This window comes from Ambystoma mexicanum, chromosome 7q (genome assembly GCF_040938575.1).
Source record: "Ambystoma mexicanum isolate Mex_15411 chromosome 7q, UKY_AmexF1_1, whole genome shotgun sequence".
NCBI classification, from domain to species: Eukaryota; Metazoa; Chordata; class Amphibia; order Caudata; family Ambystomatidae; genus Ambystoma; species Ambystoma mexicanum.
Genome location: NC_090941.1, coordinates 995,994,436 through 996,282,793, shown reverse-complemented (window position 1 = coordinate 996,282,793; position 288,358 = coordinate 995,994,436). Strand labels below are relative to the sequence as shown.

Below are 288,358 nucleotides of genomic sequence, written 5' to 3'. Positions count from 1 at the left end.
AGGCATATATACTCCCTGTGAATGACTCCTCAGATGCTCCTTTCAAGGGTGTTTATACTCTAGTTGTGCACCCCATTCCAGCTTTACAGGCCCTGTGGTCCACCTGAGGCAGCTGCCCCCAAGAAGGAACGCTGCGTCCTCGCTCGTCTCCCTCTTATCACTCTCTCCTCTGCTAATGGTCTATTCTTCCTGCAACACACACATTTGGGCCAGTCCACCAAGTGAACCCCATCAGGGGGGGGTTTAGAACGTTTGCATTATGGGCTTGTTTTTCCCCTACGTTGGCCGCATCAAAGCCTGCTGCAGCGGAGCAGCTTAGGGGAAGCCGGAGAACGGTGAGGACTGCTTACTTTTGGAAGGTGTGGAATGGTGCTCACAGGGTGCCTTCGGTGTGTAGGGCCTGCGTCAGCACTCCTCCTGCTCTACGGGTGTGGGTGCTGCCACACCGTGGGATGGAGCTGCACCCTCGTGGGCTGCTGCGATGCCGGTTGGGCGTAACGGCTTACGGTTTACCGTTCAGCGGAGCGGTGCACAGCAACAATGGGGTGCCGGGGGTCTGTCTGATCTCCCCGTCGCCAAATGTAAGATGGATGAGAGACACCAAAGTATTCTTTAGTTATTTATTTTAAGTCCATAAGTACAGACCCCCCACCACAGCCTCTCTCTTCCCTCTACCAACCGCTGTGCCTGGAATCATTTAATCTAATAACATTCTATGTGGATTGTTGGGTTCACCGCATTCCCAGTTTATCTTGCCATACTTAAGATACAATGAAGCACAACATAACAACCCTGTACTGAAAACATTCAACGCCCCGTCAGTTCTCGGCCATGCAGCCTTTAGACTCTAGTTGCCCCTTCAGGGGCTATGCACCTCCCCCCTCCACACTCCCATGGCTCCATAAACTGCCTCCGCTTCTGGGTGATAGAATTGGAAGTGAGGCTGTATAGCAAATAACTAATTGGAGGGTTGTTTCTTTCTTGCACGTTTAGTGGCTTCTTTGCAAGTAAAATGGGTTAGGTCTGGGCTATTTCCCAAATTGTTGGGGAATGCTTACCTGTTCCTTAGGAATTTGAAATTGTTGATCCATATGACATATTTAAGGAGAAATAAGTCTTATTCTTTTGTATAGACACACCCTGCTGCTGAATTACCCCATACTGGAGACCACGTGGGGGGTGTAACACCAGCTTTTTGTTGGAGTTACATCCTTCACTTTCCCCCCAAAACCTGGCGATTTACTGCACCAAATAGATACAGATACCCCACCATACACCACTCTTAATCCCGTAGAGATGGCACAGGACTGAGGGGCAGTAATGTTAAATGAGTTTGGTGGTTATTATGCAAATCTACCACCAGATTACTGCCAAACTCGTAAAGAGGCTCTTTGTCTGGTGGGACCCAAGTTAGACTTGAACCCTCATTTACCGGGATCAAAATTATAGCAGGATCAAAATGCACACCCTAATTAAGGAGAAGCAAGAGAGGGGTTACCAACAAACTACCTTTACATATCCTCACCAGAGGTCACACAACTGGCTCTCAACAACAGACATGATGTTGGTGGAAACCGCTGTGGCGAGTTGAAAATGATGTGGAGGCGACACGAGTCATAAATTCTGTGACCAGAAGAACGTGGGAGTCGAGCGGCGATAAATATCTGCATCCCGTACTCGCAGGAGAAACGAGATTGCGGCAACGCAGAGCCCGGCATAGTGAATTATTGCTGAAAGGATTAAGCTATAACGGTACTCTTTGAAGGGATAATAATTGCCCGCACAAGTCACGAAGGCTACGACAAAGTAGAGAACCGGCATTCAGAATGATTGTTAATACTCCGAGACATTGCACACTTGAGTGTGTGACAAACTGTACTTGTTGATACTGTGTCCTGAAGAAAGCCTTATATACACGACTAATTGACAAAAATAAGGAGAAGTCGATATGATATGATATGGCATTTGTAACGCGCCTATACACAAGTGTTTAAAGGCGCGACGAGGCAGGGAGGGGGGAGCAGGGGGGAAAGACAGACAACGATCCTACTAGGCCAGGTGTCATTCAGATCGCGCAAGTGCAGGGGTGGGGGGAAGGGAACAAAGTGCAAGGGGAAGGGGAGAGGGGGAAGTGCTGAACTGGGTAAGTAGAATAAAAAAATAAATAATAAATAGGGCCAGCTGGTGGCAAGTGCAAGGTAAGTGTGGGATTAAAAGATTAAGGCTGGAAACGTATTTGTGCACGTCGACACAAAGAAAGTGGGGACGCTTTAGCAATATAAGATCAGGCTATTGTAAAGTCACCCATTGTGCTACTAACACCACTATTGTTGACTATCAAGTATTATGTGAACACAACACAAAGATTCAAATTATAGATCAAGTGTCTCTTTTTATTTGTGTTTTTTTATGTATAATGAGTTGTGTAAACGTGACCAAATGGTCTGTTTTATTAGAAAATATAATAAACTGATGAATTACTTTTGTTAAATTTGAGCCTACCATCTCTTTATATTTGTTAAAAGATTGATGGTCCGTGATTACATGGATTTGGTGTGAGAGCCAGTTGTGTGACCTCTGGTGAGGATATGTAAAGGTAGTTTGTTGGTAACCCCTCTCTTGCTTCTCCCTGTATCTTGTCCTCTTCCAACAAGCCCCTAAAAAAGAGGACTCATGCTGTAAAAGTGTGCACATTGTTTTTGTATAAACCTAATTAAGGAGACACAATTGCTGAGAATACACATGGAAATTATGTGTTTCAAAAATCCTACTTGATTAGGAATGCACAAAACCCAACCTGAAACGTAAGGATGTACTACTGCAAAAAGATACTACTGGATCTGTTTATATCTCGGCACCGTGCACCTGCCCACCCTATGTTCATTCGAGCCCAGGTACCTGCTCAACCTGCCACCCTCCTTCACTGCCTCCTGGTCACTGTTTGCACTGGGGTCTGTATCTGTAACTATACAGTCCCTCTCCTGCACTTATCAGTTATACCCAATCTGACAAATCTAGCACTTGCCAATTGCTGGCCGCACTACCACTGTCAATTGCCTTTATTTATTTATTTATCTTACTTATTATTTATTCTTTTATCACCTCTGTCCCGCACTTTTCACTTATCCATCCCTTCCATGCACTTTCCCCCTTTTCCCTCTTCCATGCACTTGCGCGTTGTCAAATGTCACTGAGCCTAGTAAGATCGTTGTTTTTGTTTCTCCTTTGTTCCCCTCCCTTTGTCTGGTCACGCTCTGAAACACTTGTGTACGAGCACAATATAAATAAAATATCATATCATGCCATAACATAAAAGGAAAACGGGTGAATGGAAAATCTGCCAAAGGTTCACTCAAAGGGATAAATTACACCAAAGACCATGTTCACTGTACTATGCAACATCCTTTAAGTGGCAAAGGAGATGCACCTGGAAGAGGAGATGAAGGAGAAGGCCAACGGCTTCATTACGAGGTCCTCGTCCGGTAGAAATGGCGGAAAAATTGCCGCTTATACCGGTACTAGCATCTTTACCGGACCGGGGAAACCCGAGGTTGCCGGTGGGGGGTCTAAGCGCTGACATGCTGGTAGATCAGGCCCATAACAGCAAAGAAATGACAAAATCACCATCAGGTCATTCCAGCAATCCCATCTAATGAAGTCCTATAGGACATGTTTGGGTCTCCTTCTTCAATCCCTCCTCTGGTCGAAAAGTCAACCACACTCCCTAGACAACCTTCTCTATTCATGTGTGATCTTGGAATTCATACCTGTGCCACTTCTCTCAGATGTCTGTGGTACTTCATGTGCTTTTCTAAGCTCCAGGTCATATAGCAGCAATCTCCATTGGGTCTGCACCATACCCATCTTCCCCAATAGTTGCATGGATCTGGGGGAAAGGAGAACATTGTAACTGGCATGAACAGAGGGCATTTCATCAAATGTGATTGCAGCCTGCCAAGAGTCTCTGTCTCTCCATCAGCTTTCATCTCTACGTCCAGCAATATTTTCATCCCTATCGTGTTTTCAGTAGTCTTTTTTCACTGCGCTTTAACTACTCTGATAACGCAGAAGGAAAATAATACTAGCACTAAGGCTGCTGTCAGCAGCTTCAATCCACTAGCCATCCATGATGGTATCCAGGAAAAGATGTATGTCGGCCAGTGTTCGTCTACTCCTATTGGGTTTGTCACGGCCTCCATTTTAGCCTGCAGGACCGATAATTGTATGATTGCCTCTGTTAGTGTTGCATTCTCTCCATCGTGGGATGACACGTACATACAGCAAGAAGGCACGATCTTGGTGCAAACGCCTCCTTCCATAGCTTTGAGAAGATCCAGGACCTACCTGTTCTGTAAGGCCATCAATATGACCGCTCCCAACTCTTCTTTTATATCATAAAACCCCTTGGCGGTCGAGTTTATCGTCTGCACCAGTTCCCATCTGGTAATCTGGAGCCACATTGACCTGAACTCCTGGAACAACTGATGCAAAGAATATCTCTGTTCTTCTGAATAATTTGTGTTCTGGTTGTATCATGTCTAGTGCATCTTCCATTTTCGTCGAAACATAGTTTCCTCCCTTTACTCTTGTCAGCTCTACAGATCTCTTCTTCCTTTGGTGTGTGTTCATTTTGGGTAATCCATCTACTTGTATGTCTTTTTGAGGCACTACTAATGCTGATGGTTTCAGCTGTACTAGAGAGCATATCCCACCGCAATTTGGCAATAGTTGCATGTATGCCTTGGATCCTCAGGCCCAGTAGTGATCCATTAGCACAGCAGTACCAACCCTCATGCCTGGTTTTTTTTATTTTCTCTCTTCATTCTCTCCAACCTTCACTGGACCATCTTTCTGGAAACATAAGGAAGCATTATTGAGTGATATGATTGGTATGGGACCTGCTTCATTCTCCAACCAGGTGAGAAGTTTGGCACTTGCTGGCCATTCCTTGAGGCAATCGTCATTTTCCTTCTGAACCACTCCTACTGGAACTATCAGGAGTGCATGTGCTTTGCACCCTACCATTCCTTCCTTCCATCCTTCTCCTGTGAATATTTGTCCATATACTAGTAACTGGGGCCTTTGCCTGCATCCTGGCTTTCCTCCTATTTTTCTTTGTCCTGTCCTTTGACATTGCGACACCTTTTGCGTCACTATTCTGGCTTCTCCTTTGTTTGGGCCATCAGGAACATACTCTATTGTCTTGTCAGTGCTCCAATAATCATCTATCGTTTCCTGAGTCTTCATATAGCTATTTTCATACAGGAACATCTTCTGCGACATCCATCTTAGTGTGGTCCATCTGCCTTGGAAATGGCCTCTTGTTTGCAGAGCCACAGGTTCATGAGGCATTGTGCTCTGGCTGTTGGGATTTCTGTTGCTATGAATGATCTGGAGGTACTCATGGCATAGGGGATAAGAGAGGACACATAGCAGCTCTCCTTTGCTGTCCCACCTTGGTCATGTGCTGGTAACAAACGTTGTTAGACACAGACACATGAGTCAAATCAGCTAGCTATGAATTTACGTGTTCAAAGTCCAGATCTAAGCTTTCCCTGAGTGTTTTTACTTCTTGGGCAGCGTTGGTCATCCGCCTAGATATGGCTTCATTAAGAGCAGGAATAGGGGTTGTGTTAACAGGTACCAAAGCATGTACGTGAGACAATGTGACCTTTTGTAGTACAAAGAGGTAGGGACAACAGAGCGCAAAAAATATCAACACAATAGATCTTCTTACAGCTTCCATCTTCTGTAATGCCGGATGTCCTTTATATTGTCCATAGAGTTTATACGACCACTTGAAAAAGTCTTCGAAATGCTTCATTACCATTTTGTTGAGTTAGTCAAGCTCACCTGCGGTGCAGCAAGAAACAATCACTCCCAGACAAGTCGCACTTTGACACTATTGAGACAGGCAATGACAGGTGTGTTGCTTCGAGTGAATATGGGAGTAGTGTCAGCCACATAAAGAAGAAAAGCATAAAAGAACACCTTAGGTGGTATCATTTATCCAAAGGTGGCTGTACGCTTGGAAAAGTGCTTCTCAATGTTTGCACCAGTATACAATCATTAGCCAAAATCAGTCCAAACTTTCACAATGATTACCCAGTGTAAGGAAAGGATAGTGTGCCTAGTCTAGCTTTTCATTTTGTTTGTGTCTAGCTCTAGTCGCCAACCGTGTCTGCATTCGCTGAGGTGTTTCTTCTCCTTATTGTTCTTCTTCCTTATCCTTCTTTGACCTTCCCCGCCGAAGGGCCCATTAGAGTACGGTATGGCTCCTCACATTACATGCAATGTGTGGCCCGCATTGTAAGTTTTACATACTGTGCAATTATCCTTAAAGATGGCAATATATTCTGCCAGATTGGGTCAGAATCAATCTACCCCAATATGTGCAGCTAGAAAATCCTTACTTAAGTGAGTGGGGTAATGCAGCTGCGTGAGCGCAATCTGCAACAATATCGCAGGATTCACTGGCTTTCCTGTCCTCTCCTGTCGTCACAATGCATCTGTAGGGGATAATCAACATCCTCTCTGCCCCCACAACTCCTTTTCTACTAGTGGTGCTCACAATTGAAACTCTACTATTTGGGTAACGGGCGATAAAATATACCATTCTCTAAGTATCATGCTATGCACGCGTATGCATGTTTTAGATGGGGTGTCAATCTCATTTATTTCTGTAAAGTATGGTGATTGCTTCACTTCTGTGTATGTGGCTTCATTGCAGCGGGAGATCATGTCCTCCCACCTTCTGTGTGCCTGGCACTTCACGGCAGCTATGGCTGATGGGAGTTGTAGTGCATCTGAGTCTGGCCAATAGGGGCGAGTGCTGCACTGGTGTGCTGTCAGCACATCGATAAACCCTCCACTTCCACTGTGCCAGTCCGGCAGATACTGTGGACTTCACAAAGGCGGAGTCAGAATATACAGTAATCTCCTCATCCTTATGTGCTTCTAATGCGATTCTAAGAGCTATTAGTTCTACCGCTTGCGCAGAGAAATGTGAAGGCAATCTTGCGCTTGCTACTACTTCAAGTATCCCGCTCTGTTCTATTTTTACTACTGCCGTCCCAGTATGTCTTGCTCCTGTCGTTTGGTCTATAGTTGAAGAACCGTCATTCTCTTCTGATGTAGGAATGTCATTATGTTCTGTGTATGTAGTACAGACATGCACATAGTCATCCTCCTCTACTGGTTCAACTATAAACGTTGCTGGGTTTACTATTCTGATCCTCACTCTTTTTATCGCCGGATTCCGGATGATCACCTCGCATCCAGATGCTCTCGATGTGGTCAACATGCTCTTGGGCTTTTCGATGATAGCAAAAAGGGCATGCTCCACGTAAAGTTTGGTACTACACCCCATTGTGATATTCGCAGATTTCTCCACTGAAAATACAGCAGACGCCAATGCTTGTTCGAAAGGGTAGTGTCCTTTCATTACTGAGTCTAAAGGTCCACTATAATAAGCCATTGGTTTGTGCCCTAAGGTTGTTTTCTGTGCGAGCACTGCAGTCATCACTACTCTGTTGTAGTGTGAAAACAAATAGAATTCCTCACTGTAATCAGAGACCTGTAACACTGGGGCTGTGCATATTGCCCCTTTCAATTCCTCAAATGCTTCAGTCATCTCCTGTGTCCATGTCAGGTTGCTGTCCCCCCTATGGGCCTCCCAGAGCCTGCTTAAAACGGGTCTTATGTATGTGCTATAATCGAACACCCAGGCCCTGCGATAATTACAGAGACCTGCATCTCCCTTACCGTCCGTGGCGTTCTAAAGATTGCCTCCACTCTTTCCAGGGTTACCTTCCTACCTTCTTGTGATATTAACTGTCCAATGTATAACACCTCGCCCTGCCAATATTGGAACTTTGCCTTATCCACCTCGGTCACTCCCCCTATTTTCCATACGGGAGTCTGTATTTTAGAATCTGTGCGTTTTGTGGCTACAACCTTCTGCTGTGCTAGTGCTTGCTGTGCTGGTTGTGGTGACTGCATATACTCCTGTGTCTGCGGTGTGTATACCATGGGTTATTGTGACTGTACTGGTGTACCTTGTGTTGGAGCTGGTTGTGGCACGTATGTCTGTGCCTGCGTGTGATCTCGTGCGTAATAGATTGGTTGTTCCATTTGATATGCTGGCTGGTGTGTCATCCCCCCACCCCCATTCTGCTGTACTCAACCCCTGCTCCTGCACAGTCGCGCTATGTGACCTATTATACTGCATGTACAGCATTGTGGTGGACCCCGCATGGGTCTCTGTTGTCCTCCGTTAAGCCCGTCTCCAGCCTGCTGCATTTAGTGTCCAAATTCTCTTCCCTGGGGCAATCCTCCCTTTCCCCATGGCCAAGAATTAGCATCTCCTCTTCCTGCAAAATGTCCCCCTGCCACCTGTTGTCGGTTTTGCGCATTCTGTGTAACTACTCCCTCTCCACTCATCAACATCTCCACTTCCATTGTATACTTCGATAGCTTCCTCTGCACTAATTTCGCTTCTCCCTGCTTACTTTTCGTGCACTTCTTTCGTGCATTCTCCTGCATTAGTCAGCAATAATGTACTATAGTTAGCAGAATTTCAGAACATGGCTTCGCTTCCATCCCCACTTATTTCTTCATTTGCTTTTATACCTGCTCTGGTTGATGTGGGTCTCCTTCCTCACACATTTTGCTTTCCATAATCGCGCTTATGTCAGATGTGTCTGGGTACTGTACTCTGAGAGCCTACCATATGGCTGCTCTGCAGTTATTAAATGGTGCGCCATCATGCTTTGTGTTCTGTGCCATCACTCTGGGATACCCTGCCCGTTTCCAAACATCGTCCGCTACTTCTCCAAGAATGGCTGAGAGTAAGCTCTTCATGTCGCAACACTGCCAGTGTTGTCCCTGTCGTCAACCTTTCTAACTCACATATCAATTTCCCTACTCCTGCGGTTAATGAGGGCAACTTGCACCTCCGATTATCCTTGTTCATCTGTTGCCATGGTATATATTGTGGTCGGTCATCTGTCAACTTTTTCTAGCAACGGAAACTGTGTCAATTGTATTCCCCTGTCATGTCTCTCTATGTATTTGGTAGCTATTAACACTCTTGTCGTACTCGCTCTTTTCCGCCCCGGTAAGACTCTCAGCCTGTGTGCATATTGAGTAAATTCTTCTACGCTATGCGACCTATCTTCGGGATGCTCAAGGTGGCCTTCAGGTTCTCCCTTAATTTTATCATTGTCTTCCTCTCCTCCCCACACTATTTCTATTTCTGGGCTAATTTCCATTGAGGGGTGGCAAGGCCACCTCCCTTCATCATTTTCACTTTACCCTAGGTCCTCATCTGACCCCATGGTTTTGATGCTGTCATCGCTGCCCTCTTCTCCTTCATCTTCAAAACTAAGTCTCCTCAACATGCATTTCCCTTGTCGTTTCCCTGTTACTTTGTCCAGTGAATTGCTTTCCCCCCCAGTGGTGACCCCACTATACTCCTGCTTGTCTTCAGGGCAGAGGCGCTATCCCTCCTGCTCCTATACAGTATTCCTATTCTCCTTTGTACCACCTCTTCCTCATCATCATTTGAACGTGTCGGTCCCGTCATGATGTTTGCTACCTCCCTAAGGCATTTATCTCTACTTCTGTTTCTTTCCTCTTCCTGTCTCCTATCCCTCTCCTCTTCCTCTCTGCATCAACACTCTTTAACAAGTCTTTCAACTTACAATTTTCTCTTTTCACTTGCAATTTCTTCTCTTTTTCCTCCGCTGCTTTTCTCATTGCCTTTTCTTCTCTCTTTCTTCCCCTTCATTTTCTTCCGCCTTTTCCTTTTCCCTTTTCAGCCACTCTTGTTCCTTGTTCTCTTCTCTCTCTTCTCTTCCTCCATTATCTCTGCCCATTCTCTATCATCCTCTTCTTTCCCCTTATGTTTCTGAGCTTCCTCCTCCGTAATTATATGCTTGTCTGCAACCCTTCTGTCCAATTTGAGCAATATCTGTCCCCCTATCCACTCATTTGGTGGGATTGTCACTTAGCTATCCTCACTACATCCCAATATCCCATTCTCGTCTCCCCTCAGTCTCATTTGCAGGTCGCTGCGCTCCTTGCGTTCCTCATTTATGGCCTCTATTCTCTTGTTTACCTGCTTCACGCCGCTAAGCATGTCCTTGCTGCTATACGCGGGTGGTGCATAATTCCTTCAAGAGGTAAAATCCCAGGCTTTTTGTCATGGGGTCTGTGGTTTGAGGGTGAGGAGGAGCTGTGGGTGCTTTACCCCCCACATCGCGCTGGCTCAGCATCCACTCTTTCTTGGGAGGGTTCTCTTCCCCGCCCTGAAACATTTTCCATAGCTCCAATATAGCTAATCTGTCACTCAATTTCTTCACTTTATAGTCGGCATGTAGATACTTGGCCATGTGTTGCAGCACATATTTGGAAAGACTGCCCTCCCGGTGCCATGGCTTTGCCATTTTGCCCTCCGTATCGCAAGTCCATTCCACGCTATACTAGCATATTTTGTCTTGACATTGCGGAAGGGACTTTCACAAATGTTGAAGGGCTGTGTCCCCCATAGCGGCACAGCACTTTCTGACTGCCGCCAGCCCAAATGCCATAACACTCCATGTTAATCTAAACATCACTTCATCAAGTAAAAACCCATCATCTTCTGTTTGATTTCTCTTACCACCAAATCTGAGCCCTACTGCGGTCCTTCATTCCCATATAAACGCACCATGTCCTGTTCAACAACCTTATGTGTGATGTCACAAGCTCAAAAGAAAAATCCTAATACTTTGAATACTCCCCCAATTATTACAGCATCCCAAGACAAAACAACACAAATGACATAACACACAGCCGTCTTCCTGCCTCTCAAATCACAGGGAATACCAAAATCATGTGGACCTTCTTCTATACCGCTGCATATAGGAATGCATCTCCATGAGATACACTAAGAAACTTCCTTCCGCGACCTAAGCGAGCTACGCTAGCACCTAGACACAGGGATTCATACATAAATCATCCATAAACCAAGCTAAATGCCTAGAAAACAGGTATACTTTTTATTGTCTTTTTCTCCTTTTTTTTCATCCGTAAACTAAGCTAGCGCCTAGAGAACAGGTATACTTTTTATGGTCTTTTTTTCATCCGTAATTTAGCTAACGGGCCTGGAAACAGGGATCCTTCACAAGAACACAAAAACAAATGGCAAAGAACACTTTCCCTTCCCTAATATTTGTAATAAGCTGAGTCTATACTTACACTCTGTGGATCCGCTGAAGCCCCTCAGGTACCGCCTCCCTCACAATCTGCCACTCTGGCGTCTGGTCTGTTTGATGTCCCACGGAGAGCGGGCAGGAATTTCTTCAAGGCGGCTCCTGACGACCTCAGTGTCAGGAGGTTGCATGGTTTATACTCCAGTCCTCCCGGGTTGTGACGCATCCCTTCTGGCACGCAGCGGGAAAAAGACGGTCTTAATTGCTGGGAGGTCTTGGCAACCGTCCTCTGCTACCACTTTTAATAGCGGCAAGGGAACTATTACCAGTCTCCCTGTTTACTCGCAAGAAGAACTGGGCCCTGGAAATCCCCTGCCCAAAAACGGAAGACCCAGCCATAGGACAAAGTTCACTGTCTTTATGAACAATTCAGATGCAAGGGATCGCAACATGACCAATACAAAATTCTTCAAGTGCTCTCGATTTTCAGTCGCCTGTCGTTCAGTTTTGTTAACCTGTGACATCACAAAAATGAGGTTACATCACAAAAACTAACAGGGGAAGGGATTGGTTAGTGAGGTGAACTATATATGTATTTTGTAAGCGATTAGTATGATCATTGAGTAGCCATATCTGGTGGTTCCTCCTAAAATCACCTCTACGTGTCACAAATAGAAAGTTACAGGTTAGCGAAAGGTGATTAGCCAGTGCACCATAGTGTAAGTTTAGCTTGGAAGGTGTTTAGGGATTGGGCAGAAAGGCTCTTCTCAGCCTTGGAGCTTTGGACAGTTACCAGGCCAAGTTCAACTAATCAAGGTGGTGGGAATGACCCCGAATGTGCTGCATGTTCCCAATAAGTTACCAGCTCCGATCTCCTAACCTTGAGACAAAACATTCGGCTTTGTACCTGTATTGCCTTTTGAATCCTTCTACCTTTGGTTCAATGGGAATGGCCATCAAAGTCTGTTTTGAATGAATAGGCTCTGTCTTGTAGGTTCAGATCACGTGTGTAGGGACCACAAAATGGATTTCTCTTGCTTGCAATTAAGAGGATTTTCAGCTTGTGTTCCCTGCAGGTGTCCTATCTCTTCTGTTAACTTGAAACCTTCCTTCTCAGTGTCCTTTGCAATGCTGTACACGGTGTCCGCACTGGAAGCCTGTTCTGCATGCTTCAGCAGGGTCAGCATGTCAGCCTTTCTCTGTGTTATTTAAGTTTGTCCTGCTTTTCCCATTCACTCCAGTGTACCTATGGCTTCCATCCTTATTCGCATGATTGCCCAAGTTAGTTGCAGTTAAGTATTCTTATGCGTCTTGCGGTTTCCACATAGCAAAATGTATACGTGCGTCAGTCACCTAACTATGTGAGTCATAAGCATTTGCTTTGTGTCTATCAGCAATAAAACTAAATGTCTGTGAAACTTTGTGCAGGGATGTCGATGTGCTTCATGTCTAATGTATCTAGGTCATGATGTCAGTCGTGAGATCATCCACGTTCTTCGAGGTTGCAGTCAGTCGACTTGTTCAATTGATGACAGCTGTATCTCTTCAATACTGCCATCTGGATATGGTCTGAATGGTTGTCTGAGTGAGTACCGCTTCTCACACCTGTGATACATCAATAATGGGGAGGAAGGTCCCAGAAGTGATGTACATCTCTCATTTCTCTGTCGCTGGGCTGAGAGTGGCATGGATGTAACGAGGGTCGAATTTGGGCCTCCCTCTTAAATTACAAAATCAAATGTTCACAAATCACAGTGTCAAATCATGTTATTGTTCCATTACAATATTCACAACATTCTGTTATAGTTCAGCTCTTGAAGCTGTTGCCTGCGCTCCTTTCTGTTTCACGGGCACCCTTATGCTGAAGTAGGGTTAGCATACGGCACCTCTCTTGTGGCATGTTGCTGCGATAATCTATTATATAAACTAGACTACTCAGCAGCAGAGTATCAGTGCAATGAAGTTCGGCCCCCTTGGACTCTACATACATCCCACTGGTGCCGCCACAGACCACAGGCAAAAGAAAACATTTTCTGCAATAGTAAAGGCAGCAACAAATCAGTGGCCGAAGTGTACGAAAAGAAGAAGTGGAACTATGTTCCCTGCCGGCCTGCTCCTGCTCCCCACAGACCCCATCGCCAGGCCCCTACCACACACAAACCAATCCCCCAAACAAACACACCTGCTATTTAAGGGAATGTTCAGTGTAGTGCACTGAAGTGCAAGCTTCAACTTCTTCCTACACTTTTATTTTAAAACTAAACCACTCCAGAACAATTTCTTTTTAAAATAAAAGTATAGGAACAGTGACACTTAAAAATAAAAAGTATAGGAGCACCACTCCTGACCGCTCCCACCCACTTCGACCTCTGGCAACAATGAACTGGCAACTGACTTTGGTGCCCTTCAAATCATCATATATTGTTCCTACTTTTTGGCTGGACTACACACATACTTCTAAAAAATAAAATCTGCCTACTCTAGTTCACAGAAACACAAAATGGAAGGAATGGGAGATTTTGCCGCAGCATTTTTCGTCAAAGTAGATTTCATCAAGTTTATTCCAATGTATTTTGCCAAAAATATAAGCGGGTTTGAGGTTAATAATAAATGTAGGGGAGATAAGCGGGGATGCGGGCCCCCTCCAAATATTTTCTGCAAAATTACTTTTAAAAAAATCATTTTAGGAAATCTACTTCAGCAAAAAAAAACTTGTTGAAATCACATCGAACCAAAATGGAAGACGGTTGTGGCTATGAGGTATGGCAAAGAACAAGATTCCAATGCCATGTCCTAGCCAAAGCCTAGAGGTAGGCATCCACAGTCCCTCCTTCCCAGTCTGCACACCTGGTACACGTGTTAGGTTACCCTCTAGCCTGGCTACATACAACCAAGTGTTTCATCAGTTTTTGCTTTCAGTTTGGTTGTTGTGTATTAAATACATGTAAATCACTTGTCACTATAGGTGGTGGTTACACAGTGTTATCAAAGCACTATCCTGTTTTATCTTTGGATATCTGCAATTACTCTTGCTTAAACAGTTGTATTAGGGATTGGTTAAGACTATAAATTAACTACCCTGTATACACTGAATCTGTGAACCATTGTATGTTTACCAAATACTTCAAAAAAACTACTAATGCATGACTATGAAATGCACCCAACAGCAAAATAAATTAAAAGCTGTTGATATCTATTTTTGTCTGAATTTCTCTATGAGCATTTCCACATTCAAAGTGTTTTTGCATCTTTTTGACATAATAGAAAAAATCCAGGCCTACTACAGTCAATAAGTAGTCCACAGAACTATATACGTCAGAACAGACCCCCTGTGTTTACCTTGGACACCTGGTACAAACAATATAACTGTCACTCCAAAACCTCCAATACACATCTTCATGTAAAATAGGTGCATGGCATGATAGTGAACAGCATAATACATTTTAATACATGGTGCCACCTCTCCAGTTGTGACACAGGTAACCGAAGATGTAACATGTCTTATTAAATGGCACAAGAGCACCAAGAGACCATGCAGGTGGCAACTGTGCGTGGTAAAAGAACCGTTCACATAACAAAACACATATTGCAAGATTTTGACATACAGTATGGTCCATTGAGTTTCAAGGCACCCCTACACATCTGTGTCACGATGCAATGTAGTACCTGTAAAATGCAACATGTGACTCAGGGTACTGCTTGTCCAACAGCCACAAAACCAAACACATAGGGGGACCTTTTCTTACAAGTGTAAATTGCAATCAGGGAGTGCCAGCATTAGCACTTAGATGCGGTTGGGTCCCCTGCATGCAACTGTAAACATCTGCAAGGAGTGTGAAATTAAAGAGTAAAAGTAGGCACAATCCCCTTCACTCTTCACTTTTAAGCTCTGTTTTGCAAAAACAGTAAACGCAGCTTGCAAATGATGCTTTGCAGGCGACTTTTATTAACAGATTCCTATGGAATCCGCCTGCTCATTAGCATGTGCAAATGTAAAACGGATTCTAAAGGAATCCAATGGTTTTATGCCTGCATGAAAATATCATGCAGGCCTAAATAAAACTGGGTGCTCATCCAAGACGGGGGGGGAGGAGTAAAGCAGGAATGCAAAACTCCCTCTGTGCCCCTGCAACGCATTGGAAGGGCAAGAAAATGAGCTGAAGGTCCAAATGGAAGCGTGAAAGCAATGCCGCCTGCTTTTGCGTTTTCATTTTGCAAAAACCACTCAGTGTGAAATCACCCCATACATGTAAGCTACAAGTTACAGGGGGGGGGGCAGAAGGGAGATGGTCGTGCAGCCTGGCTCCCCTCTGGTGCCCAGTGCACCCGACAGCCTCCCGCGGGCGCCGTATTGGCCACCCCCCTGGCACCAAAAGCTGCCTCTGCTACTGGCCACAACTGTACACTCATTTAGCCAGGCAACCCGGTGTAGCATGAATCCGTCTTTCCAAGTCTCCAGTGAGCTAAAGACTTGGTTGAGACTCTCCCAGGGGCCATCCACCCAAGACCAGGTCAATGGGCTGTGTTCGTGCTGGTAGAGAGACTCCCAGACCCCCCTTTGATTTTCATGTTCATTACAGCTGGGCTTGTTAGAAACCAGATGTGTAACTTCAAACTATTTAATGAATACGCTGATCAATTTCCCACTCCATTCATTGATCTTGAAACCGACGAACAGGTGTCCAGCCGTATTTTGACTATTCTTAAATGGTAATTCACCAGGGATCCGCATGAACACTCTTTGTAACTATTATATTTAATTAATCATTTACACTACAACCAACATCGAAGGTCCTTGTTGCTTATTTCCCAAATGAAGTGCAGGTTCTTGCATTTGAGAATGTCCAACATAAGCTCGATGTTTCCCTGCAAAAAAGCAATGTTTGTAACTTTTAAGCCTGTTCTTAAATGACTACTTCAATAGTCTACTTTGGCTTAGCACCCACTAGGAAGACCTTAAGGCGCAACTGCCTCAAATTGTGACATAACTCACATGTTTAGTGTGGGCTATTAGGTGACGCTTGTGCCACTTTATAAGCCAAAACTATTGCATTAGAGTACATATAGGGAGAAATGGCATATGAGGAGGGACACAAGGTTTGAAGGTGTTTGGTTATTTGCCCATCCATTGCCTGCTCATGGCCATTCTAATCCCTATGGTCATTCCCTTCCAGTTCCTACCCCTTCTCCCCCGCCCAAAACAGAACTCGTTGACCTTGCTTTAATCAAGCCTTATCATCAAACGTACCTGCCAGTATTTTTTCAAAGCAATCTTCTGAGAGTTAATGACTTAATTGGAGTTGTAAACCCGCTACTGGTCTAATAAAACATTCTTAACAAGGTCTGCCTTCAGCCACTCGATTTGTAGTAGTCTTGTTAAAAAAAACATGCATTGCCAAAGCCAAATGTTTTGGCATGTGTACATGTATTGCCACCTGCAGCAATGTATGCCTGTTCATCTGGAGGGCAGTGGCATCGGGGAGGTAGGATAGCTCACGGGCAACACATTTGAATCCTGATACCGTGCTTAGAAACCAGTCGTTGGTATTAAGCGTGTTATAAAAGAACAATAAAAAATAAAGAAAAAGAACAGTAGATGAGATTCGGCCATCAGTGAATGCTCAAAGAGGACTGTCCCCAACTGCATCTCCGAAACAAACATTCCTTTTAATCTATCCAATTATTTTTCTGGCTCTGGTAGCAGAACATCTGTGCAGCATCTGCTGTGTTGCGCAACATACACTGGTAAATCGCAGTATAGAGTGGCCATTTTAAGCCTCCTTTATGGCACTATTTCACGTCCCTCAAAAGCAGAATTACATAGACCGATACTGCTACCTCCGCTAAGCTACCTATCTTTATACTCATCATACAAACAGCAGGGCAGGAGTGAGGGAGAAAGGGGCACCAATTCTGTAACTTTGAATTAATTGTGCTCAGAACAAATAAAGAATAATGTGTTCTAAAGAGAAATGTGGTTCAACTTAGCGGTTTCAAGTGTTCTTGTGCTTTATTGAAGTTCAATAAATGGCTTTCAGCATATCAATAAAACCTGTTACATCCTGTGACAAGAATACACTTTCCGCCACAATAGAATTAAAAATATATATATATGCACAGCTTTTCTTTGCAACCGGTGTCCTTGCTGATTTGTGTACCCATGATTTCCCGGCACCGAGCCATCCAATCCTGCATTTTCAATGCAGTAAAGGGTCCAGCTGGTTCACTGCACGCAAATTCAAGCTGTGCTACAGTGCATTTGGGATGCAGGCTGACAGCTGGCTACATCATTGCTTTTGGCATCCTGTGACAAAAATGACTCCTGCTCTGCAGTATATAGATGTGACGATTCATTAGATGTAGCCACTTCTCCCCTAGAGGGAGCCCTTTCCCATGAGGTCAGGGAGGTGAGGCCTCTACCTGATAGTCCCCCTGCGGATGGTATAATGTGGGAGGATCTCATGAGGAGGGACCCCCCCTCTAGGGATAAGGATGACCATCTAGGGCACAGCCCTTATGAGACCATCACATCCCCACATGCTCTAGCCTCTCCTTCTGCTAACCTCTTTGTAGACAGTGGACCTATGTACTGTTATAAGGCAGAGTACCTCAAGGTTCTGGAAAGTATGGAGACAAAGAAGAACAATAGAAACCTAGGTAATGCAAGTACTGGGACGAGTTGGCCCCGTGGAGCAATGAAGATGAAACCTGTGAAAGAGACAAAGGACTTATACAATGGTCACAGACACTGCTGGAAACATTGTATAAAAGTGATAATGGACTAAACACTTGCTCTCGGGCAGCCATGGAAGACAGCAGGTGTGATGCGCAGCAAATGCAGGAGATTCAAACCTGCATCGCTGATACTGAGGGAGAAAGCTCCAAGGACGCTGGCAGTCCACTGCGTTTGATGATCGGGAGGTCTGCAGGAGCATGCCGGTACACAGCAGTGTCGAGAGGAGGAAGGAACACAGAAGACAGCCGGGAATGCCATTACGCAGCCACAGGGAAAGCAAATCCCGGCAGAAGTCGAACTGAATGCCCGCCATCGCAGGAAGCCCCGGCTATGTGCCGAAACCCCCAACAAGTTAAAGGGTGGCACTGGAGACCCAGGGGTGAGGCAGAGTGGCTTACCAAGATGGTGCATGTAGTTGTGCCTTGGCCTCCAAAGCAACCATAACACTTGGGTGGCATGGCAGGGGCAGAAAGCCTATAAACCTTCTCCTCCTCATTGCAGAGGTGGAACAAAGCCTGCTGACCACCAAGGAAGAGTTGAGGACCATAGGTACCATAAAGAGAGCTTGCGAGGGACAGCCCCTCACGACAGTGGTGGGGATACACCGGCTGACAGCAAGAGGATTGGCCTGGGACCCTACACATGATACAAGTCATCTTCCTCATGGCAGTACTTGGCCGGGAAGTGAACCAAGTGGGCCAGATCAAAGAAGAAAAGAAGCTAGGGTCACAGACCCTCCCAACACTGAGAACTGGGTGCTGTAGGTGTGAGCCCTAATGAAAAGAAGACGCAGGGAAGGGACTCATTCCCCCTGGTTGTAAATAACTTATAACAAGATACCAGGTCAAGGGAATCATTCCCCTGGTAACCCGGGGCAGCAGTAAGGTCCAGAAAGGCCTGGGGAATGGAGTCATTCCCCCGGGAGTATCTGAGACTGGACGTCAGGAGAAGGGAGACATTCTCTTGGCCCACCAATAAAGTATTGTGTGGAACTTTACTATCAGAGTAAGGAAGAAATTCCCCCCAACAACTTGCGAGACACGAGACTTCTTAGATTTGGGAACTGTTTCAATAAACCAGGAACCATAACCCAGGAGAAGGGAGTCATTCTCCTGGGACCAGAACAGTACTGCCTTATTCTTTAGTTTCTAGTATAAAGGACAGATGTAAGGTTTTCTTGACACAGGACGGTGGACACTTGAGTTGACAGACATTTTGACAGACACCTTATCTTTAATTGAGGCTGGGAAAACCCTCTTAAGAATAGGGATAGATAGGCATATATAGGTTTTCTCTTGCTTTCTTGTTTAAATATAAGTGTTTAGCCCCAAATATGGCACATTTGTGTCAGCCACCTTCTTCTGTACCCTTACAGTGAGTAGTAGTGAAACCACTTACTCTGCCGTCACACTTCTACAAGGCAACAGTGATCCCAATCAGAAAGGTAAAACAGGAACAGTTACGAGATATACTGTCTGCGCCTTTTTGTGGTAACATCGGCTGTGGGAACGGGTTGTGTCTATTTAACCTAAAACATTTGACCTAATCACATTTGATCGAATTTATTTGACCTTTCTTTCGGTCTGAAAACCCCCCCAACCCCTCCCCCACTTTCCCTCAACCTAATCTATACCCTTACCCACCATATATATATATATATATATATATATATTTAATTAAATGTGACTAAAAAAAAAGTCAAAAAATTCAATCAAATGTTTTAGGTCAAATGTTTTTAGGTCAATTATGCTAATACCGTGGGAACACTATACTCACAAGAGGGGTGTGAATGAGATTCAGTAGTAACCCAAACAGCGAAGTATCACAGTCAAAATAAAGGTAATGTCCAATCAAGGTTATATACAACTATATATACATTTTATTAAATGCATAACAAAACATAAAACACTGCACAAAACCCACCCTGTGGAATGAACAAAGAATATGCAAAGATAGAAGTTGCAGTACTCTGGGCAATGAAGCGAGGAGAGAAAAGGCAATAATTAACCGCAATGTTTGTAAAAAGCATATGTACACAACAGAAAAGGGATGAATGGTGACGTAGCCAGTCTCTAGGTTCCAAGGAAAGTTACCTAATAATGGTACCTGATGGCGGTCTTGGTGGATCGACAACGGGTAACCAGGCTTCTAGGTGGTATTCATATGGTTTGAAGTAGTGTGTGGCGGTTGCGTTGTTCTAGACTGGGACTGGTGTTGAGTATCGGTTGAATGGGAGCTTTTGCTGTTGGAAACAATGCTTGAAGAAGAATGGATTGTGAGTGCCACCAGGGTAAGTTCGACAGTCGGTTCGACTGCTAAAATGCTGGCGACTAGAGGCGCTTTTCTATGTGGTCGGTTCGATGAGGTGCTTGAGGAAGTGTGGATCATGAAGGCCACACCAAGGTGGGTACAATGGTTGGTTCGACTGCGAAGATTCTATAGAGTTAGTGTGAAGGTCGAGTCGGGCGGTTCGATGCAGCGGCCGATGGTCACAGTTTGATGGTTTACCATGGTCAGATTCACTGCGGATGAAGATCAGCAGCGAAGATGCTGGTGGGTCGAACAGCCATTCAAAAGTGGCAGATGCAACGTGTAGCTTTGAATTTGAGCCGAGACAAAGATGCGCTTGTCTAGCACGGTGCAACGGTAGACAGGTTCAAATGTGCAGTTCAGCAGTCCAAAGAACAAATGAGTGCCAAAGGCAGTTTCAGATGGTACTGATTTTTCAATGTGGTCTAACAAGCATCACAGTTTGCAGCAGATCAGAGGTGGGGAATTCAGGAACCCTGACTGTTTTGGCTCTCAGGTGCTGTGAGTTCCTCTCAGGAGTCTCAGAGACAAGTGCAGTCCTTGCTCTTGGGCTCCAAATGCAAGGAAGGCTGGTGTACATTTCTAGGAGTCCTTCACTAGGATGTGGTTCTGGGCAGCAGTGTTACTGGCAGAGATACAGGCCTTCGTTCCAGCAGCAGGTCACCCCCAGTGGGCCCTGTGGATGGTTAGGGAAGAGATCTCCTCTGCCTTGGACACTCAGCCTTCACTTCACTGTTAGAGGGCTGTGGAAAACCATCTCTTCTAACAGAGGTCCAACTATTTCTTCCTTTTTGGATGTTTTTGGTTTTTGTTCCAAGGTGAATCTGAGAAGGTGGGGGAGACCCATTCTTTTAAAAGTAAAGGTTCAAAGGAGATTGAATAAAAGCAAACCTGATTTAAAGGTCCCAACCCACTCTTAGAACAAGTGGACTTTGTCTTCTGACATCACACCAAAAGTCCTTTGTTTTAAAGGAAGTGGAGAGGACAGGAAGGAAGAGAGAAACGACATGGTGGAATCTTCCTCCGGCTGGTCTGAGGTCCCTTAGTCTGCACTAACCCTAGCCCCTTCCCCTGTCTATAGCATCAAAGGCCATTTTGGTATGCATCACCCCTGTGTGAGGTTAGTCCTTTGGTGAAAGGTGTGCCATTTCATTCCTGTTCACATGACAGCCTCCTGTGGAGTGACTGTCTCACTGCAGATGGTGTTACCTGCCCTCACATATGACCGAGAGGCAACGCACAGGGCTGCAGTCTTGCTGGGAGCAGTAGAGAAAGCCTGGCTGGAGGAATACACTTAACCCTTCCACAGCTGTGCTGCGATCACGGGTCTGACATGTGTGAAATCAATTTGATGTGGCTTAGATAATTCTGAGTGATATTCGCCACGATAATTTAGGTATGGCTTATATTAAAGATTGCATCTGCCACAACAATAGTAGCTCTCATAGTTATGTGGTATTGGGAGCAGGGGTGCATGTCTTAAATGCAGCCCCTGTGCTGTACTGATTTGGCTGTCAGAGGGCATCTGTGCTCACTAAGCTTGCTCTGTGCCACAAGTGAGCAGGTTGTACAGATCAGGATACTAATCCAGCGGGGCACAAGTGTAAACTATGATTTTGACATGCAGTTTGTGGAGAGGGGAGACTGGTCAGTAGACCACCATCTTAGAGAAAATGACTTGTATCATTGTATCTTTAATACCAATCAAAAATGCCAAGGCTTCTACACCCTTGCCCGATTACAATCCTTCACACATTCAGTTTACATGAGGAGGCTGTGGTTAGGGTAACGAATCACCAACATGTAAACTGAGCCCAGGCACTGCATGCTCACTTAGCAAGGCACAACCAAATAGTGGTGCCCATCGCCAAAATAAGGCCATATACTTCTCCCTTCCCCCAGGGTTGCCATAAGGAGTTGGGTTGGTAACGACTCCAGAAGGTGCCTGGGGTTGACCTGAATCAGTTGTTGCCAAATCTCCACAAAGGTATGGAGGAAGTGGAGGAGGGTTGAACACCAGTACCAGTACCAGTACACAAATCCATGTCCATCCTCTTAGCTCCCTTTGACAGGTTTCCATTCAGTGCGGCACCAGGCGACATCTGCGCACATATTAGTGTTTTAAAAGGGCAGGAACTTGCAGGTACTGAGTGCTTGCACTTATTTTACTCTAAAGACGACATGGTACCAGCACTTCAAATCAGGAAAGAAATACATTTAATGGGCGAGTACCAGCACTTCTCAACAGTAAACAAGTACTCTGGGACAGTAAGTACCTGCACTTCTGTATTTCCATTTAAAAAACTGGCACATACCATGCGGTCTGGCACAACAAGCAATTAAGGGTTAGTGAAAGAATTGGGGAGGACCGTGATGTAAACTAAGCCTCCTTCGCCAATCAAGAATACCATAAGATAAGTAGTTTACATGTAGGTTTATTCTCTTAGTTATTAAGTAGAGAAAGCACTGGGACATCCATCTAGCCCAGCAGCTTAGGTCCAACTGACACCAGTAGAACCCATAACATACATCAACATTCCACCAAGAGTCCCAGTGACATCATCACACCAACACTCCACCTAGAATGTTGGTGACATCACCACCCTCACAACACTCATAGCCATAATCAATCAGCACAGATGATGACAATTGCCCCTCTCTTCAATAACACCAACTAGACCAATGGTAGGACCTCCCCCCCTAAGTGCAAATTACCAGAAATGTTGTAGCTCAGAAACCATTTTACCCCCCTTGAGCCCAAATCCCTTCACCCCAATATCTACCCAAGATCTTAACTGGAAAACCGAAAAACTAGCTCAACCACAAGCTCTCCCCAGACCTGAGCCCACTCAGCTACTACCCGCTGAATGAACCACAACATGGAAGACCCAACACTCCGCTATCAACCAGCTGAATAACAACAAAGGAGAAAGGAACCCAAAAATAAAACTCATGACCGAGATCATCTGGCTACCCCTTTACCTAGTCTCAGGCAGCACACCGTGCCCCTTAAAATTACCAAACATCTCTTCACTGCCCCTTGAATGACCAGACAGCACCTAGCTGCCCTTACCCAAAACATGGACAGCACCTCAAAACCGCTTAAGTACAGCAATGGCAACACTAACCACTCCTAACCGGGCCCTAGACAGCACCTAAGTAAACCTTAAATCAACAACAGCACCTCGCTGCCCAACCAACAACCAACAGAACAGCCCCTGACTGTCCTAAAAGCAACACACCTTGCTATCCCACCTAACAGCACGTGGACAGCATCTCACTGCCCCTACAACTACCAGACAGCAGGTAGTAGCTGAGTGGGCTCAGGTCTGGGGAGAGCTTGTGGTTCTCCCCAGAACCACAAGCGTGGGTTCGAATCCCATCCTCGTCGCCAGTGTGGTAAACTAGGCCTCCTTCCCCAATAAGGAACACCAGAAGGTAAGTAGTTTACATGTAGATTTATTCTCTAAGATGTAAAGTAGAGAAAGCACTGGGACATCCATCTAGCCCAGCATCTTAGGTCCAACTGGCACCAGTAGAACCCTGTACATAAGCATACATCAACATTCCACCGGAGTTCCGGTGACATCACCACACAAACACTCCACCTGGAATGTTAGTGACATCACCACCATCACACACTCATAGCCATAATCAATCCCAGCACAGATTATGATATATGTCCCTCTCTTCAACCAACCCAACATTCATTGCCATAATCGGCCACCATGTAATCCAGTCACTTGCACTTAGGCAGCACCACCCTGCCCCTTAAAAGAACCCAACAGCTCTTCACTGCCCCTTGAATTGACCAGAAGCACCTAGCTGCCCTTACCCAAAACATGGACAGCACCTCAAAACCCCTTAAGTACAACAATGGCAGCACTAACTACCCCTAACCGGGCCCTAAACAGCACCTTAATAAACCCTAAATCAACAACAGCACCTCCTTGCCCTGAATTAACAGCACGTACCACATTGACCTGAATTAACAGCACCTCACTACCTCACAGCACCAAACTACCCCTAAAACACTAGACAGGACCTCACCGTCCTTGAAATGCAAGCAGCATCTCACTACCCCTAAAAACACCAGGCAGGACCTCACAGTCCCTGAAAACCACCAGCCAACACCTCACTGTCCCTAAAACACCAGACAGCACCTCACTGCCCGTAAAACAACCAGACAGCACCTCATTGCCCCTAAAAATAACCAGACACCACCTAACTGTCCCAAAAACAACCTGCCACACCTTACTACCCTCACAACTGCATCGCCATAACATGAACAGCCAACAGCTCACTATCCCTAAAAACACCAGACAGCACCTCACTGCCCGTAAAACAACCAGACAGCACCTCATTGCCCCTAAAAATAACCAGACATCACCTAACTGTCCCAAAAACAACCTGCCACACCTTACTACCCTCACAACCGCATCGCCACAACATGAACAACAAACAGCCACTTACTGCCCTTGCAACTGCATCACCACACTGCACCTCTAGTAACCACATACCTCACCTCCTGAAACTAAACACAGCACCACAATGCCACACAATAAATAGACAGCACTCACTATCCCTAACCGGACCCTAGACAACACCTAACCTCAAAGATAGACATCACTAACTGCCTCTATACCTAAAACAACAAGAGAGTGGCACCTCACTATGCCACCCCAAAAATCACTCCCTACAATGAATACATGCAACTCCTGCCTTTCTTAAAACAACAACAAAACGCCAGCACCTCAATGAGCCTCTATGATCCCAGGCAGCACCTCACTACCCCTTAAGACCATACCGAAGCATTTAAATGCCCCCTAGAAATCCAGGCAGCATCTCACTACCCCTAAAAACACCAGGTAGCACCTCATTGCCCCTAAAACAACCAGCCAACACCTCACTATCCCTACAAACACCAGACAGCACCTCACTGCCCCTAAAACAACCAGACTGCATTTCACAGTCCCTAAAAACACGACAGACAGCACCAAACTACCCCTAGAACACCATATATCGCCTCACTGTCCCTAACAACACCAGGCAACACCTTGTTGCCCCTAAAGCACCGGCAGCACCTCACTGCCCCCGAAAACACCTCACAGTCCCTGAAAACCATCAGACAACACCTCACTGTCCCTAAAAATATCATGCAGCACCACCCTGCCCCTTAACCAACCAGACAACACCTCACTATCCCTAAAAGCACCAGGCAGCACCTCACTGCCCCTGAAACCACCAGACCGCACCTCACAGTCCCTAAAAACACGGCAGACAGCACCTCACTACCCCTAACACCATATGTCACCTCACTGTCCCTAAACACCAGACAACACCTCATTGCCCCTAAAGCACCAGCAGCACCTCACTGCCTCCCCGAAAACACCTCACAGTCCCTGAAAACCACCAGACAACACCTCACTGTCCCTAAAAACACCAGGCAGCACCACCCTGCCCCTTAACCAACCAGACAGAACCTCCGTATCCCTAAAAGGACCAGGCAGCACCACACTGCACCTAAAACATGACCAGACAGCACCTCACTGCCCCTAATAATTCTGGCATCATCCACACACAACCAGGGGACATGCCCCTACGAACACGACAAACAAAAACACTGCAGGACAACATGCAAAACCCCACAGTAAGCGATAACCAGATCAAGTCCATGGCGCTAAAGTCCCTGCGCCAAACCCCACAGTATCCCTGAAATACATAGCAACAAAATGCACAGCAGTAATTGAAAATGAAAAAGTAATGAAAGTGACATGGCGCCAAAGTCCCTGCGCCATACCCCCACGCCAATGTCCACTTCAGCAAACCTGCAAAGAAAACATTGCATAAACAACATTACAACGTCCCATGGACCCCACACCCACGAGTCCATACCGAAACCCACAGGACATGTCCTAACAGCAGGCCACATACATAAACACAACATCATAAATAAATGACAGGCCATAAACTGCTAACATTAACCCAGGACCCAAACCATAATTGTACTAAACCCAGAGGCCACAACATAAACTGAAACAGCATTAACCATTAATACTGGCCTCACTGCACACCTACCTCTGTTTAGTCCCTTGTTAGATCCATTTTCATGTTACATATGCCCCACTGGTCCGGATCCAACGCCCGGCGTCTCTACAACATTCCGGTCAGACAGCGGTATTCGTGCAGCTTCCACTTTATTCCAGGACCCACATGGTAAATAGCCTTAAATCTCTTGACACTCCCTGCGCTCTCCATTTGTGTCAAACATCCGACTTTTCCTTGACTACCAGGATCACAAATGGCCCATGCCTTACCATTCTCCATCCACAAAAATGCTGAAATCCTTCCAGCGTCACCATTCACGGAAGCATTGAACATCCTGCACTTTGACTTTCTACCTGGTACAGCGCAGCACCCGTAATCGGCCCCTGCGTGACCATCTTGTGTAATGCTGCGTTCCATATGAACGTTGCGTTCCAGCTGGGACCGCTGGAACGCCTGTCCTCCGCCCACTGACGCCGGCCCACCTCCTGCCGACGTCACCATAACAGCACCCAGCATCCTGAGGGAAAGATCTCCAATGTGCTCCCAGATGCATCCCACGATGCTGTCTCCATGTAGCAGCGCCGCCTCCAGTTGTCCCTGCCTTGGCCTCTCTGACTTGCACGGATCGTCCATCAGCCTGCAAACGCACATAAGAAAGTAGGTTTGCACAGCCCAGGAGCGGCCCCCCACGCACCTCATGGCCCACCTGGCCTGGCACCACGCCTGCCGCTGTTAGTCCAAAACACACGGGACGCTCCTTCCACGCCGCAAAAACAGCCGTACCAATGGGCAATGGGTCATCTCAGCCCCAGCGCCACCTAGACCCTAGACCTTCCGGGAACCGGGCAAACTCAGCCCCCTGCCGGTACATACAACAGCGCCACCAGCTGTTGTTCCTCCTCTCCTGGCACAGCTATTCTGAGCCACCCGCACTCTTCAAAGCCGCAGCACTGGACCTTGAAACCTGGGCCACTGCACCGCCCAGCCTGCCAGACACCTCTGTTTCAACTGGACCCCGACCTGGACCTCCACTGCACCGCCCTACAGGCACGGCCACGGCGGAATCCAGAAATATTCCTTGCCACAACTGAAAGCGGCCACCTGCAGTAACCTACTGCAGCACCTCAGTCACCTGTAATGTCACAGTCCCGCAATTGTGCGAGCACAGCCCAGCATCAGCCACGGTCCGACAGCCACTCTCCTGGGCACCATTTCTGCTGATATCCCGCCTGACACCCATGTGACTCACACAATAATGATCCTCCTTCCGGCCACCTCTGCCTTCAGATAGCCCAGCTGGCAATTTGCGGATCACCCAACCTCGTGATCCTCCTGCTGGTTCAGCCTCAGCGGTTGCCAGAAGGTGCATCAGGAGGCGGATCTAGTCAGGGTGTGATACTGCACGTGGAGGGAAGTGCGCGGAAGGGTCCCTAGGTGTCAGTATTGGTGGATCAGCACCCTGTGGATATTCTGGTGGATTCAGGGTCACCTTACACAGGTAATCCCTCACGATCAAATACTGCGGGTTTACAAGTAGTCAGGTGTGAACAGGAAGAGGTTGCTCCCTAGGGAGGAGTACTGGTGGCCGTCCATGGACAAGGACGTGGAACAGGCGGTGAAAACCTGTCAGGCATGTGCTGTCAGTGATAAAAGCAAGGTATTGCATCTCCAACCTGTACATCCATTAGACGTTAGACATCACCACCTTCACATACTCATAGCCATAATCAATCCCATCCTCGTCGCCAGTGATGTAAACTAAGCCTCCTTCGCCAATCAAGAATACCATAAGATAAGTAGTTTACATGAAGGTTTATTCTCTTAGATATTAAGTAGAGAAAGCACTGGGACATCCATCTAGCCCAGCAGCTTAGGTCCAACTGACACCAGTAGAACCCAAAACATACATCAACATTCCACCAAGAGTCCCAGTGACATCATCACACCAACACTCCACCTAGAATGTTGGTGACATCACCACCCTCACAACACTCATAGCCATAATCAATCACAGCACAGATTATGACAGACCACAAAAAAATGGTTACTAGTCTTTCCACTGAAGTTTTTCCATCGAAGGTTCGTTCCAGCAAATCTTTTCCATTGAAAGATGTTTCATCGAATTGCCATACATAAAGTGCAAAGTGTTTATGCATCGAAACCCTTTCATTGAATAGAGTTTCGTTATACAAACACTTTACATTTTTTGTATGGAAAGTCGATGAAACATGCATAACGTTCTAACGTTACAGGGAGCTGTCCAGTGCTGAAATCTATTCAATACAGTTGCAATGTATTTCAGCACTGGACAGCTCCCTCTAACTTGTGTAGCGGGGGCCCTCCCCAACCTCCCAATAAAATAAAGGTCCCCAGTCCTAGAAAATAAAATGAAAGTGCACACTACACAAGTCAGAGGGAGCTGTCCAGTGCTGAAATCTATAAAGTATTTCAGCACTGGACAGCTTCCTCTAACGTGTGGTGTTTATTGTTTATTGGGGGGTCCCAGGTGTCCCCCAACCCCCTTTTAAAAATGTAACCATTGTTCAGTGCTGAAATCTATAATGTATTTCAGAACTGGACAGCTCCCTCTAACTTGTGGTGTTTATTGTTTATTAACCCTACCCCCCGCCCCCGCAAACCCCCAGGGACCCCTCAAACCCATTTTCAAAATGTAACCGTTTCCTCGACCCATTGAATTTCCAACCCAAACATCCATACATTTATTTTAAAGGTATGTTTGAGTTGGAAATACATCGAAATTCATTCAGAGAATATGCTTTTCGATGGAAAAACATTTCAATAAATGAATTTTGATGGATAATGATTTGATGGAAATTATTTTGATGGAAAAGACTGCATATCAAAAAAATATACAGTGCTTGGTCTCCAAATTTCCCTCCACCCGTAGTGCAGGGATGCGTTTACAACTGTGCTCAGATCTGGCAAGTGTGGGTATGATCCACCTTTCGCTACCATCCGCAGATGTTTTAAATGCCTTCTTTTGCCTCTCATGCAAATATAAGGAATACCCTCAGATGCCCTAGTTAAAAGGTATGGGCACTTCTTGGAGATGGCTGTAGGGAGAATCGCAACACTCGCCCCCTTTGTTATTTGTGATATGCACATTGTCCGCCAGGGTTATCCCTATGACTCTCCCTACTGTACCTTTTAGGGCTTATTCCAGGTGTCCATAGTCCAAAGAATCTAGAGATACACAGGTTGCAAACTCCATTGTCCCTCTCTATTGACTAGGACAGATGTGAGTTTTGTAGCATGATCTGTCCAGTAAGGTGTTGAAATTGGTGTAGATATGAGATGAAGGAGTCCTATTGAGTTTGCTTTCAGATTGCTCCCAGTACACCAAGACGTAAATGAAGCAACAGTTGCAGTTGTGAAGCCCTGTTCGAAAGGGCTGTTTGTGGCTGTTTTGGGCTGAGTGGACGAGGTGTGCCGGTTCAAATCATCTTTACCCTTGTTGTAAATCAACGTATGTTACTTGTGTACTATTTCTTTAATTAAAGGAAAACCCTGTAGCACCTTGAAATTTGTTAGTTGCAAACTTTACACACGAGTATCATAATCGATTTTGATACTCGACTCCAATACGTGCATTTGTTGCATGCGCAGGAGTCGCAGGTCAATCTTGTATACTTTGAAGACGGACATGCCGCTGAAATTGGAGACACTGAAACGTGTTGAGCGTTTAAAAAGCACACTGCTGAAAAGCTAACCAGGAAGCACGCCTCCACAAAGACTGCGTGCCTCCAACTAGAAATGGGGCGTATTCTGCGACAGTGGACATATGTTCATTTTACCCGGTTGTACCTAGTAAATTCCATCTTAGTAATGCGACAACCATACAGTTCGGCGACTGCAACAAAAATCCACTTCTACCGTCGCTTACGAATCTTAGCGCTAACATGATGGAATCTGTCCCTGTGACGGTGAGTGCCCTACAAAAGTCACCTGTGAAGTCCCTCCACAGTCCTTCCGGTGGAGAGCAAACCCCTTTGCTTACTTCTACAACTACTGCTATGATACATGTTATTAGCTCCTCTCCTGCAGCGACTGATGATTTGATAATTATTGACTCACCTTTAAAAATGAAAAACAACCAGCGACTGAAAATTCAGACTCCTCCACGAACATACTCCTGCTTTCATCTGTTGCACCTTCTGTTCTCTCCATATATCAGCACGACAAAATAAATACATCTCACCATTCAAGCTTATCACAAATCTCCAATAATGGTTGCAAATACTGCACACAACTCGTCGGCTTTGTCGATATCTTTCTCTCAGCAATCTCCCATAAAGGAACCTATTTCAAATGACTCACACGCTCCTTCCATCCCCTCTTCTCCTTCGTATTTTCTCCTACTTCATCCTACTTTAACAGCCTTGCATTTGGCTCTTTCATCTCTATCGAAACTGTACAAAACTTTTGATGCCAGGCTAAACACTCAAACGGAATTTCTGAATAATATATTGAAGCAACAACTTAATGCAAACTCCATTCTATCAGAATAATGTATGGCACATTCCAAACTTTCTAGAGGTTTACCTCTGGGACATCCAGTAGCACCTTTAACCTGTCCATTAAGGAACTGTGCACACCAACCCCTCAGTCCTGAGAAAACGCAGTCATCATTAGAGATTGTTCAACCTAATTTTAATACTGCCTCAATTGCGCAGCCTTCATGCTTAGCAATAGTTTCCGATACTGCAATAGGAGGGTCATCAATTGTAAACATTAGTGACAGCCAACATAATTCTCTCTACACTTTCAAAGCGCACTCTAGTAACATAAATTGTACAACGACCAAAAAACCAACTCAAGAGCAAATAAAGGAAAGAGAGGACTTTGTAATTTTTTGCAAGCCTAGCAGAACCTCTAACACTAGAACAGTTCTCTTGCCTCAGTCAAAGAAAAGTAAAAATATTAAATCCACCACTCCGGCATCCAAACAATTCATTACAAATTTAACTAAACCAAAATAATGATCCATGGATGCAAGTGCTGCCATCACCAAAAAATCTGCAAGATTGCTAGAAATGATGAAACTTCTAAAAAGACCAACAATCAGATTTATGTCACAGAAATCATACAAGAGTCATTAGATGAAATTGAGATTCAGAAAACTCAGCCTTCAAATCCATCTAAAAATGATTCTCAGATAAATGGCGGTATGCAACCTTCAAACGTGAAACATGGCTATGACAGAGAAGGGTCTGCTAGTCTTGAGCAAAGATGAACTGAAATAGAAAAGTCGCCTCACCAATATTTCTCTCACTATGTGCTTGCTGCCAAACCTTCAGATTTACAGATCGGAGCTAATGCCCAGCCCCTTGAGCAAGAACAATCTCAAATACTAAAATCTACAAGCAAGCTAAACTTGCAAACAAAGCTCATTAAACCATCAGTCCATTAAACCTGGTAATGGACCAAACAATGTTGTACACTTTCATACTCTCATAATACAATGCAGACCGGTCTCTGACGACAAATATGATCTTAACCGAACCTCGGTACTTAACATTTTTCTGATGTACTGAGCTTGGAAGATCTGTCGTCCTTCGATATATATGAAGTGGAGTTTCTCCACAAGTCTAACTTAACCTGTGCAAGACTATGGATTCGATCAGGTGCAATTCTTAATCTGATATGGCAAGCCAGACAATCGATATTTGATCTAGGCTTCACTGTATCTCATGAATCATATGAGAAATACAATGCAACCTTTAAGAAGCAACCAGAGCCTGTTAGTACCTCTCAAGCTAAGGGCCCAGTACAAGACCCTACAAGGTCTCGCTTCATAAACTCTACATACAAACAATCAGGACTTAATTTTAATTACATTAAACAGAATGATCGCTTATAAATGACACACATTTCTTAGCCATCACCTAATTTCTTGGAACACGCGTGGTCATAATCATCTAATTAGTAATGAATCCAACGATCTTGAGAAGTTTGACATCATAGCTTTACAGGAAACCTGGCTCAATGAACATCCATTTTTCAAAAAAATACCTCCCACTAGAAACAATTACTTATACATGTAATTACATTCATTCTTTACAAATCGAAGTAATAAAATATACATGACATTCAATTAAATGTAACTAAAAAGAAGGACATTACTATGGGAAATAATCAAAATAAGACAACACCATTTTCTAATTCACATAAACATCACAAAGTAAATTAAAATAAAAGAAAATAAAATCATATCAGGAGTCTGGTGTTCTTTAATTTCCACAAATTGCGAATATTCTAAAATTCCCACTGATAGTTCTTCACTTTTCAAGTTCAAGATGGAATATAAAGTTTGCTATTGCCACTTGTACCATCGGCAAGTTGGTGTGAAAGAGTTTCTTCCATAATTCTTGTGCAGTTTAGGATCTAAAATGTTCAAAATGGGGCTTAAACAATAGAATGTGTCTAGTTAACAGAGCTGTACATTCAGCTAATAAGTGTTGTTGAGTTTCTTGGTGATCTTGGTTGCAGCAAAATCGGCAGAAGTTCTTCCATTCAGAAATTTGCTTACGCCAAGCTTGAATTTGTTTAGTCTTACATAGGTTCAGGCGATATCGTAATATAATATGTCCGAGTCTCGGGTTCGGAAACTTGTAAATATGGCTCGGTACTACGGCATTTCTGCTCAATAAATGGGTTGTCTTTAAAGCCCCTTTGGTCTTAGACTGATCTATTGTGCTTATCCAATCTGATCGCCATAGCTTGAATTTGGCTTTGGTTGGATTTGAGATTAACAAGTCTTCCTTGATTTCAGCTGCAACCATTAAAGTGATCACGGGAGATCTCCATTTTCGTGGAAAATCCTGCTCAGAATTAAGCATATATTTGGATATTTTGGCCAAGAGTAGACCAGAATCAGTTGCCATGCAGAGCTTTCTGTATAAATGTAAGGTTTTCCCAGAATACATTGCAAATAGAGATGGTAAACCCAGTTCAAACCTTAATATACACATAGGTTGACTTTTTGGAAGGCCCAAAACTCTTTTCCAATACTGACCCTCTATTTTTGTCCAGAATTGCTCGGGTCTGGGCGGTTAAGTTTCCGCCCCATATAAAACAATAGCTGTAGCTTTTTGCATGTAAAAAGTGATGGTAGTAGAACATTTCCCAAACTTTCCTTGGATTATTGGAGCCTGTGATATGACTGTTCGAATTCTAGCTTGTAGATCTATTAGGTACGGTTGATCTGTGGCGTTCTTGTTAACAGTAATCCCGTGACATTTGTATTGCTCTATTAGTTCGAGGCTGCTTCCATTCAACCATCATTTAAAGTTGAGGACCTTTCTCAACTTTTTCAGATGACAACATAGAACTTTAGTCTTTTCAACATTAATTTCAAGCAAGTTTGAGGCAGCATATTTCTCAAGTGCAGTCAATAAGTTTTGGACCCCTATGGGTGTCTTTGATAGAAGAACCAGGTCATCTGCATACAGAAGCCAGGCAGTTGGTGATTCACCAAGTCGGGGAGGATCAGATGGTAAAGACGCAAAAATATTACCCATATCAGCTATGAAGAAATTGAAGATGGTGGGGGCCAGAACACATCCCTGCTTTAATCCACGGAAGGTGAATATCTGAGTTTTCCTTCCGTTGTTAATCTGACACAAATAGAGGGGTCTGTGTGCAACTCAGTGATTAAAGTTAGCAAATTTGGCGGATAAGAAGCACAATAGTTTAAGCAACATTAAAGCTCTACTTACAGAGTCAAAAGCTGATTTCAAATCTACATATGCCATGTAGATGGATTGTTGAGAATTTGGAATTTGCTGCTGTATCGCTGTTATGGTCATTAAATGAATGGCCGTTCCGATCCCAGGAATGAAGCACGTTTGATGCGGATCGAATAATTTATTCTGGATGATCCACGGATTAAGATCTCCCAGGATTAATCTTGAAAAGAGTTTTCCTGGAACATCAAGCAATGCTATGGGTCTATAGCTAGTGGGAAGCTGGCAATTGCCCTTTTTACAAACGGGCACTATTACTGACTTACGCCAAGATGCTGGAATTTGTTGAAAGTGTATCACTTCTTGAAAAGGGTGATGTAATATATGGCCCATGGCTTAGGATTGGCCTTAAGAACTTGATTTGTAAGGCCATCATGGCACGGGGCTCCTGAATGACTGAGTTTAGATATATATAATATTATATCATCTAAGTCAAAGTTCATGGATAGTTTGGGTTGTAAAAAAACAGTAATTTTAACTACATCCTGATCATTGCTGGAAAAAAGTTCAGTAAAATGGTCAACCATTCTACTGATCTGTTCGGGAAACGCGTTTATTTGCAGCGATAGTTGGGTAGTCAGTGCAACCAGATTGAGCAATTGCCATATTGCTCCTGAGTTTTTAGAGGCAAGTGCTCGAAGCATAGCTTCTCCGTCTTGTTGGTACAGATGGGGTTTTCTGGATTTTATCCACTTTTTATATTTTAGCTTCAGCTTTTTGACCTGTGTTTGTTGGTCCAACGGCTTTAGTGCTTTAACGTGTCTTATGGCTCTACGAAGAAGAGTTTTTCGTTGCTTGAGCTCTAAATCAAATTGATGTTTGTGTTTAAACATTGGTTTATTAGTTCTTGTTTGTACCTCGTTAAAAAGTTGAAGAGCTGATGCGTAAAGTCCATCTGTTGGAATTTTATTCTCGGTGCTGGATTTTATACAGTGATAAAGGTCAAAGAGATGATCCGAGGTCCACTGCAATCGATTACGGCCACTTGGTACAGTTAATCGATTGGTTGCATATGTATCGTACTGCCTAAGCTCAGGTGTATTTCTAGTCCATGACAGTGCTAGCTGATCATGGTCACTAACAATCTGTTTCTGAATGCAGAAATGATCAATAAAGGAGAACGTGTTGTGGTCAGTGTATATATAATCAATGATGGCTCGCTGGTGCTGGCGGCGCCAACTGGGTTGAGCCGGAACATCACCTTCCATGGCTCCATTAAGCATCAACAATTGTGTAGCCATAAGACTACACCACCTACAAACCAGATTCATATGCTGTTGGTCTTTACTAGGCAGACAATGTAGATTTAGATCACATACAATTAATATGGCTGTAAAAGATTAATCGGAGGCGATCAAGCCAAGCATCGATTCTATGTCAATAAAGAAAGATTGTTCAATGATGGCAAGGTGGTTCCAGTAGGTGTTGACTAAAGCTATGGAATTCAAGTGAAAGAAGATTTGGTCTGTTGTCATGCTCCTAATGTTCAGTACATTTTTGGAATGGGTATGGCACCAGAAAGCACTGCTAGGAGATTGTCCATTATTTCAATTCTTTCTTGTACAACTGGTCTGAGGCCAACTAATTGTGCAAGGATGGCCTGGAGTCATTTTAGAGTTTAACAAAGGAGCTGGCAGTTCTCTTGTAGGAGGACAAGACCCATAGCCCCTTCACACATTACTCACCTTTCTGGGTTTACATCAATGCTCAGTGGCTTGCGTTTCATGCTTCTTTTCGTAGGATTATACGAAAGTGCTGAGCAAACCCTATAGTGTCCATGGATTCAAACCAGTAACTACTGGGCAAACTTAATTCCACCAGCAGAATAATGATGCCATGGCACTTGTTCCTGGAGAGCAGCACTGGAAATGGCAACAATGACAAGAGATACCAATACATCACTTTGAGCACAGGGCTCATTGTAGTGGTGGTAGTATATGGCCCCTGCTATAGGTCATTAGTAAAGGTATAGGTATACACTAATGCATCAGAAAGGGAGAGTTTTCACACTTTGCTAGTTACTGCGTGGTGAACCCAGGCATGGCCCCAGTGGTGCCTCCAGCTGGCTCTGTAAAGAGAATCATGGTCCTACATCTATTTCCAACAGAAACTGCACCACACCTCTGGCCAGAGTCCTTCAAGAGCAAAAGAGTTACCTTCTGATCCGACAACATATCAGCAGTCCTTTCATGGTTTACATCATTCCCTGCATGCCAGAGCCTAATTTACACCCCAAAGGCAGTCTAAATATCCACCTGGGGCAGAGGCAGCCTTTGTGGCAGAGAATAGTGCTGTACCTGAAGCAAGGCTTTGGAGAATGTTGGATTTCTGCGTTTTAGTGCAAGATAAACTACTGCCCGGGTACCTGACAGGCATATTACCCTTGTATGTATGATAAACACTAGATGCTATCAAGTTCTTCTCTATTCAGATTTATCACTAACCCTGCAAGTATTTTCACTTGCAATGTAATATCTTTTATATTCATAAATAGAACCAGCTTAATAATGTGCTCACTCTCTTATTTAGCTTTTATGTATATATGTTCTCTTGTAGAGATAATATATGAGCATTACAAATCAAATAGTCAAGCAATATACAGTAATATTAGCAATAAATTAGTTGAGTATATACCCACATCCTGCTCTTCTAAAATGTGAAACCCATCTACCACCAATCACCAATGTGTTTGTAGCCATGGTGGCCCAGTAAAACCTAAACTCGTACTCATAGTTGTGATGCTGTCGATTTCCAATGTAGGGGACAAGTGAGGTTAGACAGACCAACCTCTGGATAACCCATTAGGTGGAAAAGGTAAACAAAAATCTGTTAAAAAATCCATGGCCTCTATGGGCAGTTAGTTAAGAACAACCGAAAAGTGATCTACGGCCATGGGTCAAAATACATTCCAGGTAAAACATTTGCAATCCCCATGCAAAGTATTCCTCTTGCCCTTCCTCAGTTGTTTGATGGATGTGCATCCATTTATCCTGGCCAAAGAAGTATGAGCGTCAACACAAAGAAGTACGAGCGTCAACACAGGTTAAGTGTGGACACTGTGTAAAAATTCAATAAGGCATCTGTAAACTGTTTATTGCTTTGTCTAAGGCAGTTCAGTTGTGTTTAGTTTAGCTTCCCAATGAATGAATCAAGCATTAAAAATCATAATCTAGAAACATTTGCATGGTGCCCATTTTTAGACCCAAAGACTAGAATTACAGTGTTGGATTATGGATCTGTTTCTGCTTCTGCTTGCTTTATTATCCAGGCAGGTCAAGATTGTGTGGGTCAGCATTGTCCTCCAGGCCCTGCTCTTTCGTGGTTCACAGTGGCGAAGGCTTTGATGAAATCTCAGCAACTTCCTTCAGGCTGCTGAAACACCTGGTTTTTAAATGATAAATCCCACTCCTGTTTCCCTATTGGCCAATCACAACCTAACAGAAAATTATGCTGTTCATGTAATCAGTAGAACAGAAGAATAGAACATCTTGTTTGTTTATATTTGAACTGAAGCCAATCTTCTTGTTATCTGTCACTTATGTGAGAACTGGCGTGTTTGACCAATGATAAGACATTGGAGCTTTATCTTGTTTAATAAAATATTGTATCTGTTTCTGAATTCTTGTGTCTTTCTGCAATTTTGTTTTAATGACAATAACATGCTCATTAAAGCAAGACAAATGTAGAAAATGGGACAAAGCTATCAGACAAACTGGTTGCTTAGGCAATCGCTTATCTTGTGCTTTCTGCATAGAAATAAATGCATTTCCTAAACTGACCAGGCTTTTTTGGTTTCCTTTGAACACACTAACCCCATAATGCATTATGAAAAGATGCAGTAATGCTTTGTATGTTTCCAATTGTGCTTGAGACGAGAAGGCTGGCAAAGTCAATAATTTGAATGCACATTTGTGAAATGTATCTCTGTCAATGTTAACAGGAATGTGTCATATGTGACTACAAGCTGATGTGGCCTGGCTTGGATTTCAGAGCAGTCCAGGTTATAGGAATATAATGCCATTCATGGCAGCCCAAGGTTTGGATTCACACTCATGTAGGGGTACCACAGCACTGGGTATGCGGTCTCACATACCCAGTTTTGTGTCACCCATGACAGAGTCAAGGTTAGTCACAATAAGCGAGCGAGCGTGGCCACACACATTCTCTCTCGATTTACAGTGGGTGAAATTCTTGGAAGATGCTCCATTATGGAGAAGAGGGAATGCCATCCTTTGAGCCAGTGCTGTGAGATGTAGTTTCATTTACATAAGGCTAATTGAGTTTGCATAAATCCATATGTGATTTAGTGCAAAACTGAAGAAGAGTGGTGAATGGAGGATGTTCAATGAATCGTAACCTCTCTGTCGGCAAACCTCACAACCAACATTTTTCAGCCTACAGTACCATTACAGATGTGACATACTGTATGAAAATCAGACTTCGTTCCATCCCAAAAGAAGCAGTCCAGACTAAACTGCCAGGTCACATCTCTTCTGCACGAGGCCACGAACAACACAAGACATGTGCCAGTTGATAACCAATGGAGAAGAGGGGAGCAAGACTTGTGTTATAATGGTACCATAAAGGCATGCTGTGACGAGTGATTATAAATGAAGCTAAACAATGATATGGAAGGAGTCTGGGAACATGTTTGAATACCTGAAGTGTCACTCTCTTTCAGTATTTGTTATTTTCTTTGTATTCTAGCAGACAATGTATATGGAAATCCCCATCTATTGGCTTTAGGCAATACTGGCCCTGAAGGCTCGCTAAAGGGGCATGCACAGTAGGGCTGCTGAGACAGTGCTTTCAGGAGTCCTCGGGGTGACTGGGTAAAGGACACCTGGTCGCCATTCTTTTATTCTGCCGGCGTATTCTGGTTCGAATAATGGAATCTTATTCTTGGAAGGAAGTGCGTCAGGGGTGGCAGCCCTATGCTCCTCACATTAGGAGGTGGACACTGGATATCGTCAGACCAGAGCGACTGACCTTGAAGCAGCGGATCATGTGATGACAAGAGATGGGATGGAAACTGAAGACAGACTATGGGAATATACAAGAAGAGTTATTGTTATGTTTCGGGGGGGGTGTGGGAGAGGTTTCAACGGAAAGGATGTTTGTTATGAGGGGCTAGACCATGCAGAGATACAAGGGAAAGGCGAATTGGAGGCAGGTAGGGTTAGTTTGGGAAGTGGAATAATGGGGTGCGCACGGTTTATGTATTTTGAAAATCGGTAATTAATGGTATCTTGCTTTGTTCATTCTCGATAAGACTACTGAGTCCTTTTGATTTGATTTGCATTGATAGTCACTTCTGGGCATACCCATCCTACTCGGGCTGAGTTGTGAAAAATCATGATGGGTGAGACCGTGTTAGGTGTGGGTCCAGTTCTTTTGGGAGAGAGCGTCATGACCTCGTCATGACGCCTCTCTAATAAAAGGGGCTCTGCCGGCACGCACACGGCAGTGCAGCAGAGCCCCAGGAAGCAGCAACTCGTGTCTGTGTTTTCTTTGTTCGAGCTGCGCCTTGCCATGTGACCGTGGACTGTGCTTGATGCCTTGGCCTGAGTGCCCCCTCGCCGAGGCTAATCTAAGCTGGGTGCTCCCAGCTGGAATGCTTCCTGTCCGCTACCCGCTGCGTGACTACAGCGGCCTGGTGCTGTGTCGGGTGCCCCAACACTCTTTGTGGCCCACCCTCGGGGACCGGAGGCGGGCCACCACATTAGCGACGAGGAGTCTCGCCCATGTACGTGTTGGTGCGACCTCCGTCAGGGTTTTTCTGTCTCCCGGCGGTGTGGGCGGGGCAAAGGACCTGCGTGCCAGGAAGCGGTCTGTGGCTGCGGGAAGTGTGGTGCGGACGGCGTGACCCAAGAACCTGGTGCTGCCCACTTGCACAGGTAGCTTGATACTGGCAAGGCATGAGGACCGTCGCTGTCCCGGAAAAGGGTTGGGGGGGTGTGGCCCATGCAAAGCCTGGCCCGGCAGTGAAAGAAGCAGAAGGTGGCGTGGATCGCCCGCGTTTGTCCGCTCAGCCCCAGGACAGAGGAAAGGGGAGGAGCCAACCTTCCATCGGCCCACGAGGTTCGCCTGCAAGGCACGTGACCACAGTGTCGCACACCACTGCACGCGCACCCAGAACAAAGGAAAGGGGGCGGAGCCAGCACTCCGCCTCGCCCGCTGGGCGGGGGAAAGTTATTCCAATACCCAGGCCGCGGTGGTGAGGAGCCTGGACTGGTTCATAGTGAATGAGGGCCCATCAATACCCAGGCCTGCAAGAAGAAAAAGAAAAGGGTTTTTCTCTCTTCAAAAATAAAGTGGATCTCGGGGCCAGCAAAACTGCCTAAAAAGAGGCTTGGCCTCAACATTGGAATCCTCAGACAAAGAAAAGGGGTGTGGCCGACCAAACCGGGCTGTGGTGGTGAAGAAAAGAGCATCAGGATGATAATCCCACACACAGGGGTCTAGAGATAACCCCAGAACAACGGACAGATTGTAAAGAAGAGGGGTGTCACCAAACCCCCCCTGAGTTTTGTACCTGCGCAGGCCCTAGGGGTTGCGGCTCCACCTGGAGTGCTTGTGCGCCCTCTGGGAACTCGGCAGATGAGAGCTAAGGAACAGTGTGTGCGTCATCCACACCAACAAGTTACAATATCCCAAGGGTAGCGGCTCCCCAAGGAGCGCTCGTGCACCCTCCAAGACATCCAGAAAGGGAGAGGCACCCTAAGACCTACCTCCTGTAGCCACTTAGTGTGCCCGCCCAGCAGCCACCATGTCGGAAGATGACAATGAGGGGATATGTCGAGAACAGCTCACACCACTGCACCACTTTGACGTGATGGGCTCGCCCGCCAGTTTGGGACCCCTATGGGCAGCTTGGGTGGAGAGCCTGGAGCTGTATTTTGAGGTGGCGGGGATAAAGGATGCTGCGAAACACCCAACATTCCTGCACTCCGCCGGACTGGCTGTTCAGAGGCTATTCAAGACATTAAGGTCCACAGATCTGTCATACGGTGCAGCCGTCGCAGCCCTGAACGAGTACTTCCGACCCATGGTCAACAGGGACTATGAATGGTTCAGGATGAGGTGTGTGAGATAGGAGGAAGGGGAGAGCCTCAATGCATTCCATGGGAAGCTGCATGGCATTGCACTGTCCTGCGACCTGGGTAACTTCGAGGGGGATGAGATTAGAGCGCAGATCATCTACGGCAGCAGCTCCTCGAAGCTACGCAAACAAGTCCTGAGGGACCCGCCGCTTATCCTCGATCGAATACTAGACCTCGGCCATGCCCAGGAACTGGCAGAGGTGCGGGCCTCAGTCATGGACTCATCTAGACACCACCTCAACCTGGAGGCCCCCATGCAGCGAGTGAAGCTCGAGGATGTGGCAGCTGTCGGCAAGTGATAAGGAGGAAAGCCGATGAGGAGGGGAGACTGGCCAAGGAGAGACCCCAGTGCCACTATATGCCATCAGTGTGGGTGGGATCTCCCACACCCACAGGACTACCCGGCAAAAGGACACGTCTGTGGGAGGTGCGGGAAAGTACATCACTTCGTACAGGTGTGCCTCGCTCCAACTCCAGCCAGCATGGCAGCAACATCTGGGGGGGAGTGAGTCGAAGGGGAGAAAGACCCCCAGAGTGGCGGCGGTCCAGGTGGCAGAGGGTCCCAGAGTAGTACATTATGATGTTGGAGAGGAGGAAGACAAAGAAAATGTATTTTTCTTGTCCTGCAGCTGCGCCAGTGGCCAGTTTGATCCCGGGATCTTCTGAGCTCAAGTAGCCCAATGTCGGGCCCCGTGGTGTGCGGACTGGAACACACCTGTTTGTTTGCAGTGCTAAACGTTCAAGTTTTCAGTAGCTATTAAGGGGTGCCCGGACTGGAATGCACCCAATGTTTGCTGTGATGATGTAGGGGCACACTGGGAGCGCGGACTAGAATGCACCAAGTGTAACCCAGTAGCAGGTTCCCGTTTGCAGTGGGGTTTGATTTTTGGTTTGTTTATGATAAAGGAGGGATGTTAGGTGTGGGTCTAGTTCTTTTGGGAGAGAGCGTCATGACCTCGTCATGACGCCTTTCTAATAAAAGGGGCTCTGCTGGCATGCACACAGCAGTGCAGCAGAGGCCCAGGAAGCGGCAACTCGTGTCTGTGTTTTCTTTGATCGAGCTGCGCCTTGCCACGTGACCGTGGGCTGTGCCTGAGGCCTTGGCCTGGGTGCCCGCTCGCCGAGGCTAATCTAAGATGGGTGGCCCCAGCTGGAATCTCCGGGTCCGGTGATTCGGATGGGACAGGGTGCTCCCTGTCCGCTGCGTAACCGCAGTGGCCTGGTGCCGTGTCGGGTGCCCTGACACTCTTTGCAGCCCGCCCCCGGGGACCAGAGGTGGGCCACCACAATTGGCACTTCTCTGAGAAACGCTCCTAAACATCACTTTTCAGCTTGCAATTCCCTTACAGACGGGGAAAAAACAGGATTCACTGCAGACCAAGAGGGGCAGTCCAAACTGAACTGCTAGCTCACATCCCTTCTGCATTAGAACAAAAGCAACTCCATGCGTCTTTCAGCCCTGATGGGGTGGGGGCGGTAGGGTGGTGGGGGGGGGGGCATCAGTGAAGTGCTGCTTTGGTCTCTAGGCACAGTAAAGTCACGAGACACACAGAATTACAAACATGTTTTTTTTCCACCTGTACACTGAATGCCTGCTCCCTTCCTAATCAAAAACTGCTGGATTCCTTTACAAATGTAAGATTGTGCGTTTGAGGATGAAACTGCAACCTCACTTGATAGTCCCATTACAGTGGGGTGTATACAGAAGGGAACAGAGAGCATTGAAGCAAATAGCGCACTTAGCCACAGTTAGGTCATTGTAGACATGCACTTAAGTGTCATCTTCATGGAGTCATATTATATGCATATATTTTATGCTAAATCTTCACAGATGTTGGACAGGACTTTGATTCCTTTGGAGAGGTGTTACGTTTGTTCTGATAAAATCCAGGTGAGTGTGTCTCTGTATGGAATGCTTGGTTGGAATGTTTATTCTTGTGTTTAAGGGAGCATTCGATTATTGTCAGTTGGGGCCAACTCTCTGTGCTTGTCAGACCGGTGGATGTCTTTCTCCCTCTGTGATTAACTATTGATCACATTATTCATTAAAGAACTTATCATAATACGATACCATGCAGCCTTCATTGAGTCTTAAAGCATACGATTCAACAAGAGGCATACGTGGTTGTTCTTTTTCAGCCGGTGAATTCTATGGCAGAGCATTGGCGAAGTGAGCGATTTTCAACAATCGGACCCTTCTATATTCAGGCCTAGCTGGAGTTCTCCCTGGATACCTGCCTGTGGAACATACTAAGACAATTTGCAACGCGTTTAACCTATTGAAGGCTAAGGCTCCTTATGGGCTGACGACCTTGGACGAAGAAAAGGATGATTAGCCCCTTGCTGCAACAAAGGTGTTTCATTTTGGGCAATGATCAAAGTGATGTCCACCAACCCAAGTACTGCTTATCAGATCACAGTCATGAGCCATACCCTTTGGCTGTATAGGGGCCCCAGACACGGTTGGTAACTCTTGCATCTACTGTTTCGGCTTCCATTGGAACCATTTCTCAGTACACTCAGCCTTCAACTGTGGACTCGCTGGTGGCCCAGACATCTTTAGCCAAAAAATACTTTTTTTGCGCCGCAGCCCCTTGGACTTGAGGGACACGTAATTCACACTCCCCACTGTTTAGGACATTCAAGTATGCTGTAAGAGCCAAACAGATAGGTCCTAAAATTTGAAAGTGAAAAGCGAATCCATAAAATCAAGTTATTTGGACTATCAGCCAAACCATACAATGCTATTCATCTCTTTGAGACATGCTATTATGTACTAATGTTGTGGGACTCATGTGAAATCTTCTCATGTCTTTTTTTCTGCTAAATCCAGTTTATACCCCTGAGATAGAGGATATCATTGGTGCAACTCCTCTATCAAATATTGGGAGCATGGTCTAGGAACCATATAGATGAAAACCCCCAGCAACTAACAGGAGCCAAATTCTCTGTCCAAAGCTTTATAATGCTGGCTGAGTAAAAGGTGAACAGACAGAACTGTATTTCTGCATATGGCTCTGTGTTTGGGTTATTTTTGAGAATATCTTTAATTTGGGCTGCCTTGGTGAGAAAATAAATAAATCCCAGGGGGTTGAATAGTTCGTTTGAGGGAAGTTTTGACTCTGCTTTTGAATGTGTCTAGAGTCTCAATAATTATCATAGAATTATTTTGATTTAGTTCAGCTAAGTCAATGCGTAAAAACCCTACTTGGTGGTAGAAATTAATCCTTTACACTGGGACTGCATACATTTTCTGGTAGCACAGAGAGCCAGCGGTGTTGCTAGGTCTGGAAATGATCCAGAGCTATGCTAATGTTGGGACTCGGGGCTAGCTAGCCTTTTGGTTGTAGCCCCTGAGCTTCTATACGGGGTTACAACCAAAAGACCCGGGGTTATAGCCCCAGCAACACCCCAGTCCCACGACTGCAGAGAGCTATGTGATTGTCAGTCACCACTTCTTCTCCTATTTTCTGACTTTCATCATTGATCTTACCAACACCACGTTTTTTTGTACACCATGTTTGGGAGATTCTCTTGTTAGGTTAATTTTGAAATAGTTTCGCTGAGTGCAGTCGTGCCAAGTGGTACAGATATGACGTCATGAAACGGACGTGGAGACGTTCCTGGTTTGGGGACCGATATAGGATAAAATTCCGAAACTGAAAGAGCAGAATCCAGGTAAGAAGGAGTTACTAGACACCACTTCCTGTTCCGTGAGTTTATTTTCATGGAAGGTGGTGTACTCAATGAGGTGTGATAGAGTCAACAAAATCCCACAGTGGTCAGACCAACTCATGGCAAGAGGGAGCAAGAGCTGCAAAAAGGAATTCATTCATTTAAATGTAAAAAGATCACCCAGGTTGATGCCTGTTTGACTTCATCTGATCTGGAGGTCACCCCCAAACTAGGCTTGGACAAAGTTAAGTGAGTTTCAGATGCCAGATTTCCTGACATGTTAAAATGCCATCCTTGTTATTTATGGATAAGCCTGTGGATACAACCAGCCCTACAGATAAGGTGTGTATCAGCCACTTTTATTCACAAAAAATTGGCAAATACTCCCAAAATATAACCACAGAGTAAAAATACTCCCAACAAATGTAGGATAACGACATGTACAATCCTGCGCCCCTGCTTTCACTCTCGCAGCTCCATGGATGTGTTGGACCAGTAGTGCAAGTAGTAGCACAGGAAGAAACTACTATTTTAATTGCATGATTGAAAGAAGTAAACACGTATCTTTTAATGTTCATGAATAACTAAGAGCAAAAAAATAAATATTACAAAAACATTTCAATTTTTCAGTTAAAACATACTTTTACTTGGTTATAAAATACTGTCATTGGGAGTTGGACTTACATTTTTACTCCCTAAAAATCATTTTACTCTCAACTTTAAAAAATAGGGAGTAAAATACACCCACTTTAAAAAATAGGGAGTAAAAGACGCCCACTTCCAAATCCTATCTGGAGTACTGGATACAACAACTGATTATTTGAAAGTGGGGGACACAATAGTGACCCTACTGTATGTAGGGGACATTGTAACACCATCTTGGGAATAAGAAAACCCTCATTCGGGGTCAAAAGCTGGACAGGATAAAGAAAGGCCAAATGGGATTTCAGAGGGAGATCATCATAGCAATGTCCGCAAAGCCCAAGAAAGCATCAGGGAATACGTCACCAACCCATGCCACCAAAATGTGCAGCACAGAACAGGGGCAGGAGGGCTACATTGCCCATAAACCCCTGGCTGGTTAAAGGAAAACCCAGACCAGGACCCTTGAGAGAGGATAACACAGAAGAACACACTATGCTTGTCTGCAAAGGAGTAGGAAGTAGGCCCACTTAATGACAAAATTCCAAAGAGCTAATGAGATGTAGAATGAGCTGATAGACATAGCTATACCTCACAATGGCTTAGGACTGCAGAGGCGTAGACTAGGTAGGACCTGGGCCTGCAAGGCCCAGCCTAAAATCTGTAAATGTCCACTCAGCAGCCCTGCGTAGGCCTTTACAGATGTTAATGTAGCTGAGGTGGGCCCATCTACATTAGCTTTAGGTCCAACTTGTTAGGCAATCCTGGCTACGCCTCTGCTTAGGAGACCGTTAGATGAGGAACAAACCATGAGAAGTGGCAATATAGGGTGACACTTACCTGTTAGTCTGAAATGGGGAGGTGACTGCAGACAGCAAACAGCCAGGCAGAAGCAGGGTATCCCAGTGAGATCCAAAATGACTGCCTGCCTCTTATAGCCTTTGTCCCATCAAAGAAACCCCAGCAAGGTTCCTGGAAGAAAGTAGCCTCAGCCAATCTTGGCTAGCCTCGCAAAAGGCGCAAAGCATCCACCTGGGAGCCAGCCGGGAGACAGCCTGCAGGAGGAGCAAAAACAGTACAAGAATCCAAACCACACAGCGTAATTTGTGGCCTGCTGGACTGGAGGAAGAACAGAGTTTGGCAAATGGGTTTTTGGAGGCAGCGGAGAGGTGGAGTGGAGGAGAGATAAAAACCGGAAGGGCAAGGGTTTTGACAAAGCAGGGTTTTGGCTAAAGTCAAGAAGAAATACTGACATCAGAGGAGGACAAAGAAGAGAAAACAGCTGAGAAATGTTTAGGAGTGGGAGGAAGGGTTACATTATCCAGAGATGGAGGGAGGTGACAGAGGAAGCCAGAAGAAGGATGTGACAGCAAAGGTGTGGGGTGAGAAAAACAGGAATTGGTACAAGGAAAACTGACTGGGGAATGGAGGGCACCGTGTAAGGAAGTGGAATTGAAGGTAGGGAATTGAGGAGGTGGTGGTGGTTCAAGAGCAGGAGGTCTGAAGAAGAAGTGACCAGAGTGGGGATTCAGGGCCTAAATAGAAGAAGGAAGGGAGAGCCACAGAGATTTGAAGGGGGTGCCCAGAGGATCCCAAAGGAGAAAAGAGGAGATGAGAAGATGGAAAAAGAATAGGTGGGCTGAATCTCTCCTCCGTTCACTACTTGGCATGCTCCTCTCCCAGACTTGGGCTCACTCAATGAGCTGAAAAGCGATGGCCTTGAGAAAAAAAGCAGGGTGCCGGTCCCTTAAGCCTGGGGACTTTTTGTCATGTCAAGAGGTTCCAGCAATAAGCAGAATGCAGGATCACAAAAACATGAGCAAAACCCTGTCCATTTATTAGGTCCCTGGGAATCAGAGAAGACTGTGCACCTTATTTCACATCCTTTAATGTTTTCTTCCCACTATTTGTTAACATTTCAGAAAAAACATCTATTTTAAGTTGTGCCATTGATCACATGGTAAAAGGAGTTGCAAAGGACTGTATGTCCTTATTTCTCATCTGCTCTAAAGACTGCATAAGGTTTACAAAATCTGTATAGAGGTATCCATGTGGCCGCTTTGCGCAATATACTATAATGTAATGTACGGTAAGTGGTCTTTTATAATGCCTGTCTGTCGCTATTAGTGGCCTAGCTGCGCTTGTCAAAAAGGTGGGTGGGACAGTGGGAAAAAGAAATGCGAACCCTGTGGTGTTGATGGGTGCATGTCAGAAGTAGCCGGTTCCCAAGGGCCAATCTGCTTTCTATGGGTTTGGCGGCGATACTTGGAATGATGTTATCCATAGGGAAGAGCCCAATATCTTATAGACTACAGCCCTTTAGGTCTGTACAGCAGCTGATGTGTGGGAGCGACAGGGCCACACGAGGAGAGCATAGTCGTGAAAAGGTTGGTGTTGATGTGCTCACAGCTAGGCCTTTGGTGGCTGTCTGTGGGGTGGGGTTATGTGTGCAGTGTAAGGTGATCTTAGAGGGGGATCTTAGAGGGGTGACGGTTAAACAGAGGAATGGGAGAGTAGGATTTACAATGCAAAAAAACCCATAACCCTGCGCTCCCACCACTGGCTTCTTGCATACAGGCACAAATTCACTAGCTCACACTGCTCCTGTCAACCCCTCTCTCTTTCACTCACAAGAGACATTGTATCCCATGTACAACAAAACAAACATCTGCGAGTTGAAAGATGAGGGAGAAGGTGCAGTGTACTGAAGTGAGGGTCCAGGGAATGCTGCCCTAGTCCCCATGAACATGACGGCCCAAAAGAGTCAAGAACGTGCAAAGCCACTCAATATTCGAACAACCCCCTGGAGCACCAATGACTGATACATATGCAGAGAGGTATTCCCTCAGACAGCCATTGCAACCTTATAAATTTAATGTCTTTATAGATACAGGTGCTTCAACAGTAGTCAGACCCAAATGCCATGATGAACGACGTTGACTAAATGCAGACAAACCACTGTGCTGATGTAATTAGTAGGCCACGACGTAGCCACGTTAGTCATGAAGTACACTCACAACCATGCACAATTTTACACAAACACACACTTGTATACATGAAGAATATGCTTACACAGTTCCATAGATGGAGGACAGATATATATGCATACCGTCAAAGCTTTTATTATTTTTCTCATTAGCTAAGTGTAGAAACGCTGAACGAAGGAGCAACAAAGAAATGCAGGGCAAGCTTGCAGGTGCTTATGGCAATTAACCCTATGGAACTACAGGATTATATAAGGAGACTGGCAGGACCAAATAGGACTAACCTATAGGCAATATAGAACTATATGAATAGGCAGAAATCATAGTTTTCGTGTAATGGAAAACACATAAGGCCTCAACTGCAGGACGAGAAACGAGAAGACAAGCAGAACCAGTCGGGAAGGCTGGGGCTCGCAGCCAAGGTCAGAGACAAGCAGAACATTCCAAACAAGATGACAAGGAACACCTGCAGAAAAACAGAATAAATCCTCATAGTTGCAGACGAGCTCGATTTTGTGGTCCTTAACCACGTTATGCGTCCAAGCTAGACAATGGGTATTCACCCACAGTGGGAAGCATGGGTATTCACCCACAGTGGGAAGCCAAACAGTTCTCAGCAACACAGATGAGAAGTGAAACATGAACAAGTTAACAATGTTGCAAAGTGGAGAGCACTCTCATAGGCAAAAGTGGTGTTGCTAACAGATACGTTGAGAACACAGTCATTTCACATCACCTTGAAGAGGTGCACATAGACCTGTGAACCGAACTGGGTCCCAGGCCTGAGGAGACCAGTTCCAGCCAATCAGGGGACAGAAATCCAGGAGTGGATGGATGGCAGGGGGCAAGGGCCAATGGTAATCCTGTGACCCTGCAACAATGTAATAGATAGTTTCCAATCTGCTTGCTCGTCGTGTGCTCTCGTGTGCCTCCTTTTATCCTTGTGGGGAAGGGAAAGGGCCATCAGGTATGTGTGATTCTGGTCAATTGCCTGACCCTTGTATTGGGACATGTCAGGTAAACAGCTGTGGTGTTAGTCCGTTGTCTTTTGTGTTGTGCGAAAGTGTTTGTTTCGGAAAAGGTGCGGGCAGTGTTTTGGAATATCCTACATGGTAGGATGGAGAAAAGTTGTTGAAAGAAGGGGGATACCCATCGGTGTCCCACTCCCCAAAGACCCCCACCCAGGGGATCCTCCTCCACTGGTCCACACCCAGGAACTGGATCCAATAGCAATGGCTGTGTCCTGGCCACCTGGATGACAGATCCCCGGGAACTAGCTAGGGAGACACCTTCAGGTTTCTCACAATACCAAGGAGGAGGGGCAGAAGTGGGCTGGACAGACAGACGATGGAAAGGGAGCATGCAGCGAAACGAAGACAAGCACCAAGAAAGGGCTAGAGGGCATATTCTATAACAAATGGGTAGGAGGGCACATACTAAAATGGGATGGGAAGATCATGGGAGAAGCAGCTGGCGATCAAAGAAATGGAGGGTCTTAAGGGGACCAGCGAAGCAAGAGACTGAGCGGAGATGATGGAAGAGGCAGAACGAAATGAAAAGGAAGCAGAGACACGAGCAAGTGCATATAGACAAGCAAATAGAAGAAAAAGAGTGGGAGCAGCGAGAGAGAAGGAGGAGGGAGCCTGAAGAGATAGAAAGGCAAAGATAAGAGGACCAGAAGGGAAAGCAAGTTTTAGTAAAGAGGGAGCGGAGGAAGTCTAGAGTGACTCGTAAGAGTGCAAATGCAAGGAGGAGGAGGGGCACGCGATCCGAGACATAAGGACAAAGGGGGCAATTGGCTTGAGAGACGACAAAATGGGAGCAGGTAGGCAAATGGAGCAGACATCACTATCACACAGGACAGGACTGCCACTCTATCGGACAGAACAGACATGGGGTCCTGCTGGGGAAGGGGTAGTGAGAACTTGATTGACTTTGGAATAAAGCCCAGCGAAGACACGACCTCTAGAAGGCTGAGCTTCGTGGATGATTTTTGCAGTGATATGGACACCGACTCAGATGGGGACATAGAGGGAAGTGGGGATGAGGGAAGAGGGCGACCCAAGCATAGGTCAAAGGGGAAGAGGGCAGAGAGAAGCGTGGCATGGGAAGCAGGGAAATATACAGGAGGATTTAAGGGTGACAAAGACGATCACAACGGACCGGAGACGCATCACACAGTTTGGACGACTCGCTCCCATACATGCAGAGACTTAGTGATCTCCCAGACAGAGGGAAGGGGGAGACGGCCACAGGATGTACCAACATTAAAGATTCTGGGGGACCAGCTAGGCAGATCCAATTGATACGAGGAGCAAACAGGGAGATTGGGTTCACACAGTTGCTCCTACTGGAAAAGGGAGGGTGGCGACCTCAATATATACCATGGAAGCACATAGATAAGGAGCACTTGAGGTGTATGCTACCCTAGTTAACCGCAGGAGCAGCAAAATGGATATATGAAATGGAAAGACTGACTGCGGGACAGAAGTTAGCTGTGGGGGACGTAAAGGGACTACTAGTGGCAATCCTCGGGGAAGCCGCTGATGACATATGGAGAGGGGCGCGGTACCAGGACATGGCACACAATGGCGCGCCATTCGTAAACTGCTGAGTGGCCATATGGCAAGCTGTAAGGACACAGTACCCAGTTACGTCAGACATTAGTGTGATTATGGCATGCAAAATGGTGGAAAACGAAGACCCCTTCCGCTACATCCGGATGATTTAAGAGCTTTGGCGCCTTAAAACGAGAGAACCGAGGGACAAAACAGTAGCATTATTCTACCACATATTATAACAAGGGTTGCCAGAGCGGTGCAAAAGCAACTCAAGAAATTAGTTGGAATGGAGGCAAAGCCTTGGCCAGAAATACAGCTCATGAAAGTACACCATAGGCTACTGCAAGAGAACATGAGGAAAAAGTGTGAGCAAAGGAAGCAAGAGGAGGCGAAGTTGGTACAGAGGAAGCTATCTAAATATGCCATGGAAGGGGCAGTATTGACGAGCACAGGATGACAAGGGGCACCACAGATGCCACACGCACCGCTGCCCACAGGGCGAGGATTCATGGGGCGGGGGAATGCACAGCATGGGTTTCGAGGAAGAGGGGGGCCACCTACGGGACACGAGTACAGGCAACAGATGCAGTAGAATCAAGGCAGATTTCCAGGGGGTTTTGAGGATATGGGCAGCAAATGCAGCAGGGCCAAAGGGATTTCCTGGGGGATCCCAAGGGCAGGTGAGAGAGCCACCTCAGTGTTGGGTGTGTGGACAGATAGGGCATATTTTAAGGATTTGCAGGAGCAGAGGAATGGCACAACGGAACGGGGGAAGGCAATACCAGCCAGCATATCAGGGGGAACAGGATGAGCATTACACCAAAGATGCCACAGATGCAGGGTAACACACAACATGCATACACAGCACAGCAAATACCACAGATGCAGAACAGCACACAGCCAAATGATAGGACAATGGCTCCCATTAGGAAACTTGGGCTGGGGGTACCACTGTAGTGGGAAGCAACCCATTTCTGGGGAATGGAATGTCCTTATACCCTCAATCGGACAGCCCACAGACGAACTTGATGTGTTCCATCCCATTGATTACACCCAACGCTGCGGAGGAACCATGCATAGGGGTGACGATAGGTGACAAGACTTTTTCCTTTCTTGTAGACACAGGGGCGACTAAATCCTGCATCCGGGAAGGGAAATATAATATGTCAGGTGATGCCATGAATGCTCAATGATTCTCTGGGGCGACGGAAGTGGTTCCTTCTACAGATAATATTGCACTTTCTGTAGGAGAGCCTGATCTATCCTTGCCCCTACTTTATTCCTGACAGACACCTGTAAATGCACTGGGGGGAGACATTATGAGCAGACTCAACATGACGGTTTAATTCACTGACAAGGGGATTATGTGTTCCACACAAGGGATACCGTGAGGGAAATAATTCAAGCCTGTTGTGGGAGAAGGGTACAGAGGGGGGTGCTGGTAGATGAGGAGCTGTTCCAATATAGGACTGAAATTATAATAGCATGGCTTCCAGGGATCCAGGGGAAAATGTGGTGCTTGCCAAATGAGTACCTCTTCAGGACAGAGATCCCACTAGACGAGGAGGAAGGGATGGTAGTGCCACTAGAACTAGAGGGAGTGATCGTGGGAGATGATTGGATAGCAGTGCATGGGACAGATGACACAGGACAACCATGGCGACCAGTGATCGCTATAGCTGAAGGGTACAGGTTGACCACAGTCACAGACTAAGAACTATTCAGAGACAATAGATCAGACCATAAGATGGTGTTCAAAATGAGCATCACATACTGGGTGAGAATACATTACAGAGAAGTACCACAGAGAATAGCGATGGCGCCGAGAGCACCGCCGACTTTTCTCGAGGAGGATTTGGTAAGGGTATCCAGCATTTTATGGACAACAATTCCCTATGATGTGGGGCTTCTGAAAGGGATAGGAACAGTGAAAATAAATCTGAAGCCAGAAGCAATTTTACCAAGAGTTAAACAATACCCACTCTCACAAGAGGCAGATGAAGGTATCTATACAACCATTACAGCACTAGTGAAGCAAGGCATTCTAGTGCCATCAGAATCACCATGCAACATGGTTGTGTACCCTGTCAAAAAGGTGACAGGGGGGTCATGGTGTTTTATACAGGACTTGCACCATCTCAACCATATTGTAGAAGCAGAATATCCTATAGTTCTGAACCCAGTGCCAATTTTGTGCAGCATTCCCAAAGAAGCTACATACATCACGGTTATACATTTTAAGAATGCCTTCTTTTCTATACCATTACACCCAGACTCACAAGACTTAACTTCATTGCTATATAGAAATAAGAAGTGGAAATTTAAGACTTCCTCAAGGGCACTGCGAATCACCTTCCACATTCAATAGGGTCCTCCAGATGCATCTAGGCAATGTACAGATGGAGAGCATGGTCATACACTACGTAGATGGCATGTTGATTTGCAGCAAGACAGAAGAACAGTGTAGAAATGACCTAGTGCATATGCTGACAGTGTTAGCAGACAAGGGATACAAGGTGGACAAACTACAGTATTGTCAGACAGAAGATCTCTCAAAATGGCCGACAAGTGATGCCAAAAAGGTCAGAGGCAATAAGCAGGACAGCAAAACCCACAACAGTTAGAGAAATGCAGCAGTTCTTGGGGTTATGTAATTACTGCAATGCATGGGTCATTGATTATAGCACTTACACCAGGCCTTTATTAGGTGCATGAAAAGAATCACAGAAAGCAAAGAAGATAATACAATGGATGGCAGAAATGACTGAGGCATTTAATGAGCTGAAGGAAGCAATACACACAGCTCCAGTGTTAGGGATCCCAGACTATCAAAAATAATTGTTTTTGTTCTCACACTCTGATGGAGTAGTGATGACAGCAGTACTGACACATAAGACCAGCATGGGGCACAAACCACTAGCTTACTACTGTGGGCAGTTAGACTCAGTAACGGGAGGACACTATCCATGTGAACAAGCTGCATTTGCAGTGGACAAATCACCACTCTTTACTTGGAGCATGCTCTCTTCTCAATACTGGAAAGACCGAAAAGCACACTGATAACACAGAGAGCCTTGGGGTTTGAGGTGCTACTATCTAACCCAGCTCTCAAAATAGTGAGATGAAGACTTGTCAACCAGGCAACATTTCTCGATGATATTTTAGAGGAGGGTGACTATGCACATGACTGCACAGCAAACCTAGAAGAGTTCAGTGACACCTGTATGGTACAGGAGGTCACACTTGAGGGGGGAAGAGGTGTTTTACATTGATGGCTTTTCAACAATCGACCAGGCGAATGGGGAAAGACATACTGGGACAGTAGTAGTGAGACAGAGACAATGGGACAAGTGAAGTAGTTACAAGCACATGACTGCCATCATATTATTCAGCACATTATTTAGCACAAGCAGCAATATTAGTGGCATTAATATTGGCATTGGAACATAGCTGGGGGAAGGAAGTGACAATTTATTCAGTTTCAGTTTACGTGACATCCTCATTCTGGGCTGTAAGGTTGGATGCCTAGAGGTTTCAGAGGTGCGGATGGGTCACCAGTACAGCACACACTCCTTTTGGGCAGATTGGTAGACCTCATACATTTCCCAGAGTGACTATCAATTCTGAAATGCCAAGCACACACAAACAGGGAGGATCCTAAAAGAGGTATTGAAGCAGCAGACACGAAAGCAAAAAGCGCTGCATATTTTGGGGACATTTTAGAAATGGAGGCTTCATCACACGCATGCGATTATGCAAGAACAATGGTACTCAAAGAGGGGTACAACATATTACCAGCAATACAAATTAGGGAGCTGCAGGGAGCTGCACCCAGGGAGGAAAAGGAACTGTGGCTTTGGAGGGGATATGCAGTATCTCCAACAGACTCCCTATGTTGGCAAAACAACACAGGAAAGGAGGTGCTTGCTGCTCATATTGGAGAAACATGGTTCTGCCCTATCTTGGCAGAACATGTGTCTGAATTCAGGAGTAATTGTTTGACGTGTATGCAGTTTACTGCAGGCCATACATTGAGGGCAGTGAGAGGAGCCATACCTTGCCCAGTTGATCCATTCCAACATCTCCACATTGCATCGACATGATCCAAGTCTGCCAAGGTTACTGCTTCATGATAGTAGCTGTGTGTCCATTTTCCCGTTGGATCGAAGCTGGTCCTTGATCTCAAGCAGATGCCCTTAGAGTGGCAAAATTCCTGGTCGGGGAGTATTCCCACGATGGGGCATGTGTGAGGTCTTGTGGTCTGACAATGGGGTTCATTCTGAGTTGGGCAGTAAGGGGTACCGGGCACCGGTAAGGAGATGAGTGCCGGTAAGCCCTTACCGCCCAATTCCAAGGTCCCTTAGCGGGAACCGTAAAGGATGTGTGGTCTGATTACACATACTTTAAGGGTCCTGCTAAGGGACCAGGTCGCTAATAACGGGCCTGCTACTCGCAGGCCCGTTATTAGCGCCTTCCCCATTCCCATTGAGCCCTATCAGGGCTCAAATGGGAATGGGGAATGGTTGGTTGAATGGGGACTTACCGGGTCCTCCAGGGTCGGAATGACCCGTTAAGTCCCCATTCAACCAGCCCAGACCCAGACCCGGTATGGGAGGCAGCCATGGTGCTAATAGCAAGGTACCTCAATTCACCAATGAAATATTTCATCACACAACAACCTTGCTGGGCTTCCAACACAAATTTTCATGTGCATATCACCCACAAGTGAATGGAGTGTATGAACGCCTTGATGGGCTGCTTAAAGAAGCCATAGCCAAGACTAAAAAGAGTCTCAAACAGAGGTGGTTGCATTGCCTACCCCAAGCCCTGTCCGACCACCATTTAACCCACCATGAGGTGGTAACAGGACGCTGCATGAGACTTCCCGTGGCTCCTCCCAATAGAGCAGTGAAGGACGGCGAGAGTGTAGCAACTGTATTGTGTCAAGAAATGTATAAATATGTGTGTGACTTCCTTGATTGCTCCTGCCTCTTCTATCTCTCGCCAGATAAGACGACACAGGAGTGGCCTGAAGTCTGCGAGGAAAGCGACAGCATCAACAGCCATGAGGACTTACTTAAGCCGCCACCTGTATAGCCAGGAACCCAGGCTCTCCTTAGGAACTTCACGCGACGGTGGGACGCACCTAGGTTTATGGGTCCTCATACAATGGAAGCAGTGACAGAGGGCAGTTAAACTAAACGGGAAAAACATTTGGAATCATATCAGCAACATCAAGCCCTACATAGCTGTGGCCTCACCTGTCAACGACATCGACTGCGCCAACGATCCTCAACAACAAGATCAAAGAGACAATTTGGAAGCAGCAGTGCTGAGCAGAGGATACCCAAAGGTTACTCACTCACTTGGAGCAGAGTTAGGGCAAGGACCTCCTACACATCCAGAGTGAGGGTACACTGTATGTTTGTTATTTTCTTTCCACAACCAGATACCTTCCAAAGCCAATTTGTCCAATTTATTAGAAGGTCCAACAGATTCCGAGCATGTCCTCCTAATGTGTATTTTCATGTCTTCATAGCATATTTGACCCAAGCTTATCCACAACTCGAGCAAGGAACCCCATCTGTCATTGCAGTTCTCAGAGATCCTAGAATTAAGACTGTGTGGGAACAGCTATTCATTTTTGCCATGACAGATTATATAATTAATGGGGCTTTAAGTAATACAACACTAACATATTAACGCTAATCTTTGCACATTTCAGGCTGGAAACTGACATCTTCAAGCTGCACAAGGATCCAAGCAGCACAGGTAATGGAAGGAAATATAAAAAATATGCTTATCTTGTCTTGTCTCTTATTTGCAAGTGGTGGTTTTGCATTTCTCTTTTGGTGAATATCTCTTGTATCTAGTGAAACTGCTGTATCCTCTATTAACTTTAACCCAACGGCAGCAGGAGGAACAACCATGTCAGGTGGACAGGGTAGCACTATAAGCACAGTAAGGAGAGGTAGGCGCAGTGCTGATACAGACATGGGAGGGCTGGACCTATATCTTACTAGCACTCTTCAAGTGTCTTACAATATGTGGTACAAACACATGACCAAAGTAGGTGAAGAAACCACTGGGGGGAGCTGCCAAGTCTGCACACTAATCCCCTATGTCATTAGTGCCTCCAGAACGTTTATAACAACTGAAATACCGGCAGCAAGGCCACATTAAACATGCTGCGGGAGACCTTGCACCCTTCATAACTAAGCTAATTAATGCCTCGTTCTGAACTGGCACTATCCCTAGCAACTTAAAGTTCTGGGTCCTCCCCCTCCTCAATAAACAATCGTTCGATCCAACCATACCCACCAACTATAGGCCTATCACAACAGTGCCATTCCTACTTAAAATCTTAGACAGGGTGGCCTATCTCCAGATACAGGAGTACTTAGATTTCAACCAGCTTCTAGGAGTCCACCAATCAGGCTTTAGGCCCTAACACAGCACTGAAACTGCACTTATTGATCTTAAGGCCCAGCTCGATGAACTTAAGAACAGGGGGAACTCAGCCTTACTTCTTCTACTGGATCTCTCGGCTGCTTTCGATTTGGTAGATCACAGGTCCTATGCAATCACCTTGGCTCAGCAGCTCACTTTTCACAGGAGGCCATAGCTTGGATCCAATCCTTTCTGGGCAACAGGACTAGGAGAGAATTCTCGCCATCAGCAGCAGCAGACCCTATTCCGATTACATGTGGAGTGCCACAGGGTTCCTGTGTCTCACCCACAATGTACAATATATTTACTAAGCCCCTTTATGATGATCTGGACCATCTTGGTGTCACCTACACTAACTATGCAGATGATACCCAGATTCTCATACCGCTTACCAGGGATTATGACAAGGATTTGGCCTTGGTCAATAAAATCTATCTCATCATCCAGGCATGGATGACTGTCCACGGTCTATGCCTGAATGATGACAAAACTGAGCTCATCATTCTGGGAACTGCTTTCAACCTCAATAAACTTGGTCACAAATACATCTCTTTGAATATCGATGGTAACCTCATTAAAGTTGTGAAAGAGGTAAAAAAAAACAATTTTTACCTAGACTCCACCCTTACCTTTGCCAAACAGGTTACCTCCGTGGCCTCTGCCTCTGCATACACATGTAAACTGACAAACTGGAGGGTAAACACCTTGCACTCAGTATCTGTAATGAGAATTAGCTATATGTAGCTCTCTATTGCAAAACGAGAGTTGTACTTTGATTGGTTCAAGGTGCAGGGGAGAAAGATAACAACCCTGGCATATGGGTTGTACATATACATAAGGACAAGAAAAAGTACCCAATTAGGGAACTCCCGTCCCCTGCACTCTAATGATGGCTTAAACAAGCTAAAAGAATGTATATTTCCAATAGGAAAATCAATGTAGATTTAGTAAATGGACTGCAATCTATGTAAGTACATAGCATTCATAAACATAGGTTTTGAGACAAAAAATGATTTAGGTACAACTTGAAAGTAGATTGGTTTTCCAACAAAGATTTATTTTTCATAAGCATATGCCCAACGCGTTTCGAGATAATGTTCTCTTCATCAGGGGCTGTAATGGTTCATACAATAATCAAAGAAGTTCTGAAGAAATATAAAACAATAATGTCAGAATACATAATAGTCCAACTTGTTGTGTCAAAGACAAATATTCACTTAGACAAACTGCATGGGGGATATTGTGCAAACAATAGCTCAATGTTGTTAGAAGCCTAAAATACAACTTTCAGTATTTGCCCAAATATTTCAGATCCATAATATTTTTATGGGGATTAGTATCCCATTAGTGCCAAATTGCTTAGTTAAAGGAGAGCATCATTATGCAAATCATAATCTGGAGCAAAACCTATCAATTCTGAAAAGAATAGAAACAAGCCTACCGTGTGTTCCACATCGGTAGGTATTGGGCGTAGTGTTTCAAAGATGTAGCATCCCTATAGGGAGTGGTTGTCTGAATCCTCTATTTTAATAAAAAGACAAAGGAATTATGCTGTGTAAGAAGTCATGTCCGCCCTAGGTAAGATATAAATAAATAACTATAGTCGAGGTGGAATGACTTACTGGATAATGTCCAGGAGACTGGTAAAGCCCTTATCCGTCCAAAGGAACGATGCATACAGGACTTCAAAAATGGGGACAGTGATGCGTGTCTAAAATCCTTTGCGGTACCTGAAAAAGTCGCCATGTGTTAATGTGGTAATAAAAGACTCATAAGAGTCAGAACATCCACTGAGGATGCAAGGTAAGTGTAAGGGCGCTGCCTCTGCATACATATGTAAGCTGATCAGAGCCAGTAAACCAGTCCTATCTAAGAATAGCTGTACCATTCTGGACCGAGCTTTAATTTTGTCGAAATTGGACTACTGCAACTCCCTATACCTGGGCACCAGCAAGTACATTATCAGCAAGATTCAAATTCTCCAGAATAATGCCCCGAGAGTGGCACAGGGCGTAGCTAGAAAAGAGCACATTTCAGAGGTAAGGAGACAGAATAAATGCCTGTCCGCTAGTGACATAATTCTGCTTAAAACTGCCTCGTCAACACACAAATGCCTTAACAACGCTGCACCTCACTACCTTATGGAGAGAATCAACAGAAAAACCTCCAGTCGTCCCACCAGGACAGTGAACACTAACTGTCTAGTTGAACCTAGGTTCAAATTGACCAAAGCCGGAGGGAGCAGTTTCCCAGTCAAAGCAGCACAGTTATGGAACTCCCTCCCCCCTCCTGAGGGCAGACCAAGCCTTTCTGAACTTCAGACATAACATCATTAAATGGCTCAGAGATAAAGACCACTAATTCGCTCCAGCGACTGTCCTATCGTCTCTATTCTCCTATGCATTACTCACACTATCTTGTACTGTAAATAGATATTACAAAGCTTATTATATGCTGAACTTCACCTTGCAATTTATGTAATTATGTACTGATTATTCCTATTGTATGTATATACCTGCCACACAGCCTACTGACTGTATCCTATCTGCAAATGTTGTTTTCCTACCATGTAACTGTGTAACTTTAAACTGAAAGAATTCATGTCTCTTCCTGTTCCTGTGCGCCCTGATACGCATTACAAATAAACAAACAAAAACAATGCCTCGTGCATCTATCCATGGTTACAACTCGAGGAAGATTCCAAGGGAAAACAGCAACATTGAGATGGATGTCTCAACAACATTCGCCTAGGAAGAATGTTACATAAAGACTCTCAACAAGATGAACAATTACTGGCAGGTAGACCATGCTATACAATACATAACTCGTGGCCCGCAGAAAGGAGCGACAAAAACAATAACACTGAAGAAACTAACCTGCTGAAGAGGGAGGGGCAAGGATATAGGGGCACAGTGGCCACGCTAGGCAGACCGGTCACGGAAGCACGGGCATCGTTGGCAACGGTGCCGGTGCTTCCGTGTCCCCACTGGACTCTATGGGAATGGGGACTTACATTTTACTGCCGCCTGACTTTCTGACCCGCCGAGGTTATCTCCAAGTGGCACCGCGAGGTCAGGCGCTGGTAAATATTTACGGGTCCGGAGGCAACCCGCCACAGCACTGGCAGGGTTACCGCCAGACTCGTAATGAGGCCCATTATCGAGTGGATTATCGAATGTTACCATGTCAGTCAGGTACAGTGGACATTCCTTTATTCTTGCACTTGCCATCTGATGGCTGCACTTCCTGTTGCTGTTTTGATCCCTTTTTCAGCACTTTCCACTCCTCCCCTGCCCCTTGCACTGTCCCCATCCCTCCCACCTGCACTTGCGCCAGGGGTCAAGTCCTAAAAATTAAAGTGGGGGACTCATCAACAAATGCATTGGGATGTGACATCGCCAGAAATTAGCATGTCATGGTGAAATATGCACATTTCATTAAATTGGCTTTGCAGAACCACCCACATTGCACAGGACGAATGGCATTTGCCTTTCAGAAAATCAACACACACACAAAACTAAGAGAGGATATTTTCTTCTAAAAGTGATGTTAAAGGGTGTGCATGTTTTGAACTCCAAGAACCAATACAAATGTTTTCCCTGGGACTTGCAGTTTCGAAATGGGACATTTCACCTTTAGTTGTTTGTTATTTTTCATCAGGTTATATAGTGCAGTGGTGAAGTGTCCAGTATAAACCTGACGACTGTGGTTCGATTCCATGGTCGGCTTTAATGCATAAATTCAAAGAAGATATTCAATGATTCTCATTTTAGCTGGGGGGGACTCAGTCCACCCTCTGAAAAAAGTGGGTGGACTCCCTCCCCCGCGTGTACCCTCGACTTGAGCCCTGACTTGCGCATTCTCAATGTCACTGGGCCTAGCAAGATCGTTGTTTTTGTCCTTCCTTGTACCCATCCCTTGCCTCGTAGCGCCTTGAATCACTTGTGTATGGGCGCAATATAAAAGATATCATATATCTGAAGTACATGGGGTGTAGACTGAAGTTGTACTCTTACAAATTTGACTCAGGTTACTGAGATGTCTTAGGTAAATGTCAGAGAAGGCAGAAGAAAGTACCCCAAATTCACTCCTAAACTGGGTGGCTGCTGTGTGTATCCTTTGTGGTCAGAAAAGCGATGACACATTGTCCTCCTCCTGTCTCACGCTAAACCAGCTGAGAAATTTAAATAGGGGAAGCGCAACACAAATAAGATGTGAGTTCAGCTCACTGGAGAATGAGCAAAACAGCAATGTGTGGGGAGAATCAGCACATTTGTAAATGTCTGCCCTACTCTGTGAAATGAGCCTAGGGTTGTAGACTGCTGCCTGTAAGAGCTCCTTTTGTCTATCCTGCCCAGAGTAGACACGCACAGGTTGTGTTATTTGATATCTGTATATCGCCTACTCCCATTGTCATGGCTTTGGATGAAGGATCTGAAGGAATATGCCTTCTGAAAGGTTACACATGGCGACATTGCCCTCATCAAGTGTACCTACATACTTCTCGATGGAGTCACTTTTCTGATTGAAAAGCATGGCAGGTTGCAATCTTCTATCCACAGCATCCTGGTGAATTTTGGTGCTGGTATTACGAAAATGTGGTCAGTGGATCTGAAGTCTTTTGTGGTCTTCAACTAGATTTTTCAAATGTGTGCTAGTACTCACAACTCGCGCCTAGAAACACTTGTGTACAGGCGCATTATAAATGGCATATCATTTCATCCAGATTATGAAGCAATCTCTCTGCCTCCTAGCCGGGCTTGAAAACAAAGTGAGAAGGCTCAACTCCCGTCTTAAATGAAAATGCAATGGCAACTTTGATAAATTAGCATGTGTCTGAAAGAGCAATCGTTTCGTGGTAAATACAGGGGCATTTTAACACAAAGCGCATAACCCACTCTGTAGGCAGAAGTTAATGCCACCAAAATCCTATATTCAATAAAAGGTGTGTGCACGAGGGCAGAAAGCATTATATTAAAAGGACTCAAGAAGGACGTAGGGGTCCAACCAGCGGGAACAAGTTTTTCTTTTTGTTTAAAGTCCACTGATAGACCTTTAAATGAGAGGTTAGACAAAGAAAAATGGTGTGCCTCACTTGTGTAGTAGGCACGCAATGTCAATAGGTGCTTTCATCACAGTGTTAACTTGATGCCAGAATTGGCTAGCTGAGAAATAAAAGATACCAATTAATTAAATGCCATTAGGAATCTATGCAAATAATCATTTACAGAGTCTGTCTACCATGACCGCAGGTAGAGGACCCAGGCCACAGATGGAAGAAAAGGCCCATGGAGCAATGATGAAGGGGGCATCATCACAGTGGGCAGTCTTTGGGATCTGCGTGAAATGACCGAATGCAAAAGTCCGACTACCAAAGGTCTGACTTTTTTTCCTCCATTTTTCCGCAAATATATATGTGGTGGGAGACCCCCCAGAACCCCCTCACCTTACCCCTATACATTTTTACTAACTTTACCCCCCACATATATATCTGTGGAAAAATGGGTGTCGGACTTTTGGGGCTCAGACTTTTTGTATTCAGTAATTTCGTACAATACCCAGTCTTTGCCAGGCGTGAGAGGGGAGTCTAAGATACACTGTTTTGCCGGTGGGAGCAGAGGCACCACGGAGAATACAAACAGAGGCTAAGCTGCAGAGTCTGGACAGGACTGTTAAGCAGCAGCGAGCATGAGGGCCTGTAACCAGGGCTTAAACTGGGCCGACGCTAACCCTTAATCTCCAGCAGGGCAGTTTCTAGTCCATTTAGTGCCCATGGCGAAACACTAGGAATGCGCCCCCCCACACTCCATCCCGCGCACCACTCGCACCGCACCCTGTGCGCCACTCCCAAACTACACCGTTCAGCAACTCCTACCCAAAGTCAAACAGTCCGTCACCCAAAGAATTAATTGCCATTTGCAAATGTGGGCCACTTTTTCATTGGTGCCCAAGACAATTGTATGCGCTAGTCCCACTTAGGCTGCAGATAATGAGGACTGGGCACACCAAGAGACCATGAATATGGCACAGGATGCAATATATACAACCAAAAGAACACAAGATGCTGAAGGGGGTTTGGAGGCAACCGAAGCCAAAAGGGTAATGACAAGGAGACACCTGAACCCAATAAACAATCATTTTAACATTCTTTGAATGGCAATCAAGTGTATGCTTTGATACAGTAAAGTCTGACTTGTTATGGACCCGGATTATTTATTTATTCATGCAATGTTTGTCGGGTATCTGTATATCTATTGATGCAATGTTTGTCATATGCAGGTATCCCACAAACATTGCATAAATAAATAGATTGTCCATGTACCTCACAAACATTGCATAAATAAATAAATATACTGGGTCGTGGCTTAAAGAATATTAACTGAGCAACACTGGTCAAAACTATTATCAGCATAATGAAGTAACTCATCACCAGGGCCATGGAAGTGGTTTAAAGTGTAATTGATATAGAGTTTGGCAAAGAAGCAGATTGAAAGAAATAGCGCCGCTTTAAACTATTATTTTGGCCATTTTCTGGGCTTGCAGGGACACAACATGGGCCGAAACGGGTCTCCGTTTGTCCGGTGTCGGGACCCATGGTGCGTCCCTGCAAGGCACGCCCACTCCCCACAGCCCACTGCACCTCCCCTCCCATCATGCCAGCAAGAAACCATTCAGTGATTAATGGCCCACTGTTAGCAGTTTCCTGCCGGCATCGTTTGGGAGGGGCTGGTCTTAACTGCAGAGGGACATCAAGTGTTTTCATTGTTGTGCTTATGCCGCTGTAAGCGCCACCTCCCACCCCCCGCGCGAAAGTGGTCAGAGTGAGCCTCCGACTCATGTAATGTTAGGGCAGCACCAGCACCTGACCAGCGGAACTTCTCCACGGAAATGCGCCGCCTCACAAACTGGCGAATTTGATCCCCTCCAGAGGCTCCAGCGACCGGGGCAATTGCGCCCCCCCCAGGGCTATTGCACCCTGGGCAGCTGCCCGCCTCGCCGGGGCCAAGAAACGGGCCTGATCTCCAGAAAGTGCTCCCGAGATGGGGCCCTGCTGGGGCACAGCACGGACTAGCCCCAGCCTGTGCAACCGAAGCGTTTCACTTTTACAGGTGTCAGCACTTCGGATTAACTTTTTTTCTAACTCGAAGTACTGACACATCCAGACAGCCTGTGCAACCGTGGCTTCGGCTACTCGGGCTGCCTGAAGACTTTACTCAGAAATAGGTGGATGGCTGGGGGGTCCAGCTCTCCTAGTGTTTGAGTAAAGAGTCATCACAGAGCATGAAAGCCCATTAACCGCGTGGTTAATGGGTATTATGTCAAAAGGCCTTTTTTTTTTAAACGAGAAAAAATAAATTATTTAGAAAGGCTGCTCTGTGACCGCACAGAGCGGTCTTTCTAAACCAAACTGTCAGCCCCTGTGATGCACACGAGTGCGCGCGCAGGGGCTGACATGCACGCCAGGACCCGGAAGTGGCAAAGAGGGAGAACAGGTATGTTTTTGTGTTTGTGTGTGTGTTGGGTGTACGTGTTTGCTTGTGCGTTTTGGTGGAGAGGGGTGTTGAAAAGGGGGGGGGGGCGGAAGGGGGTTTGCGGGGTGAAACCCCCCTTGTGAAATAAAACCGGGAAGAGAGAGTGTGGTTTGGGGGGGGGGGACAGTGGCGAAGAAATGTGATTATTTCCATTTTGGTTTGGCAACCTACAAAAATAAAAAGAATGAAATAGAACCGATTAATGGGCTTTCATGTGGTGACTCTTTACTCCGAAACAATCGGGGAGCCGGGCCCTCCACCTGTTTCTGAGTAAAGAGTCATCAGCAGGCAATAGCAGAAAGCGAATGAGAGAAGAGAGATGATGGGGCTGAGGGAAGCCGATGTGTTGACCCAACCAGGAAACTAGGCAGTGACACAAAACCTGCGACTACCAGAACCAGACGAGATGGAGAAAACAGAGCGGAGGCCCTGAGACCCCAGTGACACAACAAAAGCTAAAGACTGAGAATGCAGGTGACAGCCTAGGCTATTAGGTTCATATACTACACCAGGGGTGGTCCTGTCTGCCCTTCCCCCAAAAGGACAGACACCAGAGGTGGAGGTACTCTCCCTGGGGACAGGACTCCGCAACAAAGTGGTACTCTGCTCTGTCACCTTCCCGTCAGCAACACCTGATGTACAGAAAGGATGATCTGCACAACCCAATCCATCCTATGCACAGGTCATTTTAACATAGGAACAATATAAAGCCCCTCCTGAGATCAGTCTAAGGGAGCTTTGTGTTAATCTGCTGATCAAAACTTTGTTTAATCTGCCCGTCCCATATCAAGACTGCACACCCAAGGTTGGACATATACTTATCATGATTAGCTGCTGCCTACACTAGATGCTGATAGAGTATATTCTGCGCGTATTGCAGAGATATGGCCTGCTGTCTCTGCAGACGATTATGGTGCGGGTGAACAGCACCGCAAAGGGTGAAAGAGAAAACGAACACAAATATTTGCGTCAGTGAGAATACAAGCGTTGCTAAAGCCATACCTCTAACCTAACATTATACCTATTCATTGGAATTAACATATACCTGTTTGCAGAAACACCTATAACTCAGTACACATATATTCTCCCCGAACAGGCTGCATGCTGAAACCTACAGTGTAAGTTCATTTGAGGGAATTGCGAAAGCAATATTGAAAGATTGGACTGTGCATCTCCAGCCTATTTTCCGTTGCAGGCAGATGGGGAGCAGGTACGAGTGGATCTTGGTCAGCTGGCCTAAGCCCCCTCCCCCACCTGGTGCCTTCCTGGTTGCTGCTCTTTTTCCCCCCCTTACAAAGCCCCGCCCACCTGGTGCCTTCCTGGTTGCTGCTCTTTTTCCCCTACTTAAGGAGCCCTCCAGCCTCTTTTCCTTTGCATATGGGGAGCAGGAGCAAGTGGATCTAGGTCACCTGGCCTAAGCCCCGCCGACCTGGTGCCTTCCTGGTTGGCGCTCTTTTTCCCCACTTAGCAAGTCACACCCACCTGGTGCCTTCCTGGATGCCGCTTTTTTCCCTACTTAAGGAGCCCTCCAGCCTCTTTTCCTTCGCAGATGTGGAGCAGGTGCAAGTGGATTTTGGTCACCTGGCCTGAGCCCCGCCCACCTGGTGCCTTCCTGGTTGCCGCTCTTTTTCACCACTTAGCAAGCCGCGCCCACCTGGTGCCTTCCTGGTTGCCACTCTTTTTCCCTACTTTTCCTTTGAAGATGGCGAGCAGATGCAAGTGGATCTTGGTCACCTGGCCTAAGCCTCGCCCACCTTCTTAGCCCTGCCTCATCCTTCCTGCTCTTAATTCTCAGATCAAAGGTGTCTCTCATTCCGGGCGTCCGAAGCGAATGGCAGTCACAGAAAAGGGCAATTTCTGTTTGGACCTGTTTGGACCAGGAGGATGCAGGGCCCGAACCCCTGCTCAGACAGCAGGTAAGCATGCACCATCATGTGTTTACTCCCTCTGGTCCCCCCGTGATGTTCCCTTGTGCACCCCCCTTCTCGCACACAGGTGTTGCCTGTTTTGCTTGATTCTTCTACTCTGCTCCCCCCTCCAGCCTACTTCTGCAGGAGTCTGTCCTGATAAATTCTGGTTTCATCATCACCGTCTTGTGGCCAATGCTGGATTTGACTTTTACGGACCTCATTGATTCACGGTGCGTCACCCTTTCTCAACTCTCATGCTGGACTTCCTTTGCATCTTACTACTGACTTCTGTAATTGTATTTGCGCTCCCCTCTTGCTTCTCCACTCTTTTGACTGCTTACCCTCTGTTCTCTCCTCCTCTCCCCTGTTCCTATCTCCTCCCCTCCTCGCCTTACTTTCTTCTATGCACTTACTCTATCAGAATTGTCCCGGGACCTAGTATGATAGCAACTTCGTCTGTCTCCTCCCTTCTCCCTCCTGCCCTTATTTGTTCTTATCCTCCTTCCCGCCCCTCCAGCACTATCTGAAATGTCATCAGGCCTAGTACGATAGTCGCTTGCTTTGTTCCTCCCCTCCCTTTCTGCACCCCTCTACCCCACCTTTTGTTTTCTCCGGCTCTACCAGAAATGTCATCAGGCCTAGTACGGTAGTCGCCTGTCTGTTTCCATTTCCTTCCCACTCTCCCCCTCCCTTCCTTATCTATGTCTTAGATCTTGCACTATCTGAAATGTCGTCAAGTAGAGTATGATAGTTAATTTCACATCCTTACTGTTCATGGCCTGTAAGAATGTCATTCTATTTTCCCTTGTTCCCTCCCTTGCCTTGAAGCGCTTTGAAACACATTGTGTATAGGCGCTATATAAATAAACTATCATATCATAGTGTGTGAGGAATTGCCATCTGGCAAGGGCGTAGAAGCCCTTGCTTTTTTGATTTTTATTCATTAATTCAATGAGGGTAATTCCATCTCAGAGAGGGTGCTCTGCTAACCAGATCCACCTTTCATAAGGTCCATGCCCAAAGCACAGTGACTTGTGCCCTGCTGCATCTGTCTCCTGATCTGCAGCACCTGCTCTCCAGTGGCACAGAACAGGTTCAGAGGTCACAGGTGCCCTTTTGACAGCTGCTGTTATACCCAAGTCACTTCAGCACAGAGCCTGCATTTTTAAGTCTGCACCTCTGTTCCAAAACCAACTCATCATGAGGAATTACTATTCCAGTGCCAATTTGATCTTCAAACTTAAAGCTGGACCTGAGTTTAGTTTATCGTGGATAGAAATTCACATAACTATAAGAAGCCAAAACGTCACCAGCTAATGACCCCTTTCAAATGGGCTTCCTTAAAAACGGAAGCACCGCAGTGAACATCTGCTTGCTAAACCTGATAAAAGCGAAGGCAAAACAAGGAGCATCGCCCGTGTACATGGCTTTTGTAGACCTGTCACAGGCGTTTGACAGAGTAGACAGGTGTAGACTTTGAACCAAATTGGAAAACTGGGAATGTCCAAGAGAGCTACTCGATCCTGTGATGGCCCTACACGAAAACACCAAACTAAGAGTCTGACTTAATGCCCAAGGGATGCTATCGTGTGAAATTCCATCTAAACGCGAGGTGGAACAGGGATGTCCCTTAGCCCCAGCCCTATTCATCGCCTACCTGGGTGACTTTAAGGAAGCTGAAGTCTCTAAGATCTTTTCCTCCAAAATTGGGGACGGTGAGCATTTCAAGGCTACTATACGCTGACGACCTCATTCTGTTAGATCAGACACAGGTAGGCCTGCAACGCCAATTAAACAACTTGGCGGCATACATGGACGAAAACAACCTGCAGATAAACAAGAAAAAAACAAAGGTTCTGATACTTGGGAAAAGCACCTCGAAAAAGAAGATAGCTAACAAATGGTATGTGGGAAACATAAATATCGAGGTAGTACCATCCTACAAATACCTTGGAGTCATCATAGACGCATCTAGCCAGGAACGGACAATGCAGGCAACACTTTGGAAGAAAGCAAAGAATCTAGCAGCCCAAATGAGGACCCTGGGTAGAAAATATGGGAAATGTTCAGTTATCCCTGTAATTCAATTCTACAAAGGGAAGGTAGTACCGACACTCACCTATGGGATGGGCGCAACTTTGAGCATGCCAAACACCATATGGAGGAAATTGGAAGGATTTCTTTGGAAATCTTTACTAGGTTTACCTAAGTCAGTCTCAGTGGATCTCATCAGGCGTGAGCTAGGCCTGCTTTCGCTTGAACAATCGGTAACTCTTGGAGCAATGCAACTCTTGAGAAACACCGCACTCCCGGAGGCACCACTGACCTACAAGATCATCAGGACTGAAATAAAAAACTGTAAGCTGACCATCCTTAACAGATGGGTAGACAAGCTAAGGAAGAAACTGGCGGAAGTGGCATGTACAGAAGAAGACCTGCAAAACAATCCAACAAGAGTAAAATCCAAATTGGAAGCCCATGTCTGGATTAATAGTCTGGAAAAGGCACAACTAAACAAACTCACGAAACATCTGCCACCTACTTTCAACAGACTGAATGGGCCTCTGTCGTACTGCATAAAGTTCCCCGATAAACAACTTATGATCACCTTTATGAGAGCGCGTCTAAACCTCCTCCCTACCCGCGAAATTCAATCAATCAGACTAAAAACAGCCACTACAGAATGCAGACTTTGTGGTAACACAAATAAACTGGAAACAGTATATCATCTTCTGATGCAATGTTCGGAGCTAAGAGAAATACGCGCTACATACTTAAATAACCTATGCACCGATTTTGTTGGACTCCAAGAAGAAGAAGAAACGACATGGTGGAACAGGTTGATCTCAGGGGAAAGAACGTCCTGGGCATTAGCAACAGCTAAAATCTTAGAAGCAGCGTTTCGGAAAATAAACGCACATTCAGGCACCGAGGGCAACAAATCAATGTGGAACCACTCTCAGTATGATGGCTATGGGAATTGATCACAAATGAATTACAGGAAGCCTCTGCAAAGTTGATTGGAAGACTGTGAACTTTTTTTCCGCTTTTGTTGAGGTTTTCTGAACCGCGAACTGTGGAATGTTGAATCTTAAATGTCAAGTTTCAGACTTCCATTTTCATTTTTCTTCTTCTCTATCTTCGCTCTCCTTTTCCTCTTCTTCCGCCCCTTTAACTCTCCTACGAATCTCTTAGCTCGGAAGGAACAGTAAAAACTCTTGTAAAAATTACTAACTGTAATTATAAACAAGTAATAAAATAAATAACTATAAGAAGCCACATTTGATTTGTATCACGTGTATCAGCACTAAGAGCCCAGATCAGCAATGGAAGGGATATGTGTATTCTGGTAAGAAAGACTGGACCTTCCAGCCTACAGGGCAAGAGACTGAAAGACTGGACCTCTCGACCTCTCCTTTGTTGGTTCTGGTTAAACCTCTCTCCTGCAGGAGCTGTCCTAGGATACAGGAATAACAGGGCACACCCAACACTAAAGCACTAGTCTTTATACCAGTCTGTTGCATACCAAGGGGCCTTTGATGCTATGGGTCTGAGTAAGGGGGTGGAATTAGTGTAGACAGAGTGAGCGCACCACAAGTGGGGAAGGGTTTCAGCATCTGTTTCTCTATGTACCTCTCTTTTCTGTCCCCTCCACTTGCTTTAGCACAAAGCACTTTGGGTATTATGCAATAAGGCAAATACCTCTCATCTACAGGACAGGGATCAGACCTCTTAAAGTAGGCTTGCTTTTGTCTAATCACCGGAGGACATTTTCCTATAAAAGAGGGAGTCTCCCATTCCTTCCGAGATTCACTTTTGGGCAGACCAGAAAGAAGGAAGAATTCATGTGGACCTATTTTGAGCGAGTTGACTTTTCAAAGCCATCCACCAGTGAGGTGAAGATTTAGCATCCAAGGCAGAGGCAAGCTCTGCTGCCCCAACCATTCCCTAGGCACATTGGGGGTGATCATCTGTTGGAGAAAAACCTGCATTTCTGCCAGCTACACCGGTACCCAGGACCTTAATGGAGGTGATGAGTTCCTACAGGTGTTTGCCAGACTCACCTGTGTTTGGGAGAATGAGAACAAGGACCTATCTTGAGACCCATGGTAAACTGAAAGCCAGAACAGCCAGGATTCTTGTCTATTCGCTGTCAAGTAGCTTTGAACTGTGTTTCGAACCTGTTAGACACTGTTGAACAAACAGGGACTTCCGGAGGTGCCTCTGGCACTTGCTTGATCTTCGGGTCACTGTGCCACAATTTCAAACAAGTTTGCCCCTGCACCATGTTAACCGAGCACGTTGTTGCCCAGGCTCAAACTAGAAGGTCATTGCTGCTACTGCCGTGTTTAAACCGCTTTTCGTATATTCAGCCTCTTTGTCTCTGACCCAAATGAACGGTCAAACCAACCCTGGTGGCCTCACTGAACGTCACATTGAGCTGCCTCACTCAAACTGTGCATCCGGTCACCAGTATCTTTGTAGTGAATTCAACTGTTGAACCAACCCTGGTGGCCCTCACGAATATACACTTCTTTGAACGCAGCTTTGAACAGCAGCAAACGTCAGCTCGACTCCATCTCGACACCAGCTGCCTATCTAAGTTCTAACATTTGGTCTTGGCCTTTACAAGAAACACTTGGCCTCACGCCTAGAAACACTTGCTTACAGGTGTGTTATAAATGCCATATCATATCATATATGCCTGTTTTAAAATTAGCTAACACTAAAAGACTTGTCAAAGAACTGAATGCTTGAACCAGATGAGCTACATATAATAATGGCGATACTTCGAGCTATTTTTTTTTTTCTTGGATGGTACAGGCATTGAGGCCACCTTAACTGTACTTTATGATGAGACTGTTGTGTCGAAGATTCTATCAGGTAAGTGCATAAGGAGAGCAGTTGAAGCACACACGTCACTAAGGTTTTCACTTTTCAAATGCATCATCAATGAAATCAAGTAAAGGATGGAACCTGAGCTTAAGACGTTACTTAAAGGTTTACAAGTGGACGATGCCCAAGAAACAAAATCAGTTCTGTGACAGTTCTGACAAATTTGAATGCGCTAACCAAAATGGGAGCATCTGAGGCTAAAGAATCTCAAGAAAAACCACCACTCAGAGTTGCTCTTTGGTACAATCATATGGAGGACACACTGCTTTTATTTATGATATCCGTCCAAACTGGTAACTGGGATTTACACCTTGCATCACCTAAAGGTTTTTAAAGCACTTTTTCGCTTTTAAATTGTTAAGCTATGCAAGTATGATATTATGGTACTTCGCAGAAATGAAACAGCTTGAAAGCAAACGCCGTACTTGTGGAGTGAGTTTAAGAAAGGCAATTGGGTAGTAAGCAAGACAAAAGTACCCTTCTGTGCTTTAGGTTCAGATGAAGCTATGGAACAACAAAAGGGGGAAATAAAAGTACTCTCTCGTGTGGTTAATATTACTCAAAAGAAACAGGCTCTAGCATGATTCTTTTTAGCCTCTCCTGAGCGGTCAAGGCTGTCTACAGAAGCAAACAAAATGGTAGGAATCACAGATTACGAAAGGTCAAAATATCTACGCCTAACAGCATCCAAAGCTACATGCCAAAAGAAAGATGCTCAACAACTTGATCATGATATTGACTAATCCTGTGAATTATCATGGAAAAGAACTCATCAACATCTCGACAAAGGCAGTTTTTGATGAAACAATTCAGAAGGACACATTAAGAATGGTGTCCAGTCATAATTTCGAAAACATAATTTCGAAAGTAAAAAAAGTCGAATCAAAAATGTTGAAAAAAAAAATGTCGAATTGTTTTTTTTTTTCGATATTTTTTTTTTGGCTCTAGTTTCTGTGAAAAAAATAGGTAAAAATAAAAAAAAATGGGGTGTTGGGGGGGAACCCCTCCATTTCGGAAAAAAAACGTCATTAAAAAAAAATTTGACATTTTTTTTCGACATTTTTTTTTCGACTTTTTGACTTTCAAATATTTTGTATTCGAAATTATGTCTATGAACCATTAAGAATGACAGAAAAAGGTTGCCAAATGTACGACAGCTTTAAAGAAGACTAGTTTGAATCAGAGAGTTGACGCCCCTGGGCATCAATGAAGAAAGAGTACCTTCAGCTGTGTAAAAGTACACGCAAAGTTGTTAAGACAAACGTATCAGACACCATAGTGCAGTTGAAGGCAGATCGCTCTTTGTTCACACATTTTCTTATTGCCTAATAAAGTCGAACGGACATTGACCTACAGGAATGCTCGAGTGATTACAAATTCTCAGTAGTACCTCTTTCAATGTTCAGCTTATATGGTACAATGATTTTAGCTGAAAGAAAAGCAAGCTGATGGAGATACTGGAAGAGTATCTACATACTGCGGTTTCAAACAACATGACAGAGGTCTCTTAATTTGTTACTGAGGACAGATTATCTGTACCAGAGCAAACATATTCAGCATCTGTCCTTGACGGAATGGCAGAATTGCAAGCACTGCAGAAACCGTCAAATGTGAAGACGTGCCATGACCTTGCATTTGACTTGAAAAAGAAAATAGAACCTTTATCTGCTCCAGTATGAGGAAACTCATTTAGTATTTGATACCTACTTAGAACTTCAACCAAGGACTCCATGCAAAGGAGAAGAGAAGGAAAAGCAACATGTGTACCAAATCACAGATTCTACAAACAATGAAATGTGTTCCATGAGAACCCTATTATTGCATTCTAAAAATAAAATGAGTTAACAGCTTAACTCTCAAATAAAGCAATTCTGCATGCACACCGGATAAAAAGAAGCCTGGTAGCCAGTTGGAGAAATGAAGCCAAGTCATCAGATGGAAATGATGTTGGAGACATTGAAAGAACACATGAGGAGGCAGACACAAACATTATTCTTCACTCCCTTTATGTAACACGTCGTCATGCTACTACCCTCCACATGTTTTCATCCGATACTGATGTTTTTGTTCTTTCACTGTGGTGGTCACTGTTTTTCCCAACTGACAGCATGTTTGTCACAGGAGTTGAAACTAATAGAAAATGTATAGATCTCATACAAGTGTGCGCCTGCTTAGGGCCTACAAAGGTGCAGGCATTATTAGGCCTTCATGCTTTTTCAGGGTATGATGTTACCGGGTGAAAGTTGTCAAGATTTCAGACAAAGAAATCCTTGAAGCTCTGGGAAGACTTGGAGGTCTGGAAGAATTTAAGAAGGAAGATGAACAATTTATAGAGTGATTCATTTGTCAAGTCTACGCACCAGGAACAAAGATTTCGGACATTGGTTCAACTGCGTTGGTGGATGTTCACAAAAAAAGAGATGCAAAGTGAACATCTGCCGCCAACAAGATCCTCTCTAATAGCATACATCTTAAGGACCCATTACTAGGTGATGGAGTGATCAACAAAACCTGAATCTCCCAGAGCCACCACAACTCGGGTGGGAGAAGGCAGACAATCAATATTCTCCTACTATGTGTATGCTTCCATGTGCACCACAATCAATCATACAGTTAGTACGGTGTGCATGAGTCAAAGGACGGTGTGCTGTGCATTGCAAATGCAGAGCTCAGTCACTAAGGTGCACAGAACTGTGAAAGTGCGGTGGCGACAAAGAGCTCTCCGATAACCATGATTTTCTAGATGATGAAAATGTACTGTGGGTCTCTGAAGAGGACCTGTAAAACCTTAATTTCCCTCTTGAAATGTAAATAGCTATTGTAGTTTTAATAAATAGTATATTTCAATGAGAAAGTTGGAAATTATTTCAAACATTCTAATTTAGTGTGCATAGTCGAATTTTTGTGATGAAGTAGCAATAAATTTATGGTGTTATATCTCGGATACAGTAAAAGATATAAACAGATTCCTTATATGAACTTTTCTATTGCTTTGATCATGTTTAACAAAAAATCTACTTTGCAGATTTTTCATAGAACCACTCTGAAAGCAGTTGCAGCTGAAAAACTAAATTAGTATCAGCAACGTTGGCCATATTGGATTAATGACATCACACAGGCCCTCTGCCACAAATTCAGACAGAACACCTGGTAGAACATGATTTTATGCTCCATTATCAATGCATCTCCAGTATGCATACCTTCCCCTTCATTCAAAACTGATTGATTGATTGATCGATATTTTATTTCTATCGCGCTCGTACACAAGTGTTTCAGAGCGCGACAAGGCAAGGGAGGGGAACAGGGGAGAACAAAACAGATCTTACTACGCCCAGTGACATTGAGAACGTGCAAGTGCATTGGAGAGGGGGAGGGGAAAAGTGCATGGAAGGGGGGAGAGGTGGAAAGTGCGAAGCAGAGGAGAAACAGATACATAACAATAAATAAATAATAAAGGCAACAAACAGTGGTAATGCAGCCAGCAATTTGCAAGTGCTAGGTTTAAGGCAGCAAACAGGGTAGGTCTGATAAGTGCAGGAAGAAAAAGGGGGGGCTGTATGGGTACAGATACAGACCCCAGTGCAAGGGGTGGCCCGGAGGCAGTGCGGGAGGGTGGCAGGATGAGCAGGTACATGGGCCCAAAAGACAGAGGGTGGCCAGGTGCACGGTGCCAAGAGAGAACAGATCAGCAGGGGAGAGGGGGAGCGAAGGCAGAAGAAAAGAGGAAGGTCTTGTGGTGCTTCCGGAACCGGAGATGGTTCTCCTCATGTTTTAGAGTGGCAGGGAGGCTGTTCCAGAGGTAGGCCCCAGCCGAAGACAGAGATCTACCCCCAGCTCGTTTCTTAGAAAAACGACTGACCCTGAGTGAGTTGGAGGTAGAGGAGAGAAGAGCTCGTGAGGGGAGGTATTTGCGGAGGGATAGCTGAAGGTATTTTGGACCCTGGCCCCAGAAAGCCTTGTGGACAATGCAGAGGGTTTTGAATTTAATCCTTGCATCCACTGGGAGCCGGTGGAGAGATTTCAGAGCTGGAGAGATACGATCCCAGGGCTTAAGGCCAAGGACAAGTCTTGCAGTCCTGTTCTGGATTAGTTGCAGAAAGTGGAGAGTAGAGGCAGGTAGATTTAGAAAGAGGTTGTTACAATAGTCAAGCTAGAGAGAACCAGAGCTTGAGATACCATGAGCTTCTGGGGGAAGGAGAGGAAAGGCAGAGTACCTCTGAGGAGGTGCAGTCGGAAATTTGACTTTTTAGAGACCTCAGAGATGTGGGCGGAGAAGGAAAGGGTGGAGTCAAAGATGACCCCGAGGTTCTTAGCCTCGCAGGAGGGGGTAGGAGGAGGGCCAAGGGAGGCCGGCCAGAGAGTGAGGGGAAAGGATTGTGAAGGTGTGCCGATGAGGAGGATCCCACGGACCATGTTATTGTAACACATGCCCCTCAACTATAACTAAATCGCAGTACCAGACTACCTAGCTCTACAAATCTGGTGGTATTTTGACAGTAAATCCACCAAAGTACCACCCAACAGATTTACCGTTACTGCCACTTGGTCCAGGGGATTTATCGCTGCATTACAAGTGGTGGTATGTTTGTTAGTCCCCATTTATTGTAGTCCATAGGACTCAATGGGGATATCAATGGAATTACCGCCAGCAGTAATTCCGCTGACTAGGCTGGTTCTTGGTAGTAAAGTGGAGGAATGACCTCCTGCATTCTGCTGGAGGTTTTCCCTCCACCTTACTTTCAACCCCATAGTTCGGTGCGGTAATCACTATTTTTGCCAACACCGCTGAACTCGTAATGAGGCTGTCTTTATAGAACAATATTGTTTTGGATTGACTACTGCTTAGTAGCATCAAACATACTACTCCCCTGCCACATAATTCATCACTACCCATATGCTCTGCCCACCAACTTGTATAAACTTCCAACCTATTTCCCTATACTCACTGATCTTATCCAAGGATGTTGGTGCATCTATCCGCAAGTTCTACCGTGCCACTCTGCAGCTGTAGGATTCCTAACAGCTGTCATAATTGTTTATTTTTCTTCCTTTAAGTTCGAGCCATGGACTTCCCTAGTTCATCGGATACTATTAAACACTCTTCCACCAGTTTAGGCTCATGGTATACAGACCCTTACTCAACAGTTTCACCTTCATGCACCTTTTAACTTAAGCTGGTAAAATATCTCATTGGGTTGAGCACTTAGTCCTGCGAACTGTGTGTGTTCTGCAAGGTTCAAATTTTGGCAAGGTCGACTCAGCCTTTCATTTTTCTAATTTCGATAAATGCAGTACCAATATTGATTGGGTTATAATAATTGTATATAGAATTGGCCTATGTAAGCACTTTGGATAAATACGCTATCTAAATAACAAGTTATTATTATAACATACAGTAACTGTCATTAATACTGCACCTAATGCCCTTTGTCATTTGTGGATTCTGTTGCACGATGTTTAACATGTGGGGGGTCAATTTGTACCAAACAGCAAGTGCATGCAGGGGACCATCAATGCCTACACTTTTGTGTTGCTGGTCCCCCACATGCAATTTTCGTCACTCTCAAAGTGAAGTGGTAAAGTAATAAGTAAACCAAGTTAACTTTACTCTCTACTTGTACCCTTGCTTTGAGAGATGTAAAACACAGAGTATAAATTAAGCTTTACAGGTAGCGTTTCATAATGGATTCCAAAGGAATTCAACTAGCCATTAGCATGTGGTAAACCAAGGCGTATTCCATTGGAATCTTTGCCATGTTTCACCTACACTGTTTATTAGCCAAATGTACAACAGTTTTCTCGCAGATTGCGCATAGCAGGAGCCTTAGCCACTTATATTTGTCACATGTGTTGATTTGCTACATTTGCTGATTGATTATACTTTGAGTTTATGCTTTCCACACATGGAATCATGATTACTATGGACTACTTTGTATAACACGCTGCATTCTCTACATCTTAAACTTGGGAATTCAGTTATGTCCTGAACTGAGGTATCCTCTCTGGTAAACACCCAACCCCAGACTGACTCGCTGGGATACCAGGAGAGTTCTTGGTTGGCTTCTGTGACATTGGGCCTCTTTTTGCATGAGGAGGGATATATACGGTGCAGCAAAGCAGGAAAATCCTCTGGTATTTTTGCTGAAGCATTATTAATTATGTTCCCCAAAACTGGAAAGGATTGCGATTCACAGAAAAATGATAGACCAATATCCCTTATTAATATAGATTGCGAGTTGTTTTGCAAAACGTTTAGCAAATAATACAGAGCCATATCTCCCCGGATTGATAAAAGTGTGATTAGTGAAAAGCAGGGTAATGTCATCCAACACAAGACTGATTTGTGACACATAACTAGCACAAAACAACCCAACGATGCCTATGCAGCTTTAGCTCGCAATGCTGAAAAAGCTTTTGATCGAGTGTAATGGGAATATATGTTTGAAACCTTACACTGGCATGGGTGTGGAAATGGGTTAATCTCATTAGTTAAATTATTATACTCGGGACCTAGAACTTCCATCTTCATGAATGGTCAAACCTCACCCATGTTCCAACTACCACGTGGAACTAGGGAAGGTCGCCCTATGTCCCCATAATATTTATTTGATCTCTGGACCGCCCGTTGGAACTCATGAGAGTGGGGATCCCTGGTATTCACTTTGGAAAGTTTGAGATTAAACTGGCCGCATATGCGGATTATATACACAATAACTCCCTCCCTAAACTATTTGAGATCCTGAAGGCATTTTCCTCTGTGTCAGGTTATAAATTAAATAAGGACAAGTCTGAAATCTTGCCTCTAAACCCTCTATGTATTAAAAATGAATTAGACATATGGGCTGAAATGGTGCCAGAATTCTATGAAGTATTTAGGTGTCAATATCTCAGCGTCACTCAACACAACAGTTAAACTCAACATGAATACCCTACTCACTGGACAAAGACTCCATTGGTCCCCATTATTTTTAACCTGGTGGGGACGGTTATAATCGCTTAAAATGATGCTGTCCCGTATTATCCTAATCCTTGGCCTCAAGCCCAGGGACTGCATCTCTCCTGCCCTACAAAACCTCACTGGCTCCCTGTCTCAGCACGGATTAAATTCAAATCCCTCTGTATCATCCACAAGGCTATGTGGGGCCAGGGACCACTCTATCTTCAACGCTTCCTGACCAAATACTCCGCTTCTACACTCCTGCGTTCCTCTGACACCAAATCCCTGCGTGTGAAGCGGATTGCTAAACAGAGAGCTGGTGGTGGATCACTTTCCTCTGCGGGCTCCCTCCTGTGGAATAGCCTCCCTCTCCGTCTTGAGCAGGACCTCTAAGTTCCGAAAAAGCCTCAAGACCTTTCTCTTTAACTCCATCTTCTCCTCCTTTCTTCCATGTTAATCATACACTAGCATGACTGATGTGCAGGTCCCTTATGTATTCTCGGGGTGCTGACCCACAGATCTCACATCCCAGCTGCTGTCTATTTACTGCACTTACTTAGGCTCACCCTCCCCTCAGGGGTTTGCACTTCCGTTCCTCTCTTATTAGCACTTCTCCATGAGCACCACAGCACCTCTCCTTACCTGTCTCCCCTCTGCACTTGCACGTTGTGAACACTCACAAGACATAGTAGGATAGTCTCCTTCCCTGTTATTTGCATTATTTGTTTGTACTATTCATTCAATTGTTTTTATCTTTGTTGTAATTCATTGTCTGCTTCCCCCCTTTCCCCACCCTGTTGCCCTGTGGGCACTTTGAAACAGTTGTTGCTAATCGTATAAGTGCCTAACAAATGAGCAATAAATAAATACATTAAATTATATTGTTTTATCTACAAATGCTACCGGTTCCATTACTGGTATCTTTTTTTAGAACCATCAATACGATTCTAATAGATTCTCTATGGGGAGAAAATAAGTGGAAGTGAATTGCTCTAAGCAAATTGAAGAATGATTATGATAAAAGTGGTGTTAGATTTCCAGATTACCTGTGCTGCCAAGAGGCATTTGTCATGAAGCAAGCTCAACATTGGTTTGTACCCGATGGTCATATTGACCACCCCCCTATCTGGCTTTCGGTTGAAAAAGAGCTTGTGTACCCCTCTCTCTGACGGATCAGAGTTATATTTTCAATCGAAATTCCTGTAAATATTCCAAATCTATTCATCCAGCTATATCTAATACCAGAGAGTTCAGATTCATGTCGTATGTTCAATTATCTGATATGTTTTCCCCATACTTCTGGTACAATAAAAATGTCCTCCCCAATAGTAAATCTATTTTCTGAAAATCATGGTTGCATAAAGGCTTAACATTCATTTATCATCTTTTTTCTGCCCCTGAGATCATTACTTTTAATGAGTTTAAGCTCATGTTCTCTATGCCAACATCAGACTACTCTCAGTATAACATCTTGATAAATGCTTGCATTGATAAAAATGAATTCCTTTGCAGAAAATATGCTTATCCCAGATGAATATAGATTGCATCATTGTACCTCTAATCTGAATTGCAGAGGCGCTAACTTCTATAGATTAGTATTCCATAATTGTACGCCAGAAATCAAATGGTCCTCGGAGAATCAGTGGGAAATGGACTGTGGTAGACAGTTTGATACCGACATGTGCTCCTCTATTTGAAAATAGGTTACATCTCTGTCAATGTCTGCTAATTGTTCCCAAACTATCTTTTTCTTTACGCATAGAGCATACATTACCCCTCTAATGCTATCGAAGCCAAGTGCAACATGAGAAATGTTGGTCATGTCATGTACAAATTGGCTCATTTGAGCACATTTTTTTTGAATATGTATACATTAACACACTTTGGTTACACTTATGGAAGTATCTCCACGGGATTTTCAAAGTGTTCACTCCTCTATCGCTAGACAATATTTTACTAGGTAGCCTTGCTCTAAATGTAAATGATAATAACAACTCCTTCATTATTTATGATTGGTTTATTATATTAGCTATTAGGGTAATAACCACTAACTGTAAACATTTTACTAAAGTTACTATTAATGGTTGGTGGAATAACATTGTGGCATTTATAGACTAGAAAAATGAGCAGATAACTGTGAGAAACCCGATGGTGTCTCCTTGACTAGTCCCCAGGGATTGATCATCCAGGTGGCCAGGACACGGCCATCCCTATTGGATCCAGTTTCTGGGGGTGGACCAGTGAGGGGGGATTAACTGGATGGGGGGTCCTCAGGGAGTGGCAGTGGGACACAGACAGGTAAGAAACAGTATCCCCCTTCTTATAACACCTTTTCCCTATCCTACCCTGTAGGATATACAAACACTATACCCCCGCTTTTCCAACTCTAACATTTATGCACATCACGAAAGACGACGGACAAACATCAGAGCCATTTACCTGACGTGTCCTAACACAAGGGTCAGGCAAAGTCAGACAATTGACCAGAATCTCACACATCTGATGGCCATTTGCCTTCCTCACAGGGACGGCAGTTCAAGAGGAGGAGAAAGACGGCGCGAATCAAGAGGGTGACAAGGAGAGAAGCAACCTTGCCCTTTCCGACCAAGCCCCGTGAAACATCCGTGGAAGGAATTGCAAGACCGCAAACAATAGCCCAAGCGTGTTGCAGCAGATGTCAACGGTATGCTGAGTGTGCCTACGCTGATAAGCAGGACAGAGAGAGACACCTGCTACCGTGGCACCGGCTTTGACTCACGATACGAAAAAAAACCAAGCGGTTCATCACACCTGGTAAGTCGAGGGGAGAACCGATAAAGAAACTGAACTGTGTTAAACAAAAGTAGCAAACGGCTGATTGCAGAACGTACAAATAACTATTGATGAAAAAGTGGAAAGACAGCTGCATATGAGGCAGGCACCACGTGGGTGCTCACTCGAGAAACTCTGGGCAATTACCCAATTGTTGAAACTTCTATTACCAGAAAGGCAAGAAGAGGGTCAAAGTGGTCATAAAATCATAAGGTCTGGTAAAATCCTCTGTACAGTTGAAAGTCTTTGACTGGCAGATGATCGTGAATAAGAGAAGTGAATCCCACATCATTAGAAAGTAGAAGGCATTGCGAGATTGGCAAGAGTGAACCCGAAGGAGGGATGCCGATGGAAAGGGGCAAAGTCTAAAGTCCCAAAGAACAGTGTGTTGACAAGAGTGAACCTGGCTGAGGGTTGTCCACCTTGAACTTTTTAAAAAAAGACATTAAGATTTGGGAATACCACAGAGCGGGATCCAAGAGTGAAAAAGCATCACCCGACATACAATCAAAAATGAACCCTCGAAGGCAAGAGACTTTTTATAGAGCAAGAGACTTGGCCATCGAAGATCCTGATAGCTACAAACAGAACTGTCGTCTCGTGCTGGGAGAGCTTGGAAGTGTGCTGTGCTCCAGAGTCACACCTTGTCCCGTGCTCAAAACGTGGGGAAGGGAGACCACGACTACTGCAGCCTGACTTATTATTTGTAAACACTTCATTTCTTGTGAGCCCTATGACACACACTTTTGTATTGAGCGTAAGGATTGGCTATAGGTTCTTCTTAGTATAGGCCTTTTTATTTGACAAGACGCCACTAGGACTGCCTTATTTTTTGATTTGATGGTTATAGCTTGCTCCCATCTTCGATCTAGGTTTAGACTAGGTGTTTATCCACCCTACCTATACAGTTTAATAAACACCCTTGAACTGGGATCACTTTGTCTGTCTATTCTTGATACCATGCCTTCCTTACATAACACACCTGGTCTCTTAGCAAAACATGATATGAAATGGCATTTGTTAACTAATTATTTATCATTTTATAATACATATGCGAATGGAAGCTAATTTGATCACATGATTAAGATTATATTAATATGTCGATACTTTTGATATTAACGTATATTGCTGTGTCCACCTTTATGAACTTCTCCCCATCCGTGTACCTCCCCTTACATCTGTGTGGTTTATATGTGTATTTTATATTCAATTATATTATTTATTATTATACCCCCTATTCATGTGCTTATCTCATCCCAGCTGGTGTCATTCTGACAACCATAACGTGATCTGTCTACCGTGATGTAGTTTTGTCAAATTTAGTTATCTACTTTACAGTTATTTAGTTATCTACCTTGTGCCTCTTCTCGTTTCTGCTCTTTTCAGCTCCTTGCCCCTTTGCACTGCAACTCCCTGCCTCTTTCCATCCGCACCTATTCTTCATTCTGTTCCTCCTTGAAATCACTCCTTCATTCCCCCCTGACACCCTATTCTCTCTCTCTCTCTCTCTCTCTCTCTCTCTCTCTTTCTTTCCTTTCTATCTCTCTCTCCCTCTATTACCCCCATCTCAGCTCTATCCACTCTCCCCCTTCCTCCCTATGATCTCTCTTCCTACTATGTAATTTACTCCCTAATCTCTCTCCCTCACCCTTCCTTCCCCATCCACCCCCCTTCCCCTCCTTCTCACATGCAAATTGTTCTACATACTGTTTTTTTGGTCTAATTCATGTATATTGTTTGCTTCTACTGTTCTATGTTTTGTGAATTCTTGTTGTTAAACTGTAAAGCGCCTTGGAGTAAGGCGCTATATAAATAAAAATACAGATGTTTCTTGCATGTTTAACTTAAACCTGACTATTAGCTCAATGTATGATTGGTTGTATCAATTTCTATGCTCAATATAAATATGTACTCATTACGTCAAAACATGTAATAAAATCAATGAAATAAACATTTAAAAAAAGCCAAAATCAGTTTTGAGCATTCTGTGGACATAGACACATATTCGCAACCCAGGTCAGTGGAAAATGCTCAAATATTAAACCCACATGAACACCTTTTGAAAATTAAGTATTTTAGTATCCTCTCTGCCATGCATACAACAACGACCAATTGTAGAAAACAGAACTGCTGATCATCAGTGTCTCATTACCTTTAAATGAAAAGGGTCCCTACAACAGTGAATCCGGAGTCTAGGGACACATTGGTAATGTCTGCACAGTACATGGAAAGTCATGTGGCAGGGCTCTCAATGAAACGGCACAGTGCTCCGTACAGAGCCACAGTTACCATGCATTGGGAGTCTGGGATAAACAGTGGATAGACCAGTGCAGTGAAACTAAAAACCATGGCTCAGGTGCCTTCCTACCCCAGTGCATTAACTAGAAGCCTGTGCCAGAAGTCTGGGATAAACAGAGGGTGGACCAGTGCAGTGAAACCAAAAGCCATGGCTCTGTGGCCTGCTTGACCCAGTACAGTAACTAAAAAAGCCTGTGCCCGAAGTCAGGGATAAACAGTGGGGGGACCAGTGCAGTGAAACTAAAAACCATGGCACAGGTGCCTTCCTACCCCAGTGCATTAACTAGAAGCCTGTGCCAGAAGTCTGGGATAAACAGAGGGTGGACCAGTGCAGTGAAACCAAAAGGCATGGCTCTGTGGCCTGCTTGACCCAGTACAGTAACTAAAAAAGCCTGTGCCTGAAGTCAGGGATAAACAGTGGGGGGACCAGCGCAGTGAAACTAAAGACCATGGCTCAGGGGTCTGCCTGCACAAGAATAGAAAAGCGTGTGCCTCAGGTCTGGCATAAACAGCAGATGGACCAGTACAGTGAAACTAAAAACCAAGGCTCAGGGGCCTGCTAGCCCCAGTGCATTAACTAGAAGCCTGTGCCAGAAGTCTGGGATAAACAGTGGATAGACCAGTGCAGTGAAACTAAAAACCATGGCTCAGGTGCCTTCCTACCCAGTGCATTAACTAGAAGCCTGTGCCAGAAGTCTGGGATAAACAGAGGGTGGACCAGTACAGTGAAACCAAAAGCCATGGCTCTGTGGCCTGCTTGACCCAGTACAGTAACTAAAAAAGCCTGTGCCCGAAGTCAGGGATAAACAGTGGGGGGACCAGTGCAGTGAAACTAAAAACCATGGATCAGGTGCCTTCCTACCCCAGTGCATTAACTAGAAGCCTGTGCCAGAAGTCTGGGATAAACAGCGACCAGACCAGCGCAGTGAAACTAAAAACCATGGCTCAGGGGCCCTAGTACACCGACTAGAAAAGCCTGTGCCAGACGTCTGGGATAAACAGCAGATGGACCAGTGCAGTGAAACTAAAAACCAAGGCTCAGGGGCCTGCTAGCCCCAGTAGTCACTAGAACAGCCTGTGCCTGAAGTCTGGTATAAACAGCGGGTGGAGCAGTGCAGTGAAACTAAAAACCACGGCTCAGGAGCCTGCCTGCCCCAGTACAGTGACTAGAACAGCCTGTGCCTGAAGTCTGGTATAAACAGCAGGTGGAGCAGTGCAGTGAAACTAAAAACCATGGCTCAGGAGCCTGCCTGCCCCAGTACAATGACTAGAACAGCCTGTGCCTGCGGGTGGAGCAGTGCAGTGAAACTAAAAACCATGTCTCAGGGGCCTGCCTGCTCCAGTACAGTGACTAGAAAAGCCTGTGCCAGACGTCTGGGATAAACGGTGGCTGCACCAGTGCAGTGAAACTAAAAAAAAACAGCTCAGGAGCCTGCACAAGAATTGAAAAGCCTGTGCCAGAAGTCTGGGATAAACAGCGGGCGACCCAGTGCAGGGAAACCAAAAGCCATGGCTCAGGAGAATGCCCAGGAAGAGAAAAGCCTGTGCCAAAAGTCGTGGATAAACAGCGGGTACACCAGTGCACAAACTAAAAACCATGGCTCTAGAGCCTGCCCACGAATAGAAAACTCTGTGCCAAAAGTCTGGGATAAACAGCGGGTGCACCAGTGCACTGAAACTAAAAACCACAGCTCTAGAGCCTGCCCAAGAATAGAAAAGCCTGTGCCAAAAGTTTGGGATAAACAGCGGGTGCACCAGTGCAGTGAAACTAAAAACCATGGCTCTGGAGCCTGCCCAAGAAGAGAAAAGCCTGTGCCAAATGTCTGGGATAAATAGTATGTGCACCAGTGCAGTGAAACAAATAGCCATGGCTAAGGGGCCTGCCTGCCCCAGTAGTGACTAAAAAAAGCCTGAGCCAGAAGTCTGGGATGAACAGTGTGTGCACCAGTGCAGTTCAACTAAAAACCACGGTTCAGTAGCCTGCCCAAGAATAGAAAAGCCTGTGTCAGATGTTTGGGATAAACAGCGGGTGGACCAGTGCAGTGAAACTAGAAACCACGATTTAGGAGCCTGCCCAAGAATAGAAAAGCCTGTGCCAAAAGTGTGGGATAAACAGCGTGTGCACCAGTGCATTGAAACTAATAGCCATGGCTAAGGGGTCTGCCTGCCCCAGTACACCAACTAGAAAAGCCTGTTCCAGAAGTATGGGATAAACATCGGGTGGACCAGTGCAGTGAAACTAAAAACCATGGCTCAGGGGCCTTTCTTTCTCAGTACATTGGCTCGAAAAGCCTGTGCCGGAAGTCTGGGATAAACAGCGGGCAGACCAGTGCAATGAAACTAAAAACCATGGCTCAGGGGCTTGCCTGCCCCACTACACCAACTAAAAAGCATGTGCCAGAAGTCTGGGATAAACAGCATGTGGACCAGTGCATTAATAGCCGTGGCTAAGGGGTCTGCCTGCCCCAGTACACCAACTAGAAAAGCCTGTGCCAGAAGTCTGGGATAAACAGCGGGCAGACCAGTGCAGTGAAACTAAAAACCATGGCTCAGGGGCCTTCCTTTCTCAGTACATTGACTCGAAAAGCCTGTGCCGGAAGTCTGGGATAAACAGCTCAGTCAAATAACTATACAAGATAGACGCTCAGAATCTCGGGAACACAGCACAGTACAAAGACGATAAAACTATGTGTCTGAACTATGGAATGAACAGACTTCTGTTATATCCCGTCTTGCCTGCTTGCCCCAATGTGAACGGAACCCTGGGTGTCGGACAGTTGTGTTAAACCCCAATGTTGCACCTTTGCCAGTGACCGCTACCTTTCCCCATTGTTAGATGCCCGCTGTCTCTGCCCCCTATACCCACCTTCTCCTACCTACTGATCTACTGGCTGTGTCTTCAAATGAAGGCTACTTACCGAGATCAGCTGCCGCCCATCCATCAGCCTCTCACCCAAACAACGATACCACAGTCAAGTATGGTGAACGTAAATACCAGGTCTTCGGTGTCTGGGATCAACATCACACATAATGTGGGAAGCAGAACTGGGACAGGGCCTACCCAAAAACCCACTGTGTGGCACAAATATGGGCCGGGATGAAGTCCCCCAGAAATCCCACATTGAAGTCCCCCAGAAATCCCAGATTGCAGGTCACAATGTTTATAGCAGTCGGCCAGCCTGCGCCTCCTCAAGTGTTGGAGTGTCAAATAAAAGGAGCGTGTGCCAACAGGACCAGTAGGTCGCGAGCTAGAGGGTGGAGTAGTTTAAGATGATCCATAAATGAGATAAAATGATGTAAACACAAAATGTCATAAAGGAGGCAAATAGGTTCCAGAAGCCAGTTAATCACGCCTATGTTAATGGGAGGTGAATGTGCAAGGCGAACGCCGAGTGGGATCAAAGTAATTTGCTCCGAACACTGCTCGCCAAAAGTGGGGGGTTGTACATGAGAAGTCAGAAGGAAGTTAAAGTCCATCCCAAAATAAAGCATGGAGGAGCTGGAAACGGATATAAGACAACTGATAAGGGAGGGCAAACAGGGAGCGAGGCGGCCATGGCAAACTTAGGGTTGTGCTGGGCAGCGCAGTAGGCAGAGGACTGAAGGCAAAGAGCACAAGTTCCAAAAAATAATAGCAATGCTAATACAAGCATCACATCTGTGACGTCCCCTGTTCTTACCCACAAAGCCACTACCAATGCTTCCCCGTGGGATTGCTCTTTATATCATATATCAAAAACACATTTTTCCATAGACTAGGAGAATGCTTGATCATGGAGCAGGCAGGGTTTTGTGTGGATCTTTGACTGTGGGCTTTGTGCTCCATTTCCTGTGATAACTAATGGTTGGGTTTTTATTTCCAATTTCCATTTGCACATTAGCCAAGAGGTTGATTGTTGAACTATCTAATGCCTTCTCCCTGTGCGAGTCACAGTGCATTATATGGCAATGGAGAACTCAGAAGTAGTAGGTCAACCAATGATTTCATCTACAAAATGTAAAATGAGATCACTTGTTGAGGCTCTGAAGCTTGCACCCGTTTGTATGCATTGGAACACACTTACTGCCAAAGATTGGTTAGGCAGTTCACAAGTATCCCCATACGCTTCCACATGGCCAGAGTTAGCAAGCAGCACAAGCAGTGAACTTGCATAACAGAACACTTACCAGCAAGCTTAAAAGCAATTCAGAAGACCTGTAGTGCCAGTAATGGATTGGGAAAGTGCCCACTAAATCTGAAGACTGCGCACAAAGGGGTAGAGCCAGACAGGCATGCAATAGACAAAGAAATGACTCCACAAACAAACACCTAGTTTAGAAAAATATGTTTTAATGTAAAACAATGATAGCCACCGAGTTAAAATAATGTACATGAAGAGTAAGGTCCCACCCCTTCAATCGGCCCAGTCCCAGACATGGAGAGAACCATCAGTGGCTGCAGATAATATTGTCCTTGGTTTCCAGGGATGCCATACATGGGTTGTAACTGTTGGGACGATCCCGCCATCTGCCCTTCCTTCCACGGCATGGCCTCTGTGAATGAACAGCGGCTGAGCTTCTGCTCCCGACGCATCCCAGGCACGTGTGTCGTAGACATATGCTGTTCCATCGAATCCTTGGGGAAAAAGAAAAATCCCATTACTTGAATATTCCCTTTAATAACAGAGGAGCACACAGTGCGACAGGCAGTATCGCTTAGGTACACTGCAAAGTATTCTGCAAGAGGTAATCCCAGAGACAATCCAGACTTTAGTTGGGTGGAAGTAACACATTCTAAAGCTATGCAGGATAGTAATATATATATCTATTACTTTACAACTCTGTGCCAACATTCTGAAACATTCAGTGACTACAGGTTGACCTGGAGACTCAACACAAGGATTCTACTGTAGTCATCAACAGAAGGAGTTAAAATAGCACATCATTCAAAGGAGAAGTGGAGATTCTTACTAGAGGTAGCTGGTCCATTGTCAATGTGGTATAAGTGGAAACTGATTTCAGAAATTGATTCATAAGAAACTGAACTAACATGCACTGCTCGTCGCCAGATGTAGGTTTCTGCTGCTTGTAGCCACCAGCGAAGCAATTTGCTATTGATCAAATGAGCACCTCAATGATGTAATGCAGTTGGAGTACTATGCAGACCTTAGCCACCAAGATCAATGCTCTGAATCATGTCCGTGCCAAGGTTTTCTTATAGGATACGGTTTATATGATGCACTTGAAGGTGGCCGTCCTACAACCAGATGGTTAATTTTCCTTCATGCTACTCAAATGCCATGACTTCGTGTGCCCTGCAGATATATCCGAGTGCTACTGGTGACTAACTGAATGACTGATCACAAAGTTTCTGACTCAGCAGCTGTTCAGTGTGAACATAACAGACTGTGCACTGGGGAACCATTAGCACAGTCTTTTTTTTATGGCATTTACCTGAAATGGCGAGGCAGTCCTCCAAAACCGGAGACCAGGTTATGCAGCCAAACTCCATCCCAGAGCGTGGCTTTGCGGCTTGGCAAGTGGCTACCTTCAAGGGGACCGACAGATTTCGCATGTCAGTGACCTCCACCCGCCCAGAGGAAGAGAGGCTCGCCAAAGCGGGCCTGGATGCAATGGAGCCAGGATGCGAGCCCTGGACACCCCCACACCATTCGTCTCCATGTCGAAAGGGGGCGTGAATATTTTTCACCCCATGCTGCTCCTCCCTGATGTCTGCCAGGTGCATCTGTCCATTGACACAGAAAGCAATGAAGGTATTGCAGTCCAGAAAGTGAAGACTGCTTATGGAACTGCTGCTATTCAAGTCTAGAGGGAAGAAAAAGAGGGATTGGAAACAGGGCATCGAATAAAAATGAATGTTGAACCTAAACTTGCCAAATACTGCCACAACTGTTTAGGAACGTCTTGTAACATCTGTTATTCTATCACTCCCAAAATACCATCACTAGTCTGGTTCATATGTATGTAAACCCCAACCACCTACACTAGTTCCCCATCCCTTCTATATCTCAGTAAGTGCACAGAATCCCTCCAGGCTATATCCCCACTAGAATCTTGCAGCTAATCATTCAGTAGTACATGTTTAAGTGACAGAAAATACTAGGGTGGAGGAGCACTTAGTGTAGGGGTTTAAGGGTCAGATTAAGCGCATACCAGGTAACACCCCTCTGCACAATCTTGCTTTTAGAAATATGCTTAAAACAGAGCAAGGAGGCATTTGGCCCCAGCAGGGCCTACAATCCCTAGTGATTGAGTAACACTGTATTGGATTCCACTACAAACATTACGAAATAAACGACTGGCATCATGCCTACCACGCCCAAACCACACAAAGTCTTCTGCTCCGCTAACCCCCAAGCGGACTGTCACCTACGCCCAACGGTAGCAACAAGAGAAATCTTTCTATAGTACCCATCTTAACCACTCACCCCATTTCTTTCCACGGCAAAATCCCCTCCAATTACTGCAGGTTCTAGATTTTTTTATTCAGATATTTATGTTGGACCCATAAGGCAATATATGCTTTTAATTATTGCTCTAGTTCCTCTATGGATTCTTATAGGCTATATGGAGCCCTTATCCTTTGATGGGTCAACAGTCTCTGACCAAAAGAAAAACCTAATTGAAGAACGCCAGCTTCAGGGGCTTATCAAGCCAAAGTTGCTTTATTTTAGAGGGCATGCAATTCAAGCCACAATATGAAAGTCAAGGGACTTATGGCTTCGATATGTCCAGGACCTTTCCTGCTTCATTTTACAACGGGAATTAAAATAGAAGTAGTCAAGCTTTACTACGAACAAAATGCAAACCACTAAATAGAACTCAGGATAGACCCAAGAGCCCAGCTGTCCAAGAACAACCCCAGTCTTGTATCAAAGGCTCCACACACAGCATATTATCTAAACCACTTTGACTTAGTAGGCCTTAATAAAATCTGACTTGTGACCGAATTTGTAGCAAATGACTGGTCTATGCAAAATCATTTTGCAATCAATAGTAACTGCATGTAGGCAAGCCATGAATTATACCATTTTATGGAAATTAGAATAAAGGTGTAAACAATATATACTTTCAATAGATTCTTTCGGTTCAACCTGTAGCATTTACAGGCATGGACAACATCACATGCAAGCAAATTAGTGGCGACTTCTAGGCTTTTTATTAATAGCAAAACAGGGCGTCAAGTCTTAGAAGTACCTAGTGCATAAAGTTGAGCATTGGATTCAACCTCTGCAATGCGTACGTTGTTGACCTTCGAACCATGCAGCACCAATGGTGTCCTTGCACAAATTGTCGTCATTTTATTCCAAAGGGATTCTCCTCCATCCTTGCCATGGATTAGCCCCAGAGGTTTAATCACATCTGTTTGAAGAATAAAACAAGAAAAGCAGCAAATGGTGAAGTACTTCTTTGCAGACACACAAAGCAAAAGGCAGACAGTGCTGGAGCTCGTTTCTAGATTCAGGTGATAACTGCTTACGTGAGGCTACAACAGTTGTCCCAAGAAAATCATTACTAGCATTATGCTGTACCTCAATAGCATAGACGGAGGATCACTTTGTGAAAACAAGTTACTGATCAAATGTGTCAACATTTATTTCTATTTATTTTATTGGTCATTTATAAAGCACTTTCAGCTTTCATATTGCTTCAAGGTGCTAAGGTAGGCAGGGGTGTGGGTAAGAAAGGATGTGAGAAGAGCAGATACAAAAAGATTAAGAAAAAAGGGAAAAAAGGAGGCAACCAACATTCAAAGTGCAAAAAAGCGCCAGTCACAGTTATGCAAGGTACTCTCAGTCTCGTCTACAAATCAGTGGAAAACATAACATACCAAAAAGCTAATTAAGTCCATCATGTAGGGGTGGGGTAAGGTAGCCATTCTGGCCAGTCACTGGGGGGAGCTATGTGCACCAGATCTTTCATTTTGGAAGGCTTGTTTGTAAAGTTCAGTTTTAGTGATCATCTGAATGGTGTGTGGTCTTTCATTTCTTAATGAGGGTGGCAAATGGTTCCATAGTTTGGGACACTGCACCTTCCTCTCTGTGACTTTGCCTTTTGAAGGTAGGATGCCAAATTGCTCTCTCTTCTAGATTGCAGGATCCTTTTAGGCTGGTACCGTTAGAACAGTCAGTTTTCAGAACTTTGGGTCAATACGTTCTATGACCGATGTAGAGATTAGAGATTTGAACAAAATGTTCTAATTCACTGGAACCCACGTTTTCAGGTCTGGGGTAATGTGGAGTCTCAGTGGGAGTCGGAAGGGTCATTCCTGCCCCCCTATACTGGAGTAGCGGAAGCTGGTGTGAATTCATCATACAAAGCCCCACATAAAACGGCACCTAGTAATCTCATCTACACAGAACGACATACTCCGTGTAGTGGGGGGATGCCGCAGAGGATATGCACCTGGTAGGGAGATGACACTGTTACTAGGTTCTTCTGGGGATCGAAGCGGAATTCTGCGGCCAAAACCACCACAGATTCTTCTCGTACTCCACTGGAGAGGCAATCTATTTCTTCAGTTCAACCCTAAAATATGTAGCTATTAGATCATTGTGAACTTCAAGCAAACATTGTGTGGGGGAGCGGGGGTCTTGTACAGTTAACAGAACATAGAGCTCTATTCGCTATGAGACAGGGTTTCACCAACCTTGACTGTTTCCTAAAGCAGCGCCACAAATGTTTGGTGTGAGTGGAGGGGGAAAGAAAAACCATGAACAGCTAAAGGTGGCATCATCCCCAATATCTGAATACAGGCAGATACGTTCTGTAAATGTGTGCATAGAATGCCATGTGGCAGCTTTGAACACATCCTGTAGTCGAGCATGGCCAATGAAAGAAAAAACACTGGATGTGCTTGGAGAGGTTTAGGGTGCCAGAGTTCTTGGACAGGCAGACATGAACGGTTTTGCAGTGGAATTCTGTAAGGTTTCCGGGCAGGGCAGCCAATATAAGGAGCACATAGTAACATCTTAGGAAATCAAGAAAGTGACTGCAGTGGTGAGATGGGAAAAAAGAAAAGATAAATGCACAGGTGGCACAAGCAGGCTTTAGTAACTGATTTGATCTGCAGAAGCAGTGAGGGAGACGGGTCAAATTTGGAGATTCTTTCGAAGTCAGTGTTGAAGGACAAGCACCCACCAAAGTAAGCCATAGAGCCATTACAATTGTTTGAGTCTTCCCCAACTATCAACACCTCTAGTTTATAAGAGTGGAGCTTTAACCAATGTCTGCCCACTTGTGTATAGGCACGCTATAAATGCCATATCATATCCAGACTGATAGAAGCGAGACAACAAAAAAAAAATCGAAGGCCATCTGCCAACAACACATCTCTACTATTCAGAAGGGCTATTGACATATTGAGTTCGGTCTGAAAGCTAGGGTACCAGCCACAAGAAAGCCAAACCAGTGATGCCCAAGTATCTCAACCCCTTCTCAAGTGACCGATGGTTGAAGGTGTCTAAAGGCTGCTAAGAGAATTGTTTGTTTGTTTATTGACTTCTAATGCGCACCAAACCCATGGGTAACAGGGCGCAGCAAAAAGATAATGCAAAGCTCACAAAGTCACAAAATATGCAGGTTACAGTAAAGGTACATGGAACACAAAGCGTCAGGTCAAATTACACAAAATAATACCGATAGTATGATATAATTCAACTAGGGGTATAAGGGTGATGTGGGCCAGAGGGCAGATATGGCATGGGAGATGAAGTAACTAGGGGTCCTTGGAGATGATATATTGAATGGCGTTCCTTTTCAAGTGAGGGCAGGGTGGACTACTCTCAGATTATATGGTAATGAGTTCCCAAGGTTAAGCGGCCTTCACTGGAAAACTGTTGCCACCAATCGTTGTTAACTTATACATTTGTACTAGTAGGCAGTTAGCGTTACCAGCTCTGGTTGGTCTAATAGACGTTCTTTTATGTACTTTAATCATGAGGTAACTAGGGGAAGTGTTATTTAAAGCTTTATGGGTCAGTGAGATCATTTTTAATTGTATTTTGTTAACTGTGGAGAGCCATTTATGTTGGAGTCTAAAGGCGGTTTATGCCAAGCGCTGCTCTCAAGGCATTATTTTGTAGTGTTTGTAGTCTTTGGATGGTAGTTGTGTTTGCACTGCTGTACAGGGCATTGCAGTAGTCAATTCTAGAGAGTATTAAAGCTGTAGCCAGGATTACACAGCTGTCATTGGAGACGAATGGCTTGCCAGCTCTTATCAGCTTACAAGTGTAGGCAGTGGTGGAGGCCAAAGATTTTATTTATTTGTCAAATGACATAGTGGAATCAAGGTGGAAGCCAAGGGTGTGTATTTCCGTGGAAACCTTGATAATATTTCCATCAATATTGAATGAAGAGTATTCCTGGCCTAGTTAGCTGATGTGTATGCGTGCGCCCAGGATTATCAACTCTGTCTTATCATTCAAGCACAAGCCATGGGTAGCCATCCATGCTTGAATGATAAGATCTACCCTATTCACCAACTCTCTGTCCTTACTATGATCCCCTGAAAGTGGGAGGAGAATCTGTGTATCATCCGCATAATTAGTGTAGGTGATACCCAGAAGGTCCAGATGGTCGAACAAAGGTTTGGTGAAAATGTTGTACAGAGTTGGCGAGACGCATGAGCCCTGGGGGACGCCACACAAGATGGGAGTGGGGTCTGCAGCTGCTGTTGGGAAAAAGCTCTCATGGTTCTCTCACTCAGGAATGGTTCTATCCACCTAATGGCCTCAGGGGAGAAATGGGCTGCAGAGTCCAGGTGTCTACAGAGGACTTTGTGGTCCACAAGGTCGAATGAAGCTGAGAGACCAAGTAGGAGCAGGAGTGCTGTCCTCCCTTTATCGCTCAGCTCATCAATTTGGGTTTTTATGTCTATTAAGGCAGTTTCCGTTCCATGTAGTGGACGGAAGCCAGATTGTCTGGCTCCTAGGAGTTTGTGCAGTTCAAGATATTTTTGAATCTGGATGTAGGCGGCTTTGTCCATTATTTTAAGGAGGAATGGTACCGTGGTAATAGGGCGGTAATTCATTGGGAAGAGAGGGTCTAGTGTTGCTTTTTAAGGAGTGGGAGCACCCAGGAGTGTTTTAGGTTGGCTGGGATAGTACCTGATGCAAAGGAAGCGTTAATCAATTTGGAGATGAATGGTGATAAGTCTCTGGCAGCGTCTTTGGTTAGCTGTGCTGGAGAGATATCAACTTTGCAATTAGACGGTTTGAGCGAGAGAATTATTTTTTCTACTTCTAAGGGAGAGGTTTTGGAGAAATGAAATTTGGTATTATGTGCTGGAAGTAAGTCACTAGGCAACGGGATATTAGGCATGTGCTGTAAATTCAGCATGTCTTTTTTTTGCTGTATTTTATTTTGGAGCGTGTGTATTTTATTTGCTAGCGCATGTTGGATACCTGCACACCAAGGCTTATCCTTGGTGACTGAATCAGGTGTGGCTATTGGTGACTCTTGTTCTTTCAGTATGGAAAAAAGTTCCTTCATGCTGGAGTTAGAATTGGCAATTCGTTCATCATAAGAGTTCCGTTTTGCTAGGCAGACTTCACTTTAGTAGTGCGCGGAGATGGTGGTTAATTTTGCTTTGTTTTCTTTAGATGGGCATAGTCTTCAAGTGGTTTCACTTTTTCTTTTTAGAAGGCGCAAGTCTTTTAGTTGTGGTTTAAACCATTTATTTAGGTGGGCTTTGGGTTTACTTGTTCTGAGTTTAAGCGGGGCAATTTTATCCAATGTAGTGAGCATGATATTGTTATATTCGTGGACTAGAATGCTAGGAGCTGGGTTGTCTGGCAGTGCATTTAGAGTAGGTTGGATGGCAGGGATTACTTTATCCACTGTAATACTTTTTTTATTTCTAGTTAAGCATGGTGGCGCTAACAACGGGGCCATAGGAGATGGTCTGGATGTTGATAAGTTGAAGGACACAAGTGAATGGTCTGTCCATTCCAATTACTAGTATGGGGCAGTGGCACCGCCACCATCTGTTTTGTGAAACAAAGGGATTTAAACAGTGGCTTCATCATCTTCATTAGCTTCCAGTTTGAGAGAAAAGAAACCAACAGGACCAACACAATTAGAAGCCAGTGACCTGCAGCATAACTGGAAGCCAGAGGAATACAGAAGGGAAGAAACAAACAGGCAGGCAGGCAGACACACACACACCCGTCCACCCTTGCCCACAGCACTCATCTTCCCTCCATTCTTCAGCATTATGCTTGCTTACTCGGATGTATAGTACCCCTATTTCTGCCACATTCGCATTTGTTAACTTTGGGCATCTCCATCCCTTTTAGTAGGAGGCTGCTCCTTACACTCATTACCCTTTCATTGAAAAAAACAGTTTCCATTTATATATTTGAGAGTTGAGCCTCTTTCACAACTATTTTTAGGTCTAAACCCAGAGTTTGAGATTGTGTCGGTGGTTGAGAATTCCATGGTCTAAGTAAAGTGGGGTTTCGAGCTATGTGTCTGACCTTTATCATGGGAAGGAGCAACCACATGCATGGATGACAGCTCAAACCTGCAAAGTAATACCCAATATGTGTGTGAATGTATACTAGCATGTGTGCACTATTCGTCACTTCAACACTGGAGAGTAAGAGGATATCAACATCTGTGAAAAGGGATGTTGGCCTGGCACAGGTTAGGACAAGTAGGACAGCGCTAGATCGGCCATTATATAGTCACGTGAATACAGTTTTGTAGGAAGGTGTAAATAAATATTGTGGTGCTCCAACCTTTGGAGTGGCCATTTTTATTTTTGTGCGTCTGGTTGGCGTCCGTAAGCACCATTACCTAGCAAGCTTGGTGCGCCAAATGTTTTTGATGTCATACAAGTGTTAACAAGGAGAAACGGAGAGGACAGTTCAGTGACGTGTCCTTCTCTGTGTAGGGCCCTCTATTGCATCCATGTGAGGATAATCTAAGTTGTCCCTTGGTGCTAGAACAGAAGGCAAGCCAAATGTCCCTCCCATGCCTCAGCAAAGGGTTGCCGAGGGTGAGCCCTTGACTGTGTACCCGAACACCACTGGGCACGGTTTCAACACTACAGATCATTATTTTAGATATCCTTCTCAGTTTCTTGTAAGGGACCTATGCCTGGACCCATGACTTACTTTCTTTGCCGTCCTATTTGGCCTTTGGTGCCACATTGCCAGTACTCAGACTCAATCCCTTCATTTCTTTTCGATATATTGCTTAGGTAAGAAACTGGAAGTCCGATTAGCTCCTAGTGTTTCCTGCTCTTTGACGATCGATACTGGCAAGTCATGATTGGCTCATCCTGGCACTGCATGATCTGTGACTGACATGCCTCAGAGAGTGAAGAAAGGCAGGGGGAAGGCCATCTGCTACAGTTGGTCACACTAGTAGCACGATTGCAATTCGACTTTCCAAGACATCACTGCGTTCCGCAACGGCTCGAGCTTCTCAACTCAGCACAGAGACTCTGAAAGCTAAGAATCTCTATAGCCCCTTTTACATTATATAAAGCCCTCACTGCAAAATTGTAGGGAAACCGTTAAAAGCCAACTACAAAAATGCATCCTATGCAGCCAAAAATAGATTTTCCGCTTCGTGATTTCATTTTCTTTCAGGATTTAGATTTTATTTTCATTTTAGAAACCTGGATATTGGCTGCCAAAGCTCATTTTATAACACATTTATCCCTTCTTAGATATAAAGCCATCTCAGAAAATCGGGTAGACAAAATAGGTTGCGGTTTAGCCTTAATATTCTATGGACATTTAGTAGTAAGTATCCTTTTTGCAACACTCTAATGCAGAATGTGTCCACAACACATTTCTTCTTGATTCTAATACCACCTTTGATTTATTCATAACTGATCAATTTCTGCCTTTCAACTCAACTTTTGAAAAATTCTCGTGTAGCTTCCCATCATCCATTATTCCTTCCTGTCCCCATCGTTACCCGGCAGGTGACTTTACTACAGTACTACCTCGAGAATTGAACATAATTTAAAAACCAAACAGTCTTTAAACTCGCTACAAGAGATGAGTCTTCCCAAGCTTGTTTCTGTACTCACTCGCATACATGCACACACTCTTGATGCAGTCTTCTTCTGTGACCAATTCTTTGATGTAAGGCACTCAAAGTTGTGAGTTGGACCAGTAAAAAAAGGCATTTTGTCATCAAAAATATCAACCAAATGTAAAACATATTTTCAGCTATTGTAAATGGTCGTTAGTTACACCGGAAGCAATTGCCCTTTCTTGTTACAATAGCCCTCCTCAAGCTACACAAACCCTTTTCAACACAGCACCTGCTTCAGTTTTAGGCAAAGCAGTTTCTTGACTCACTTACAAAAATTAATCTAAAATTAAACAACACCTGGTACTCAAAAGAGTTGGCATTCTGAAAAAAAAGATAGATTCTTCCACTAAAAAGTTCATTGTTGTGATTGTCATATGGGGCTCAATGGTTCACAGAGACCAGTTGTGGTGCTTCATTTGTAGTTCCAGGAGAATGTATTGTACATATTTACAGATACACAATTCCAGTTACTCTTGACTATAATACAGGTAAGTAGACATGCAGTACACCAACCGGCCACCCTCACATCACCAGCTCAGGACCCCAACTTGACACACATGGAACACTCAGATACAACACTCACACAACATTCTCCTGAGCCGCCAATCAGAACACTCACCAACATTCTACAAGCATACATAAATGGCCAGCAGAACAGGCCAAGAATGACCTACACACCATCTGATCCAATAAACTCCTTTACCTTTTCTAAGGAAATATGTAAGACTGCTGAATCTCATCTGGCAACAAATTGCCGGTCGCTCAAATACATAAGTCATTGATGCCGCCATTTGGGATTGCGTTACTCACCCACTTATTGGAATCATTTTCCTCTTTATTGACACTGGAACTACAGTACTTGTAGTAGCTGCCGACAAGCAATACACCCTTTGCGTTGGCGAGCAGCCTCTATGGAATTTATTCCCCCACTCTAAAACTCTGACAGGCCTATGCAGAAACCTAACATCACCTCTCTAGCCTCACCAAGGTGTGGCACTAAACACAACTGCACTGCCAGGCGCAAGGTTGTGATGAGGCAACTGGCTTTGTTAAAGCTTATGTATGATTCTGTATGGGTCATTGGCAGGCCTTTCTTAGCGGTGCGGCCACTCACGTCAGAAAAGGCAGCATCCTTGGGAGCTAGGTTCAGTGCACCTCCTCCAATACTATTTTTAAAGAAATTGCCTCCTTTGTTTTAGTCCAGTTTGTTGCTTTTTGTTTCCCATGTGCAAGCAGTAAAAACCAGAGATAGAAAATATGGGGTTGTAGACTATGCAAGCATGGGGAGCTTGGTAGCACAGTGGACTGGTCTATTTTTATTTATTTATATTTGTAAAGCGCACTAGAGCCCACGGGCATCGAGGCGCTGTAAAACGGAGCATAAGAAGGCTCACTTCAGGGTGACAATGAAACGTCCAACATAAATAATCTTAGATACGGTACATGGCTACATAGATAGGTGGGATAGAACAGGTTACTTGGTTACAAAGAACGTGCAGAATGTGCAGAGTCATACGAACAGCCTGGTTTTAATGGCCTTGCGAAAGGCAGCATGAGAGTCTATTATCCTGATGTGGGGTGGGAGGGAGCTCCAGTGGGTGGAAGCCATGGTGGCGAAGCTAGAACCACCAGCGCGAGCTCTGCGCATTCTGGGAACGGTTATAACGTTGGAATATGCCGTTCTGGATGGCCTGGATGCAAGGTGTTTAGAGACCCTTTGGGCAAGGTCGGGGGGGGGCCTGGTCGTGGAGACACTTGTGCGTCAAGGCAAGGGTTTAGAAAATTATTCTCTCTAACTGGTAGCCAGTGGACTTGCCTTCTGAGTTCTGAGATGTGGTCCCTACGTGATACACCAGTGGCCGCCCTAAGGGCGTTGTTTTGGACTAGTTGCAGTTTAGCAAGATTTGTGCATGAAGCCCCTACAAGAAGGGCAATGTAGTAGTCCAGCCTTGATCCAATTATTGCCCTGGCGATGATGAGGCAATTTTGTTGGGATAAGAACAGTCCAACTGCATTGAGAAATTTGGAATGATAGGCTTAGGCTGATGCAATGGCATTGACAGGCCTATTCATGGTTAGGTAGGAATCGAGATAAACACCTAGGGTCTTGACCGTTTGAGAGACAGTGATGGGGATGTTGTCGACGGTGAAAGAGCTGTCCAGCTTGTCCAGGGTGGAGTGGGATCCAATCAGCAGAAGTTCGGTTTTCTCACTATTGAGGCATAACCAGTTTTCTGCCATTCAGGATTGGATCGTAGAGTAGATGGCGTTGAGGGTGTTGAGGGTGTTCAGGTCAGACAGGTAATCACCTGAGAGGGGGATGAGCACCTGGGTGTCATCAGCACAGTTCGTATATGGGATGCCCAGTGCATCCAGGATTTTGAACAGGGGCCTTGTGAAGAGATCGTAGAGGGTAGGAGCAATGCAAGAGCCTTGTGGGACCCCACATTGGATGATGCTTGGGTCGGCAGATGCAGTCAGAGAAGACCTTCATTGCTCTTCCCTGCAGAATGAAGTAATCCATTTGCAGGCACTGGGGGAGAAATTCGCTGCGGTGGAGAGATGGTGGCAGAGGGTCTTGTCATCCACCAGATCAAAGGCAGCAGATAGGTCCAGAGGGAGAAGTAGCGCAGGTTTGCCTGCATCTCTTATGTCATCCATCTGGTTTTTGAGGTCAAGGAGGGTCGATTCGGTACTATGACGCAGCCGAAAGCCTGATTGCCGAAGACAAAGAAGATGGTTGTCTTCAAGGAATTTTTGTACTTGCAGGTAGGCGGCCTTGTCCAAAATTTTTAGTAAGAGGGGGACAGTGGTAATGGGCATGTAATTCCCTGGGACCGATGGGTCTAGGGAGGTTTTTTTACATTTTTTTTTTTAAGGAGTGGACGAACCCTCGCTTCCTTGAGTCCAGCTGGGACATGGCCAGATTGGAACGAGGCGTTAATGAAGGCTGTGATAAGGGGGGCAAGGGAGGGGGCACACTCCTTGATGACCTCAGCTGGGCAGGTGTCCCCTTTGCAGCTAGAGGGTTTAATGGATCGAAGGAGGGCAGTCACTTCTGCTATAGTCATATCCTTGAATTCAAACAGGGGGAAGGGACTGGTGAAGGCTGCAGGTGAGGGGCAGCAATGGCTCTTGGCTATTAGGTAAGAAAGTGCCTTTCGGTGGGCAAAGATCTTAGCATGTAGGGTGTCCAGCTTATCCAGCATGGCAGATTGAATTTTATTACACCAGGCCTCGTCTTTTAGGAGTGTTGGGGAGAGGAGGCAGGGGTCTCAAGCTCTCTACAGTCAAGGTCTGTGCAGTCAGGGGCTATTTGTGGTCAGTCCGAAGCAAAAGTGCTGCTCGGAGCCCCTTCGCGACAAATAATGTTTTTTCCTCAAGCAGCACCAGTGTAGTGTACACAGAATGCATTCACTGGAATTGAGCCACGTGTGTATACCCCATTAGGTGGCAGTTGATGAGTACCAAAAAAAAAAAAGAAAAAAAAAAGGAAATCCTTTCGAGTTAGATGAAAACACAGTGAAATACTGTTTGACATGACTTTATAGGGAGTGAAGCAAGAGAAGGAGGGAAAAAGGAGAGGACATCATAGCTATGAACATGAGGGAGGAAAGAGGGATACAAAGTGAACAGAGTGGCCGAGAAAAGAACCACTTTCCATTAAGAGACCCATTTATTCTGGGGAGACTAGGATAGATTCCACCTAGAAGAAACTCAGAGAAAGAGAGAACAAAGGCAGAGTCCTTCAGGTCATCACTGCAGTTTGTATTCAAGACATTAACGGGTTACCAATCTCTATTTGTCAACAAAGGAGATAGGTAAGCCTAGATTAGGGACGCCATTAGGCGAGGGAGGGACGCCATTAAAGTGTCCTATTGCCCTTGTAGCCCAACAGACGTCAGTCTCATTTGATTTGCATAGAATAAGTACCTTCCAACTATCTTCTAGAGTATTTGTATTCTTAAGGCCATCTGTGACATAGCACGTTTCAGACTCTTCCAGCTTCCAAGCACTGTAATAACAAGGTGTCACCATTACCCTTTTTAGTTTTGGCTACTAGGTGGCGCTGAAAGCGCTAACTATAAAGCCAAAACTATTGTATTTAAAATAAGAGCTTTAACATGAGAGCTGGAAACAGGGGCTTTGGATGCAGGTTTGTTGTAATGCTTTTCAATGGTTGGCATATGAGGACGGATACATGGTAGTTTGACCATGTGTGCCACCCATTTAACACCCATCGCTAAGTGAAATGTATAGGAATTTCCTCCCATTCCCACCCATTTTCCTTCCAGTCACACCTCCTTTTGCACTCTTTGGCTCAATTTCTACTGCGTGGTGAATTTGTCGGCCATTTTTACTTCCAAAATGGCAGCCGTCATCTGTTCATGTTAAAAAAAAAAAATTCTCTTCATTGATGCTTTTAAATATATTGACTTCAGCTTTGATGTTATCCTGCACATTTGGATGTATTTTGCATTTTAAATAAACCAGTTAATGTAATATTTTCGTTTTGGTTTAAAATGGCTTCAAAAATGTACATATAGTGATGTGTGTGGTGGTGTTGTAATGTTTTTGATGTAAGCAGCACCTGATTGGCTGATTAGTTGATGATGTCATTGGCTGCACAGTGTCGGTTTCTTCAAGTAAGCCATTTTGTTGCTCAATGCTTTTCCCTTGCCTCCACTGCCCCGTGTTGCTGAGCTCATTGTTCAGTGCTTTTCCCTTGCCTCCATTTCCTTGGGTTGCCAAGCTCTTTGCTTGTTGTTGGTGACATTTAAATTAGGGCTGGTTGGATGATATGATATGGCATTTGTAACGCACCTATACACAAGTGTTTCAAGGCGCGACGAGGCAGGGAGGGGGAAGCAAGGGGAAGACAGACAACGATCCCACTAGGCCAGGTGTCATTCAGACCGCGCAAGTGCAGGGGTAGGGGGAAGGGAAAAAGTGCAAGGGGAAGGGGGGGGGGGAGTGCAGTACAAATAAGTAGAATAGAAATAAAATATTAAATAAATAGGGCCAGCTGGTGGCAAGTGCAAGGTAAGTGCAGACAAGTGCTGGGGGGGGGGGGCTGTAGTGATACAGAGACAGTCCCGCAGTGCAGGGGTTGCCAGGGAGGCAGTGCAAGTGAAGAGTGACTGGGCCCAGGACCGAGGTCGGTGAGAGTGGCCCAGTTGCAGAATCAGTGCAGTGTTGGTGAAGAATTTAGCAGGGGAGAGGGAGAGAGAAAGCAGAAGTGAAGAGGAAGGTTTTGAGGTGCTTCCGGAACCGGAGATGGTTCTCCTCAAGTTTCAGGGAGGCAGGAAGGCTGTTCCAGAGGGAGGCCCCTGCCGCGGAGAGAGATCTACCCCCAGCTCGTTGCTTCGAGAAGCGGCTGACCCTGAGGGAGTTGGAGACGGATGAGCGTAGGGCTCGGGAAGGAAGATATTTAGGAAGCTTTGAGAGAGTTGAAGGTATTTAGGCCCCAGAAGGCCTTGTGGACAATGCAGAGGGTTTTGAACTTAATCCTCGCAGCCACTGGGAGCCAGTGTAGAGATTTCAGTCCTGGAGAGATACGGTCCCTGGGCTTGAGGCCAAGGACAAGTCTCGCAGTTCTGTTCTGGATGAGTTGCAGAGGGCGGAGAGTGGAGGCAGGCAGATTAAGATAGAGGCTGTTACAGTAGTCCAGCTCCGAGAGAACCAGGGCTCGGGAGACAGTGAGCTTCTGGGGGAAGGAGAGGAAGGGAAGAATACCTCTGAGGAGGTGCAGCTGGTAATGTGACTTCTTAGAGACGTCAGACATATGAGGAGAGAAGGAGAGTGTGGAGTCGAAGATGATTCCGAGGTTTTTTGCCTTGCAGGTAGGAGCAGGAAGAGGGCCAAGAGAGGCCGGCCAGAGAGCTGCAGGGAAGGAGGGAGTGGGTGTGCCGATGAGTAGGATCTCAGTCTTACTATCATTAAGGCAGAGGTCATTGGCAGCACACCATTCCTGGATAGCAGACAGACAGTCAGAGATGAGGGAGGGAGAGGAGGAGGCCGAGGGTAGCCTGAAAATGAGCTGGGTATCGTCTGCATAGCCCTGAAAGTTGGGGCAGAGGGCGGCGATGCGGTGGGCAAGGAGTGCCAGATACTGGTTGAACAGCCAGGGAGAGAGATTAGATCCCTGGGGAACGCCACAGGTGGAGAAAAAGATGTCAGAGAGGAAGGACCCAAGTTGGACCTGGGAGGGTCGATTGGAAAGGAAAGAGGTAAGCCACGCCAGAGCCTGACCAGTGATACCCAGGTTATCACGGAGACGGTTGAGTAGGATGGCATGGCTGACAGTGTCAAAGGCAGAAGAGAGATCGAGCAGAATGAGAACACACGGAGTGTTGGAGTCGAGGTTCAAGAGCAGGTCCTCACGAATGTTCAGGAGAGCAGTTTCCGTGTTTCTGGCCGCTCTGAAGCCAGATTGATGGTCATGGAGACTATCAACAGCTTCAGCATGGAGGTTTAGCTGGGAGATGGCCAGTTTCTCCAGGAGCTTGCCCAGGAAGGGAGTGATGGAGATTGGGCGATAGTTAGCCGGACAGGAGGGGTCGGCAGAGGGTTTCTTAAGGAGAGGGTGCACAAGGGAGTGCTTAAGGGGGGATGGGAAGACTCCAGAGGCGAAGGAGTGGTTGCAAAAGTCAGCCAGGGCAGGAGCCAGGGAGTCGATGTGGTCCTTGATAGTTTTGGAGGAACAGGGGTGAATCTGTTTAGACAAGACTTTCATAGATCGGACTTGTCTGGAAACCTCGTCAGCATAAAAAAAGGGGAAAGGCAGAGAAGGAGGGAGGAGGGGTGGCTGCAGAAGGGCCAGAGGAAGAGCAGGGAAGAGAGGGGGGGGAGGTGATAGGAGGAGAGTGAGGACAGGATGTCCTGAGTTTTAGAGATGAAGTGGGAGGCCAGTGCAGTGCAGAGGGCCTGGGAGGGGACTGGAGAGTTAGAGACTGCAGCAGGGTTGGCAAGCTCCTTGCAGATTTTAATGAGTTCAGCCGAGTTGTTAGATGCCGCAGAGATGCGAGCTTGGATAAGGGCTCTCTTCTTGGTGAGAACAGAGAGACGGTATTGCCTTTGGAGCAGGCGGCAGGCCAGTTTGTCAGAAGATGAACATGAAGCACGCCATTTCCTCTCTGCCACCCTGCACTTGCGTTTTAGGGTGACGAGATCCAAATCATACCAGGAGTTACATTTGGCTTTGGGCTTCAGGCGGATTTTCATGACAGGGGCAAGGATATCAAGAGTATCAGATATAGCAGAGTGGAGCAAGGAGAGGGGTGTGTCAGGGTGGGAGTCAGCCGAAGGGGGCGGGGGGGCGAGAAGGTGGCAGCGAAAGCCCCAACTGACACGCGCTTCATGGGTCGGATGACCGAGAAGGTGGGTGGCAATGATGAGGGTGGCTTTGCCTGTGGGGTAGGGAGGGTGAGGTGGGAGGATAGGAGAAAGTGATCACTCCAGGAGAGAGGAGTGGAGAGAGGGACAGAGAGGGGAAGGTCAGAAGAGATCAGAGCATCAAGAGTGTGCCCTGCAGAATGAGTAGGCCCAGACGGGAGAATAGAGAGTGAGAGAGAGTCGCAGAGGTCACGAAAGAGTCCAGTGGGGGGACAGGAGGCATCTAGGTGGATGTTGAAGTAACCAAGAAAGAGGAGTTGAGTGGTAGAGGACAGGAGTGAGGAGGAGAGGTCAGCCCACTCAGAGAGGAAGGAGGAAATTTGACCAGGTGGCCGATAGATAGTAGCCACGGTAAGGGAATGGCTAGGAGAGAGAGAGAGTCGGCAGACAAGACATTCAAAAGAGGAGTAGGTCTGCGTAGGAGTGACAGTGGCAGGAATCCACTCAGGGAAGATAAGGGCAACACCCCCCCTGCACGGTTGGGCCTGGGCACAGAGAGGATCTTGTAACCTTCAGGTAGGAGTGTGTCAAAGCTCGTGACAGAGCTGGCTGTGAACCATGTCTCAGTGAGACCGAGGACGTCAAGGTCCAGTTCCTCAAGAAGGCGACAGATATCGGAGGAATGCTTGATGGCAGAGCGAGAGTTAAGAGTGGCAAAGTGGAGAAGGTTGCCATCCTTGAAGGACTTCCGGGGAGGGGTACAGATCAGAGGTACGCCCTGCGGAGGTGTAGAAGAAGGAGGTGAAGTGGGAGTGCGAGAGGGGGCAGGGAGGGAGGGTAGAGGCAAGGTAGCCGAAGAGAGGGGGGGACAGCAGGGGAGGAAAGGAAGTTGATGAGGCGAGGGAAGCGTCTATCAAAGAGGTGAAGGTTGGCCTGAGGGCCTTGGACCAAGACGGTCCCATTAGCGTAGACATTAATGATGGCCTTAGAGGAGCGGAAGGGGGCCAAGAGGACATCCCAACGGGTGCCACCATTAATGGGAGAAGAGGAAAAAGGAGAGAGCACAGAGACCATATGAAGGGTCCATAGGTCAGGTGAAGGCACGAAAAAGAGGATGTCAGTGAGAGTTTCCTTAGAGCAGGCACTAGTGTAGGTGTCAGCGATAGGGAGGCCTGGGTTGGAGACCAGGCTGTCCTTTTTAAACTTTTTCCTACCAGATTTAGTGAGGAGAGCAGGATAGTCAATAGAGAAGCAGTTAGAGAAGATAGGCGAGATAGAGAGCACCATGGAGTAGGAGGGAGTGTGGGGGCGGGAAGACAGACGATCCGAGAAGCACGCAGGCAGGACGTGAGCGGCAAGCCCAAGTTTACCACATTTCAGAACAGTGAATGAGTATTAGGTACAGAGGCCACCTAAGTTAGAGAATCCTGCGAGGGGAGAAAAAACCCAAGTTTACCACATTTCAGAACAGTAAATGAGTATTAGGTACAGAGGCCACCTAAGTTAGAGAATCCTGCGAGGGGAGAAAAAACCCAAGTTTACCACATTTCAGAACAGTAAATGAGTATTAGGTACAGAGGCCACCTAAGTTAGAGAATCCTGCGAGGGGAGAAAAAACCCAAGTTTACCACATTTCAGAACAGTAAATGAGTATTAGGTACAGAGGCCACCTAAGTTAGAGAATCCTGCGAGGGGAGAAAAAACCCAAGTTTACCACATTTCAGAACAGTAAATGAGTATTAGGTACAGAGGCCACCTAAGTTAGAGAATCCTGCGAGGGGAGAAAAAACCCAAGTTTACCACATTTCAGAACAGTAAATGAGTATTAGGTACAGAGGCTGTGGCGTTGCCCCTTTAAGGGTACGCACGCGACGGAGTGACGTATACTCCGTCGCGTGCGCTGTTAAATAAACGGGGCGGTTCCTGGTGACGACAGATCACCGGGGAGCCCACACCGACAACATCTCTGTCTCCGTGTATCACTACCACGGGGGTGGGGGGCTCACGGAGGCGGATCACGGGAGACCGCCAACAGTGGCGACGAGGCCCGGATCGCTTCCTGGGACAAGCGGGGAGTTTCGTCGGGAGCGCAGATGATCGCGTGTGAACGCTCCGACGAACTCCGACCGCAGAGAAGGAAGCGACGCACGCGGCCGGCGGCCATTTTGATCATTAGGCCTCGGAGACTCACGGCTTCGTAACGAAGCGCCGGTGAGCCATCCGGACACAATTTTTGGGAATTTCAGCGGCGGATGGTCGCTGAACACAGCACATGTCAGTTCCAAAAGGAAATTTTGACATCTTCACTACTATTACCGAGGAGAGGCACGGAGACTCCATGGAAAGCCTGCTGTTACACTAGGGGTCTCTTCCTCTACTCAATTTTTGGACACCTCATTGTCTGCATGCCGGCTTTTGTGACACCTCCACGAAGATCACGGCTGGTGGTGAGTTGCGGCCCCTTTCTTCTCAATCCTTTGGGGTGCCTGTGCGCTTTCCACCATGGATCAAGCTGCTGCTGCTGCTGTCGCTCCTGTACCTCCGCCTGCTCCTCCGCCGAAACCACCGGGGTCCCTACAGCCAATGCCTGAGTTTGATATCTCGGGTTCTCCATCTAGCCTGGGACAGAGGTGGAAGATGTGGATGGATAGGCTGGAGATGTATTTCAGGGCCACAATGGAGACAACGGACGACGGCAAGCTGGCCACTCTCCTATACTCTGCTGGCCCTGCAGTGCACGAGGTATTTATGTCCCTGCAGCCGGTGGACGGATCGTTTGCGGCGGCGAAGGAGGCACTCCACAATCATTTTTTGCCGATGGCCAATGCGGACTATGAACGTTTTCTTATGGGAACGGCTCGACAGAAAGATGAGGAGACTCTGGATGTGTTCGTTGGGCGGCTGCGGCGATTGGCAGCACCTTGTGCCTGGAACGACCCTGAGGTTATGATTCGGAACCAACTCATTCAGGGGTGCAGCTCTGGGAAACTGAGACGCCAGATACTGCGAGAGCCGGGCATCACCCTCCCTCGCATCCTAGAATTGGGTAGGTGCCACGAGGTCTCGGAACTGCGGGCAACCAGGATGGAAGCGGGTGCTCGCCCAGCCAAGATGGAAGAGGTCTGCGCGGTCGGAAGAGGCCGCGGGGTTAGGCGCCCCATGAGCACTCAGAGCCAGCGCGCGCAGGGGTTGAATGCCTCGTGCCCGAAGTGTGGGTACGATCTCCCGCACCCCGCGGAATGTCCTGCAACGCGAGTCAAGTGTGGCAGATGCGGAGGCCCTGACCATTTCGCCAGAATGTGTAGGTCTGCCACCCCCAAGATTGTGCCGAGGGGACCAGTTCGAGCCGGCTTCTTCCGGCCCCAGAGGACCTCCAACGTTGCCCAGGTGGACCAAGGTGACGAAGGGGCCCCTCAGGAGGAGGAGGAGGAGGAAGAGGACGAGGAGAACGTGTTTTTCGTGTCCAGTGTGAGCGTGCTCAAGTCCCGCTCCAAAAGACAGCCCAGGTGCAACGTGCTGGTTAATAGAGCCTCTGTGCCGATGCTAGTGGACACTGGCGCATCCGTAAATGTAATGGCCCGCCAGCATTACAAGACCATGCAGCCCCCGCCCGCGCTGGCTGCGCCGAAAGCACGCATATTCGCCTTCGGCGGGGACCGGCCTTTGCCTTTGGACGGTGTGTTCGTGGCTGATGTGCAGTATGGTGACTCACACATACGGGCTAGGTTCTATGTCACACCGGTGAGCGACAACACCCTGCTCTGCTGTGCCGCGGCGGAGGCACTGGGTATCGTCACGTTCGCCTACTCAGTGTACCTAGATGACATCCAGGTCCTCCTGACCAAACATGGATCCCTGTTTGAGGGCATTGGACAGCTGGTGGGTGAGCCGGTCCGGCTCCATATCGACGAATCTATACAACCAGTGGCACTGAAGCACCGACGGGTTCCCTTCCATCTCAGGGATCTGGTAGATCGCGAACTTGACAACCTCGTGGGGCTGGACATAATTGAAAAGGTTGAAGGCCCTACCCCCTGGGTGTCACCCATCGTCATCGCTCGCAAACCCAAGCAGCCAGATGCCGTGAGAATCTGTGTGGACATGCGGCTCCCCAATAAGGCAATAAAGAGGGAGCGACACCTCACCCCCACCATCGATGACATTATTGCGGAACTGCAGGGTGCGAGATTCTTCTCCAAGCTCGACTTGAGATCGGGTTATCATCAGGTGGTTTTGCACCCTGAGTCCCGCTACATTACTACCTTTACCACACATCGGGGTCTCTATCGATACAAGAGACTGAGCTTTGGGGTGTCCTCCGCAGCGGAGGTTTTTCAAAACATAATAAGGGGTGCACTGGCGGATCTGGATGGCGTCATAAATATTAGCGATGATATCTTGGTGTACGCCAAATCGGAGACGGAGCATCTGTCACGCATCTCCAAGACCTTTGATCGGCTATGCTTGCTGGGTCTCACCCTGCACAAGGACAAGTGCGAATTCCTGAAGACGACGATCGAATTCTTTGGGTTCGTATTTAAGGCGGATGGGGTGTCCCCGGATCCCCGCAAAGTGAGGGACATTAAGGAGGCGCGCCCGCCTGAGAATGTTGCGGAGGTGAGGAGTTTTTTGGGGATGGTCACATACTGTGGCCGTTTCATCAGGAATCTCGCATCCCGCTCTGAGCCACTGAGGTCGCTCACCAAGAAGGATACCACCTGGCAGTGGGGCCCTCTGGAACAGGCGGCATTTGACGATATCAGAGGGGCTTTAGCGGCGCATGACACCATGGCGTTTTTCGACCCGAGCCTACAGACGGAAATCGTGGTGGACGCCAGCCCATATGGGCTTGGGGCGGTGCTTACGCAAGTAGGGAAAGACCAGGAGGTCCGACCAATAGCCTACGCCAGTAAGGCCCTTTCTGACACTGAGCAACGATACTCCCAAATCGAGAGGGAGCCCCTGGCGGTGCTGTGGGGCTGTCGGCACTTCCGCCTCTATATTCTGGGGCGGCCCGTGACCGTAGTCACGGACCACAAGCCGCTGGTGCCGATCATGGCGGGCTCGTCATCTCGCCCGCCGGTGAGGATTGAGCGCTGGATGCTCGCCCTGCTGGAGTATGGAGTGTCGCTGATCTATCGTCCTGGTGCCAACAATGCGGCGGACTACCTATCTCGACACCCCAGAAACGACTCGCAGGAGTCGGCATCGGCGGAGGAAGCCGACGAGCACGTCTGCCTGGTCGTGGAGACCGCGACACCCAACTCCATGCAGGTGGAGGAACTCGAGGCTGCGTCGAGAGGCGACGAATGCTTCGCCATCCTGAAGGAGGCCATGCAGAAAGGAGCCTGGAAGACAGTGCTGGAGGCTGTAGAACGAAGGACATGTGAGGCCCGGATCGCCCTCGAGCAATTGTGGAAAGTGAGAGAGGAACTAACATTCTCGGAGTCGGGGCTACTGCTGAGAGGGGAACGAATCGTGGTGCCCCAGACCAAAGTGGCACAGGTCATCGCACTGGCGCACCAGGGTCATCAAGGGGCCCCCAAGACCAAAGCTCGCCTCCATCAAAAGGTGTGGTTCCCTGAGCTGGAGCGGAAGGTGGAGGCGTTTGTGGCCTCTTGCGTGTGGTGCCAGGCGGCGGCCCCGGCCCAGAAGGAACCATCCATTGAAGCAATGCCCCGAGGGACTCGACCATGGGAAGTGGTGCACGCTGACTCGGGATCTACGTCCAGAGGTACGCATTTTCTGGTGGTGGTCGACGAGTGGTCAAGATACCCGGAAGTTGAGTTCATAGACTCAGTGGCGTTTGAGAACGTGGTGGTGGCGCTGGAGAAGATCTTTGCCACTCATGGCCTCCCCTCTGTGCTGTGCTCTGACAACGGAGCCCCATTCCAGGGTGAGAGCTTTGCCGAGCTCATGAAGGGTTATGGCATCCAACACCGGCGGGTCACCCCACTGTGGCCCCGCGCCAACGGGGAGGCCGAGCGCATGATGCGCACTCTCAACAAGGTGTTCAGAATTGCCCATGGAAAAGGGGAGTGTTTACAGAGGGCTTTATACGTCTTCCTACGAGGTTACCGAACCACCCCTCACTCGTCAACGGGGGTGGCTCCGGCAGAAGCACTCTTCCAGCGGTGCCCGAGAGATGTCATACCGGAGGTGGGGGACAGAGACCCTGCCGTCATCGACAATGAGCAGGTGGAAGAGGACAGACAGGTCAGGACACAGATGGAAAACATCAGGAGGGGCCTCAGACCCCCACACATCGCGCTGGGAGATGAGGTGCTGGTGAGAAATCGTCACCCCCATGGAAAACTGTCTCTCACGTATGAACCCGCTCCCTTAGATGTGGTGGCCGTCAAGGGGTCGATGGTGACAGCCTCGGATGGAACTTCATCGGTAACCAGGAATGCGTCATTCTTCAGGAAGATAGGTGACACCAGAGTGGACAGCCCGGACAGCCGAGAAGGTGAAGGTGCTCTGGACGAAGGTGGGGGAGAAAATTCCGCAGTGGAGTCTCCGGCTCGAGGCGGACCCGGTCCAGGGACACCAGCCAGGGACGGTGGCAGGAGGTACCCCCTGAGATCAGGGCGTGGGAAACCTGCCCGTCTCAGTGACTACGTTACGGACTGAGCTGGGGAGGCTGACCGGGGACTAATGGTCAGGCCAGGACAGGTACCCTCGGGGGATCCGGGGTGGCTGTCAATAAATGGGGGTTTTGTTGAAATTTACAGAGTTAGATGTGTTATGGATGTGTGCTAGTTAGGTACTCCTGTTTCCAATTTGTTGTTATGGAAAAGGAGGAGTGTGGCGTTGCCCCTTTAAGGGTACGCACGCGACGGAGTGACGTATACTCCATCACGTGCGCTGTTAAATAAACGGGGCGGTTCCTGGTGACGACAGATCAGCGGGGAGCCCACACCGACAACATCTCTGTCTCCGTGTATCACTACCAAGGGGGCGGGGGGCTCACGGAGGCGGATCACGGGAGACCGCCAACAGAGGCCACCTAAGTTAGAGAATCCTGCGAGGAGAGAAAAAACCCAAGTTTACCTCAACTGTGGAACACAGTGAGGTGAAGACACCATGCGAAGGAAGTGACCAGGTGTAGGTGGGGTGGGCCGCGCGAAGGTGGAAATGGCAAAGTACAGTGCCTTGCATCCCCTGCGGACACCTGCAGACACACAGGGAGCCGCAACTGAAGGAGTCGCCCTTGCCCTTGGGGCCCTTAGCCGCAGGGGGCTGCCGGGCAGAGGGCTGCCCCAAAGGGTGTAGTTATAGGAAGAGGGAGGAGAGGAAGGGGAGGGGGGGTGTGGGCGTGCAGGGAGGCGGGAGGGAGAGGAGAACCAGGAAGTGGTAGGTGAGGGGGAGAGCAGGCACAACAACGCGCTACGAGCGCAGATGAAACTTTTCTTTTTTTTTTTTTTAAAAACAAAACACAATACAATCTACTCACGGATGCCGAGGCAGGGCTTCCAGGCCTGCAGTTCCCTCGGGGCCACCGGCGACCGCTCTCCCTCGGGGCCATATGGGACCGATGGCCACATATGTTTCACATAGTTTTTTTCTTTTACATTAGGTATTGTGAGATGGGCATGTTTGGAGATAAGTTTTGTTGTATGCGCTGACTGCCCACATGTTTTTATTGGTCGCTCGAGTTGCACAGGCAGCCACTGTTTTGTAAATGGGGATTTGTTTTATGGCAGCGCCAGCCCCATGTTTTGTACCTCTGTTGCTTCGAGTTGCTGTCCCTTTGTTTGATCCAGTCCAGTGCTCTTAACATCTTTTCCCCATTCTCACCAACCTGGAATGCCAGCATTCTTTGATTAAGCCCTGTAGCAAAAGTGTCTCTGGGTAGAGTGACCTTCGCCTGGATGAAGAGCATGGAGGGAAATGGAAAGGCTGGGAAAGGACTTCTATTTCCATTTCCAGCCGGACACAGAGCGGATCACTTCATAATGTGTTACTGTTCTTTATTATGCAACTTTAAAGCAGCACTGCTACCTAAATGCCTTAAACGAAATGGACACTGCAATTAAAGAGGGTGCATGAATGGAATCAGATATGATCTAGTATTGGGTTTTCTCTTTCTAGTTGTAAGTGCACCTAACTCATGAACCCCTTTGAGTGGGCTTCCAGGAGCATGGCAGAATACAGCAGAAACGCATGCCTGCCAGTTTTGTTGGTCCTCTTTTTCAGAGGAGACATGCCTAGCGTTCGGGTGCTGGACATAAAATAGGTTACCATTCCTTGTTCTTTCACAGTAGACAGACGCTCACAATGTTGGTTGTTTATGTATTTCTTCTTCATTGTGTGTGCCTCTGTGTGGTTGTGCTTGCCTGTGTCCCTCTCCCATTCAGACTGTCCAGCGCTTTACATTCTGTGCTGGTACGCCTGTCTGTAAGGGAAACTAGCATAGCGTACTAACAGAACATACACATTTTCTTGAGGATGGTCAAAGATGTGCATTACTACAACAAGCATTGGCAATGCCAACAGTTTGAGCTTTTGTGTAGGCATGGGAAAGGCATTTGCCAGGCACTGCCATAGTGCAATTAAACGCCCATTGTTGGCAGCAGGTGCAAAATGGTGCGAGCACCTGGGCATCTAATAGCAGTGCATGGCAAATGCCTAATACCTAGATACAAGCCATAACTGTTGGCTTTGCCAATGCTTGTTTTAACAGTACTTGATTTATTGGCCACTGAAGAATGGGTATTCGAACTTGCAAAGTACAGCCTGCTCTCATGTCAGACACCAATGATTTACCCTCGTCACACCTTGAATGTACATCCTTCTCCTGTGGACCAAGTTTGCTTAGTGGCCATTACCTTGGAAAATCAACTTTCAACGGCCACCCTACTAGCAACACACTTTAATCTTGACGTATTCAGATAATACATCTGAAAAAACCTGTACTCTTCTTCCAACAGTTAGAGTAGTTTACTTTAATGATTGCATATTTGTCATCTCGACTAGATTACTGTAGAGAAGTGCCTCTATATCAAGGGTAAAAACTTCACCTACTGGTCAGGCAAAGACACACGCCTCCACAATTGCACACATACACAAAGCAGACTATTCTGTACTTGCCAAGAGTTAATTATCACTAGCCAATGGCTAGTGGCGAGTGAAAATTTTGAAGCCTGATCTCGACCTTCCTTAATATTTCAAACAGTACAAAATCTGTCAGCCAGTCACAGCCCTGAGCAACTACACAGGCTCATAATCTCTAAATATGTTATCTTTAAGCCCTTGGGCATTTTGCACAGATAGGGCTGTGCGCCATACGGAATAGATGTATTCCACATGACCTAGCTTGTTTAGAAGAAGATCTCATTGTCTTTTTGGCTGTTTTTAACAAAATGGGGTGGATGGTCCTTCTTGGACCGAGCCACTGCTCTTCGGAATAACCGCTCTCCGACACTTCGATCATCCGAGAACATACTTGTGTTCAGGAATCTCCTTCAACTATATTATTTAGACATTATCTTGGATTTGCCACTACACTTCCGCTCACACGTTCATTTATTTATTGCCATGGTACCCTTGTGAGGCGAAGAGACAGTCAGAAACGAGAAGTCCATCGCCTGCATGGGAAAAATGATGGCCACACCTGACCCCCCTCATACAGAGGACATACAAAGTCATCATTATAGTTAATGGTAATTCCCCACCTCACTGTGGCTGTTTCACCACATTTGGGAAAGGGACATTTTACAGCATCATTTGTACGAGAGGAAGGGGTGCTTGGAGAGTAGGGCAGTAAAATATGGAGTTGCGGGTGAAGGGGGTAAAACGAAATGTATGGGGGCCTTCGCCCCACAAAACTACCACCATAAAATATGGTGTAATGTCTACCATGGTGAGTTGTCACAGATCCAATCAATATCCTCTGAATAGACTACTTGGGAGGTTCTTCGACATTATAAAGAAGGATAAGTAAACTTACAACATAGCATATTGGAACTACAGGCAACAAATGAAAATGCTAAAAGTAATAACAAGTAAAGACTGTCAAAAGCAACTGTGATCTCTATTGTATCATGCAAGGCTTCATGGGATAGTCAATGTGCAGAGGTGCACTCAGAGCAGAGATGCCAGCTCATCCGTGACTTTTCAGAGGAGTTGGACAAGTTAAGGGTTGGAGCAGCAGACTGTACGCAATATCATCGTCCAGGCTCGGAAGAGAATGAAATGCAACAGAAGGCGTGAGGCAGGTGAATTCAAGGCTGGGAATATACTTTGCATTGAGATTCTTTTGCCAAGAACAAAATCTGTCCAACTTACCACTATCACCATCTGCTACTTGCCAGACCTGCAGTGAGCTGCTCGAAGGGCCACTCGTTAGCAGCAGGCTACAGAAACACACAAAAAGACTTCAAGATCAAAGAGTTGCATTTCTTTGGGTGATTTTCTGTCAAGCTCTCCTAACACCTATTGATTAGACTGGCAACTACAGCAGCTTGTGGCTCAATGCATAACAATGAATATGAGACAGATAATATACACTAAAATGGTAATTTAAAGTGACAATGGGTAAACAATGAAACGCTAGGAAATATGTTGCACACAAATATGCACAACCTGATATTAGCCCAAACACACAAGTAGGGGATGAGAGGTAAGGTGAAGCAGGGCACATTGATGTGATTCTCATGACCCCTACCCCCATAGCCTCCCCCCCCAGGGGAGTGTCCAAGACCTCCCACCCCCTCCAGTAGGGGCTGTGGAAGGAGTAGAGGCAGGGAAAAGCATATACTCGCCACTGTGCATCAGTAAAGAGAGTAAGCAACAACCCCATGCAGTGGGCGAATACTCATTTATCAGCAGCAGAGAGGCTTACTAATGTGACATTTTATTGATGGACCACTGCTCATACATTTCAGTAACCCTTTGTTTAAATAGATGCTCCCACATTATGGTTCAAATGATTCTGACAGGATTCTCAGTAATGAATACTCAATGAATGCCCTTAAACTCTCTTGGATAGTATACATCTTTTAATTATGAAACGTAAGCAATTAATGAACATTGCTACCATTATAGTCACTATACATAATACAAATTACATGCAAAGGGTTGGTTCAGATTAAGCATCATTGTATTCCTTACTTGCCTATTTGTCTAATAAAGATCAATAATTTCAAATACATAATAGCCCCTTCAAAGGTAACTGTACCTCTCAGATCTCACTAGGTACTTCATAGAATGATCTGCCTCTCAATGCTCAATACCTTTACTCTCCTCTTTCCCAATGTGATATTAAGATATGGGTAAACCATTCATACTCACTACTCTTTATAAGATGGAAGGTAGGGAGATGAACAGAGGTCGGAGCCTGGAAGCCTATTGAATAGGTGGTGAGCTGGTCGCCATGGGTACGGATATTCCCCATAAAGCTTGGTCATAAATAGTAGTCCATCTCAACAGCAAATAGAAAAAAACACCCTGCTACTCAAAAAGCCATGAAGTCCAGCTTCATAGGTTTTAAAAAGTCAGGCAGAAAAAGGAGGCGTTAAGCCCCTTCCCCCTCCATAGAGTTTGCATGGAAAGGGGTTCAAGCCAGCCTGTGGGCGGCTTCCAGCCTTTGTTCATGTGCCTCTTCTCTTCTTCCAGCCTTGGTAAAGAACAGTTTCCTCTCTCTCAAAACCAGCCTCATTTTATAGTCACAGCCCACTGCTCAGTCCACCTTCTACCAATCAGAATAAGGCGTATAACACTGCTGATGTCACTTTCTACCAATCAGCATTAAGAGCAAAAAGCTGCTGAGGTCACTGTCACTTTCTACCAATCAGTGGCAGTAGCAGGACGCAGCATAAGGCATTCTTTAGTGTCAAGAGTTTGGCAAGAGCCATCAAGGCCGATACTGACTTACTTCACCATTTCACCCACATAAGTAGCAGGAATATCTGTAGTTCTTTCAATAATTTCTATTTCAGCTTTGTTTACTATTAATGGGCCTCCTGGAACTCTTCCCAGAAAATCTGGAGTGCAGTCGGAGGGTTTGTTTACATTATGTGGCCACAGTGTTCCAACACATGGCGGCCATCCAAAACTTCCAAATGACCACATTTCTCTGTCCTTCACTGTGCATTTTGAATTATTTAGCATTGCCTATCTTTAATTCAAATGCTTTCTAAAACAATGCTTGCATTTAACAAATAGGACTTTGTACTTGCATCGAACCGTTAGCGGCTTGGGATTATTCCTTAAATAACTTGCCCTTAAGCATGGCTATAGCCAAACAAAGGAGGTGATGGCTGGAAGGTTTAGAATAAATCTAAACCTCTGGCATTGCTCTGAGAACCCCTAGAGACCATCGTTCTTCACCTGTCAAGCCATTACCAAAAGGGAAAGATCATATGAAACTTCTGCACTAGTCTGTCCTGATACATTCTGGTTTCACCATCACCGTCTTGTGGCCAATGCTGGATTTGACTTTTATGGACCTCATTGATTCACGGTGCGTCACCCTTTCGCAACTCTCATGCTGGAATTCCTTTGCATCTTGTACTCATGGTGGCCCTGAATCATGCTGTTTTCATCTTCACCTTGTATCTGTCATAAATCTCCCCCCGTCTCACCTGGGATCGCTTCTTGCTCTGTTCCGCGGGAGGATTCCTCTTGTGGACGGATCGGGACTTGTATAGACTCGCTCGAGTCTCGTCCGGCTGCAGAGCGCGTTCAGAGTTCCGGGAAGGCTGCTGTTCCAGGATGTCCAGGAAAGTAGGTAGCGGTCGCTAAGAATGGGGATTCCAGGAGTCGAATAGAGGGAAAGGGAGAAGGAAGGAGGAAGGAAACCAGGATCTTGGATAGAAGATTCACCGAACAGCACACACACGTCAAGTCACTACCTAATGATAGCGTTGAGACGCGCGGGGCCGCAGGGGCGTGGCCAATTTATAGGACGTGTCGTGTGCAGCGTGAAAGCTCGTGTGAGGCAAGTCGCTTGTTGCGGCCATGTTGGGAGTAACAAGGAATACAATCCCCGGCGCGATAAGGACCAAGAGGTCCAGAAGGGGCAAGTTCTATGGGTCATGACAGCATGCCTCCTCCGAAGACCTGTTCCACCAGGATTGACCGGGTGTATGAGATGGAATCTTCTAAGCAGTCGAGGGGTATTTAAGTTAGAAACTGGTTCCCAGGTTCTCTCGCTAGTAGGGTATCCTTTCCATTCAACCAGGTATTGAAGTCGACCCCGTTTATACCTGGAATCGCATATTTGGCACACTTCATATTCTAGCTGATCATTCACAACAACAGGACTGGGTCTGCAGGATTTTCGGGAGGATTGGAGTACGGTTTCAATAGGGAGGTGTGAAAGACTGGGTGTATTTTCTTCCAGGAATCGGGTAGCTTGAGTCGGAATGAGACAGGATTGACGACTTCCTTTATGGAAAATGGTCCATAGTACCGAGGAGCCAATTTATTTGGTCGTAGATGTCGGGGTAATAGTTTCGAGGACAATCAGACTTGATCACCAACAGAATAAGAGGGCGCTGGTCTTCTCTTGGAATCCGCATAGAGCTTAGTGCGTGTTTGGGCCTCTTTCAATTGTTCCTTGGCTTCCTTGTGAATGTTGATGAGAGTCTGTATCCAAGAGTCCAGTGTAGGTAATGGAGTGGGATGTGGAAGAACAGAAGGTAAAACGGACAGGTGAAAACCTTGACTGCAATAGAAAGGACTGACCTTGAGTGCCGAGTGGTCAGAATTGTTGTAGGCAAACTCGGCGAGGGGTATGAGGAGAGACCAGTCATCCTGAACCTTGGTGGCAAAACAACAAAGATATTGCTCCAGAGTTTGATTTACACGTTCCGTGGCTCCGTTGGTTTGTGGGTGATAACCCGTTGAGAGAGCGCGTTGGATCCCTAAAATACCACAGAGATGTTTCCAGAATTGTGAGACATATTGAGGTCCTCAGTCCGATATGATATTGGAAGGAAGTCCATGTAGACGGAAAATACGATCCAGGAAGATTCCAGCAAGTTCTGATGAGGATGGTAGTTTATACAAAGGTGTGAAATGAGCCATATGGGTGAACAAGTCTATGGTTACCATGTTGGTTGTGTACCCCCGGGAAGGTGGTAACTCCACAATGAAGTCTGTAGCAATAAACTCCCATGGTCTTGTTGGCAGCGATGGTTGCAGTAGAAGACACGCCGGTCTCTTGTTATCATGTTTGTTTTGACTGCAGACAGCACAAGCCTTGACGTACTGTTGTACGTCAGTCTTCATTTGAGGCCACCAAAACTGTCTTTGTATAAGACAGAGGGTGTTAGTTATACCACGATGACCGGAGTGAGGGGTATCATGGCAGAGGTTTATTACCTTGTGTTGTAATTTCTCCGTAGGAATGACCAGTGCATTGTCCTTGAATAGAAATTCTTCCGTGACTCGTAGATTCCATGGATTCTTCCTTGAAATTTCTTTCCAGAGGTCAGAGGACTGAGTTTGCGCTCGGATTTCTTCCAGGAGGTCGATTTCTTGAGCTACAAAGATAGTTTGGGGAAACATCTTAGGATAGGCCTTGACCTCAGTGGGTGCAGAGTCTGGACGTCGAGATAAGGCGTCAGCAATCATGTTTTGTGATCCGAGAACGTGAGTGATTTGGAACTGGTATTGGGCAAAGAAGCCTGACGACTGCTCCTGCACTCCAAAGACTGTAGGATTTGGAGATTCCGATGATCTGTGCGGACCTGGACTGGATATCTAGCACCCAGAAGTAGGTGTCGCCATTCAGTGAAGGCTTGGCGGATGGCCAAGAGTTCCTTTTCCAGGACGGAATAGTGAGTCTCACTGGGGGTCAGGGTTCAAGAAAGGTAAGCAATGGGGTGTTCCAGTCCATCCTCAAGTTCCTGTTTCAAGACCGCCCCTATGGCGTAGTTAGAGGCATCCGTTTCCACTAGAAATGGGCGATTTGTGTCGGGCTGGGTCAGGAGGGGGCTTGTGTGAACTCGGTCTTCAATCGTTGGAATGCTTTATCTTGCGATGTAGACCAGATAAAGGGGGTGTCCTTCAATAGAGCTATGATCGGCTGAACAATCTCGGAAAAGGTAGAAATAAACTTCCGGTAGAAGTTGGCGAGCCCCAGGAAGGATTGCACCTGTTTCACAGAAGTGGGAGCGGGCCAAGCCAGTGTGGCCTTTACCTTCGAAGGGTCCATGCCAATTCTTTCTGGGCTAAGGATGAATCCTAGGTAGTGAACAGAAGTAACGTGGAACAAGCATTTTTCGGGTTTGGCTAACAGTTTGTTTTCACAAAGTCGTTGTAGTACTGCCTTTACGTGTTCTTCATGTTTTAGAGGATCTTTGGAAAAAATCAATATGTCATCCAGATAGACAATGACGAAGAGGAACAACATATCGGAGAACACCCTGTCCATAAAACGCTGAAAGACTGCGGGAGCATTGGCTAGTCCAAAAGGCATGACTAGGTATTCAAAGTGACCAAAGGGTGTTCTAAAGGCTGTCTTCCATTCGTCCCCTTCCCGGATTCGAATTAAATGGTAGGCAGCCTGGAGATCCAGCTTCGTGAAAATTACGGCTCCTTTCACAGCTTCCAGGATATCCGAAATTAGGTGCAGTGGGTATCGATCTTTGAGGGTGCATTGGTTTAAGCCTAGATAGTCGAGGCAAGGTCTGAGTTCCTTGGTGTCTTTCTTGGGAACGAAGAACGACGAAGCACCCGCTGGAGATTGAGGGTCTTATGGTGCCGTTTTCAAGATTGGTGTCGAGGTATTCCTGAAGGGCCTTTTTCTCAGGTTCGGAAAGGATGAACATTCGGCCGAAGGGAATTACAGCTGAGGGATCTGTATCTATGCCACAGTTTTCAGGCCTGTGAGGGGGTAATGCTAGGACTATGGCAGTAGAAAATACATCAGTAAACTCCTGATAGGACTCTGGAATTTGTATGATATTGGAAACCATGAGCAGTGTTTCTTGGCCTCTTGGAGGTTCTTTAGGAGTTATCAAGGAAGGGTCCAGGGATAGACAGTGGGACATACAGAACTCGGAGCCCAAGAATAATGATCCTGCTGTCCAATTGATATACGGATTGTGCTTTTGTAACCAGGGCATACCCAAAACCATGGAGTAATGGGCTGACTTAATGATGTCGAATGTAATCCGCTCGATGATGATTTATGGAAAGTTGGATCTCTTTAGTCTGCAAGCTTATGGGTCCTGAAGAGAGGGGTCTTCCGTCAATTGCTTCCACCGGTTGCATGGTGTTTTGTGTCTCGTACCGAATATGATGACTAACAACCCAGTCTTGATCAATGAACATTCCCATAGCTCTGCAGTCCACCAAGGCCAGAATGGGATAGGTCTTGTCTTTGGAGGGCGAGAGGAAGGCCTGTAGTATCACCAAACTATTTTGGCCAGGAGAGCTCAAGGATGGAATTGGTTTGGAGCAAACATCTCTCTCCCGACACCTCGCTCCATCTAGGATCAAGAGCTGGCGTTTCCCGAACGCCGTGGAGGGGCTAGAGGGCATTCTCTAACAAGATGTTTATCCGAGGCACAATACATGCACAGGCCTGTGTGGATCCTTCTCATCCTTTCTTGAGGGGAAATAGGCCCACGGAAGGTTCCGATTTGCATGGGGTCCGGATCTGTATCAGGGGTTGGATCATAATCGGTTTTAACAGATGTCTCAAGGGAATTCTTTTGAAGAGGTGTCTTGGTCTTTCTCCTTTCAACCTTTCTTTCCTGGATTCGAAAGTCTATCTGCAGGGCTAGATCCATAAGAGTCTGGAAGGAACTAGGACAAGCCACCTGGGCTAATTCATCCTTAATGTCCTTGTTTAGACCCCTACAAAATAGAGTGAAACTTGCTTCAGAGGACCAATCCGCTTCCTTGACCAGTTGTTTGAATCTAGTAACGTATGTTAGCATATCCTGGGTACCCTGTCGGAAATCAAGTAAGCGTTCTTGAGCACTAAAAACCTGTTCTGGGCGATCGAACATAGTCTTGAGTGCCTAAATGAATCCATCATAATCATCCACGAGGGCATCCCCTGAGTTGACCAAGGGCGTAGCCCAGGTTAACGCGTTCCCTGTGAGGTGCGAGATAATGAAGCCCACCTTCGCCCTAGAAGTTGAAAAATAATAGGGCTTAAAGGTAAAATGCACCAAGCAGGAATCCAGGAATCCACGTAAGAATTTTGCTGATCCATCATATTTGTCCACCACTCCACCAAGTAACACACTGTCCTTGTTAGCGGGGTCGCGAGACAAAATTAGCTGCTTTAGCGCAGCATTCTCAGCCTTTAAGTTCTGTACTTCAGTTGTGAGCTCTTGCATGCCACGCATAAGGTCCTGGACTGCTTTCTCCATAGCTGTATCTGTGTCGGTCGTTGGGCGTCTCAAACTGTCATAAATCTCCCCCCCGTCTCACCTGGGATCGCTTCTTGCTCTGTTCCGCGGGAGGATTCCTCTTGTGGACGGATCGGGACTTGTATAGACTCGCTCGAGTCTCGTCCGGCTGCAGAGTGCGTTCAGAGTTCCGGGATGGCCGCTGTTCCAGGATGTCCAGGAAAGTAAGTAGCGGTCGCTAAGAATGGGGATTCCAGGAGTCGAATAGAGGGAAAGGGAGAAGGAAGGAGGAAGGAAACCAGGATCTTGGATAGAAGATTCGCCGAACAGCACACACACGTCAAGTCACTACCTAATGATAGGGTTGAGACGCGCAAAGCCGTGGGGGCGTGGCCAATTTATAGGACGTGCCGTGTGCGATGTGAAAGCTGGTGTGAGGCAAGTCGCTTGTATCTTTCCCTATCTTTCTTCTATGCACTTACTCTATCAGAATTGTCCCTGGACCTAGTATGATAGCAACCTAGGCTGTCTCCTCACCTCCCCTTACTTGCCCCCTTCCCTCCAGCACCATCTGAAATGTCATCAGGCCTAGTACGATAGTCACTTGTTTTGTTCCTCCCCTGCCTTTCTGCACCCCTCTCCCTCATCTTTTGTTTTTCTCTGGCTCTACCAGAAATGTCGTTGGGCCTAGTACGGTAGTCGACTGTCTGTTTCCATTTCCTTCCCACTCTCCCACTTCCTTCCTTATCTATGTCTTAGCTCTTGCACTATCTGAAATGTCGTCAGGCCGAGTACAATAGTTAATTTCACATCCTTACTGTTCATGTGCTGTAAGAATGTCATTGTATTTTCCCTTGTTCCCTCCCTTGCCTTGAAGCAATTTGAAACACATTGGGCATAGGTGCTAGATAAATAAACGATCATATCATATCATATAACTCAGGTTTGGTTCCACCCAAAAGGGGCAGTCCAGTCCAAACTGCTTGGTCACATCCCTTCTGCACAAGACCACAAGTATCCCGAACATGATCAGCCTCATTGGGCCTCATCAGTGGGTTGTGTTTTACTATAGGCATCCCGAGAGGGATGGGTATAAGCAGACATGGGTCCTTTGCCTGCTGGGCCTAGAGACCCAAACTACTCCTCACTGATGAGGACCAACAAAGCCAAAACATGTTTGGGGATGTGAAAAGGAAAGGTTTACCAACTTGGTAATGGCGAGCAAAGGAAGACGGATGGGCTGAATGCTAAGGTGACAAAAGAAAGGTGGGACAGGTGCTATATAGGGATGGGTGCAGGAGAGGAAAGTATAAACAGGTTGATAGGAGGAACAAAAGATAATGGCTCAAAAGTAAAAAAGGAGGTAAATCAGGTAGAAGAAGAAGCTCTAAAAAGAGTGACAGTAACAAAACTAAGATATTACATGTAAAAAGAGTGAGAAAAGAAACGAGCAAAAGGTTGGCAGCAAGATGGTGTATGAAGACTAAAACCCAGAAGTACTGTCCGAGTGTAAAATATTTCACATGTCTGGCAATTCCACCTGCTTTTCACCAGCAATGAGAGAACTACTTTACGGGTAAATATAAAATTCTTACAGATGATACAGACCCACAACAAAGAATTTAAATTACTTGATAATTACCTGGTGTTGGGAATGTGTTTTAGGCTGTATACAGGCTTCTCTGAAAAACAGCCATGTTGCACCTTAAAATCTCTTTCTGGGCACAACCCCTACAACACAGAGAAAATGCAAAGGTTAATGATCTAAAAGAAGTTAAAAATTGAAAACTGCAGAGAAGGCCTCTTTGTATTTTCACGAGCTTTCAAAATAAACCCATGGAACGTTTATCAATGGCATGCAGGAAGTGATAGTCACACTGCAACATGAACAAAACAGCCAGCATGTCGATTTTGCAGTACACTGGGCTCCGAATTCCTCAACAAAGCACTTGGAGTTCCAATGAAACGCTTGTTTGATCAGAGGCCAAATCACATTTTCTCCATTTCCCTCACTTGAAGGCAACAATAATTGGTTCATGTATCAGAATTCTCTCATGTTTATTGATCATTTAGTATTCAGAGAATTTCAAAAGGTTAGAAAGGTTGCTGAAATTGTCTCTTGAAAGAACAAGTTACTTCTTTTGGTAACCGCAGTCCTGTGTGACGCATTCATCAGCACTTGAGCCCCAGGTGAGATTATCCCTAGTTCCCCACATGTGAACTGGATGTAGGAGAGCTCAATAGCCACCACAGTGTGTTACATGTGAGTGAGTGGAGGTTGGTGGTTGCGGCTTGCTAGATCGGATCGCTTAAGGGAAGACAGTGGGTAAGATGGCAGGCTGGAAGGAGTCTGAATCAGATCCAAGGATTCACAGTGATAGCCCTCCATAGTGCAGATAAATATCTGATTTGTGTCTGAGGGAGCACACATGGATAAACATAGTTATTTTGAAAAGAAATGGGAAGGAACCCCTTTGAAACATCTCTGTGTCCACATTTGATCTACAATGCTGGTTCCAAAAGCCCTGAAAGCCAAGAGAAGCTGATCCCCTGTCAATGTAAAAAGGGGGTGCAAAAGGGGGACACAACTAAGTTGTTAGTTTGGTCCGGTTCACTGAGCAGCACATAGACATAACAGCCATATCTTTATACTAAGTAAGCACCTTTGCGGGGTGGTGGTTGGGGGGACGGGCCACCGCTTGGTCTTGTCTTGGGTCAGACTAAGTTGGAGGTTGCGGCAAGACGATTTGTGAGGCCACGGCCGCAGCATTTGGTAGTTCAGCTAATGTCTTTGGCAAGTGAAGGTTCAAGGCAAGTGGAAGTGAAACGCTACGGTGAAAGTGCTTGCAGAATTTCCGGGTGGGGGGACACCCTGCGTTTCCGATCATCAGAAAGCGAAGCGGGTTAACCGTGCAGAGGAATGGCACCAGGTTAGCAAGGTGGCAAAGCGTGTGGATGGGGAGGTTACGGTTTGTCATTCTTCTATGGACACAATGCAGCTATCGTGTTATTGTGATGGAACTCATGGAACGGTCAGTGGTTCCAATGCAATTGAAGGAAGGGGGGAATATGTTTAACAGTTTCATTTCAGGATGATTTCAGAATGTTTTAGCAGTTTAGATATTATGGTAAAGGATGCCATGTGAGGCATACGGAGCGTATTCGATTGTACAATGATTGAAAGCTTTTTGGAGTCGTGGCCTCTGTTTAGATAGATTTATTGTACAACACTATAAAGTATGGATCATAGTAATGTCAATGAGATTTAGGATGCACGAAATGTAGCTATATTTTAACACTTTCTTTTACAGGTTGGACTTTGTTTTATAAAAATAGTTGGGACATGGATTTATGGTAATGTGCAAGCCTGATGCTTGTTCTGTTCACACTTTTAGTTTACAGGGTCGATTTTTACAGAACATTTAGTTAAAAAATGAATTTCAAATGCATACATTCATTGCTTAAGAAAAAAAGTAAGGGAGATGTATCCTCATGTGTTTGTTGAACTGTGAAAAGTGTCTCTGATAATTTGTTCTGCATTGTTGGTGCGAGTGTCATGATGAGGTGTGTGTGCTGCAGTTGTGGAATGTGGTCTTTCAGCAGAGGTATTTTGTGGGGTGTCTGCACAGAGTACTGGAGTGCTTTTTGTGAGAAACCAGAAGGTGTCTAACCTGCTAGTGTCCGGGGGTCTCTCTCTCTCTCTCTCTCTCTCTCTAAGGTGGCCAAAGCACAGCCATCGCCTTTGGATCCAGATCCTGGGGGTGGACCAGTGCTGCAGGATCGCCTGGTGAGGGGTCCTCCAGGAAGTGGCAGTGGGACACCTTATGGCAAGACACAGTCCCCGCCTCCCCCTATAATCCCTTTGATCCATTCTACCAGGTAGGATATCTGGGGACTCTAACTCACCCCCAACCCCTTCCCTGCATGAACACTTCTACACAGACAGCCCGCTCTGGGAGAAAACAGACTAGTACCCAAACAATGTACTGGACATGTCCCATTACCATGGTCAGGCAGAATCAGGAAATCGCCGTTAACGACTCGCACCTGATCTCCATTGAGCTTCCCCACACGGATAAAAGGTAGAGCACGAGAGCACACTTTGAGCGAGGCAGAGCACACGAAGGAGCAGTTTCTTCCAGGCCACAGCTGAATCGATAGAGAAAGAAGGCAGGTCGAGAAAGGAGGGAGATGCCCTTGAGCTTTTCGACAAGGGATCGTTATACTCTTGAGGATTCAAAAGCAGCATGTGTAAAGCCAGGAAGTGAAGCAAGAGAATCCTATTCTGTGTGTCCGAGATACCCCGGGCCCTCCTTCATGACTGGTTGAGTTAGGGAGGAACAGCAGCTGGTATGTTGTAGTGGAGAGATGTTTGGGTGGTCAGTTTCTGTGCCTTCCGGGGCACACTTGCATGCCAGTTCGGCTTGGCTTTTGCCTCAGTCATGTGGTTTGGGGCTGAAAGCCTGAGGTTCTTGAATGATTTGTATGTGGTATCCTTTGTTCAGTGGTTGGTGTCTATCCCTTTGTGGTAGAGAAAAGGTAGTGGCATTTTATGATGCAGATGGTCCCAATGGGTAAGGACAGTTACATGGTTTGTGCGGGTGCGTCGTTGGAAGGAATAGTTTTGGAAGTATGTACAGTCGTATCTCTTGCTTCTTGGTTGTGTCTTGTGCTGTTTAAGGGGGAATACATGTTGTGTCTTGTGTGTCTTGTCTTTCCCTGCACCCTACCCTAATGCATGGAATGCTGTGTGTGAGAATGTTATGTTCTGAATGGTTCTGTGAATGTCATTTGAGAAGATGGATTGACAGAGGATGCCGATGGATGCCCGTCCAAGTAATTTACCTGATGTGGCCTAAATGTATTCCTGGAGCTGGAACTTAGTAAAGATGTGTTCTGTTCCTACACTGGTGTCAGTGTCATGCTTGGCCAGGAACCCAGCTTAACAGAAACCAATGCAAATGCTTCAAGTATGTCAAGCATGGCTACCCACCAACCACACAAGACCATTAAGCCTGCAGATAGGAGTAGAGCTAGCACAATAAGGACACCATTACAATGGGTGTATGTGCTCTAGATGCTATCCAGACCAGGCAAGTCATGGCTGACGCCATTAGGAAGAGAAAAAGACTTGAGGATTAAAGTCTGATGATATGCAGACAAATAAAGGCCCAGGTGTGTACATGGCACAGTTCAGCACATGCGCTCCAGCGTTCCTTATAGCTTTGCCTAAGGCACAAATGACTAACGAGGAGGTGAACAGCACACCCTTCACCACTGATGGATTTAAATCTGTGCAGACCTGGATGTCCTAAATGTTGCACTTTTTTGACATTTGTAATTACCCTCTTGTATTGGAATATTATTTTTATTGAATTGTTCACAAATGTCAGGAAAGTAGACTTTCTAGTGCAAAGTTAGAATAGCGCATGAACGACGATCCCTAATAAAAAAAAACAAATTGAACACCACTTCAATTCAAAACCATGAAATTGAAGGATGCAGCTTCTAAATCATGCTCTAAAAAATAAATTATACCCCTTTAATTAAATCAAATAATTTAAAGGGCCATAAATCACATTAACACCTGTGACGTTGGAGCCAGCCTATCCGGTTACTTGGATCGCGGACTGAATCCCACCATACAAGCCTGCGTTCCAAGCAACCTGATGGCAGCTCCCCCGCCCACCATCTTCCCCCACCTTCTCCTTCCCTCCGGTCACTGTTCCCTCTCCTCCCCACTCTCCTAACCTTACTCTTGGTGAGGCGGTTGCGCCGCCACCGCTCCAGCCTGCTGAGCCACCATAGAAACGGAAGACGCACAGAGCACCGTTTTAGAGCTCCACGGCGGCCATCTTGGGTACTTTTTTGTATGAATTAACAGGACGCCACGAGTGAGTCCGGTTCAGTCATACAAAATACATTGCTGTCAGCACCCCAGGGTTCTGTAGCAATCCGCTTCATGTAGATTGCGATTCCTTTTGGGTTAAATGTGGAGAAGTATATGAAACTTTTCTCTGTTGGCATGAAAGATGTTATATTATAATAGCTGGATATTTTAATACAGATTGCAGGATAGAGCTGGATATTGGAAATCAATTTGTCAGAGGGATATAGAAAGTATTATCAGGCAGTAAATGGAGAGAATGGTTTGCTTATTGGAATCTTAATCAACTTCATGGAGCAATTATAGGCGATACCCCACTGATGGCAACATGGATAGCTGGTCGGTCCTCTGCACATTTAGACTATATTGCATGTCACCAGCTCTATTCTCTCTATGTGAGGAGCTGAACGTGTTGGATACTGAGGTCAGTGATCACAGGATGTTAGTGGTTGTCGCGGTTTATTACGCGGTCATACTCAACTCAGGGAGTTCCTTTCCCTCCAATGAATGTAGCACACAAAGCACTAGTAGTGCGTTAAGGTTCAGTTTGGTAAGGCCTCCAACCCGAAATGCTGGAAATGACCACCAAGAAAGACACTAGGAACTTCTGGGAGCTAATACATTCTTTGGGGGAAAACTGTGCTTTGTACAATCTAACCCCACTGCAAAGAATTAATGGATTAAACATTTTGAAACAGTATATAGACTCCCAGATACTAATATATATAATCCTAAATGCACAGCAAAGTGGAAGATATTGAAGTATTGCTAAAAAGAGCATCTAAATCCAGAGCGGCCGGACCAAATGGACTATCAAATGCCCTCTTTTTATTTTTGGTTTTTATAACATGATACAACTTCACACCCACATTAGGGTGGACTTTAAACTTGCGCCAAACCTCCATTCCCCCTTCCTCCCCCCTCCCTCCCATTCCATCCCCCCCATCAGTGTCCTCATTTGTATATAATGCACCATTCCAGTTCTTTGTCCCTTGTAGGTAGAAGTGTTAGGGCCGAGTCTTCACCGAAGCGTATCCTCTGTTTGTACAGCGTCTGCCGGGGAGGACGGAGCCTCCTCTGCTTCGTTCATCAAAAATAGTATCAACGGGCCCCAGATGTCTGGTGGGCGGGCATGAAGGGGCAGTTGTTTAATGAAGTGTGTCTCCACATCGTGGCAATAGAGGATGTCTTTGCGCCAGGCAGCTATTGTTGGGAGGGTGGGGCCTCGGCACCAGGCCATGGCAACTCTCCTACGGGCTAATGTCAGCAGAAGTCCTGCCAGTTTCCTTATTGGTGCGGAGAGTAGTCTTGTCATTCCAAGTAAGGCTGCCGTTTGAATTGGTTGCATCGCTTCCCCCACAATCGCAGTCGTTGTCTCTAGGACTTGGTTCCAGAAAGGGGTTAGTTCTGGGCAGTCCCATGCGAGATGGACAAAGTCAGCTGACTGTGTCCCACATCTTTCGCACTTTGCAGCTGTTTCCGGATGATGTTTGTTTGCTTTTGCTGGCGTGTAATAGGTTTGGTGAAGAAAGTTGAAGTGGATCAGTTTAAAGCGTGAGTTGAGGGCGATTTTTTGTGTCCGTTTCAGGATGTAGGTCCAAGCCACTTCTGATATGGTTATGCGTATGGACTTTTCCCATCTGACTTTTGCACGCATGATGTTGGGGGTAGTGTCGGTGATAGCTTTGTAAATATGCGACACTAGTCTGCCCTCGCCCTGTGCTTGTATTACATTGTGCAGCAGTTGCCAGGTTGGAGGCTGACACGGGAAGTCGGGGAAGAGTGCTTGCAGGGTGTACCGAGTCCTGAAGTAGTTTTGCTTGTTGAGGGGTTATGAAGCCGTCCTCTGTAAAGAGGTCTCCTAGGGTCATTATGTGCAGCTTATCGACCCATTGGTGAAAAACTTTCTCTGCTAGCTTCTTCCAAATTTTGTACATCGAAAGCATCACCTTCATGGTGTTGTTGGGGACATGGGTCTGGCTAAAGATAACAGCAGTTAACAGGTTAGGTGTTGCCAGGGCTCGTTCCACTTGCACGTGAGATCTGATTGTTTGAGTGGCATATCAGTGACTGAGGAACTGTGCCTGCGCCGCCCAAAAGTATTTCTCCAGATCTGGGAGGGCTATGCCTCCACTTGTTGTCGGGAGTGTTAGTGTTGCGTGCGCAACTCTAGCCGGTTTGCCCGCCCATAGGAGCTCGAGGACCATGCTCTTCAATTTGTTCAAGAAGGTTTGCGGTAGCAATATAGGAATTTTGGTGAATAGATATAATCATTTCAGAAGGATCACCATTTTGACCAGGGGGGTCCTTCCCCAGAGAGTTAGTGGTAGGGTCTTCCAACGCGTCACTTTTTTCTGTCGGGCTTTGACCACCTCTTCGTAGTTGTCTTGGAACACCTCCTGGTGGCTTAGCGACATTTGTATTCCTAGGTATCAGACTTTGGATGTTTTCCATGTGAGCTGGAAGTCGTCTGCGAACGGCTTGGTGGACTGGGTCAATGGGAATATGATGGATTTTGATGGATTGATTTTTAATCTGGAGGCTGCTCCGAATTTGATTATTTCCCTCATGATTGGGTTCAGATTATCTTCGGGGTCGCGTATGAACAATACTACGTCATCCGCATATAGGGATACGATGAGCTTGTGTGGCCCTATGATGAGTCCTCTTTGTTGTCGTTGTTCTCTTAGGTTGGAGGCTAGTGGTTCCATTACCAGGGCGAAGATCAACGCCGATAGTGGGCAGCCTTGTCTGGTGCCTCGTTGAAGCTCTATGGGGGTCGATTTTGCTGTGCCTACATTGATAGTGGCTTGTGGCTTGGTGTACAATAGGGATACAAGTTTGATGAAGCGGGCACCCAGTCCCATCCTGGTGAGTACAGCGAACAGGAATGGCCATTCCACTGAGTCAAATGCCTTTTCGGCGTCGAGAAGAACTGCGATTGCCTGTTGCGAAGGGTCTAGTGCTTCAATGATGCTAAACAATCTCCTGATCCCAAAGGTCGTGTTGCGGCCTGGTATGAAACTTGCTTGGTCAGCAAGCACCAGGGCGGGCACCAGTGGCATCAACCTGTTAGCGAGCACCTTTGCGAGTATTTTGTTATCGAGGTTGAGCAGGGAGATGGGACGGTAGGATGCGCAGTCCTCTGTTGGCTTGCCGGATTTGTGTAGAAGAACTACGTTGGCTTCCCTGCAGGATTGGGGGAGGACCCCTTTTTCCAGTGCCTCGTCGTATACTGCCGCCAGGAGGGGGGCTAGGGTGTTTGTGAATGCTTTATAGAATTCTCCCGTTAGGCCATCTGGGCCCGGAGCTTTGGAGCTAGGGAAGGTCTTGATGGCCTCCGTGATCTCTTCTTGTGTGATCAGTTCATTTAGTGGTTCACACAAGTGATTCTCGAACCAGTACAGCTCTGTGTCCTCAAGGTACTCTAGCGGGGTGTTTGAGTCTCTGTTATGTTTGGCGCTGTAGAGATCTTGGTAGAAGAGCCTGAATTCTTCCGCCATTCCTTCGTCGGTGTGGACTGTCTCACCGTGCTTGGTCCGAATCCCTTCTATTGGAGGCAGCTTATTGTCGGCCTTGATCAGGTTTGCTAGGAGGGCGCCTGGTTTTTGGCCCTCGCCATACTGTCTGACTTGACTGCTGCGATTTAAAAATTTGATTTCGCGGTTTGCTGCGGCGTTACATTTCTGTAGTTCCTCCTTCAGAGCAGCCGTCCTTGGATCGGTCATGTTTATGTTTTGTAATTCTAGGTGTTTCAGCTTCTCTTCGCTGGTTGCCAGTTCGTTCCTAATAAGTTTGAGGATACCATTTTCTTTGGCGAGGCAGACCCCTCTAATAAAGCACTTTAGAGTTTCCCAAATTGTGCTGGCGGAAGGGACAGACCCTATGTTGGCTTTGAGGAACACAGTGATCTCCTCCTTCAACTCGGAAGCAAATACCTCATCTCGCATGGATCCGGTTTTGAAACGCCACCATTGAAGCAGGTATTTAGGGTTGGATGGGTTGAGGATGAGGATTATTGGGGAGTGGTCGGAGAGAGATCTCGGCTGGATGTGGCCTGGGCCACTCGTCAAAGGGCCGTTCGCTGAGGTGAAAAGATAGTCGATCCCGGGGCTTGTGTTGTGTACCGCGGAGTGAAAGGTGGAGTCGCACCGCTCCCCATTGGATGCCCTCCAAGCATCTTTTAGGTCGAATGCTCTGCAGATTTCTTTTATTTGACGGCAGGCCTTGGATAGGGGCTGTGGCGTGGACCTTGATCTGTCCCTTGCTGGGTCTAGCACAGTGTTCATGTCGCCCCCCCAGATTATGGTTGCGGGGTCTTGGGAGGAAAGATGGGTTAATACCCAGCCAAAGTTGTCAGGGCCGTCCACATTTGGAGCATAGGAGTTGACAAGGGTTATTTTTTGGCCTGCTATAACGCCATTTACTAGGAGCGCTCTCCCCTCGGTGTCTTTTGCAGTATGAACAAGTCAGAAGCTGGTCCTCCTGTGTACAAGGATTGCGACTCCTCTGGAGTAGGATGAGTATGATGAGAAGTATCTGTGGCAGCCCCAGCTTTTAGCCCACTGGTGATCCTTCCCTGGGAGTATGTGTGTTTCTTGAAGCATAGCAACGTCCACTTCATGCCTTCTTAGATACTGCAGGATTTTCCTGGTTTTAGAGGGGACATTACCTCCTCTTATGTTCCAGGTTATGACCTTGAATGGAACGGGTTAAAGTTAATGTTGATCCGCACTTGGTCTTCACTGATCGGTGATGCGGAGGCTAGGTTTGATCTGGTATTATGGTCGCTGCCTGGAGGGTCATTGGTTGGACGGTGCAAACGTGTTGATGGTGAGCTGAGGGGTGGGGGGATGGAGGGTGGCACGGAGTGGGTGGTGCGAAACTTTCCTAGTTCCCTTGGTGAGTACTGTCCACGGGCAACCCCCAACTGGGCCCTATAGCTTCCTTCCCAGGGGTGGGCAATCCCCAACTGGCCCACAAAAAGGTCCCTTGTCAACAAGGACGAACAAAGGGCGGTTCCTGGCGTAGCCATGCCGCTGGGTGAATTACACCCTTTAATTGAACTTTGTAGAACTAACAGATGCTGTGCTAGGGGCGCTTGAGGCTTCCCAATTCTCCCAACCCTGGGATATCATGATCGCGATTGTTCCGGTGTCTTTTGTGATGACAATTGACTTGCTGTGTGAATCTATTTATGTAGACTATGGTGGGTTCCTGTTGTTTCTGTCCCTTTGAGGTCTGGGGCGGTTGGGATTTTGATCTGGGCAGCCTATCTGGTCAAGGAATCGGCCTGCCTCGTCAGGAGATTGGAAGAAGTGGACTCTTTCGTTATGTTGCACTCTGAGCCGTGCTGGGAAGAGCATCGAATAGACCATTTGGTTGGCTCTGAGTCTCTGTTTAATGGCGGTGGATGATTTTCTCTGCAGCTGTACCGTGGGGGAGAAATCAGGATAAAAGTGAATTTTATCTCCATCATGTAGGAGATCCCCCTTCTCCCTGGCCAGTCTGAGAATGGCATTGCGATCCCTGTAGTGGAGTAGTCTTGCTAGGATTGGTCTGGGTGGCGTGCCGGGAGCCGGTCTGGTCGTTGGTATTCTGTGTGCCCTCTCTATCGTGAAGAGTTGGGATAGGGCATCACGGCCGAAGAGGGATATGAGGGACTCTACATAGTCCTCCATTTTCGCCTGAATTTGACTCCGACTATGCGAATATTATTTCTCCTTGAGTGGCCCTCGAGATCTTCGCACTTGGCTATGGTTGTTTTCATTTGGGCTTCCAGTTGAGAGACTTTGCCTGCTAAGGTTGTTGTGGAATCCTCAGTGTTGGATATTCTCTGTTCGACCTCGTTCAGGCGCTCAGAGTGGGTGTCTATGCGATGTTGAAGGAGATCGACTTTGGAGGCTAGCCCATCCATTTTGTTGTTCAAGCTCCCTATGCCAGCTTTTAGATCAAGAAGGATTTCTTTGATCTCGTACGGGTTATCACTTGTCTCCATCTGGCGAGAACAGCTCGACGCAGGCATCTGGTCTTCCTGTTGTTGGGGTACTTTTGGAGTCGTGCCGCTCTCAAAGTTCAACTTCTTCTGGGTTTTGTCAATTTTCCCCATCGTGATTGTGGGTTATAATGATGTGTGGAGGATTGGGCGTTCAGTCTGCTCCTTCTGGAATGCTCGAAAGCCCACCGGTGAGGCTGGGGGTCCTTCTGGTTTGTAAAGCGAGTGTAGATACTGCTGGATGGCAGGATGACTTTCTTATCGAGCGGTGCCTCGAGTAGCGTGGTGCTTTCTCTTTCAGACCTAGTTTCGACTGTTCAAAGGTGCTGCCCGCACTTGGTCCGACTGGTCAGACCCTCTGAGACCCCCTCCCCGCCAGGCAGGGGAGTGACTCCTGCGGGTGTTCAGTAGGTAGTTGCTTGATGGTGGCCGTTAGCGGCAGTGAAATCTGAGTGATTTTATGTCTGAAGGAGTTTATAGGCTTCCTACGTGTTCGACGTGTTGCAGAAAAGACTTAAGATAGCAGAGGGAGGGGAGTGTTCTTTATAGTGTGAACGGCTCTTTTTGCTTTTGAATAATGCTGCGCCAATGTCACTAGGGGAGAGCAAATCTCTTGAGGTGGGGACGATGTGCAGGGTGTGTACCGCCACCGATGCGTGGCGTGGAGCGCCTCAATGGTGTGGATGGGTGAGGGAACTCCGCTTGGGCGTCCTCGCCACTTGTGCGCGTGGGAGGGGGGGTGCCCGGTTCGGTCTCAATGTCGCTGAGCTGCACTGACCCCCCCCTCTCCTTGCCTCTGCGCGCAGTCGATCCCTGTCTTTCTCCTCACCCACGAGCGTGGATCTTCGTCAGCAGGGGCTGCTCCGGACAGCGTGGCACTTCAAGGTCGCACTCGGGGCCTTCGCTCTCGGTCCCCCCGACAGGTCGCAGGGCTCCTCCGGAGACCGTGGCCAGTGATGTGGATAGTTTGGTGGCCGCAGAGCGCGGTTTCCTTCTCCACGCCTGCCTCGCCGCAAGTACTTCAGAGCGACCCAGTTGGATCACAGGTGCTTGGGGATCGTCTGGGGGCGGTCGCCAGTGGCCCGGCGCCTCGTTCGGTGAGCCGTCTGAGGCCGCGCCGGTTGTTCAGAGGCAGGCGATGTTTTTTTTTTGCCCCAGTTTTCGGGGGGACTGTAGCTGGCAACTTCACAGGCAAGGAATCAGGAATGTAGTTCAGAAAGATCGCCAGGAACAGCAGGATTATTGAGGATTAATTTGGGGTGTTTACGGGAGCTCAGACCAGGGCAGCCATCTTGGTCGGCTCTCTAGCGCCCTCTTTATCAAATGCCCTCTTTAAATTAGCACCGGAAATGTGGGCAAATATTTTGTCTAAACTACTCGGTGATCGCAACCAAAACAAAACCATCCTCTTGGTTGTCTGCTATCATTATTCCAATCTGTAGGAGGGGCGATAGAAAGTCCTGAAAACCATCGCTCAACATCTCTTAATTGATTCCGACTGCAAAATATTCTCGGGCTGGGTTCTGAAGGAGTTGAAGCAATGGGCAGCCGAGACCGGGCGCCTACAGAAATTTCAAAACAGGCTTCCGTTGTGGGATGGGTACTGATCTGAATGGTTTAGTAGTGACTTGGTAAGAGATGAAGCACTCACCCCAGATTGTCTTCCTCTCTACCTTGCCGCAGTTGATTTTACGCAAGCATTTGCCTTCGTTACCCCAAATCTATTAAGGCGGAAGTTAAAAACATGGGGTATACCCGCTCATCTACTTATGATACTGATTAATCTTCATGATCAAACCATCATAAGAGTCCGGCTCAATGGATTAGGCAATAATTCAAGGGCCGTCATTGCTCATAGAGGCCTCCGACAAGGCTGCCTATTAGCAGCTTTTTGTTTAATTTGTATTTGTCAGTTCTTGGTCCATTTTTAACAAAATATTTATTTGCTCCACCGAGAATTCTCAATATGATAATGCCATACTTGGTTTAAGAAACAGCTAGACGTCATTGTACAATATGCACGATTAAATGACTTATGTATCAAACAGAAAACTAAGATTATAAGATACGCCCATAATAGTAAAAAGAAAATGGGATTTACCTGGCACATGTGGGAGCAAGAAATAGAGCCGATTACATGCTTGATATATTTGGGCTTTACCTGGACCTCAACTAATAATTCTCAGGACCGCCTGAATAAAATGATGACGAAGGTCTAGCAAGCAGGCACACAGATGAGGAAAATAAAAGCTAAATACTGTACATTTTCCATGCTTCTCCCGTTACATTACTATAGAATGAAGGTGATCCCCAGTATTCTGCATGGAACTGAGATCAATGATAAACTGTGTTCTCTGCCTTTTACTAAAATTGAATTCAGGTTATGGAAATGTGATTTAGGATAATCAATGTGTGTTCCAATGGCTGCCCTATGATTTGAGCTGAGGCTGTACTGACTAAGCTGTATGGTAAACTTAAGAATTGTAGCGCTTATATATCCTTTTGATAACGTGACGCGCTTCCTGAAGTGTGCTTCCTGAGAGTGCCGACTGTTCGACTGCCCACTCTGCTGGATTGCTGGATTATCGGATACCGATTTTACCCTTCTAATCCCATTTTCTACTGTGAATCTTATGTGGTAGGACTATATATACCAACAGATTATTTACCATGTGCTCACAGACTGCGGGACTTAAAGTGTTTAAATACGTCTTTTTGTTTTTGTTTCCCAGAAGGCAATAAAATACCCTGCCTACGCGCTTACTGCGCGCGCGCGCTTTCTGGAGAGTGCTTCCTGAGAGTGCTGACTGTTCAGCTGTGCACTCTTTACCTTTCGTTTACTGTTCATTGGGCTCAAGTCAGTCACCTTGTTGAGCCCTCTGGTGGGAAATGTATACTCTGAAAACAAAAATTCCCAACAATACCTTCGAGGACTCCCCCGCCGCTGAACGCACTTTTTCCTTTGCCACTTTCTGATCAACCAAAACCACCTCTGTCACGATTGGCGAGGACCAGACCTCTTACGAAAACAAACAAAACCATCTGTTCCAAGTCAGAAGGAGCGGACCTTGAGGAAAATGTGGCACTCGACTGAAAAACCTGTGAAAGTCACACTGGAAAACATTGCTAGAACTCCTTCAGCTGTGAAAGAGACCGTGGGCGAGTTGATTGCAGACTCGTGTGCTAAAAAGACTTTACATGTAACAGATGAGTACATTTTAGAGTTTAATACCCAAATATGTCAAACGATCGATAAGACATGAAATCTGTTGCCTACAAATGTGGCCTCACGGCAAAATTGTACTTTGACGACCTTGTGCACTAATGTTATACAAACAGAGGTACATGCTAATGAAAGTTTGTAAGCTCCGAAACGTTATTCCCAAGCCTTATCTGGTAATGGGAAACATGAACGCTTTAACCTTGATGGCGCAGGCGTCCATGTGGTACGGTATGAGTTGTTGGATAAAGAAGAGGGTGACATAAGTAAACATGTATGTGACGGAAATGTTAAAGAGAATAAGCAGATGCAACATGAGAAGTCTTGTGAGCCTGTGAATACTCCCGAGAAAGATGATCCTAATGAATTGGTATGCAGTGAAAGCATAATCAGAGAACATGTGAAGAGTGGAATTTAAATGAGACATCCTCGAGTAATAGGGTTCCCCGACGGCTGAAGGTGATTCCAACAGGATATTAGAGAGCAAAGAGGCCCAGGAATAAGAAACCTATGTCCCAGAAACTCAAATGCATAACAATGACTATCAGAGTGTAAGGAGAAGAGATAGAAGAGGCAAACCTTTCAGCCTCTCCAATATTTGTTCCTGGCCCTCCAAACGAAATCCTAAGTTCAACTGTGTCATTTGACATGTCGTATATAAGACCTACCCCAGGCCTGCCTTTGGGCTTAAGGCTCCTATATCACATCACTCTTGCGGCTATGAATACAGGCATTTACAGCCTGACAAAAATGTATGAGCGCCTGGAAATAAAGATTAAGAAAAGTGTGGAATCCATAACTGGCTTTCATACTAATTTTGAACACATTTCTGAAGAACTTAATCAAACTAACTTAGAAATGATGGAAATGAACAATGTTTTAATTGACGAACTGATAAATATTTAAAAAAACGTGTAATTGTAATATTAACTCGCCAAGCCCGAAGGTGCTATGTGGGATAGGTCTAAATGACTGTGAGAGATTCCCGGAGGAGAGCTGCCCAGTACATTTAGTCACACAAGAAAGCGACTCTCAGCGCAATAATATATCACTAAGATCTGAAAATGTAACTATAGTGGAGAACTCAATAGACCATGAAATAGGTCATATCTATTAGTGAAAATGAACCGAGAACGAGAAACCTGGACGGTAGAAACACTGTAGAGGAAGATCAGTTGTAGGACAGGTTTTACCAGCGCAAAGTGGGGAAAACAAAGAATAGACTAAACAAACGAGAAAAACAAAGAATCAGACAGATTGTAAAAATCAAAATGAAACCATGGAACAAAGAAAGTTCATAAAGGCCCTTCCAAAGCCTCCCCATAGAAAGAAACAAATAATTCACATAAATGTCAAGAAAGTGAACTAGCGAATAGGGATGAAGAGCGAGATATAAACATGAGTATACTCATGAATTTAACAACGCATTCTATAAACTCTGCACCCAACGAGACAGAGACGGAACAGGAAGATAAAGAAATTAGACCAAATCTCGACCTTGTGAACCCATACAACGGTCTATATCCGGTTGACTTCCAAACATTGGAACAATAAAGGTCTTTCCACAGAACCAATGAAAGAGATGGAATCAAGGGAGAAAGAACAGAGCTGGGAAAAAGGCATTGTAGAGAGGCCAATAGAAATAATAAAAAAAGAAGAAGAATGGAGAGAAGAGAAAAAAAAATAACAGATAAAAAACCAGTATAATAGAGACAACTGCACCAGATGAGAAAAACGTGAAAAGAAATAGACGACAAACTGATGAGGTAGCCCCTCTATCAGACAGCGAGATTAGAGAGAATTAGCATCGGACCATAAGCATGACAGACAGGAGATCTAGAGATCCCTATCCAAATAGGACCTCCCTGCTAGCTTTGTTTAAGACTCTTAAATCCCTATGTGCGATAGGAACAAGAGATATATAGTCCATTACCATTATTAGAAACAAAAGATTGGACACTGCTGATATACATATTCCATCAGTAATGGAAAGAAAACTGATATGGACTGAGAGAGATAATATTGAAGCACAGGGATTTAGGTATCAAAGCAACAAACAACCAACAGAGCAAAATAAGCATGATAGAAGACACCCCGAAAGGGCCAATCAGGAAAATCTGAAAGAGGACAAGGTGAACACTGATACACTAATGATCAACTGTCAAGGATCTATGGGCCAACTACAGAGGGAAGTGTACTACAATAACGAGAAACCAAAAAGTACAGAAGCTCCTAAATGGACATGGCTAACAAAGTCTAAAGGAGAGACTAACCATAATGTATATGATTAGCGCAGAGAGAAGAGGGATCCCTCTAAATTTAAAATTGGTATCTGGAGTACTAGAGGCCACTTGCACTTGATGGCTCTGGAAACAGAGAGCACATTAAATAAATGTGATGTATTATTACTGCAGGAGCTGTGGCTAACTGTAGAACTGGTATGGCCGAATGAATCGGCAGATTTTCTGGGTGCCGGCCATTAAACAGCCTAAAGGTAGACCCATGAAGAAACTACTTGCAGCCTTAAAAAGGAATGGAGAAATCCCTATCCTGGCCTACAACTCATCAAATATGAAACTCAAGTGCCAATCTTTGCAATAGTGATTATAAACACCTATTGGAACCCGCTAAAGATCACAGAAGATAATTTTGTGGCCCTAGTAACAAACTTGTTTGAAGAAATAGATAAAGATACTACGACATCCATGACAATAGTGGCAGGTGATTTAAACACACATTGTTTAGACAATGGAAAAAATTACCAACAAAGAGAGCAGAGAAATTGCTGAGTCTCATGAAGGAACGAAACATGGTCATGTTGAATGGATGTATGCAAGGAGATAACCCACCACAACCGACGTGGAAGAGAGGACCTATAACAGCACATATTGATTATGCCTTTGGATCTAGACAATACTTAGAAGCAGTACTTGATTTCACGATTACATATACAGATCTCAGTGACCAGAATATATTGGAGATCACTTGTGCTTTAGAGAACAAAGTACAAAAAGAAATCTATCACCATGATCTGAGAGTAAACCAGCCACATAAAATGGACATTGCCAAAAATAGACAAACTACTCGATCATCTCTGACTTTATCTCCCCAGAAACCACTTATAGAGGTGCTGCATAAGTTCCAAAATGTAGATAAACCAACTACTCGTATGAGAGATAGGGGGACTAAACCATTTGACCCAATCATACGTGATAAGAAAAGGGAAAAAAGGAAAGCAATTTGAAATATTGTAGCCACGAATATGTGTGATTATAAGAAGCAACTGAAGATCATAAATACAAAATATAGAAACTTGATAAAATGCTATTGAATACAGCAAACACAAATGGAAAGTGAATGTATGTGGAGTATCTTCGCTAGTAAATCTAGTGTGCAGATTTGGACGTTGTTGAAAGATGGAGTAAGGACACGGACTAATTTGAATATTATTAATGCCATTGGGGAAGACGATTGGGTGAAACTTCAGCAAGTTATTCTATCATAGAAATGTAAGTAAGGAAACACCAACCACGTATAATCTGGCAGATAATCATTTAGACATTAAAGTGGAAAATATAGAAACAATAATTAGAAAACTGAGTAGTTCTCGAGCCCCTGGTCCTGATGGAATTTCCAATGCCATCTTCAAACAGCACCCAGAAAAATGGGCCCTGCTTTTGCAACAGATTTACTCACAAGGTCACAAAACAGAGGTGATTCCGGACTCCTGGAAACAGTCCATTGTGTATCCTGTATTTAAGAAGGGAGATCGATTGCACCCGGATAATTACAGACCATTAGCGCTGATGGATTCAGCGGGCAGGATATACGCTAAGATCCTCTTGGATGCATTGAATAAATGGCTTAGAAAGAACAATTTATTAGATGTTAACCAGCCCCAGGTTTTATATCAGGCCTGGGTACTGCCCCGAACCTACATATATTACAAGCCTTGAAAAATCAAGCTATGCGGAAATAAAACACACTGCTATATAGCGTTTATAGATTATAAACAAGCATTCTATATGGTGTCCAGACCAGTATTATGGAAGAAATTAAAATCTGTAGGATGCCCGGGACATCTGCTCAACGCCATGCAATAGCTATACACGGGGACATCTATTAAAATAAAATTGAATAAAGAAGAGTTACTAACTAGAGCGATAGAAACCAACGGAGACTTGAATCAGGGATGCTTATTAGCATCCACTCTATACAATTTTTACATTCAAGACATAAACAACTACTTTAAGAAAGTTAGATCGTTTCCTTCTAAGCTAAATCACAAATAGGTTAAATATATATTTTACACTGATGATTTTATTGTCATATATCAAAGTCCTGTAGGATTGAGTCGAATGCTACATGCATTAGAAAAAAATGCAAAAGATAATGATCTTGAAATTAATTTGGAAAAATCTAATCTCATTATCGGGAATAACTAGGTGCTCAAAAACAAATTAAAAAAGAGATGGCAAATTGCTGGTGAGACAGTAAAAGTTGTTTACTTGGGTATACACATTAATGATAGTCAGATGGATGTACCATATAAAGAGGAAGGTAAAACAAAAATGTCTACGCTGTGTTCTCAGGCAAAATTAATCCAACAAAAATATAGAAAATTCAACAGTAAGGCCATTATTACTCATTACCAACAGAAAGTAGTTCCCACTATTACATATGGAGCCTCGAGTAAAGTGGGCAAGGAACAGCCAAACTGGAGTTCACTGAACGTATATGAAAAATGTATAACAGTGGAACAGTATAAAAATACGATGATTGGAGTCATTGCACAAAGATTTTGCTGAGAATGCTACAGTCAATACATATTTGGAAAGAAACATTTAGAGAAAACATGGCAAGTTCTGTTGGTTGGATTGGATCAAGACAAGAAACAAGTGTGAAAAGTATAAATGCTTCCAGAATGAAGTTTCCCCCCATAAGAAATTTAATGAAATGCCAATGTATATACAAATACACCCACATTTACAGTACAGAATGGAAATCATGAGATTTAGATTCAACTTGATACGGACTAAAGCCGTCAAAGCCGGCTGGGACAAAAACAAGGAAATAAATCACAATTGCAGATTCTGTGAAGATGTTAGAGAGGTGGAAACTTTACAGCATATCATGACAGTGCAAAGAGTTAATACCATTAAGGCAAAGACAACTATATGGGCGATGATATGCAATGCAGAACAAATATCACTGAACATAGCCATCATTCGATATTTGATGAAACTGGGAATCACTGAGCCTGCTAAAATGTTTTTGTCCTAAGGATACAATAGTCAGAGAGAAGACTTGTCTCACCATGAGAGAGCAGACGAATAAGTAATTCCAAGAGTTTTAATATAAAAGATAATATTTGTAGACAGACAATATGAATGTTTTTTTGTAATCTTTTCTTCCTTTATGTATAGATATTGATTTGAATGTATGATGGATTGCACGTTGTTTTTTTTTATTTCTTTTCATTAACAAGATTATCTTGAAGAAAATCGTGATTTATGGATGAAATTGTAATATTAACATTTGTAAAATTGAAATTTTTACATTTGTAAAGTTGAATTTCAAATAATTAAAATGAAAAGAAAAAAATATTTTCTTCTTATATGTGTCGCAAGCAACACCCAATAGCCCAAACTACAAAAAATAAAAGATGGCAGTACCGGGGAAGGGCCTTAGGTGGCTGGAAGATGCAGGTAGTACACTGTCAGTTTTCGCCTGTGTTTCCAGCCAGCTGATTGGCTATGCGCCATTCCCTGGGCACAAATCCTTTATATATCATTTTGCAACATTTTATCCCTTAACTGTCATGTTTTCACACCTGTTGTGGATTGCTTTTTTAGCTTGCCCCAATTATTGCACTTAGTGCAGAAGTCTAATCAATTTAAATGACAGCCATCCCCCTAGAGGTATGATTTAATTACAGACTCACGTCTTAAAGGTCCCTCTTTAACATGGAACAATAACGTGCTACTGTCAGACTTCATAATTTTAATGAACAAAATGCATCATCTTGCGCGTAAGTTTGTCTGAAGAAACATGTAGTCAAGCTCGGCTCTGATTAATTGTATTGGAATTCTATTCAGTAAGCCTATTAACATTCACCAAATATGACCCTCTACACGATTACGTCCAGCAAAGTCTTTTTGCGCCTCCATAAAGGGCTATTAGAACCACTTTTCTTGGTTAGAAATGCCTAAGACTGACTATGGAGGTTACTTCTTGAGACCAACCGGTTGTATTGCACACATCCCTGTTACTAATGTTCTCCGACTGTGTTCCATCACTCAGTTAATTATTGGGTAATATGAAAGCTTAAATGCGTCAAATCTTCCACCAGTGCAATTTCATACGAGCCAAACCTCCATTTACTACCTTTAATTATTTGCTCCTAGCAAATATAAACGTTTATTTTTGCTTATTTATTTGTAAAGCTAGTCCAGGTAAGTAATTATCTATGGCTACCAGTCTTCTTTGTAGCCTGATGGAAGTTGCGTTCAAAATCAATACATCATCATCATCATACACCAAGTAATGTACTTCACAACCACCCATTTTAGGGAGAACATTCATCAAGGCCTCCTCTAAATGAGCAATACATATGTTAAAGAAAGTGGCGCTACAATACACCCTTCTTTTCGAAGACTGCATGGAAGTTGACATAGCTCGACACATCCAGACAACCCTCACTGGGGCGTTTGAGCAAGAGAACCAATTTTATCAGACCCTTTATGTTGAAGCTGTGTGAATCACTACTATACACTATCCAGTAGCACCATCAGTATGAGGGGGGAAATGGCTAGAAATCCTTTTTAAAAATTGTAGCAAATGGTAGTCCAGAAATACTACAAGTATTACCACTGGGCTGGTGGTATATCAGTAACTGGGTCCATTGTTTTTACATTCCTCGAGCAGTGGTGCCAATAATCATCAGTGGTATTTCAGCCCAAAGAAAATCCACCCTAGGCTGCAGTGAGGCTCTAATGAGACATGTATGAAGTATGTTTTTTCTTAAAGCCAAAGTGAACATGCTGTATATTTATTGTAGGAAAAAAGGCAGCTCCATTTTATTCCTAAAGCAATCACATGGTGACGCGTGCAGAGCTCCCAAGGTGCCCCTCAGTCAGGTGTGGACAGCCGATCCATTCCTGCTTTGCTAGTTTCAGTCTTCGAAAATGTAAAATAAAGCACACCAATTCCCAGAAGGCAAAGTAAAAACAAGCATTGGCAATGCCAACAGTTTGGACTTTTATGTAGGCATTGCAAAGGCACTTGCCAGACACAGCTGTAGTGGTATAAACCGGCCATTGATGGTAGCAGGTGCAAAATGTTGCGAGTACCTACGCTTCTAACAGCAGTGGTTAACTGTTGGCTTTGCCAATTATTGTTTTTTTAACAGGGCTTCAGTAAAGGACACACAAGTGCTTATAAATTGAGTGGTTGAAGGTAGACCTGGTTAAGATATTTTTATTACACCAGTTGCGGGTTTACAACTCCAATAAAATCATTAACTTTCAGGAGACTCCTTTGAAAAAACAGTCGCAGGAACTGAGTGCGATGTTCGATGGTATGGCTTGATTAAAACAAGCTCAAAGAGTTCCCATGAGGAGGTGTTTTGGCGGGCAGGAGCAGGAACTCTGTAGGATTGGATGAGTATGGCCATGGGCAGTCAATGGGTGGGCACATAACCAAACAACACCTACAAGCTTTGTGTCCTTCCTAATATGTCATTCCTCCCCATCTATATAATAGCCCAAACTAATCAGTACTGAATAATGAGCCAATCCATCAGAAACATTCTGCACATGCACAAAAATATCTGAAAGTAAGTATTTGAGGCTACAGGTGTGTGAAGAATCTTATCGACCCCTCACTGAAACCCTGCCTAAACACTCCTCCCAGCCAGACAGATGCTTCCTGATCTTAACCCTGGGGGTGATGTACTGCGGGAGGATCACCTCGGGGGAGATAGAGCCCGGGTGGTGAGGAGATTCCGTGGGATGACAGTATTATTCCGCTGGAAGGAAGAATATTCTCAAAGTACCTAAAAAAATAATGACTTATTGTCATTTTAATGTCCCTAACCCTCATGTTAGACCTAGGGTTGTGAACCCTAAGGCTGTAAAATATTAGCAAACCTTACCAAAAACAAAAAAGACCTTTTTTTGGTATCCCAAACTAAACACCTTCCTCAATCACAAGTGCACAATGTAAAGGAATATGGAAATGTCTTCAGTAAACTACCTTCCTCTGTAACATCTAATTCGCATAGCCCATCTCTTATACACTTTAAGGGAATTCAAGCTACCCTTGAAATATTACAAAAACTAACTTTGTTGAAGTGAACTACAAGTCCCAGAATTCCTGAAGGACCGAGACGAGCAAGAGGGATGAAGATGCATGCAATTGTAACAATCAGGCAATCAAGCCTACAGCTACTGTAGTAGTCAGGCAAATGAGCACAGCCCACACCTGAAGGAACCTGGGAGTCATAAAAGGCCCCCCTCAGGTGCAGGCAGGAGGAAAGAGGAAGGAGTGGAGGGAGCTGGAACGTTAGCTGGAGTGCAGGCTATCGCAGTGGAAGCAGAAAGTAGGCACGAGGCTGGCAAACCAAGCAGAGCTACGAGAACAAGAAGGATGCCGGAAAGTGGAGAAAGCAGATTTCACCTGCGTGTTCTGAGAGAGACTGTTCCCCCAAACTTGAAGTGCAGGAGAGATCATGTGATCCGGATTGCTGTGGTTTCTGAGCTGCTGACGTGCAGGAGAGTGGGGCAAGAAGCGATTGTCAAGCTGATGGGTCTCGGGAGTAAGAGGAACTCCCAAAACGTATGGCCAGAACGCAGGCACCTGTTCAGGAGAAGGGTGTGGGTCTCCAGCGAGCCAGAAGCAGTGTGGAAGTCGGGAAAGCGGTTGCGACCAGCACAGCAAGTGTTCCAGAAGCCAAACATTGCGCAAGCCTTACCGGTAACAGTAACCAGCTCCTCAGCCACTCACGTAAGCGAGTAGAAGTTGTTTGTTGCATTGAAAATCCTCGGAACAATGGAATATTAACACATACGTATAAAGTGAAGGACTTCTTACTCGCATAAGAAGCTAATGATACTGAAACTCACTGTTCTACTATTGGAAGACTATTACAGTTCGAAAGAGTGGTCACGTGTGCCAAATTAAGAGGAGGGAATGCCGATAAGACCTTTTCCGAACATTTTATTTTCACGATACAAGAGTTACCATCTTTGCCATGGGAAAACTACATTAAAGAATGATCACGTGTACCTAATGGTTATTCCCCAAGGAGGCCTGCACTCTATCCTTTTCTTCTACGGGAATACAATTACATATACATTTTTAAAGCTTGAAAACTACATCAAAGAGTGGCATTATCAATTCCAGGCCCTTATGTTCAGGTTGAAGTCTGCGTCCAGGATTTTGAGGCCCATGGTGGATATCTTGCATCTTCAAGGAGTCCAGGTCTCCCCATACCTGAATGACTGCTGAAGGCATCCTTCGAGGCCAGTTACCTCAGCCATGCCGGTTTCTCCAGGATTTTGATTTTCTGATAAACTGGAGCAAGTTCCATCTGTCACCATCCCAAAATATCTAGTTTACAGGTGAAATGGGGGTATCCCGTGGCTGGACCTGCTCGCTTCTACCCTTACGGCTCAGGCTTTGGGGCACGGGGGGGTAGATGCATTTTCCATCCCATGGCAAAAGGGTCTACTTAACGCATTCTGGCCCTGATCCCGAGGGTCTTGGTGAAAATCAGGGACTCAAAGGTGGTGGCGATTCTGGTTGCTCCTATCTGGCTACACAGGGACTGGTTTCCCTTGTTGCTGCAGTTGGCGGTTGAGCGGTTTCTCGCTCTTCTGAGATTTCCGGCCCGGTGCCTCATACTCATGGGAAGGTATTTGTGTGGAGGCTTGGAAGTTGAAAGGGACAGGCTGTAAGTGTAGTGGACTCGTTCCAGGGTGACAGATGGCCATCCACGGTGAAGTCCTACTCTAGGTACTGGGATATGTTTCAGGGCTGGTGCACTAGGAAGCATTCATGGGGGGCTCTCGGCTCCATTCTGTAGTTTCTGGTTTTGAACTGGGTCTGGCTGTATCTACCTTGCGGGATCAATAGGCTGCTACAATGGCCTTTTGTGACTTCTAAGGTCGGGGGATAGAGGACTGTGCATCTGTTTCCAGACTCTTGAGGATGTGCCCTTAAATATTCTCACCATCAAGGCTGCCTTTCTTGTGGCTATCACATCTGCCAGGAAGTGGTGGAAAATTGCACCCTTGTGTGCAAACCACCTTTTTTTGGTAATTCAGTAAGAAGCTCTATTTCTGCCTAAAGTGTCCCCTAGGTTTCATCGGTCTCAGGAAGTGGTGCTGCCTGCCTTTTATCCCAATCAGGGCTCCTGTGACAAATGGTGGTGGAGTTGTCTGGATGTCTGTAGGGCAATGCTGGTTTACTTGGAACGTTCCAGTGCTGAGGAAAGTAGACAATCTCTTCATCACATTTGGGGCTTCTAGGGTGTCCGAAAGGCTTGGTTCCGACCATTAGCCGGTGGGTCCAGGAAGCTATTTTGATGGCATATCAGACCACAGGGTTGCAAGGCAGGTCCACTAGAGCCATGGCCATCTATCCCCTGGGCAGAAGCTCAGGGGGCCTACATTGAGGAGATGTGTTGCGCTGACACATGGGCCACCCTTATCCAGCACTATCGGTTGAATTTGCATAGAGTGGTTGCTGGGGCTTTCTGTTCGAGTTTACTGGCGGTCGGGACCTTCTGAGTCACTTGTTTTTGTTGTGAATAAAATGTGGTGAGCTTTTGCATGTCAATTTGCTGGTTTGTCTGATTCTTACCCATTCAGCTTGCTACATCTGGTATGCCCCACACGTCGCGTGTTGTCACAACAACCCAGTTGTTCCATACGTTGAACATCTCAATGTGGGGAAAATCAGTCAGATCTCTTGTGATATAAAAAAGGAATAAAATCAAGCCTCACAGCCCTAGAGCTAAAATCTGCCCTAACTCAAAAGGGGGAAATGAAAGTAAGTTTGGGAATAATAATCACCCATAGTGTAGATAGCCTTATTCCCCTTTCTGAACAAAACTGGCTAAACATTTGTGTGATACTTCAATAAATATTGTAGAAAGTGGAGATCAAATTAGCATAGTGGAAAATGTTATAAAAACTAACTTTGTTGAAAGGTACTTCAAGTAGGATAACAAGGAAGAGGGATGCAGAGGAAATCTGCTGTAGGAGCGGCCAGCTAATTAGTAAAAATGACCTAAACCCGAGGGAGAATGGGAGGCTTAAAAGGCCCCCTCAGGTGCAGGCGTTAGAGCAGCAGGAAAGGAAAAGAAGTGTGGGCCGTGTATGCAGCTGAAGGGGAATCTGCAGCCAACAGGCAAAAAAAGGCACTAGGACCACGAATAAGCCAGCAGCGGTGACGGGTCCTGAGAGGGTCTTTGCCTCAAGTTGTCCCTGTTGCAGAGGTCACGCAGCAGGAAGCGTGAGAAGAGAATGTTTGCCCATTGAAAATCCACTGTGCAGAGGTTGCGCAGCAGGAAGCTTGAAGCAGCAAGGGAAGTGTGCCCTCACCGGAGGATCCAGATGGCTGGATTGTACATGAACCTCAACAGAGCAGCAGAAGCTCCACGTTAATGTGGCGTGAGCAGCAGACCTGCGAACACCAATCAGAGTTGGAGCGAGCGACTTATCAGGTGAGTTCTCGGTGTGCGAGTGACTCCGGAGCGCTCTGACGCTGTCTCCCTGTTTTCAGCAGGCAGATTTGTTAGCGTGCGAGTGAAAGAAATCCCATTTACAATTCTGAATACCAAACTGTTCAAAGACAATGAAAGGTCCATTGGTTGAAGCAGAATGAATACGCAGGCAAGCATGTGAGTTGGTGGAAGGCCCAAAAACCCCTTGGGGCGCTCATTTAAAACCAAAAGCCTACCAGCAATACCCAAGCCAAGAGTGTTTAAGACCTCAACAATATCAAGACCATAAACATTGTTTAAGGCGAGAGGGGAACATTGGGGAACCCAAGAACTTTAAGACTTGTTATTCCTATGTTGTGAAGTACAGATCACCAATTGGCAAACACACATTTCCAAAGCCAAGACAGAAGCAGATTGATACCATATCCTGGTCACTATTTGGTTGTTGGTGTAGAGGGGAAAGAAAGGTGGCACACAGGCTTTTCTTCTGGAGAAGATTATCCAGAGGGAGAGGAGTTTGGCTGCCAAGGAATCCAAAAGAACACTAATTTGGTTCCTGGTTTCCCCAAAATTACTTTAAAAGATTAATACCACTGAAACCATGTGAAGAAGTTGTGGTCTAAGTTGGAAGTTACCACTGAAGCACACCGTTATTTTCTGAAGCATTGAGCGGGCAGGCAACTATACCCGTATAACAAAGTTATAGAAGTAGAAGGCCTGGTACAGGAGTCAACCAGGTAATAGTAGAGTGCTGAACTGTGGTTCTGACCACGACAATTAATTTAACTTACTGTTGAGAAGACATTGTTTCTTTTGAATCTAAAATGGCGGCAGATGGTATTGACAAAGACAAATAGTTGTTTAAAGCTGTTCTTACTCCAGGAGGAGTTGGAACACATTATTTCTTTTGAAATCAAAGATGTGGGATATTATCCTGACAAAGAAAATTCTTGGTGTTTGAACCTGTTCTTATTCAAGAAGGAGAAGGAATATACTGATTCTGTCGAAATCCAAGTTGTGGCAAATCATCCTGATAAAGATAGTTGGTTACTTGACGAAAACTAATATAAAATCCGCACTTACTCCCAGAGGAATCAGAACATATTTCTTTTGGTACATTGATACAACTTTTGTTATGAAATATGAATCCACAAGAACTGTGTTGTAGCAAACTAGGATTTCCAGATTTGTTTTGAACTGTGGAGCAAAACCTTGCTCCGACCTGGGGAAGGGGAATTCACCAAGGTTATGAGAAGAGACAGTGGCCATACTGTGAAAGTAGTTGTGTGTTATGTATACTGGTTGAATTGAACTGCCATGCATGTCCTTATTGCTTTATTGAATGTACGGTATGACGTCCTTTCATCGCATGAATGTTCATCCCCAGGCATTTTAAGTGCACATTCCATCGAAATGGGGGGAAACTCCCTGCATCCCCCCAAAAAAACAAAAAACGATGAGCATCGATGGAATGTGCACGTTAAAATGACAGGGGATGGAATTACAGGCGATTACAGGCGATGAAATGACATGGAACCGAATGTACATGTCTGAAGGTCAGATATTCTTTTGTTAGAGTGTTTCCTTTAATTTATTTTAGGCACTGAAATCCTTGTCAGGGTAGCAATAGTGAGGCGTTTATCCAACCATTTTATTTAATAAAGTGGGTAAAGTTTAACACTCTTTACAAAGTTGTCCACCACACATTTCTGACCCTCACATAGTGCAGGGATTACTTCACTGTAATCTTCATTACTCCTATTCCTACTCTTTACAGTACTGTAGTCTGGTCTCTCCCGCCCAACTTGTCTGAATGGGGTTGTGCTTAATTGAGGACGGTCAGGTGGGCGATGTCCAATATCCCCCAAGGAGGGGTGGGACATAAAGAGTTTAGAAAGAAAGAATACCTGGGGAGATGGACCCCCTAACGAGGAAGGGGGGTAATGAAGATGACTGTTAAGTAGTCCCTACAGTCTGGGCCAGGAACAAAACAGATTGGATGAATACAACAGTTGTTGACAACAAGGAAATATCACCTTTTACCTGAAGTATTAGTGATACATATTTCTAAAATAATAAGATATTCAATTTTCCCACATTCACCTTCTCCACCCAATTACATTGACATTTTGGCAGGAATATCCATAAAATACATGTTATATTCTAAGCCTTTGCACCCTTCCTCAACTACTACAAATAACCCACGAGAAGCATTACAGTGTTTAATCCTTTCACTGCCACGCTGCCAGGGTCATAAATGTCTGTTGCCCGCCCGGTCAGGCCTCCGGGCGGGCCTACAGGCGCCAAAGCCCAGGGGTGGCTGAGCTGCCCTGACATAGCATCTGGGCCCACTTGCTCACACTGTCTGCGGGGGCTCCCTGTTGCGCTCAAAGCAGCGACCTCCCCAGGTAAGAGTCTCTCTTGCGCTCACTTTTTCTTAACTATCAACTTTTCAAATAGTTATTTTCTATTGTTCTGTCTTTTACTTTTAACATTCCATCCAGCCCCATGATATACACACACACACACACACACACACACACTCGGAAGGCCAGCATGTAGCCCAACTAGCCGTGCCCCGGGCAACATTTGGTTGGTTTGTCCTGAAGAGGAAAGGTCAATGACTGGGTCGCCATTCAGAAATGTTCCTTCATGCCAGCAAACACTGTCTCCTGATCATTGGCCATGTGTTGCAGGTGTGTACATTCAGGGTAAAATGCCTATGTCGTTTATGGGGTCCTTTTCCCCAGAGCAGTACGAGAAGGGCACTGTGACGTTGCCAATTTGTCCAATTACATTTCAGAATAAGAATGAAAACGGATTTTGTTTTTAGCCAGAATTTTAAAGTGAAATTGAAGTTATAAAGTCAAAGACACAAAGACACCAAGGACAAGTAATATACTCATCGAGAGTAAAATAATGGAATTTCATTACCATGAATTTTACATTTCCACATTTTTGTTAAATGTATTTGGGTGTGGTTGTTGCAGAGCGATTAAGGCAGTGAGGTTGATTCAATAAACAGTGCTTTGCTTACCTGGTTTTCTTTTGCATAGAGTTTCTGTGGTAGCTGGAGCTCAAGGATTTCGACACTCTTCCCGATTCTGTACCCTGCGACACAGACAGCTACCAAAAAAATGGAAAGGCACATTTGAGATAAAATAGCTAGAGAAGAGATAATTGTGGATAACTAGAAAGACGATTTTAGCTACCCTGGGTGGTGCCTTTTTTTCTTTTCTTTCAATGCGCTGAGGCAACAGGGAGCCTCTCCCTGTTCCACCCCGCCCCCCAAAAGGACCAGATTTCCCTCCCCTCCCACTCCTCTTATCTGCGGGACCAGAGTATTGAACACCAGTCCCGGCGCTTCTCCTGTCTGGCCGCCGCCATAGACATGGAAAAGGGACATTTTTCATTGGAGATCTAATGCGCAGGCAGTTGCGGATATACAGATGAAAAATTGTGAAAGCCATTCGCAAACCGGACAAAACGCGGGGTTTGAATGGCTTTTATGCCCTGCCAGGAGGACGGACATGGACTTACTGCCCACAGCCTAGGCTGATGCCCTCGCTTTGCTCGGCGCAGCCTTAGCTCGGGCTAGCGGGCCGTTAAAGGCCATGTCCGCCCTTCCTGGCATGAAAGCCATATTGTAGCCCCAGCACGAAATTCCCTTACTGGGGAACACTGATTCTGTAACTTTGTTTTTCACAAACACGTACTCTGTGGTCAGGAAGTTGAGGATTTGCAACACTGCATCCGTGGAGTTCACTGTAGGTCTTGTGAACTCTCAAGAAACAACTTCTTTGAGGTATCATGTGAATTTGTACTGTTTCTAAAAACACGCTACCAATTTAGAGTGCAGAGAAATGGTTTCCCTTTAAAAAGAAATAAAAAGGTCTTTTTCTGTGCATGAATTTTGAGTCTGATCAGGGAGAGCATCATGCTCTCTCCATTGTGGATGGGGTCCAATAGGCTTTTGAAAGATGTTGGGACTGATGGAGGAGACTGTAACCCCAACACTTGCCTGTGATGAGCCTCTAGGTTTGTCACCTGTCATGTGACTGAGATTAGATAGGGTGAGAAGGGGATCCAACACATACTGCCCCTGGACCCAACATCAGCTGGTTCGACGTGGAGTCCGTCCCGTGTGAACACCTTGGGGGACACCAGAATAAAGCAGGAAACTTCAAGGGAATTTAAAGACAATTATGTTTTAGTTATTTATGGTGTGATTTAGTTTCAACTGAAGCAAGACTTTACACACACAGGAAAAATGCAAACAATAGCTACTTAAAAATCAATAAAAACAGTAATCGAATCTTATGCAAACAAAATACTAATATTTAAAAACCGATAGTTAAGGTAGTGTTAAGAAAAATAGCTCATAATACAGTAGAAAATGTATCATCAGCAATAATATTTTTGATAAAATTCAAATAGCCTATTCATCAATCGCGTGTATAAGTAGATGCCACCACACACTTTCCCAAGAAGGTCATTTTTTGCACATACACAAAATAATTGTACAATACAGACTGAACAATGCAGATGGTGTCACGTGAATGAGACGGCAACGTTAGCCGTTGTGCATGCGCAAATCATAAAGTGGGCGTACACAGGCAAGTTAGTGCGGGAACCAGAACAGTCAAGACCTGTGTCCCAGGTCTCCTTTCAGGTACGGGGGGAGGGCAAGGCCCAACAACGGGGGTCCAGGGTGCAAATAACGAATGTCACACTGGGGACGAGGACGTTACTGGGCAGGGTGTGAACAATCCGACAGCCAATTCCACTTCAGCATTGTTCTCAGACGCCTGCCAGGAATGTTAACCCTCACTGGAACGTTTCAACTGCCATTTTTTGCATTCCTTGGTCGCAGCTCCACGTGTGGAGTGCTCGTAGGACATAGGAACAATTTTTGGAGCCCATCAGGGCTAATTCTTTCCAAGAAGGCCACAAGGGCCACAAAAGGGGCAGTGGGAAGAGGAGTCACTTGACCAATTTTGTGGAAGGTTACGTAATTTAGCGAGCACATGTAACTGGCAAAATGAAGAGGGCATGGTCTGCAATCAGCTACTGCAAGGGTGCAGTTCAGGAAAACTACGAAGACAAGTCCTCCGTGAGCCAGGGCTCACACTAGCCAACATTCTTGACATAGGGAGGTCCTATGAACTTGCAGACAGCCGCGCCAAGAAGTCGAGCAAAGGAGAAGAAGTTTGTGTCATTGGGCGACATTCGAACACCAGCCAGTCAAGGCCCAGATGGCCCCTAAGGAAAGCCGAGACAACACAGCCATGCCCTAAATGTGGCTACGATCTCCCACATGCAGGCGACTGTCGGCGAAGGGGAGAGTGTGTGGGCATTGCGGGGCAGCAGGACACTTTGCAAGAATGTGCCGGGTTGCCGCTCCAGTCACCATTCCCAGGGGGCCAAGCAAAATGGTTAGCGACACTCCCCAGCGACAAAGACAGGTGGCCGTGGTCGAACAGGAGATGCAGAATCTGGAAATAGCTCAAGAGGAAGAGGAGGAGGTCTTCTTCATATCGAGCCATGACTCCGTGAAAAAGAAAAGGCGGCCACCCACATGCACAGTGACGGTATGTGGGACATTGACTTCAGTACTGATGGACACAGGCGCATCTGTGTGTGTACTAGCGACCTGCCACTATGAGGCTATACCAGGGCCTCCGGTGTTGGAAAAGGCATGCGCCAAAATATTTTCATTCGGAAGGACCCAACCACTACCACTCCGAGGCGAGTTTATTGCTCAAGTGACCCATGCAGAGAACGCCATCTGAGTGGGAGTCTTCGAACGGGCGTCAGTCCACACTCACTCTTAAGCTGTGCGGCATCAGAGGCGCTGGGAATTGTGCAGTTTGCACTCACAGTCTATGAGGAGGACATCAACAACTTAGTGGGGAGGTTCGCTGAACTGTTCCAAGGGGTCGGGAAGCTCAAGGGTACGCCCATCAAATTATATATTGACGAGACAGTGCGCCCAACAGCGCTCAAACATTGGCGCATACTATTCCACCTGAGGGAACAAGTAGAGAAAGAGCTGCAGAACGTGGGTGTCCCCAATTGTGGTGGAAGCCAAACTGAAGCTGCCAGGGTCTGTCTGCATCTGCGTAGACATGAGGCTACCCAACTTTCAGATGTTGAAGACATATCACGCCAACACTGGATGATGTGGTGGGGGAATTACAAGGGGCCAATATATTCTCCAAACTTGATCTGCGGTCGGGGTACCACCAATTAGAACTACACCCGGACTCGTGCTACTTAACGACTTTTACGACTCATCATGGGTTGTATCAGTACAAGCGCCTGAGCTTCGGAGTCTCCTCAGCGGCCAAAGTTTTTCAGAACGTTATCAGGGGTGCCCTTGACGGCCTGGGAGGGATGATTAAATTGAGTGATGATATTTTTGTTTATGTCGCATCAGAGACCGAGCACATGACTCCCCTGGAGAGGATCAGGAAACTAGGGTCGACATTGAACCGTGAAAAGTGCAAATTCCGTAAAGACAGTATCGAATTCTTTGGGTTCGTTTTTCATGCCAAAGGAATTTCCCCAGATCCACAAAAGGTCTAAGGCATTCAGGGACAAAACCCCCAGAAAACATCTCGAAGTTAAGAGTTTCCTTGGCATGGTGACTTATTGCGGGAGATTCATTTAGAACTTAGCGACCCTTTCAGAGCCCCTCCGGATCATGACTAGGAAGGACACCGCCTGGGTGTGGTCAGAAACTGCACAATGGCTTTTGACTCCATCAAGAAAGTGCTCATGGGTGATGAAACGATGGCATCTTTCGATCGAAGAGTCCGAAATAATTGTGGATGCCTGTCCAGTTGGGCTTGAGGCAGTACTCCTTCAGCAAGACACCCAAGGACAAATGAAACCCATTGCCTATGCCAGCAAGGCACTCACTGCAACAGAACAAAAAGATACTCACAGATTGAAATGGAGGCGCTGGCAGTCTTGTGGGGCTGTCGGCCCTTCCGCATTTACATTCTGAGGAAGCCTGTATCTGTAATTTCTGATCACAAGCCATTGATTCCCATCCTGGCAGGCTCCTCATCCAAACCGCCCCCAGGATAGAGCGGTGGATGTTGGCTCTCATGGAGTCCGGAGTCAAATTAAACTACAGACCAGGAACTCACAATTTTGCGGACTACCTGTTGCGACATCCCAGGAGCGGCAGTGATCAAGAAGCGACGATGAAGGTGGAAAGAGATGAGCATTTCCGCCTGGCAGTAGACATAGCAAAGCCTGTGGCCTTGATGCTCGAAGAGGTAGCAGGGGCATTGAGGGAAGACAAATGTTTTCGGCTAACTCAAGAGGCCATCGTTAGTGGCAAGTGGAGGTTGGTGCTGTCCAGCACCACTCGCAAAGACAAAGAAACTCGACGTGAGCTAGAACAACTGTGGCGTGTCCGACACAAACTCTCGGTAACAGGAGAAGGGTTACTATTACGGGGTCGTTAGATAGTAATTCCGAGGACACTGGTCGAGAGAGTGGTGGAACTAGCTCACTGTGGCCACCAGGGCACAGCAAAGACAAAGGCGAGACTACGCCCCAATGTATGGTTCCCAGGGCTCGAGACAAGTATGGATGAGTATGTCTGCAGGTGTATCTGGTGCCAGGCGGCCGCCCCTGTCAACGAGGAGCCCAGCCATGGCAAGTAGCAACAACCTGTGGGACACTGTACATGTGGACTTTGGGTCGACAGGGAGAGGAATGTACTTTCTTGTGATGATTGACCAGTGGTCAAGCTACCCAGAGGTAGAGCTGGTGGAGTCTACATCCTGTGAATAGATCATCCAAGTGATGGAAAAGGTGTTTGCCACCCAAGGGTTCGCAAAAGTAATTTGTCCGACAATGGGCCACCATTTCAGGGAGGGAATTTGGCAGAGTTTGTGGCGGACTGCGGCATCATGCACCGAAAAGTGACGCCTGGATGGCCGAGGGCAAATGGAGAGGCTGAGCGCTTCATGCGAACACTTGATAAGATATTTTGCATAACCCAAGGACATGGAGGAGAAATGAAAAGAACCCTGTACCAATTTGTCCGGGAATACCGATCCACCGCCCACCAATTCACGGGTGTACCCCCAGCGGAAGCCCTTTTCAACAGGTGCCCAAGAGGACTCATTCCGGAAACAGAAGGCTGACCGCCAGGCATCACCGATGACCAAAGGACGTCGGAGAACAGGCTGACACACAATGAGGGGGAGAACACCAGGTGACGGCTCAAGCCAGACATTGAGGTGGGTGACACAGTCCTGGTGAAAAACCATCGTCCAGGAGGAAAACTGTCCCTCAATTATGAACCGGCTCCCATGGGAGTAACCCAAGTCAAAGAGTCCATGGTGACCGCTGCTGATCAGAGAGGGGCAGTGACAAGAAATTATTTTTTTTTTCCCGGAAAATTGGAGGGGAAAAGCGGAAAGATACATGGGGAGACATCTCCCCAGCCCGAGCGGTGGACAGAGAACAGCCCCCAGAAGAAGATACGGAGGATCTAGAACTTGCACGAGGTGACCCAGAGGAAGCGAGAGGAGACACTGCGACGCAGGGATGTTACCCTCGCCGAGAAGGCTGTCAGTGTCCCATGCGGTTCAAAGACTACATCATGGACCAAAGTTGACACTTACCGGCGCTTCCCTGTATTTGCCCACGTTCGGCCCACTCTGTGTTCATATATTGTTACATGCATGTCTGTCATGTTGACAGCAAGTTGTGCTTGACGGCTGTGTTGATTTTGTTATGAAAAAGGAGGCGTGTGATGGTGTCACGTGAATGCGACGGCAACGGTAGCATTCGCTCATGCGCGAATAATAAAGTGGGTGTACCCAGGCAATGTAGTGTGTGCCGGGAACCCGAACAGTCAAGACCTGTGTCCTGCGTCTCCCATCGGGGACGGGGGTGGGCAATGCCCGACCACGGGGGTCCTCGGTGCAAATAACGAATGTCACAACCACCGTGCAATCAGTTAGCAAGTGTTTAACCATTTCTCTATATTCCATACAAAAACACCACACACAATCCTCCTTTGCGATTTTAAGTCTTGCACCCCTGACGTTGTTAGTAAGGAATAGTTTTAACTTAACTCTAATCAGAAACTCTCATTTTCTTAGTGCTATAGAAAGGACTTCAAGGTGTGGTAAGATTTTATGCCCATACTAAAATGGTCAAACATCTTATAAGACACCAATTGATTTCTATTTTTAACGCTAGTCATTTTCGAAAATTCTCTTTTGACTCTGGAAGGACAGTATACTAGATCATCTTCCGTGAGCAAATTATTTATCAGCAGGGTTACCCAAACTGTCACCCACTCATTTAAAAACCTACATACCCTGCTTCCTCCATACATCATTTATCTTCACAGAGTGTTCTCTGGAGGAAGCAGAATAGATCTTAACAACTGTAACCTCCTCCGCCACTGAAATTAGGCCCAGCATATGTCGCACAGCAGGAAAAGGTATCCCCACTGGCAAGCATAGCACCTGCTTCCATATTATGGACTCAACTTTAGACGAGTCCAATTTTTCTTCTCATGCCTCTGCTCCATGGGTAAGTCTAGGTATTATCATTTCGTTATACATTTTAAATGCTGGAATTAGGGAGAACCGACCATACTTCTCGTCTACCACACACAATTGTGAAGCAGTAGAAATTGCCTCTGCTTTTAGGGCCTGATTGAGATCGCCGACCCATGGTTTTGCTTTAACTAATACACCCATATATTTAAAATGATCAACTACCTCCATTTTCTATTATAATTGGCCAAACAAATTTAGTTCTGCACCTCTTGCCCTTCAAAGTATTCAGAATCAGGATTTTAGAACGTTTATGCTTAGTTGAATATCCTGAAAATAAGTGCAAACTGCTTTCAAAGACTGTTAAAGCCCAACAGGGGTGTAATTAACCAAAGCCAAATGGTCAGCATATAGGAGGTAGTACACATTTAGTGAACTGGGTGGATTAGCTCCAATATCACACAGGCAATCCCCTATGTCAGAGATGTACATATTAAAAACAAAAAGGGGCCAAAACACAACCCTGGCGCAGGCCCCGCTTACTATGAATCCAACCTGAAAAGGAGTCCCTTTGATCGCGTCTGACCTTTAATCTTTTCTCAGAGTGTAGCAATGGCAGCATGTCTACCAAAGCTCCCAGGTCATCCAGCAGCCGTCAGTTTATTCCACAGGCGATTTACGCAATTGAAAGCCTCACTGACATCTAAAAATGCCAGAAACAGCAGTCTTTTTCACGTATTCACCTGTTTGGCTAAGAGAAGGATAACCAAGCAATTCAATGATGTATTTGTCCCCTTCCTAAAATCAGATTGACATACATCTAACTTGCCAGAATCACATACCCAATTCTCAAGAGATTGCAGAATAAATGTAGCAAAGAACTTGTAGGAGGCAACCAAAAAGGAGATAGGTCAGTAGTTCACACGATCCAACCCATCTCCCTTTTTAGATATCAAACCCAAAGTTGCGTCCTACCAAGAAGAAGGAAATTGGGGAGTACTCATTTTATTTTGAAAAAGCTGTAATAGCACCCTAGCCCAAAGTAGTGGTGCTGATTTAAAAGTTAAATTGGACAGGCCATCAGGTCCAGGGGCATGTGATGCTTTCTCCTTACCATTAGCGATTAAAAAAAAATCGCATGAAATTCCACATTAAGGAAAGCCTACAATTCACACAGTTACAGTACATTTCTTCCACAAATACTCAGATCCTGATCGGAGTCTGGCAGAGAACAGAGATTAGAAAAATATGATTCCCATTGCAGTCCTGATAGTAACTGCGCTTGCAAATAACTTAGGGACTCACCCTTATTAAGATCCAAAAAAGGTTTTGTGTCTCTACAGTTCATAGTTCTAAGCATGAACACTTTTTGGAGCAACAGGTGCCTATACCCTTTGACCCAAATTACATGAGCTTGCTTAAGTTTTCATACTTTCAGATAGCCCGTAGGGCCCGATTTAAGCGCATATCTTACTTCTATCCTTAGTACTTTTTTTCGGACAAAATTGAATGTATTACCTTGTAGTTGCGCCTACAGAAGTCAAAGAAAGGTTGATGAGATAGTAAGACGGAGACACAGTGAAACTTTAAGTTGATTCTAATTTATTTTGGGTATCTGTTGACTTCACAGATCAAATAGTGTTGATCACAATACAAAATATTGTAGATTTCACAATATATGTTTTTATTATTGTTAACTTCACACTTCAGAATATTGTTTCCTTCACAATAGAGGTCCGATTGTGCTGTCCTTTTTCCTGAGAGTCCTTTGTTTGTTTCCTCATATTGTTTGATCCCTTGTTTGTCATTCCTTTGTATATTTCCTCAAATTATTTGTTCAGAAAATTGTTGCCTTCACAATAGAGGTCTAATTATGGTGCCCGCCCCCCACCCACCCCGCCCGAGTGTCCTTTGTTTGTTTCCTCGTAATATTTGATCCTTTAGTTTGTGGGAGTCCTTTGTTTGTTTCTCAAATTTCACAGTAGAGACTGTATTGTTTCTGTTTATTCCCTCTGTTTGTTCCTTCCGTATTGTTCATTTGTTTCCTCATAGTATTTGTTCCCTCAACACGTGTTTCCCCAGTATTTATAAACTGGTTCCTCAGGAGGGTTTGGGGAGGTGGACCACTGTTTTGTTAAACGAGCCAATTAGACATTCTGTAGGCCAAAAGGTAAAAAAAAGAAGGATATGGAAAAATAGTAAATAGAAGTGGAGTAAAACGAAATAAAATTAAAAAATTAAAAATAGGGCACATTATTTTGCTCCGCTTACAGGTTACCATAAGGGTTTTTGATCAGCGTTACATTTTGCATTTAACGGGTGGCTGAACAATATATAATTCAAGAAGAACACGTTTAAGTACAGGGATATAGGTTGTAGATATTGGATGTTTAAGTCATTAAAATGGCCTTAGATCGGCTATATAATGATATATACCCCATATTCGAATTGCCTGACATTAATTCCTATTTCGATTCATCATGTTAAATGCATGATTATACATAAGACGTCTTGCTTGTTACTTTAAAACTTACCTCACTTAGTGTGGGGCTTTCTTCTTTTTTGTAGTGCATAGTCACTGTAAAGGCTCTGATGTTTACAGTTTGTAAATTCACAAAGATTTTCTATGTATCAGTGGTTGTTGGGAATACCGCTGATGACGTTTGCCTGAAAAAATAGTTGCCGTGGTTAGCATATATATAGAAGAGAGAAGTTAGGTAGACGTGCCCGCTAATTTTGCGGCATCTAAGTTATCAAAATAGTGTCAGCAATAGAGAGCTGTATACATTTTAATAGCTTATCTTAGTAATTCAGTTCAAAATGTTGAGAAGGTAGCGTTCGGTATGATAGCCCAGTTTTTTAGCGTCCTCTGAGTGTTGGCAGATGTTGCAAAAGCCACATTTGAAGTTCCCTTTTAATTTAGATTGATTCCAAAGCTGCTGGAGGCCGGGTTTCTTGTTGTGATGTTGGAAATGAGAGGGACAAAGGATGTTTTTGAGGTTGGGCGCTCTTCTAAAAGTTAGAGTTGGTTGGTCTGTTAGGTAGTCTGTGAGATCTTCATCTGCTCTAAGGATATCCCAATGTTTGGAAAGAATTTTCCTGAGTTTCTTAGATTCACTATTGTAGGTGGTTATGAATCTTGGTTGGTTGGTTTTTGGTTCTTGGGTGGTGGTTTTATTTTGAAGTAGTTCTGTTCTAGGTCTCAAAAGTGTTGTTTGGCGGGCCTTTTTTAGCAAGCGTTTGTTGTAACCTCTTGTTTTGAACTTGGATTCTGACATAGATATGTGTTTGATGAATTCCAATTCTGTTGTACAGTTGCGTTTGATTCTAAGGAATTCTCCAAGTGGGATATTGTTGATGATGTGCTGGGGGTGATTACTTTGTGTATGCAGGATACTGTTACCAGCTGTGGGTTTGACATAGAGCGTTGTTTGGATGGTATTGTTTTCTACATATAATTCAACATCCAGGAACTGTATTTTAGTTGTGCTTTCTTGCATGGTAAGTTTGAGATTATAATTGTTGTTATTCAGGTGTTGATCAAATTCTTCCAGTTGGGCTTTTGTTCCGTTCCAAATGACCAAGACGTGTCACTATAGCGTCCCCAATACACCACACAGTTGTGCTTTGAGAAGAGAGGATGTTTCCATACATGGTATAGTTTGTAATGGCCCATGTAGATGTTCGCATATGACGGAGCAAATTTTGCTCCCATTGCTGTAACTTGAGTTTGTCTAAAAATGTGATTATTGATGTAAATATGTTATTGTTGAGAGTAAAGTTCAGCATTTCCAATACATGAGATTATGTTGATAAAAGGGGATGGATCTTGTTTTAAGGAAGTGGTGAGTAGTTTCTATTCCTTTATTGTGTAGAATGCTGGTGTAAAGAGATGTTACATCAAAGGCTAACTAGGTGGAAGTTTGGTGCCCAGTTAACAGATGATAGTTGCTGTATCACATGCTTAGTGTCTTGAAAAAATGATGCCATACTTTTGGCTAGGGGTTGAAGATGATTGTCAATAAATTACGATATTGGTTCCGTGAGGGAGCCTATGCCATTGATAATTGGTCTCGTTGATGGCAATTGCTTGAATGGTTTATGAATTTTTGGTATAAAATAGATGGTGGCCATAATCGGCGATGATGTATTCATGAAGGCACTTTCATCTTCAGTCAGGAGATCTGCTTCCAACCATTGGTTGTTGAGAGTCTGCCATTCTTTGGCTAAATCTGGTATTGGATCGGTATTTGAGGAGTGTATAGCATTTTGTATCGGATAAATGAATAGAGGCCATTTTCAGATAATCTTCAGTGTTGATTAGAACAATTTTGCCCCCTTTGCCTGCTTGTTTTAGGATTATTTCCTCATTCTTCTTCAAGTCTGTGATTGCTGTGATTTCTTTATATGATAGATTTCAGATATATTTTTTTTGGTGTAGGGGAGCCTTCAAAGTACATTTTGCAAAGATCAGTGGTAACTAGTTGGTTAAAGATATCAATTGCATTGTCTGCTCCAAAAAACGGATTATATTTTGATTTTGGTTTCAATTTGGTTGGTATTGAGAGATCAAGAGGAATATCCATGTCTTGAGCAAAAGATTGTATAGTATGTTGTTCTTGGAGGTCTTCTAAGTTCATGAGATCAATCGTACTTTCAACTAATTGTCCTGAAAGTTGGGATGGTATTTCTCTGGTAGTTATGACTGATTTTGGAGGTTTATTGTTGAAGTACTTTTTCAATTTTAAGGTTTGACGAAATTTGTAGAGATCCAAGTTAACTTTGAAAAAATCCAATGAGTTAGAGGGACAGAAAGAGAGACCTTTGTTGAGAGCCGTGATTAATTTGTTTGGTAATGTTGTATTTGTGAGGTTCACTACTAGTTTCTCCTGGGTTTTGGATTCTTTTTGTGTGTTTCTTTCTTCGCCGGAGGCTTCCGCTCCCTCTCTTTCCTCTTCTAGTTGGCTTCCATTTTTTGAGGTATTTGGTTGGTGTGCTGGGTGAGGAGAGAGTGATTTGTAAATTGGGTAGGTTCTGGCAAGTCGATATCTTTGGTATTCCTCTAAAAAAGGAGAAGAAACCTCTTCTGTTGTGGGGTTCGTAGTGGTTAATGATGTTTTGTCAGTTTCGCTCTCGCAATCTGTCTCGACTTCAGAGGAAGTTGGTGAGTAGTGTTTGGTTTTAGATGGTGGTTTGGCTGGTTTGGTTGGTGGTTCGGTGGACTTTTTAGCCTGTGGTTTTTGGAATGAGTAGACCCTTTTCAACTTGAAGTCCATCTCATCCCTGTGGAACTTTCGTTGTTTTTTAATTTTAAGCTCATTTGTAAATGCTGTGAGGAAATTGTCTAGGATTTGATAGTTTTTAAAGGTTGCTTCTGGTAGATTAAGGTCTTCAGTTTGTTGTTTGATTCTGTCAATTTCCTTCAAGATAATTTGATGGTCTTTCTTCCCATGTCTAATGATTCTAAATATCATCTCCTTTGAGTTGTTGACTAGCAGGGTTTCCCAGTCTGAGTTCTTCAGTGTCTTCCTCTTCAAAGGAGGGGAATATGCAGATTCTCAAACCTCTTGGTATCCGGTTGACTTGTAAGTACTTTTCTAGAGTTGTAAATTCCCGCCATCTAGATATTTCCTTTTTGGAAAGTTGTTCTAATTGTTCAAATAGGAATGTTAGTGAGGTTCCATTGGATGCTTTATTTTCATCTCTTTTGGTTGGATTACTAGAAAAAAGTTGTTCAGCCTCTTCCATTCTTTTTTAAAAGCTTCAGACATGATTATTGAAATTGAAAATAGCTTGGCTCTGCTGAGATTGCTGCTTGGAACGGATTATACTAGAAAAATATGCAACCTGTTGGCAGTCTCAAAGCAAGCTCATAAGTCTAAGCTGGTTAGTGATTTAGTGATGAAACAACTGTGGCTGCATGGTAATACTGCATTGAGGTTGCCCAATGCCGGAGAAATTGTGGACAACATTGAATGTATTACCTTGTAGTTGCGCCTACAGAAGTCAAAGAAAGGTTGATTAGATAGTAAGACGGAGACACAATGAAGCTATAAGTTGATTCTAATTTATTGTGTTGACTTCGCAGATCAAATAGTGTTGATCACAATACAAAATATTGTAGATTTCACAATATATGTTTTTATTATTGTTAACTTCACACTTCAGAATATTGTTTCCTTCACAATAGAGGTCTGATTGTGCTGCCCTTTTTCCTGAGAGTCCTTTGTTTTTTCCTCATATTGTTTGATCCCTTGTTTGTCATTCCTTTGTATATTTCGTCAAATTATTTGTTCAGAAAATTGTTGCCTTCACAATAGGTGTCTAATTATGGTGCCCTTTTTTTCCCTTTCCCCCCCAGAGTCCTTTGTTTGTTTCCTCGTAAGATTTGATCCTTTAGTTTGTGGGAGTCCTTTGTTTGTTTCAAGTTCAAAAGGGTCTACTCATTCCAAAAACCACAGGCTAAACAGTCCACCAAACCACCAACCAAACCACCATCTAAAACCAAACAAACCAAACACTACTTACCAACTTCCTCTGAAGTCGAGAGCGAGAGCGAAACTGACAAACATCATCAACCACTACGAACCCCACAACAGAAGAGGTTTCTTTTCCTTTTCTAGAGGAATACCAAAGATATCGACTTGCCAGAGCCTACCCAATTTTCAAATCCCTCTCTCCTCACCCAGCACACCAACCAAATACCTCAAAAAATGGAAGCCAACTAGAAGAGGAAAGAGAGGGAGCGGAAGCCTCCGGCGAAGAAAGAAACACACAAAAAATGTTGACCCGTTCAAAGAATCCAAAAAGTGAACCTCACAAATACAACATTACCAAAAGAATTAATCACGGCTCTCAACAAAGGTCTCTCTTTCTGTCCCTCTAACTCATTGGATTTTTTCAAAGTTAACTTAGATCTCTACAAATTTTGTCGAACCTTAAAATTGAAAAAGTACTTCAACAATAAACCTCCAAAATCAGTCAAAACTACCAGAGAAATACCATCCCAACTTTCAGGACAATTAGTTGAAAGTAAGATTGATCTCATGAACTTAGAAGACCTCCAAGACCAACATACTATACCATCTTTTACTCAAGACATGGATATTCCTCTTGATCCCTCCATACCAACCAAATTGAAACCAAAATCAAAATTTAATCCGTTTTTTGGAGCAGACAATGCAATTGATATCTTTAACCAACTAGTTACCACTGATCTTCGCAAAATGTACTTTGAAGGCTCCCCTACACCACAAAAATATATCTCAAATCTATCATATAAAGAAACCACAGCAATCACAGACTTGAAGAATGATGGAATAATCCTAAAACAAGCAGACAAAGGGGGCAAAATTATTCTAATCAACACTGAAGATTGTCTGGAAATGGCCTCTATTCATTTATCCGATACACAATGCTATACACTCAACCACAATCCAATACCAGATTTAGCCAAAGAATGGCAGACTCTCAACAACCAATGGTTGGAAGCAGATCTCCTGACTGAAGATGAAAGTGCCTTCATGAATACATCATCGCCGATTATGGCCACCATCTATTTTATACCAAAAATACATAACCCATTCAAGCAATTGCCATCAACGAGACCAATTATCAATGGCATAGGCTCCCTCACGGAACCAATCTCGTAATTTATTGGCAATCATCTTCAACCCCTAGCCAAAAGTATGGCATCATTTATTCAAGACACTTAGCATGTGATACAGCAACTATCATCTGTTAACTGGGAACCAAACGTCCACCTTGTTACCTTTGATGTAACATCTCTTTACACCAGCATTCTACACAATAAAGGATTAGAAACTACTCACCACTTCCTTAAAACATGATCAATCTCCTTTTATCAACATAATCTGATGCTATTGGAAATGCTAAACTTTAATCTCAACAATAACATATTTACATTCAATAATCAAATTTTTAGACAACCTCAAGGTACAGCAATGGGAGCAAAATTTGCTCCGTCATATGCAAACATCTACATGGGCCATTACGAACTACACCATGCATGGAAACATCCTCTCTTCTCAAAGCACAACTGTGTGGTGTATTGGGGACGCTATATTGACAACATCTTGGTCATTTGGAATGGAACAAAAGCCCAACTGGAAGAATTTCATCAACACCTGAATAACAACAATTACAATCTCAAACTTACCATGTAAGAAAGCACAACTAAAATACAGTTCCTGGATCTTGAATTATATGTAGAAAACAATACCATCCAAACAACGCTCTATGTCAAACCCACAGCTGGTAACAGTATCCTGCATGCACAGAGTAATCACCCCCAGCACAGCATCAACAATATCCCACTTGGAGAATTCCTTAGAATCAAACGCAACTGTACAATAGAATTGGAATTCATCAAACATATCTATGTCAGAATCCAAGTTCAAAACAAGAGGTTACAACAAATGCTTGCTAAAAAAGGCCCACCAAACAACACTTTTGAGACCTAGAACAGAATTACTTCAAAATAAAACCACCACCCAAGAACCAAAAACCAACCAACCAAGATTCATAACCACCTACAATAGTGAATCTAAGAAACTCAGGAAAATTCTGTCCAAACATTGGGATATCCTTAGAGCAGATGAAGATCTCACAGACTACCTAACAGACCAACCAACTCTAACTTTTAGAAGAGCGCCCAACCTCAAAAACATCCTTTGTCCCTCTCATTTCCAACATCACAACAAGAAACCTGGCCTCCAGCAGCTTTGGCATCAATCTAAATTAAAAGGGAACTTCAAATGTGGCTTTTGCAACATCTGCCAACACTCAGAGGACGCTAAAAAACTCGGCTATCATACCGAACGCTACCTTCTCAACATTTTGAACTGAATTACTAAGGTAAGCTATTAAAATGTATGCAGCTCTCTATTGCTGACACTATTTTGATAACTTAAATGCAGCAAAATTAGCGGGCACGTCTACCTAACTTCTCTCTTCTATATATATATGCTAATCACAGCAACTATTTTTTCAGGCAAACGCCATCAGCGGTATTCCCAACAACCACTGATGCATAGAAAAACTTTGTGAATTTACAAACTGTAAACAACAGAGCCTTTACAGTGACTATGCACTACAAAAAAGAAGAAAACCCCACACTAAGTGAGGTAAGCTTTAAAGTAACAAGCAAGACGTCTTATGTATAATCATGCATTTAACATGATGAATCGAAATAGGAATTAATGTCAGGCAATTCGAATATGGGGTATATATCATTATATAGTCGATCTAAGGCCATTTTAATGACTTAAACATCCAATATCTACACCCTATATCCCTGTACTTAAACGTGTTCTTCTTGAATTATATATTGTTCAGCCACCCGTTAAATGCAAAATGCAAAATGTAACTCTGATCAAAAACCCTTATAGTAACCTGTAAGCGGAGCAAAATAATGTGCCCTATTTTTTAATTTTATTTCGTTTTACTCAACTTCTATTTACTATTTTTCCATATCCTCCTTTTTTTACCTTTTGACCTACAGAATGTCTAATTGGCTCATTTAACAAAACAGTGGTCCACCTCCTCAAACCCTCCTGAGGAAACAGTTTATAAATACTGGGTAAACACGTGTTGAGGGAACAAATACTATGAGGAAACAAATATAAGTAATGAACAATACGGAAGGAACAAAAAGAGGGAATAAACAGAAACAATACAGTCTCTACTGTGAAATTTGAGAAACAAACAAAGGACTCCCACAAACTAAAGGATCAAATATTACGAGGAAACAAAGGACTCTCGGGAAAAAAAAATGAAAAAAAGGGCACCATAAAGACACCTCTATTGTGAAGGCAACAATTTTCTGAACAAATAATTTAAGGAAATATACAAAGGAATGACAAACAAGGTATCAAACAATATGAGGAAACAAACAAAGGACTCTCAGGAAAAAGGGCAGCACAATCAGGCCTCTATTGTGAAGGAAACAATATTCTGAAGTGTGAAGTTAACAATAATAAAAACATATATTGTGAAATCTACAATATTTTGTATTGTGATCAACACTATTTGATCTGTGAAGTCAACAGATACCCAAAATAAAGTAGAATCAACTTATAGCTTCATTGTGTCTCCGTCTTACTATCTAATCAACCTTTCTTTGACTTCTGTAGGCGTAACTACAAGGTAATACATTCAAATTTGTCCACAATTTCTCCGGCATTGGGCAACCTCAATGCAGTATTACCATCCAGCCACAGTTGTTTCATCACTAAATCACTAACCAGCTTACATTTATGAGCTCGCTTTGAGACTGCCAACAGGTTCCATCTTTTTTTAGTACTTTTTCCTCATGGGGTACTAAATCATCAAATCCATGAGCATGACCAGTGCTAGTGTAGAAGTTGCTGAAGGAGTGGCACAAAATCTTGCAGAATGATGGCTTCAAATCTACCTCCCTGGTAGCACTGATTCACCTTGAGATTAAATTCTGGCGAAAGATTAGTACGTCAGATAACAAGATGCTCTCGCCCCTGATTTCAATCAGTCCCTTAAGAGGGACACTCGGTTCTATATAGTTTAACCACATTAAGGAAATATTAAGTTGTGAATGATCACTACGTCTGTTATCCAGTACTTCTAGGAAGACACATCTGCTCTCTGCATTCCTTGAGGCAAATACTCCAAAGAAGAATGCGGCAACCCATTAGACAAGGTACATTTTGGAGGGACATCACCCTGAATATTACCATTTAAAAGTTTCAAATCCCATGGATCCAACACGGAACGCACCAGCCTCCCTCTGTTTTGAGCAGTAGCTGAGGTTTTCCTACTGCTCTCCAAACCATAGTGAAAATCATCTAAACACTTGCTATTAAAAATCACCCAATATAATTATCCCCAGGTCTCCGACCAATGCATAGGTCTCCAGTACATTTAAAATCATATCAACAAGAATCCAAGAACTCAGTTGAAGAGGGATTAGAATGGACATTAAGCACAAACAAACATTCTCCAGTTTACAAGAACCTCATTCCACCAAGTTTTTTTTCCCCATAATATGTCACATCTCCCCAGGTGCATGTTTTCCAACATCGTGCCCGGAGCCAATCGCCAGACACATAATAGGCTACCAAAAGGCCTTCCTCTAGGTGCCGTTCTTGCATTCTCATGGACTACAATAAACCGTCTAACACTGGAATCTCTAACAGTGTCTCCTGTAAGCAAAATAAATCAGCCATAGTCCAAATTTCCAAATGAGTACACAGATGATCGAAACCCTGCGTATCCCACGATACAATCTTGGTGATCCAATTTCAATTGTGTCCCCTTTTGTCCAAACCCTGATCGTGAAGGGAATTAATTATGTAGGACCGATCATAAGATACTGAGCGTTCCGAGGGCCGAGTAAGCACAGCACCTGCATTGGTTTGAATATCTGATTAACATCGATCACCAAAGGATTGTGCGGAATAGGCAAGAGTTTGCCACCCCTGGTCTCTTTGGACTCATTAGAATAGACATCACCCCATGCATCCGAGATAAGTTAACCGATATCTCTCAGCTGTGGTACTTCTAACAGTACCAAATTATTTACCAATTGAGAGTAAAACCCCAATTTTACTAAATCAACCCGCAGATCATCAATAAATTCAAGTTGTGCTAGGTCTTTTGTTGTTAATGATTTTAGAGCTAATACTTCCCCCAAACAGAGCCAGAATATATTGTCTGTTTAGAGGATATGTGTCTCTAACCTCAAAGAATCGCTTAAGGTATAGATACACCAAGCCATCTGAGGTTCGGAAATGCCCAAGTTAGCCACCAATTTAGCAGAGGGCAATTCAACCATGCGAGGCAGCTCAAAACCAGATGGAGGTTTAATGTTTTGAGTAGCCGGCATCTTAGATGTATTGGGGACCAGAGGAAGAGCTTGACTCATACAATTCCTCGATTTCTCCTCTAAAGTGAGAAATATGGAAGGTTCCTTAAAAGAAACGTTCATCGTGCGGCCTAACAGAAACCACAATCGGTGCTGTAGACAGCAATGCTGGTTGTTTAGGCCGAACACCAGCGATTAATGGAATCAATTGCTGAGTCATAATAGTTTCAGAGTTAGATTCTGAGGCTACTACCGATTCAATGAATTGAGTCAACATAGTCTTCATCCGAATCCACTGAATGGGTTGTAAAGATACACATATCTGAGATGTCAGACACCCTGGGCGCTGGTTTTGGTTTCAAGTAAGCAATTATCAAAGCATTCCTCTTTGTTTTTTCGGTTTAGGAGAGACATCCACTGTAGACAAAGTACATAGTCCAGTTTATTATGTTTGCCTTTTTTACGCCCGTTCATCAATCTTGTAGCAAGCAATGTGCTAGGCGAATTATCAGTGGAAACTATGGGGGCCAATGGCTTGCAATCCTCAGTAACAATTTCAATCTGTGTCTTAGGTGAACAAAGACTTTTCAAAAGGTTCTTTCTGACCTTGTCTAAATGTGATTTTCCTACATTTTGCATTTTCGATTTTCTTTTTCTCCTCATCATTGGGCCTCTAAGATTTGGAGATTAGACATCCGCAGGAGAAAGTACTGCAAGCTGAGGGGGGGCGGCTCTTAGGCCAATGCTTTGAGCACAGGCTGAGGTCGACCTACAACAGAGCCCACCAGACCCAAAGAGACTGATTCAAGTAAAACCTGAGAGACTAATATGAATTCATACAGTGATCAACTGTCTCAAGCACTGGTAACTGCAGGTCCAAAAGCGATGTTTGGCAAGCGGTTGATAACACCGAGCCGCTTTGTTGGTTGGAACGTATTTTTGTGTCACAACAATCCCCATTCACCCAACGAACTACCGCAGGCCATGATAAACCCTTCAATAAAGCTCATCTTAGTGGAGAGCTCTATAAGAGTAGCACGGACCTCACAAAGTTCATATTGTGTATTATCATGGCCCTTGTCCATTGAGTTTAAAATCCTTGATAAAACAGGAAAAGAAATAGCATCTATTATTTGATCACCCTGATCATACTTTTGATTAAGTGCAGGGGGCACTAACCAGGATCGAACTAACAGCCCAACTGACCCACTGAAACACACAGCCCATACTGAGCGCTCCGCACTGGTGTGAGTTTTTGAGGGACAGCCTCCAGCAGCAAAAGTTAACAGTGTAGACAGACTCCACACAAGTAGGCACGTCCTGGGAACTTGATAAAGAAGAGCTCCGGCTTCTCTGCCTCACAGCTTCATGGTCACTGAAACAAACACCGCACAGCCTAAAGACTACTGACAACAGAAGTTAACTAAAACGAAACCTTAACTCACTTTGGCAAACCAGCATAGAGACTTGTTTCCAATGACTCGCCAGACCAAACTGGTTCCCAAGGGCCACTAATTACCAGCACTTGCACTGAGGTTGCCACAATTTAGCACGAGGGCTCACGTCAATGAACCATTAGCAGCATTAGGATAGAGGTGTACGAGTGATCTCCAGGTAGCCCTTGGCGCACACCTGGCCAAGAACTATACAGAAGCAGAATTTCTTTAGACAAATGACATTGAACCTTCCCCCCCATATGCCCCATGCTGCACTAAGTACCACACTGGTGGCTAAGTCAAAGAATCCCACACTGATTGTGTCTCTGCACTTAGATATCACACACGCACTTAGATATCACACACACACACACACACACACACACACACCTCCACCCACCCCTGCCCCCCCCCGTGTCGCAGGCTCAAACTCTAAAATAGCATGTACCCATGCCATTTGAGGAGTTTCCTTCACCAATCGTTGACACTCAAGGCCGATGATAATCCAAATGATGAAGCATTTCATTACCAAATTCTGGGGGTAATAGAAAGTTAATCCTAAAAACTCCACAATCTAAACCACTAAACATTGGAGTCCCAGCGGTAGTCCTCTTTGGCGTTGAGAGTGGGGCAAGACCTGCTTTCTGCTCAATCCAGATGTCATCAAGTAGCAAACAGAAATTAATGGAGACCCTCTTTTAGGTGGTTTCAAGGAACAGAACAACAACTGCAGACATTCCTGGAGGTAAAACTATGTCTGGGAACATAAGCAACAAATAAATCAGAAGTTATGGCAACAGCGCTATCTCAAGAATGGAATTCTTCTTCACCCTCAAAACACCGTCCTCTGGTCACACCGCCTGGAAAAGAAGAGAACGCTCAAGATGCATTTGTCAAGAAGGTCTATTTGAACAGAGGCCTCCACCTGCATCAAGCAAATCCAGATGCTATCCAAGCTGCCTGCAATTTGTTATAATGGGAGATAACTCAGGACTCTCTATAATGTACGGTCTGACAAAAGAAATCTATTTCTGGAAAGCATCACAGGTGACAAACTGAAGATGGCTATAATGTTATAATTTACTGTGGGGCATGTCCACATAGCAGCATGAGGGATGTGTCTCAAACTACACAGGCTTCTAATAGCTGATTAAAGGAGTGCAAGAGAAGGTGAAAGCACTTCCTTTAATGGTTTTCAGCTTTTCCACTCGTCCACAATGAGGCACTGACAAAGCGGAAGATGAACACCCCGTCAGATATTATGTCTAAACCACTTCATAAGCCTACAGGCAAGACAGGTGACAAAGGTAGAACCTTATAAAGCTTTGGAGGATGACAGGCTTCAAGGCTGCAAAAACAAACAGGAAGCGTCTACTCAGAAAGAAGTGACAAAAAAGCCATGGTATTTCCCCCCCCCCCCATGGCCTTCCTCACAAGCAAATGAAACAATGAGATGCAGTCCAAAGAACACACCACCCAAAGGGAGCCCAGGTTGACATTTCCCATAGGGTTGAATCATGCAGGATACCAGTATTCATTTTGAAACGCACCCTTTCAACCATCACCTTTCATCAAAACCGACCTTGAAAATTAACAAATTACTTTGAATGAAAGTGACAGAAGAGACTCTTTACAAAAAAGGCCCTTGCCCTGGTTTTTTTAAAGCCCCAAGAAGGACAAGGCAGATCTTTGTACAATCCTAAAACTTTCATAGTTCAATTTCTACCTTTCTGGAGAGAGATGCAATATGCTTACCCCAGCACAGATTCAGGCTGCATACATGTACTTGTATGCCCCTGAGGTTTCCAAAGACATCACAAGGCTACCAGTTCAGGGTACTACCCTTTGGTCTGAATCCCTCTCTTTGGGTTCACACAGAGGTAATTAATGTAGTGGCATACTCCGTTCATTATAATGCAAAACATGTTTATCTCTACCGCGATTCATTGGTTATCTACAGCGGCTGATCCACAAAGTACTCACTACTCTCTTCAAATGGTCCTGGATGTAGGGCTTTCCGTGAGCCTATCAGTGAAATCAACAATGGCTCAGACTCTGTCCCTTCAACACACGATTCCCAAGAGACACAACAGGGCATTGTTTATCCAGATAACAGAATTCAAGTGCTGCAGATGACTGGCTCATGTATGCTGCAGGTACCTTTTGTTCTGATCCTAACTTTGCAAAGACTGCTGGGCCTAATGTCAATGTGCCTTGTTAGTTCTGAATGCCAGTTTATATATGAGGAGTACGTATCTTCACTTAGCTGACAAATGGAGTCGACTATAATTCTGAGGTAGTGTAGATTTGAGTCACATTCAACCAGTAGGGCTATAAGAGATTGCATGGGTGGAGAGCTCAGGGATTAAGGACACACTGGATGTGCAATCAGATTTATTGAGAAGACTCCTACAGGCTCACGAGGAGTGGGAACGGTTCATAGTAGAACAGTTTGCCCACTATGTACATCCTGGAGAAAGGAAAGGGCAACTTCATTGTGGGACCCAATTCCACAGGAACACACTGCATGCTTTCCCTCCACCTCCCGTCAATGCAAAGGTCTGTCACACATTGATACACAGCTAGAATAGCCAGAAATCTGAATAGCACTGATGTGGCCCAACAGACAATGGTAGTCAGACCTTCTGGAACTAGCGTAAGGTCCACTGGTTCTTCTAATACTGATGGGCCATCTGTCTCAATAGAGGGTTGGGATGAATTCCACAATTGAAGTGATGGGCTCCCAGGTCTCCCAGAACTTTGTCGACAGCTTCTAAGGCGTCACCTTCAAAGTACTGAAAGAAGCCATAAGGAACTAGTACACTGGTCACTGGATAAGGTTTTGCCAGTGGGGTCTGAACAGAACTATCAACCTACTAATTAGTTCTTTAGATGATGCGTTTACTTTTATCTTGGATCTAGGCAAGTAGCTTCTTGCAAGAATTATCTCTCTCCTCTGAGCGCATACCATTTGGTTGGCTTAGAGAATAACTCTGTCCGATCCATTGATAAAAAGACACTGCAACGACTAAAAAGTTACTTCCTGAAGTCCGACCTCCCGACTGGACCTACAATTTCAATAATGTGCTTTCTACTCTAGTACACATACCATTGAAAGTACAATAGTCACTATGGTAAGTAACTTGTTCTATAAATCTGGTAACCTCTAAGGACTTTTCTCTGACCCTGCTGAATTGCTATGCACGAAGGCCATGACTTTGTGCTTGGGTGCATTAAACTCTAGAGTGTGGTCCAGGTACTGAGGTCAAGATATGATAACCATGCTTTGTAAGCATCCCCCTGCTCACCATTGCTAGCTGTGGTAGACTGTTGAGCAACCCAAGAAAAAGTCTTGGGAATAGACTGGGGTGGATGGGCTACAAGATAGTAGGTTTCCATTATGAATAAAAGGGCCGGTCAGACTGAGGTGTGTTCAAACACTCTGTATCTCCTCGATTCCGATAGGTCCAATATGCGCAAGTTATGGGAGTGTTACTCACAGATTGTCTGAAGTGATATATGATGAATGCGTTGATGAAGTTCCACAAACGTGGCACGGTACTGGTCACCTACTTTTGTTCGAAAAATGCCCAATTGCCTCTCTGTCCCCTAGCACTGATTGAGTCGCTTACTTTCTGGCTAGGATCATTTGTCAGTGTGCCTTGCCCTCGTCTGTCGGGTGGAATCTTATAATTATTATGGATTCAATCGGTCCCTAAAACCTCAAATATCCGCTGTGGTGAAATACTCTTTCCCACGTTCATAAACGTAAACATGTACTATCTTTTCTGTCCTTCCCACATGAATACTTTTATTTCAGTAATTTTTAAGCTATATGTCTCCAGGACTGGCATTACTGCATTGGGTGCTGGGTGCCTATTAAAAAACGTAAGGCCATGTATTTGGAACACAATGTCACATTTGGCAGATGAAAAACTGGACCAACTAATCACCTGCAACCCCTTTCCATCCACCAAGAAACCGGAGATCACGATACAGTGGTGTACTTACTGTGCCTGGATTCAGGAAAGCAAGACTTGGTGGTAGATACTTTTCCTTCCAGGCTGCCTTAAGGTGGAACATTCTTCCATTATCATAACACCTGTAATACAATTTCTTCATGTTCTATAAGAAATTATAAACGTAGCTATTTCAGAACTGACAACCTCTTACCCCCACACAGGTCTGCTTTTTGTTCCTATAGCACCATGATGCACTATGGGCGGTCTCTTTCCACTCCCGAACTACTAAAGTTTCGCTTTTGGGGACTTAGATTTCAGCACCTCCATTAAAGGTGTATTCAAATTTCCAAGGGCTCCCGGGGGAATGTTGACACTTTACATAAAATGCCACCAGATTCCACAAGCAGCTAAGACTTAAAGAGCCACGTAACTTAAATTTCGAACCCAAGGGAATGTGTTATTTCCACAATTGGTGAGCGTCTAGATATGATGGAGACCACCCTGCATGTACGGCTGCCATCAGTGCAAAGCTTATTGTTACAGAAATGCTTCAAAAGATCAGCAGTGAAAGGAAACTTGGCGAGTTAGGAGAAAAATAAAGGAAAGATAAACTAACAACGAAAAGAAAGAGCACCTTGGAGATACATTATCACATTTCCAAGTCAGGCCCTCTTCTGAAGGAAGTGTCTGATATCAAAGCTGTCAACATCACTGAAAATGAAGTCCAGACCTTTCATAATTCTCTTGTACAGATGTGTTGATTCAGCTATAAAAGCAGTGCACAAATTGACACACAGTCTCTGGACAATATCCACATAATCCATGCTGCATTTTCAGAGAAAGCTACTCCTTTCATAACAACACTCGTTGGATGAAGGCAGGATCGGACTGTCAACAAGATTTTAATATGAACTGCGTGCATTACCCTTAAAGCAAGGGTCTGAAGCTTTTTACTCTCCAGCTGTTTTGGACTACAGCTCCCATCGGCTGTAACCAGTATCGACACCTGTGAGTGATCATGGGAGTCATAATACAAAACATTGAGAGACGAAGGTTGCAGATCGTTGCGCTAAAAAATAAACAGGTGGCTAATGAGAAAAATTGGAAAGCCACCAACAATATCCCGATATTCTTCATCATCAAACATATAGGGTTTCCATGGTGCATTTTCACCTGTCCAGCTATTTTGACCTATATGAATCTGTGCACGCATATGATAACCAAGGTTAGAAACCAGAGGATGAATACTGCTGATAAAGTAGCTGCCTGGATGTTGGCGACAACTTACCTAAAATATATATAGTTTTGAATTGGTGAAAAGTTAATTCAGGGATTTAAATACAAATGGAATGGCTGGAACCTAAAAGCAATTCCTCAATAACAGGCATAAATGGTGAGCGACACCCCTCTCTGGAGACTGAGGTGCTAATACAGAGTGCCACAAATCAAACTCCCACATGAGATGGCAAATATATCTTTTTGTCCATTATATATGACCCATTATACTTTAAATGTCGTTATATACTTATGTACCTTCTTAACTCCCATACTCACACAGTCAATATCGCACAGGCATATTTTTATACCACAAGTGGGTCTGGGAAATCAAAAGTAGATGCTGGCAGCAGCGTGTGTCTAGCCAAAAAGCTCCCAGCTGCCTGCAATTTCAGCATTTGCAATTATGTGCTTCGATGAACATGACAATGTATCTTTTGCACATCAATGTCGCACAGTGTTTTTGAAGGGTTTACAGTCAAATCTAGCACAGTGAAGAATACCACTCAATTGTCATGCATGGACAGTAAACCTACTTTTTTCTCCAGTCCATTCAATAACTCGGGTGGAATCCTGGAGTTCAAACACATGGAGATCTTTATATCTACAAGAAAAAAAGGAAAACATAATTAAAGCTACAAACAGATTTAAACTCATTGGGAACAAGTTACCAGTGCAAATAGGGAAGGCATCAAAATGGGTAGTGGGGGACTGTGTGGTTGTCTCTATGATCGCCCCAGCCATGCTTGATTATGTGGTTACTTCCATAAACCCGGAGTGGTGGTCCTGTAGAAGCCACACCCAAAATAGTGCCTTCTTCCCCCTAGCAGCCTTTTAACCTGCAAACCCCTTTTCATCTGCACCACGGAATACTACCAAAACTTCAAATTTGCGAGGGGTTTATGAGGGCATGGGGGGGGAGGGGCGTTTGAATGTACTAAAGAACCCTGAGGCTGCTGTATATTTGGCAAACCGCTATAAGGTTCTGGGGGAAATTGAGGCGCTGGATTGACTTGTTATACTGGGCCCAGAAAAAAGATGCGAGGACTGGCAAAACTCGATTGGTAATAAGCCAGTGTCAATACACACAAAAATGTCCTTCTTATGCTGGAATATAGCAGGATCCGCCACTAAACTCTCAGAATGTGATAGTCACAGCTTTGCAGGAATATGATATAATATTCCTTCAGGAGACGTGGGCCCTCTCCCCATTATGTTTGGAAGGCTTTGTTTCGAAATGTGTTCCAGCTAAGAAAGGTGGGCGCTGTTATGGTGGTTTGGCAATTTTGTTGAAGACGTCACTATACTTAACCTTAATTGTCAGTGAAACTAAAAATATGAATATACAGTGCATTAGTGCACGTCCTGAGCAGGGCCGACCAATGACCTTGGTGAACTTTTATAATAGCCCACACATTTCTAATCAATGGTGCCCAGGGGCATTGAGGGACCTTGTTGATTCACAGTGTATAGCTAATGGAAGATTCGCTGTTAATTTTGGGTGGTAATTTTAATGCCAAAATGGGCTTGGGGATAATGCCAGATAAGATTGATCCCGGGGAAGACTATGCATATGGTATAGTCCCTGCTCGAATGGTAGATGAAAAAACGTGTGCAAGGGGATTGCAGTTCAGTGAGTGGTTCCTGGAGTGGGGTATTTGCTCGCTGAATGGACGTGTCGGTGTAGATCGAACTGGGAAGCTGACCTTTTATGGCGCCCAAAGGACATCCACTATTGACTACTTTTGTATATATGCAAAGGATTGGTATTTAATAAAAGAGTTTGAGGTGGTCGTAAAACTATTCAGCGATCACCATCTGCTGAGGTTGGTATTGAGAGTTGACCCAATAGTGGCCGTACACATTAATCTGCCACAACTGGACCACTCCGAAATTAACCCATTGTGTAAGCACCGAGTAAAATGGACCAAGTTGGACGCTAAGGCTACACAATCTATGGTTTGTAAGACTAACAGAGGAAATCACCACTATTCTCTCAAATGGGTTAAGTTCTAGTGCAATCTTTTTGGCCTCACAAAAAATGTTGAGGTCTATGTATGATATCTTCCAACAGGACTTTAAAAAAGGGGAGAATTAACACTCAGACTTGGTTCGATGAACCATGCCGTACAGCACAGAATAACCTCAAAAGAACTTTACATGCAAAAGATAGCACAAGGAGGGAGATAATTAGTGCCCAGGCGCATTATAAAAATATCCTGGCAAAAAGGAAGAATTACTTAGAAGAGCTTGCTTGGGCAGAACTCATCCAGGACGTACAGCTAAGAGACTCTAAAAAATTCTAGGAGTTTGTGGCTAATGGGCCCCCCTATAAAAGAACAAGGACCCATAAAGAGAACAATGTAAGTGCAAAGGCATGGTCCAACCATTTTAGTTCCCTTTATAAAGTGGATTCCCCCACCACGTATTCGGGGGCTAGAGGCACGACTATGCGACTAACTCTAAATGAGGTAGAGGTCGCAGTAAATAGGCAACTCCACAACCGCACCCCCGGCCCGGATGCCATCCCAGCTGATATTTTTCACGATGAGGTGGATGTGTGGGCCCCATTGATGATTAATTGTTTTAATGCCTTTTTGGAACTTGGCATCTATCCACCCTCTTGGCGACAGGCAATAATTTACCCAATTTTTAAGAAGGGTGACCCAGGCATCCCTCTTTCTTACAGACCAATATCTTTGTTGGATATTTCTTTTAAAATCTTCGGTCGGGCTGTTCTGGAACGGCTTGGACAGTAGATCTCTGACTCGGGGGTACTCGCAAAGATACAATGTGGTCTTCACCCCGGTCTGGTGACTAGAGACCAGGTTTTGAACTTGTACTTGATGGGGGCCACATCAATATTTGTCAGGGGGGAACCACTATATCTGGCATTCATGGACCCGAACACAGCGTTTGGTAAGGGGGATAGGGCGATTATTATTTTCAGACTGCAAAGCAATGTTTTGGGGCTAAATGAAAGCACTGATTGGCATTTGGTCAGCCAAATATAAAGAGCATTATTCGCCCAAACTATATGTACATACCTTGCCTTCTAATGTTGAGTATGTGAATTTATACATGAAGTGTCATAGTTGTCATGAATTTTGAAATATTGTATTTCCTTGTATATATTTTTTACATGTTCGCAATTTTGTAACGCTTTTGGAATTACAACTTGTTACGTGTTGCCGTTTTAGCAAATAACTAGCCGTTTTTGGTTTTCTCATAATGGCAAGATATTGTATGTGTGTCTTTTGATAACCCCAACATATTGTACGCCGTTTCATAATTACAACACATTGTTTGACCCTATCAGTCATCTTGGAGTCCATTAATCTCCTCAACACCAACCTTAGAGTCTATGTGAGGTCCGTGTCAAAATTGCCGCTCTATTTTCATGAGCGTGTGCTCTTTTGACCAGTTGAGTCCCTTTTCTGTGTTTGCTCCCGAGGTGGGAGCCGGTGCCATTCAGACAGTGCTGCCGCGCTTGCAAATATCTACTGGTGAGACGGCCGATGTGTGGTCATGGCTTGTTGCTTTACAGCTCGTTAGCAACCCGGTTCGTGTTAGGAAGCACGTACAATTTGAAGGTGAGCATGTTAGTGTCAGGAGGATACATGTACTGTATTTTTACATCATTTCACGCTGCATGTTACTTTTTGTTCCACGACGGGGATGTAGCCACAGTGAAAGTGCACAGTTGATTAGCGGTTTCCACATTGTACGGCATGTGAGTGTTTTATAGCGGCATTGGATTTACACTTCATTTCATGCTGCATGTCACCATTTGGTCTGTGAATGGGGTGGTGCCCCTTAAAAACTGCACCGGTTTAGACACGGTACTCAGCTGACTAGTGTTTTTTTTCACTGGACAGTTCCACACTATGATGCACCCCAGTTCTGCTAATACATGGGAGGAAGAAGGTGGAGAACTTGACTTACAGAGGCGATATAGGTTGTTTGTTTTTGTTTTACAGATTGGTACTGTGAATTGCCATAGAATTTTGTGGATCTGGCCCTTGTTGCGCTGTCAGGGATATTCTTCCTGTGTTCCCTACAGTGGGCATCTCTACTTGTGTGGAGGTAATTATTATTGCATCTGGCATGAATGTGCCACAACTTAAGTTTTTCAGTGATTCTTGGCTGACTCGGATTGCGTGGTTTCTGATAGTTGGTTTGTCCTTTTAGGTGTTGCGATATCTCTGCGGACTATGACGCCCTGTGAAGTTTTGGGTTTCTCATTTGCGAGAGATTAACATACTGGTCAATTACATACATGCATTGACGATTCACCAATTGAAGGTAAATCTTAGGGGTCCATTTGTTCTAGACCCGTGTGAGGTTGGCATCATGGTTTGAGCCGACTTCCCATTTACATTTTGTAGTACTCCCCTTCCTTTGGAACTCATTAGTATCCCCTGTCTTTTCCTTTACATGCTTTGTGTGCCTGAAACTACCCATTCAACACTGTGTTGAGGAGAATAGTGGATGTTTTAAATTATCCCCTGAAGAATGTTTGCCCGAAAGTGGGGCATTGAAGAACAGAAACATGTTGGGATCATATGTTTTTTAATGACACATTGAGGTTTTTTGTATTTTGTTATGTGATATCGTTTGTGTCTTGTGTATGTGTATAATTTGATGCCTAAGTTTTAGATACTATGGCTTTCGTGTTAGCAATTGCACTGTGTTAGGTGAGGGTAGTGTTTTATGTTTTATTTGGAGAATTTTGAATAAATAAAAAATGTTTTTTGAAAGTTAAAGTATCGCACACAGTCTAAGCTGTCAAGACTTGTAGTGCCGGAAAATCTATCAGGGGGTCCTATTTGAGGTGGAGGGGTGTGAGTAGATGAAATCTATCATCTTACTCTTTATTTTATGATATTCATCCCCATAGAAGGCATCAATGTCAGAGGATCAATTCCCTGGCATACGTTTTGAACAAGGCACATTCAGTGCATTCAGGGAGTAACAACCCGAGTATAGCTCAGCATGAACTGATAGTGAATGCTTTACAGGAGACAGCCAAAGGCAGATAAATGGGGAAAGATCTACACAACACCAATGAGCCCATAAACAGAATCAGTCGGAAGCTACAGTGAACGAAGGATAGCACAGGGGCAACGCGTTGGTCTTGGAAGCAAGACCATGCAGAGCAAAAGAGGTTTGAATTCCGGATCTGCGCCTAGAAACCAAACTCGGGTATGGTATTAGGCTCATTATAAAAAATAAAAAAAATTGCAGTTCCACCACATGATGAGACTGCAGAATCCATGGGGCGTGGTGCAACTACTCCAAGCGCTCCAGCTTGGAAAGAGGGGCTCGGGGGAGAACACGGCTTCCAAGGTGTCGGACCCTTTGGCATGAGGTAGCACAGAACACTGCCATTCACTGCACAGCACTTGAAGCTCTCACAGGTCACACTATCTCACCCAGAGGAACCAGCATTTAAAATATTGCAGCCATCCGGGCCTGCTGTTGACCTACTGGAGACATTATCTTCCCCCCCTTCCATCAAGCATGGCAGCAGAACAGGCACACATATCACAGCAGCCTGCTGTGAACAACATGTACCTGTTCATTGTCAAAGAAGAACCAATGGTTGGATATCCAAGTATTGCTTTCACCCACAATCCCCATGAGCATAGTAAGGGTGAATAATACAGTCTACTCACAAGGATTGTCAGAAGGCAAATGTAGGAAAAGAAAACATCATGCTGTCCACAATGGGAGAAGCAATACTAGTACATCAAAGCACTGTGCTACACAGACAACCACTACCCCCGAGCCATTATAAGGAAAATAGACATTATGTGGAGGAAGAGGCGATCCATCTAATGAAGGCATTTAAAAGGAACATTTTTGAATCAATGTTTGTAACCATTTTTTCAATAATGCCATGAGGGAAGTGAACAGGACATTAATAATAGAAGCTAGGGCACTCTTGGTGGCAGGCCAGGGTGCTCCCTTGCAAACGAAAGGGCAGTAGAAAGGTGACGCGATTTCTTCATGACATCACCGAATAACCCTTATGCACCATGGAACATCAAAACCAAGATGCGAAAATGCAAGGAGCTGGCAGCTATTTAGCTTCTGGTTATAGCCTGGGAGAACCTGGTCTTAGTGACATGAACTCTGTGTTTGGAAATGTGTATACATGAGTACTAGTATACATCTGGCGGACATGTAATGCATAATAGTACATGTATGGACACAAATTATAGTTTTCATCTCATGTTAGGGTTAATTTTGAAGTTTACTATAGTTGCTCGTCATTGTCCTGAGGTGGCTCCTGCTAACTGGGTGATGCTTTATGTCAACATGGCTTGCATTGTCCACAAGACTTTCTCCCTCTGTAAATACCTTCACTCTTGAGATCTTCTCTCCTCCACCTCCAACTGCCTCAGGGTTAGTTATTTCTCAAAAAAACATGCTGGGGGTAGATCTCTTGTCTTCGGCTGGGGCCTCCCTCTGGAACAGCCTCCCTGCCACTCTGAAACTTGAGGAGAACCATCTCTGGTTGCGGAAGCACCTCGAGACCTTCCTCTTGGCTTCTACCTTCTCTCCTCCTCTCCCCTGCTGATCTGCTCTGCTTGGCATCATGCACCAGGTTACCCTCTGATTTCAGGCCCAGGTACTTTACCCGCCCTGCCTTGCACCCACACTTCCTCCTGGCAACCCTTGCACTTGAGTCTGTATCTGTAACCCTACAGTCCCCCCCCTTTTCTTTTTCTGCACTTATCAGACACCGCCTGTCTGATAAGTGCAGTGCCTTAAACCTAGCACTTCCCACTTGCTGGCTGCACTACTACTTTATCCTTGCTCAGCACTTTCCACTTCTCCCTCCCCCTGCACTTTCCCTCTTCCCGCTCACCTGCACATGCGCATTCGCAATGTCACTGGGCCTAGTTAGATTGTTGTTTTGTTCTCCCTTGTTCCTGTCCCTTGCCTCATTGCGCTCTGAAACACCAGTGTATGAGCGCGATACAAATAAAATATTGTATCATGTAGGTGCAGCTTTTAGCTTCTACTCATTACATTCTTATTTCGATCCCTGACCAGTCATAATAATGGGCTGGTGACGAGCCAAGAAATCAAAGCGCTGTCAAGGTTTGCAGACAGATCTGACCCAATGATAAAGGGTAATCTAGTCTTCACCCCTAACTCGTACACGCCTCAACCTACAAAACTGATACCTGCGATTAACCTCTCGGAAACCCACCCTCTGTTCCGAACTAAACCCCATGTTTACATGGACCAGCTTAGATGAACTAATCCGACTCAAACCATAGACCCCACCCAAACATCACCAAAGAACAATACACAAGAGTCACTGTCAAACACAAAGGAAAGAAACACAAAATCACTACCATTGCTAAGAACAGCAAAAGTCCATAACCACCATTTTTGGGGAAAGAATATCATCACAATGGGTTACACAAATGTGAGATAAGCTTCCATTGTTGACCCCGGAGCTATGGACATTATAAGAGGCCATGTACAGAAATATCATGCAAACAACTAGAAACGAGAACCATAATAACGCCTTTGCTAAGGGATACCCAGAAGAGGTCAGGATTCCGAGAGCAAACTGCAGCGTCTTCTGATGAAGGGGCCCATCAGCGGTGCACCCAGTCCCAGAAGGGAAACGGGAGTGGTTCAATTGCCTTTATCGTACTGAAATAGTTAGATGTATTTTGGATGATCATGGAACTTCAGGCAGTGAAATCTTTTATCCCAACATCAAGTTCAATATGTAGTCATGCCTCAAATCTCCAGTGGCAATTAACTGGCCTCACTGATCTATGGGATTCTTACTTCACATACGCATTCCGGCAAAAGAATTGCAGATACCTAGGCTTTGCAGTTTAGCACCCTCTCTTTTGCTTCCGCTCTTCCCACAGTGTGTTCACGAAGATTTTGGAACCTTTGGTATGCCTCCTGCACACAGGCAAAGCGACAGAGGAAGAGGACAAGGAGGCCCTAGATGTTCAACAAATAATCAACAGCGCTAGGATTCCACATCAACATGGAAAAGTCTGACCTTCAGCAAACCCAGGATCTTTAGTTCATGGGCATGTTGTTTCAAAGTCATTTAGGCCACGTGCGTCTTCCCTGGGAAAGATCATAATTCATCATCAGGGAAGTAGCAAAGCTAGGTGAATCTTTGATTGTGGGCTTGTGTCCAACTAGGCCTTTCTAGGGCCCTTTTTGGCTCTTATGCATCGCCATTGGAAGCTGTGTTTTCTCACTAAAGCATGGCATTTTAAAAAGGCATTATGGGCAAAAACAACATGGGTGGGGCCAATATGGATGTTGCTACAGGGAGGGCAGCATGTGTGCCTGCCAGCAAAGATATGCTTTCTTGCTGTGGCTTGGCATTTTCTTACCGGCATTAAGAGCAAAGTTGGACGAATGTTCTTACATGGGGGCATTTGTGCAGCCAGCAAAGGCATGTTTTCTTATTGTGGCATGGCATTTTATACCGACATTAAGAGCAAAGCCAATTTGGATGTTCTTACAGGGAGGGTGACCTTTGTGACTACCAGCAAAAGACATGCTTTCTTGCTGTGGTTTGGCATTTTTCTTAGCATCAAAGGCAAAGCCAGCATGAGTGTTCTTACATGGGTGCCCAAAGATGGTAAACCCAGTTCTTCTAGGTGTGAAGCAGCAGAATCCTCTCCAACTCACTGTTAACCTCAGAAATCAACTAAAATAAAGGGAAGGATCACAACAGAGAGTCTAATGTCATAATAATAAAGCCATCCTTATTACAATTTTCATTTTATTTCTCCAAATATTTTATAATTACAGAATACATAAATATACACAAAATGTAATCAGTGTAGATTAGAAATATCACAGGAAGCAGAAATATAAGCTAAATATTAAATACAAACACCTGTACAATCAAAAAAGAACAAAAACTTCCCAATTACACAACAAAAAAGAACATGTGCTTCAAAAGGAGATAAAAAACCACAAATGTGAACATAGATATATACATTCATCAACATCTTAGTTAATCTCTATACATTTGAAACCACGAGGGGGAACATCACTGTGATGGAACTATCTGATTTACTGCATTCAACATATAAACGTTCTACAATACATAACCCAACATGTTTCCGTTCACATTACTCAGGGGTTTAGTGTAATTGGTCTCCTGTTGAGATCCTCTGCTAGGAAGAGTGGATAACACGTTATTTTTTGTCCTAGGAGCTCTTCGGGATGAATATATGGTGCATCATCATCTTCTTCTCAAATATTGCTCTCTAGTATTCTATATATATAAAAAGCCTTCACTGTGTGATATAAAAATTAAAATAGTGACAAATTTGATCTCTCTTTTTTTATTTCATGTAATTTATACAAACTTTTGAAATACAAAAATGAACACAGTGATCTTTCTTGTATCTTACTAATTCTATGGGCCTCATTACGAGGTAGGAGGTAAGGGAAAAATGATGAAGGGTAAAGGATTACCGGCATCGCTAACCGCTCCGGTCTATTACGACCCACCTGCCCGCTATTAGCACCACCGCAAAGAGCGGTGCCTCTAATAGCGGCGCGGGCACGCGACTCCTCATGCCAGCAATAGCGGCATGGCGGAAATAGGAGTCAGGCGGACATGCAAATAGCGGCATGACTTGCAACAACAGCCAACACAGAGGAGACGCAGGAGGAGAAAGAGGGCGAGACAGGCACAGAATGCCCCACCAGTGCAGACAGTTGTACCACAGAGGCAGCCACCAATCCCCAGAATCAGAGCCAGTCCATTCAACCTAACCCCTGAGCAGATCCACACCCTGTACCGTCTGGACCGGGATACCATCACCACCATTGTGGACATGATACACAACAACTTTGTTAGCCTCATAGACATCCGTACCGCCATCCCCCATCTATTGAAGGTGGTCTCTGTGCTCCACTTCCTGGCCACAGGCACCTACCAGCACACGGTAGGGCAGATGCATGGCATATCACAACCAGTATTCTCACGCACGCTGAACCAGGTGCTCAATGCCCTCCTGAAGCACTCAAGTGAACACATATCCCTGCCACGGACTGCCCAGGAGATCTCAAACACCAAAGTTGGCTTCCATTCACTGGCAGCCATCCCAAGTTGCATCGGGGCCCTCGACTGCACCCATGTGGAATTGGTGGTCCCACATGCCATGGAGCCAGTGTACCAAAACCAAAAGCAATACCACTCAATCAACATGCAAATGGTATGTGACTAACAAGATCATCACACATTGTTGTGCCGCGGAACTCAACCATACCACGCTACATGGCGCGACATGCCAGACAACGTTCCTGGCTACTCGGTGAGTAGCATGGCAAGCACATGGCAGTGTGATGTGGGGAGTAGATTTGGGGGGGGGAGATGCATACTCCAACTGGGTGTGATTGGGGTTAGGGGAGAGATGCATACTCCAACTGGGTGTGATTGGGGGGGGAGAAGCATACTCCAACTGGGTGAGATCAGTTGACGGACTAAACAATGCCCATACTGAAATACACCACTGTCCCCCAAGGCAGGCCAGACTGAACCTGACACATGAAAACAACATGCAAGACATAAGCTGCACAACAATGACAATAAGCCATTACTGCAACCATGCCATATCCATCCACATGTACACTGCACATCATCAGACCGTACCCTCTACAACACAATGCAGCAACATGCTGCCAATATGGCCAATGCAAATGTCCGCTGAACAGCATTACAAAGGGATCACCCGAAGCTAATATACAGAATCTCACCCGTACACCACAACAGAAGTGCTGCATGCCAGCATGGGGACATCAAGTTTGGAATGGCAGATCATTAGAAGTCTGGTTTCAACGGTGACAGGACCAAAGAATATGAATGACTACACATCACCTAGTTCATGGCAACAACTGCCGTAGGCATGCACAGTGCATGAACACTTGCAAGGACTAGATCACCTTCCCATATTGCAGTTACTTCGATTACCTCCATGCATGTAGGGATATGTGGATGTCATGCACAAATCAAAGTTCACTTGGGTGTGATAGGTACTGGTTCCATTTGATGTAATCACTTACACATATCCATTGTTGCACCCATGCAGGTGATGCTGGCTATGCCTTGAAGAGGTGGCTCCTTACCCCTGTCCGGAACCCATAGAACAGGCACTAAGAGGACTACAATCATGCACATACCCATGTGGTGATTGAGCAGACATTTGGCCTTTTGAAGACACGGTTTCGATGCCTCAGCAGGTCGGGTGGGGCACTCCTGTACCGGCATGAGAAGGTGGCCAAGATCACCATGGCATGTGTCATGCTGCACAATATGTGCATCAGACGGAATGTGCCTCTGCCCCCTGACATTGAACTGCAACCACCTGATGAGGATGAGGAGGGAGAAGATGGGGCTGCACGTCATGCTGGTGGCGATGCACAGGAGGGACATGCTGTGCGCCAGCATCTGATAGACCAATATTTCTAATACACATGGATGAAGAGGGTGCAATGGATGTGGGACTCAGGGCACTGGGTGTTGTGGGGAAAAGGCACTGTGCACTGTCCGGCAATAAAGCACACATACACAATGAAGAATGTCCACTCATGTGATTTTCCATGACACAATGGGTGTATTAAATTTTATAAGATTATGAAGTGCATGGACCCTCCACCCCAAACACCCTCCCCCCCATAACTCCCCCAAACACCCTTTCCCCCCTCCCCCATAACTCCCCCAAACACCCTCTCCCCAACACCTCCCCCAAACACCCTCTCCCCATCCCCCCAAAACTCCCCCAAACACCCTCTCCCCCTCCCCCCACAATTCACCCAAACATGGCTTCCACTTCAGTGCAGCATTAGTGTACACGAGTCACCAACATCAGCCTGCCCCTACTTCCCACCTCCTCTACCAGCATTGGGTGATTGCAAGTTTGTGCGCCGCATGGCCCGCACTGACCTGCGCAGGGGGCTGGTCTGCCTTGAGCTGGCAGAGGAGGAGGTGCTTCGTTGGCCCAGTCCCTGTGCGGGATGCTGGCTCTCCATAGCATCTGCGATGCGGGTGAGGACCTGCCTCACAGCTGATAATTCGTCGCAAATGCGCTTGGTGCTGGCTTAAATAGCTTGTTTATTGCCCTTGGCATGTTCCCTGCACTCCTCCCTCGCCAGGGCACCCTCGCCCACATGCTGGCCAACCAGCACAGTCAGCTCCTCCTGGCGCCGTCGTATGATGCGGATGCCATGGTCTCTGGGCCTGCGTTTGGTGGTTCTCGACACAGCTTGTGGCATGTGTCCGCCATCAGGTGATGACTCCATGGGACTCCAGCTCCCTGCCACAAACTCACCACCAGACAGCTCATGGCTGTTGGCATTTGATGTGGGGCGTGGGCTGTGTGTGTGGTGTTCCACGGGTGCAATGCATGTTTCCTCGACATCTGACATGGGTGCCGTGGCTGCTGCCTCGCCAATCGAGCTGTTTGCGGCAGTCAGTGATCCTTCTGCAACTGGCTCCTGCGTGGTGGGAATGGCTGGTGTGGGTGCTATCAAAATATCGGACGGCCTTTCACACCTGGGTGACGTGGGTACATGTGTGGCTTTGGCCCTCTGAGGCAGTCCAGATTTCCCAGTGCCCCTCGATGTGCTGGGCCTGGTGCCTACTTCCATGCCCTTGCCCTGCTTCTTTGGTGGTGGGGCCTGCGTCGCAGAGTCCTTCTCCTCACTGTCGGATTGTGAGCCTGTAGGGGACCAAGAGAGGGATAGCATCGGTGATGGGTCAACGTGCATCATGCATATGTTGTTGTTGCTGCAGTTCTATGCATTTGGACTTCAGGTTTGGCCATACAGGTTGCTAGCCAGATGGGTGGGTCATACAGGCATGAATCTGGGTGACACGTGTCTGAGGTGCTGCATGCATGTGGTTGTGTGGGGATGTGCACAGCATATGTGCAGGGTTGTGTACATGTGTGTGTGATGCCCTATCCATTAGTTAATTTCCAGGTCACATTTGGGGGAGTACCTCACACTTTGCATTGCAGTGTTTTGTGTGGACACTCACCTCCATCTGACGATGACGGCACACTGTGCTCCATTTCACCCACTCCCTCAATGGATTTGATGCCAATGGTGCTGGCACATGTCTCCTCCCACTCTTGCATCTTGATTGGGGATCCTCCTCCGCCTCCTGTACCCATGGCCAGGCTCCTGTTGGCCGCTAGTATACTCCGTACACAGAGGCGTAGATCGTCCCACCGCTTGCGTACGTCCTTCACAGTGCGGAGGGTGGAGCCCACCGCACTGACTTTCCGTGCCACCTCGGGCCAGATCTCTTTTTTTTTTTTTTTTAATCAGTATGGGACGCCGCATGTCGTTTGCAAAAACAACCTCTGCGTTAGCAGCTAGTGTGTCTGCTAACATTGTCAGTTCCTCATTGGAGAAGTGTTCCTTGCGCTGGTGTTCTGCACCTTTCTTTAGGGCCTTGGGCATTCTCAGGTGTTGTAGGAATAAGTTTGGCCAGCTGTAGTGTTGCTGCAGGTCCTGGGGGCAGAGGATGGCAATGGATTGTGTTTTAAAAGATGGCCACTGTGCTCCTTCCCGTTCCTGTGCGATGATGCTACTTCTGGTTTCCGCTTATTTACGGTCAACGCTTTTAGCGGTGACCGCTAATTCCAGATTCATGGATGGCGCAAGTGCTATCAGCGCTTTCCTTGATGCCGCTAAGGGACTTTTTGGGGCCTTTAACGGCATGGCGGTAGTGTCCTTACCGGCATGGCACAAAGCTTGTACCCGCGTACTTATAATGGCATACAATTAGCAGGCTGGTTACTACACGGACATGTTATTTGCGCCATTCCGGTAAGAACCGTTACTTGCTGCCTACCGCGTAATGAGGCCCTATGAATTTACCTCAAATATAAGTACCTGAAACATTTTGTGGTAGATACTTCCTCGAGAAATGGGTAAAGCATATATGTGTATGTTTTTTTTTTGGTAACATGTATGGGCGCAGTCAGGGATTATTTCATGTCTTTACCTAGAAAGCCGACTGTGGCATTTTACCCAATATTTCACAGAAAGTGTGATGCAAAATACACACCATTTTAACCCATAATTAAAAATAAATGCTCAGGGGAAGAACCCCCCAAAACCACTTTGGCTGGTTCAGATTTGCTTGCTACACTCAGTCGCTGAATATTCGTGGTAATTGTATATAGCCACCCAAATTCAAAAATTACACAGCTGCCACTAATTGAGGTACCGGCTGGAAAGGTGGCTTCTCTGAAATAATCTGCTGCAGGTTTTCTTCCGACCACCAACCTCAGTTGTTTTGATGACAGACACGACACCAGTGGCCTATGGTGGGGGCCCTCCTGGGAGGTACTTCTGTACAGGGGCGTTAGGGGGACAGTTAAGAGAAGGCAATGTCCCCTAATTGGAAAGAAATTAAAGCAATTTTCTTTTTTTTTTTGCTTTTATCAATTTTATGATTTTGCAAAATGGTTTTCTATCTTCCTCTTCATTTTCTGTTTTCTTCTACTTTCTTTTTTTTTTTCCTTTTCTTTCCTTACGTTAGTTGCACTTAGGTTTGTCTGTTTCAAGACCATTGCTTTAGGTGGCCAAGTTTGCTGTGAGGAGTTCCGTCTCTTTTTTGGCGCATTCATCCAAGGCGGCTTTTAGGATTTTTGCCGTTGCTAGGGACCATGAAGTCCTTGAGCCACTCATTAAACGGGACGACCACACTTCTTCGTCGTACTGAGAGAAGGGTTCAATTAGAGGGGTGAGGAATGCTCTTCGGGCAGTTTAAGAGGAGATGTTTCACTGACTCCTTTTCTGATAGGATTTTGCACAGACGACAATGGTTTGTAGCAGAGGCCCCTAATGGCCCGGACTTCATTAGTTGGCAATAAGTTCAACCTTGCCATTAGGAGAGTAGAGCGAGGAGCTCTATCCGGAAATCTTTTGATGATGTCAGTCGTAGTGTTCAATTTTTTCGGTTGAGATGATAGGTGTTTTAGGAGTTTATTTTTTTCCGCAATTGTCTGAGTTTCAATCCAGTATTCTTGGTCCATTTTCCTTTGGTTGGATTTTGGATCAATGTCTCTTCTGTGCATGCGATGTTAGCCACACTTGTTCTTTGTTTGGCGGCCCAAGTATTCAGCATCTTGCAGCTATCGTTGTTCATTTCCGTATTTATCAGATTATATAGCGGTGGAGATTCAGGCATGAGCACTTTCCTGAAGAGGGACATTTCTCCTGCCTCTTTTACTGCTTTCAGGGAGCATAGGCCCAGTTCTCGTCTGATGGCTGCAATCGATGTCGAATTCAGAAATTGGAGGACTTTCCGCCAGAAGTACCCCTCCAGTTTTTCCCAAATTGTCGGTGGGATCGTGGGCAAAGCTTCTCCTCCGTAAACCAGGCATGGGACCACTTTTCCTTTATAGAATTTTAGGACCGGTAACAGAGAGAACCAACCATATTTTCTGTCGATGATCCGAGCCTGGGTTGTGAGCTTTCGCGTTTTTTCCCCACAGATGTTTTTGCATTGCAGCTTCTGTTTTGGAGCCGTCTATCATCACGCCGAGGTATTTAAAGTTTTTGGTGACCTCCAGGGCTCCTTTTTCAATGTGCCAACTCGATTTTTTTTACTTCTTTCCAGGTGGTTTTTCCATTATCAAGATTTTCGTTTTCTCCTTGTTTATCTCCAGATTGTTTGCGGATTTGTAAGAGGCCAAATTGTCCAGTTGTCTTTGGAGGCCAATTTCTGTATGGTCAAGGAGGATAATGTCATCAGCATAAAGAAGTCGAGCTACGGGTGTTTGGCCAATTTTTGGCAGAAAAGATCTTGTTTGATTTGCACTTTCTTTGTAGTCGCCTAGGAACGAGATGAACAGGACAGGGGCCAGTGGACATCCCTGCTTGACTCCTCGGAATGTTGGTATTACTTCAGAGAGTAAGCCTTGGTGGGTCAGTTTAACTCGCATAGAGGTTCCTGTGTGGAGGGCTTTGATGGGTTCCAGTATTGCGGTCGGTCAATTCCAGGAGGACAATTTGGACCATAGCATCTCTCTATCGACTTGGTCGAATGCCTGGGTGAGGTCTATGAAAGCTAGGAGAACCTTTCCTGATCCTTCCATGAGTTTGTTCTTTAAGATACTAAGGATCATGATGTTCACTGTAGTTCCACAGTTCTTCATGAAGCCCGCTTGGAAAGGGTCGTTGCATTCAGCAGATTTTGCCCAAGTCTGAAATGAACCATAGATCTTTCCGATGGTATCTAGCAAAGCAATTGGGCGGCAGTTTGCAGGAACCGACATGTCTACTTTCTTGTATATGGGGGCGACCAAGGAGGTGGACCATGAACCTGGAATTGTTCTCGACAGGGTACAGTTTTGGGTACAGTTTTTGAAGACTTGACTGATAAAGGTGGCCCATTCCAACGGGTGGTTTTTCAAATCGATGTTGGCAATTCCATCGGGTCCCAGAGCTCTTGATGATTTTAGCCTTTTTATGGTTGACAAGATGTCATCAATATCAGAGAAGTCCTCCCAGGCGGTATGTTCCGATGGCTCGTCTATAGTAAGTGAATTCACATTTGGGAGCTTGAAAGTAGAAGAGAAGTGAGTTTTCCAGGCGTCCTCTGAGACACAGTTTGATGTTGGAGCGGTCGTGGGGTTATCGTTCTTTTTTATCAGTTGCCAAAAGGCTCCTGAGTTTTTGTCTGCCAATTTCCTTAGCATTTCTTCGGCATCTTGTTGATATAGGACTGATCTGTGAAATCTTAACCAAGGCTTGTATCTTTTTTGTTCCACCGTGTAGATTTTCACTGCGTCACTTGATGTTAAAGTTGCCGCTTGTCCCTTCAGTTTCCGCAGTTTTCGCCTTTTAATTACCAACTCCCTGTTGTACTCGTGCATCGGGTGGACAGAGAGCCTTGCTTTGTTCTGTGTTTTTGAATAGTAGGGAATTAGCAGAGGTTGGTAGTCTGCTAGATGAATTAGGGGCCCAGTTTCCCTATACTGTTGCTTTGCGTAGTTTCTAGTAAGTTCTCTGATCCTTTCAGTCGTGAGTCTGAGACGATTTCCTTGGGCTGCAAGTTCCTGGGCTTCAGACACGTACACTCTTGTGCTAAACTCTGAAGGCCAGCTGATTTTCAAGATGTTATGGTCACTGGCGGAGGTCCGCAATACATCGAATGAGGCAATCCGAGTGAGCATGCCCTCAGATGTGAAGATGTAGTCAATGGTTCCCTTTTGCGCACCTCTTTCCCAAGTCGGGATGGGGTTTGCTGGGGGAAGGGCCTCCTCGATGTTATGAAGGTTTCTGGTGTTCATTAATGATTGCCATTTCTGCCCTCGAGACTCTGCCTGAATTTTTGCTCGCTGGTGGGTGGTGTTCTGTCCGTTTTTCGGGCACTTCGCGTTTATGTCGCCACTTATTATGATTAGCGCCTCTTCCTGAGCTGCTAGGATTCCATCGATCTCTGTTTCGATGATTTTAAGGAATTTCTCGTTGGTGATAGACTGCGGATTCCAATACGTAGTGATTATGGCCAGCCATTGGATCTCCTTTTTTTTTTCTAAGTCTTTGATACAGAGGGGGGAAGCCCATTCCACCAGCACCGCTAGATGGTTTTGAGTAGCGGCTAAGCGTTTCTTGATTGTCAGACCAGCTCCGGTCCGGACTGCTACCAAGAGACCAGAGGACGGGCGGCCCAGTCGACCTTTGCTGGCAGGTGAGACCATTACTGAGATGCCATCGATTCCTGGTTTGTCAAGGAGCCATGTTTCTTGCAGCGTTATGATATCGCATTCCGCAAGGTTGACTTCGCCTGGTCTTGTTAGATGGCTAAATCCTCTAGTGTTCCAAGACATCATTGTAATAACAGAGCCATCTTGAGTCTTTGTGTATTGTGAGGCTGCTGAAGATGGTTGTTGGATCTTTTCTCTGTTTGGCAGACTCACTGATGTTGGTTGCTATTTTTTCGTCGAGGACTTAGGAGCTTTAGGGAACCACGCTAGTAGTTGTTTGATAGGAGCAAATGTTGACGAAGTATTTGAGGATTGAAGATGAGACCTCTCGCTCATCACTTCTTTTAGTTTGTCATTCGCATTTTTGATTGATGTTTTAGGTAGTCCATGTAGAACTGGGCTTGGGTTTCTTTCTTCTCTTACCCACCCCGAGGGGTTTTGATTCCCTTTTGAACATTTGACCTCTTCGCCGAGGTCCTGAAAGATGGCGGTCCGATGGCTTGCTGATTTAGCTTGTTCGTGGGTGCTCCAATTTGTCCAATTTAAAGTAATTAACACTCAATACTTTTGCCCCTAGACTATGGGACATCCTGTATTTATCTGAAAGGATGGCAACAGTGATGGCCTACCACCAAGGGGAATTCGGTCGCCCCATTAGAAAGAGTGGCCCTCAACTTGGCAGTTTGTTTGTGCAGAGAAGAATTTTTTGTCTCTTTCAGCCACCGAAATCAGGGGGTAGGGTGTATAATATACAGGCAGGCTCTATGAGTCTGAGGTTTCCATCTCCTCAAGAGGTACACTTATATCTCACTCCCCCTGTTGGATCCTTTTTCTACATCTGTTTTTCTTCAGGTTTCTGTCTAGAGCCGGGAGCGATGATCTGCAACCACGCTGACCCAGGCGTCTCCTTGAGGCTTCCCTTTCATCCATCTGATTCCAAGGGTTCTCCGCAATATCATGTGGGCATATTACAAAGTGTTATTGGTGGAACAGCCCAATTTGTGCACTAAATATTTCCAGATAGGCCACCGTTTGGCAAAGGCAACTTGTCAGGAAACAGTAATAGAATCGCACAAATGACAGAGGCAGCATGAAGCAGACAAAGCATAAAGCGGAGGGAGGACTTACAAGATAAGGAGGTGGATGGGGGGGCCATGCTTGGGAGCCTGTGGGGCCTCACAGCAAGTGTTAAGGGTTCCTGTATCAAACAATGACTACAGCAAGCGGTTGGCCTTATAAAACAGTGTTGTTGCTTGCCTTTAAGTCTTGAAAGTACACTTGCAAAATCCAGAGAGTTTTTAGTCTTGCATTATTTTGAGTTGTGGATTTAGGATCCCATTAATGTATAGAGAAAATGAAAACATGATTCATAAGTACAACCCCGTTTCTTGCTGGGCGTAGCAGGCGACAGCCCGGGGAGCAGAGCACAACAGCTCAGGAGGAGGGTGCAGTAAGGGGCCCACCCAGAAAGCTATGAGCTGGCCGCACAACACATTAAGCAGCATGCTGTGCTGGTGAGCGCTCCTCTGCAATGTGGCTGGCTGCTCTCTGCCGACTTTTGGATGACAGCAATGCATTGGAATATGCAGACAAAGGAATGCATATTCCAAACACAGCGTGTGAGATGCTCTGGAGTCACACATCATGTGCCCCTCATTCTTTATGTTGACAGCCTTCAAGTGGGGCAATGTATAAGTGATGGCTCATTAAACAAGCCATTATTTTTACACAATATGTCCTTAACACTTCAGTGTTAAGAACTGAACATGGGGCATTTTTAATCACTAGGCTAGCACAAGTATCATCTGACCAAACCTATGCATTATTCAAAGAGAATTAAAATGCCACACAGAAAAGGTTTTAAATTATTTTCATATCTCCATTTGAAACACCAACACATTTTATTTTTATACACTTTTTTATATATTACTTTTTAGTTACATGTGGCGCATCTCTGGGAAAGTTAACTGTCATTTTCTTGCTTACTATTATAGTGGCTGCTTTGGGACATGGACTAAATACATGTGCTCAGCATCAAAGGTCTTTTAATGTTTTAAACAAGCCAGCCACTGCTAGGTGCGCACAGCAGATGGTAACTCAATGTCACTTTGCACCTTGATTAGGAAAGGAGAGTTAATTTTGTGTCACCCTGCAGGCAGTATCCATGCCAAATCAATGCAGTGATATGTGCGCATCAATATTTTGTGCACTGCACAAGCCACCACCATGTTGGTAAATGGCATCTGTGTGGCGCTTCCGTATGTATCAGCACATATGTCTGTTTTTGTCTGCTGTGTTCCAAGTCCTTACAATAGCATACTGGAACGTTTTGTGTATGTGGCTCTGACGAGCATGCATACTGTGCCCACACTTAAACACATGAAGCAATCAAATAAGTTGCCTCAAATTCTACATCCCCTAGGCCAAACACCCTTGCTACACTGCCACAACATGATTTCATTTATTAGCTGCAATCCAGCACTAATAAGAGATGCTAATACCAGCTCTGTTAGATAAAGCATGGGCCTGCTAGTTTTTGCAGAAATAACCCCCGAGGATTGCGTAATAGTGAGGTGGTAGTGGCTGAGAAACTGTGGATCCTTTACCATGCATTAGAAGCAGGTTTTGTTTAAAACGCTACATAAGCTTATTACTGGTAAGGCTAAAGTTTGTAAGAGGTACAATCCTTCCTCTGTAGCATTTCTGTGCACTGTTTATTGGGTCTCTCGTCTACAGTATCCTGTCCCGTCTATAGATATAATTCCCAAAAGATATTTCTGTATTGTGGATTGGGCATGCTCACACTGAGACCCAGTCCTCCATCATCTAAAATTCTTCCCTATCTGATGGTATTTGTCCCCTTTCCCACTCCCAAAGAGGTATTTTGAAAGAGTAGAATAAGAGTGTACCTGACTGTCCATCTTGGAATGATAACCTTCTATCAGAAAATAATTCATATAGTTAGTCTAGTGTTGCCCTTTTCGAAATACAAGTGAGGTGGTAACACCTGCAACACAGGGCCAGTGGGCCATCAGACCCGGGTAGACTGGTCACAGTGCAGTGTGCCAGTATGGACAATTTGAAACTGCATTCATGCAAGGCCTTCCCCTAAGAGCAGGTGACAGAAAAAACATTTACTTGTACAGCAACAGCTGTTTTCACATTAGAATTCTTCTGTAAAGTAATTGCATTACAAAGATATTAAACCGGCGTCATTTATATGGCAATTATGTATTCATATTGAGGAGAGGTTTTGTCACGACACATAGGTGTGGTTTGGGAGTGGGGTGTGCCAGTTGGGGGCCGCATGGTGGCACATTCTGGTGTTTCGCCCTGGGTACCAAGTTGGCTAGAAACTGCCCTGCATAACCGCAGAGTTATGTACATCCATAGCTCTCAACTCACCCGCTTTTGGCGGGTGTCACCCGCCTTGCAAAGGGCTGACTCACCCGCCAAGCTTCCTGCACGCCCATTCATTCCAATGGGCGTCTCACCCGCCTAAAACAAAATCGGGTGATTTCACCCGCCTTTGCGAGACAAATGGTTGAGAGCTATGTGTACATCAATAAAATAAATGTATCACTTGGTAGGTTCTTCCCATGATACTACAGAGTAACAAAGGCACATATCCTGTCCTATCACAGTATTACTGCGGGTTATGCCACTATTTTAGCAAATTAGGGAGACCCACAAAAGAGTTGATGTTGCATCCTCGTAATTCCTGCTGCTGATCCGCCGCCTTTTCCGCACTTACGACATTCAGCTGACCGAGTTTGTAATTAACACGATAAAGCTGCCAAAACAATGACCGTAAACGCCTCATTGACCAGGACGAGTCAGTCACCCCTCCCGCCTAATGACTGTCGCATCTCAGAGCACTCACAGCCTAATGGACTCGAGCAGCCAGTTGTCGTATTCATCCTCATCAGAGTCAGCAGAAGCCATCCCGGCTACGATCAGCAGCACCTTTCCATGGACATAGAAGAAAGGCTACGAGGAAACAAGCACACGCTGCACACGCTGTCAGTCAGTCAAAATGTGAGGCGCAGTGGTTGTCGGCATGCGAACAAGGCAGACATGTCTAAAAAACTGAAGTTAAATAAGATATAAGCAAACCCACCAAATAATATAATTTAAAAAAAATATCTCGGGAATATTAGTAAGAGAATTACACGTGTTTAGATTTAAAAATACTCCACCATGTTTATATTATTTTGTGGCTTACTTTTAAATGAAAATTAAAGTACTGAAAATATGCAGAAAATAATGTCAAATTGCTTCAGTGGACCGCTACCAGATCTGAGTTCCGTTTTCAGATGCCCGAGAATAACCTCGTCACATTGAGGCTGGGCGCACTGCACAAAGAATGAACAGCAACATAAGAGTCGACTCTATGGAAGGGTGTCAATCTTGGGCTAATGTCGCTCCGCCCCACCCCGTGCCTTCCATACATAACAACCACCCACCAACATATTTGACTTGCTCCCTACTTTCCCTTTGGAAACTCAACAGGTAGAACGGTATGGTATGGAGGCCAACTTCCTGTCGATTTAGGCGGGAGACAACAGATTTTTTTAATTAAACATACTACTATTTTTTTATTTTCATTTATTTATTTATATATTTTACTTTCTCCCATCTTAAATAATGGAACCCCCAGTGCAATCCTATGGGAACATTCATTTCTCCCACTTTCTGTGGCAATATCTCCCTCCTAGGTGCTCCGGATAATTGTTGCCATGTATGAAAAATGTGGTGGGTCATACCTGTTAACTCATAAACCTTTCAAAGGTAAAACCTGAACTAGAGTCAGTTCACTCACCCGCCAATCTCCTTACCCCTTCATGGGCGTGAATGGGCTCTCACCCACCAAGGTCGAGGGTGAGTGTAAATTGTAGGACATAACAGACAGGCATGGGGGCGCAAACAGTGACAAGAAATCATCCAAATGGAACAGTGTGCCACCCTGGTAATCCATGCCAGTAAATCAGCTTTGCATGAATGCATATTTTATTCAAATATACAAGCCAGTGTTTGAGGCTGCTGGCCAGTGCTCCATCCTCCGGTGCCCCATGTGTCAGCCTGCCCTTGGACCCAAAACGCTTTCCCGCTATTTCCTGCTGCCTGCCCTCCCCATACCACACATGCCAACATTCTGGAGCAGCTGGGAGGTCGGTTTTTGCCAAGAGAAATTGGGAGAACTGAATTTTCCCATTGGATTACATGTGTGGTAGAGTTATTTTAGGAGGGAGAAAGAACAAAATAGCAATATGTTTGATAGAAAAAAATAGTAGTCTCTCGCCTAAATCAGGAGGGTTTACATGTATGCCATACATCTCCTTGCATATTCTCAACGCTGTATGCTGAATGCACCATCTTTAAGTCTGGTCTCTGCCATATGCCAGCAACTCAATGCACTGAATGCCATGACAGCCATGTTTCTTTTTTCCCATAAATAGAGTTTGCAAGTCGTAAGCGTTCCCCATTACACAATTTCTCTCTGTTACGTCTCCCTTAACAACCCAGTACAGTCATTACGACCCTCAGAATGTGGCAATGTTGCATACATAGAACACTTTACTCTCTCCCTGGCTCATTGTGTACCCTCTTTCCAGGGCATTTTCTAGACAATATACCACTATGGGTGAAATTCTAGAATGCTCCCATACTAAAAAAACTGCAATGAAACCCTGCCCAAAAATTACAAAATCATCACAAAATAAGCAAAAGTTGGTGTTATTAGCTTGTAATCAAAGTACTTAAAAGTAATACGATGCAGGAAAGTAGACAACATTGCCGAAAGAATTTACTTTAATTATCTCATGTATATGTTCATTGCCTAAATAATACTGGCCTAGATTTTTCAGCCACTATGGTCTTTATTGCTTTTGTTTTGTCTATTTAATTTGATAATTTTGCTTTCAATGTAAAGTATAAATAGAGGCAATAACTTCATTTTTAATTTACTGAAACTCCTCTCAACTATCAGCAACAGCAACTGTAGCAAAGATCCTCAGGCGTACCCATTAATTTTCAAACAACAAAAATGTTGTTGTATGAGGAATACGTTACAACAAAGACAAACATTTTCACTGGTCACAAGCCGTAATTGTTGGCTTTGCCAATGCTACACTATAGTCTAGTAAACCATGATGCAAACGGAATCACTATTAGGCACTCCCAATTTTGTCAAATGTAGCAGTGAGACTAAATGAATATACATACTATCCAGTTTAAAAGTACACAAATCACGTAATAAACCACTCTGACAAAATATACACGGTTTTAAAAACATATTGGACAAAAGGTATGATTGTAGCTATTTTTTCTCAATCCATACACAAAAGGCAACAGGCCGCAAGGCATATGTGCATGGAAGCCTGGCAAAGTAGGAGTTTGGGGCTGGAGCAGGTAAGCAGGTGTTCTTGGTGAGCTCTGGAGCTATCCAGTTTAAATGTACACAAATCATGTTAGTTATGTTATGTTAGGCATACTTATTAAGCGCACATTCGCCAAAGGCATCTTGGTGATGAGAAAGGAGAGAGGTCCAATGTGCGCGACCGCCACACCATTAAAACATGTGAGATTTTAGAGTCTTTCTGAAGGCAAGGTGGTTTTTCAAATTTTGTACATGAAGCGGCAAACCATTCCAAAGTCGGGGAGCAGCAACAGAGAAAACACGTCCATCACAACGTACACGCTGAAAGGCAGGGACGACAAGTAAGCCAGTTGATGCCGACCGCAGAGATCGCGACGGAACGTATCGAGAGAATTTAGCGCACAGGTATTCAGCCCCTTGGGCATGAAGAGCGCGATAAACCAGACATAAGGTTTTAAAAACAAAGTGCTGCGCAACTGGTAACTAGTGCAGGGACCGCAACACCAGGGAAATGTGGGCATGATATGGGTAGCCGGTGGCGACCCGAGCACCCATATTCTATAGCCTTTGCTGCCGCTGAATGAGTCCCTTAGGTTGATATAGATAAAGAGAATTGCAATAGTATAAACGACTAAGCACAAGGGCAGTCACCACAGGGGGATGAAGATGAGTAGGAAGAAGTGGGAGAACCTTCATAAGAATTCATGGGTAGAAATGCCCTGCTTTGCAGACAGCGGCAACCTGGGGCTTCATGGAAAGAGTGGCTGAGATTATTATCCCCAAATTCCTCACCTTACCGGCTGGGATCGGGAGGGGACCCAAAGAAGAACGCCAAAAGGAAGACACCCAGAGTGAGGGATCAGGGGTAAACAGGTATATTGATTTTTCATCAAGAAAACCCATTAAGTTTACATAATAAAGAGCCACCTGTGCAACGTCTGTCGCTAATGGGATGTGTGAGAAGCCTGAGAGTATTCTCCGACCTACTCCCCCGGGATCTTCCATTTATGTGGCCAGGGAAGGGACATTGCTTTTGGATTCCGATCCTGGGTGTGGACACACGAGGGAGGATCACCTGAGTGGAGGGTAACGGGGGATTGGGAGGAGAATACCCAATGGCAAGACATGGTATTCCCACTTTCCCAATTATACACCAACACACTCTCCCCGAGCCTTAATGGGGTATTTCCAATCACACCCCATCTCTGCCTCCACATTTCCAATAAGTACCGGGACGAAGAAGAGGTGACTGGGAGCAATGAGGATTAACCATAGAAACAACATAGGAATACAAAGTGAGGCCTACCATGTAACACGTTTGAATTGTCCCACTAATAGAGTCAGGCAATGCCAGACACTTTACACCAACTGTGCACACCTGACTCCAATTGACTCTTACCGGCATTATGAAAAGGGCAGTTCTGCCAGAAGCATTGAGCGAGCTGGGATTGCTGACGGGACCAGGATAGCTAAGGAGCCGCAGCAAGAGGAGCCTGGAGAGTCCAGAGCAGGGCAGCGTGCCAAGACGCTGGTCCGATGTGTTCGAGGGCCTGCAGCGTGGTTAGAGTGCCGCGTCTCCAGAGAGCCGGAGTGAGGCAGACTGCGATCTGCTGGCCGAGTTCAGAGAGATGCTCATTCCCTTGGGATGTGTGCCGGTCCCAAGCATGTCCGAGGTGCAGGCGGTGAGACCCTGAAATCGACCCAGGGTATCCCGAGGAGACCGCTCGCCAGCACCGCCCTACCCGGTGAGTTTCGTGAAAGTGAAGAGAGAAACTTGGGAGCGTGTGGGTGGCTGGAGCAGGAATGGAAACTGACGAGATTTCCAAGCAGCACAAAGGTAAAGAAAGCAGAAAGCAAGACAGAAAGTAAAGAGAGAAGAAATCAAGAGATAAAGCATAAAGAAAGTTGCACTAGCGGCACAGAAGTAACGAGAGAAAAGAGGAAAGAGAACTTTAAAGAATAGAAGAAAAAGAAAAGGGGGCAAGCGAACCAAAAGCAAGGAAAGGGGGCAAGCGACCTGAAAGCAAGGAAAGCGGGCAAGTGACCCGAAAGCAAGGAAAGGGTGCAAGAGACCTGAAAGCAAGGAAAGGGTGCAAGCGACCGAAAGCAAAAAGGGAAAGGTACAAGTGTGCACAACAAAGGGAGAAGTGTGCAAGAGGTGCAACCAAAGGAAAGTACAGCAAGAAGAAGGTGTAAATGTGCATGATAAATGTGCATGATAAAACAGAAAGAGCATAAAAGAAATACAGATGAAGTAACAAGGGGTGCATGAGGCACCTGTATGGAGGAGCTAAGAGGAAGCCAAGTACTGAAAAGAGGGAGAGGTGTTGATAGATCAGAGTGGTCGCGCCTGGGAGGAACAAAGAGCCCAGAATTCTCGAAAGTCTCTGCTACTACTCTATGAAAGAACTGTACATTGGACAATACATCCTGAAAAGAGGAACCTTTTGGTTGTTTGTTGAACTTTGTAAAGAGGGGCCTAGATTTGGGGAAGGGAACCCTGAGAGAGGCCTAACATGAACTGTGTCTTTTTGTTTGGAACTGGAAGGATCGAAGCTTGAGGAAGGGAGCCCCAAGAGACCCAGAGACATTATGAACTCTATTAACTTATGGCAAGAGCCCTTCGTGGAAGGTTCCAAAGGCAGCCCTTTTGAGTCGAACTATTTTGAACTGGCAGAACTACACCTATTGGCAAGACTAACTGAAACCAGCTGTGGTTTATATAGTTCCTTTTTCTGAGTCACCATTTTTCCTATGAGAAAATCCACTAACACATTTGGTTTAAACGTGAGGGCAAGCATAGCTATGGACACAGACAAACTTTGGGTTTGGACTTACGGACATCGCTGGCCCTTAGAAGCATTAGTTGAGGGAACAATTCCCTTAGAGTTGGGGCCAGGTAGGCATTACACCAACCCCACAAAGTTTGATAATAAAGGTTTTCAAATTGTTACTTTTGAGTCTGTGTCTCTCTTGATACCATGCCTGTCTCACAGATGCTTGACACCTGCATGGGCCTATCTCAAGGGGATATGTCTAAATAATAAATTTAAATGTATTTCAGTGGAAAGCTCAAACACAGTGTCCTAAGCTAATTGGAATCAGGACTGAAAACACGGCATGGCCCTTATGAAAGCCAGAGCTAGCTTCAAAAGGAAAATTATTGCACTTAGCATGCCAAACTCCCACGCTTCAAAAGAAAGATTATTACACTTAAGGTTTGAACTTCAACCTGGGCCTTCCAATGACATTCTCCAGTTGAAGTCATGAAAGGCTTTACAAACAAAAGAGCAGCAACTTGAGTAATCATTAACCGAAAAAGGCATGCTTGAGCACGAGGGTTTCAGAATGCAAAGAAATGAAACTTAAAGATGTAACAGGCCACAGAAATGCATTAAAAAATGATTTTTTGTCATTAAACCACAACTATATCACTTAGAATCAAAAGAAAATGTGTGGTATGTTTGTGAGATTACCGTCTGTCCAAACATGATATTTGTAAGATTATTGCAAATTAATATAAATAGTAATAACTGTTGCATATTATATCACACATATTCATGTCTGGTATCCCTGAATTTTTAGGGTCTGTGGGGATCCAGAAATCTGTATTTCATCAATATGTCAAGTTGCTACGATAACACATGGGATAAAATATGATTTTGAATCCAAAACTGCTAGATCATAAAGCCCCCACCCTTTCACATATTCAGAAATATGATCAACCTATGAGGATTGAGGTGTGCGAGTATCTGCTTCCTTTAGTGTGCAGGCCAGTGGAAAGACTTGACCAAAAATTGTGAGGTCAGGATGACAGTGCTGAAACAATATCAATCATAAAATAAGAAACACACAGGGAAAAGGGCAAGTTAGGAATGTGAAAGCAGCACAAAAGGAGAACATCTGTTCCAAATGGATGAGTGCTGATCTTGGATAAAATCAGGGGCCAGATTACAGAAACCTTGCACTGGTTCAAGTGCAAAGTTGCATGGTATTAACACCAGTGCAAAGTTTGCCTTATTTTTTAAAAACACTGGGATGCATTAGAAAACCATTGCACCACGACAAGTGCAGTTTGGCATATCATAAGCACTAGAGCCTAGTGCAAAAAAGATGCATTTTAACTGCATTTCTGCACCAGCAACTTGAAAAATGTGTAGTTTGAGCCTGTCAATAGCACACCAAAGAGTTCTGGCGTAGAGTAACAAGCGAGGCTCAGATTACCGAAGGGTATGGTAACTATGTAGTGGGGAATTATGTACTATTGTGGCTGAATACATTTGAAATGACATGCGAGATGCATGATGTGTCTGGGGACCACAATCTACTTGTCTTCTTGGCAGCCCGTCTTCTGCTTCAAAGTGGGTCTAATTCTATTCTAGAGTGTCTGAATAAGTGCATCAGTAGTATGAGTTCAGGAAGCAGGATCTCTCTCACTAGAAAGTTTGGCATGATTCCGAGTCAGTATTGGAAAAGTTTTAGGCAACACAAAAAGAAAGTCAGTATGAATTGTGTTGCTTGGGCGAGTGTTTCTTTAAAGCACTTGCAAGTTATGTCATGTGATATGGCATTTGTGTAGCGCCTACTGCCATTGCAATGGCCTTGTGAGATATTAAGCAGTGAGAGGGGAGATAAAATGCGTGTGTGCATTTATAGCCTGATCAAAATTAGGTAGGGATTGGCTAGGTTCCTAACAGCATAGTTGTGTTATGTGAACAAGTGTACTGGGTTTTCCTTGGAACTGTGCTTTATTCCATTATTTATTTATTATTTATATGAGTGGTGGCCCTCAGGCTGAGGATGATGTGTGTTTAATGTAGAGCGTATTCAGATAGTGTGCATGTCAGATATATGACGCTATGTGTAATGCAATTTAAGGTAAGTGTACTAGTGAGGCACGCTCCAGGTGTGGCAAAATACAGACAGTGGCAAGATTGAGGCAGCAATTTAAAAGGGAAACCCAGGCCCGCAATATGCAAGAGTGGTGAAATACAGACAAGGCAAGATTCAGCAACGACGTCCCTTACCTGGAAGTAGCTGTATTTGGATAACTTGGCTACTTGCAGGGCTGGGGCTCCAGGGCGAACAGGCGAACAGGGACGGATGGTGCCCAAAGGAAGCACCCTTTGCCTGAGCCCATAGCATGCTGCTCGGGCAAAGGATTCCCTGTGGAACTGGTGTAAATGCTGTTGTTCCAGGCCTCGTGACTCTTACAACAGCCAATCTGAGGTGGGGAGGGCGTGTGCTGGGAGGGCTGGTGGGTTTTGGAGGTGGAGCTAGGCTGAGCGTGGATTGCGCTGCAAAATATGTTTCAACATATTCCAAAAAAACCAATATGGCGGCTGGAGGAGCACAAAAGGGGGCATGGGGCCTGATAAGGCAGGACCTTATCTCCTGTGCAGTCTTTGTTCTAGTGGATTCGCAGATGCAGCTCGGATGGATTTCCCTCGGGTCGGGCCTGGATGGTTGTTGTTCTGGGTTTCGTGACCCTCACAGTAGCCAACCTGGGCATGGGAGGATGTGTGATGGGGGTGCTGGTGGGGTTTGCAGCGGGAGCCAGGCTGAGCATGGATTGCACTACAAAATGGGTTTTAACCTAGGTGGGCAGTGGGCCTGATATGGCAGGACCCTACCTCCTGTGTGGTCTTCTTCCTAGTGGGAAAGCAGGTGCGGCTCGGATGGATTTCCCTGGGTTCGGACCTTGATGGCGGTTTTTCTGGGTCTTGTGACCTTCACAGCAGCCAATCCGAGGGCAGGAGGGCCTGTTCTGGGGGGGCTAGTGGATTGTTGAGGGGGAGCTAGGCTAAGTGTAGATTGCTCTGCAAAATAGGTTGTAACCTATTCCAAAATAATGACATGGTGGCTGGAGGGGCACAACGGGGATCAGGGGGCCTGATAAAGCAGGACCTTATATACTTTGGGGTCTTCTTCCTAGTGCTTGCATGGATGGCCATCTTATTAGACCATATATCTCTTCATAAAAAGTCTTCTTCGTAATATTATTTTACTAATTGAAAGACCACGCTCCCTGATTCTTCATATTGTTCTAACAGGGGACCAAATGTAATCATTTGCCTGCTTCTTCATATTGTTGCATTGACTCAAAGCATAATAAGTCTTTCTAATGTTATTGGATTGACTTAATAGATGGCGTTTAATACTCCATCTGCTTTCTCATGTTCTCCTGACAATTGACTGCATTTAATGCATGTTTTGAATGCTACATATGACACAACAAAGACATCTAATGTTATGATGCTTTATTTCATTGCTAGGATGTTGGAGTTACACATGTGCGAAAATGACTCCGCTATTCTCTATTCCCTGGTTAATCTACAGGTAACCCAGTTTCTGTGGGTTATTCCACAGGTGACATTCTTCTTTCTACTTCTGGTTCAGGTCTCCTAGGAGACCCCGTCATATATGACTTGGGCCATGCTTGTGCCTGCACATCTTGCATGGGTACGGATGGTAGGTAAGGCTGGGCAAGGCGACCTTAGGCGCCAGGGATGTCTACCAAGCGGTTGGCCACCTGAGCTTCTCAACAGGGTGTGTCAGGGTGACCTGTAGCAGTATAAAAGATGGGCACTTCCACAATTCTTTTCTTATCGGGAGACCAGACTCAAAAGTGGAAGGAATAGTACACTATAAGTCAAGAGGAGACTGGTTACCCCCCACCCCCGCTCCCTTATTCTTGAAATAACAAACAATTTCTCACCCTTTCTGAATTACACAGATGAAGGCTTTTATTAGGGCCTCCAGCTCAAGAGACAAGTGCAGAAATCTACTAGGTTTCCATCATGTATTCATATTTTATTTACAAAGACCTTTTTTTTGGTTCTTATACATTGAGCCACATGACCGGCATAATTAATCCAAGACAACATGCATAACATTTACATACACGTTCATTCAGTGTGATTTGCACAAATCTGCTCCTGTAGCAGTTCTACAAAAAACAGCAATATCAAACATTGATACAACTCAAAATTGAAAACGTACAGGTCAACAACTATGGAGAATATTTAGAACGGAAACTGTGTAGTTTTACTTAGCTCGTGCTCATTTTCTATCAAGTGTTTAGGAAAACGACATAAGATCACCCATTGACTAACCCCAAGTCACTAAATGTTGCTGTTTTTTGTCCGGAGACAGTGTGAGGGTAACTGGACATGCAGGATCTCTCTGCACTTATGAGCCACCCACTGGCTGCACTTGTGTGTTAACTCACTTCCCCTTCCCCTCCCCCCTGACACCTCTCCCTTTCCCTCTACCCCGCACTTGCGCAATCTGAATGACACAAAGCCTAGTAAGGCCTAGTCAGATCGTTATTTTGTCCTCCCTTTGTTTCCCCTCCTTGTCTTGTCGCGCCTAGAAACACTTGTGTGCAGGCGCGTTATAAATGATGCATTATATCATACATCTGCTAAGGCAGTGTTTGTGCCACCCTCTGTTGAGGATGCTACAAACTCTATCCCTAGGGGAAGGCTAAAACATCTGACAAGAAAGGGAAGCCAAACCTCTCTTAAACGTGGCTAACAAAGGCAAAGCGACAAGGATTGACTCTCAGGTAGCGGTCGTAGGTCGACACAGAGGTACAATTAGACCACACACAAATATGTAGAAAATACACTACATTCATATACTTTAACAAAGTCACACATATAATACTATCAGTTGAAATAAGTATTTTAAACATTAATAAACAATGTTAAAAAGATACAGTATTATTTAAATAAATATTACTGCCTATACACAGACTCTCCCAACCATAATGTCTATATGTGGGTCCTTTGCAAAGCGCAAGCACTGTACATAAAATACCAGTGGGGTGGGGAGCACCAGAATACCATACCACCTTTGGGGATACGTGTTGTATCCATTCCTTGGGTGGGGGCACCTCCAATGTTATATGTATAATAAACCAGTCATTTATTTTTTATTGTAAAAGTCACACGATGATATATTAAATCATAACGTGAGGAACTTATGTTGCCTTCTCTATGTGAGATCAAATATTAGGCACCTTTACTGTTTCTAGGCTGCATCTGTTTGAAGCATTTCTGACCAATTTGAGTATTCTGCCTAGGTAGCCTGCAAAATTAAATGGTGCAAAGGAAACAATATGTATGAGACTGTCAGTAAGACAATGTATGAGAGCTTAAAATAAGACGGGACTGGGGTGGGGCGGGGCATTGATAGTTAATATGTGGGCCCTACCCAAAAGCTGCCAAAAGTTGTCAGTTGGCATGCCATCTGAGTACTTGTACTCTAGCTCGCACTCACTTTACTCATGGGGAATTTACAAAGCATCTATGTTTGTTGGTCATACTGTGTTGCATATTGTGTCATAAATGGGTACTGTGATATTGGGAAACAATCCACGATGGGGCGGCAGGATCAGTATGTGGGCAGGCTCTTGCTAAAGGGAAACCGTCACCATCTTTCAGCATCATTAAGCATCTCCTTCCACAGCTGAGGCACTCCTTTCCATGATGCAGCCTTCTTCTGATGGCCTCATAGTCCCCATCCGCTGCCTTTCTGTTGGTATAACTCTTTGTTTGGTAAAGTGCCAATATCTTGTAACTGCACTGCTGGGTAAGGAGCGTGAGCATTTGCTAATCATTAACAATACACTGTTCTCATAGAATTCATGGCTGACTGCAATTTCAATAAAAATGGCAGCAATTTGTTTTCTGATAATACATGTCAGCCTGCAGCATCTGTATAAAAGCCTGTAAATCATTTCCTTGTAATACATGCCAGCCTGCAATATATGTATACAAGCCTGTAAATAATTTCCTTGTAATAAATGGTAGCCTGCAATATCTGTATACAAGCCTGTAAATAGTTTCCTTTTAATGCATGGTAGCCTGCAATATCTGTATAAAAGCCTGTAAATCATTTCATTGTAATACATGGTAGCCTGCAATACCTGTATAAAAGCCTGTAAATCATTTCTTGTAATACATGGTAGCCTGCAATATCTGTATAAAAGCCTGCAAATAATTTCCATGTAATACATAGTAGACTGCACTATCTGTTTAAAAGCCTGTAAATCATTTGCTTGTAATACATGGTAGCCTGCAATATCTGTATAAACGTGTTTAAATCATGTCCTTGTAATACATGGTAGCCTGCAATATCTGTATACAAGCCTGTAAATCATTTCCTTGTAATACATGCCAGCCTGCAATATCTGTATAAAAGCCTGTATGTAAAGCATTTCCTTGTAATATATGGTAGCCTGCAATATCTGCATAAAAGCCTGTAAATAATTTCTTTGTACTACATGGTAGCCTGCAGTATCTGTACACAAGCCTGCAAATCATTTCCTCGTAATACATGGTAGCCTGCAATATGTGTATACAAGCCTGTAAATCATTTCTTTGTAATACATGGTATCCTGCAATACCTGTATAAAAGCCTGTACATTATTTCCTTGTAATACATGCCAGCCTGCAATACCTGTATAAAAGCCTGTAAATAATGGCCTTGTAATACATGGTAGCCTGCAATACCTTGTACCTCATTTCCTTGTAATACATGGTAGCCTGTAAATCATTTCCTTCTAATACAAGGATAAAAATACCTGTATAAAACCTCCAAAGTAAAGATTCTTATTACAGACTGCCTGTGGCATCACTACCGGCCTGAAATCCACAAATACAGTTTGATTGTGAAGTCACAATGTGTAAGTGATATTCAATCAACACTACAGCCAAGTCAATGCCTAGTCTGGGATGCTGAGGAAAACCCTTATTGATGTATTTCTATATCCAGTTCAGTACTCTGGATGACAACCCTTGTATAACACCCTCCTCTTAGAATCCCCCTGACCCCACTGAGCCAAGAAGTAGGTTTGTTTTGCAAATTAAAAGGTTTATTTGAAAAATTAAACAATATATATATCTCACACTTTTATAATAAATTAATATCTGATAGTACACTTAGACATATGATGTTGATCAACAATGGGTAATCTGGCACTAGCACACTTCTTTACAATCAATGAGGAGTTAGTATAGGATGGATAAAGTAGCAAACATACTTTTATGGTTTCAAGGGAAAAGCAATGAGGAATAAAATGCAGTACAGAAATACTTGATATGATTTTAGCAAAAGATAGGATAATCACTTTTTCTCTGGCAATTCACCCCCCTCCCCTATGCAATGTAAGAAATGGAAGGAGATGGAAAGAGGAGCACACAGTTCTCAGGAATGTAATCAAATGCAATACGAAATTCAGTTCCCCCCCAGCAAGCTTAGAGGAAACAGGTAGGAGTTTGAAACACAGGCCCAAAATGCTTTTAAATGTGATGGCAATGGATGGGAAAATGTGCCAACTGATTTTAATTCCCTCTAGAGATTCAGGGTGAGTGGGAGATGCGTGTTGGTATTAGTTCAGGCTCACTTTAGCAATGCTCTATGAGTTATTACCAAGTTGCAAACGGATTTTAACAAAAGAAAGAATGCAGCTGCTATTTTGACAAGTGGAGAAATTGCCAAAATCGCAAATCGCGGTAAATTTCGCGAGTGCGTGAATCGCGATTGCGGTAAAAGTGTAGGAAGTATAGGAAGTCGGTTCTAGGCTTGTTGGAAAGCTTAGCTTTCCTAGCCCAAACGCTTCCAGAGATACGGACGATTAAATAAAGGTAGTTTTTCGGATTTAAAGTAAACTCAAAATGACAGGTGACAGCTTGCAGCTGCAGAATTGACAGGTGACAGTTGTGCAGCTTTAAAAATGACAGATGACACGATTTCTAGGAGGCAGTTCTACTTAGGTTAACATAGTTTGGATTAGATTATTTTAACTAAGAGATTGGTTCTGCACAGTTCTGTTAGGTACTCACAAAATAAATTTGAACTAGGCCCCGTCACGGATCTGGTCAACACGTCCGGCTGCGGTTCTGTCTGCTGGGCGGGTCTATCAGGCACCGGTTCTGCTCACAGCGATCTGGGTCAGCTCTGCTCTGCTGGTCTAGCCTCTCTGGATTCTGGATGTAACACTGCTTTCTGGGTACTGCTACAGGTTCTTGCAAAAATTCTCAGCAAAACTTCAAACAGCTCGCCCGGCTGTTGAATAGTTTGGTTAGTTTTGAGGCCTGCTGAAGAGGATTCAGCTGGTGGATTCAGGCCTCTCTGCTACAAATTCTGGAGTTAATTTCTGCTACAGGTTCTGGAGATTGATGGATTTGAAGTCTGGATCTCTGGATGTGAAGTCGTCGGTCGCATGCTCCGCAGCAAATGGAATTGAATGTCTCTACCTGTCCCAGCAGTCTCTTTTTATGTGTTTTGAAAATGGGTGTGTGCCTGGGCCTAGCTAAGCCTGCCCCTCTCTACTTGTCATTGGCCCAATTCTCCCCTCTCCCATGATTGGGGGAAGGAAATGTGAGTCAGAGTGATGCTGTAGGTTTTATGGTCAGAGGAACCTCCCCTTGTCAGATTGCACTTAAATCTATTTCTGACCCAAATACATATTTATCTATGTACCATTTTTCTAATATTATAGGTCCAGTTAACGTATTTTCTGTAGCACCAAACCATCCGATCTCTGCCTTTGTTCGATGTCGTGTCCACTGATGACAGAATTCTCCCCTTTTCATCCAGATAATGACCTCCAAACCTTTCCAGATTTTACACAAATGTGCACCAGGGATATGGGTTACAGATGAAAAAGTGTCAAATTTTTAGCATGCATGCATTTGGAGTAACAACCTTTTTTTCCGCTACTATCCCCAGGAACATACCCCAGGGTCCTAACACCTCTTAAAATGTGCACAGAAAAATCACAAGAATAATGGTATTATTTATAAAATTTTGACCAATCTGCACTATGAGTTATTTATCTTTTTAAAATTATGCCCTGGTCAAAAAGGGGTGTGGCTTCCCACATCACCTGGTGGAATAACTGGTTTATCCACTCCCCCCAAGCCAGCTTGTTCACAGAGGCACAGCTGCCCCCCAGTTTCTCCCAAGAGGAAGCTATTTTACGACGCCCCCAATATAACATTTGCCTGAGTCAAGGAAGTTGCATTGTTCTGTCCCTTCCAGTTCCCAGGTGCTCCACCCGTAGTCTAATCAGAGAGGTGACAACTCCTTTTGGCAAGGGGCGGCAGGATGCAGCTAGGCCTGGGAAGAGTGGCTGTTGATCCAGTTTCAACTCCTGTCGGGGGTAGTTGTCAGGCAGAATTCAATTTCATTAAGCCAGGTTTCAGCTAAATGTCACTTTAGTTCCCAGTTTAAATCAAAACTTACAATTTTTACATGTACATTAAATAATTACTTCCTTCAAGTCATTTCAGAATATAGTTTTACATTGTATACACCACTTAGCAAGTCTTTCCTTGGTCTGGTTTTGTTTCATTTGTTCAGTTTTACACAAAAGTCTGGTGGTTTTAAAACGCCGGCTTTCTGATAGTGGTGAGTACTGGTAATGCAACCATTTTTGGGATTAAGAAAATGAATTCCCCACAGTTCTGAGTTGCTTTTTGGCAATCAGCATTGTCATTCCCAATGGTTTCAGGCTACTGTGTGTGTAGCCCAATGGTGGTTTTAGGCAGTGCCCTCCTGTGCTCACAACATAGGCAAAAATGGGTGGCAGCTTATTCTTCATGTTTTCCCTGTGCACTCTCTGGGGAGTTCTGGCCATCATGATGTTTTCCATGCCAGTACTGCACAGTTTTATGGTAGGGCTTGGATGCATGGGTAAAAGCATCCCACAAATGCCTACTGCTTAAGCAGGCACAGACCAGAATTCTAGCCGTCACTGCAGGACTTAAAGTCGTGATTACATTTTAAAGTTCCTTTTTAGCCCTTTAAATGATAACAAACTGTTTATGGTAGTAGGTTTATTCTGTGCACGACTGAAGTTGAACACAAGAGCAAGAATCTGCATGTCCCTACCCAAAATGTGTTTAAATGCATTTATTTTAGTTACTTAAACTATTTGTCTGGGTCACATTACAAGCTGCATATTAGTGTTTTAAAAAAAGATTTTGAACAGGTGCCATACTGTGCTTCAGTAACTGGACACATTAGATTAGACAAGAGGCCAGATATTAAGTGGAATAGGAGTGTGTGCCCAGGTATCATGAGGAATAAAATCCACACTATAAAGGATATCGGCCTTTGTTCTCGTTCCTCTATTTGGTCACAAAACCCCATGGTGACTTTCCATATACTTATATCGTACGGTTGGAGGTACTTTAAACCATACGTTACAGTCTGGTAGTCTTATCTCTTCTCGCCTGTAATAGGACAATTACATCACTATTTTAATTGCAATAACGTCTTACAGTTGAGTTGATGTAACAGTGCACGCTGCTTGAGCCACAATAAAATGGAATTCCAGTTGCACCACTTAATTGAAGTTGTACCACGCTTAATGAGCTTTCTGTGCCAATGTACAGCCATTATTTATAAGGAACTCGTCATGGTAGTATGTCTATTTCGTGGGCTGCTGTTTAGCAAAGGAGAGCACGAATACATCTGTGTGTGATCAGTATTTTAAACTGCTACTAAGTGTAATTTAAATTAATTGTATGACACTGTTGTATTTTTTTGAATCACATTATAAGGCTGCACATCAGTGACCTTTTCCTCCCCTAATAGATTCTACATTGACGATGTGTAGCAACAACTGGAAGATCTTGTACATTATAATAAGCACGAAGTGACAAAGGGGATGATGGTGCAGCCATGCATTGTAACACATTATCCACTACTTTATGTAAAAAGGATATTCCTAGTCACCTTGGAGTTCTGTGACCTTCGGCCTCATATTTGATAGGTCTGAAACTTGTGTTTTGGATTAAGGCTCCCCCAATCCCTTCTCATTGGATATGATGGCTGGGACTGATGGGAGTTGTAGTCAAAACATCTGGAGAGCCACAACTCTGCTGCAATTTGAAAAATATCCTTATACCATACAGTAGGGGGTCCTTTATACACATATTAAAAGTAGTTTATGACGTCACATTCCACTTGTAATATGAACATCACTGAACTTGTTAGGTGGTACAACAGCCCAGGCAAAGCCTAAGACTGTTGGCTGTCATATAGCCAGTGCATCATTGAATGCCCCCACAATGGCATCATACTAGGTTAGTCACCATATGTAAGGAATGGCCTCGCAAGTGGTGCCATCATATGCCAAGTGCAATCTCAATTAGCAACACAGGAGCAGAAGCTGCCAGCATATGCCAAGAGCACGCTTTAAATGTCATAACAATGCCTTCATAAGCCTGGTATAATCACCATATGTAAGGCAGGCGCTGCCATTATAGCCAAATGCAGTCCCACCTACATCACAGGTCCAGGAGCTGCTAGCCTATGCCAAGAGCACCCGTTAAATAGCCTCACACGTACTGCCACCATATGCCAAATGATGTCTTAGTTAGCATCACAGGGCGATGATCTGCCAGCACATGGCAAGAGAATCCTCTCAATGGCACAAGAATGCCATTATAAACCTGGTATAGTCATCATAGGGAAAGCAAAGCCTCACAGGCGCTGCCATTATATGCCAAATGCAGTCACTCTTAGAATCACAGGGCTATCAGCATATGCCAAGAGAACCCTTAAAATGATGCAATAAATACATCATATACCTGGTATAGCCACCGTATCTAAGGTATAGCCTCACAGGAGCTGCCATCATATGTCAAATGCAATCTCAGAATCACAGTGCTAGGAGCTGCCAGCATATGGCAAAAACACCTTTCAAATGGCAAAAAATTGCCATTATAAACCTAGTATATTCACCATATGTAAGGCATAGCCTCACAGGTGCTGCCATTATAGGCCAAATGCAGTCTCACTTAGCATCACAGGGCCAGGAGCACAGGGCCAGGAGCTGCCAGCATCTTCCAAGAGCAATCTGAAATGTCACCATGATGCCATCATAAACCTAGTATAGTCACATATGTAAGATTGACTTCACAATTTTGCTTGTTGTTGATCGACTCTTTCCTGTTTACTTATAAAATGATTTATTTCCAAAAGAAATTCCACTGCCAAAATAAGCAGTTCTACGCCACATAACATAGATTGCTAAATCAGAAGGACATTCTCTGATAACATTCAGCTAATAGATTTTTTTCAAAAACAAGCATCTCACCTCTCACAGAGTTAACTAATATAAATAGATGCTGTCATCATTACATTTCACTGATACTTCATGATGCATTCTCAGATACCACCCATGCTTTAATGAAAGGTTTACTAATAAAATCCGTCCAACACATCAGGCATCCCACTTTGCTTGAGTTAACTGATAACATTAGCAGACCCTTCCCCAACTTCATTTTCAGTGCTAAATGAGAAGGTCATATTCAGATGACATTTATAGCAAAAAACACAAATAAAGGTCATACCATGACAAAACAACAGAAACAAAGTTCACAACATTGTACGTACTAACAATCATTAAAATACATAACATATAAAGTGCTGACACTTCAAACAAAAATTGCACATAAAACATAAAATGCAAAGGTCAGAAAAAAGGAGAAAACAAGAGAGACAAATCAAAAAAAGGTAATGGAACTAGAAAATAAGACAGAACATTAAGACAGTGGAAAGGAAGATAGCTGTAGAGAGAAATCGAAGTTTAGAGATTTAGCAAGGAACAAGGAATTGAAACAGAGAGAACGTTAGGAAGATTAACCGGCGAAAGAAAGTTGCAGGAAAGAAACATAAGAGTGGTAGAAAAGAGTTGTCGTAGAGTGGAAATGAAAGATGAAGGGCCATTCTCAAAAACCTCTTGAGTGGAAATGAGGAGATACACTATCACATCTCCTCACTTGGGCCCAAAAAAGTGGCAGCCCATATCAGTATCTTAGTCGCGCTCATTCAGATGCCCTTTTTTCCTGCCTTTGCGCATCTGCACAAATAGGGTTCATTTCCAGGCATTTCAATCGTAATTGGGTGCTGATGTATCAATTACCGTTCATCTGTGCCTTGATCCACTTAATCATTTGAGATTAAATTGCACTAACTGAGATCCAGGATTTCTAGCAAAACAAATGGGTCTTCAGGGCCCTGCGGAATACCGAGAGGCTTTTAATCTCACAAATTTCTCTTGGTAGTTTATTCCATGCCCTTGGGCTGTTAACTCCAAATCTACGGTCCCCTTTGCTCAAACACCTACTGCGTGGTATCTGAAGCAGATTCTGATCTGCTGAGCGCAGCTGTCAAGTTGGAACATGCCTCTTAGTTTTATCTGATAAATATCTTGGCCCTGTCTTGTTAACAAACACACTTAAATACCAGACAGATAACTTTAAACTCAATTCTCTCCTTTACTGCCAACCAATGTAAAGCTTTTCTTAGATTAGAGGTTGGGGCTGATTTTTCTACTCTATACGCTAGCCTAACTGCTGCGTTTTGAGCCACTTGCTTGTTTGTTTGTTTGTTTGTTTAGTATTTATTATGCGCGCCGGACCCGAAGGTATCAGGGCGCAGGCAAGAAGAAGTCATACAGCTTAGTACATAGTTACTTTGGTTACAGGATAATAGTATTTGAAGAAGAAACAACTAGTTTAGTAAAGATAGTGTATATACATATAGTGAACAGTAGTGTGATAAAACAACAGTCAACATTGCATATAATTTACAAATGTTTACATATGAGATCAAATTCAGTAATTTCAATTTTCAGGAATTGCTAGGAGCTATCCTGCCTCCAATAGTGGAAAGTTTAAAGCGAGGTACCTGAAGACAGTTAGAGTTAGCTCCTCTCATAGGTCGAGTAGAGATTTTTCTAGAGAATCTATTAGATATAGAGTAGCTTTGTTGTTAAAGCTTTTGTGGATAAGGGATGCTGTTTTTAGTTTTATTTTCTCCAGTGTGGCAAGCCACTTGTGTTTTCTTCTGGTTTCAGAAATGTGTTCTTTCCTGGAGATATTGAGTGCCGCTCTAAGGGCATTGTTTTGAAGAGTCTGTATTTTGTTAGTGATATATTTGTTTGCTCCAATGTACAGGACATTACAGTAGTCTAATCTGGATAAGATAAGAGCTCTTGCTAAGGGCATGCAGCTGTTTGCTAGCTCTAATTAGCTTACATGTATAAACTGTTGAAGAGGCTAGGGAATTTACCTGTTTTGTGAATGTTAGAGTAGAGTCTAAGTAAAAACCTAGTGTTTTTTACTTCCTTGGCAACCTTAATAAGGTTCCCATCAATGATGAATGATGAGTAGTTAGTACCAAGTCTAGAGAGTAGAGGTGCCGATCCCAGGATGAGGAGCTCTGTTTTATCATCGTTCAGACAGAGGCCGTGAGTGGCCATCCAGGTCTGAACGATGCTGTAAATTCTATTCACCAGTGCTAAATCCTTGCAGTAGTCCCCAGTAAGTGGTAAGAGGATCTGGGTATCATCTGCATAGTTAGTGTAGGTGATACCTGTAACGCTCACCTGGTTCCCACGGAGGCGGGGCGTCGAAGGCGCAGAACTCTGAAGATGGACAGGAAGGGCCCCTCTATTCTGGCTTCCCTGGCTCGTTGGATACCCTCCTGTGCGTGAAAAGGGAGTATTACCAACTGTTGGACAATGCTCAAGCCTCCCACTCCCTTCCAACCCTCCACGATACCGCCTCCACGATTCCCCATGAAGCCTCACCTTAGGGTTTGGAAGGATGAGCTCTCCATCCTGCTTCTGATGCAGGGGCGCGTTGAAACCCAGTTACTTCACTGGATTGAGGATTGATGTGAGTTCAGGTAAGCTTGACTGTTCAGGTAAGGCGCTGTAAAAGTTCTGTTCAAAAGTTCAAGCTTAATAATAATGTTCGTTGTCTAATTGCAGCAAGCGCTAATGCTTATGTCTTTTTCCCCTTAGGGGCCGGGGTTCGGAGTGCCGGAGATATGGCGCCGACCCGAAGTGAAACAGTTCTGGATGAGCGCTCAGGTAATGTCTTTGCATTCGCTCATTCAATGTCTTTGTCTTTTTTCCCCATAGGGGCCGGGGTCCGGAGATGCCAGGAAGCGGCAGGACCCGAAATGCAGTGGGAATAATCCAACAGGTAAGACTTAAAAGGAAACTGAGCTTTCCCTTATTCCTTTTCTCCCTCTCACCTTTGTTCTTGTCTTTTTTCCTCTAGGCGCCGGGGCGTAGCTGAATCCGGAAGATCGCTGCTGAAGATGGAAGCGCCTTGCAAAGGTGAGTAAAATGCAGCGCTGCAGCGATCGAAACAAAATGCCTTAAAATGATGTCTTCCTTTTCAGGGCCGTTGGAGAAATGACTCCGGGATGCAGATTTAGCAGGTAAGGGCTTTTCTTCTCCTATTCTCTTCCTTTCTCCCCTTGCAGGTGTTCCGGGGTGCTGTCAGGCGTGGCTGAAGTCAGGATGCAGGAGCTGACACGGTGAGCGTCCAGCTGCTAGGTGCAGAACAACGCGAAGCATGTGTGGCTGTTCGGGTGGGGTTTAAATAGCCTTGGAAGAAGTTCCTGGTATGTATCCTTCCACCAATCAGGTATGTATCCTTCCCCGACCACACCCGGGTGGTGAAGTAGTCCTACAGGTTAAGTAGTCCCATTCAGGCCTCAAGAGGGCCTGGATGAAGCAGCAAGGTCTGCATCAGGTAAGTGTGCACCCAAGCACTTAAACACATATCCTCTTCTATGAGCCTGGCGCCTAAGGCGCCAGGACTGGGGTCCGCTATGAGCCTGGCGCCTAAGGCGCCAGGACTGAGTCCAAAGGGCCCCGACTTGGGCCCGCTGAGACTTCCCTGGGGAAAATGATGTCTGCCTCTGGGGTTGCTGGGCCCGGCCTGGCTCCTTAGAGGTAGGCATCATGACAATACCCAGGTGGTCCAACTCATCAAACAGGGGCTTGGTGAATATATTATACAGGGTTGGGGAGACACAGGAGCCCTGGGGAACTCCGCACGTGATAGAGATGGGGTCCGCTGCTGCTGAAAGTGATTGTATCCACATTAAGGCCTCGCTGGAGAAGTGGGCAGCTGAGTCCAAGTGGCCACAAAGGACATTGTGGTCCACCAAATCGAAAGCCGCTGACAGGTCAAAGAGGAGGAGTAATGCAAGCTTTCCATTGTCTCTTAGTTTGTCTATTTGGGCTTTAAGATCGGTGAGAGCCGTTTCTGTGCCATCTAGTGGCCGGAAGCCAGATTGGCGAGAGCCTAGTAGTCGGTTGAGTTCTAGGAAGTGCTGGATTTGGATATATGCAACTTTATCTAAAATTTTCAACAGTAATGGCACCATAGTGATGGGCCTGTAATTAGTCGGTATGGCTGGGTCAAGCGTTTGTTTTCTCAGAAGGGGGAGTACCCAGGATTCTTTCAAGTTGCTAAGTATTGTGCCGATGTGAAAGAGGCATTAATTAGTTTGGTGATGAAAGGTGATATGTCCCTGGAAACGTCCTTGATTAATTGTGCTGGGCATTGGTCACCTTTGCAGTTGGATGGTTTAAGACCCAATATAACTTTCTCGACCTCTGTAATAGAGACTTTAGAGAAGTGAAATTGGGCGACATGGTTATTTGTGGGTGGAATAGTTTTATTTGGTGGTGGAGTAGTGATGGTTATCGAAGCACCAGGTTTTATCTTTGATGCAATTGTCTTGGGCTGTAATGGGGTTTTCTAATTCTTTCAGTATCGTAAAGAGTTCCTTCATGCTCGCGTTTGCTTGCGAGATTCTAGCGTTGTAAGTGTCTTGCTTTGCCAAAAGTATATTCCTCTTGTATTGGGAAGAGATTTCCATGAGCTTAGCTTTATTCTCTTGGGTAGGATAGAGTTTCCAAGTGGTTTCGCATTTTCTTTTGTCTAGTCTTAACGTTTTTAGGTGGGGGGTGAACCAGTTGTTGAGGTGGTTTTTGGGCTTATTATTTCTGAGTTTTAGTAGGGCGATGATATCAAGAGTAGAGGTCATAACGTTGTTATACTCTTTCGACCAGGGCGCTAGGATCCAAATTGTCCGGTAGGGAGTTGAGGGTGGGTAGAATACCAGGGAGTAGTTTTTCTGGAGTCATATTTTTCTTGTTTCTTGTGAGTGCCGGGAGGGCAGGAGGTGACTGTTGGGTAGATCTACTAGATGCAATGGTAAACGATATGAGATAATGGTCTGTCCAAATTTGAGGCTATACAGAGGTAACGTTACAATTGTGATCTGCAACCCAGTCAAGAGTTCTCCCTTTGTTGTGAGTTGGATCGTTTACCCTCTGGGAGAAGCCCAGTTCTGCCAGAGTGTTGGCTGCTGCAGTGGAATGTTGGTCATTAACATCATTAAAGCCTATATTAAAGTCTCCTAACAGCAGCGTTTGGGAAGTATGTTTTAAGTTATCCGATAAGATTGTGGACAGGTATTCAATGAACGTATTAATGGGGCCTGGAGGTCAATATACTAAGTGGATGTTCAGGGCTTGCGAGTTGGTTGTTTGTATTTTAATTGACATCACTTCGCATGAGTTAATGGTGGGTGAAGGAGTGATTCTCATAGAGAGATCAATTTTGGCAATGATGGCTAATCCACCGCCTCTGGCTTCACATCTGTCCACTCTGAGGGCTGTGTAGGTATTTGGGATTGCTAGTGACAGTGCGGGTCCTGCAGCCTCTGTGACTGCAATAAAGTCGTAGTGCTCTGATAGGATGTTCTCTGCTATTTCAGTGGCGTGCGCGACTAAAGATCTAGCATTTATTAAGGCTCCTTTAAGCTTAGGGGTAGCTTTTTCTAGGGGAGGGCAGGTAGGTCTGTCTAGGTTAGTAAGGTTCAGAGTTCTCATTGTTTTAGTATAGAGTTTGTTTTTACTACTATTAGTAGTGTGACTGGACTTAGGTAGGTGTTTATGTGTCATCTTGCTCTTGTGTCTGATGGGTGGGTCGTATAGTCTAGGTAGGCGTGCTCGGAGTCTGGCTTTTCTCATAGTAGTGTTGCATGGCTTCGAGAAAAAGGGACCATCAGGCCTAAATGCTGGTGAATTGGGCGACAAGATCTGGTTGTCTGGTAACTTTTCCGTCCTAGACAGTGTTGCCATTGTGTAAAGTGTCATTACCATATATGTGGCGCATAGGTAAGCAAGGTTAGTCAATCTTCGCAGCTGATAGGCTGTTATACCCGACAGCAGTGCATTCCCATAATCTAATCTTCAGTGGACCAGAGTGCCAAAAACCACCGCTCTGTCTTCATTCACAATGAATAGTAGGATATGCCTCAGTAAGCGTAATGAATGGAATTCTGCTTGCACCTTCACGCTAACCTGATCTCCACCTCCCATGTTATCCTCCCAGACACAGCCTACATTTTAAATTTTCTTAGCAAAATTCAGCTGTATCCCCAGGAAGCATGGGGAGTGTAGTTGCTCCCTATATTGCAGACAGTGTTTTTTTTAGGCGAATAGAGCCACTTCTGTTTTGCTGGCATTCAGCAATAGCTGATTGGCACACATCCAGGCCTGTATTTCTTGTAGGCACCGTTCAACTTTCTCATACGTCTCCTCTAAATTATGGATCCTCATGAACACCTGAGTGTCATCTGCATACGAATGGAAGTGTATGCCGTGCTTCCTCAAGATGTCCAAGAGTAATTTAACATATAAATTAAAAAGCAGTGGGGAGAGAGAGGATCCCTGCGGGACTCCACCGTTTTGTAGCACCGAGTCTAACAAGAAGTCTCCAAGTCGAACGCTTTGTTCTCTTCTGGTGAGAAAAGATTCAAACCATTGAAGGGCTTGCTCCACCACCCCTCCCACTTCTCTCAGACTTTCAATAGGATCCCATGGTCTACCATATCGAAAGCGGCGGACATGTCCAACATGACCAACAGCGACATGCCCCCCGATCCGCTGTCTCCAACAGGCCAAATTCACAAATGGAATGTGCTTTAAAATGCCCAGAAATTGGGGTCTTCCCCCTACGCCTGGGCTGGGACCAAGCCTGATTTGCATATGGTCTTTTCCATTTTGTAATGGCTTGGTAGGCGAAGAACGATGGTCTGGAGGGTTGCCCAGTGCAATGGCAGATGTTAAGATGAATTTTAAACCTTCCAGCCATCACCTCTTTTGATTTGCTGTAGTCACCCTGAGTGGGACAGGTATGCCCGGACATGGGTCCCATGCCTACTGGGCCTAGAGACCCAAGCTACACCTCACTGATGAGTCCCAACAAGGTCAAAGCATGCTTTGGGATCCTTTAGTCTTGTGCAGAAGGGATGTGACCAAGCAGTTTCGGGCCGGACTGCTTTTTTGGGGTGGGACAAAGCCTGATTTGCATATGGTCTTTGCCCTTTTGTAATGGCTTGGAGGTAAAGGATTGTCTGGAGTGTTTCCCACAGCAATGCCAGATGTTAAGAAGAATTCTAAACCTTCCAGCCATCACCTCTTTTGTTTTGCTCTATTCACCCCAAGTGCGATGGGTATGCCCAGACATGAGTCCGTGCTTGCTGGGCCTAGAGACCCACGCTACTCCTCGCTGATGAGGCCAAACAAGGCCAGAACATGCTCGAAGATGCTTCTGGTTTCATGCAGAAGGGATGTGACCTAGGGGTTTGGGCTGGATTGCCCCTTTTAGGGTGGGACCAAGCCAGATTTGCATACAGACTTTCTGCTTTTGTAATGGCTTGGCAGCGAAAGAACGATGGTCTGGAGTGTTTGCCAGAGCAATGCCAGAGGTTAAGATGAATTCTAAACCTTCCAACCCTCACCTTTTACTTGTCCCTATGCCTTTTCCAAACAAGCACAGGAGGAGGTACAAATTAAGGTATGGTCTCTTCTGACCCTGACATAATTTTTGTTTTAAGTGTGATAGCCGCGGCTGAAACCACGGTTGTCACACTAGCATTTTCATCCCCCAAATGAGGATGGAAAGCTTTTATTTCTTTCTTTGTCATTTCACTGAGCTGGGCCCTTTAACCTCCCGCCCTGGGGAAATGTCCTCCCAGCAACCACGTGGTTGTTGGGAGCATGTCATACATTAGTGTCGGGAGTGAGCTCCCGAAACTAATATATGCAAAGAGGCTGGACAGTGCATCTTTGCACTATTGTACAGCCCCTCAAGAATTGCTCAGGTCTCCTTTGTGAATAGGGTGACCTGAGCATTTCTAAACATAGTGCAAGTGGGACCAAATATACAAATGCCAAAGTCTGTTGTTTTCTTCATAAATGTGCATACACTGCGTGTCCCACATGGGAAATGACCCATAATGGGTCTTAAGTTCTGCAATGTAGATCTGTTGATGGTGCTTCTGAAGCTAGAGTTTGTCAAGTATTCTCTTAGATTTTCCGATCTTTTTGGGGCCATCAGTGGTGCCGGTTCATTGGGAAGAGCTGTTTGGAGCAACTGCAAGAACATTTTGATCAACGCCTTGATTTTGTTTGTTTGATGGTTATATGTGGGTAGACAGATGAATCTGTCTTGCTGTGTTTTTTTCTCTTTTGGGACTAGTAGAATATTCTTTGGGGTGTTCCTTGCTCTTTTACGTCCATGTTTGATGACTTGTCTTGGATACCCCCTGGCCTGGAACCTGGCATCAAGCTTTTGTGCTTGGACGTGATAGTTCTCTATCATGGTGCAATTACAGTGTACCCGTAGGTATTGGCCGTACGGTAGGATGTTCCTAAGACAGATAGGATGGTGGCTTCAGCAATGTAACAGCGTATTCCTGTCACTGACTTTCTTTTCAACTGTGCATTGCAGTGTGTTATGTCGGACCTGGATGGTTAGGTCAAGGAAAATGATCCGATCCTGGTGCCATGAGATGGTAAATTGGATGTTTGAGTTCCTTGAATTGTGCCATATGAGGAAAGCTTCCAGAGTTGCTGACGTGCCGTGCCATATGAAGATAATGTCGTCTATGAAACGTTTCCACTTACAGATCTTGTAATGGAATGGGTTGTTGATATTGAAGACGTGCATCTTTTCAAATTGTGCCATAAATATATCCACTAGAATGGGCATGAACGCTGCACCCATAGCTGTTCCTCTAGTCTGTTGATAGTAAGTTATATTGAACGTGAAGAAGTTTTGTGTTAAGGCCACCATGAGCAGTTCAATGATGAATTTGATCGGTACTCTGCTCTTTGTGTCTTGAGTGGTTAATTCTTCCCTAGTACACTTGATAGCTTGAGTCTGTGGTATGCTGGTGTACAGTGCCTGAAGGCCCATGGTGACTAGGAGGTCGACTTGGGGTTCAATAACTGTCCCCTCGAAGCATTTTATGGTGTCCATGGTGTCAATGAGATAAGAGTCTGTATGTTGGCCCAGGGATTTGAAGAAACAGTCCAAAAATATACATATAGATTCTAGGATAGAGCCGCACCCAGAGATGATGGGTCTGCTGGGTGGATGTTGGTGATTCTTGTGAATTTTGGGGAAGGCGCACATTGTACAGCTGTTGAGAAAAGCACCCTATTGCTCCAATATCCATTTATTAGCCAAGCCCTTCCCTGTTATTTCTAGTATGTCTTGGCGTATGCCCGGTGTGGGGTTTTTCTTCAATTTCTTGTTGTTGGTTTGGTCTTCCAACAGGTCTGTCAGCATAGTGGTAGCATGTTAGTCCATGTCTTCTGATGAGGTTGGTGAGTGGGGTCATGTAGAGTGTGGATGTTTAAGAGTTTCAGCAAGAGGGATGAGCCTTGTGGGACCCAACAGTTTGGTATGCATGGTGCTGACTTGAAGGGGGTTAACCAAGTTGTTTCTGTTCTCTCTGTTAGTAAGGAGTTTACCTGTAGCAAGGCTGTGTTGTTAATCCCTATTTCTTTGAGTCTTTTGAGGAGAGTTTGGTGGTTGACTGCGTCAAAGCCTGCTGAAAGATCTAATAATATTAGTGCTGAGGTGATACTGAAGTCAGCGTTCATTTTTAGATCATCCCAGATGGATAGTAGTCCTCTCATGGGCCTGAAATTGACATATACCTGGTCAAGTAGCTGTGGCTTTCTACATGTTCCAGAATGTGTTCCTATACTTTTGCTGGGTAAGGGATGTTTGAGATAGGCCGATATTTGGTTAGTTCTTCTCCGTTTCCCGAGGTGTCTTTGAGGAATGGCTCAATGTATGCCTCTTTGAAGCTTTGCAGTACAACTCCTGTTGCCAGAGAATGGTCCATGAGGCTCTGGAAGTATTCTACAGGCATCTCTTGGGTGAAGATGATCTTGTAGTTGCCTGGTGGGCAACGGTCTGCTGGGGATCCTGCTTTTTTGCTTTGATTCACTAGGTTGTTAAACCTTTCTTTCGAGATCTCTGAGAAGTAGTTTTCTTTTGTAGTTAGTTCCAGAGTTTGGTGGTTGGTTGAGTTGTTGTTTGTTGTCGTGACTTGCTAGAGTTTAAGATTTTGTTTTTGAAGAAGTTTGCAAGGTCTTTACACAGTTTCTGGGAGCAAGTGTGTATTGTGGCAGGCTGTTGGTTTTCTTAGCTCACTGATAAAGCTGAACATTTCTTTCTGGGTGTTGCTTGCTTTTAGTCATGCGTATGTTGTAGTATTATTTTTTTGCTTTGAGGGTTTCTGTTTAATATATTCGTGTCTGTCTCTGGTATTCAGGTTTTGTCTGTTGGTCGTAGTTTTTCCTACACACTTATTCCAGGTTCCTGTTATATCTCTTCAGGGCTCTGAGGTGCAGTGTTGATCATTGCGCCATCATTTTGTTTTGTGAAGGTGTGATACCATCTAGTATTCCCGTTATCCTTTTTTGGAGCGTCTCAGTTCTTTCTTCTAAGAGAAGTGACTCTAGGACGGCGCTTGGTGGTTTTGTGTATTATAGTCTAGTGTTGAGGTCTGTGGTATTTAGGGATTTCCTGTTTATTTTCTGCATTGTAGGAGTTTTTGGAGGGTTGGATTGTATTCATGTTGGCGCATAGATCACGAAGGGTATTATGCGGAGGTCACGCCAGAGAATGGGCATTGGGGGTGCAGTTGTGACCACATTTCCTTTCCAGAATATTGCATTTACGGCGTTCCCTGCTAAGTGGGTTGCTCCCTTCACCATTTCTGGAGATGCACCGATGATGATTGAGATGTTAGTGATTGAGCTGAGTTGATATTTTCTTCCTGAAACCTTATACTGAAATCTCCTAATTTGATCAACTGGTCATAGTTAATGGCAACATAGTTTATGGTGTCTACAAATGGGTCTGTGAAAGATGAGTTGTATGTGGGTGGTCTGTAGAAGAGTAGTAATGAAAGATTGGTTTCGTGGTCCATGGCGAGGTGGAAGATGAGCGATTCACAGCTTAGGATATTTAGTGATGTCACTGTTGTGATCTTTAGGTGATCTTTGTGTGCAACTGCAATACCTCCTCCTCCTTTAACTTCTCTGTTTGCTTGCTTCAGTTTGAAGTTGTTGGGTAGGGATTTGTGTCGGACTACCTTCAATTCTTTAGTTAGTCAGTTTTCTGGGATCAATAGGATGTCCATTCCACCATCGTTGAGGAGACCGTATATATCTCTGTGCTCTGTTTTGACATCGATCTGGCATTGACTCGGTTGCAGTGAATGTTTTTGTTTCCTGAGGTTAGTTTGTGCTTTGGGGGCAGAGGTGGTAACTTGGTTTGGCATGGGTTTGTCTTTTCTTTTGATTCTGCATTCGGTTTTGGTTTGTGAGTCATATTGGAGATTTGTCTGCTTCAATTTCTTCATTGAGAAGTTCAAGAAGATGTGTTTTGGGTTGATGTGTTCTTTGGGGTTGTCTATAATTTCATGTCAATCAAATATGTTATCTCTGCCATTTTTAGTGATGAATGAAGTGCTGTAGTCTCTTGGTTCAGTTGTATTTTTTCTGTCTGTCTCAGGTCTGTTTCCATCGTTCCTCATTTTGTTGTAGTGCTCATAGATAGATGGCTGGATGCTGAGGTGTGTTGTATGTTACAAGGTATCATGACAACTGAAGTGATTTTGGTTGTGTTCTTGCAAAAGGCCTTTCTTCTAGGAGGTGGCTTAACAAAGTGTTTTTTGCTATATGTTGGTACCTTGGCTTGGTGAGTTGAGGTAATTGGTCTCCTTCTGTCTGGTTCTTAATATCTGTGCGTCTTCTGGTATGCATGGCATTTTGTTGATGTTTTTGTTGTTGGTTCGATATGACATGATATGATGTGGCATTTATAATGAGCCTGTAGACAAGTGTTTCTAGGTGCAAAGGGCTAGCTGGTTGGTTGTCGGTTCCTTCTTTGGGTCTGAGGTGTTTTGATTTGGTTAATGTTCTGTGTCTGGTGGTCTAGATCCCAATTGATTTAACTGCATGTTGTGCAGTCACTGGGTTTTGGAGCGGTTGGTTCGATGACACCAGGCAGGATACTGCAGGGCGAAAATACCACAGGGAAGGGTGCCAGAGAGGCGCAGCATCACAGGGTTGGAAAGTTACAGGGGTTGGGTACTGCAGGGGCTGAATATCGCGAGGGCAGGATTCAACAGGGGCTGGGTGCTGCAGGGGCTGTGTGCCGCAGGGCGGGTTAACGCAAGGCCTAGTGGCAGAGTCTCACAGTGGCAAAGCCTCACAGTGGGAGAGACTCACAGCTGTAAAGACTCACACAGTGGCAGAAACTCACACAGTGGCAGAGACTCACACATTGGCAAAGACGTATGATGCCAAAAGTCTCACAGTGGTAAAGACTCACAATGGCAGATGCTCAAAATGGCAGAGACTCACAATGGTACAGGCTCATAGAGTCAGAGCTCCACAATGGTAGCTGCTTATAGTGGCAAGGTCACGCTAGGGCAGAATTGTACAGTGCCGGGTTTCAGAGTGGCAGAGTTCTCACTGTGGCAGAGCTCTTCATGTTGGCAGAGTTTTGCAGAGCCAAAACCTCTAGATTGGCAAAACTCCATGGTGCCAGAATATCAATGTGGACGTCATACAGTAGCGTAAACCTGATGGTGGCAAAATAAAAACTCACAGTGGCAAACTCACTGTGTGAAAACCTTGCACTTAGAAGGTTTTACTGTAGTTTAATCCGACAGTGGTAGGACCCTGCATCAGGAGAACCCCACAGTAGAAATCCTTACAGTAGCAAAATCTCACATTACCACAATCTGAGTGGCAAAATCTGATAGTGGCAAAGCTGATAGTAGCAAGGTCTCATACTTTCTTTACGGCATGCTTTTTGGCTCCAGGAATTTTAATATTATTTGGTAGCAGAGTGGGGTCATGGACAGGATATACATTTCCATTGTGCATTCCTGCTCCACTTTCATATAGCACCATGGTTTTACGCCAGGTTGTATTTTCATGCCGATGGAAAACAAATCTACTCCTATAGAATCCATGTGGCATTACCACCTGGTAAAAGCAAGCAGTTTCCATAGGGATCCGTTGAAAATGTCACCTATAAGCTTAATTTGCAAGCAGCAATTACATTTTTTCCAAAATTAATTGGAAATGTGAAGAGCAAAGGCGATTTTGCCTGTGTTCACTGTATTTTGGAATTTATCAAAATGTGCACAGAGGGGACCTTTTTCACTTAGCTGAAACGACCCCCCATTGACTTTATTGCACTATTTTTAACTGTAACATTTTAATTGCATTTTATTTAAAGTGTAACATTTTCTGAGAAAAATGTGAACTGATTCATAGAAATATAATGCAAATATTACCTGATGTAGGTTATAGAAGAGTACTTTAGGCCTATGGCTGACAGAACATAAACACAATTGACATGAGTTACACGTCAAATTTGCAATATTAATAGATTTTGCACCCCCCATTTCACGTGTCTAACGCGCAACTCCATCAGGATCAGCTTTACTCGTTTCCACAAGCAGCCTTGGCAACTGTACTGAGCTGCCTAGTGTACCAACCGGACTGGCTACCATAAAAGGGGCCTCTGATCCTAAACTACATTTGAAACTCCTGTGGATCTTTAAATCCCTCCTGATGAGCCACTCAATCTCGAGTGGTGAAACTCGTGTAGAGGGCTAACAATCACGATTTCAACTGAGACCAAGGCACTACTGCTTTAATGAAGACTAATTAAATGTACTTCTAACAAGAAGAAACACCTTACGGGACACTTTAAGAAAGAAACATTTACTATTCAATTCAACGGGGCATCAATTATCTACTCATAAGGACAATCATTCTATTGTTTGAGGAAGAACTATCCCGAATTGGACATACAATACAGCCACCCTTATTAGGACTATCAATTGGACAATCAAAATTAAGAACCTTGATACACAATTATGATCATGGTTTTTCTGACAAAACTATTAGAGAAATAGATTTGAGAACAAACTGTTCTTATTATCAATTCTTACAGCAAGAGCCATACAACCCACATTTACTTTTTCATGTGCTGGTTTAGGATTTGAACCTCCCTTTTCTCTTTTCAGTTCTGAACTATTGGGCAGACACAATTTAGAAGGCTTGACCAGCGACAGCAAAATTGACCTAATTTACTATATTTTCAACTATAAAAAAAAATGTTTGTTAAGGTTTGCCACAGACTTGTTTAATGTTTGCAAACCCGAATTCATAACATTAATTTCCTCCCTTGTCATCCATGTGCAATACACTTTTAATGCCCACCCAATCCTGACCTCCAACACCATCTACCCGCTCTCCTTATACACTAACACCCCAGCAGGGGCGTTGCTAGGGGGGGGCTAAGGGGGCTATAGCCCCTGATCTTTTGGTTGTAGCCCCGGATAGAATCTCAGGAGCTACAGCCAAAATACTAGCTAGCCCCCAGTCCCAACAGTTCTGACATTAGGTTAGCCCCGGGTCTTTTCCAGACCTACCAACTCCCCTGCACCCCAGCCTCCCTTCTGTGCACCACTGCCCAGTCTACTCACTCCTCGAAGCACACCTGTCCAACTACGATTTACATCTCACTATACTTCCTCCATGACTCGCCTAGCCCAGCCTTTCCCTCTCCATGTATTGTGCAGAGGACGTTTTGCACTGGATGACGTGCGAAGTGTCCTCTCCGCAATACATGGCACGCAAAATTGACATGACCCACCCTCAGACTAGAACGTCTTGCTGTCAAGAATTCCAAGTTCTGAATCTGCTGTCATCTTTTTGCAGAAAAGTGAAACTTTGGAGGTATAACTAGGGGTGCTTTGGACCATTTTAAGTTACATACTAAGGACATGGGCCATATTAATGATAATAACCTGCCTCCCCACAGCGAGCGATCCCAGGATTCCTGAGCCTGCCCCAGACAGGTCCCGGTGGATTGTGGGAGAAGCTGTGCCCAATTAGCCGGATGCGATATTCAGAGTTATTGGCTAGATTGAGGAGAAATCCCCACACAGGATGACATGCTCCTGCACAGTGCTGAGTATCATGTTTCATAACATGGCTTTGCCATGCTTCTTAACGGGGCTTAAGAGCTCAGAATATACTGTTTGCTTAAGAGCCCAAGTATTCCCTAAACCATAAATCTGCTACCCACCGTGGATTGCTTCTATTCCTCCTGTTGGCTGTACAACAAGAGCTATCCAAGATTACATGGCTGCGCTCTAATGAATACTCCAAACCCCCAGAATTGACTGTTATGTTGATTGCTTTCTTCTCCAAGGCTGGAAGACAATACCCGAGAACACAACGTTCACCAGAGGCCACTGGGCTGCAATGTATTGAATCCCTTGACCTCAACGTGGTGTGATGATTGCTTTTCACCCCCATGCCAAAACATACCTCTCAATATACTGCTTGACCATGATCACAAGTATGTGCTGTAATGAATCCTTCCACCTCTAAGCGATGATTGCTTTTCTTTCCTCCCCATGGGAAACAATGACGTGGAACATACACCTTAGCAAAGATCCCACAGATGCACTGTAATGTGTGTCTCTATATCCTTTCCTCCCCACAGATCACAAGAGCCAAGTCTCCACCATGTTTACCCCGGCGGACAAGGGTGCACCTCAATTAATATCCCCATCTCCCAGCACTGGTTGCTGCCCTTTCCTCCCCACGGATGCAAGATCTCTGAATATACGAGTTGCCCATGATCACAAGCCACTACACTTACAGTATCTAAAACCACCTGGCAATATGATGCAGTTCCAAATTTTACTTTTTTGCTGTAGAAAGCAGATGTGAAATTTGAGGAGTATGCTTCTTTCCAGTTCACCTATTATTATTATAATTGAGTGTAGTTCTTTTAATAATTGACAGTGGAAATGTCAGCAGATACTAAAGGAACAGACTGATGAAAGTATATACAGTGTCAATACTGCCATGTGTTGTGGACACCGCATTATGAAAGTAATTTACAATGGCAATCCTGGAATATATTGTAGCCACAGCTTCTCGAATGTGATTTCCAGGGGCATTGTGAACGCAGCCCCATGAAGTTGGCTTACTATGACAGTGCTAGCATATGTTGTAGACACATGTATCATGAAAATGTTGTAAAATACACCTGTCTACTGTTGGTGACTTGACAGGTGTTGCCTTTTTAGCGTTGGGTATTAGGTGCTGCGAAGGAAACATCTTTAAGCGGAAACTGTTGCAATTGAGTCCAGCTAGCAGGGAGATGACTTGTGAGGTGGGATACACAGTTTGTGGTGGTGTTTTGTTATTTACCCACCCATTTATGCCCCGAGCCATGCTAATTCCTAGTCCATCAACTGGCCACCCTCCTTCCCCAGCGCCCGGAACACATCCTCTGGGATCTTTTTGAGATAGCTCTATCAAACTTTAACTTACACACTTTGGTCTGACAGTGTTATTTCTAAGCTGTCTGCTGATAGTAAATGGCTTAACTGTAGATTGATGCAAATGTGCTACTGGAGTGATAAAAATGGCTAGTATGCATTCAGCCCCTTGATTAACAGCCCTCCCTTGCACTGAAGTCTTTTAAAAAAAAACAAGCATTGCCAAAGTCAACTGTTTCAGCTTGTGAATAGTATTAGAAAGGCATTCGCTATCCACTGCTATCGTGTGCCCAGGTAATCACACCATCTTCTGGATTTTACCATTTTATGGTCTGGGCAAATGCCATAAAATTACTACCTGATCATAAGATGTCAACAGCTGGAAAATGGTCCACAAGCAAGAATAAAACCACCAGGCAAGTCCTACAATTCTTAGGTAGTGTACAGGAAAATATTGCTTTAGCGTAGGTGCAGTGGCCCAATGAAAGTCACTCTGTGCATGACAGAGCAGATGTTACTACGTACTGGGAGCCTGGCTTTTACATTCTTTGGACGCACTGCAATGCAGCAAAATAGTGGGAAAAACATCAGTATATCGCTATTAATATTCAACAAGTTAAACAATTGAATTGCACTAGCTTCTACAAAATGGCTGAAAGTCTAACAGAAACTCTAACAGAGCTTTCACCATGATGCATTCTTTCTGCATCATGGAACAGCTGATTGATATCAGGGCCCATTTACATACTACATGTTGCAAGAGCTCTAGTAGAGACATGAAACTCTCTCTAACTAGACCTAAATAATGCTTGGCCAAATAACGCGAATACTGTGAATACAGAAAAGGAAATGCTTTAAAACCATGCATCAATAATATCACATTACCTTTACTTCAGGGCCCTTTCGGCTTTTTATAAACATATAGCAAGTTGGAATAAGCATATCTTTATTGAATTTGGCTCAGCATATAGGTATTTTACATGACAATCGCATAAGAGAAAGTGCTATTTTGTCATCCAGTGCTGAGCAATTCATGCTAGAGTTCTAAAGATGCAGCTTAGGTGGAAGGAGACTTTATAGGAACTATGCAACCCAGTTTTTCACCAGGGCTACCAACAGTCCAGACATTTTGGTAATTCATTCTGAAGTTCAGGTTTCGCGGTGCTCTTTGTTAGTCAATCTCTCAGCATACAGCACCTGGGCAAGAGAAAAACGAAAATCACAAATTAGACAATAGTGTGTAAACAGGCATATTGTTTTACGTGAACAAAAAAACTGAGCTGGGATCAATGGTCATAATGTACCGAGGCGCTCTATTTTTGGCAGATGGGCAACTAACCAGGGTGCACTATTAACACATGAGTTTGATATGTCTAACAAATATATGTTGGATAGCACATACCTAATTGGCAGTCTGTTCAATATAACATATGGGGCCTCATTACGAGGTATGCCGGTAGCTATTGGCGGCATGGCTGCCGGCAAAACCGCATCCATGTCCTCGGAATGAGGACTTACCGGACCATTCCGAGTTCGGATGGCCCAGTAATTCCTCACTCGAGGACACGGACACGGTTCATCCCCATTCCCATTCCCCATAGGGCTGAATGGGAATGGGAGAGGGAGCAAACAACGGGCCATAACGAGATGGCCCGTTGTTTGCTCCCTCTTCCCCTCGCGGGACCCGTTATGCACGCCTGGTTTTCCCAGGCGTGCTTAACGTGTCCCGCGAGGGGACCTCGTAATGTGGCAGAACGGGTTGAACGGCGCCGCAGCCTTTTACGGCGCCGTTTAACCCCTTCCGCCAGGGTCGTAATGAGGCCCATGGTCTCTAAGTTTATATGAGTGCATTTAATGGTAAACTGAAGTTATGTCAACTTCTTAGAATCTAGAGCTTTATAGACTTTGAGACTGGTGTTCATCCTGGGAGAATGGCCCACCCTGTGCTATAGTACCAAGCCGAAGGTGAGGGCCATAAGTCAGGAAGAGCAGTTATGCCAAGCGATAATGACTGCTCTCAATGTCAATAAGATTATTAGCATATTACCATCACAAGACGGTAATAAGTTGCTCAAAGCATTTGACGCAGCATCAGAGTATGCACACAGCTTCTCCTTCCTCCACGCCCCCCCTTTCCACATAACCATCTATGATGGGAGTGAGAGCTGGCATGCAGGGCTCTGCCAGGTGTGAGAAATCTGAAGGCCCTCTCACACCTACTGCCCAGGTATCATCTGTTCAGGAGGCCAGGGAAGGGCTATCGCTTTTGGATACCGACTCTGGGGGTGGACCCGAGAGGGAGGATCACCTGGGCGGAGGGGTCCTGGAGATTGGGGAGAGGGTACCTGAAGGTGAAACATGGTATCCCCATTTCCTGACAGTGATTCGCCTTACCCTCCATCAGCCTTTGTAGGATAGTGCTGCCCAAATCCTACTTTTCCCCCTGTAGTCAGACCAAGTACTGAGAAGAAGAAACTAACCCCAAGAGTAATGAAGATTACCTATAGTGGACACCCCTATAGTACTGAGACAAAGAAGAGGGAGCCTGAAGGCTATAGAGCTGAAGGTCAGGCATATCCTGTTAATTGTATTCATTGTGGGTAGGCAATTGAACCTGGGACTTCACACTTGCAGCCTGATGGAGACTCGCATGTGCATACAAGGTAGCGTCCTCAAACAGCAAAGGAAGCGACAAGCTTGTGGAGTGAGAGAGGAGCAGGAAGGCCAGCACATCCCGTGAGAATCCGGAGGGGAACGGAACACCGAGACGCTGGAGAAAGGCACAGTATAACAGAGTGTCTATGCATGGCGAGGGAGCTGTGTCTCAAAGAAGCCGGGGAGCGTGCGAGAAGGGAGTCGTGGAAACTGGCCGTGCTTATGCTGTGGCCGAGAGGTGCTCGTTCCCTGACTGGAAACAACAGTCTAGGTGTTTCTGCGGGGCAGGTAGTGAGATCCTAACCGTACGAACCAAGAAACTGGGACAGAACTGTTACGCGACTGGTGAGTGCCAATGAATGAGAGAAACCCGGTGCACGTTTGAAAGTTAGTGAAGCTAGACTGTATCGAAGTGGCTGCGTACAGGCAGCACGTTGTCGAAAGCCTCTGGTGAAAACCAAATGATGAATTAGACGAATGCAAGGGCAACAATGGGCTAATGAATAACGCGAATGGGCAATTACTGGGTCCGGCAAGGCCGTAATGACCAAGTAATAGCCCATTCCTAGGCGCCGAAAAATAAATTATAATGGCGGTAACCGTGGCGGTTTTACCGGCACAGCTACCACCAGTATCATAATGAGGCCCAATGTTTCAGAGTGGTCACGTTTAAGGAAGTATACTTTGAACAGTTAAAGAACAATTCTAAAGCAACGTGAGCTTGTGCAGCCGATGGGGGGCAGCAAAGTGTGAGCAAAATGCTGAATTGAAAGTTTAAGACGCATTTGAATCTTTCAAACTTGAATAACCCAACAATCCTAAATTACAGGGAAAAAGTGCTCTGATAAGGACAACTGGTTGCGTGACCGGTAGTGGGTGGACCGTGCGATCTGTCACCTATGCCTAGACCAGGGAGCCCCCCCACAAATGAAAAGGAACTGTACAAACAATGGAGAAACCAGAAAGAGCGGAATATTGGTTTTGAATTAGAGCAACAAGCTTGGGGGAAAAGACCCCTTAGCTCCTACTGAACATTGTGAGGTTATTGGTGAAGCAAGACCATAAGCTTGGGGAAGGAGTGTTAGGCAAAGTTTGTATGCAGTACCCTCTGGGAACACTACAAACAACTCTGACTACAGGTATAGGAAACCCAACCTTTGGTATAAGCTTGTACTACACAGTTTGGGTAACGTGTTGAGCAGCCAGGCTTATCTCAAGAGGGGTCAATGTGAGCTGTGGGGGAGTTACACACATATTCACAGTGACAAGTGTTCAAATAAACTCTTACACTCAAGGTTTCTTGAATAAACAATTATTAATTTATTTATCAGTCCGTTAGAATAAGCCTTCTTCAGAATGAAGCATTCAAATACACTTCAATACTGTACACTCTTAGTTTCTAAATCAGTAAAGACCTTTTTGAGATGTCCCACAGACACAACCTAGTTTTTTTTTTCTTTTTTTTAATTGTTTTGTTACAAACCTTTAAATAAATTTGAATGAAGAAATACACCAAGACCCTAAGGCATCAAAACATCAAACTAAGAAAAAAAAAACAAAGAAAAAAAGAAGAAGAAAAAAGAAGAAGAAAAACATGAACAAAACATCGTACTAACAACATTGAAGCTAATCTACAACAAGAGCACAATGTGTCCGATCTACTCAAGTTTTGAATGGCTGAAGTATGTTTAAAGATTGACATTAATAGAGAACTCATTTAGCTTCTACATTTGTTAGTTTCTTTTCCAAAGATTCCAAAAAAAACGTTAACTCCATTGTTAGTCTGCGATCCAAATCTAGCAAAGAATATCTCCACCATTCTTCCATAGTCATTGATGTTTTTTCCATTATAAATCTTCCCAAATGCTTTGTGCGTTCTTGGTTCAAGTCAGGGCATAGTAGTGTTAGATGCTTCAGGGTTCCGTACCATTTCCACAGAGTCTGCATGTCAAGGATCTTGAACTTAGTGTTTCTCGTATACTCAAATTTTCTCGAGTGGGAAATTGGTTTAAGCGATATTTCATGAAAATTGCTCTATGATTTTTTTCTGGAAATTTTTGTAAGTACGGCTGGATCACAGTTAGCTTTTTCTCTTCAATTGGTATCAGATTCATAATTCTATGCTTTTTGCATGAATCACCAGTGTCTATCCAGACTTGAGACCAAAGCATTAACTTAACTTTATTTGGATTTTCTTGTAATAGGCTCAAGTCTGCTCCTATATCCATTAAGAGTTTTTCGCAGCGTTTTGCCCACAACACTAGAACAGAATCGCTCGATCCATTAGCCAAATCTTTTAGGAGGTTATATTGTGGATTTGGTTTCTTGGCAGTTGCTTTGCGAAATTCACTAAGTGTGTTCCATGCTATTCTTCCATTGATTGATAGAAGACTGAGTTCAAATCTTATGCAGTCAGTTGGCACACCCGGTGGTAGACGCAACACTTTGGACCAGAACGAATGTTCCAGTGATGCCCACACTTCAGCAGGGCAGCCAAAGGCACTTTCCGCTCCATGGATCAACGCCGGAATTACTTTCGTTTTGTAGAATGTCAGGATGGGTATTAAAGAGTGTTTACCATACTTTGCATTTATAATGCAAGCTTGCGCTGTTAGTTGTTTGCATTTGCTCTTTACTTTTTCAACCCATGGGGCATCATTTATACTTGAACTCAGCAACATGCCCAAATACATTGATTGCTTTGTTAGTTCAATCTTTCCTTCACCCAGTTTCCAAGAAAACTTTTTTTTTTCCTATAGGATCTTTGTTTTTCTGCAGATCCTGTAGGATTAAGATTTTTGATTTTTGTGTGTTTGCATTCAGACCATTTTGCTGGATGTACTTATCTAGGATGCATAATTTCCGTTGAAGACCTATTGGTGTGAGGTCTAGCAAAACTAGATCATCCGCATACAGTAACCAGTTGATAGGTTGTCCATTTACTTTTGGAGGGTAGATGTGTCATGATCTCTGCTTCCAAAAGGTCAGGGTTTTCCCAACTCCCTTGGAAGCAGATCCATAACCCAGGTTCCGAGTGCCAACCAGTCCCAATTGGGACCTTTTGGACCCAGTCCTGGCGCCAGTGGCACCAGGCTCATAAATATGCCCAGTCCCAGCGCTGGAAGCGCCGGGCTCATAATGCTTGGGTGGACTTACCTGCAGCAGACCATGCTGCTTACTTGCCTGCCAGTTGAGCCTCTGATCCTCTTCTGTTTGGAACTACTTTTCCTGTTGGGTGGGGCAGGAGCCACTCCCTAGATTCAGAACACTGGAACTCTTCTGGAAAGCAGGAACTCTTTTCTTACCTAGGCGTGGCTGTGGAAGGAGACACCTAAGCACTACAGGAGGCTATTTAAACCACACCCGATGGATGAATCTTGCTTTGCGTTATTCTGCATCCTCTGCAGCAGAACGCTCATCGTGTCTTCTGCATCTGATCCTGGGCCTAAGGAAAAAGGCTTACCATCCTGAATCCAGTCTTCAGCAACACCTATAAAGACAAGAAAGAACAGGTTAGCATTACGGTCTTCAGTGACAGCTCTTCACTTACCTGGTCCATCGGCTGTCACCAACGCCTCGCGCTGCATTCCGGCATCTGAAAGACAAAGGCTTACCTACTCTTCGTGCGCTCCGGAGGTCTTCACACTGCATTCCGGCATCTGAAAGACAAAAGCTTACCAACTCTTCGCACGCTCCGGAGGCCTTCGGCGCTGCATCCCGCATCTGAAAGACAAAACAAGGTGCGTTTAAAGACATTGGGGAACTTTAATACTCACGTGCCATTACTCCTTTCCACATCTAACCCAGTGGGTATTCCGGCACCCTGCAGCCGCTCCGAACTTGTACCTGCAAAATAAAAAGACAGTTAGAGCGCATCGTGAAGCAGGCAACAAGCGCTTACTTACGTGCTTCCAGGCGCTTCTATTCATCACACGGGCTCCATCTTCAACTCACTTCAGCCCGTCATCCGCCATCGCCGGAACCCTGCAAAACAAGAAACATCATTACTAAAGACTTTAAAGACATTAGAATTACTCGAAACTTACCGTTCGTGCAGTAAACGACGGACAGCAGTCCTCTGAAGTCAAGAGGCCTGCTCCCCTTATCCAGTGAAGAAACTGGTTACAGCACCCTGCCCCGAGGCAGATGGAGAGCACGGCGTTCCCTTACCTAAGGTGAGAGCGTTAACCTTTGGGGTTCTACAGGAGAAGAGAAAGGGAAGAAGAGAGAGACATTCAATAACCCAGTTCCTTAATCCCATATTTTCTATCTGCAGACATCTTACCCTTCAAGTCAGACTTACAGTGCACAGAGGTCCAGCCCAAAGAGCCAGCCGTGTGTTACACATCACCTTTGCAGATACGGTATACGCCCAGTCAAGACCGGCGCCTCTACGGGAATCAGGTGAGCGTTACAGAACGCAAAGCCTACCACAAAACTCCCGTCCAGGCGCTATGGAAACCTCGGATACAGACCAGCTAGCCCAGTTACTTGGGGAACTAAGGGCAGAAGTGCATGCAGCCCGTCAGGAAACAAACGCTCTAAGAAGGGAACTGATTGTTTCCAAGGAGCGAACAGATGATCTCGCTAGACAATTGCTACAGTCACAAGCCGGACAGACCCCGTTACCCGCATCTGGGGGAAATCTTCCTTCTACATCCTCTATGAATCCAGTGCAGATCAACCTACCTGGGAATGTACCTCTGGCTCCGCCCGAACGATTTTCTGGTGACCCAAAGAGGTTTGCAGTATTTATCAATCAGTGCCGGTTGCATTTCTTATGCCGGCCAGCAGCCTTTCCAACTGATCAAGCTAAAGTAGCTTTCGTGCTTTCGTACCTTAGTGGCAATGCGGCAGACTGGTCGATCCCTCTAGTAAATCAAGATGATCCGGTCCTCCATGATTTTCAAGCTTTTCAGCTCAGTATGGAAAAACTGTTCGCAAGACATTCACAGGGGCAGGCCTTGGACAATGAGCTTCTTTCGTTGCAACAAGGTAATCAAGACCTTTTGGCTTATATTGCGTCTTTCAACAGACTGATAGTGGAAACTCAATGGCCTGAGGACAAAAGGATTACGCTGTTTTATAGAGGTCTACGTGGAGAGCTCAAAGATGTGTTAGCCCAAGTAGTGAATCCCCCACAAGATTGTTCGGACTATATAGACTTAGTCGTTCAAATAGATCACAGACTGCAGAACAGGAAGGCCGATCGTTCCAAGTTTGATGCTCGAGTATTTTCCAAACCGCCAACTCCTTCCAAAGGAGTAGACCCCGGGGAACCCATGCAAATAGGGGGTCTGAAAGGTCCTCTAACACAAAAGGAGCGGGAAAGGAGAAAACAGTTGCAATTATGCCTCTATTGCGGAAACTCAGGGCACTTTCTTCGAGACTGTCCGGTGAAACCTGCCAAGAAGGCAGTAGGAGCTGCAGTTACCAAAGTTACAAACTCTGAGCAGGGAAACGACCTCGCCCGACAAGAATAGAGGTCCTCTTGCCGAGCGTGAAAACCAGTTCCGTGACCTCGCATTTCGTGATACCTATGGTCCTCATTAGCCCTGATAATCCGGATCGTTTACATGCAATTGAAGCTTACGTCGACAGCGGTGCCATCGGCAATTATGTGGATCATGAAATGGTTTTGAGGATGAATCTAAATCTTTGTCCCAAGGCTGTAAAGGACGTCATTACTACGGTGGATGGTACGGAGATAGCCTCTGGGCCAGTAACGCATACCACTCAAGAGGTGACGCTAGTAAGTCAAGATGGACACCATGAGAAGATCGTGTTCGATGTGATCAAGGCCCCTCAGTTTCAGATTATTCTAGGAATACCTTGGTTAGAGAAACACAATCCTCTGATCGATTGGCGAGCAAGAACGGTCCAGTTTCCAGAATGTGTCTCTACTTGTTACCCTCCACCTGGTGTTGCACTGGCAGCAATTTCTTCAGAGACTCCCCAGTTACCTCCCGAATACCTAGAATACCAAGATGTTTTCCGGAAGGATCAGGCTAACTCTCTACCTCCTCATAGGTCTTATGACTGCCAGATAGACCTGATACCGGGATCTACTCCTCCTTGTAGTAGAATTTATGCCCTCACCGAGCCTGAGAACCTTCACCTTCGACAATACCTGGATCAATACCTGGCAAATGGGTTTATTCGTCCTTCCAAGTCCCCTGCGTCTTCAGCTTTGTTCTTCGTTCCAAAAAAGGAAGGAGACCTTAGAACTTGTATAGATTATCGCTCCCTGAACCAGATCACTGTTAAGAATAGATATCCGTTACCTTTGATCCCTGAACTCCTGGACCAAGTCAGAAAAGCATGCATATATACAAAGCTGGATCTTAGAGGAGCTTACCACTTGGTACGAGTAAAAGAGGGCGATGAATGGAAGACGGCCTTCCGCACCAAGTATGGACTATTTGAATATCAGGTCATGCCCTTCGGACTTTGCAATGCCCCGGCCGCCTTTCAATATTTTATGAACGATGTCCTCAGAGAGCTCATAGATGTGTGTGTTGTTGCTTACATTGACGACATCCTCGTTTATTCTTCATCGGAATCTGAACATCGGAAACACGTGAAAATGGTCCTCGAAAGATTGCGTCAACACAAACTTTTCGCTAAGTTGGAAAAATGTGTTTTCAACGTGACTGAAGTTGAATTCTTGGGATTCATATTATCACCTGGCGGAGTGCGTATGGATTCAAAGAAGGTCGATGCAGTTCTCAAATGGCCATCACCATCCTCCGTAAAAGGTGTGCAAAGCATGTTAGGCTTCGCTAACTTTTACCGCAGGTTTATCCCCGAATTCTCTCGAATAGTCCAGCCCATCACTGCCTTGTTAAAGAAAAACAAACGTTTTGAATGGTCTACCGAGGCGGAACAAGCTTTCCAGGATTTGAAGACTAAATTTATCTCTGCACCAATCTTAAAACACCCTCGCCCCGAACTCCCCTACATCGTGGAAACTGATGCTTCAAGCCTTGCCATGGGGGCAGTTCTATCACAAAAGGACCCGGTAACCAATCAGTTGCATCCCGTGGCATTTTGGTCCCGCAAATTCTCGCCTCCTGAAATCAATTACACGATTACTGACAAGGAACTTCTGGCTATCAAGTCTGCCTTTAAGGCTTGGCGGCATTATCTGCTGGGGGCCCGACACACCGTTACTGTGATTACGGATCACCGAAACCTGCAATATTTGAAAACCGCAAAAGCCCAATCCTCTAGACAACTCCGTTGGGCATTATTCTTTGCCGAGTTTGACTTTATAATTACCTATCGACCTGGTACAAAGAACGGTAAAGCTGATGCCCTTTCTCGGATGGGAGTGGAAGAACACTTGATCAACCCTAAACCTGTACCAATCATTCCCGAACAAAGAATTCTGGGTGTAATCGCCACAGAATCCATAGAGGAAGTTAAGGATAAGGCCAGGCAACTTGTAACTCCAGCAGACATACAGAATTGGCATCTGCAGGGAAAGGACTTTGCAGTAAAGGACAACTTATTGTATTTCCAAGAACGATTATACCTACCCAGCACAGATTTACAGAAAAAAGTAATCTCTTGTTATCACGATTCTTTAATGGAAGGACATCCCGGTATGGCCAAGACCTCAGAAAAGATCAAGCGCTACTTCTGGTGGCCGTCTTGGAAAAAAGATATCAGAGACTTTATAATGTCCTGTGGAGTATGCGCCCAAAACAAGAGTCAAAAGGAAAGACCAGCAGGCCTCTTACGCCCTATTGACATCCCACCTCGCCCTTGGCATACGCTTTCTATGGACTTCATCACCGATCTACCTCCATGCTCCGGATACAATACGATTCTAGTAATCGTGGACTTATTCTCCAAGATGGCGCATTTCATTCCGCTCAAAGGCTTGCCAACAGCAGCAACTCTGGCCCGAGAATTTCTCGAAAACATCGTCCGACTGCACGGTTTCCTTCGGTTCTAATTTCGGATCGAGGTAGTCAATTTATTTCTCATTTTTGGCGAAGTTGCTGTCGGTCGGCTCAAATTGATGTGAGACTATCGACCAGTCACCACCCTCAGACCGACGGACAAACCGAGAGGACCAATCAAACTCTGGAACAGTATTTACGCTGCATGCTGCAACAAACTGAAAAAACTTGGAAAGACATCCTTTGGATAGCCGAATATGCCTACAATAACTCTGTCCATTCGGGAACTGGGAAAACCCCGTTTTTTCTTTTGTACGGCAGTCACCCTCGAACCTCGGAGTTGGATCCCCTCCAAGATCTTGAAACACCAGCAGTAGACTACCTGCATTCTACAATCACCCAAGCCTTTAAGGAAGCTGTTTCTCACCTTCAAAGGGCTAAAGAACAATACAAGAAAGGAGCAGATCAACATCGGAAGGAAGCCCCTCAATATCAAGTAGGGGATCAAGTCTGGTTATCCACCAAATATCTACCTCTAAAAGGGCCACGCACATTCAACCCAAGATACCTTGGTCCCTATTCCATCACTACCATAGTAAACCCAGTAGCGGTCAAGTTGGACTTGCCCCCGCACATGAAGATACATCCGGTCTTCCACGTCTCTCTATTAAAACCCGTGCAACCTCAAACCCGACTAACTAAATCTCCAAAACCTATCCTAGTTGATGGAGAACTCGAGTTTGAAGTCAAAAGCATTCTGGACTCCAAGATCTCCAAATCTAAACTATTTTACCTAATTGACTGGAAAGGCTACGGCCCCCAAGAGAGATCCTGGGAACCTGCTGAATATGTCCACGCTCCTCGCCTAATCAAAAGATTTCACCGAACATTTCCTGACAAGCCAAAACCCCCGGAGAAGCCCGGTTTGGGAGGGGCCTTGAGGGGGGGTACTGTCATGATCTCTGCTTCCAAAAGGTCAGGGTTTTCCCAACTCCCTTGGAAGCAGATCCATAACCCAGGTTCTGAGTGCCAACCAGTCCCAATTGGGACCTTTTGGACCCAGTCCTGGCGCCAGTGGCACCAGGCTCATAAATATGCCCAGTCCCAGCGCTGGAAGCGCCGGGCTCATAATGCTTGGGTGGACTTACCTGCAGCAGACCATGCTGCTTACTTGCCTGCCAGTTGAGCCTCTGATCCTCTTCTGTTTGGAACTACTTTTCCTGTTGGGTGGGGCAGGAGCCACTCCCTAGATTCAGAACACTGGAACTCTTCTGGAAAGCAGGAACTCTTTTCTTACCTAGGCGTGGCTGTGGAAGGAGACACCTAAGCACTACAGGAGGCTATTTAAACCACACCCGATGGATGAATCTTGCTTTGCGTTATTCTGCATCCTCTGCAGCAGAACGCTCATCGTGTCTTCTGCATCTGATCCTGGGCCTAAGGAAAAAGGCTTACCATCCTGAATCCAGTCTTCAGCAACACCTATAAAGACAAGAAAGAACAGGTTAGCATTACGGTCTTCAGTGACAGCTCTTCACTTACCTGGTCCATCGGCTGTCACCAACGCCTCGCGCTGCATTCCGGCATCTGAAAGACAAAGGCTTACCTACTCTTCGTGCGCTCCGGAGGTCTTCACACTGCATTCCGGCATCTGAAAGACAAAAGCTTACCAACTCTTCGCACGCTCCGGAGGCCTTCGGCGCTGCATCCCGCATCTGAAAGACAAAACAAGGCGCGTTTAAAGACATTGGGGAACTTTAATACTCACGTGCCATTACTCCTTTCCACATCTAACCCAGTGGGTATTCCGGCTCCCTGCAGCCGCTCCGAACTTGTACCTGCAAAATAAAAAGACAGTTAGAGCGCATCGTGAAGCAGGCAACAAGCGCTTACTTACGTGCTTCCAGGCGCTTCTATTCATCACACGGGCTCCATCTTCAACTCACTTCAGCCCGTCATCCGCCATCGCCGGAACCCTGCAAAACAAGAAACATCATTACTAAAGACTTTAAAGACATTAGAATTACTCGAAACTTACCGTTCGTGCAGTAAACGACGGACAGCAGTCCTCTGAAGTCAAGAGGCCTGCTCCCCTTATCCAGTGAAGAAACTGGTTACAGCACCCTGCCCCGAGGCAGATGGAGAGCACGGCGTTCCCTTACCTAAGGTGAGAGCGTTAACCTTTGGGGTTCTACAGGAGAAGAGAAAGGGAAGAAGAGAGAGACATTCAATAACCCAGTTCCTTAATCCCATATTTTCTATCTGCAGACATCTTACCCTTCAAGTCAGACATACAGTGCACAGAGGTCCAGCCCAAAGAGCCAGCCGTGTGTTACACATCACCTTTGCAGATACGGTATACGCCCAGTCAAGACCGGCGCCTCTACGGGAATCAGGTGAGCGTTACAAGATGTTTTCATTTTCATAAGTGTCACCCAAGTCCGATATGAACAGATTGAAAATAATCGAGGCAAGAGGGCACCCTTGTTTTACACCGCGATAAGTTTCTATGGATTCGGATAAGGTGCCATTTTTGTCCATTCTTATTTTTATCTCGGTGTCGGTGTGCAGATCTTTTATTGCCAATAGTAGGCTAATTGGGCACTTCCAATCGGACATTTTTTTCCAAAGTAATTCTCTATCTATACTGTCAAAAGCTTGTGACAGGTCCACAAATGCGAGATAGATTTTTCTGTTTCTTTTAATTGTATCCATTTTGAGTATGTTGAGGAGGAATAGATTTAGGCCACAGCCTACTCCTTTAAGAAATCCTGATTGTCGACAATCCATATGATTGGACTCTTGGATCCACTTTAGGAGTTGTTGCTGTAATTGGGTGGCAAATATTTTACCTAAGACATCTAAAAGGGCATCTGGCCTGTAGTTTTTCGGATCAGCTCTGTTACCCTTTTTAAAAATTGGAATCACGATTGCTGTTTTCCAGCTTGCAGGAATTTTGCCTTCGTTGGCAATTGAGGAAAACAAAGATACCAGGAAATTTGACCACTCATCACAATTTTGTTTGATGACACAGTTAGTTAGGCCATCAGGTCCTGGGGCCCTTGATGAGGAGCTTCGTCGAATGCTTGTTAGAATGTTCTCTCTTTCAAATAGCAGGTCCCATTTTGCAAGTTGTGGTAATGGCGGGTCAATTGAGTTGCTTTTTTTCTCATACACTGCTTGATAATGTTTAACCCACTCACTCTCACCCACCATGTTGATTTGTATTGCATCTTGACGACATTCAATGTCGTTTATCAATTTCCAGAAATCACATGAGTTTTTGTTGTTAAGACTGGCCAGCATAATTTCACTGTCTCGCTGGTACATAATAGCATTATGCGAGATCTGTCAGTTTTTGTATCTTTGCTTACTGATTTTAATTGCTTGTTTTTGTTGCTTGCCTTTAAGATCTTTATGTTGCCTTAATTCCTTTTGAAGTTGTTGTTTTCTTTCACAGACTTGTTGATCAAATTGATGTTTCGGTTTGAACATTGACTTTTTAGCTCCATTATCTTTGATCATAAATTGTTCCAAAAGGGTGGTGTATTCAACTTTCTAGTATGTTGCTTCAGTTAGATACTGGTCATATGATTTTGTAAGTATTTTCACATCCTGAGGTTTTATTCTGAGCCGCAGTCTATTGGGTTCTGTATTCTCTGGTTGACGAAGTGATCGTGTGCCAACATTTTATTCTTCTTTACTATGTAGTGGGTGCCCAGCTTCTTCAAGCTAATCTGAAATGTGCTTAAATCAGCGCTTAAATCCACGCATTCCTAACTCAGGTAATTCAGGGAGTCTTTGATATACTTCCTGAGCCTCATGTCCCAGACAGTGGTATAGAAAAGAGCCTTTTCTGTCTGCTGCAAAAGGCACCCCGTACACGCCATGGATATACCATAGACATTCCATTCCTGCTTCCAGTCCACCCACTTTATAAGAGGGTCTCCTGGTGGTTGTAGAAATAGTGGAGGCCTCATCAGATTTGCCATGGTGCCTGCTGCAATCTTGTGCATGGTAAATCCTGGCCACCCTGTACCTTTGTAAAATATTCCTGGGTAATTCCAATACATACAGAATAAGGTAGACCTCAACAACAGTTCAAATTCCCCAGGATACCAAGCTACTGAATAGTAGAAATTTGCTGCATCCACAGTGGTTGGCAACAGACTAACTCCTGCACATCCTCAACACATCTAGAGCTGTTGCTAGGTGACCAAGGACACCAAATGTCATGCGCGTGATTCGTATTCTTCAAAGTCATGGATGTCGTGCGTGAGCGGGCCCAAAGGGGCCCGCTCGCGCACTGCTCCATCACCCACCACGAGAGCGACAAACTGCCTTCAAATCTCTATGGATCGGGAACCACTCATCCTCCACAACTCGATGCGCCATGGAGCACCAGGGCGGCCGACTCCTGCCGCAGGAGACAACAACGATCCTTGTGAAGAAAGCGTCAGCAATCTCCTGAGGGGCTAGGGCTGCTGTTGGGGTCCTCAAACCTCATCACCAGTTTTATGAAGGAGGATCCACACGGTAGGTGTACTCAGACCTTATTTCTGTTGCAACGTTAACCGCAGTCACAGCCTCCTGACTCCATCTTCTCCTTCCCTCTCAACTCCTTCTCATTCAAATCTATACCTTCTACGTCCTTCTTCCCCCAGACTCTAGGATTGGAATTCTCCCTCACAATCCATATTGCCACTATGGCTGCATTGTATTTAACTATATTCATGTTGTTCACTTTCACACTTTGGTGGCTCAAACAATGACATGTTCTTGTGTAACACATAGCACTATGGCTTTATAGTGGTTGCCTTGGCTACTTATAAAACGTTTACTCAGCCTTTCATAACATCTTATGTATTGATTGAACAAACACAGATGCTGACTGCACATTCCCATGGAATTTTTGGTTAGACACCTAGAGCTTCATTATGAGTATGGTGTTAATTGTAAAAACACTTGCTTTCCAATTACCTCTTGATTATGAGCTGGGATTGTGTGGCATTGTTACCACCTAACAGATATTTACTCGATGCAGTATTTTTATGTACCCAATGTGATATCTCATGTCATCTTAACTCATAATTAGGGTCTATTTTAGAAATTGTATTGTGTTATAAGACAGAAGACACTTCCACCCAAGGTTTTCTAAGTGCTCTGAGGACACCAACAAAGAAAACCAGCATTAGCAAAGCCAAACGTTTTGGCTGTATATTCGCATGGAAAAGGCATTTTCCAGGTGCTGCTATAATGTTTGTATCTATCCTAGTAAGATGACTTCAGTGCAAGGAACAGATGCAAGAACACACATATTAATTATGAATCAAGGACTTGAAGGCACATTTGGTTGAGCCATTTTTATTACATGAGGAGAAGGTTTTTATTTGCCAATATGCCTTTCCCTACAGAAGAATGCTTAAAATAACATAGGATTCCCTTTAAAAGCACAGAGCTAGCTCAAAGAATTCCTGCGGGAAGTTTTTTTTTAGCTGGGGACTAGGATGAACATGGGTGGTAAATGGGTGGATACAATTCCAAACAATAACAACAGCATGTATGTCTCTCTCGTATCCCATCTCTCTCCTAGTTTCACGTCACTTGCCAATAGTTGTTGCTTATAGGCAGCGCTTAAAGCACCACCTAATTGCCATTGTGAAAAATGTTTGGAGAATCGTACCCCAAGTCATTTATCTAATTAATTTGCTACTTTTTAAACTTGTGATTCCAGAACTCTCTGTTTTCAAGTGACGATGCGTCAGAAGGCAATCGAGTCCTGTTTTTCCCTTTGTATCTGGGATTTGTACTTTTTTCTTTTCCATTTGAGATATTGAAAACTATAAGTCCCAGAATTCCACCAAAAAACCCGTCTACATGGCCTTCTCACGCATGGTCATGGGAAACTTGACAGCTTTTGAAACTTGTGATTCTTGCCTCCCACCTCATCAGGAGGTTTAAACAATTGAGCTTGAACTGCAATGTTATCAGTGAGCTCAAACATACTCCAAGAAATCTTTTTGATTTGTCTCCCTCTACAAACCAATGGTTCGGGTAATATATTGCGTTTAGCTCATATCCGCTCTTCCCCTGCGGAGCCCATTCCAGTCTCTAAAACAGGGCAAACAGAAAATAAACGAGTCGCTGTAAATACATCAGGAAAGGTTATGGGAAATGCAAGGATATGACATGTGATCACTCAAAATGCAATCACAGTGAAACAAAGCTGTGTGTGGACTTAGACAAACTAGGAATGGAGCGCCCAACACATAGCAAACACATTTGCATTAAACTATAACATAATGAAGGACGTGAAAGTATTTACCTTTTTGAAAGCTGCCACTGCGCAAATGTCCCAGTTAGCACAATAACAAACTCTGGTTAAAGATGAATAATTCTCTTTTGAAAATGAATATCATGGCTTTCCTTAATCATCCTCCTCAAAATGCTTGGACCAATAATTATCCAGGATATGCATGTAATGAAGGTCATACGAGAATAAGACATTTTGTTAGTTAATTTGATGCACCTTATTTATTGAGAAACAAAGTGATGGCCACTTGCTAAATGGTTAGATGTAAAGTATACATTCACTCTATAAAATGTAATGATGTTGTTGAATGGGAAGGCCCTTTTCAAGCTGCTCGTAAGCGATCAAAGATTAGAACATGTTCTTGTACCCAGAAGATCAGCACATATTAAGGTGGGGACAATGCCTTACATCACAGTCAAATGAAATCACATTACTTTACAGCTCTCACACTGTACCATGTCAGGAGTGAGTAGTGTAAGAAAGTCAGATACAAATGTTGCCTTTATTAATGCTTGTTTTTAACAGTGCTTCAGTGCAAAAAAATTATATAAAACAAGAGGCTGAAGGCAGACTTGGTTAAGACATTTTTATTACACCCATAGCACATTTTACAGCTACAATTATGCCATTAGGTTTCAGAAGACAGCTTAGAAATTATCCTGCAAGGCCAAACTTTGATGTCACTGCTTGATAACGATAGGTCAAAGAGATCCCAGAAGGATTTTTTTGGGCAGTGAGGGGCAGGTACTGGGTGGAAATGACAGTAGGATTAAGTATGCCCATGACCAGTCAAAGGGTGGGTAAGTAATCAAACAACGCGTACAAGCTATGTTTCCCTCCTCATATGCCACCTGCCTCCTGGCAATACTCCAATGCAATTGTTTCGAGTTGTAGTTAGCATTAAAGCTCCACCTAATAGCCAAACTAAAAAAGGGCCACTATGAGAAGGAGTTCTTTTATATTGTATTGCAAAATGAGGTAGTATAAATAGCATATGGTTTTGCCATTACCACCAGACTCCTAATGAGCCACTTAGTTGCGACGTGTTTTAGCTTTTGATCACAGTGTCCTGCATCATCTATAGGTCTTATACCATAAATCCCCTCGAGGTTCAAACCAGGGTTCTGTGAAGAGTTGGCTAAAATAATGATGTTACAAAAAGGAAATATTGAAATTAAAGTAATACTTTTTTTTTACGAATTGTTTCACAACCGATTTTTGGCATAATTCTCTGGGCTACTTCTTTCTACTTAAGTTGTTCCATGAGAATCATTCAGTTGATTCTCCCCATTCAGGCTTTCGAAGTGGAATTGTCCATGTTTCTTTAGTCTCTCTTAATGACTTCAACACTCCTTTCACTCACTGGGAACATGTATATCTCCTTAGCTCTCAATCCGGCATCTCATTTCGACTGACTGCCCACCACAGTCATAGTTATGGGTCTCTCTTGAGTTTCTTTTTTAGGTTGTCGTCAGCGTGCTCACCTTACACTGTACTTTTGGTTCTCTTTCTTGATGCAGTTTAATATTAGCTGGGATGTGGCAGCACCACAATTTCCATCAAGCACTCTACCTGTTCTCTCCGCTCCACACTTTGTGTCATAGAGTTCACTTGGGCTCTCAGCATGCCATGTGCATTTCCCTTGGTTCTCTTTATGCCGCTTAACATCCATTGGGGAGTGTCAGAGCCACAACTCCCTTAAATACACCACACCTGCTCTCAACATTCATACCGGTTTGCAGACCATAGGAGGCAGCATCCCCTTTGTGAGGCTTTTTGCTCAGGTGGTTTCTCTGCTCCTGGGCTGAGAAGGATTGGTTTGTGACATATTTCCACAAGCTCATGTCATCTGCTGCTGACATCCTTGCTTAACACCGGATTCTGCATCCTGACGCTCCCCCGTTCTCAGCATCCTAATGCAGGCTGCTTCTTCAAGCTCTGCAGAGCTGCTTCTCAGCCCATTTGATGAGACAAAGAGAAGAAATGATATGATATGATATGGCATTTATAACGCGCCTATACACAAGGGTTTCAAGTTGCGACGAGGCACGGAGGGGGAACAGAGGGAAGACAGACAACTATCTTACTAGGCCAGGTGTCATTCAGATTGCGCAAGTACCAGGGAAGGGGGAAAGGGAAAAAGTGTGGTGGGGGAAGGGGAAGTTGCAGTACATGAGATAATAAAATAACGGGATAAATAAAAACTGCCATCTGGTGGAAAGTGCAGGGTGAGTGCAGACATAAGTGCTGGAGCGCGGGACTGTAGGGATACAGAAAACAGTGCCCAGGTGCAGGGGTTGCCAGGGAGGCAGTGCAGGCGTGCAACAGGCAGGGCTTGTGCCCGAGAACAGAAGGGTGGCCAGGTAACCAGTGCAGTCTCAGTATCAGATAGGAATTCAGCAGGGGAGAGGGGAAGAGAAAGCAGAAGCAAAGAGGAAGGTTTTTAGGTGCCTGCAGAACCGAAGATGATTCTCCTCAAGTTTCAGGGAGGCAGGGAGGCTGTTCCACAGGGATGCCCCAGCCGAGGAGAGAGATCTACCACCAACTCATTGCTTGGAGAAGCGACGGGCCCTGAGGGAATTGGAGCCGGATGAGCGAAGAGCACGAGAAGGAAGATATTTAGGAAGAGAATGTTGAAGGTATTGAGGCCCCAGGCCCCAGAAGGCCTTGTGGACGATGCAGAGGGTTTTGAACTTAATCCTTGCAACCACTGGGAGCCAGTGCAGAGATTTCAGTCTTGGAGAGATACGATCCCTGGGCTTGAGGCCAAGGACAAGTCTTGCAGTTCTGTTCTGGATGAGTTGCAGAGGGCGGAGATTAGAAGCAGGCACATTTAGAAAGAGGCTGTTGCAATAGTCCAGCCTAGACAGAATCAGAGCTCTGGGGGAAGGAGAGGAAAGGAAGAATACCTCTTAGGAGGTGCAGCTGGTAGTGTGACTTCTTAGAGATGTCAGAGATGTGAGGAGAGAAAGAGATTGTGGAGTCGAAGATGACCCTGAGGTTTTTAGCCTTGCAGGTGGGAGCAGGAAGAGTGCCAAGAGAGGTCAGCCAGAGAGCTAGAGGAAAGGAGGGAGTGGGTGAGCCGATGAGGAGAATCTCAGTCTTAATGGAATTAAGGAAGAGGTAATTGGCGGCACACCACTCCTGGATAGCAGACAGACCGTCAGAGATGAGGGACGGAGAAGAGGTGGCCGAAGGTAGCCTGAAAATGAGTTGAGTGTCATCCATATAGCCCTGAAAGTTGGGGCATTAATGCGTTGGGCAATGAGTGCCAGTTATTGGTTGAACAGCCAGGGAGAGAGGTTAGACCCCTGGGGACACCACAGGTAGAGAAAAAGATAGCAGAGAGGAACACCCAAGTTGGACCTGGGAGGGTCGGTCATAGAGGAAGGAAGTCAGCCAAGCCAGGACCTGACCTTTGATGCCCAGGTTATCACAGAGATAATTTAGCAGGATGGCATGGTTGACAGTGGTAAAGGCAGAAGAGAGATCAAGTAAGATGAGGACACAGGGGGTATTAGAGTCAAGGTTGGAGAGCAAGTCTTCACGTATGTTCAGGAGAGCAGTTTCCGTGCTTCTGGTAGCTCTGAAGCCAGACTGATGGTCATGAAGACAACCAACAGATTCAGTGTGGAGATTAAGCTGGGAGATGGCCAGTTTCTCCAGGAGCTTGCCCAGGAAGGGAGTGATGGAGATTGGGCGATAGTCAGCCAGGCAGGAGGGATCGGCAGATGGTTTCTTAAGAAGAGGGTGCATAAGGGAGTACTTCAGGGCCGATGGGAAGACTCAAGTGGTGAAGGAGTGGTTGCAGAAGTCAGAAAGGACAGGGTCCAGGGTGTCAATGGCGTGCTTGATGGTTTTGGCGGAACAGGGGTGAACCTGTTTTGACGAGACTTTCATTGATCGGACTTGTCTAGAATCCTCATCCGTGGAGGACAGGGGAAAGGCAGAGAAGGAGGGAGGAGAGGTGGCTACAGAAGGGCCAGAGGAAGAGCAGGGAGTAGAGGGATGGAGGTCAGAGGAGGAGAGTGAGGACAGGATGTCCTGAGTTTTAGAGATGAAGTGAGAAGCCTGTGCGGTGCAGAGGGCCTGGGAAGGGACAGGAGAGGTAGAGACTGTGGCAGGATTGGCCAGTTCCTTGTAGATTTTAAAAAGAGTTCAGCCAAGTTGTTAGGTGATGCCGAGATGCGGGCTTGGATAAGAGCTCTCTTCTTGGTGAGGAGAGAGAGCCGGTATTGCCTTTGGAGCAGGCGGCAGGCCAGTTTGTCAGAGGATGCGCACGCCATTTCCTCTCGGAACTTGCGTTTAAGGGTGATGAGGTCTGAGTCGTACCAGGAGTTGCACTTGGCTTTGGGCTTCAGGCGGATTCTCATGACAGGGGCAAGGATATCAAGAGTATCTGATATAGCAGAGTGGAGCGTGGAGAGGGCTGTGTCAGGGTGAGAGTCAGCCAAAGGGGGAAGGAGGGTGAGAATGTGGCAGCGAAAGCCTCAACTGATACACACTTCATCGGTCGGATGACCGAGGAGGTGGGTGGCAGTGATGGAAGTGGCTTGGCCTGTGGGGTAGAGAGGGTGAGATGGGAGGAAAGGAGAAAGTGATCACTCCAGGAGGGAGGAGTGCAAATGATTTGCTGATAGTCATTTTGGCATTCCTAGTGAAGTCACTTAGTCATTTCATTCCACTCTTAGATGTTCCATTGTGGTAGGAGAAGTAACAATTTCAAATGCTCCCGGACCATTTGTTTTTCCTTTTGACAAATGACTTTGCTCTGGTCAGGGCAGCTTGCCGGCCTAGGTGAGCAACAGATCCATCTAGGATTCATAATAGGTTTCAAAGTCTCTCCTCAACTATGAACCTCCTGGTTCCTTCCCTCTTTGGTGTCCATGGGAAAGTCATGTTGTCTAGTCTTTGGAGAACCCCACTATGACACCATGTATGGAATGTTAGTAATAAATTGACATTACACAATGCAAGTACTGAAATGTAAGAATGGCTTGTTTTTCTAATTATTTCAAAGGCTCATTTTGTCTTAAGCCCATGGGTGATATGGTTCTATTTCAGTTGTCCTATGAGGATCGTTTGGCTGATTCTCGCATCCAGGAACCCGAGTTGCCATTGTCTGTGGTCTCTGTGGAGTATTTCGGCACCCCTTATACTCACTAGGGAGTTTTAGAATCACCTCCCCTATCCGGCAGTGCACATAGCTCTTACTCTTTGGTCTTTCGGGTTCACCATTTTCGGTGTCAAGGTACCATACTCTGCTGTCTTCATTCTCTTTCTCTATGGAGCTAAACTTTATTTGGGGGAATGACAGAGCCAAAAGTGCCTTCATGCACTTCACCTATTCTTTCTGCATCCTTACTCCTCCCTCTGCCTCCTCTCTCTTCACACCCATGGCGCTTTCTGTTTCTCCCATCTATTCCAACTGCTTCTCTATCAACTATCCTTCTCTTCTCACTAAGTCTTGAAAGAAGAGGTTTAAAAAGGATATCTTGACCTCCAACCCTGGTCTCTCTATCGCCGATACCTATTCCAGCACCTCTTGCAGACAGACCATCACCGACATCCTCTTTGTTGTTGCTTTGCCGGATCTATGGACCCCCCATATGATCTCTGTACTTTGTCCTGTCTCCTCCTCTCCCATTAATGGTGGCACTCGCTGGGAAGTCCTCATGGCTTCTTTCGAATCCTCCAGAGTCATCCTAAATGTCTACTTAAATGGCACTGTCATGGTCGAAGGCCCTCAGGCGAATCTCCTCCTCTTCGATAGGCGGTTCCCTCGCCTCATCAACTTTCTTTCATCTCCAGCTGTTCCCTCTTCTTACTCCTCGGCTACCTTGCCCACTCTTCCCTCCTTCTCTACCCATCCTCAGGCTACCTCCACAACTCCGCAGGGCATACCTCTGATTTGTACCCCTCCCGGAAGGTCTTTAAGGCTGGCAACCTTCTTCTTCTTGCCACTCTCCACTCTCGCTATGCTGTCAAACACTCCTCTGACATCTGCCACCTCCTTGAAGAACTGGACCTCAATGTCCTTGGTCTCACTGAGACATGGTTCACGGCCAGCTCTGTCACGAGCTTGGACACTCTCCTCCCTGATGGCTACAAGATCCTCTCTACACCCAGATCCACTCGGCCTGGAGGGGGTGTAGCCCTGATCTTTCCTGAGTGGATATCTGCCACTATAATTCCCACTTAGATTTATGTAGGCTCTCTCTCTCTCCCAGCCACTCTCTTACTGTTGCTACTCTCTACCGGCCCCCTTGTCAAATCACCTCTTTTCTCTCTGAGTGGACAGACCTCTCTTCCTCCATCCTGACCTCTACCACTCAACTCCTCCTCTTGGTAACCTCAACATCCACCTCGATTCTCCCTGTCCCTCATCTTTGCTCTTCTGCGACCTCTGCGATTCCCTCTCCCTCTTTATCCTCCTCTCTGGCCCGACAAACTCTGCAGGACACACACTTGATGTCTTGATCTCCTCTGGCCTCTCCCTCTCTATCCCTCTGACCACTGCTCTCTCATGGAGTGACCACTGCCTTGTCTTCTCTCATCTCTCACTCGCTTCCCCCCCAAGCCAAGCCTACCCCAACACTGCCACCTACCTTCTCGGACATCCGGCCCATGAAGCATGTGTCAGTTAAGGCTTTCGGTGATACCCCCCCCCCGCCCCTCATTCTCCTGCTGTCTCACATCCGGACAGAGCCCTGTCCCTTCTTTACTCTTCTATTTCTGATACTCTTGATGCGCTTGCCTCTGTCATGAGGGTCCGCTTGAAGTCCAAAGCCAATTGCAATTCCTGGTATGACTCAGACCTAGCCACACTTAAACGTAGGTGTAGGGCGGCTGAGAGGAAATGGGGGGCTTCTTGTTCACCCTCTGATAAACTGACCTGTCTCCTGCTCCAAAGGCAATACTGACTCTCTGTCTGCACCAAGAAGAGAGTTCACATTCAAGCCTGTGTCTCTGCGGCATCTAACAACTCGGCCGAACTCTTTAAAATCTGCAAGGAGCTTGCCAACCCAACTGCAGTCTCTACCCCTCCTCTTGCCTCCCAAACTCTCTGCAATGCCCTGGCCTCTCACTTTATCTCTATCTCAAAAACCCAGGACATACTGTCCACCCTCTCCTCCCCTCCACCTTTTATTCCCTCTCAGTCTGAGCTTGCTGTCCCTCTTTCTACCACTCCCCCCACCCTCCTTCTCGTCCTTTCTTCTTTTCTCCCCTGATGAGATCACTAGACAAGTCTGATCTATGAAGGCCTCATCAAAACAGGTTCATCCCTGTTCCTCTAAAACCAGCAAGGATCACATTGACACACTTGCTCCAGCCCTAGCAGATTTTTGCAACCACTCCTTTGCCTCAGGATCCTTCCCCTCCGCTCTGAAGCACTCCCTTGTGCATCCTCTTCTCAAGAAACCTACAGCTGATCCCTCTTGTCCGGCAAACTATCGCCCTATTTCCATTACTCCTTTTCTGGGCAAACTCCTGGAAAAGCTGGCCATCTCTCAGCTTAACCTTCATTCCGATTCTGTTGGTTGTCTGCATGACCATCAGTCTGGCTTCAGAGCTGCCAGAAGCACGGAAACTGCTCTTCTGAACATCTGTGAAGATCTGCTCTCCAACTTTGACTCTAACATTCCCTCTGTCCTCATCCTACTCGATCTCTCTTCTGCCTTCGAAACGGTCAACCATACCATCCTGCTTGGGTCCTTCCTTTCATCTATCTTCCTCTCTACCTGTGATGTTCCCCAGGGGTCTAACCTCTCGCCCTGGCTTTTCAACCAATACCTGGCAACTCTCGCCCACTTCATTGCCATTTTCTGCTCCAACTTCCAGTGCTATGCTGACGATACTCAACTCATTTTCAGGCTTACCTCGGCCACCTCCTCTCCATCTCTCATCTCTGATTGCCTAACTGCCATTCAAGATTGGTGTGCCGCCAATGATCTTTGTCTGAATGCCAGCAAGACGGAGATCCTCCTCATAGGCACACCTTCACCATGCTTTCCCTTCACTCTCTGGCCGGCTTCCCTTGGCCCTCCTCCTACCCCGAACTGCGAGGCTAAGAACCTCTGGGTCATCTTTGACTCCACACTTTCCTTCTCCGCCCACATCTCTGAGGTCTCTAAAAAGTCGAATTACCTACTGCACCTCCTCAGCGGTACTCTGCCTTACCTCTCCTTCCCCCTGAAGCTCATGGTATCCCAAGCTCTGGTTCTCTCTGGGCTGGACTATTGTAACAGCCTCTTTCTAATCTACCTGCCTCTACTCTCCACCCTCTGCAACTAATCCAGAACAGGACTGCAAGACTTGTCCTTGGCCTCAAACCCTGGTTTCGTATCTCTCCAGCCCGGAAATCTCTCCATTGGCTCCCAGTGGAAGCTAGGATTAAATCCAAAACCCTCTGCATTGTCCACAAGGCTTTCTGGGGCCTGGGTCCAAAATACCTTCAGCTATCCCTGCGCAAATACCTCCCTTCTCGAGCTGTTCGCTCATCTACTTCTAACTCCCTCAGGGTCAGTCGTTTTTTAAAGAAACAAGCTGGGGGTAGATCTCTGTCTTCGGCTGGGGCCTCCCCCTGGAACAGCCTCCCTGCCACTCTGAAACTTGAAAATAACCATCTCCGGTTCCGGAAGCTCCTCAAGACCTTTCTCTTTGCTTCCACTTTCACCCCCCTCCCCCTGCTGAACTGCTCTCTTGGCACCGTGCACCTGGCCACCCTCTGTCCCCTGTGCCCAGGTACCTGTTCACCCTGCCACCCTCATGCACTGCCTCCTGGCCACCCCTTGCACTGGTGGACTGTATCTGTACCCATACAGTTCCCCACACCCCCATTTTCTTCTTTTATTCTGCACTTATCAGACTTACCCAGTCTGCTGCCCTAAACAAAGCACTTTCTGACTGCACCTCCACTGTTTATTGCCTCTACTATCTATTTATTTTATTTATTATTATTTATCTGCTCTCCTCTGCTCTGCACTTTCCTCTCTCCCCCTTCCATGCACTTTCCCCCTTTTCCCTCTCCCCTGCTCTTGCGCGATCTCAATGTCACTGGGCCTAGTAAGATCGCTGTTTTGTTCTCCCCTGTTCCCCTCCCTTGCCTTGTCGCGCTCTGAAACACTTGTGTACGAGCGCGATACAAATAAATGATCATATCATATCACACATTGTTTCAAAGACTTCACTCGTGTTCTTAGCATGGCATACACCATCTACTGTGTTCTGGTTTTCTAGGCTACTTAGCTTTTGTTTGGGAGTGACAGGACCACAACTACCATCAGGCACTGCACCTCTTCTCTCCTTTGTTTCATAGCCTTCACTCGGGTAATCAGTGGGCCACAAGCCTTTTACCTAGTTCTCTTTTTCTAGGCATTTTAGTATTCGTTGGTGAGTGAAAGACCCACAGCCCCCAGCAGGCACCCAATGAGTTCTATGAGTTCCTATGAGCTTGTGGACCACAGCTGTTCATATTCCCCTTCCTGGGGTTCTGGATTCCGACCTTAATGAGGACCTGTTCACTGACTCAGCCCGTTTGGCCTTATGGGAGCTGTGGGCCTGTCATTCCCAAAACACTAATTGCATAGCTATATCTGAATAAATACTGCATTATGTCACTGATCAGTTTCAATACTATTCCTAACAAGGGACATACTCGTGTGCCCGTCCAAATCATGTGTGCTAATGACTTTGTACACTGTCCTTCCAACCTTTAGTGGATTGCCCTCCCTGAATCTGTCTAGTATACTAGGGTAGCAATTTGAGATGTTTGTAGTAAAACTGACTGTTTGGGCAAGCACGGTCTTAAATATCATGAACACACTTCCTTAATAGACTCCCCCAAGGTGGCAACATTCCTAAAAGTCGAATAACTGACCGAGCTTCTCATTTTGGGGGAAAGCATTTGTGCATAACCTTACCCAATCACTTTAAATACTCGGGTTAGGAACATACCGTGAGAGTTGGAGGACTTTAAGATTTTGGGGGAAGAGAGAAAAGAGAAATTATTGAATCTTAAAGTGTCCGCCGAGTTGCCTGAAAGTAATACAAATTACAAGTTTAAATTTCTTGGGCAATGTGCATAAAAAAATACTCATTGAATTTTCAAAGAAAAATGTCTGGCTCCCTTTGTACCTATGTTGTCATCCAATACATTGGATCCACAATAAATAACTACTTCTGAAGTCATCTCAGGGGGCACTGGTCCTCCAGGATTGTCATCATGTCCTCAACATTTTTGGTGCATTAGGTCCATCAAAGGGCAATTATTGGTACGATTTTGAGATGGGTTCATAGTTTTTAGCTAAGGTGAATGAGTGACACTTAAGTTTGAACACTTAAGGAAATGCTATGAGCCCGCTGATTCTCCCGGTGGTGAGTTTTACATTGACTGTCTGAGGCCTTTGACTCTCCAAGATACAAGGAGCAAGCATCTAATCAGGAACATGTGAATGCACTTAAATAAAAAAAAATTTGGGCATTATCTTGTAACCACAAGCTTTAACTATGCACAAGTGTCTTGCTTACAAATCTCAGGAAACCTAAGGGAAATTGGAAAATGGGGGAAGAGAATGTCAGTGTCATAATCTATTTTTAATTGTTTATTTTTTCTTTGGCTCACAATCTATTCCGGATTATTATTTTATTTATTTGTTGTTTAAATGTTCCCCCGAGTTGCCAATACGTTCAACATAGTCTATTATATTAGTTAATAAAGCCACACAGTAGTTTGGTAGTAGAGCTACTTGAACATGTTCATCTCATCCATCTTTTGTCAAGATTCTTTTCAATATGTTAATGAGCGGTCCCATAGAAAACAGATTTCCTCAACAATTCATTGACATCACATTAGGATAATTAGGACACCAGTACCCATTAGGCGTCTTACTGTATTCAAATCTTAATTGCTCAGCATATCGGTGTCCCTCCCTCGTTTAATCAGGACCACAGGTTTACTATGGTTGTCTTAAGTTTATAGGGGACTTTCCCACCTCCCCAGTGATGGAAGATCGCCTTCGGCAGTACCTGAGTTTTCGAGGGCATCCAGTCAGGCCTACGGCTTGCTCATGAGAAAAGCAGAAACGGCGGCAGTAGCCCTGGTGGTTGCCACAGGTCCAGAGCATGACGTCTGGCACCTCTTCCCCACCTAGAATACATAAAAGGTATATGTGTATCAATAATACATCCATCTTTAATGGCAGTACGAGATATGATATGATATGGCATTTATAACGCGTCAAGGCACGGGAAGGGAAACAGAGGGAAGACAGAGACAACGATCCTACCAGGCCAGGTGACATTGAGATTGTGCAAGTGCAAGGGGGGAGGGGAAATGTGCAGGGGAAAAGTGGAGGGGGGAGTGCAGTACACAGGATAACAGTAAAATGAATAAAGACAATGAAGAGAAGTGCGGCCAGCTGGTAGCAAGTGCAAGGGTAAGTGCATACATCAGGGGCAAGTGCTGGTAGGGGCTGTAGGGATGCATAAACAGTCCCCGAGTGCACGGGTTACCAGGGGGGCAGTGCAGGTGTGCAACTGGCAGGGAGGTGACCTGGGCCAGAGGTCAGAAGGTAGCCAGGTAACCAGTACAGTTTCAGAATCAGTCAGGAGATCAGAAGGAGAGAGGATTTGAGAAAGCAGAAGCAAAGAGGAAGGTCTTGAGGTGCTTCCGGAAACGGAGATGGTTCTACTCAAGTTTCAGAGAGGTAGGGAGGCTGTTCCAGCAGAAGAAAGATCTACCACCAACTCTCTGCTTGGAGAAGCGACGGACCCTGAGGGAGTTGGAGGCGGATGAGCGAAGAGCTCGAGAAGGAAGATATTTAGGAAGAGAGAGTTGAAGGTAATGAGGTCCCAGGCCCCAGAAGGCCTTGTGGACAATGCAGAGTATTTTGAACTTAATCCTCACAGCCACTGGGAGCCCGTGCAGAGATTTCAGTCCTGGAGAGATACGATCCCTGGGCTTGAGGCCAAGGACAAGTCTCGCAGTCCTGTTCTGGATAAGTTGCAGAGGGCGGAGAGTAGAAGCAGGCAGATTTAGAAAGAGGCTGTTGCAATAGTCCAGCCTAGAGAGAACCAGAGCTCAGGAGACAGTGAGCTTCTGGGGGAAGGAGAGGAAAGGAAGACTACCTCTGAGGAGGTGCCGCTGGTAGTGTGACTTCTTAGAGACGTCAGAGATGTGAGGAGAGAAGGAAAGTGTGGAGTCAAAGATGACCCCAAGGTTTTTTGCCTCACAGGTGAGAGCAGGAAGAGGGCCGAGAGAGGCCAGCCAGAGAGTGACAGGAAGGGAGGGAGCAGGTGTGCCAATGAGGAGAATCTCAGTCTTACTGGCATTAAGGCAGAGCTCATTGGCGGCACACCACTCCTGGATAAAGGACAAGCAGTCCTAGATGAGAGAAGGAGAAGAGGTGGCGGAAGGGAGCCTGACAATGAGCTGAGTGTCATCCGCATAGCACTGGAAGTTGGGGCAGAGAGCGGAAATGCGGTGGGCATGAAGTGCCAGGTATTGGTTGAACAGCCAGGGAGAGAGGTTAGACCCCTGGGGAACACCACAGGTAGAGATAGAGATAGAGGAGAGGAAGGACCCAAGTTGGACCTGGGAGGGTTGATTGGAAAGGAATGCGGTCAGCCGAACCAAGGCCTGATCGGTGATACCAAGTTATCATGGGGACGGTTGAGCAGGATGGTGTGGTTGACTGTGTAAAAGGCAGAGGAGAGATCAAGTAAGATGAGGAAACAAGGGGTGTTGGAATCGAGGTTGGAGAGCAGGTCTTCACGGATGTTCAGGAGAGCAGTTTCTGTGCATCTGGCAGCTCTGAAGCCAGACTGATGGTCATGGAGACAACCAACAGATTCATAGTGAAGATTAAGCTGGGAGCTGGCCAGCTTTTCCAGGAGTTTGCCCAGGAAAGGAGTGATGGAGATTGGATGATAGGTAGCAGGCCAGGAAGGGTCGGCAGAGGGTTTCTTAAGAAGAGAATGCTCAAGGGAGTTCTACAGCGGGAGGGCAAGGAGTGGTTGCAGAAATCCACCTGAACAGGAGCCAGGGTATCAATGTGGTCATTGATCGGTTTGGAGTAACAGGGGTGAACCTGTTTTGACAAGACCTTTATAGATCGGACTTGTCTAGAAACCTCACCTGAGGAGAACAGGGGAAAGGCAGAGAAGAAGGGAGGAGAAGTGGCAAAAGAAGGGCCAAAGGAAGAGCAGGGAGTAGAGAGAGGAGGGGGAAAGGAAGAGAGAGAGGACATGATGTCCTGGGTTTTAGGGATGAAAGGAGAAGCCAGGGCCATGCAGAGGGCCTGTGAGGGAATAGGAGAGGTAGAGACTGCAGCAGGACTGGCCAGCTCCTTGCAGATTTTAACAAGTTCAGCCAAGTTTTTACATGCCGCGGAGACGCAGGCTTGGATGTGGGCTCTCTTCTTGGTGCAGACAGAGAGCCGGTATTGCCTCTGGGGCAGGCGGCAGGCCAGTTTGTCCGAGGATGCACGGGAAGCATGCCATTTCCTCTCAGCCACCCTGCACTTGCATTTAAGGGTGACAAGGTCCGAGTCATACCAAGAGTTGCACTTGGCTATGGGCTTCAAGCGGATCCTCATGACAGGGGCAAGAACATCGAGAGTATCAGCTATAGCAGAGTGGAGCCTGAAAGGGCTGTGTCAGGGCGTGAGTCAGCCAGAGAAGGAGGAGGGGTAGAAAAAGTGGAGGCGAAAGCCTCAACTGACACATGCTTCATGGGTCAGATGACTGAGAAGGTAGGTGGCAGTGCTGGAGTTGGCTTTGCCTGAGGGGTAGAGAGGGAGAGATGGGTGGAAAGGAGAAAGTGATCACTCCAGGAAAGAGGAGTGGTGAGAGGGATCGAAAGGGGAAGGTCTGAGCAGATCACAACATCCAGAGTGTGCCCTGCAGAGTGAGTTAGGCCAGAGGTCTAGAATAGAGAGTGAGAGAGTTGCAGAGGTCACGAAAGGTCCAGTGGAAGGACAGGCAGCATCCAGGTGGATGTTGAAGTCTCCAAGAAGGAGGAGTTGAGTGGTTACGACTAAGAGGGAAGAGGAGAGGTCTGCCCACTCAGTGAGGAAGGGGGAGATCTGACCAGGTGGCCAATAGATGGTTTCCACAGTGGTCAGGAGAGAGAGAGCCTGCAGACAAGGCATTCAAAAGAGGAGTAGGCCTGCGTAGGAATGACAGAGACAGGAATCCACTCAGGGAAGATCAGGGCTACACTCCCTCCAAAATGGTTGGATCTGGGTGCAGAGAGGATCTTGTAGCCGCCAGGGAGGAGAGTGTCATGGCGTGAACCATGTCTCGGTGAGACCGAGGACATTGAGGTCAAGTTCCTCCAGGAGGCGGCAGATGTCAGAGGAGTGTTTGACAGGAGAGTGAGACTTGAGAGTGGCAATATGGAGAAGCTTGCCATCCTTGAAAGACTTCTGGGGAGGGGTACAAATCAGAGGTACACCCTGTGGAGGTGCAGAAGCAGGCCGAGGGGGGCAGAAGAGGAAGGAGGAGAGAGCAAGGTAGTCAAGCAGGAGACAGCAATGGGAGGTGGGAAAGCTGTGGAGGGGACAGCAGGAGAAGAGAGGAAACTGCTGAGGCGCGGGAAGTGTCTATCAAAGAGAAGAAGGTTGGCTTGACGGCCGTGGACCAGGAGGGTACCATTCAAGTAGACATTAATGATGACCGTAGAGGAGTGGAAGGAGGCCAGGAGGGCCTCCCAGCGGGTGCCACCATTAATGGGAGAAGAAGAGAAAGGGGAAAGCACAGAGACCATATCTAGAATCCATAAGTCTGGCGTGGGAATGACAAAGAGGATGTCAGTGAAAGTTTGCCTGGAGGAGGCACTGGTATAGGTGCCAGCGATAGGGAGGCCTGGGTTGGAGACCAGGATGTCCTTTTTAAACATCTTCCTACCAGATTTAGTGAGGAGAGCAGGGTAGTTGATAGAGAAGCAGTTGGAAAAGATAGGAGAGACAGAGAGTAACATAGAGTAGATAGGGAGAGGAGAGAAGAGGAATGGAGTGGGACCAGGTAGGAGAGAACAATAGGGAAGGAACAGGGCAGGGTGCAAGCAGACAAGGCAGAGAGACAAGACAAGTTGACAATTGGACAAGACGACAGGCGCTTAGGTAGTGGTAGAAAGGTTTGCTAGATGAGTGCTTTGCTAGGAGGCAAGGCCCCAGAATGGCAGTACTTTCACAATGCAGTTTAAAACAGGAGAAAACACACCTAAGTTTGGGAGTCCTGAATAGGGGGGAAAAAGGTCTAGGATTCACAGTGCAATTTTAAGTACTTTCACAGTGCAATTTAAACAGGAGAAAACACACAGTAATGATATCATAAGAAGACATGTTCATGCTGGCTCTGCCAGTATATGCCAGTATCCTCATATCAATAAATTAATTAATTAATCTTATATTACTCGCTTAATACCAGACAGCAGTCTCTAAGCGTTGGACCAGGATTCAAACCAGTGTTGCTCTGCGTTATCTTGCTTCCAAGAAAAACACATTGCCCCTGAGCTATCCTCCATCTACGAACATTCTCTTGTTGCCACGGGAGATTACATCAAATTCTGTTCATCATTTGTGACATTACTGCGATTAGTGTTTAACCAAAGTCACGCATTGCGATTTCATCATTGCGTACCTTTAAAGAGAACACCTCCTTCATTTTGTTTATCATACCGTACAAGGGCCACAGGGGTTGCAGGGATGTCCCCAACTTCCATTGGAAGGATTACGGGGGGATTAATGTCTGGTAATCGTTATTCACAGTTTAGTGGTAGGAGCGAACATGTCTCTCCTTAGCGAAAGGGATATGCTATATTAATTGTGCAATGGTGCCATCATGTGGAATTTGACAGTATCGTTAGATGACATTCCCAAAACCGCATCATTTCAGTGATCTTTCTGCTTCAGCTGTGTAGCAGGTCTGAAAATACACTGGCAGAACAGCTTCAAACGGATCTTTCAACTCTTTTAGCTTGAGTAAATCTATTACTATCATGTTTTCGTAGTCATTTTTTGCCCGCTCAATGAACGTGTACGATGAATGCTTCACGAGCAATTTGTTTGCGTAGCTTTATCATGCGATCAAATCGGTTGCGTTAAAATCACCCTAAACCCTATTTGTTAGCTTTGCCCTTAATAGCTGAGCAGTAATAAACTCCTTCCACAGGAAGAAAGCATGTTATTGCTGACTGCACAAATGCTTGCACAACTGTTGCACCACCATGTAAGAATACTCTTCACGTTGACTTTACCCTCAACAGGAGTAAAACATGCAATGCTACAGTAAGGATCCATTCCCTAGTTTGGCTGCACAAATGCCTACACACACCATGTAAAATCACACATCATAGAGGCTGTGACCCTTATGTGAGTGTAAAATGTCATGCCACCGTAAATGTCCAGTCTGCCTATCCTTTGCCAAATAAACCCCCCCACTCCATCCCTCCTCCCCCATCATGTAATAACAATCATCATGCTGTCTCCGCCACATACCAGTCAGTTACCCAGTAGCGGTTGGTGAATTATTTTATTGAAAGGGCGAAAACAATTCACACAAATATGCCACAGTGACCAAGCCTAGAAAAGGAGCACAAATCAACCAAAAGAGGTTCGGGGGGTTGCACCCCAACAAAAAAAATGTTTGAATAATGGATCAAAACGGTGCTTTATACAGCATAGTTTCAGTGAAAAATTGGGTAAAAAGCCAGGCAGTTTGCAATTGGTTGTGTAGGCCAACTCCAAAAATCCAATAGATGCAAGTTACCCACAGTGCACAGGAGCATTGATGTTTTCATTAATGTAATGCTTTCTGTTAAAAATCAAATGCCACCATAAGAAGACATGTCCAAACTGGCTGCACAATGTAGGCCAGACTAGGCACCTAATAACACTTATCAGGTTTGCTTTACCCTTGATGATGCCCAGTACAAAATGCTGTTCCACAGTCAGACATAGCAAAACTGGCTGCACAAAAATTCTTGTCTAGCCACGTAATAACACTTACTTACTTTCTCATAAATGCCCAGACAAATATGCTATGCCATAATAGGAAAAGGATAGACTGGCTTCACCCACATGCCAGTCGAGTCAGAAAATAACACTTATGATGCTAGTTTTAGCAAAGATACCCAGTACAAAATGTCGAGCCACAATCAGCAATGGTTTGACTAGCTACACCGAAATGCCAGTCTAGCCACTAATAACATATATCATGCCTGCATTATCATGTATACTCATCAAAAAAGATGTGTACGCACACCCACACTCTCGCAAAGACGTAGGCACACACACTAGCAATATCTTTTTTCCTTACTGCTTTTGGTGAATCCACTGCTCCTGGGAACTCCTCTCCAGTCATGCCCTGGCTCCTATGCTCCACGCAGACAGGAATCAGGAAGAGCGTCCTGGTTCCTATCATGTGCAGAGCAGAGGAGCCAGAGCACTGCCAGAGTGAGCGAATTGTAATGTCAATAATTTATTCTGAAATCATCCTTACTTCAGACATTAAGATATTAATTCAGTTATGGCTAAAAAAGACATCATTTCTTTCTGAAGTCAGAGTGCTTCAGAAAGAAATGATGTCAACTGAAATGAATACTTGTATTGGCATGATCAATTGAAATGAGAGCAGGTTGCAGAAATCCAATGCAGGGCAGGCCGGAGACATCTCTTACCAGGAATGAGGAGGGCAGGTTCAGTTCCAAAAGACTGGGTCTATGTGCATAACGTGAGCTATGTTTTCCTTTCAACATAAATACATTCATGACATATTTCACAGTGCACATATTAATACTTATTTTCACGAAGACCTCTTAATATCTCTTCACTATACATTTAATTTAAGTCATACTGATTTGTTTAAGGACTTTGAAGGTGGGAGCTTGCATTTATTTATTTTATTTTATTTGCATTTTTAAAGTGCTCCAACAGCCAGGAGGCATCAAGGCGCTGTTACTGGAATATGTCTTAGTTGCGTATTTATAACGCACTTAATACCCAGAGGTTTCTAAGTGCGGACCCAGGGATCGAACCTGTGTTGCTTCGTGTTGCCTTGTTTCCAAGGCGAGCACGTTGCCGCTGAGCTATTCTCCCGGGACAGCATCAGTTTGTTACACAACTGGAAAATCTGATCTGCGATTAAAGGGCCTGCTTTGCCAGTGGCTGGTTGTCTGATAGGAATACTCTGTTATTGCTGGCATGCAGATGTTTCTGTGGGGACAGCCGTTTCTGCCAAATAATGGTTCCTGGGCCTGTGTTCTTCTGGCGTAACTATTACTAGCTATGGACATCAATGGTCGTAGGTGGTTTAAGGTTTAAACCACAAATTGCTGACAATCCACAGGTACACTAAACAAGGGATAAACAAACAGGCCAAACCAACTGTATATTCATGCCTATACACGGTTATTCATAGGTTTAAAAACATTTTGCCATCACGGACAATAATCTTTCAAGTCCTGATCACACATGTTAGAATTGCAGTGGTGTATTGGCAGTGGCGTAACACAAACTTTGGGGGCCCCCCGCATGCCATTCTGAGGCCCATCCTAACTCTGCAACAAATCACGCATCAAGCCACACTCTGGGCTGGCCTAGATTACCACACTTGCGCAATCCGCAGGGACGTGCTGCTGCAGGCGTACGCCGCACACTCCACTCGGAGAACAATATAAATAAGTGTTATAATGCAATAGAAGCACACTTTCTGAGAAAAATTGGCTACAAGGCCAGATCATTTGCAATTGTTTTGTAGGGTAACACTAATCCAAAAATCCAATACATGCAAGTCACCAACAGTGCACAGGAACATTAACGCTTTAAATGATATAATGCTTTGCTATTAAAAATGCCATGCCACAATGAAAACAAGTCCAACGGGCTGCACAATGTAGACCATTCTAGACACGTATTAACATATTACAGTGAAGCATGCCAGGCCACATTTACACATACTTAGAGTGGTTGCACCAAAATGCCAGTCGAAGCAATAACACTTATCATGGTTATTTTATACCAGATGCCCAGAAAAATATACAATGCAGCGGTAAGAAATGGCTGGACTGGCAGCACCCACATCCCAGTCTAGCCAGGTAATTACACTTAGAAGCACTAATTTATCAGAGATATCCAGTTAAAAAGTCAAGCCAAACTAAGAAATTACTAGACTGGCTGCACCAAAATGACTCTATACCTACTAATGCCACATAGTAAGCATGCATAGCCTGGACATGGATGACCACTACAATTTATCGTACAATACCCATCCCACCCCAGGGCCCACGCATCCCCTCTCCCGCCTACCCCCTGCCCCAACCCCCAAAATCAGCTTCTCAGCCCAGAATTACCTCCACATCCCTTTTCCTTGTCCCAGTGCTTAAGTATGAGGCTCCTTGCCTCATTGGTAAGTACTGGGATGAGGAAGAGTGGGGCTAGGAGTAATGAAGATTACAGGTAACTAAGCCAGGCATTACCCCCATGTCCCTCTACCTCATCCCATTACTTGTGTATGACGCAAAGTGCCTCATACACAAGTACTGGCACGAGGAAGAATAGGGCTATGAGTAATGAAGATTATCAATAAATCACCAAGGGATTAAACATAAGTAGTGGTGCAACACCATTGAGCTGGCTGGGCTTCAGCCCTCCCCTGAATCCCCCCTGAAATTTTGGGCTATGTTGACGCGACCTGCTTGACCTAAAGAGCTATTGCCGGATAAACAGGACCCAGATGTTAAACGGCTCCCGGGTTTCGCTGTTAACAAAGGCCCAGCAATTATTAACGTAAAGCATTTCACTGTTAGTACCTGCATTCAAATGCATAATTCTTTAGGCAATTGAAATCTTGATGTGGGTTTAGTCCTTGCATGCCAGGAAAGTGATTGTAAGGGTAGAGAGGGGACAGCAGTCCCTAAGTGGGGGCTTTCAAACGTCAAGGAGAGAGTTAACGGCCTGTAACATTGAAGCTGCACTGGAAGAGTCTCAATTAGAATGCATAATGAAGTGAAATGCCCCCACACAAATAGGTTTGCCCCTCATCACCACTCCTGAAGTTAGCAACATATGAAGGGTTAGCACCACCCCAAACACCTGAAATGTAGGTTTTGTTGCGCCCCTGAACACAAGCACACACACCATTCACCATACACACAGGCGCACACCCAGCCACCGATACAATTAAGTGTGTACCCTTTCACCATACAGCACACCCATGCAGCCGTCCATACATTTAAGTGTGCACCCTTTCACCATACAGGCACACCCGGGCAGACACCCATACATTTAAGTGGTCATCCTTTCACCATACAGGCACACCCAGGCAGCAACCCATACATTTAAGTGTGCATCCTTTCACCATTCACTCACACAGGCAGCCACCTATACATTTAAGTGTGCACCCATTCACCATACACTTACACGGGCAGCCACCTATAAGTTTAACTGTGGACCCTTTCATCATTCCGGCACACACAGGCAGCCACTCATATATTTAAGTGTGCACCCTTTCATTGCACACTCGACAGGCACACCAGCCACCCATATTTAATTGTGCACCCTTTCAACATACACTCACATAGGCAGCCACCTATACATTTAAGAGTGCCCCCTTTCACCTATACATTTAGGTGTGCACCCTTTCAACATACACTCACACAGGCATCCACCTACACATTTAAGTGTGCACCCTTTCACCATACAGGCACACCCTGGCATGTAAGTGTGCACCCTTTCACCATATACTCGACACGCACACCTAGCCACCCATACATTTAATTGTGCACCCTTTCACCATACACTCATATAGGCAGCCACCCATACACTCACAAGTCATGGGGCTGAGGGGAGCCATATTACTTCAAAAAGAGAACTGGTTTTTGGAATTAAGTTTCCTGTTACATGATGAATTCAAATAATTTATTTAAATTAAATTTCACTTTGATTAAGTACATATTTCTTTTAGAATTAAACTTCACGTTAATTGATACCAGATGTTCATAATATTGTGTGGCCAACTTGAGTGATGTATTTGTTATAGCATTAGGAGAACCCCTGACTCACTGGGCTCTGGGTTCACCCTATATATTTTTGACAAATGGTACCACGGACACCATTAGACCATGGCTATCTATGGTACATCCTTAAACAATTTACTGTTCATGACTTTAAATGGTTAATCAGGGTTCAAATCATGTATAAACCATAATCATCAATGGATTGTCTGTGAACATAAATACTTGGCATCTGGGGGAAAAAGGTCTAGGATTCACAGTGCAATTTTAAGTACTTTCACAGTGCAATTTAAACAGGAGAAAACACACAGTAATGATATCATAAGAAGACATGTTCATGCTGGCTCTGCCAGTGTATGCCAGTATCCTCATTTCAATAAATTAATTAATTAATCTTATATTACTCGCTTAATACCAGACAGCAGTCTCTAAGCGTTGGACCAGGATTCAAACCAGTGTTGCTCTGCGTTATCTTGCTTCCAAGAAAAACACATTGCCCCTGAGCTATCCTCCATCTACGAACATTCTCTTGTTGCCACGGGAGATTACATCAAATTCTGTTCATCGTTTGTGACATTACTGCGATTAGTGTTTAACCAAAGTCACGCATTGCGATTTCATCATTGCGTACCTTTAAAGAGAACACCTCCTTCATTATGTTTATCATACCGTACAAGGCCCACAGGGGTTTCAGGGATGTCCCCAACTTCCATTGGAAGGATTACGGGGGGATTAATGTCTGGTAATCGTTATTCACAGTTTAGTGGTAGGAGCGAACATGTCTCTCCTTAGCGAACGGGATATGCTATATTAATTGTGCAATGGTGCCATCATGTGGAATTTGCCAGTATCGTTAGATGACATTCCCAAAACCGCATCATTTCAGTGATCTTTCTGCTTCAGCTGTGTAGCAGGTCTGAAAATACACTGGCAGAACAGCTTCAAACGGATCTTTCAACTCTTTTAGCTTGAGTAAATCTATTACTATCATGTTTTCGTAGTCCTTTTCTGCACGCTCAATGAACGTGTACGATGAATGCTTCACGAGCAATTTGTTTGCGTAGCTTTATCATGCGATCAAATCGGTTGCGTTAAAATCACCCTAAACCCTGTTTGTTAGCTTTGCCCTTAATAGCTGAGCAGTAATAAACTCCTTCCACAGGAAGAAAGCATGTTATTGCTGGCTGCACAAATGCTTGCACAACTGTTGCACCACCATGTAAGAATACTCTTCACGTTGACTTTACCCTCAACAGGAGTAAAACATGCAATGCTACAGTAAGGATCCATTCCCTAGTTTGGCTGCACAAATGCCTACACACACCATGTAAAATCACACATCATAGAGGCTGTGACCCTTATGTGAGTGTAAAATGTCATGCCACCGTAAATGTCCAGTCTGCCTATCCTTTGCCAAATAAACCCCCCCCACTCCATCCCTCCTCCCCCATCATGTAATAACAATCATCATGCTGTCTCCGCCACATACCAGTCAGTTACCCAGTAGCGGTTGGTGAATTATTTTATTGAAAGGGCGAAAACAATTCACACAAATATGCCACAGTGACCAAGCCTTGAAAAGGAGCACGAATCAACCAAAAGAGGTTCGGGGGGTTGCACCCCAACAAAAAAAATGTTTGAATAATGGATCAAAACGGTGCTTTATACAGCATAGTTTCAGTGAAAAATTGGGTAAAAAGCCAGGCAGTTTGCAATTGGTTGTGTAGGCCAACTCCAAAAATCCAATAGATGCAAGTTACCCACAGTGCACAGGAGCATTGATGTTTTCATTAATGTAATGCTTTCTGTTAAAAATCAAATGCCACCATAAGAAGACATGTCCAAACTGGCTGCACAATGTAGGCCAGACTAGGCACCTAATAACACTTATCAGGTTGGCTTTACCCTTGATGATGCCCAGTACAAAATGCTGTTCCACAGTCAGACATAGCAAAACTGGCTGCACAAAAATTCTTGTCTAGCCACGTAATAACACTTACTTACTTTCTCATAAATGCCCAGACAAATATGCTATGCCATAATAGGAAAAGGATAGACTGGCTTCACCCACATGCCAGTCGAGTCAGAAAATAACACTTATGATGCTAGTTTTAGCAGAGATACCCAGTACAAAATGTCGAGCCACAATCAGCAATGGTTTGACTAGCTACACCGAAATGCCAGTCTAGCCACTAATAACATATATCATGCCTGCATTATCATGTATACTCATCAAAAAAGATGTGTACGCACACCCACACTCTCGCAAAGACGTAGGCACACACATTAGCAATATCTTTTTTCCTTACTGCTTTTGGTGAATCCACTGCTCCTGGGAACTCCTCTCCAGTCATGCCCTGGCTCCTATGCTCCACGCAGACAGGAATCAGGAAGAGCGTCCTGGTTCCTATCATGTGCAGAGCAGAGGAGCCAGAGCACTGCCAGAGTGAGCGAATTGTAATGTCAATAATTTATTCTGAAATCACCCTTACTTCTGCAAGATATTAATTCAGTTATGGCTAAAAAAGACATCATTTCTTTCTGAAGTCAGAGTGCTTCAGAAAGAAATGATGTCAACTGAAATGAATACTTGTATTGGCATGATCAATTGAAATGAGAGCAGGTTGCAGAAATCCAATGCAGGGCAGGCCGGAGACATCTCTTACCAGGAATGAGGAGGGCAGGTTCAGTTCCAAAAGACTGGGTCTATGTGCATAACGTGAGCTATGTTTTCCTTTCAACATAAATACATTCATGACATATTTCACAGTGCACATATTAATACTTATTTTCACGAAGACCTCTTAATATCTCTTCACTATACATTTAATTTAAGTCATACTGATTTGTTTAAGGACTTTGAAGGTGGGAACTTGCATTTATTTATTTTATTTTATTTGCATTTTTAAAGTGCTCCAAAAGCCAGGAGGCATCAAGGCGCTGTTACCGGAATATGTCTTAGTTGCGTATGTATAACGCACTTAATACCCAGAGGTTTCTAAGTGCGGACCCAGGGATCGAACCTGTGTTGCTTCGTGTTGCCTTGTTTCCAAGGCGAGCACGTTGCCGCTGAGCTATTCTCCCGGGACAGCATCAGTTTGTTACACAACTGGAAAATCTGATCTGCGATTAAAGGGCCTGCTTTGCCAGTGGCTGGTTGTCTGATAGGAATACTCTGTTATTGCTGGCATGCAGATGTTTCTGTGGGGACAGCCGTTTCTGCCAAATAATGGTTCCTGGGTCTGTGTTCTTCTGGCGTAACTATTACTAGCTATGGACATCAATGGTCGTAGATGGTTTAAGGTTTAACCCACAAATTGCTGACAATCCACAGGTACACTAAACAAGGGATAAACAAACAGGCCAAACCAACTGTATATTCATGCCTATCCATGTTTATTCATAGGTTTAAAAACATTTTGCCATCACGGACAATAATCTTTCAAGTCCTGATCACACATGTTAGAATTGAAGTGGTGTATTGGCAGTGGCGTAACACAAACTTTGGGGGCCCCCCGCATGCCATGCTGAGGCCCATCCTAACTCTGCAACAAATCACGCATCAAGCCACACTCTGGGCTGGCCTAGATTACCACACTTGCGCAATCCGCAGGGACGTGCTGCTGCAGGCGTACGCCGCACACTCCCCTCGGAGAACAATATAAATAAGTGTTATAATGCAATAGAAGCACACTTTCTGAGAAAAATTGGCTACAAGGCCAGATCATTTGCAATTGTTTTGTAGGGTAACACTAATCCAAAAATCCAATACATGCAAGTCACCAACAGTGCACAGGAACATTAACGCTTTAAATGATATAATGCTTTGCTATTAAAAATGCCATGCCACAATGAAAACAAGTCCAACGGGCTGCAGAATGTAGACCATTCTAGACACGTAATAACATATTACAGTGCAGCATGCCAGGCCACATTTACACATACTTAGAGTGGTTGCACCAAAATGCCAGTCGAAGCAATAACACGTATCATGGTTATTTTATACCAGATGCCCAGAAAAATATACAATGCAGTGGTAAGAAATGGTTGGACTGGCAGCACCCACATCCCAGTCTAGCCAGGTAATTACACTTAGCAGCACTAATTTATCAGAGATATCCAGTTAAAAAGTCAAGCCAAACTAAGAAATTACTAGACTGGCTGCACCAAAATGACTCTATACCTACTAATGCCACATAGCAAGCATGCGTAGCCTGGACATGGATGACCACTACAATTTATCATACAATACCCATCCCACCCCAGGGCCCAAGCATCCCCTCTCCCCCCTGCCTCAACCCCCAAAATCAGCTTCTCAGCCCAGAATTACCTCCACATCCCTTTTCCTTGTCCCAGTGCTTACGTATGAGGCTCCTTGCCTCATAGGTAAGTACTGGGATGAGGAAGAGTGGGGCTAGGAGTATTGCAGATTACAGGTAACTAAGCCAGGCATTACCCCAATGTCCCTCTACCTCATCCCATTACGTGTGTATGACGCAAAGTGCCTCATACACAAGTACTGGGACGAGGAAGAATAGGGTTATGAGTAATGAAGATTATCAATAAATCACCAAGGGATTAAACATAAGTAGTGGTGCAACACCATTGAGCTGGCTGGGCTTCAGCCCTCCCTGAATCCCCCCTGAAATTTTGGGCTATGTTGACTCGACCTGGTTGACCTACAGAGCTATTGCCGGACAGAACAGGACCCAGATGTTAAACGGCTCCCGGGTTTCGCTGTTAACAAAGGCCCAGCAATTATTAACGTAAAGCATTTCACTGTTAGTACCTGCATTCAAATGCATAATTCTTTAGGCAATTGAAATCTTGATGTGGGTTTAGTCCTTGCATGCCAGGAAAGTGATTGGAAGGGTAGAGAGGGTACAACAGTCCCTAAGTGGGTGCTTTCAAACTACAAGGAGAGAGTTAACGACCTGTAACATTGAAGCTGCACTGGAATTGTCTCAATTAGAATGCATAATGAAGTGAAATGCCCCCACACAAATAGGTTTGCCCCTCATCACCACTCCTGAAGTTAGCAACATATGAAGGGTTAGCACCACCCCAAACACCTGAAATGTAGGTTTTGTTGCCCCTGAACACAAGCACACACACCATTCACCATACACACAGGCGCACACCCAGCCACCCATACAATTAAGTGTGTACCCTTTCACCATACGGGCACACCCAGGCAGCCGTCCATACATTTAAGTGTGCACCCTTTCACCATACAGGCACACCCGGGCAGACACCCGTACAATTAAGTGGGCATCCTTTCACCATACAGGCACACCCAGGCAGCAACCCATACATTTAAGAGTGCATCCTTTCACCATTCACTCACACAGGCAGCCACCTATACATTTAAGTGTGCACCCATTCACCATACACTTACACAAGCAGCCACCTATACGTTTAAGTGTAGACCCTTTCATCATTCCGGCACACACAGGCAGCCACTCATATATTTAAGTGTGCACCCTTTCATTGCACACTCGTCAGGCACACCAGCCACCCATATTTAATTGTGCACCCTTTCAACATACACTCACACAGGCAGCCACCTACACATTTAAGTGTGCACTCTTTCACCATACAGGCACACCCAGGCAGTCACCCATGCATGTAAGTGTGCACTCTTTCACCATATACTCGACACGCACACCTAGCCACCCATACATTTAATTGTGCACCCTTTCACCATACACTCATATAGGCAGCCACCCATACACTCACAAGTCATGGGGTTGAGGGGAGCCATATTACTTCAAAAAGAAACTATTTCTTTTTTAAGTCATAGATCTACCCCCACCCCATGTCATGGAGGTCTCCATCCTAGAGGCTTCCATGTCATGGGCTATGGGGAGCCCTCAGACTTCAAAAAGAAATAGTCTTTTTGCAGAGTGACTAAAAAAATAAAGTTCAAGGGGGGCCCAGCTCCCAGGACATGTGGTGGCGGACCCCCCCACCACGGGGCCCCCGTTACGCCAGTGTGTATTGGCTGAGTTCAAACTCCACATCTCCCTGCACATTGAAACACATGTTGGCATTCAAAAGGCTTGCATCAGGATTTGAGCAAATATGTCATCTTTTGGAATATGGTTGTAATGAAATGTTGCACTTTGTTGTTGCTCATCAATTTGGCATCCAACGGTGAAATGAATCTTCACTGTGAGTCAGCACATTGGTTTTTGGAATTAAGTTTCCTGTTACATGATGAATTCAAATAATTTATTTAAATTAAATTTCACTTTGATTAAGTACATATTTCTTTTAGAATTAAACTTCACGTTAATTGATACCAGATGTTCATAATATTGTGTGGCCAACTTGAGTCATGTTGTATTTGTTATAGCATTAGGAGAACCCCTGACTCACTGGGCTCTGGGTTCACCCTATATATTTTTGACAAATGGTACCACGGACACCATTAGACCATGGCTATCTATGGTACATCCTTAAACAATTTACTGTTCATGACTTTAAATGGTTAATCAGGGTTCAAATCATGTATAAACCATAATCATCAATGGACTGTCTGTGAACATAAATACTTGGCATCTTCTGCCTTGCTTCTGGATGCGCTGAGTCTTTGTCACAAGAGTTTGGCTATGGTAAGGCTTCTTGGTGTCATGATGAAGGGTCCTCTTTTCTAGTGTTTGTGCTCAGCATCCTCCTTTGTGTTTTGTCTGTGGAGTAGCAGGCCCATGCAGTGCTTTCATACGGCTTTGCGAGGCCATGAGATGAGGGTGGCCATTATGGCTCTCTCTGGTTCACCTCACAACATTGTGTGGGCCAGGTGAGCCGGGTATGGCTGCAATGTCCTGTTCTTGCTGTTGGCGTTCCGTGGTGCTGAGTGCTTTGGGTTCCTGGAGTGCCTGGAACGCATCACACTGTACCCAGAGTTATCACTGTTATCACTGTTTATCATTGTCGCTCTGTTGTGCAGCTTTTCATTCTGGTAAGACCCCTGGTTGTTATTTTGTTTCTGCTGCGTTGTAATAGTTTGTGGTTCTGGTGCACCAACTTGAGATTGCTGGAGCAAGGGGATGTCGGGCACTTCACCCTGGATCTTGGGTCTAGGTTTGGTGAGATTCTGCACTACAGGAGAGATATTGTTATTTATTGAAAAACCATGGCGATATTATATAGACCCATGGGGAATGCTGCAGGTGGAGAGTGAAGTGGTGGAGAAGAAAGGGCCTATTTGCACTTCAGAAAGTTGTCTAGAAAGGAAGGTCAACCAGGTCAGTGCCCGGTCCATGATGCCTAGGGTATAAAAGGGACAATTTATGAGGATGGCATGAATAACCATGTCAAAGGCAGAGAATAGATCGAGAAGTATCAAAATGGAGGGAGAGTTGGAATCAAGATTTGAGAGCAGGTCTTCACAGGTGTTCAGGAGAGCAGTTTCCATGCCTCTGGATGCTCTAAAGCCAGACTGATGGTGCAAATGCAGTGACTGAGACACGCTTCAACGACACTACTATTGGTGACCAATCCAAAAACCAGTAGCGTCTCCCAGTGGAAATCCAAGAGGTTGATGGAAAGTAAAACAAGTCCCTGGGTGGAGACAGCTGATACCAGGCAGCCATCGATTAAATGGGGTTTAGGAAGCCAGTCGTCATTTCAGAACAACTGTATAGGGTTGATTTGTCCAGCAGTGTGCTTGGCTGGACTCATGGTACAGTTGCAGGCCCCCGTGCAAGACATGATAAAGATGAACCTCCAGCTCTTATCAATGTTACATGAGACCCAGCAGGTCTTAGCCCTTTGGGATTCTCCAAACTCGAACCCACCACCAAGTACAAATATTGTAGTTGTGGTTGATAAGTAGGTTGCATCTAGGAACTGCCTGCCGACTGTGGTAGGTCTGATTTCGCGAGAGGGCATGACTGTACAGGGGTGGCAACGGGTGGTAATCAGTCTGCCCTAGTCTCATCTACTTCTTTCGAGAAAACTCCACTTGAGAAATGTGGCTGTTCCTATAGAGGGTTCACATTGGCAGCACACCCAGAGATATCTGATATGTCTTAGAAGCTTTTGAACAATCTATTCATTGGTTGTACGAAGAAAGGGGTTTAGGGGATGACTCCTCATCACTGCTACCAAATGAGTGCCCTGTAAAGACCTTACCAGTACCCCAGCCAAGCAAGCTGTTATCAGTTGATGTTTGGGTAGGGGAGGAATCAGCCCGAAGTCTTGTTCCTTAGGAATTGCTGTAGATGTGTAACTGCTATAGTAAGTAGGAAACCATTCCTGCTATTCTTGCACCGATAATAGATTCAGCTGCCCAGCTTCGCAGAAGCCCCTCTGAAGCTCAAATCGTGGACAATGCAGATCTGTTTCTCAGGATGTCTGCTAAGGACAGAATGGAAACATTAGAATCCCCATTTGAAGTTTGTCCGTCTGTCCTCGACTGTTCAGGAGGGGTGCAAAATCTAGATAATGACCTGGCGATTGATGTTTGATGTCTTAGCTTGGCTGTCACAATTGGATGAAGCTTTTGCTGAAATTAAAAACTTGTTTATATCTTTAATGGCCAAGAAAGCTGTTGGGCAATCTGCAGTAGCACCTGGAGCGTATCAAGAGCGAGAGAGGATTACCACAATAACTGATTTCAGGCCCAAATAAATGAACCGAATCAAAGAATATTGCAAAGTACTACTTTATTATCAATTTAACAAGGCTACACCATTTATAGAAATGACAGATCTAACTCTAGAGGAGGTGGCATGGCCTTTATCACAAAGGACCACCACACCATAAGACGAACACCTGCTGCACTCATGAACATCTGTGACATTCTTTCACTCAAATGGACCACCTCCCCCACTAACACTAGCTCGATTCTCCTCATCTACCACCCACAAGGCCCGCCCTCTCCTTTGAAGAAGTCTTACTCCTCCTAAGTGACAACCTCAAGCCTACATCTCAAATGATCTTTCTAGGGGACCTAAATTTAGGCCTCAATGAACCTCTGGGCCTACCATCCATGTCACTTGCCACAGCTCTTGTCTCCCTGGGGTTCAACTAAGGTATAAACCCTACCCATAACAAGGGTTTCACCTTGGACTGTCTAGCAGACATGAACTGTCACACTCAAATTAAAGCTAACTCACCATGCCCATGGTCAGGCCACCATATCATCACCTACTCACTCCCAGCAGGGCTACCACCCAAACCCTTTATCAACCCCACTCCGTCCACCTCTGCCCGTAGTGCACGCAAACTCACAAAGGAAAACCTCATCCCGTTCCTCAACATCCTCAATCCGGACAACCTAGAAACCACGGACCCAGTGCTCCTAGCGCAACACTACTCCACCTCTGATCACGACATCTTATGCCACCACCTGACCTCATCTGCTGCCTTCTCCCAGGAAGCTGCCGCCTGGATATCTTGTTTCTGGAAGAGAGAGTAATGAAAGTTTTTGCCGACAATGCCTGTGCCACTCTATCCACAATCAGTTGCGGGGTCCCACAAGGATCCTGTGTCTCGCCTACGCTGTACAACATTTTCGCAAAGCCCCTCTTTGACCATCTCGAGTCGCACGGCATAGCCTACACTAACTATGCCGATGACACGCAGATTCTTCTCCCACTCACAGGGTCATACCACGCAGATTACTCCACCTCCGCCACGATCCAAGCCTGGAAGGCAACCCATGGCCTCTGTCTCAATGACAAGAAGACAGAGCTCCTCATTGTCGGTCCAGCAGCTGCCTTAAAAACACTGGACTCCCAATACTCCACCATCAATATTGACAGATCCGTGAGACCTGTCTCCCCTTTGGTAAAAACACTAGGAGTCCACCTCGATGCCACCCTCTCCATGACCCCATCTCCTCCACAGCAGCCTACTCAACCAAACAGCTCAATGCAGCCAGGCCCTTCTTATCCAGAGACAATTGCCTAACTATCGCCCGGGCAGTGATTGGCACCAGGCTCGGTTACTGCACTGTCCTCTTCACCTGCACAACCACCCACAACCTAAAAAGACTTCAAACTATCCAGAACAATGACTTACGTGCTACCCTCAATATCCCATGTTCTGAACAAATTTCAGCCGCCCAAAGAGCTGCCCACTGGTTTTGTGCCCTAAGTAAGTTAGGAGAGTCCTTGGGTGATCCTCTGTCTCCAACAAAGTATTGCACTCAAATAATTAAATTATTCTTATATCTGTGTTTACTTAGTGAACTATATTCCCACTGAAGAAAATCAATTACTCATTCTATTCTCCAGTATCCACATTCACTTTAATAATGTATGACCATGTATGTTTGTTTTATTGGATGTATGTATTTATCTTATTTTAATCAATACTCATCCATATTTAGAATATTTTGAGTTATGTTATGAAAGTAATCTTGTATAGTGTCTGTCTGCCAGGATTAGTGGCCTCGCTGCGCTTGCCTCTGCAAGAAGAAAAAGGGGTAGGATTTTGTTAGTGGGAAAGGGGGAAAGGTAGATGCAAAACCTGTGGTGTTGATGGGTGCAGGTTGGAGTTACCCGGTTCCTGAGTGCCAAGCTGCTTTCTATGGGTTTGACAGAGATACTTGGGAGTATGTTATCCATAGGGAAGAGCCCAAAATCTGATAGACTACATCGAACCTGCGTTGCGCCTTGTCGGCTTACTTCCAAGGCGAGCATGTTGCCGCTGAGCTATCCTCCTGAGATATTGTGCGCAATGTGAAATCTTGGGGGAGAGCCAGTTAGTCAGGGGAAGGAAGGAGTATGCCTTACATGGCAAACAACCTGCAACCCTGCATTTCCTCCCATTTCTTCCCTTTGCCATTTGCAGACAAGTCCCCTGTCTCATTTCTCTAGCTCACCATGCAACCTCTTTCTCTATGTCTGTCTCTGTCACTGTCTGTCTCTCTTTCTATATATTTGTCTATATCAACATAATATTATATATATTCAAGGAATTAATGGGCACTAGCTATGGTGTTTAGCCATGGCTACTGACTATAGCTTTCAACGTTGTCCACTGTATATTTTGAAAGGATGTATGTGAATATACCGAAAGCGAAGAGAGCGCGCCGTAAAAAAAACGAAATTAATTTGTTCATTAAGTACAATACTTTCATATTGGCGAATTAATGTTAGTATTACATGTGCAGACATAAACACTATTAAATTATAAGTTAAAAGTGAAGTTAACACACAGAATTAATGATAGAAAAAAAGAGGTATGTTCCACTTACGTGGATGGGAACCGGCACCGCAAGGTCCTTTTAAAAAAAATGTCTTTATTTGTCTGCCCGTCCGAAAGCAGGGGACACCCCCACACATCCTGATCCTATTATAGAGAACAAGGGAGCAGGGGACAACCCTGCATCCCTCCTCCCCCTGTTAGCTATAATGGGATCATATGGTGTAATTGTTGAACATTTTTGGCTGTATGAAATCTGAGTACAGCTGAAATTCAAACAATTATACCATAAGGTTTTTTTGTGCAACTTTTTCTACGGATACCTTTTAAAACAGTGATGGGCTACTAGGCATGGCTTTTAACCATGCACATTGGTATTTTTTTAACACTAACCGACCACCAGCTATAGCCTTTTGTGCTGGCCAGTGACACCAGCCTTTGTCATGGCCAAGTCCACGGCCTAAATTGTTATTGAGGTAATCAAGTTTTCATGAGCTAACGTATACATTTTATTATGTCTAATTCCATTATTGATGTAATCTGTTATATACAATGTAATTAGTGTTGTCACCAGTGATGGCATCAGTGATGTGATTTGTAACATCATCAGTGTTCTCATACAACATGCAATTAGTGAGGTCATCAGTGATGTGATCTGTGATGTCATCATTGTGGTCATAGGCTGCGCAACAGGGGGCATGAAGTTAAGGTGGCTTTAGCTGTATTTCACTGGGATTTGTCGGGTTAAATTCTCACTTCAATGTCCCTGCACCTAATGTTTTTTCCTTGAATTTCAAGGGCTTTGTTATTCCATACATTTTTAGAATGCTCCAAGACCACTAGCATGGTCTTCAGACATGGTCACTGTCCATTTTAAAAAGCTACCATACCACTAGACGGTGGCAACAGCTGAACACTACCAAACCATTGCCATGGCTTTTTGACCTGTTTTGACAGTGGTATTGTTGTATATAAAATATTGCATACTTTGAGATTTCACAATGTTTTTAGGAAATACACAGTGAGATTTGTTTTCCAGACGATCTCTCACTTACCGTCTCTTGGTGACTGCTGTGTTACACTGTACAACCCCAACTAATCACATTTAAGCAGCACTGAAAAAGTTAAAAAATGACCAACTGCAAGAATAACATATACCCAGGTACTTTTGCCCCATTGCGAAAATCAAAAGCGGACACTGATCATTATACCACAGATAAGGAAAGAAGAGGTAGGAACTGGGAAGGGAAAAACACTAGAATTAATACATATAACAAAACGTAAAAAATATAGGAACATTTATTTGTTTTTCATATTTTATATTTTGTACATTGTTTTAATATTAATTTTCTGGACAACGCGGTACAAAAAATGACACTTAAAAATATTCCTAGTGTTCGCAATTCACTGTATGTTCTAAAAGAGCCTTGCCCAAAACATCTACGATGACACCCCCACTTCGATCAAGCTGTGACAACTTTTGGACATCTTCACAAAGTTTGAAAGATTGGATACAGACAGAATGCACTGGGGTTTGATGTTAGTAGAAAATAACTAGTAATCATATTAGAACTCTATGGCAAATTGATAAATACTGCTCTACTCATCTTGCTTCATACTCTTTATCTTATGTTTCACATTAGCCTTCCTATGCAATTCATCCACTTCATGCCAATATAGTCCAATGTGCCAGAGTCCTACCAGCAATAAGCCCAGAGTCAGGGGGGCATTACAGCGTCAGGTAATGCCCCAGGTTCTTTATTAAAGCCCGCACGTTGGTCGGACCTGTAACTATGGGCATGCTAAATATTGTAGTGGAAAGGAAGGTGCATTTCTGCGGGTGCATTAGCCTACTGAGCTAACCATATTACATATTAGGTCCTTAGATGGCTGCATTAACAGCTAAGACTAATAGCTTATTCAAAATGTGTGCTAAATGCGGAAACAGATCTTTATAGATGGATTAGTAATGTGTGAGTAGCACCTACATTTGCAGTATGAGGAGCTACATTGAATGTGCATGCTTAAAAGGGGTGGAAGGTTACATTGTGCATAGTTAGGCAGGCCAAGGACCAGATTTAGTAGCCAATAGAGGCATGTATTTGAGTGCTTGAAGCATTATAGCACCTATATAGCACTTGTCTTGTAGCATTATGACACTAGCTAGCCAAGCGCTGGGCCGGTAAAGCTTGCTTACTAGGGGTTAATTGTGATGCATATTATTACAAGCTTCTCCCGGCATATTCTTTCTTTGCAACCGTGGCGCTGCCAGCCTCCATGAACAGGCCCTCTTTCGCACGAGAAGGAAGCGGTACGGCCTTGCATGCACTGATAAGAGACAATCCTGAATTTCCAGATGTGCTCTGGGGGGAAAGAGCGTCTTGGAGATTTAGCAGGCTGGGTTTTTCCATCAGTAAACTTGTTTTGCACTGAGCAACTGTCACGCTGACTGACAGCATGAAGGTACAAGAATGCATGCACACATGATCCGGGGGGGAATTCTTCCGTGGACTGCTGTGTGCCTGGAGCTGGGTGTTGCCTATGTGGCTCCCTGAAGCGCTGTCATCTAAGAGCTGATTGAAGGGTATGAGGGAAGCCATCTGGAGGATGGGCAGCAGTTTGTTTAAGATGACCAGGGTCCTCCAGCGCGAATTAGATCAAGGAACGTGAGACTGTGTTCTAATTATTTGTGATTTCTCTAACTTGAAATTTCATTATTTCCAAATTGCTGCTAAATTTACTGTTCTTTCATATTGTGCTTTCTGTCTAATAAATGCTAAATTTATGCTAAAGGTGTCATCTCTCCAACCATTGTGTTCATGGCTGTCGCACAGAGTCGGACCTGTATGGGGGGTGATAGGGTGTTTTATTGCAATCAGGGCTGGTCCCGGGTTGAGCAGATGCCCTTTCTCTTTCTACTACACTTGGCGTAGTCGGCAGGATGGTGCAAAGCCATGCCATGCTGGAGAGATGACAATTGTGTAAGAGAACACAGTGCAGACTGAGGGGTATGCTGTCACATTTCATGTTGCCTCATTGCAGCTATGAGTCAACAAAACAACAGTACTTGTGTGTCAGTTTGCCGTGACCGATAGCTGGTGTAGTTGAGATTTCACTTTCAGTAATTCAGTAAATGCTTGGCTGTCTTACTGCTTGGGAATGAAGCCAGGGAGCAGAAGGCTTTGCAGGCAAAGTGTTGAAATGGCTTTGTTCGTGAGCACTCTGAGGAATGGATGAGGAAGGATTTATTGGTTTGATTAGGAAATCATTTTTCATGTGGTTCCCCTTTTAAAAGGTTTAATTTTGGATTGCAAAGTGAAACAAAGTTCTCGCCCTATTTTGACAAAAGGGGCAGAAAAAGTTGCAAAGGCATTTGAAATATAAATGTGATTCAAACATGTTATTTGGCCCCAGTGTATTAGTAAATGAGAATGGGGGCCTGAAATGTTGACTGGCGATGTATCACCTTTTGAAACTGATGCTTTAAGTGTTGACATCCCTGAATACAGCAGGGGAATGGTTAAGTTGATAGGAAAAAGAGTAACATCTGTGTTGAGAGGCTTAAGAGGTTTTGGCAACTGTAAAATCCTTGTGAAGGTGGCGAATTCTGTTTTTATTAAACACGCTAAACTGGCTTCATTGCATTTAGCTGTGCCAGACATGGTTACAATGGATGAGAAACTCACTAAAGAAGTGGGTAAATGGCATATGATTATGCACATTTGGAATTGCAGAATCAGTTTGCAGTGATTTGGGGGGACAGACAATTTAAATTTACTAAATTGCCCCAAGAGTATTTGAACAGTCCCACTCTATACCATGGATTGGTTGGTAAAGACAGGGAAATGTTGCAATTGAGTGATGAATGCTTTGAACATTACGTTGATATAATGTTAACTGTGACACACGTTGACAAAGTTGTTTACAAATTGACAGCCCACGAGCAGAACAGAGTGTGGGAAATTCATGCAGAGAAATTGCAGGGATCTGCACAAAAAGTGACATTTTTAAGTGCAATGTGGTTTGGCTCAGTAAAGAAAATTATTGGTTTTATTGTGGCAATGGTACAACAGATTAAAAACCCTGGGCGTGATAAGGAAATGCAAAGATTCAGTGGGTTGAGGGTTCTTTGGAAAGATCACACGCTGCATCAGAGTCTAATTGTAAGGCCAAACTACAGAATTACCAGGAAGAAATATGCTTTTGAATGGGACATCGATTAGCAGACTGCTTTTCAACAGGCTAAAAGACGCTTTGCAGAATTATAGTGAGTTGAATCTGATGACAAAAAGTGCCTCTTTTGAACTGAATGTTCGTGTCAGCAATGATTTTGCTTTGTGGATCTTGTGGCTTGAGAAGACAAATTGCACAAAAAATCCTGTCATGGGCTGGTTGTGTGAAATGATTGTGGGAGGAAGGCGTAAAAGCGCAGAATGCGCTCATGTCCAGTGGAAGTGGTGTTTACAGCAGCGTACAAAGGCTGGCAGTACAGGGGTTTCTAAGTTGCCTGAGCAAATGCTGAAAGCAGTAAATCTAGAGGAATTGTCTGAATCGAGTGCCCCTGTAGCACTGCCAGAATCTCCCTTTAAAGACGCACCCACTTAAGATTTAGGGGCAGAAAGGCAAACAAACAGGCTTGCTTTGCGAACGGTGCTGCCATGCACGAGAAAATAACAGAGATGCTGGCAAGCAATTGCATTCCATCCCCATCGAGAAACGCTGTTAATGAAAGAGGAAGTCAGGGGGCTGGGGGGCAAGCAAGAATGCTGAACGGAAAGCGGTAGCTTCCGTAATCGAGAAGGTGAAAAGAGCACAATTTACCTTGCACATGCCGATGCACGCATCATTCTGACACTAGCATGCAATAATGGAGCTGTTCAGATGGCAAAGGATTCGCCCAGTGACAACACTGGAAGAAAAAGAAATGCTGCATGAAATGGCAGGCTGGGCTCATCAACCATCTGGACATTTGGGGAAACTGGGAACCTGTGAATGGGATAAGAAATGACAAGTACCCGTTACAATGGACATTGCCATGCAAGCTGCATCCCAGTGCCCCATATGCTCTGGAATAGAGCGCTATGCACTAGAAAAGAAACCTCAAGGCACTTTGAAGAGAGGTGAAGAAACACAGCCAGCATTAGCGGGCTACATTGCAAGAGCTGGAGTAACTCATGAGACATTATGGCGTTCCAGATGAAATCAAATCTGACAAAGGTAGCCATTTTGCAAGACACAACATGCAAAACTGGGCTTTGGAATATAACATGAACACTGCACATTAGCCATGATCCAGAAGCCTGAAAGCCTAGTGCAAGAATATGAATCTAATGAATGGTTGAAGCAAATAAAGAAATTGACTCAAACTAATTCTCCCAAGGGGTAGTCCAAGAAATCAGCAGACACCCTTTGGGAAACTGACAAGTGAAAAAACAAGAGACTTTAAAAACACTAGTTGCATGGAGAACTGGAAAAAATAAAGAAGACTGATTGTGCAAGCAACCGCAGGCGGTAGAGGACTAAAAGACTTTACTTTTGAAAATGGGGTAATGCTAGCAGGGCAAACTAACTCGAGATCATGAGACACTGGAAGTAAGTTGCTGCTGGCACTCGTAGAAGCTTTGGTGAAAAGAAGAGCATTGATCTATTGAGAGATGTGATCTACTGCTGTACGTTTAGTATGCTTTTCCAAACAACAAGGGTCCCTCTGAGGTACCATTGACCAACTATGATCGCATTGCACAAATGAGATGTGAACAGGCAGTTACACCCCTAATGTTTCCAGTCAAATAAGCCCCCGATACCACAAAGAAGGGTGAAAAATGGTTGTGGTAGCAATGATATGAAAATGTGTAGTCACCTGATAAGACTTCTGAAGGCGGGGGAGGTAATAAGCTAAGGGGTGGATAACACTGATATTGTACTTTTGTGAAATTCTAACGTTCCTGTTTGTTTTTTGCTACTGGGCAAAAAACAAGAATCTAGCGTGCCATGATTGGGGTTAGACACAAGCAATTATCCGGTGCATCTGATCAGTCCTACAGACACATTCTCAGAGAAAGCGGGTTACTGCCATGTGAACACTGAACATCTCCTGCACCGCACTCAATGCGACTGACTTATGTGATGACAATTGTACTACAACCTGCAAGAAGTGCCCAAC

At 45.0% G+C, this 288,358-nt stretch overlaps 1 protein-coding gene across 2 annotated transcripts; it reads right to left on the bottom strand.

The window, feature by feature from the left end:
• Positions 1–88,164: 88,164 nt before the first annotated feature.
• WDR73 (WD repeat domain 73) lies at positions 88,165–199,219 on the bottom strand. Of its 2 annotated transcripts, none has more exons than XM_069640145.1 (8): positions 199,104–199,219; positions 178,007–178,074; positions 152,436–152,524; positions 124,208–124,296; positions 115,538–115,605; positions 91,052–91,216; positions 89,288–89,659; positions 88,165–88,469 (listed from the first exon to the last, which is right to left on the bottom strand). In XM_069640145.1, exons 1-8 carry the CDS (start codon positions 199,163–199,165, stop codon positions 88,249–88,251), a joined length of 1,134 nt encoding a protein of 377 aa, XP_069496246.1. In that variant the 5' UTR covers positions 199,166–199,219; the 3' UTR covers positions 88,165–88,248. The 2 variants fall into 2 exon arrangements, with proteins under 2 accessions (XP_069496246.1, XP_069496247.1); XM_069640146.1 differs by having other exon boundaries at positions 178,003–178,074; positions 199,104–199,162.
• Between the last annotated feature and the right edge of the window lie 89,139 nt (positions 199,220–288,358).

What these genes read in the sequence shown, in the direction of transcription:
- WDR73 (XM_069640145.1), bottom strand. Translation starts at nt 199,165, where the DNA reads ATGGCTTCTGCTGACTCTGATGAGGATGAATACGACAACTGGCTGCTC. An exon ending in AAACACATTCCCAACACCAG is followed by an intron (nt 115,606 to 124,207) that starts GTAATTATCAAG and finishes GTGTTTCTGTAG; the next exon opens with CCTGCTGCTAACGAGTGGCC. An exon ending in AGTAGCAGATGGTGATAGTG is followed by an intron (nt 91,217 to 115,537) that starts GTAAGTTGGACA and finishes TTCTTCAAACAG; the next exon opens with ATGTGATTAAACCTCTGGGG.